Genomic DNA, 280,971 nt, shown 5'->3' with positions numbered 1-280,971 from the left:
TTCAATAATTTCTGTGTTCCTAGCCATTTATTAATTTATTCTGTGTTATCTAATTTGTTATTATAAAATTGTTCAAAATAATCCCTTATGAGCCTTCTTATTTCTTGGGCATCTGCTGTGATGTCTTTACACCCTGGTTTTATTTATTTGAATCTCCTCCCATTTTTTCCTACCTATTTAACCTAAGGTTTGGTGAGCATTGTTGATTTCCCACTTGGCCTCCCGCGCCCTCTTCTGGCCCCCATGTGCACTGCACACACAAAGTGCACATACAGACAAGCAGGCAAACACCCATGTACATGAGATAATAAATGAAAGAACAGTTTAAAAAAACACCTGGTCTTTTTTTAAAGGTTTTATTTATTTATTTTATGTATATGAGTAAACTGTAGACTTCAGATGCACCAGAAGAAGGCATCAGATCCCATTATGGATAGTTGTGAGCCACCATGTGGTTGCTGGGAATTGAACTCAGGACCTCCGGAAGAGCAGTTTGTGCTCTTAAGCACTGAACCATCTCACCAGACCACCTGGCCATTTTACTTATAAGATGGCTTCAATCTCTTTGTTAAACTCTCATTTTATTCATGCATTCCTTTCCCATTGCTGAGTCATGCTTTTGAGCATCTTTATGACAATTATTTAAATTTTAAATGAAGGTATTTCATTATTTTAAGAGTATGGGTGTTTTGTTTGTGTCTGTTCATGATGTGTGTGCAGTACATCTGTAGGCCAGAAGAGGGCATCAGATTCCCTGGAACTGGAGTTACAGACTATAGTGAGCTGTCAGGTGAGCACTGGGCATTGGAACCAGGTCCTCTGAAAGAGCAGTTAGCACTCTTAATCACTGAGCCATCTCTCCAGCCCATTATTTGGGATTCCTTTTTAGGTGGTACAGAGATCTCTTATTTAGGATCCGTTTCTGGAGCTTACTTACCAGTGTCCTAGTACCGTGTGTGTGTGTGTGTGTGTGTGTGTGTGTGTGTGTGTGTGTGTGTGTTTTCCTTACAGCCGTATGGTATTATCTGTGCATTTGAAGAAGCAGCTGGGTAACTGGGAAGATAGTTCAGCAGGTAACATGGCTGCCACATAAGCATGGGGACTTTGAGTTCAGATCCGCAGCACCCATGGATATGACAGGTGCTGTAGTGTGTCCCTGTAACCTCAGTTATGGGGAGGTGGAGACAAGTCGGTCTCTGGGAACCACCAGCTAGTGACTCTAGCTCAGATCTGTGAGCTCCCACCGGTTTCAACTAGAGACACTGTCTCAAAATAAGGTGGTGAGCAATTGAGGAAGACACAACACCTATCATGCATGGATGGGTAAACAGACACATGCATGACACACAGACAGATACAGACACACACACACACACACACACACACACACACACACACACACACATGAGCTGTTCCAGGTTGCATGGACCGGCTTGGGTAAATAAAGACTTTTACCAGCAGATTGGATTGCTAATGTGGGAGTCACGGTGATGCTTGGTCCAGAGGTCCAGGGTGTGGTGCTCCTGCCCCAAGAAAGAACAACGGCATGAACTCTAGGAAGCTCCTGTAACTGGTGTTCATTTCAGTGAAGACAACAAAGGTCCTTGGCAGAGAAAGCTATGTGAGGGTGTGGCAGTAGAGAGGGCTGCTGGAGCCCCTGGCGGTGAAGACAGTGGAGATCCTCCTCAGTCTCCTGTGGGGAAACTTGTGGCTGAGGTGACTCGCTCTTCTCTAGGTTGTGCTGGCCTTGCAGATAAGGTGATACAGAACAAACCAAGTGGTTTCTCTCTTCTGTCTGCATTTATGCTGGGATTAGAGGAAGTATTGGGTTGTTCTGACTTCATCTGTGTGTGTGTGTGTGTGTGTGTGTGTGTGTGTGTGTGTGTGTGTACACATGCATGCACACATGCACTGAAGGGTAGAGGACAAGGCTGGGTGTCAATCGAGTGTCTCTCATGGAAGCAGGAGCTCTCTGGTTGGATTAGGCAAGCTGCCCAGCCACCCCAGGGGTCCTTCTGCCTCTGCTTCCCCAGTGCTGGGATTGCAAGTGTGTGCTGCTGGGCCTAGCTTTTTTTTTTTTTTTTAACCAGATTCTTTTTTTTTTTCTCCAGATTTATTTATTCATTTTATGTATGAGTACACTGCAGCTGTCTTCAGACACACCAGCAGAGGCTATCAGATCCCATTACAGATGGTTGTAAGCCACCATGTGGTTGTTGAGAATTGAACTTAGGACCTCTGGAAGAGCAGTCAGTGCTCTTAACCACTGAGCCATCTCTCCAGCCCCAAGTGCCTAGCTTTTTACACAAATTGTAGACCATCAGACTCAGACCCTTAGTGTGTGTGCGGCAAGCATGGGCTTCTCCAGGCCTCCAGCCCTTTGTGGCTTCTTATTTGAACTCAGGCTTTCCCAGAGGATGCTAGCCAGTGGATAGATCTCTAACCATTGTTTACTGCGAGTTTATTACAATCTGTGTAGCCCTGGCTGTTCTGGAACTCACTCTATGGACCAGGCTGGCCTCAAATTCAGAGATCTGCCTACCCCTGCCACCCACGTGCTGGGATCAAAGGTGTGCAACCCCACCACCTGGCCTTTGATTGACATCATGCTTAGTCAAGGTCTTCTAAACTATGAGACTCTTGACCACTACTGGGTTCAAACTTTTGGTAAACTTTATAAAAACTTGAACAGAGAAGTAGGGAGTTCTCCTTCCTTTCTCTGGGAAGCTTTTCCTCAAAGTGCTCTGGGCTACTCTGTCCCCTGGGGTCCAGTCTCTGCCAGATCTGCCCGTCACCGTCACTGCTGGGACACAGCCTTCCTGTCTCCTTGGACCAGAACTTTCAGGCTCTCCCAAGATACTAAAGTTCTGGTTTCCCATGTTCCTCTCCCTCCAGTCCCTCAAGCTTCATCCTTCTGAGACCCTTCATACCCCTCAGACATCACAGTGGGGGAGAGGAGGTGCTAACGAGACTCTGGGGCTTTAGCTCAAGCTAGACCCTTAAGTGGGCCCTGGGAAACCCATTAAGCATCGCTTTCCTAACTTAGAGTAAGAATCTCGACCATGCTTTGGAAGAAGTTGGGATATCAGGGGAGTCAGAAGATGGGATGTGATAGGGTCAGCCTGCTTCTGTTTCTACAAAAAGCCTTCCATGAGTGATACTGTTATTTTCTCATTTTTGTTTGCATTATTTTCAGTTATATTTGTTTGATGTGGACTTTGAAGAATAAGTATGTTTCCAGGTGAGAAAATGATAGATATTCTGATGTTAGAGGCACGCGCACGAGATCTAAGAGAAACTGAGGATCAGGACATATTCGTGCTGTTGGAAAATTTGCCAATGAAGACTGAGGCAGAACAGAGGGGTGGGGGAGAATTTTAAAAGTAGCTGTGGTGGGTCTGTGTGTTGATGGACGGGGCTTAGCCTTTTAGCCTGGATCCAAGTCCCCTCATTGATGCAAACCTCAGATTCTAAGTGGGACTTCTCACTGTTGCCAGGGTCGATATGTGGACAGAGGCCTGGCCAAGCAGAAGGCTAGGGGTCAGAGGGGTGACTCAGGGGCTTGCGTCTGGGCGTCTTCTTAGGTTAATATTCCATATGCTGGTCATTCTTGTCCAGGGACGGCAGGGGAGGAGCCAGAGAAGATGGCTCTCTGCAGAGTGTGCCTGCCAGGGGTTGAAGTGCAAAGCTTCCAGCGGAATTTTCCAGTAGAAACCCATGCTTTGTGAATTCCATGGTAAATCTCTTATTTTCTCTCCCTCTTCCCTGCCTCCCTCTTCTCTTCTCTCTCACCTTTTCCTTCCCAAACACTCTCTTCTCTCTCTCTTCTCTTTTTGTCTCTCTCTCTCTCCTCTTGTCTCTCTCTCCCTCTCTCCCTCCCTCTTTGACTTCTTTTATTTTGAATTTCTCTCTGCCTCCCTAGTTCATCTTTCTTTCTCAGCCCCCCACCTCTTCCTCTATTTCTTTCTCTTTTCTTAATCTCTTTAACCTTTATGTCTCCTCCCTCTTGTCTTTTCCTCTCAAATTTCTCTTCTGTCTTTTAGTCCTTCTCCTCTCTCTAAATCTCTCCTCTGTTTCTCTCTCACATACACACAAATCTTTTTCCTACCAGATATCTATCTATCTATCTATCTATCTATCTATCTATCTATCTATCTACTATCTGTCTCTCAATATCTCCTTCCTCTTCTCTCTCTCTCTCTCTCTCCCCCCTCTCTCTCTGTGATTTTTTTTTCCTCTCAAATCTTTTCCTCTCAATCTCTCTCTCTCTGTCATCCCATCCCTGTCTTGCAGCCCAGAGTCCTCTGAGCCACCTGATTGGGCTGCTCCATCAAAGACACCTGTCTCCATCCCTCATTTGCCTGTCATGCTTTGTGAGCAGGCATACCCTGCCTCCCATCCAGCCCCTGGCTATAGTCTTTCCAATCCTGCATCTTTTCACCTCAAAGTCCTTTGCTGTATTTCATTTCTTCCTCATGTAGATGGAGAGATCCAGGCATATGAGAGAGATAGGGTGCAGCAAGTCCTTCCTCCCCCCAATATCAGCATCCGGAATAATACTAGGGCAAGGAAAGGCTGTGTGTCTCCCCTTTGATAAGTCACCCTCTCTGATGTCAGCTTCCTCCTCTACAAATCAGTAATAATGCCTATTACATAATTGTCTTGCAGCATCATAAGCTGTTAACAGTGTAGGAATGGATACTGTTCAAGGATAGTGCATCACTTGTACATTGTGACCGCTCAGCAGTGTCAGTGACATCAGTTGCAGTGATGGCCACTGTTCTCATTCCATTCCCTTCTTCCCATCAGTGCTTAGAGAGAAGGTGGAAACACGGCCACTGAAGTTGGAAGAGATGTCCAGACCCAGGAAAGCATTGAACTGTAGGGATGGGAGAGGAGAGAGAGAGAGAGAGAGAGAGAGAGAGAGAGAGAGAGAGAGAGAGAAAAGGGCTAGAATCCGTGTGTGGGTGTGTGCATGTGCAAGTAGTGTGGGTGTGAGCATGTGTGCATGTATGTGTGTGCCCATGCCAGATTGTGCATGTGGTGGTCAGAGGACAAAAGGTCAGTCCTCGCCTCTCGCCTTGAGGTAGCATCTCTGTTGCTCACCACTGCATACAGCAGGCTGGCTGGCCTGCCATCGCCCACGTGTTTTCCTGTACCAAACTCCCGTCTCCATACAGGAGCACCTCAGTTACAAATGAATCACTACTGCATCTGACGTCTACATGGGACCTGGGGAACTGAACTCGGGTCTGTGGGCTTACATAGCACGTGCTTTACCCATGTCCCTTGTCCTGGGCTGGAGCATTAAGTGCATCAGGGTCTTAGTGTCAAGGCAACCAGTGAATGGAGCCTGGATCTGTTACAAGCCCCTGCCCTGCTTCCTGCTCTCTTCCACACCTTGCTCCATCTGTCCAGATAAATATTTGCATGTGAGATGTGGCATACAGGTATGGGGTGGGCAGAGAGCCAAGGGACAGCCAACCACATCTTGATGTGTTAGCCTTGTCTGTTCTTTATCATTTGTTTATAAGACAAGACTTCACTACGTAGCCCTGACTGGCCTGGAATTCACTATATAGACAAAGTTGGCCACACACACACTCACAGAAACCTTCCTGCTCTGTCTCCCGTGTGCTGGGTTTAAAGGTGTATCCCACCATGCCCAATGTTTATTTTTAACTTTTATTATATTTATTTGGTTGCTCTGTGTGTGTGCGCGCGCACATGCACACACTCACATGTGTGTATGCATGTGTATGTGCACACGCGTGTGCATGAGCAAATGAACAATGCTTGTGTGGCAGTCAGAGAACAAGTTCAGAGAGTCAGTTCTATCCTGCAAATGGGTCCCAGGGATTGGACTCAGGTTGGCCGACTTGGTGGCCTTTATCCTCTGAGCCACCTTACCAGCCCTATTTGTTTGTTTAATCTAATGGTGCTTCCAAGCTGTAGGGACCCTTCTGCTGGGTGCATCACACAGGTCATCAGTACAATCACTGCCACCACCCTGTAGGCTGAGGATGCCGCCGGTGTCTGAGAAGATGGGGCTCTCACTATGATCTCTGATGCCCGGTAAGTATGATCTCAACTGAATCTTAGGTGACCCCCAGAGTCTCATCAGACCCCTCAGGTGAGGTATCTGGTACCTAAGGGAGAAACGTGAGTTGGGTAACATGACACATCAAAGGGCTAAGGACTGGCTCAGTTGGTAGAGCGCTTGCCTTGTGTGCACAGGAGCTAAGCATGGCAGCACATGCCTGTCATGCCAGCAATCAGGGAGGAGGAGGTACAAGGAGTTCAGGGTTATCCTCAGTTATGTGCTGAGCTCTAGGCCAGCCTGGGCTACATGAGACCCTGTTTCAACAACAACAACATACCACATCAAAGACCAAAACTCTGACTCTAGTTCTAGAGCTCAGATAACTAAGGCTACCCCAGAACATTCCAGAGCTCACTGTTACCTGAGGCTACCCCAGAGCAGAATGCAGTATGCATAAACACACATGTACAGACAGCTACACACATTGGGACCACTGGGAAGAGACTTTGTTTGCTCTTTACATTTATTTATTCATGTGTGCGTGTGCATACATATTAGTGTTCACATGCATGCCCCAGCATGCATATGGGGGTCAGAGAACAACTTGCAAGGACTCGGTTCTCTTCCTTCTACCGTGTGGGTCCTAGGGACTGAACTTGGATCATCAGACTTGGTAGCAAGTGCCTTTACCAGCTGAGCCATCTCACTGGCTCAAAAGAGCCTTTGGGTTAGTTACACTGGTCAAAAATTCTTCTAAGATCTGTCCAAAACTGCCACCATGTTATCCTATATTAACATTCCCATCCCACTCCGCTAACTGGCTTCTCTCTCTAAATTAAGTCAACGGCTTCCCTCTTTTTCTTCTCTCTCCTGTGGTGCTGACAACTGACTCAAGGCTTTGCACGTTAGGCCGGTGTTCTACCACTGAGCAACAAGCCAAGCTGATGAGGAGGATTGTTTTTTGAAACATATAGCTACTATATAGCCCTGGCTGACCTAGAGCTGCCTCTGTAGACCAGGCTGGCCTTGAACTCCTAGAGATCCACCTGCTTCTGCCTCCTGAGTGCTGGGATTAGTCTGTGCCACCATACTTGGCTTTATTTTTATTTTCCAAGATGATAATGATAATGTCAGCCGTCCAACTAGTTAGTTAGTTATTCAGTTAGTTATTCAGTTAGGGAAACTGAAATAGGGCCTCATTATGGGGTCCGAGCAAACCCTTCAAACTTGAGATCCTCCTGGCTCAGCCTCCCACGTGCTGGAATTGTAGGCATGTGCCACCCTACCAGGCCTTTAGACTTGTTCAAGGGCTCTTGAAAAAAAATCAAAATGTCTTTTAAACTTCACTTTTAAATGGTAAATAAAAACATAAATTCAGAGAGATGGCTCAGTGGTTATGAGCACTGGTTGCTCTTCCAGAGGACCTGGCTTACATGGTGGCTCACAACCATCTCTAACTCCAGTGTTAGGGGACCCTATGTCCTCTTCTGGCTTCCTTGGGTACTCCATGTAGGTAGTTCATAGACATGACATAGGCAGAACACCCACACAGATAAAACAAAAATCTTTATTAAAACATAAAAAGGTATGTTTCAGCCAAGTGGGGTGGTACATGCCTTTAATCCCAGAATTTAGGAGGCAGGGGCAGAGGCAGAGGCAGGTGGATCTGTGAGTTTGAGGCTAGTCTGGTCCAGGACAGGAGCAAGTTCCAGGACAACTAGGGCTACACAGAGAAATCCTGACTCAAAACACACACCAGGAATTTGCTTTGTAGACCAAACTGGTGTGGAAGTCACAGAGATCTGCTTGCCTTGCCTCATGAGTGTTTGGATTAAAGGAGTATCCTACCACCTTCAGGGGAAAAAAAATCCATTTATTCCTTTATTGCGTATAGAGCAGAAGACAACTTGGGGAAATCGGTTCTCTCCTCCCACTGTGGGTCCTGGGGATCAAACTCAGGTTGTCAGGCTTGCAGCAGGGACCTCTACCCACTGAACCAACTTGCTGTCCCCACTGGTAGTTTTGACACAGGAGTTCATTTTTGAACCCAAGCTGGTCTTGAACTCACGATCCTCCTGTATCAATGTCTCCAGTGCTGGGATTTCAGGTTTGTGCCACATGTCTTAATATTTTTAGGATATTTTTTGAAAAGCCTAAATTACGTTTAATGCAAATAGAATGGGGGCTGGAGAGATGACCGTGGATAAAGTGCTTGCCATGAAACAGCAATGAGGACCCCATGTTCAGATCCCCAGCATCCCTGTAAAGGTCACAGGTAGCAAAGGGTGTCTGCAGCCTCGGCGCTGGGAGGCAGAGGTGGGGACTGGCAGGGCAACCAGCCCAGCCAAATCAGTGCACTCTGGATCCAGGGAGAGACCCTGCCTCAAAAAGTAAGATGGAGAGGCTGGAAAGAGGGCTTGGCAGCTAAGAGCTCTGGTCGCGTTCAGTTACCAGCACATACATTTCATGACTCACAACTGCAGACTCCAGATCCAGGGAATCCAACGCCCTCTTTGGCTTGCTTGGACACCCACACGCATATGCACACATCCACACACAGAGACAAAGGCACATAAATGACATAAATCCTTTGTATCTCATTTATTGTTGAGGACAATCCCCAGGATGACCTCTAGCCAGGGTGACACTCGCTGCACACTGACAAGTGCACACAATCACACACACACAAACACACACTTTAAAAGACAGTTTATAGCTGGGCAGTGATGTACACGCCTTTGATCCCAGCACTCAGGGAAGCAAAAGTAGGTGAGTCTCTGAATTTGAGCCAGCCTGATCTACAGAGAGAGTTCCAGGGTAGCCAGGGCTACACAGAGAAACCCTGTCTCAAAAAGATCAAAAAATAAAAATTAAAAAAAACAACAACAACAGTTTATTTTGAAAATAAAGACATACCCACAAACTCAGCTTCTTAAAGTGACACAAAATAGCAGATGCACAAGAGACATAAAAAGGCCTCTCATTTTGCAGTGGGCTCTGACTTCGTCCAGCACAGCAGCTCGAGGTGAGCGTGGGAGAACTGACCTCATGGCTCCCTGTGTGGCTGAGCTCTACAACATGACCTTAGTCCATCACGAGCCTCCTGTGAGGACAGGGACCAGTGGCTGAGGACAGGGGACAGCTGCACTGATGGTGGGGCTCCACCTCAGCCTGCTCGCCCGGTCTCATGACGGAGAAGGTAGGTGGGTGAGTGGAGACTGGACCCCGCCAGTTGAGCTTCTTGGGAGAGATGAGCTTGAGCAAACTTTGTGTGTGTGTGTGTGTGTGTGTGTGTGTGTGTGTTTGAGACAGGGTCTTTTGCTTGCCGTGTCTACCTCCTCAGTGCTGGGGTTGCAGGCTTGTACAGTGTAGCTTTAAAACAATGAGTGGGTCCTAGAGATTGAACTCAGGTCCCCATGCTCACAAGACAGTTTGTTCCCATGTCTTGGGCCACCTCTCCAGCCCCAGAGCTTGAGGTCGTTTTCAGGAAGTACTAGAGATTGTGCTCTGTGGCAGAATGTTTGCACCCTCTAAAGATATTTCAGGCTCCTCAAAGTAAGGTAAGATAAAATAATAGATGAAATAGCATATGCCTGTATGCAGGAAGCTGCAGTACAAGGTTTTAGAGTTTGAGGCCAGCCTGGACTTTCGCCAAGGGGTAGGGATACCATTTGATGGTAGAACACTTGTATAGCATTCAGAAGGGTCCTGGGTTCCATCTGAAGGAGCATCCCACACACATGTGATGATGGTGATGATGGTAAAGGTGATAATGATGGTCATCGTAATGATGGTGATGATGGTGGTGGTGGTGAAGATATTGCAGGAAAATGTTAAGGTGTGGAGGATAAGAAGAGGAAGAGGAGAAATGCATGCCATCATTAATATGACCTTTGGTAGCTGAGTGTGGAAATGGATCAGTTCTAACAGTCCAGGGACATGTTGGATAGGAAAGTGATGAGTTTAACATCCCAGCTGAGTCTAATAATAGTTCCAGTGATAGGAAGTGCCAAGAATGTGTTTAGGGAGAGTTCAGCAGAATGTGGAATAATCACTGTGGGGAAAGTCGAGGCCAGCGGCTCTCTGAGATCCCAGGGCTGGAAACTCAGGTCAGGATAGCAAGTAGGGGTTCCAAGGAAATGTGTGAGGATTGAGGACCAAGCAATGGGTCTGTTTACTTTCAGTAATTCAGCAAATAATGCAGACAGCTCAGATTGTCCATCTCAGAACACTGAGGTTAATGGTGAAATGACAACTGTGGCTTCAGCCTGGGAACAGGCACACAAGTACAGCCTTGGGGATTGAATAGAACTTTGTTTTGGCAGTTCTGGGGGCAGCATCCAGGGCCTCATGCCTGCTAGGCAGGGGCTCTACTACTGACCCATACTCTGAGCCCCTCACTGGGGAATTCTAGGCAGGGGCTCTACCACTGAGCCACGCCCCAGCCCATCACTGGGGGGTTCTAGATCTTGATTCTGCACTGTTCTTGACAAAAACTCACTAGAGTCGGTGCTGTGAAGTCGTTAGAAGGACAGTCAAGTGTGGTGGTACACACCTATAAACCTAGCACTAGGAAGGCTGAGGCAGGAGGATCATGAGTCTGAAGCCTGCCTGAGCTACATACAGAGACCTTGCTTCAAGAAAAAAGTGAATCTCAAGATAGCTCAGTCACCAAAGTGCTTGTTTGCAAGCATGAGGACCTAAGTTCAAGTCCAAGCACCCACATTAAAAAGCCAGGCATGGTGCCACATGCCCGTAAGGCCCGGCATGGAAGAATCCCTGGGGCTTATTGACCAGGTAGTTTAGCAGAGTTCCCAAGCCCCAGTTTCAGTGAGGGACCCTGTCTTAAAACTAGATGACGAGGGATTGAGGAAGCCACCTGTTGCAGACGTGTGGTCCCCACACACCCGTGCACACACATACACGTATGTGTGTGTGCATACATACAAATACATGCACACCAGCTTTAAATTGTGGTGTTGAAAATAAATTGTGTTGGGAGTGAAAGGACCCATAAGGGTGAGTCGTGGTTATCCAGGAGTCAGAAATGAAGAGCATGAGAAGAGAAGAAAATGTGGTATGAGATTCCATTGGCAGGGCGTGCCTCCTTGTTATACTTTTAAAAAAGTATTTATTGCCGGGTGGTGGTGGCGCACGCCTTTAATCCCAGCACTCGGGAGGCAGAGGCAGGTGGATTTCTGATTCGAGGCCAGCCTGGTCTACAAAGTGAGTTCTAGGACAGCCAGGGCTACACAGAGAAACCCTGTTTCAGAAAAAAAAAAGTATTTATTAATTTACTTATTTTATGTATATGACTGTTCTATCAGCATGCACACCTGTGTGCCAGGAGAGGGCGTCAGATCCCATTACAGGTGGTTGTGAGCCTCCATGTGGTTGCTGGGCATCAAACTCAGGATCTCTGGAAGAGCAGTCAGTGCTCTTAACCACTGAGCCATCTCTCCAGCCCTTCCTCATTATACTTGAAGGTGCGAGAGAGAGACTTGATCCAGGACTACCTATTTCCAGTTCTGGTCAGCTCTGTGTCCAGAAAAAAAGGGAAACTTGCCTTGAAAACCCTGTGTCAGGTCCAAGTAGGACCAGAGGGAATTTGGCGTGTGAGTGGAAATGCTTAGGGTGCCTTTGAACACAAAAGGTGTGGCGTGAAGAGGCAAGTCCATCCTAAGACAGGCTTACTAGCCATTGGGGCTCAGTTCATAAACGCAGGGCTATTGCTCATAAAGACCTTTGGCTATTCTCAGGTGGACTCAAGTTCTGTTGCCAGTACCAGCACTGGGCAGCTCACAACCACCTGTAACTTCACCTCTGAGGGTTCCAGTTCCCTCTTCTGACCCCCCTGCAGGTCACATGAACACTTAGATATACATAATAAAAATTAGTAGTAAAATAAAACGAACCACCGCCTTTAATCCAAGCACTTTAATCCAAGCACTTGGGAGGCAGAGGCAGGTGGATTTCTAAGTTTGAGGCCAGACTGGTCTACAGAGTGAGTTCCAGGACAACCAAGTCGAGACAGAGAAACCCTGTCTCGAAAAACCTAAATAAATAAATAATAAAAATTAAAAAAGAAAAGAAATAAAGAACCATCATAGCATGGGCTATAGAGACCTGACACGGAATTCTTGGGTGCAGGAGAAGGAAGGTAGGGACACCTGGGTCTTCGGAGGAAGGTGTCCACCATGACGCTTTTCTCTGGCTTGTCTTCCACCAGGCCCCACCTTGAGTCACTGGTCTGAGCCCAACTGGACAGTGCCGCAGGAGTTTGTTATCCTAGGTTTCTCGGGGTGGCCCCAGGGCCTCCGAGTGCTGCTGTTCTCTCTCCTCTTGCCGCTCTACTTGGCCACTCTGGCTGGGAACCTGCTAATTCTGGGCCTGGCCCTGGCAGAACCCACCCTGCACACACCCATGTACTTCTTCCTGGGCTCACTGTCTGCAGTAGAGGTGGCCTACACACTGGTACTCACCCCGCGGATGCTGGCTGGCTTCCTCCTGCCTCCTGGTGGCCAGGCAGTAGCACCCTCCACCTGTGCTGCCCAGATGGGTCTATTCGTGGCTCTCGGTGGCTCAGAGTGCCTGCTGCTGGCAGCCATGGCCTTGGACCGCTACCTGGCTATCTGCCGCCCTCTCTACTACCCCCAGCTCATGACCTCTGGACTCTGTTGGGCCCTTCTAGCTTGCTGTTGTTTGGGTGGCTCAATCCTAGCCTTAGGCCTTACCATGGCTATATTCCAGCTGCCTTTCTGCCACGGTGGCCTTGTCAATCATGTCTTCTGTGATCTCCCCGCGGTGCTCGTGCTGGCCTGTGGGAATCGGGAGCTTCAGGAACACGTGTTACTGGCGGCCTGTATGCTTCTGCTGGTGCTGCCTCTAATCCTTATCTTGCTGTCCTACACCAGAGTTCTGGTGGTCATCCTGGGGGTGGGGGATAGCGCGGGCCGCCGCAAGGCCTTCAACACAGTGGCATCCCATCTCACAGTGGCTGTGCTCCACTATGGCTGTGCCACAGCCATGTACGCCAGACCCCTGAGCAGCCGCTCCCTGGAGGAAGATAAGCTGGTGTCGCTCATCTACATTAACCTCACACCGCTGCTGTACCCAGCCATCTACACGCTGCGCAACCGGGACATGCAGGGTGCCCTCCAGCGTGTGGTCAGCCAGAGGACGATGGGGACGGTCCAGCAAGCTGATCTTGTCTAGCTATGGATGCCAGGTGGTATTAGAGCCACTGATGGAAATTGCACTGCTTCGGAGTTATCATCCACAGCCTCCCCATCACGTGCCTGATGTAAGCTTGGTAATAGCTTCCAAAGGCCTCCAAACTGAACTAGCAGGTTAGCAATGTTCCCGCACCCATTTAGAACGACGTAGCTCTTTGCTGTGGGGAGATACCCTGTAAACTGTGACATTCAACAACACCTCAGGTCTACACTCACTGGATGCTGGTGGCATCTGCTGTCCAAGATGTCACAACCAAAAAATGGTAGTGGGAACCAAGTATGGAGGCTCACACCTGTAACTGTAGCCCTCAGCAAGCAAAGGCAGAAGGACTGAAAATCCAGGGCCAGGCTGAGCTGGCACAAGGAGACACTGTCTGGAAAACAAGACAAAAGAAACTCCGGTGGCTTATACCTGTAATCATAGGTGGTGGGAGGTGCAGGCAAAGGTTCAAGGTCCTCCACACAGTTACGTGGCAGCATGGAGTACATGAGTCCCCATCTTAAAAGTACAGAAAGGTCCAGGCTGTGGTGGTACACGCCTCTAATCCCAGCACCAGAGAGGTAGATATAGGTGGCTCTCTGAATTTGAAGCCAGTCTGGTCTACAGAGCAAATTCCAGGACAGCCAAGGCCACACAAAGAAGCCTTGTCTTGAAGAAAATCAAACAAAATAAAAATAGAAAGGGCCAGGTGTGGAGAGCCATACTTTCAATCCCAGCACTTGGGAGGCAGAAACAGGGAGATCCTGAGTTTGAGGCCAGCCCGGTCTACAAAGAGAGTTCCAGGACAGCCAGGGCTACAAAAAAACAAACAAACAAACAAAAAAAAAACGGTCTTAAATTAAAAAAAAAAAGAAAGAAAGAAAGAGAAGGAAGAAGGGAAGGAATGAAAGAAAGAAAATTAGTAAAATTAAATCTTAAAAATATCATTAGTGCCTACCAAAGGCCACCCGGGGGCAAACCCAACTTCTGCTTTGATGCTCTTAAGTCCTAGCCAAATAGTAGCTCTTAGATAAATGCATAAAAAGGGACAGGAGAAATGGCTCAGCCATTAAGAGCATTGACTGCTCTTCTGGAGGTCCTGAGTTCAAATCCCAGCAACCACATGGTGGCTCACAACCATCCGTAATGAGATCTGATGCCCTCTTCTGGTATGTGTGAAGATAGCTACAGTGTACTTACATATAATAATAAATATTTTTTTAAAATGCATAAAAAGGCCGGGCGTGGTGGTGCACGCCTTTAATCCCAGCACTCGGGAGGCAGAGGCAGGTGGATTTCTGAGTTCAAGGCCAGCCTGGTCTACAAAGTGAGTTCCAGGACAGCAAGGGCTATACAGAGAAACCCTGTCTCGAAAAACAAAAAACAAAACAAAAAGCATAAAAAGCTCATAGAAGCATCCTTTGCACTATGAAAAGTAGAAATAAGAATCCACAAATGTGGGCCAATGAGAGGGCTCAGTGGGTAGAGTGGCTTGCTGAGCAAGCCTCACAACTTGAGTTTGAACCTCTGAACCCATGCAAAGATAGAGATACTCATCCCACAATGTCATTGGACCTCTACAAACCCACCAGGGCACGCACACCCCACCTGACGACATGGACACATATTCGCAATGATAATCTTTTTAAACTATCTGCAAATGTAGACTATCAATAACCTATGGCATATTCGTGGAATATTCAGGTCCTGTATTTGTGGCCTACGACACAGCCTTGGAAAGAATGAACTACAATAGTCTCAGAAACAAAAATGCCAACACAAACATGGCGCCAAGTCTTTAAAGCAAGACACAGAGTATACACCAAAGAATCCCATGCAAGTGAAGGGCAGGGGCAGTGCTCTGAAAGTGACTGGTGGGACACATGGGTTGACCAGGAAGTGTCAGAAATGTTGCCCGGGTCCTGAAGCTGCTACTTTTCTTGGTTTGGGCCAGCAAGATGACTCAGCAGGCGAGGTGCCTGCTGTCAAGCCTGAAGATGACTCAGCAGGCGAAGTGCCTGCTGTCAAGCCTGAAGGCCTGAGCTCAATGCCCAGGTAGGGTAGCACACGGTGGGAGGAGCGAACCATTCTCTAAAAGTTGTCTGATCTCTATAAATTCACCCCACCCTTCAATAAATAAAAACCGTTTTTAAAACTATCCAAATGCACACTGAAGACATATACATCGCAAAGTATGCAAATAAGCTAAGCTGATTATGGATACTCAAGCATCTGTATGCTGCATGAATGCACCCACATACATACATAAATAATAAAGCTTTGAAAATATATCACTCTGGGCTGAAGAGATAGCACAGAGATTAAGAGTACTTGCTGCTCTTTCTGAGGAACCTAGTAAGATTGCCCAAACCCACAGGGCAGCTAATGACTGCCTATAACTCTAGCTCAGTGGTAGAGCACCTTCCTAAAATTCCCCAGTGAGGGTCTCGGGGTGTGGCTTAATGGTGGAGCACCTGCCTAGAATTCCCTAGTTAGGGGCTAGGAGTGTGGTTCAGTGGTAGAGCCCCTGCCTAGAATCCCCCAGTGAGGGGCTGGGGGTGTGGCTCAGTGGTAGAGCCCCTGCCTAGAATCCCCCAGTGAGGGGCTGGGGGCGTGGCTCAGTGGTAGAGCCCCTGCCTAGAATCCCCCAGTGAGAGGCTGGGGGTGTGGCTCAGTGGTAGAGCCCCTGCCTAGAATCCCCCAGTGAGGGGCTGGGGGCATGGCTCAGTGGTAGAGCCCCTGCCTAGAATCCCCCAGTGAGAGGCTGGGGTTGTGGCTCGGTGGTAGAGCCCCTGCCTAGAATCCCCCAGTGAGGGACTGGAGTATAAAGCATTTGTCTAGCATACACTGAAAGTATAACAACGTAAAAACAGAATTCTAGGCCTTTAGGCCCAGGCTTGGGAATGTGGCCTTTGTAAAGGTATGCTAATCATAAAAGAGATAGCGACATTCCTCTACCCACCCGCTTCCTGGGTTCAAAGAGTGCTCATTCAAAGAAAGTCACCCTGGCCATTACCAGAACCTGCAATGCAAATGTGCTATTGTTAGGGGCTCTTAGAAGCTGTCTTGAGAGTTAACAATTACCTGGTATTCCTTGTGACTCTTGTAACTTTACACTTCCTTGTGACTCTTAACTGGTATCTTTGGTATCTTCCAACAAAGCCCTCCCCACTTCCTTGAGTTTCGGTTTCTTCCTTTAAATACCCCCTTACCCAGCTACTCGGCGCGCCACAGTCCTCTACCCCTGCGTGGTGTATGACCGTGGGCCCGAGAGCGCTCTTGAATAAAAATCCTCTTGCAATTTGCAACAAGACCGTTTTCTCGTTGGTGATTTTGGGGTGTCGCCTCTCCTGAGTCAGAACGTGGGGGAGTCCTCACGTTGTGGGTCTTTCAACACCAGGCCCTGGGTCTGCCAAAAATAAAACCTAACAAAGTAGCGTATTTGTAGCAGAATGCAGTGGATTCTGGTGTTGATTAATGCAAAGCCAAAACAAGTGTGGCCCACACATTAAAAAGGCAGAGGCAGTTGTATTATTAGGGCCACGAGATGGCACAGAGGATAAAAAGCTCTGACGAGCCATACAAGCCTGGTAACCCAAGCTTCATCTCCAGAACTTACCTAGAAAGCAGCTTTCGGTAGGAGATGGCGGTCATGACAGCACTCCACCAGCAAGACGGGAGGTAGGGACAAGAGACTCTATCCAGGGAGTTCATGAGTCAGCCGGCCAGAAGTGCTCTCTACAGCAGCAGAACCAGGAGAAACCCTGCTTCTATGAGGTAGAAGGTGAGAACCGACTCTGTACAATGATCCCTCCCCACCCCACCCCCACCAGGCTGGCCTCAAACTCACAGAGATCCACCTGCCTCTACTTCCTGAGTGCTGGGAGTAAAGGTGTGCACAATAACTGCCTGGCTGTAAAGTGATTATCTTGAAATTAAGCCCGGCATCTCGGGGTTAGGCAGAGCCTTAGGGAACCCAGATGAGGAAGGTGATTCCAGGTGCGGACCAATCCGCAGTCCCAGAGATGGCCTCGGCGTCTGTCAGTGAGCACAGGCAGTGATAAACCAGCGCTGACTTTTCTTTAAGGAAATACCCCCAGCGGCTTCTCACCGACCACAGAGATAAGATAAACCTATGACAGGAAAACTGTGGTCAGAGGTTTTCTTCGCGGGCTCCCAGAAGCAGAAAAGAATGAACCAGATCCAGTGGTGGTGAGCTGTTTCCCCACATCTAAAACACACAATCTAGGTATGGTTTTGCTTGTTACAGAACTGGGGGCTGATCCTCTGGCCTTACCTGAACGACAGCAGCCCCCAGTTCTTCGTAAATATTTTAACTAGGCTTGATGGGCCGTTGGCATCCACCTGCCGCCACCTCCAGAGGTGGCATTACAGACGGGCTGCCAGAATGTGCTGAGGATTCAAACTCACGCCCTCACGTGTGCAAAGCAAATGCTTTTATTTGCTGAGCCACCATCTCTGCAGCCCGTTAGCCTGCCCTTTTAAAACCAGAAATGATAGATACAGCTCACCAGGGCACTGGGGACCCCTGCAGCTCTTGGCCTCAACCACTTGCTCAGCCACTCTCTTCAGAGGCCCACTGACGAATTTACTTTCAGTTCTTTTTATATGTGTAGATGTGGCTCAGAATTTGGCCTGGCTGAGGAACACTTGCTGAGCAAATGCAATGCCCTGGGCTCATTACTCTACTATATAAACAACAACAACAATGACAAAAACCAGACAACCAAACAACAAATACCAAGAACAATATTCCCCAGACTTCATTGTCCATAAAAGTAGAAACAAAAAAGAACTTAAAATATATGCAACCCTGTTCTCAAAAATAAATTCAAGAAACATCAGGTACACATTAATTTTATTTATTTTTTTAAGATTATTTATTTATTTATTTATTTATTTATTATATGTAAGTACACTGTAGCTGTCTTCAGACACACCAGAAGAGGGCATCAGATTTCATTACAGATGGTTGTGAGCCACCATGTGGTTGCTGGGATTTGAACTCAGGACCTTTGGAAGAGCAGTCAGTGCTCTTAACCACTGGGCCATCTCTCCTGCCCTAAAGTAATTTTATAATTCATTTGTATGTGTGCACTTGTGCATGTGAGCATACCTGCTACAGCAGTGCATGGCGGTCAGGCATAGGAGGCACAGCTTAGAGAAAGCTTTGCAGGAACCAGACTCCATGAAGGGAAGAAAATGACTGACGCCCTTTCACCAGAAGGCTGGGGTGCTTGCTGTTTAACAGCCTGTGATCTTTTGCCATTCTGTGGAGCCGGCCTTCCTGGATCCACCCCTACCCCGGGCATTGTCTAGACCCCTATCCTGAGCTGAGTCTCAGTGGATGGAGCCCATGCGTATGAGAGTCCTGTGTACTCTGCATCCTCCATCAATACAACCCATCCCTATGCTGTTACAAGGCCTTCCTCCCTAGGCCCTAGCCCTGTTCATCAGACGAGAGAACTCGTTCTTAAAGGTCACAGGGGCTTTGCTCCTTTGCAAGGGAGTTTATGTATCTAGACCTAAAGCTTTGTTGTGATAACTGTCACGTAGTGAAAGGAAATAAAACTGTAATTCATGTAATGTATGTCAAATAGCCCAAAGAGTTGTTTGTGAGCTTTGAAACCTGGGGCTGAGAACATAGCAGAACAGACCAGGACATGCCGGGCAGGCCCATCGCCTCCCTATCTCCCACCCCTCTGACCTAAGTTAAATGTTACAGGCTGCTGACGTTTAAATGGACCAATCATGTGAAACCTCGCCAATTCCTCCCCCAGCCCCACTCCTTTTCTATAAAAACCCCTAGCTTCCAAGCCTCGTGGTCGAATCCACTGTCTCCTGTTGTGTGAGATACGTTTCGACCCGGAGCTCCGCCATTAAAATACCTCTTGTTGTTACATCAAGGTGTTGTGTTCTATTCGTGATTCTTGGATGCACGCCGAATCGGGAGCTGAGTGGGGGTTTCCCCACTGAGTTCTTTCAGTAGCCGTCTCTTTCCAAAGTTGTACGGTGCTTAAACGTGTAAGAGAAGTAAACTGTGAGGTCACACTCAGAGTTTTGACCCAGAACCTGCTAAAACGGGGCTAACCTGAGCTTCATCCCCAGAACCTGCTAAAACAGGGCTAACCTGAGCTTCATCCCCAGAACCTGCTAAAATGGGGCTAACCTGAGCTTCATCTCCAGAACCTGCTAAAATGATGCTGACCTGAGTTTCATTCTTTGCACCGTGCAGATTGTTCTCTGCTAATTGTGTAATCCCTGACAGTCGGGAGACAACGATAGGACTTGGTTCTCTTCTTGTAACTGGGGCTTAAATTCAGGTAGTCAGGCTAGGCTGCAAGCACCCTTACCCACTGAGCCACCTTACCAGCCCTCGTTCCACACTCACACTTTTTTTTTTTGTTTTGTTTTGTTTTTTGTTTTTCGAGGTAGGGTTTCTTTGTATAGCCCTGGCTGTCCTGGAACTCACTTTGTAGACCAGGCTGGCCTCGAACTCAGAAATCCGCCTGCCTCTGCCTCCCGAGTGCTGGGATTAAAGGTGTGTGCCATCAAGCCCGGCTGAGCACTGGCTCTCTTGCAGAGGACACACAGGTTCAATTCCCAGCACCCATGTGGCTGCTCAAAGTCTGTAACTCCTGTTCCAGGGAATCTGTCCCCCTCTTGTGGTGTCTGACGGTAGTGCATGCACACGGGGCCCAGATGCACATGGAGGTAAAGCAACTAGACACATTAATTTTTTGGAGCGGGGTTGGGGAGTGAGACAGAGTTTCTCTGTGTAGCCCTGGCCATTCTGGAGCTCACTCTATAGACCAGGCTAGTCTTGAACTCACAAAGCTCTACCTGCCTTTGACTCTTGGTTGCTGGGATTAAAGGCATGTACCACCAATGGCCCAAGGGACATAATTTTTTTTAATTGTAAAATCCTTTCTTTCTTTTTTTCTTTTCTTTCTTTCTTTCTTCCTTTCTTTCTTTCTTTCTTTCTTTCTTTCTTTTTCTTTCTTTTTCTTTCTCTTTCTTCTTTCTCCCTTTTCTTTTTCTTTATCTTTTCTTTCTTTCTTCTTCCTTCCTTTTCTCTTTCTTTCTTTCTTTCTTTCTTTCTTTCTTTCTTTCTTTCCTTTCTTCCTTTCTTTCTTTCTTTGAGGGGGTAGTTTTGTTGGAACAAAGGTTGTATTGCAGGCTGGCCTCAAACTCACAAATTCACCTCCTGCTTCCCAAGTGCTAGGATCAAAGGTGTTGCGCCACCACCACCCAGCTCCACAAATTTTTGTTTGCTTGTTTTTTTTTTTTTCCAAATCAGCTCAGACCACTGAAATAAAAAGCACTTTTCAAAAACCCTCCCACGGTTTTGCTCACTACTCTGCATTTACTGCTGGCTGTAAGATGGGGTCAGTAGCAGCCAGGGAAGACTATGGACGAAAGGAGTAGTCTCTAAAAGGACGGGTCCACAGCCTTTCCTTAGCAGCCCCTCTTCCCCCGGGAGATCCAGCCACAAGAGTAGACAGGACTGCGTTCAGGTACTGGGATGGATCATGAAGCTACAAGTGAAGGGATAAAAGGTAATTCATCCTTGGGAAAGAGGGGGTGATATCTGGGCAGTTTTCTGGTGTTCATACTGTCATGAAACCTGTGAGCCTCCAGTGGACCATGGGCTCTGAGGAGGTAGAACTGAAGGAGAAACGGTCAGTGAAATGATAGTGGGGGCAGATCTACGCTCCACACTACATGTAGCATTCCTATACCAGATGTACCACTCAATCCGGACCGCGCACAATGCAGTCAGCTCTGCAGCAAGCCAGCAGCCAGCAACTAGCAACCGTACCCTGCACAGCCAGCAGAGAGCAAAACTGTGCTTCTGGGAGATGATGGGATAGCAGTTGCCATGGTATTGCCTGGAGTCCGGAAATGTGCACTTCCGAGTCCGACCCCTGAAACAAGCCTAAGAGGACCCTCACAGTGGGTGAAGAGAATACAACTCCCAAAGGTCACCGCGGCACATTGCGGCAACGCACTTCCGGTCATCAATGACATCTTTTCGCTTACAGCCTGGAGGGTCCCGGTATAAGACTCGATTCCCCCATCCCAGTTAGCTTGTGGCCTGACCAGAAGACTCTTTCATGGCATGCCTAGTCCCGGAAGTTGCGATGCTCCACGTGGATACCACGCAGATTGGCCCCGGAGCCATCTTGTAGGATTAGCTGTCAAAAAGATCTGAACGCTTGGGGGCACTGACTCTGCAGTTCTCACCCTTCTTCGTAATGCTGCAACACTTTAAATTAGTTCCTCATGCTGAGACCTCCAACCATAAAATTATTTCGTTGTTACTTCATAACTGTAATTTTGCTGCTGTTATGAATCATAATGTAAATATCTGTATTTTCCAATGGTCTTAGACAACCCTGTGAAATGACCTCTTGAGGGGAGACCCTGTAAACCACAGGTTGAGAATCACTGGTCTAGAGCACGTAATGCTTTACAGAGGACTTGGGTTCAATTGCTGTTCAAAACTTCGGTTCCAGGGGATCCTATGACCTCTGTGGAAGTACAGAAGGGAGGAAGATGGATGGGTGAATGTATGTGGACTGAGCGCAGGAGTGTTGGTAATCCCAGCACGCAGGAAGCTGCTGCAGTTACAGCTGGAGCTCCTGGTCAACTTTGCAAAAAGTAAGTTACCCAAGGAAAATGGAGACCCTATTTGAAATAAATACAAAAGAATAAGCTATTCCATTAAAAAGTTGAATGAATTAAAATAAAGAAACTGAGTCATAGGCTTTAAAAGAAGTATTCAGAGCTCATCGGAACAATAAAACATAATATGCTTGAATGTCAAAAGACAGTGTGAACCAACGTAAAGACATCCCTGCTCTTGGATAGATTTAATTTCCTTGGATAGATTTAAGCACATCCATCTTCTCTGGGTGCATCAATAAACCAGTCACGCGACCAATAAAAACACTATTCATTTCCCTCATCTTCAAGTTTGAGTCAAGCGGAGTATCATTTGAGAAAATATTAGGGAAAGCCAGGCAAGTCTTGAAAGGCGGCGGGTTGCCATATATTGAGACATATTTTAAGCTTTAGTCATTAAAGCAAGACACTGTTATTTGTAGACGCCACAGGGAAGCAGGGGGATGGGGGGAATCAAATCTAGAAATAGAACCAGCCACAGATGCCAAGCCAGCGTGAAGTACAGAGAGCATCTCGAGCCAGGAAGCCAGATGAAGGACTCCAGTGTGTGATGGTGGGATAGCAGGGTAGCTGGTGGCAACAAGAGGACAGCCAGTCTTAGTTCCATCCAGTCGATTCATTTGAGATGAACCAAAGATTAAAATGGGAAAGGAAAGAAACGAGAGGCTGGAGAAGAGAGTTTGCTGCTCTTGCTCTGAGAGGACCCAGGTTTTGTTCTATACCTACAATCGAGTGGCTCACAATGCCTGTAACTCCAGCTTGAGGAGATCCAACACCCTTTCCTTCTGACCTCCTCTGGGACCCACTTATACACTTAGTTAAAAGTTTTTTTAAAACTTAAAAAATAAAACCATACAAAGAGAAAAAGCAGTCAGGCAGTGGTAGCACACACCTTTAATCCTAGCACTCAGGAGGCAGAGGTAGGTGGATCTCTGTGACTGAGGTCAGCCTGGACTACAGAGAGAGTTCCAGGGTAGCCGGGGCTACACGGAAAAAAAAAAAATCCTGTCTCCAACAACTGAACCAAACAGAAAAACAACAAATAAAAAAAACAAAACAAAGCAAAAGCCAAAGAGAAAAGCAAATACGTAGAAACTCTCCCACAATCTGTAACAGAGAAAGGTTTTGTTTTAATGTATTTAAATACAGCTGTCTTCAGACACTCCAGAAGAGGGTATAGATCCCATTACAGATGGTTGTGAGTCACCATATGGTTGCTGGGAATTAAACTCAGGACCTCAGGGAGGGTAGTCCAGTGCTCTTAACCTATAAGCCATCTCTCCAGCCCCAGGGAGAGACTATAAGCCATCTCTGCAGCCCCAGGGAGAGCTTTTTTTAATTGCTGCTGTTTTGTGTGAGACAAGGCCTGGAGTACCCGAGGCTGACCTTGTGGCTGACCTTGTGCACTTTTGTATGGTTAAGGATGACTTTGAGTTCCTGCTCCTGCGGCCTCTCCCTCCCCAGGGCTGGGGTTACAGTGTGCATTGCCAGACTTGGTCTACGTGGTGCTGTGGATAGAACACAGGGCTTCCTTGTACACACTAGGGGAAGCACCCTACCGTCTGAGCCTCAGCTTCAGCCCAGGAAACTTTCCTAACAATAAAATTCAGCTATGTGAAAGTGGAAAGGAGAGTATTTACATAGCATAAAATAAAATGAGCAAAGCTAAAAGATAAATGACTTAAAGGGAGAGTGTAAGGTTAAAATGGGAACTTGGGCCAGGGCGACAGCCCATTCAGACTGTGCTTGATATAAAAGCACACAGACCTGAGTCCAACTGTCAGAACCATCTAAATAAAAAGCTGGCCATGAGGGCTGGACTGTAAATCTCAGCCCAAGACAGTCCACGCCACGCAGTCTACATCTAGTCTAGTCTGAGACTTCCAGGCCTTTAACAGATCCTATCTCAAAACAGACAAAAGACAAAACAAAGCAAAAACAAATTAACTAACTAAAAATCAACTTGGAGTGGGGCAGTGGTGGCACACGCCTTTAATCCCAGCACTTGGGAGGCAGAGGCAGGTGGATTTCTGAGTTCGAGGCCAGCCAGGTCTACAAAATGAGTTCCAGGACAGCCAGGGCTCTACAGAGAAACCCTGTCTCGAAAAAAAAAAAAAAAAAAAAAAAAAAAAAAAAAAAAAAAAAAATCAAGCTGGGCAGCCCTGAGGAAAAATACCAATGTTTACTAATGGCGCATGCGCGCGTGTGCACACACACACAAAAACACACACACACCCCTACTTCTGTAACTGTAGTACTCAGGAGCCAGAAGCAGGAGATTATGAAATCTGGGCTATCCTGGGCTACCGAATAGAGAGCAAGCCTAAATAAATAAATGCCATAGACAAAAAAAAAAAAAAAAAAGGAAAAGAGGGAAGAAGAAAACATGAATTAGCTGAGGGCCATCGGGATGGCTCGGTGAGTAGAGGTGTTTACTGCCGAGTCTAAGGATCTGAGGTCCATCCCTGGAAAACCTACCTGGTAGCAGGAGAAAACAAACTTCCCCAGGGTGTCTTCTGACCGTCACAAGCTCACACAGACATGCACATGCACACCACCTATGTACCCTCAAAACAAATAATAAGGAGAAATCTGTGGCAACGCCACTCCTGACAGAAAAGGTGAGGATGTCAGTAATTGCCTTAGCAACAGAACATGCTGTGCATTTGAATCATCTCATCCCCATAGCAACGCAGAATCATAGTCCTTTGGAGCCGGGTAGCAACAGCGCCTGTTTAGGCCAACCTCTTAGATGAAAACAAGTGCAGAAACAAACCAAGACGGCGCTGCCTCCCCTCCCCCCATGGCTTTCAAAGCCTGGGTTATACTCCTTGAAAATACAATGGAATGTTGATACAAAAAAAGATGAACCCGGGAGTAAACACTGCTGAATCTGTCTCTTGCCTGACCAGTACTGGGGATACAGGCACGCAGACTGCTAGGCCTGGCTTTTAGGTGGGTGTCAGGAATTGAACTCAGCCTCTATCCACCGAACTGCTTTCCCAACCCACACTCTGCTGATTCTTCAGCTGAGGTGAATCTGTAGCTGGGGTATTAGGAACAAAGGAGTTTTGGTTGATCGGTCAGTGTGGAGGAGAAGCCAGCTTGTCAGGGGTGAATGGGGAAGTGTTAGTATGGAAGACCACAGAGCAAGAAGCCCTCATTCATTTCTCACTAAACACTAATTAAGCATTGCAATAGGAAACTATTTTCTCTACAATCAAGGCACTAACCTATGACCTGGAAGCAGGTCAGATGTTTGTTTACTGATTTATTTTGAGACAAGGCGGCTCCCTTATGTAGCCCCAGCTAGCCCGGAACTTGCTATGTAGACAGGCTAGTTCGGAATTCACAAAGACCCAGCAGGACTTGCCATTTGTGGCCTGTGAGGTAACATTCTTGGAAATCACCACCTTGTCCCAACAAGCAAGATGGTGAACCTGCTGGAAGCTTAGTGACTCAGACAAGATTTGTCAGAGGCCTGGGGCAGGCAAATCCAGGACCTCAGACAAGGAGAGACACCCAGGAAATTGGCAATCACACTCACCTGAGCAGAAACCTCTCTGGCAACTGGCCACAGGCAGGGAAGCCTAATGATGAGTTCTCACTATGAGCTGCTGGAATGGGCACTACCCCAAGGGCTCTTGGCTGCTGGGCTCAGGATTATCTTGTGAGGCGGAACCTCTGGAAGCCAGAGCAGGGTCCCAGAGCTGGCAGGGGGGACGTCCTCCTGAGTCTACAGGTGGGAAGGAAATTAAGCCAGAGTGCCTGTTCTCAAAGCACTCTGCTCTCAGAACTGGCTGACTGTCCATGCCTAGACTGCAGGACTTTAATCAAAACCCTCATATACCTGGAGAAAGAGGGGGGAAATCACAAACCCATTGTCATACACCCCCACTCCCACCCCCTTTACTTCCAAGCCATCCACCTCCTCTGTGGTGGGTAATCTCGGCTGGCAGTTTGCAGAGATGTGGAATCTATTCTGAGACAGCTCCTGGAAGAGTACTTCCAGGAAGGTGTAACTAAGAGGCGAGCCCCTCCTCCTGAGTGGATGGGAGCTTCCAGCAGCAACTCAGGTATAAAGAGTTCTGAGGACAGAGCAGTGCAGTTTGCTTGCTTGCCTTCACGTCCAGCTGGTGAGTGCATCCATCCCGCTGTGGCTGCTGCTGCTCCTGCTCCTGCTCCTGCCACTGCCACCACTCACTGTCCATCATTGACTGACGTTGGGACGTAACTTATTTTGGTCTTCCAATAAGGACCAGCAGGTCTCCCAGAATCCTCCAGGCCTTAAGGGTCATGTCGGGATTGTGGAGGCACCCAGCCTCATGGGCTGAGCAGCTACAGGTGTTCCTAACCCTCCAGAATGCAGATTGCAATTGTTGGACTAGCCAGCCTGAATCAAGTAAGCCAATCTAATAAGCCCTTTGCGAAAGCACTGTATTAATTCTGTGTGCTCTCTGGAGAGTCCTAACTCACTGAATCGGGGAGAAAAGTCAGGGACTCCTGTCAGAGTGTAACTGAGTCCACGGCTAACAGCACAGGCTGTAACTGAATCTTAAATGTTGATCTAGGGGCTGGAGAGATGGCTCAGCAGTTAAGAGCACTGACTGCTCTTTCGGAGGTCCTGAGTTCAAATTCCAGCAACCACATGGTGCCTCACAACCATCTGTAATGAGATCAGATGCCCTCTTCTGCTATGTTTGAAGACAGCTGCAGTGTACTTACATATACTAAATAAATAAATCTTTTTATTTAAAAAAAATGAAGGTAAGGTTCATACTACAAGACAGTTGAACCTGAAAACTTTATTTTAAAAATGTTGGTTTTATTTGCCTGGTGTAATTGCCATCTTGGAGGCTTCCTAGAATGGATAAGGAAAACAGCAAACTAGCTCAGTGTGGTGGTGCACACCTTTACTCCCAGCACTCAGGAGGCAGAGGTAGGAGGAGCTCTATGGGTTTAAGGCCAGCCTGGTCTACATAGTGAGTTCCAGAGTAGCCAGGGATACACGGTGAGACCCTGCCTCACAAGAAAAATAAACAGCCAGTAGTCTCTCGAGGTCCCACAGAGTGAGTTCCAGGACAGCAAGGGCTACACAGAGAAACCCTGTCTCAAAAAAAAATTTTTTTTCAAGTTGCCTTGGTTATGATGCCTTCTCACATCCAAAGAATGACTGAGACACTTGGTCTTCATGTGGCTTCTTACTAGCCAGGAGGCTTTTCCTGGCCTTTAATTGCTTTTTAATTTGTGTGTGTGTGTGTGTGTGTATAATGTCTGCATGCATTCAACTATGTGTGCGTGTGTGTGCGCGCACATGCACTGAAGCAGAGGTCAGAGGTCAATGGCAAGTGTCCCACAGGCATTTTCCATCATCTTTTTTCTTCAATTTCCTTACTACATTTGGTGTGTGTATGTGTGTGTGTGTGTGTGTGTGTGTGTGTGAGAGAGAGAGAGAGAGAGAGAGAGAGAGAGAGAGCAAGCAGAGCAAACTTGTGAGATCAAAGGAGCTGGTTCTCTTTCAACTTTGTTGGTCCCAGGGGTCAAACTCAAGTCATGAGGTTTAGTAGCAATCACCTCTAGTCCACAGAACCATCCCCCTAGCTCCTACCTTGCCTCTCACTGAACAATGAGCTCCAGGGGTCCTCCTATCTCTGCCTGGACTGACGGCCACTCCTAGGCTCAGGTTACAGACCACACCTGGCTTTTTTTTCTTTTTTATCTTTTTTGAGATTGGAGGGAGGTTTCTCTATGTAACCTTGGCTGTCCTGGAACTTCATTGTAGACCAGGCTAGACTTCAAATCAGAGATCTGCCTGACTCTATCTCCCAAGTGCTGTGATTAAAGTTATACACCACCACTGCCAGCCACCTGGCTTTTTCTTTTCCCCCATGGGTGCTGGGGATCAAACTGGGCTCGTTGTGTTTATGTGGGAGGCATTTTACTGATGGATCCACCTTCCCATCAGTGTAAGGGTAAGCTGTACACTTAGCTTTTTGACACAAAACCAAAAGAGACAAAGTTGCCTTTACTTCTTGGGGTCTAGCCTTGGAAGTAGCCTGGTATCCTTTCCACTGCCTTCTATTGGACCAGGCTAGCCGCAAGGCAAGCCCAGTTTCAGGTGGAAGGAAGTGGACACTGTCACTTAGTGGAAGTGTAGCAAGAGTCACTTTGTTAACTCCCGAGTCACCGGAGAGGAGTGGCCCTCAGGGGAGGGGAGTTCTTGTAAGAATCTGGTGACATCATTTGTCCCTCTTTGCACAGCTGACTCCACTCTGAGAAGACAGCCCACAGAACTTCTGCTGTGGTGCAGTGCAGCCGTGTGCAGCTTCGACCCGGAACAAAAGATGCCCATTTATTCCCAGTCAACTGACGCGTGAAGTAAATTGAGGTGAAGTAGTATAAGATTAGATTTGTTTTTTTCTTTCACGAGATGGGATATTAAGGAACAGGTAGAGGAGGCAGGCCTGTGAGACGGCCCAGGTAGGGGAGGCAGGCCTGTGAGACGGCCCAGGGTGTGGGCATTTGCTGCCAAGCCTGATGACCTAAGTTCCATCCCCAAGACCCACATTGTAGGAACAAACTCATTCCTGCAAGTTGTCTATGTGCTACCACACTCCTACACACACTCCTACACACACACACACACACACACACACACACACACACACACACTAACTAAAAGGCATAAGAACAGATAGAGCTTAGGGCTAGTGTATTTGTCTGTAATACACAAGGTTCTTCATTCTATTCACAAACACCAGAGGGGAAACGGGAGCGCTGATTCCATGGTTAAAAGCGCCTGTGTTCGATTTCCAGCACCCACATGATGGCTCACAGTTGTGTGTAACTCCAGTTCCAGGGGGATCCAATGCCCTTTTCTGGCCTCCAAGAGCACTAGGCAAACACTGTGCATGTGCACACAGGTAAAATAATCATACATCACAAAATGAGAGGAAAAAATTAAAATTTAGTTAAAAGTAGCAGCTTGGAAACTGGTATGATGACCTCGCTACAGTCTTAGTTTTTAAAGTTTTATTTTACGTGAATGACGGTTGTGCTTGCATGTAAGTCTGTCCACTGTATGTGCACCTGATGCTGTATGTACCACATGCGTACTGGTGTACATAGAAGCCGGAAAAGGATGTCAGATCTCCTGGAACTGGAGTTACAGAAGATTGTGAGCCACTGTATGGGTGCTGGAAAAACCCAGGTGCTCTAAAAGAGCAGCAAGTGTCCTTGACTGCTGAGCCATATTGGGGGCTAGGGAGCTTCCTCAGTAGCTAAGCATGGGAAATGACCAAAAAAGGTGGGGGGGGGGGTGACTGATGTTGACCGCTGGCCTCACACAAAACAGAAATAAGTAACTTTAAAAAAAAACGAAAGTCATTTCATTATGTACAAATAAACGTGGTTGAAAGGAGCTTGCAGTGATAACAAAATCAGAGCACTTCTTTCATTTTAATCTCCCTGGAGTTAGGAACAGAAACCAAACATAGATGTAGCCTAACAAAAGATGATACCAGGAGGCTTAGTGGGGCAGTGGTGGTGCCTGCCTCTAATCTCAACACTTGGAAGGCTGAGGCAGGCAGATCTTTGAGTTTTAGGTTAGCCTGATCTAGGTAAGTTCTATGACAGCCAGGACACACAGAGAAACTGTCTCAAAAACAAAACCAAAAACAAACAAAACAAAAAGGGGGAAACAAAGAAAATCTGATTCCAGGCCTGGCAGAGCGGCTCAGTGTAAAGGTCGATGAGCCTAAGTCTGGTTGCTAAGACCCACACACTGGATGGAGAAACCACCCTCTGCAGGTTGTCCTCTGACCTGCACACATGCACACACGCATCCAATAAACAAGCAAAATATAGGTTGAACCCAGGTCCTATACTTAGGAAACTAATGGGGGCTCTGGCCAGGAACATAACCAAAATACTTACTTCTTATGTATGACCTAATCACAGTAGCTTTAGTGAAACGTTGACAGAGTTCACAAGGTGCCAGCAAGTCCCATCTGTTGCCCTGCCGCCATCTTAGCAACGTATCTAAGCGATGGGACGTGGTCAAGCTCACACGGTGGATGGAAATCTCAGATTCTGATCCTTCCCAGAAAGCTCAGATGTTATCACTGGAAGCACACACAGCTGCTCTGCTAGAAGCCATGCTGACCAAAAAAAAAGTCTGAAATATGCCCACGTTGGAATGGGCATAGTTTATCATACTTATTTTCCACCCTCTAACACCATGTGTCTTGGGGAGGGAAATTAGTTCCTCCCACAACTCAGATGATAAGTGCAGAAACCCTTTTCTCCAGAAACCGTTGTGTTATGTGACTACTTCCTGCTTCCTCTCCTGTTTTTTTGTTGTTGTTGTTGTTTTTTTGTTTTTTTGTTTTTTTGTTTTTTTTTTTTTTAAGACAGGGTTTCTCTGTACAGCCCTGGCTGTCCTGGAACTCACTTTGTAGACCAGGCTGGCCTCGATCTCAGAAATCCACCTGCCTCTGCCTCCCGAGTGCTGGGATTGAAGATGTGTGCCACCACGCCCGGCTTGGTTTTGGAATTATTAGTGTGATAAAACACTCTGATAAACAGCAACCCCAGGGGTAAGGGTTACTTTAGGTCACCAGGTTACAGTCCAGGGTTACACAGCAGGAAAGTCACAGTGATAGAAACTTTAGAAGAAACCAGTGCTGGGCAGGAGATAGGAACTCAGCTGTTAGGAGCACTAAGGCTCTTGCAGAGAACCCGGGGCTCAGTTCTCAGCACCCATGTTAAGTGGCCCACAACTGCCTGTGACTCTGTTCCAGGGGAGCCAATGCTCTCCTGCACTACTCAAGTACCAGTCCTCGTGTGAATAGTCACACATATGCACATAATGTTATAAAAAGTCATAAACATCCACAGTCAAGGGCAGAGAGAACTCAATACATGTATCCACAGTGCTCAGCTTGCTTTCCCCTCTTTTTGGTTTTTTTTTTTTTTTTTTTTTTTCTGAGACAGAGTTTCTCTGTATAGCCCTGGCTGTCTTGGAACTCACTCTGTAGACCAGACTGGCCTTGAACTCAGAAGTCCGCTTGCCTCTGCCTCCCAAGTGCTGGGATTAAAGACGTGCGCCACCATGCTTGGTTCTTGAGTTTATTTTTTAATGTGTATGCATGTGTGTCTCTGTATGTATAATGTATGACATAAAGCCAGAAGAAGGCTTCAAATCCCTGGAGTTAGAGTTACAGGCAGTTCTGGGCCACCAGACATGGGTGCTGGAAATGGTACTTGGGTCCTCTACAAGAGCATTGAGCATTATTATACAATGAGATGTCTGTCCCCGCCCTTCTTCTCTATACAGTCCAGGACCTAAGCTCAGGTGATGGTGCTGCCCACAGTGGGCTAGGTCTTGCTATCTCAATTCTGCAATCAAGACATGCTTCCAGGCCAACCTGTTCTAGACAATTTCTCGTTGAGACTCATACATGTATATGAAGAATCTTATTCCTTCCTTTCCTCATTACCCTGTCGTTCTCCCTTAAAACTCTTTTCTTCCCCATGAGACTCCCTTTTACCTCCATGTATTTTTTAAAATGGTAACCAGCTGAGTTTAACTAGGATCATTGCATGGCCTTAAGTAAGAGGTTATCGACAGGAGTGTGGTCAGCTTAACAGTGGCTGCACCCCGGAAGACAATGATAACCTTTCCCTTGGCCACCATTAACCGAGGCGAGAGTTTCCAGAGCTCACCCATTCAGCTAGCCTGACTGGCCACTGTGTTTCAGAGACCTGCCTGTCTGTGCCTAGCTGGGGTTACAGATGCCATGACTCAACCTTTGCTGGGTGCTGGGGAACTAGTAGACACATTAAGGACCAAACCAACTCCCCAGCCTCCGATCCCAGTCCTGATTGTGTGTGGTAGTTTCGTGTGTTTGTAAATTTGTTAAAACTGATAGAAAGTACATTTAATCTGGGTGCTGTGTTCTGTATCTAAATTATACCTTAATAACATCAATTTTCTTTCCTTTGTGATAATAGGCCAGAATGGCAGAAAATTGCTGCTTCTGAAAGCAGAGCCAGTTTAGGTCTGGTTTCCTCTGTTGACAAGACCCAAAGAGCCTCCATCTGCCTTAAGCTGATGACAATGGCCATAGCTCTTAGGAGCAGAAAAGGACACACACTGGACTGATGGCAGCCCTGTCCTGCTGAGACAGCTTTCCAGGCTGAATGAACGTTGATGTGAAAAGGAAGAGAGGTGAAGTTGGGGAGCACTGAGCAGCTAGGGAGATGGCTCAATCAGTGGAAATGTAATGAAGGCTCCCCTTAATAACCACCTGTATTAGCATTACAGTGTGACAAGGAGAACAGCTCCAGAAGGTGTCAACACCTAAAAGCATTATCTACCTCCCGTAAGGGCATGGGTCAGGAGGATGAGCCCATCACACCCCATGTCCTTAGCTATGGTTTGAACTGTAAATGTCCCTTAAAAGGTCCAAGTATTAAAGATTTGATCGCCAAGGTGGTGCTACTGGGATGCAGCATCAATTATTAATATTTTATTCTCTGGTGATAAAATTAATTAAGAGAGGAAGGATTTTAAAAAAGATATTTTTTTCTTTTATGCGCACGCGTGTGTGTGTGTGTGTGTGTGTGTCCATGTTCATGCAGGTGCCCACCTAGGCCACAAGAGGGTGTCAGATCCTTAAGCACTGGTGTCACAGGTGGTTTGAGCCCTCTGATGTGGGTGCTGGGAACCAAACTCGGGTCCTCTGCAAGAGCAGTTCACACTCATAAAGGGCTGAGCCATCTCTCCAGCCCCAGGCAGAGTTCACAGTTTGAGGGTACAGTCCATGATGGAGTCGTGGTAACTGGAGTGGGAGGTTCCTTTGTGCCACAGTCAGTGACCAAAGAGAGAAATGCAGGTTCTCTACTGGCTTTCCGCTCTTTGGGCAGTCTGCAAGGGCCTTCCCACTTCAGTGAACTTAATCTAGACAGTTCCTCACAGATATTAACAGAGGCTAACCTAATCTAGATGATACCTCCGAGGCAAGCCAAGAGACTCCCAGGTGATTTTGGATCTTGTCAGGTTGAAAACAAGCATGAACATCACCGAGGTGGTGGAGCCCGGTTAGAGCTGTGTAGGTCATGGAGGGCACGCCCCTGAGGGAGAGTGTAAGTGTTGTGAACACGCAAAAGAAACTCATTTCTAAGCACTACCATTTCGGTTTTTAGACTTCATTTAATCATAGGGAGACACTAAATTCAAGATCCCAGGCCCTAGGGGAGCTGTGGACTTCCCTATAGCTGAATGGCTTCTGTTGTAAACAGTTGTCTGAGTCCTGACATCTCAGGGACAACTTTTCCATCCTGCTGGCAGGATCAAACACGCTCGTGTTCCCAGGCCTAGGAATGAACACCTACCCCGTGACTCCAAAGGTTTTCTTAATTGTCTGTTAACTGGTAAAGAATATAGAAATTACTGTTATCTGAATCAATCTGAACCAAGGTGCATGATACACACACACACACACACACCCCAAATTGCCTGCTATGTTCCTTTGTCCCCTTCTCACTCTGAGCTCCTGACCAAATGTCTAGGAGAATGAATTAAAGACCTTGAAGCCAGGTGCCCTGGATACAGCCCAGTCTCCAACGGGTACTCCTTTGCTTAACTCATTATGTCAAAATACAATCAGATAACACTGCAGCTGCCCCACCCCCAGCTTCCTGTTCAATTTGTGTTCCATCCTTTAAAAATGTTGTACAGTCTCCCTTCCGGAACACAGTTCAGATCCCGACCTGGCTGCTTCTCTGTGTGCTCAGAAAATAAAGCTTTCATTTTTAAACTTCTATATCTGAAGCGAGTTTTCTTGGCTTCCACCTAGAACCAAACAGTAAGGAGCCTGTCCTTTCCCTCTTTCTTTTTTGTTTCCCAGCCATGAGGTAAGCAGTTTGCTCTACCACCATTGTTATTTGGATCACCAATCAGAGACCAAGGATATGATTGGTCTGATCTTGGACTAAAACCTGGAAAACTGAAAGCCCGTATTAATTAACCTTTTTTCTTCACAAAATGATTCTCTCAGGTATTTTGTTACATCGACAAAAAACAAACAAACAAACAAACAAACAAAAAACTGATTAACATACCTTTTGGATGTTTGGTTTTTTTTTTGTTTTGTTTTTGTTTTTGTTTTTGTTTTTGTTTTTTCGAGACAGGGTTTCTCTGTGTAGCCCTGGCTGTCCTGGAATTCACTCTGTAGACCAGGCTGGCCTCGAACTCAGAAATCCACCTGCCTCTGCCTCCCAAGTGCTGGGATTAAAGGTGTGCGCCACCACCACCCGGCTTGTTTGTTTGTTTTGTTCCTTTTGTTTGATTGGTTGGTTGACTTTTTTTTAGACAGTCTCACTCTGTAGCCCTGGCTGGCCTAGAACTCCCAGTGCAGACCAGGCTGGCCTGTTTGTTTTTTGAGACAGGGTTTTTCTGTATAGCCCTGGATGTCCTGGAGCTCACTCTGTAGACCAGGCTGGCCTCAAACTCAGAAATCTACCTGCCTCTGCCTCCCAAATTCTGGGATTAAAGGTGTGCGCCACTACTGCCCGGCTAGGCTGGTCTTTTAATTTATGGTAATCCTCTTAGTTCTACTCCTGAACCTGGGTTCACAGGTATGTTGTTGTTTAACAGTTCCTTCCTAGATTGAAATAGTTTATCCTGCAGGAAAGCTCCCTAAACAGAAAGGTAAGCCGGGCACGGTGGCACACGCCTTTAATCCCAGCACTCAGGAGGCAGAGGCAGGCGGATTTCTGAGTTCGAGGCCAGCCTGGTCTACAAAGTGAGTTCCAGGGCTATACAGAGAGACCCTGTCTCGAAAAACCAAAAAAAAAAAAAAAAAAAAAGAAAGGTAAACAACTCAAAAGATCTTAGGATGTCCCTGAAACTTAACAGATTCACTAGGCCCCCTCCCTGCCAGAGTAAGCAATAAAAGCTGAGCGTCAGAGACCAACTGCAGAGAAGAGTCTCAGATGAGCAAAGCCTACAATAGAGACTCCTGAGACTAGACCAGTTTCCTAGAAGCAGCAGAAACCAGCCAAGCTGCCTGGAAAAGATTTAGACCAATAGAGGCACCGGGAAAGGACACTCTCCAACCTGGTGAGCTACCTGTAGGCTGTGCTCCAGGTTCCCAGCTTGGTGAGCCGTTGACCATGCTGGGGTGGGCTTTGGTGATGCAGCTGTCTTTGAGGCATTTTTGTTCTTGTAAGTGACCCCTCACCCACATCCCTGCAGGTAACCTCAGTAAAACTCACTGGTTCACCAAGTTGGACTTTGGTGGTACCTAAACTTCTGTCTGTTGTACGGTCCTTATCTGGGGGAAGCAAGGTGTTGTGTCTTTCCAGGAAAAGTTTTGTCACATAATATATGTGCCACCACACTTGGTTTACTCACCCTTGTTTTACTGTGTTTTCCCAGAATCTCTCTCCCAGTAATGGTGATATATACCTACAACCTAGAAATCCCAGCACTTGGGAGAAAGTTGGAGGCCAGCCTGAGCTACATAGTTAGACGCTGTCAGAACAATAGCAATAAAAAGCTCACAACTGAATCCTAGAAGCATGACCATAGTCTCTGTCACCCTCCTCCTCATACCACTGTTGGCAAGCCTTCTCTTCTGGCATGGTCTGACTATGTGCTCTAAAAGTTCATGTCTTGAAACCTACTCCTCAGTCATTTCTGCATGTTTACTGGTATTTGAAATGGCGCTTCTGGGGTCCATTTTGAGATCATGATGGTGGGGCTCTCACGATGGCATTAGTGGCTTTATAAGCAGGAAGAGACACCCAAGCTGGCACACATACTTTCTTAGATAATGCAATGCCTTCTGTTATTTTATAATTAGGAAGGAGTTTCTCTCCTGATCCGTACTACATGAGAGCCTTTGGTCTTCCCAGCAAGATCACAAGTTCAAGGACAGGCTAAACTATGTAGTGAGTTCAAGGCCAGTCTAAATAACCTAGTGAGATCTTGTCTCAAATTTTAAATAAAAATAAGAAGAGGGCTGGAAATGTAATTCAGTGATTGACAGCTTCTCTAGCATCTATGAGGCCCTGGGTTCAATCTCAGAAACACACACACATACAACATATACACATACACACAAGTGTACACACACAAGCAAAGACACACAGAGCACACACACAAGCATATACACACACACATACACACAAGCACACATAACATACACAAGCACGTCATACACTCATTTGTATACAACATACACACACATAAGCACAGACACACAGAGCACACACATAACATATACACATACACACAAGCACACACACAGAGCACAAACACACCATATACACACATACACACACAAGCATATCTACACACGCACATCCACACAAGCACACATAACATACATAAGCACAGACACACAGAGCACACATACACACATGAGCACAGATACACATATATACAAGCACACATAATATACACACACACAAGCACACCACACACTCATATTCATATATATATATATATATATATATATATATATATATATATATATATATAACATAAACACAAGCACAGGCACACATTACATATACACACCATATACACATACGCATATAAGCACACATACACACACTCATACACACAAGCATACACAACATATACACACACACACAAGCACACACACTTATACATACACAACCTATAGAAGCCCAGACAGAGCACACAGATACATCATACACATACATATACACACATACAACCACACACACAACTTGAGGTTTTTTTATTTATTTAAAAAAAAATTTTTTTTGAGACAGGATTTCTCTGTGTAGCCCTGGCTATACTGAACTCACTCTGTAGATCAGGCTGGCCTCGAACTCAGGGCTTCCTCTGCCTCCCAAGTGCTGGGATCAAAGGTGTGGACCATCACTGCCTGGCTGAAAAAAATTCAATTTCTATTTTTTATTTTGATTTTATGCATATGCATGTTTTGCCTGCATGTATATCGGTGTACAACTTGCATGCTTGGTGCCCACAGAGGCTGGAAGAGATCGTCAGGGATCTTCTAGAACTGAAATTACAGACCACTGTGAGCTGCAATGAGGGTTCCATGAATCAAATTTGGGTCGGTGCTCTTGAGCGCTGGCCAGCACTCCAACCTTGATTGAACAGAGCTGGAACTTTTACTCTTCACCAAATACCTTGGGAGGAGAGTTGGGTCATTTTACCTTTCTCACCTGGTACAGAGCATCACCTCAAGAGGGGATAGATACGTGATTAATCGGTTGATTTCATAGCTAAATCGGGGCGGCTACAGTGACCCTGTGGTTCAGCTGTTCTTTTGTCTTCCCACAGCAAGGAGGAGTCAAGGTTCTGCAGTCGTGGAGCCTGGATGGAGGCCGGCTAGGCACCCATCTCTATGGTCTCGCTCTCCAGGTCCCTCCTCCCCGACTGTCCGCGTCCCTCTATGGTTCTTCCTGTTATTAGTCGGGAGGGGGCGCTGCGCGCAGGCGCGAGGTGGACGCGGTGGCGAGGCCGGAAGGAACGCAGTAGCGGCCTCGGTGGCGGCGGCGGCGGTCGCAGCGGCGGCGGTCGCAGCGGGGGAGCTTTTCCAGCGGCTGCTTCTTCAGGTGAACTTGAGACTGAACTCCCGGGCGTCGAGCCGCGCTCGCGGAGCTGGGCTGGCTGTGTTGGGGCGAGTCCGTGATGGGCGCTCGCGCGCGCGGTCTCCCGGGGCTGCGGGTCGAGCGAGGAGAGTGGCCTCCCGCCGGGGCGCCACCGGGGTGGGGGCGGGGCCCGAGGGGGACGCGCTCGCGAGCCCCGGGGGCCCGGGGACCCGCGCGGGGGGTGACGGGAGGGGAGCGACGCCGACGACCGCTGGCCTGCCGGCTCCCCTCCCGTCACTTGAGGAAGTTTCTCGGGCCGGCCTGCTGCGCGGGGGGCGCCGAGCTGCTGAGAGACGGTTCTCTGGCGGCTCGCTCTGGTGGCCGCGCTCCCCACCGCGGCCTGGAGAAGCGGAAGAGGCGACCGACTGGCGACTTCGAACTCCAGCCCGGGCCAGTTTGGGGCCCCTTGGAGTCCAAGTTGACGCCTGTCATCCCAGTCTGAGCTCCCGAGTGAAGGGGACTTGAAACTCCTGCAGTCGGGAGTCCCGGTGCGTGGTAGCGGAGAGCGCTCCCGTGCGCGTGGCACCCTGGGGTGAGCGGCAAGACCCACGCTCGAGGGGACGAGGCGGCCCCTCGTGGGGCTCCTCGGTGATCCCGAACTCCTTGCATCTCCAAAGGGTGCAATGACTTGGTATCCTCTTCTCCATTGTGCTAAGTGTCTTGGACGCCATCTCCGCTGGGGTTTGTCTTGGATTCGTTTCTTTTCTTTTCTTCATTTTTTTTTTTTTTTTAATTTTTCTGCATAGCCGAGGCTAGCCTGAAACCTGAAAAGTAGAGGCTGGGCCCAAGGGACTCAGGAATTTGCATGCCTCTGCCCTGGTGTAGGCCACCCCACCACATCTTGCCATTATGTTGTTATTGTTATTGTTATTGTTATTGTTATTGTTATTGTTGAGTCTAACTGTAGCCCTTGCGGGCATGTAGCTCAGAGGTCTGCTTGCCTCTGCTTCCTGATTAAAGGCATGTGTCATTTTTCTCCTACTCAACAGCCGCTCTACCTTTGAGCTCCACTCTCAACTCCTTGCTGGATTTTTTTGTTGTTGTTGTTTTGTTTTTTGTTTTTCGCGACAGGGTTTTTCTGTGCAGTTCTGCCTGTCCTGAAACTCACTTTGTAGACCTCAGAACTCAGAAATCCGCCTGCCTCTGCCTCCCAAGTGCTGGGATTAAAGGCATGCGCCGCCGCCGCCGCCGCCACCACCACCACCGCCCAGCTTCCTTGCTGGATTTTTGTTTGTTTGGTTTGGTTTGGGTGAGACTAATGGATTTATTGTGTTTTCCTTCAGAGCAAGGGTGAAAGAGTATGTATAGGAGCCTGTGTGCATCAGGGTCAAGTTTTCATCCCCACCATGAACGGTGACCTTATGAAAGCTCCGTCTGCTTGTTATTTTAACATGTAGAGAAGGGGCTTGTCACTGCCCTTGCTTGGAGGGAAGGACAGTATTTTTATGACCTTAGCTTATCCTAATTAAGAAATAGCCAAGCTCTGCCTTCTGAGGGTAGAGAAGGATGGTGAGCCTGAGGAGATTGCTGAGGCTCTTGAGCCTGGCTTTTGGACACCTGTGAGCCTTTTGCATTAGCAACTTTAGACTTATCTAAAAAGGACAAGAGCAGCTAGTAAAAAGCTCTTGAGGAGGAATTTAATAAAGTGTGGCTCAGGGAGATTGAAGGTTTATGAAGTCTGCTGAGTGTTTACTAACTACAGCATGAGGTAATGTGCTCTGTGTTTACTGTGCTTGGGGCTCTACTGTATTCTAGATCCTTCCAGACAGGAATTCTCATCTTGTCATCATTTTTGTTTTTTTTTTGTTTTTGTTTTTGTTTTTGTTTTTTTGTATTTTCGAGACAGGGTTTCTCTGTGTGGCCCTGGCTGTCCTGGAACTCACTCTGTAGACCAGGCTGGCCTTGAACTTGGAAATCCGCCTGCCTTTGCTTCCCAAGCTCTGGGATTAAAGGTGTGCACCACCACTGCCGGGCTTGTAGTCACATTATCTGTACAAAACATATCTTGTCTGCCTGCCTGTCTGTTTGTTTGTTTATTTATTTGAGACAGGGTTTCTCTGTGTAACAGCCTCAGCTGTCCTGGACTCCCTTTGTAGACCAGGCTGGCTTCGAACTCACAGAGATACTCCTGCCTCTGCCTCCTGAGTAGGGGCTGTTCTTCCAGAGGACTCAGGTTCAATTCCCAGAACTCTCATGGCAGCTCACAACTGTCTAACTCCAGTTCCGGGGGATCCTATACTCTTTCACTACACAGATGCAAGCAAAACACCAATACACATGAGTAAAAATAAATCATTAAAGAAACATTTAGTATGTATATGGACACTTAAGTACACTTAATGGTCAGAGGACAACTTTTGGAAGTCAGTTTCCCTCTACCATATGGGTTCCAGACGTGCTCCTCAGGCTGTCGGTCAGGTTTGGCAGCAAGTGCCCTTAACCTATTGAGCTAATTCACCAGCCTTAGCTGTACAAAACTTGGTGCTAAGTGCTAGGTATAGCTCTTCTTAGTCCTGTCAGTAATCTAATAGCTTTTGTTGCCGGGGAGGGGGAAGAGAGGTGCTGAAAAATAACTTGATACAAAGGTTCAGAGCTGGTTCTAGAATTCAGTTACACAATTTATAAAAATTTTAAATTACATTTATTCCTTGACAATTTCATGTATGACTCTTACCCCATTAATCCCCCCCACACACACACACACATACACACTTCCCATTCCCACAGTCATGAATTTTTTTGTTTGTTTTCTTTTGTAATCACTGAGTTTAACCAGGGCCATTCTCATGAGCATGGGTGGGAGCTATCCAATGGCTAGATTTTTTTCCCCATTCATTTATTTATTTATTCCCTTTATATCCCGATCTGAGCCCTCCTCTCCTCTTAGTTCCCCCTCACATAGCCCCTTGCCTCATTCCCTTCTCCCTTTCACTCCTGAGAAGGGGGAGTTTCCTCCCAAGGAACCAGCCCACCCTGGCACCTCAAGTCATTGCAGGACTACACACATCCTCTGTCACTGAGGCCAGACAAGACAGCCCAGTTAGGGGAGCAGTATCCACATCGAGGCCACAGAGTCAGGGTAAGCCCCCACTCCAGTTGTTGAGAGACCTCCATGAAGATCAAGCTGTGCAGCACACCTGCTACATATAGGGTGGGGTTAGGTCCAGCCCTTGTCTGCTCTTTGGTTAATGGCTCAGTCTCTGGAAGTCCCCATGGATCCCGAGTTGACTATTGGTCTTCCTGTAGAGTCCCTGTCCTCTTCAGCCTCCTCAATCCTTCCTCCAACTCTCTCACAAGACTCCCTGAACTCTTATCTAATGTTTGACTGTGGACTCTGCATCTGTTTCAGTCAGCTGCTGGGTGGAGCCTCTCAGAGGACAGTTATGGCTACACAATCCTTGCCTCTAATTATCCTGCTGTACCTTTACAGTGTCTTTTAGATCAGCTTCTTGGTGCCTTGTCTCCAGACTTTGGAAGCTTTGAGTAAGGCACGGTGCTGTGCATTTGGAACTTGAGTTCCAGCAGCAGATGTTAATGTTAAGTATAGTTTCCTAGAGAGTTGAGTTGAAGTGATCATGTGGTATTTGAGGGACTGAGGGATGTTTTGTGAATGAACATGGAACAGGGCACTTAAAGGATAATCAGGAAAGGTTTTTCTCTGAGGAAGTGGAGGATTGAGGGATGAACAGAGATAATTTGGCCAAAGAGAGGCAGTCTCACTAAGAGAATTCAGCCTGAGACGAATGCAGTTAAAGTTTGGTCTGACAAGGGACCAACACATTGCTAGAGAGTGAGGAAAGAACTATCAGGTGACGCTACTTGGGTCAGCAAAAGCCTGATGAGCTGTGATTTTTGTACTATGGTAAGGACTTGGGGACTGTCATGGTGACATGTAATTTAAAAAACAGCCAGACATGATGGTACATGCCTTTAACCCCAGCAGAGTCCAGTGTAGTCTACATAGTAAGACCTTGTCTGGAAAACAAAACAAAAACAAAACAACCCTTAGTGCTGTATGAAGAGGTCAAAGTATGGAGCCTAGAAGGCAGAACTTGAGCTAAAAGAACAAAGTGTGATAAGCTCCTAGACAATTGATTTGTAAGATCTTTGAGGATTAGGGCTGTAGCTCATGAGTATGACACAGCACCTGCCAGGCCCTGGGTTCAATTCCAGCACTGTACCCCACTCAAAAACAAATCAAAGGTGGGTGTGTTCACTTACCTGCTTGCATTTCAGAATCTATTTTCTAATGGCTAAGAAAAATTTTAGCATTTTATGTTACTTTTTCTAAAACCCTTTCTTGTAGTGCAGGCTGGCCTCAAACTCGCAATGTAACTTAGGATGACTGTGAACAGTACACTGTTTATTCTGCCTCTTCTGAGTGCTGGAATCAAAGATCTGTACCACCAACCAGGTTTATGTGGTACTTATAATTGAACTCAGGGCTTCCTGCGTGTTGGGCAGCATTCTGTGAGCCACAACACCCCAGCCCTTATGTTAAAATCTTAAAGCTAACGTTGGGGCTGGAAAGAATGGCTCCGCTATTAAAGAAGAACAGCAGCAGCAGCTCTTTAGTAGCTGATCTGGATTTGGGTTCTCAGCACCCATGTGGGGCCCATAAACATCTGTAACAGCAGTTCCAGGGTTTTCAGTGCCTCCTTTGGGCGTCTGTAGGCACTAGGTACACATAACGCACTTACATACGTATTTGCAGACAAACATTTGCATAAATTAAAAATAAATAAAACTTTTCAAAATATTTAGCTAACTAACCTGACTGAATTTAATTTTTGGTGTGAATCCTAGTGTAGAAAAACAATGATAGTAGGATTTCTAGATTTTGTTTAAACTGCTTAAACTTATCATTATCTACCTACTAGTATTTGTAAATGTGGATGTTATTGTACCTTAATTATTTCATTTTGTCTATATATTAAAATTAATATACTGAATTTTTAAAATTTTGAACTTATCATCTTGTTTGTTCTTAAGGGCTTTGCCTTTCTGCTGCAGCCTGGTCTTAGCATCTAGGTCAGCTTAGACTCCTTTCTTTCTCTTCCTCTGACAGCCAATTCGAAATCCCACCAATTCTGTACTCCATATCTTGTTGCCACCCCCCCACCCCCCATTATGTACCATTATCTCTAGTTCAGGCTTGACTGGCTCTTTTTTGCTGGATTTCCTGGCACAAAATGTCCCTACTTTTCCCTATTGCAGCAAAGCTGATTTTCCTAATGTGTAGCAGTCATAGTTCTGTTTCCCATTGGCTGGAAAATATAGCTTGAACTCCAGTTCAGCTTCCTACCAACAGCACAAACTACCCCCCAAAAGGCTTAGTACCACAGTTTAATCTGTTGACAGGTATGCATTTGTTTTGAGTCTGGGTCTTGACGTGTAGATGAGGCTGAAGTTGCTGTGATCCTCCTGCTTCTACACCGGGAATGCTAGCATTACAGGGAAGCACACCACATCCAGCTTTCTTACAGTTGTACCTGCAGCCTGAAGAGGGCTCACCTGGTACACCTTGACAGCCAAGATGGCCATGGTGGGATGATCAACAACTCATAATATGGTTTCTTCATTCACGTGCCTTGTCCGAGGTTAGAGACTGCTGGAAAGTTTCGGTTTTACTGTCTGTGTAGTGCAGGGGGTTCCATGTGACTCCAACAGACCACCATAACTTCTTAGGAGACCTGATAAAAGGTCCTATGCTCTGAAAGCTAAGCTAGACTCTGGCACAGACTCAAATGTGGTTAACCTTGCTAAACTGTCCCTGTCTATCTGTCCTATCTGTCTCTGTGTATCTGAATAATAAACTATCCTGTCTATCTGACTGTGTGTGTGTGCGCATGTGTGTTGTGTTTATGTGGAGACCTCAGGAGCTGTCCAGCTTGTTCTCTCACAGCCAGGAACTTGGCTACCTCGGCTACCCTGTCTAGTTAGTGAGCCCCACAGAGCTACCTCCCCAGCACTGGAATTGCTAGTTTGGGGCCACTGTACATGGCTTTTTGTGTTGGACACTGGGGATCATTGAGATCTTGTGCTTACATGGTAAACACTTTATTAGCTGACCTGTTTTTCCAGTCTAAAATGACTAATTGCATGAATATTGCATATAATATACATGATTTATTTGCATGTTTTCTCTCACTGCTCTGAGTTCTTTTTTACAAAGTATGGGTGGTTTGCTCTCATGTATATCTATACAACATGTGGGTACAGTGCCTACAGAAGCCAGAAGAGGGCATTGAATTGCCTGGAACTAGAGTTTTAGGTGGATCTTCGACATCCTTTTAAGTACTGGGAATTGACCTTTAGTGCCCTAAAGCCTTGAGCTATCATGACAGCTCACACTGCTCCAAGTTGCTTGCTTGCTTTGTTTGTTTGTTGGGTGTGTGTGTTTTGTTTTGCTTTTGGTCTTGTTTTGTTTGTGTAGCCTTGGCTGTCTTGGAACTCACTTGGTAGACCAGCCTAGCCTCAAACTCACAGATAACTGCCTCTCAAGTGATAGGATTAAAGGTGTGCAGCGCTACTGCCCACTAAAGTTCTTTTTTTTTTTTAAAAGATTTATTTATTTATTTATTTATTTATTATATGTAAGTACACTGTAGCTGTCTTCAGACACTTCAGAAGAGGGAGTCAGATCTCATGATCGGATGGTTGTGAGCCACCATGTGGTTGCTGGAATTTGAACTCCTGACCTTCGGAAGAGCAGTCGGGTGCTCTTACCCACTGAGCCATCTCACCAGCCCCCCCCACTAAAGTTCTTTAAAGCAATGTTCATGTTGAATTTCTTTGTGTATATTCCTCATGCATTATAAGTCTTTGTCATGTAGCAAACCCACACTAAATATTTGCTGAGTTCTTTAATGTTTTTAAAACTAATATCGTAGCTAATGTGAGATGGTTCCATGAGTAAAGGTGTGTGCTGCCAAGCCTCGCGACCTGAGTTTACTCCCTGGGACCCAGAGGAGGATAGAACTGACTTCTGCAGTTTCACACCAGTTTTCATAGCTTCTGACTTTAATACATGTGTAAATAAGTGGGATACCTTTTTAAAATCATTAGTGGAAATATCAGTTAAGCATAAAAAAATGAGAAAATATGTGGACATGAAAACAATGACATAAACCTTTAATGTCTTGATTTAACATCAGGATACACAAACTTACCAAGTATGGATATGCAGCAAATGATTAATGTGAGCAATTAGTGCTAGAATGAAAAGCAGTAATTGTTGCATTAAGAAACAGGAAAGAGGGGCTGGTGAGATGGCTCAGTGGGTAAGAGCACCCAACTGCTCTTCCAAAGGTCTGGAGTTCAAATCCCAGCAACCACATGGTGGCTCACAACCATCCGTAACGAGATCTGATGCCCTCTTCTGGTGTGTCTGAAGACAGCTACAGTGTACTTACATATAATAAATAAATAAATCTTAAAAAAAAAAAAAAAGAAAAAAAGAAACAGGAAAGAGGGGGCTGGAGAGATGGCTCAGCACTTAAGAGCACTGGCTGCTCTTCCAGAGGTCCTGAGTTCAGTTCCCAGCAACCACATGGTGGCTCACAACCATCTGTAATGGCATACGATGCCCTCTTCTGGTGTTTGAAGAGAACAATGGTGTATTCATATACATTAAATAAATAAATAAATCTTTAAAACAAGACAAAACAGGAAAGAGGCCTGGCAGTTCCTCCCTGCTTTTTCCCACTTCTCACTGGAAAATAAAAGAGATTTTATTCACTACATTTGAAAGTCTTAGTTGGAGAGAGATTGTACTATAATCCCAGCCTTAGGATAGGAATGGGACTGAGGTGGAAGGAAAGCAGGATCAAGGTCAGCCTGGGCTCTTACTGAGACCTGTGCTAACTAGTTAAACTGAAGCCTATTTACTCCAGAATCCTGCTGCAGCATGACAGGCATGTTTGTGGACAGAATTCTGGAACACAGGAACATTCCGTTTAGTGGTCTGGAATCTGGCAGTATGACTTTAGGAGTATACAGAGGAAACCCGGAGAGTGACGTGAGTAGAGGAGTGAGAAGAGAGTGACTTGCTAGAAAAGTACAAGTACTCTGGTGTTGAGTTGAAACTGCAAGTTTTGAAATTAGAAATTGTTTTTTGAAACATCTATATACAAAGCAAATGTGTAGCTTAATTATAATAGTGAACTTCAAGCCACCACCTAGGTTAGTTCCCCCAGGAACTATTCATCCAAAGTCCTGCCTGTCTAGTATTCTATGCAGATTATAACTGGTGCCCTCTTCCTAAAACCATTAGTCTCTCTTAATCATTTTCAAGAATAAATAGGTCTTTTCACTCAAGACAGTATTCTCAGATAGTATTGTTTAATCTTAGCCATTTAAAAATGTATTATCCTAAACGTTTCTTGGTTTCCCCTCCCATATTTTCCATAGAATTTATCTGTTGTTGAACTTGAACCTCTATACCTAAAATTTCCAAAATATCACTTCCTCATATGAGCCTTTTAAGACTTTATTTCTCTACATGTTTTGCTCTTGGTAAATACTGTGTAATGAAAAGTTCCTCTGGCTTCTGTTGTAAAATGTGGCTTGACCAGACTTGGATTCTGTTCACTTGATGAGGTAACATTTCTTTCCTTCGATGGGACTGAATCTTGTCCCTATAGTGGTTTCTCTAGTAGCCAGTGATATTGTCTAGAGTTAGCAGTTCATTGAAGGTTGAAAGATGATGATCTCTTTATTGAGATTTTATTTGTTTTAGAATATTTTTATAAAGAAGGCAGGCATTTTTCTATTTAGTCACCCAGTGGTATAATTTATGTAGAAAAGGCAAGGGAGTGTCGAATTATTTGCCCCTATATACCAATCTGTTGATTTATTTTCTATGTTCCTTTAAAAAAAAAGATTTATTTATTATATGTAAGTACACCGCAGCTGTTTTCAGACACAGCAGAAGAGGGCATCTGATCTCATGGTTGTGAGCCCACGGTGTGGTTGCTGGGATTTGAACTAAGGACCTCCGCCTGAGAGAACAGTCAGTGCTCTTAACCCTGAGCCATCTCTCCAGCCCCCTATGTTTATTTCTTTATGGGTTTGTTTGTTTTCTGAGACAGGGACCTACCATGCAGCTCTGGCCTGGAACTTACCAGGCTGACCTCAAATTCATAGAGATCCACCTTGCATCTTTCCAACAACTGTGTGCCTCTGCCGTCACCAGTATCACCCAGCTAGTTGTTAGTTTCTTTTCTCTTCTGTCTGTCTGAGTCTTTGTCTCTGTCTCTGTGTGTGTGTGTGTGTGTGTGTGTGTGTTTAAAGACAGAGTCTAATGAGCCTGGGCTGGCCTCATATGACTCTGTAGTTGGGGATAACCTTGAATTTCCTGCCTTGGCCTCCCAAATGCTGGAGTCACCGCACTCAGCTTTCATTTGCTAGATAATATATTTGTTGCTTTTCAGCATCTGAACATGACCTTTAAAAAGTTACAGAAGCTAGTGGGATAGTTGAGTTGGTAGAATGCTGGCTAAGAAAGCGTGAGACCTTGAGTTTGATCCCCAGCACTCTTGTGAAAGGCAGCAACCTGTGTAATCCTGTGTAATCCTAGTGGTGGGGAACTGGAGTCAGGTGGCTCCCTGGGGTTTGCTGGCTAACCAGCCTGACCATATTGGTGAGGCCCAGTTCTCAGTGAGAGAACCTGTAAGGAATGGGTGTCGTCATTGGTTTTGAGGAATGACACCCAAGGTTCACCTCTGGCTTCCACATACGCACCACACCCAAAATTATGAACTCTAATTTATACACACTGAAGAATTCCATGCCAGATCAACACTTACGGAAGGTAAAGATGTTCTATTTTAGGTCAATGGGAACTTCTCCAGCCTTGTTTTCTAGGTCTGACAGGACCCAGACTTAACAAATAGTCTGTGGTAGCTGCTTTAATGTCTGAGTGACAAGATGCTCCAGGCCCATTCTGTGTATCTAACTCCTGCCACAGCCTGGTGTTGGTAATTTTCCAAAATTACTTTTGGTGAGAAAATTTCAAAGATTGGAGAAAACCCTGTTTTGTGTTTTTTTTCTTTATTGCCCTCAATTATTTATTTATTATTATGTTGTTATTTTATGTAAGAAGGTTTAAAACTTGGTCTATACATGCTCAGTTATGGCTGGAGTAAAAAATCTGTAATGTTAGTAATAAAGCAAGTGTCAGGGTTTATTGTGAGCATGATTGACTAATGCAAAGGCAGTGGTTAGAAATGCCTTACACAGAGCCCTCACTTTAGTTTGTCATAGTTACCGTCTCACACAAGGTTAGGGATCATAATCCAGCTATCTGAATACCACACTCCCTCAGTACACCACCCTTATACTTGTGTAAGATTTGAACTTCGATTTTAGGAAAAGATTTTAAGTTGGAGTGATCATTGGCTACCCCAAATTTAGACTTGTTCTATTCATTTACAGTTTTGTAGACTAGAAGTCTCAAAATCGGGTTGCCAGTCTGGTTAGCTCTCATGAGGTTTTTCCTCTGGGATCTCAAGACAGCTGCCTTTTTCCCAGTTCATGGTAGGGGGGGAAACTTAAGCTGTCTGGTTCCTTTTCTTCTGAGGGTGCTAAACCATAATTGGGCTTCACCCCATAGCCTTCTGTTATGTCTAATTACCTCCCAAAGGCCCAGCCTACAACTCATGTCACAATGAAAGACTAGAGTAGGCGCAGGAATTTGGGAGCAGGGAGACATTCTAGATTCCACTGCCCAGCAGTTTTTATGGCTTTAATCTGTGTCATTATGACAACACATTTAAGTATGATTTTATATTTACTCATGGTAAATAGTTGTGTTTTTCAATCAAGAAATAAATAATAAAATAATCTTAGCCAGGTATGGTTAAGTATAACTTTAGTCCCAATACTTAGGAGGCAGAAGCACACAGATTTCTTGTCAGTTTGAGGCCAGCCTGGTTTACATGGTGGAATTTAAGCCATTATCCAAGTCTACACAGTGAGATCCTGTCTCACAATAACAGAAACCAGAGTCTGGGTTTGGCATCCTAAGCAGAGATGGGACTGGGACTTGCACATGGCCCGGCTGCCAGAGGTAGACCTGGTCCAGAGGCCTACAGACAGCTCTACTGCTGCTTGTTTTGTTGCATTGTTGCTAGCAGCTCCCAACTAAGGGCATCTGGGGCACTGTGAGCTCTCTGTCAGTTTCCAGGTTCACTGTGCTGTAGAAAAGCCTGAGAGAATTCAGCAGGTTATTAAAAGAGCCATTGAAGAGGAATCTTGAACAAGTATTAAAAAAATTTTAAAAAACAAAAACAAACAAAAAACCCTGAGAATTTGGAGCCCACAGCCAGGAAGTCCTAAAGATGACTGTCTTCTGCTGGAGCTAAGAAGCATCAGCAACTACAGAGTAAAAAGTCCTTTGGCCTCTTTGGCTCCAAATAAGCAAGATACCATAGAAGCTGATACCATAGCGAAGCCCAGGTGGCTCTGTGTGATACTGCCATGTTATCAGCATCTTTTGTATCAGTTCTTCATCCAGGAATGGTGGGGAATTTGAGGAGAATAGGTGTTGGTGTTTTTGTCTATTTGTCTCTTCCTCCTTCCTTCTCTTCCAACCACACCCTGTTCTTTTACTTCACCGTGAAGGCACTTTATTTACTCTGGATATCGTTATACCGTTCTCAGAGTCACAGAGCAGGTATCCTCCGGTGACTTCCTGTACAGAGGGAAGTGCGCTTCAGAATCAGACAGCTATGGATCTGAATCCAGAGTATGCTAGCATAGCATCTCTTAAGGTCCAAGCTGCGGTGACTATTTCCTCCTGGGTGAGGACTGATGAGGCTGAAGAGCTAACGCAGGCATTGTAAATAGGAACCATCATGCTGTCCCTCTCCTCGCTCTAGCTTTGCTCTTCCACAGTCTGCATCCCCTCGTAGTCACTCATCTGTGAGCTTGTCCTGTTCCAGCTCAGAGCTCTACCAGTCTTAGTCTGTACCATGGCATGCCGTGCAGTCTGTCAGATTGCTGCTCTTCCTGGCTATCTCACTCCAGGTCCTGACCCTTGAGGTTATAAAGTGTGTAATATGCCTTACGGAATATTCCCTGGGTATACTCAGCCAGAGGATGAGCTGCCTATCTGTGTCCTTGTAATTATGCTAAAGTGACATCTGCCTCTGCAAAACTGATAAACAAATAATGAAGTAAATGTATAAATTTGTGACAACTCAGAAAAAAAAAATTCTGCCATTATCTTTTAAAATATCCCTTTGTATCAGTGGTTCTCACCCTTCCTAATGCTGCAACCCTTTAATGGTTTCCTCATGTTGTTGTGACCCCCAAGCATAAAATTGTTTCCGTTGCTACTTCATAGCTGTAATTTTGCTAGTGTTGTGAACTGTAATGTAAATACCTGTTTTCAATAGTCTTAGGCAACCCCTGTAAAAGGACTGTTTGTCCCCCTGAACTCTCAAGGGCATTGGGACCCACAGGCTGAGACCACTGCTTTACATCATTATTTTCTATTTCTTGAATTCTGTGCACTAGAAGTGCATTCTAGCACTTCTGTGGTAGAATGTTTGTCTTTTTTGACTAACTTCTCCTTAACATTTTTTTCCAAGTATAATCTATATACAATGACATGAGCAGATAATTGAAGGCACAGTCGAACCCATTGCCAACTCAATCTATCTCTACTGATGCATGTAATTGGCTCATGTAATAGACTACCTCTTGAAGCTCTGGAACACTTCTCTTGCCCCACCCCCCACCCTCACACCCACCCCCCAAAGTTGCTTCATGTTCTTTGTGGTCACCTTTCCTTCCACAAAGCAGCTTTTGATTTTCTGTCATTAAAAATTAGTCTCTCTAGCTAGTGAGACCTATAATCTCAGTGTTTTAGAAATGAGGTTGAAGGGTTGCTATGAGTTCAAGGTCTATATTGGGTTCTGAGTGAGGCCCTGTCTCAAAAAGAAAAAACAAACAAAAAAATCTACATAGTGGTGCACACCTTTAATCCACCACTTAGGAGGCAGAGGTAGGAGAGTCTCTTGATGAAGGCCAGCCAGGGCTACACAGTGAGACTTGACCTCAAAAAACAATTTTTTTTTTTTTTTCAGTTAAAGGGTCTTTATTTTTGCAATTATCATTCCATACAAAAGCAATAGAAATGCAAATATTGACAAGTTTACAACTGGATACATGAACAGAGTAACTGTACACATTATCATTTACAGCAATATTACATGGTAAATTAACTGATCATTAAAAAAACAAAGTTCTTTCTAAGTCCCTCTCTTCTGCCTCAACTCTCATAGAGCATGTGCTAAGATACTTACCTCACACTAATGCTATTTCAAGTTCCAAATTAAAACTATATAACTTACATACAGCCCATTAATATAATAGCTTAGCATCCTTTGTCCAGAGCTCTGTATGAGGGAAAACTACATTCACATTGATAAAAGACCAGAAAATAAGTTTTTACAGAGTCATTGCAGCTGCCTGACTGAGAATTCTTTATCAGTTACCTGAAAGGCAGCTGATTCTAAATTGGTCCCATAGACACATGGTTAAAATCCACTGCCAACACATCTGAAAAGTGGCAACTGAAGGCTCAAGTTTCCTGTTGTCTAACTTGGGGGGCAAAAATATAATAGGGCAACAATTTTTTTTAAAGTCAAAAAAGAGGTGTATATTTCTGTATGTAATGGGATATCGTTCAGTGGTAGAGAGATTGCTTGTCTAGCATGTGCAAGGCCTTGAACTCCCTAACACTTCAGTTTGTCGATCAATAATTTTAAAATTCAAAGTTTGTTATGACACCATAAGATTTTATTAAAATACTTAAGTAATAAATTTAAATCATGTTGTGAAACTGCTGTAACATGCAGGATGTGGTGGTGCATGCCTTTAATCCCAGACTGCGCTGTAAAGAAAGTTCCAGGATAGCCTGGACTGTCTCAACTACCACCAAAAATAAAAACTGAAAGAAAGGACTATAGTGTAAAAATTATTTACTTTATTATTATTTTTTGGTACTGAAAAGTGAACCTAGACGCTTATCCCTACTAAGCAAGAGCTCTACCACTGAGCTCTGTCCCAAACTCAATGGCCATCCTGCCTCAACCACCGAATTCGAAGAATATTAGGTCTGTACTTCCTTTGTATGGTTTTTTGGTGGTTGTTTGGTTTTTGGTGCTTGAAGACAGGGTTTCTCTGTGTAGCCCTGGCTGTCCTAGAACTTGCTATGTAGACCAGGCTGGTCTTAAGAGATCAGTCTGTCTCTGCCTCCCAAGTGCTAGGACTAAAGATAAATACTCCACTGCCTGGCTTGTGCTGCCATTGTTAATGCTTCTTTTCTTGTTTTTCAAACCCTGCAGAACAGATGATCACCATGTTTGGTTACTAGCAATCACACATGTTTGTATCTGAATTTGAAAATGGCAGAGGGAAACAACAAAGAGGAGGTCATTCACTTGAACAACTTTCCCTGCCACCGGGGAAAGGGTAAGTTGCTGTCCTTTCTCCCTTCACCCAGTGCTTTTTCTTTAGTGTGGTGGCAGTGTCTTCTTTGAAATAAACCTGTTTCGTATCATTTATTAGCCAGAGCGATTCTACTGTTAGACATAAAATGTCAAGCTAGACTTATGTCACATAATGATACATGCATCAGAAATGAAATTTAATGACTCAGCCATCATAAATAGATTCATACTGTAAGGATTTGCTTCTGGAAGTTTTTGAGGGAATGGCGATCACACAGGAATACCTGGGGTGGGTCAATCGAAAATACCATCGGCAGTGCTGGGCATTCTTGCTCTTACAATACTTCGTTTCTGTTCTTTTTGCTATGAGATCCTGGCTTAGCCTTATTGGGAATGTTAGGACATAGTTGTTTTATAGTCCTTAAAACTTTGACAAGTTCATTTGTTTGCAAAGAGCAGAAGAGTTCCTAACATTTCCTAAATGTATGTGAAATTTTCTGTCAAGATTAAATGTATATTTATACTTGGTCTGAAAGAAAAAAATCATATTGGTGAATAAAGAGAATCCTTAGTCTATTCCCTTCTTGTGAGTACAAATTCCACAGAGAGGCTCAGCCAGCTTTGTTTTTCTCTTGATATTTTGTAGTGATGCAGATGATTTTCTTCCTCCCATGAAATAAGTCATATAATTGCCTTCAGCAAGTTGGAAGTGTAAGAAACTTTATTAAGTGAGTAAATTTAGGGGAAACAACCATTCAAACTGTACAAGTTACATGTACAAAAGAAATACTGAGTTTAGAATTTCGTTAATACTCTATTACAACTTGGTAGTGATCATAGTCATAGCTTGTTGTGATTCAGAAAGTTAGAAATCTTAGCTGTAATTTGTATATACACATGCTCATTTCTGATTTTTTTGTATATGCATATTGACTGTTAGAATTTTTAAATTGGGCCTTAAATATAATTGAACAGAATTTCCTTCCAAAACTACTAGGCCAGATGTGGTGGCACAGGCTTTAATCCCAGCAGTTAGGAGGCAGAGACAGTTAAATCTCTGTCAGTTTAAGGCCAGCCTGGTCTACATAGAGAGTTCTAGAATAGCCAAAGCTACATAGTGAGACCCTGTCTCAAAACAAAACAAAACAGAACAAAACAAACAAACAACCCTAGATAGATCAATCGATAGATAGAGCTTTGGAAATGTATTTTTTGTTTAACAAATATAAATGTTATACCCATTGTGGGGATGTTTGTCAGGTATGTAGAGTTAGTTTATGTCAGCTGCATTAGGAATATTTACTGTGCCAATCTTTTGTTTTTGTTTTTGTTTTTCGAGACAGGGTTTCTCTGTGTAGCCCTGGCTGTCCTGGAACTCACTCTGTAGACCAGGCTGGCCTCGAACTCAGAAATCTGCCTGCCTCTGCCTCCCGAGTGCTGGGATTAAAGGCGTGCGCCACCATGCCCGGTTTGGTGCCAATCTTTTAAGTTTTTTTTTTTTTCCTTAAGAGTTCTGAAAAATGAACACACAACCTTAGAATTGTGACCAGACCATTTCTGCCATTCCATGAGATTTTTCTTTGCCATGCCTCACTCCACCTTGACCTCAGGAGGCCACTACCTACTTGCATTACTACTCGGTTTCCTATAAATAGAACCACAGGACACTTTTTTTATTTTTTATTTTTGGTAGAATCCTTTTGCCCAGCATATTAGAATTAAGACATAAATCAGTCACAAGGTTGTTTTAAAATTTATTTATTTATTTATGCTAGGGTGTTTTGTCTGCATGTATGACTGCACAGCAGAAGAGAGCATTAAATCCTAGTATAGACAGTTATGAGCCTGTGAGTGCTAGAAATTGAACTCAGGACCACTGGAAGAGTTGCCAGTGCTCTTAATCACTGAGCCATCTCTTCAGCCCAAGTTCTTATTAAAAATGCTTGTGTATGTGAAAGATAGGAATAGGATTCAGGCTGGGCAGTAAGACTTCTGACTAACTTAAAGGAAATCCATGTTTTAGAGAAAACTTCAGGCATAAATGTGCATGTATTGTCTTGTCAGAGCTGGGAGTCAGGAGTACAAGTCAGGGACCAGCAGATGTTAACGTCCAGATAGCAGACCGTGTGTCTCTGCTGCATCGACTTAGCCATACGATTTGTTTTCTAAGAGTGAACATTTGCCTCCTCTGTGGCTCAGCATTTCCATTCCTAGAATGTTCCCAACTGGAATGAGCAGCTCAAAGCATGCACATAACAGCAGTATCCAAAATAGCTCATATTAGCACCAACTCAGATGTCCATCAAAGGAAGAATGAATTACTTATGACTCGTTCACAGAGCAGATTCACAGCAGCAAAGAGAACTGTCATCACAGCAGTGTGGCTGTGTCCCAGTCATGTGATTCACAAAAAAGTGAGACTCAGGAATCCCAACCAACCAAAACTAACGCATAGAGTTACAAGGTCCTCTCTTTGAGGGGGATAGAGAGCAGTGATGGGAAGAGGCATAAGAAGGCTGCTAATGGCCTAGAAATGTTTCCTGATATTGTCAAAGTTACATGGTCATCTTGTGACTATTCATGGAACTAAAATAAACCCTTGACTTGTAGTGTTTGCCTGCTTAGGCTACCTGAGCTCCATACTTGTGGGAACTACAGTGTAAGACCTTGTCTAAAAGGGAAAACAAACATAAAAACAAAGTTAGGGCTGGGGTCTATCTCAGTGAGAGTGCTCATGCCTAGCTTTGAAAGCTCTGCAACCCTGGACACAGCTCAGTGAGTATAATTGCCTGCTGAGCAGGACCTGAGTTTGGTTTCCCCACTCAGTGCCCCAGAATCCACATAGTGCGTGTCTATAACCCTCGTGGTTCTACAGCAACATGGGAGGTAGAGACGGGAATGTCTCGGAGCTTGCTGGCCACCTAATCTGGGATACACAGCAATGAACAAGAGATCTCCGTCGAGGTGGAAGCAGGGACTTATAACATCCAATGTTGACCTGTGTCATAATAATAATGCATGTGTCCTGGTGTTCCTCACACCCAAACTCCTGTGCTAACATACCACAAAGATTTATTTATTTTTTTAAAAAGGCCAGACATGGCAGTGTGTATCTATATTCCTAGCACCGGGAATTTGGGGACAGTGAGGGATCCCAAAATCGCACTTGCTAGTCAGTGTGGCTGAATCTGAGAAAGCTCCAGGTTTAATGAGTGACTGCAGAAAATAACGTGGAGAATAATTAAGGATGATACCTGATACTCTACTTCTGGCCTTCACAAACAGTGCTTGTTGGGGGCTTCACAGTAAAACTAAACACACGCACACACACACACACACACACACACACACACACACACACACACACACACACACACAAAACCCCACTTTTTCTTTTAAGAAAAACGGTAACTGATAAGATCCACACACAGTAGAGAAAGATGAATTTGCACATGCCCAGAGTAGCAAGAGCAACAACTATTGTCAGCCTTCTTTATCTTCAGAACTGGGTCTCTGGGTTTAACTAGCTCTAGTTATATGTAACTTTAACTTTTCAAACCTTAGTTTTAGAGTTCTTAAAATGCTTTAACCTCTCTTGGAGCCCACCACCCACCAGAGGTAGTGGGGAAAAAAAGGATGGGAGGTGGGGTAGACCTGTTTAGAAAGGTTCTTTAGAGCAACTCCCACCTGTGTTGTCTGGAAATCGGCAGTGCAATTAACAGGTTAGCAGTCAGTGGCAGTTCGATCACCTCATGGATACACCAGCAGTCCAGTTTGGTAGAATGGTTAGCAACAGTGGTGACAGGACCTAGCTGAGACAGCCAGGCCTCAGCCTCATCTTGAATCAGCAGGAGGGATCAACAGGTATCTCGGCTGTGCCTCTCTCAGCGAAGATGTGAGATCCACAAGTGTTATATAGCTAGCTAGCTGTACCAGCAAGCCAAGCTCTGTCTTCATCAGTCCATGGAGTCCTATTTATTCCCTCCTAATATCACACGTCCTCCACGTGCCTTACCTCAGCATGCATGGCTCTTGCCTCAGCATGTGTATCCATGAGTCCGCAGACGTGGCAAGAAACTGCTGTACACCACCAGAAAGTTTTTTGGAGTGTTTCTCTCAGCTCAACTATGAAATATAAGGTGGACCAATACATGTATGTCAGTAGCAATAATCCTTCATCACGTGTCCTTTCACATGCTTGCTTTAGCAGAATATCCTCTCTTCTGTGTCTGCTTCAGCAAAATGTTTCTTCACAAGTCTACCTTAGTCCTTCACATCTGTGTCCACTTTAAGTAAACGTTCCTTCAAATGTTTGTCCCACAAAACATCCAACTGATTTTCCAAAGAACCCCTAAGTTTCCACTTCAGTTACATTTAAAAGGAGAGTGGGTGGAGCTGGAGAGATGGCTTGGTGGTTAAGAGCGCTGAGTGCTCTTCCAGAGGTCCTGAGTTCAATTCCCAGCAACCACATGGTGACTCACAACCATCTGTAATGAGATCTGGTACCTTCTTCTGGCTTGTAGGCATGCGTATAATCAGAATGCTGTATATATAATAAATAAGTCTAAAAAATGCTGCATGGGTTCTTTAAAAAAATGAGAGCAGGCAAGTTAAATTGCCTAGTGTCACAGATGCCAGATGATTGCCAGGTAGATGCTAAGTAAGTGTTTGGTTTAAGTGGAAATGTTTGCTTAAATAGTTTCTGTATAAAGTAAGCTGATTTTTAAATCTTAAGTGGGTATATTACTAATTTTGAGTGATGATTGTTTCAGATGTAGTTTTTTAAATTAACAAACCAGTCTCATTTCTTCTACAAGGAGTAAACATGGGGAGTCTCTAAAGAATCTGACAATTCTATGACAGTGTCATAATAAAATAATTTCATATATGAAAAAAAAATTGCATTTGATCCAAAGACATAGCTCATTCAGGAGAATTGGTTTTGTGTTTGTTTCTTGAGGCAAAATCTCACTCCCTCAGGTTGGCTTCTATATCTTCCTATGCCTAGAAGATGGCCTTGAGCTCCTGATCTTCCTAGTGCTAGAATCTCAGGCATGCACCCAACTAAACAGATTCTCCCACCTAACATAAAGAGTTGATACATCTTGAGCGTTTTGCCTGGCATCTCTCAATCTTATTGGCAAAAATCAACATGGAAACAGTTCTTACTGCTTGAGTCTGTGTGCACTTAAGGTGGTAAGTTAACTGTTGAGACTTGGCCAACTGAATAAGCTCTTGCTGACCCCACAGTGACCATGTTTCTACCTCCCTGTAGAATGGATGGCTGTCAGAGAGGGGCCCATCACCATATCTGACTCCTCTGATGAGGAAGGGATTCCAATGCTGGTTACCCCAGCTACAGAGCAACAGGAAGACGACCTGGATGATGATGTCATCCTGACAGAAGTGAGTGTTTTCAAACTGCCCATAATGAAAACAGCCTGTTCCCATCTGCCTCTTGTGTTTTAGCTTTAACGCTCTATGTGGTCTGTGCCCTTTCTCTGTCTGTTAACACATTACTACTCTCACTTCTTTGCAGTTAAGCTGTATTATATATGATGTGCCTCACTATAACAGAACTTAATTCTCAGGCGTCTCTACTCCCCACTTACGCTATTCTTGATAGCATTTTTATAAACTTGATGCTGACTTGAGTTTTATTTCATTATGGTTTTGAATATATAAGTAGAAAAAAATTTAAAGCCTATTCTTTTTACTTCTGTAGATTTTCTGTTTTGATTATTTTAGCTCCCCTTTTCCTTTTCCTTTTCCTTTTCCTTTTCCTTTTCCTTTTCCTTTTTCTTTTACCTTTACTTTTACTTTTTCTTTTCTCCTTTTTTTTTTCTTCAGACAGGGTTTCATTATATACTTCAGCTGACCTGGAACTTGTTATATACAGAGTCGGCTGACCTGGAAATTACATAGGCTCACTGACCTCTGTGTTCTAAGTTGAGGGCTGAGATAAGAAATGTGCACTACCACATTGGGCATTTCTCCTGTTTTCTTGATTTGATAAACTAACCATTGGTTTCTCCTCCTTTTTAATAATTTTTAAGATTTATTTATGTGTTTGTCTGTGAGGATGAATGCCACGTGTGTGCAAGGGCCCTTGGCCAAAAGAGGGCATAGATGGAGTTACAGGCATTGTAAGCTGCCTGATGGGGGTGCTGAGAACCAAACTGGTCTTTTGGAAGAGCAGCAAGTGCTCTTTAACAGCTGAGTCATCTTTCTGTCCAGTTCATTCTCTTGGTTTTATTCATTTTCTTCACCCAAGAAACAACTCTGAAATTCACCTCGTGGTGCTTGCATTTGTGTTCTGCTTTGGTGTTTTATGTAGTTCTTCTGCTTTATCATGTCTGACACACTTGGTTTCTTATGTGGTTCATTTACTACTTTAGTTTTTCATTGTGTGGTTAGCCTCTTTTTTTCTTTTTCAAGATAGGGTTTCTCACTAGATCAAGCTAACCTCTATCTCTGTGAGATCTGCCTGCCTCTGCCTCCCGCATGCTAGGATTGATTAAAGCTGCATGTTTTTATTACACCTCATTATAACTTAATGATTTCAAACATATTATGCATGCTTTTAGATCACATTAATGGTTTCAGTGTAAATTGAGAATTTTGCAGATACCTTGTTTATGTATATGACCAATAACTGTCTTTTGAATTGTACTTTTTGACTATCATGTTGTAGTTGTGCTGTAAACATTTACGTAAAGGCTTGTGTGTGACTATTTCATTTCTATTTTTATATGCCAAGAAGTAGAGTTGCTGCATCCCTTAGAAATTGTTGTATCCTGCCAGCAGCTATATGATTTTGCATTCTCACTGGCTTCTAATTTTCTCTGTGTTTTTGCCTGTATGTGTGTGTGTGTGTTTGTATGTTACATGTGTGTGAACCAATGTGAGGGTCCATTCACTTATGTGCACATGTGGAAATCTTAGGAGGTTGCTGTCTTTTTCTGTTGTTCTCCACCTACTCTTTTGAACTCACCATTTTGGCTAGACAGGCTGGCCAGGAGGCCATTGCCATCTGCATGTCTCCGTGTCTCATATTGGAATCACGCATGTACTGTCCCAGCCAGCATTTTATCTGAGTACTGGGCATTAAACTCACGCCCTTGTGCTTATAGGTCAAATACTTTAACTAACTGGTAAGCTGTCTTTCTAGCCTCTACTTTAGATCTAGTCAATTTTCAATAGTAAAGTAAATGTGAGTGGTATTTATGATGCTGCACATCTTTAATCCCAGCACCCAGAAGACAGAGGCAGGTGTATCTCTGAGTTCAAGGCCAGCCAGGAGTATACCATGAGTCCCGTCCTACCTTTTTTTTTTAAAGATGGTATAGTTTTTTTCCTCGGGATGCTTCTGACTTTGTTTCTTTCTATCCTTTCACTATAAGTCCAGAAGCAGGCATTGATACAGGAAGGACATTGAATTTTTATTATTAAAATTTCATTTTTTTCTTAGACACATAAACCTCAGACATCCCGGCCCAATCTCATCAAACCAGCTGCCCAGTGGCAAGATCTGAACAGATTGGGAGAAGAAAGGCCTAGAAAATCTAGAGCAGACTTTGAAGCAGATATCCACAACTATTTTTCCTTTTGTAACAACTCATTGTTTGGTTCTGGGGCACAGGATGATTCTGAGGATGAATATGGTGGATTTCTGGATCTTGAGAGTGGCAAAAAAGAGGGAGAAGCCAAACCTGGACCAAGCAGTAAGCAGACAGCAGACGATATTGTCAACCCCAGATTGGAGCAGAAAGTCATTATATTGGGAGAAAATGGTCTTCTTTTCCCAGAAAGTGAGCCTTTGGAAGTTCAGAACCAATCATCCGAAGACTCAGAGACAGAGCTCTTATCAAATCCTGGAGAGCCAGCTGCCTCAGTAGATGACCAGCTAATTGGAGAAGAGTACTGGCTTGACCATCCATACTTCCAGGCTCCGAATCCACAGCCTCAGGAAAGAACAAACCAGGTTGTGCCCCAAGAGCGACATTCTGAATCAGAAATGGGCCCAATGTTTTTCCGCCATGATTTCCCAGAGCCAGCTTTTCCAAGGCCAGAACCCCAGCAGGAGGGGATTCCAGGCCCTGCTTCTCCACAGCCAGCCCATCCTCTAGGAGAGCTTGAAGACCAGCAGTTAGCAATTGATGAAGACCCTGGGCCAGCCTTCCCCCTGTCAGGACCTCAGGAGGCCAACTTGGCAAACATGTGGGAACAAGAAGCTGCTGAGGTAGATCAAGACCTCATTCCACTGTTAGTGAAAGAAACGGTACGTTTATTTTATTTGTTTCTTTTTTTGAGACAGGGTTTCTCTGTGTAGCCCTGGCTGTCCTAGAACTCACCCTGTAGACCAGGCTAGCCTTGGATTCAGAGATCCACCTGCCCTTGCTTCTCTAGTGCTAAGATTAAAGGCAGTCCTCTTGGCTGACCTTTAAGCTAGGCACAGAGCCTGCTTTATAGCCATTCTCAGGTCTTTGGGCATTTTGTATACTTTCTGCCATTTGAATTTTAATTGCCTTCTCAAACTGTTCTAAGGAACAAAATATAAATAATATTTACTCCTTTCTAGGAAGCAAGATTTCCAGATGTAGCAAGTGGATATGTTGAAGAAATAATTCATTTGAAAAATTACTATGATTTGAATGTGTAAGTATTCTATCATAACCTCGTGCTCGCTCTGTGTGTGTGTGCCTTTCTTTTCTCTTTCTTTGTCTTTATTAGGGTTTTATTGCCATAAAGAAACACCATGACCACAGCAACTCTTATAAAGGAAAAATTTAATCAGGGCTGGCATATAGTTTCAGAGGTGTAGTCCGTTATCATCGTGGCAGGAGGCAAACATGGTACTAAAGGAGCTTAGAATTCTACATCTTGACCCTCAGTCAGCAAGGAGAGCCTATTACTGGGCATAGTTTGAGCATAAGAGATCTCAGAGCCCACCCACACAGTGGCACACTTCTTTCAGCAAGGCCACACCACCTAATACTGGTACTCCCTATAGGCTAAACATTCAAACACTTAACTCCAGGGGCCATCCCTATTGAGACCACCACACCTCCTCTTTCTCTTTTTGGTGGTAAAACATAGGTAACATTGTGGCCATTTTTGAGCATACAGTTACATGACGTTAAACACATTTCTCATTGCTGTATAACTCTCTCTCTCAACTGCTGATCTCCAGAAATTGTATCATCTTCTCAAACTGAGACTCCATCCATTGAACACCTCCTCATCCCTTCTCCCAGCCTTAAAGCTCACCATTATTTTAGTCTCAGGGGATTTGATTAAGTATGAAATCATACAGCATTTGTTCTTTTATGACCAAACAGACTGGGAAAAGAAAGGCCTGAAGTAGACTTTGAAGAGATATGTTCAGCTAGTTTTCATGCCTCTTTCATGATGTTGTTTGTGGAGGCCAGGGCTTACTGTGTAGCCCTAGCTGACCTGGAACTCAGCTGCCTCTGCTTCCTGAGTACTGGGATTAACAGTGAGTGCCACTATATCCAGCTTCTCGTTGTCCCCACGTATGAGTCCCCTTGTAGGTCCTCTTACTGGCACCTTGGTAGGAAGAGGATCCTAGAAAGGGACTCCTTTTCTCTGTTCTCTTCTTGCCACATCTGTCATAGTGTTAGGGGGACACACTACTGACACTGGACAAGAAAGGAGCGTTTTAAGGAAAGGGATTTTACATATCCACCATAGCAAGGAAAGGAGAGCAACAGAGGAATCATAATTACCTTTTGAGCTGACACTTTTCTGCTACCGAGACCCACCCAGGCCAAGCTCACCGCTGACTGCTGTGCCTGCCGTCTTCTGTCCCGTCCTCTGATTTGGCTTGGTTACTGCATGAAGAGCCTAGGTAGTTGACTTGGCTTGAGTTGACTGATACATTGTCATGGGTTAGTTTGTGCTATCTTATCTTAGCTTTGAAGTATTTCAACAGTGATAATAGAGAAATATGTTCACCAGTGAAAAGAGAAAGCCTTATGGGTTTGTTACAAAGAGAATCTGTCCTAGAAGACATGGTTTGCTGATCAGTCTTGGAGTTAGCTAATAAGCTGAGACTGATTCAGTGGCTAGAAGCTTGCTTTACCACAGGATACAAAGGACATTGATTTTTTTTTTTGTAGTTCTTTTATTTGTTCAGCAACGAAACCTCATAGCAAATGTGTTTGATTGTGAATGTGAATACATACTTAAGTCCTGTTTATATATGCTCACAGTTTTCTTGAAGAATGGCTACTGTCCTTCTATACTCTCTAGTTCCATGCCGTTTAAGTGGTACTCCTCTCAGTGTCTTCCTCTTGAAGATAAAGCTCAGAGGAGTCTGCATTTATCAGTGTGTTCAGTGTTTTTGTTTGAGCTAGAGTCTTACTGTGCAGTCTCCACTTTAGGACTTAAGCCTCCTGAGTGCTGGGGTTATGTTTGTGTGCCACCACATCTAGCCAAGTGAAATCAGAGGGCTGATGTCGCTGTCGTTATTATTTGCTGGTTTTTCCATAAATATGACATCTTAACTCTTTTTTTTCCCCTAAGTTGAAACAGTGTCAAGTTTGAGACTCTCCTGCTTCAAAACCCCTTGAATGTAGGGACTACAGGGATGTGTCACCACTGGTGCATCTTAATTCCTTGATAATTAGTTGTCTTGTGTCTCTAGAGACATTTTTTTTCTCCCGAGTGTTTTATGATTCAGTGGGCAAGCATGGGATTTGGAAAGTACTATGTAACATTGTATGGGGTTTTGGTTTGGGGTGTTTTTTTTTGCAGACTTTGTAATTTTCTTCTGGAAAACCCAGATTATCCAAAGAGAGAAGACCGGCTTATTATCCACCCCAGCAGCAGCCTGCTTGCCAGCCAGGATGACGCGAAGGCAAGTATTCCTTGTGGCTCTGCCACTTGAACCTGATCGGCTCTGTTGCCGCCATCCTTGTCGTCCTGACAGCAGCGAAGTGCCGTTAGCACAGGGCTTTAAAGGCAAGCAGGGAGAATAGCATTTTATAATCTTCCCATCCCATAAAGAGTTAAGCAAATCCTTGTGCCTTTAATCCTACACAGTAAGTTAAAGGGAAAAGAATTAGCCAAGATTATTTGTGTTGTTCTAGTAGTTTCTTTTCCTTTATACTTTATAATTGTGAATTTATATAAAAATTGAATACTTCACATGAGTTGTTGGCGTACCTACTAGTATTCTTGTAGCGACTCTATTGTACCTCTCTCTCTCATTGCCATTTATTAGGATACTTTCATTCTAAATTGCAAAAGCATTATTGCATTTCCCTGCAAATATTTCAGCATGCAAATAGCCATTCTTTTTTTTTTAAAGATTTATTTATTTTATTATGTACACTGTTTTGCCCGCATATATGCCTACGTGCCAGAAGGCACCAGATCTCATTATAGATGGTTGTGAAGCCACCATGTGGTTGCTGGGAACTGTTCTCAGCCTCTGAGCCATCTCTTCAGCCCACAAGTAGTCATTCCTAGAAAAAATTGTGTTTAGCCCATTTAGCCAAATCCCATATCAAGATGTCAAAAGTTTCAAAACTTTAATATTTAGTCAATAGTTGTGATCTACACTAATGTTGGATATGTTGTGTAGTAAAACCCCCCACCCCCAGATGATTTCTTAATGTGTAGCCTCTGCTGGCTTTGTATTCACCAAGACCACCAGCACCAACACTCATCCCCGCTGCAGCCTTCTGGTGCCGGAATTAACAGATATTTACCTTTTCTTCATTTTTGTTTTAGTCTGGTTACCCTACAGAGTAATTATGAGCCCAAAGAAAAGTCTTTCTTGTAATATATACTTTTCTAAAGATTTGGTTAGTTGGTTGATTGGTTCGTTTTGGTTTGGTTTGGTTTGGTTTTTCGAGACAGGGTTTCTCTGTGTAGCCCTGGCTATCTTAGAATTCTGTCTGGAGACCAGGCTGGCCTCGAACTCAGAGACCTACTTGCCTCTGTCTTCTGAATGCTGGGATTAAAGATGTGCACCATCATTGTCCATCTTATTTGTTATTTTTGGTGGGGTGGGGACTGAGTGTGTGCGTGCGTGCGTGCGTGCGTGCGTGCGTGCGTGCGTGCGTGCGTGCGCGCGCACGCGCACACACGCACGAGCGAGAGCACACCATGATGTGTGTGCAAGTCCATGGCTACTAGAAGATAGCCTGGGAATCCCTGAAGCTGGGTTACAGGTCGCTATGAGTATGTCATAGGAATGAAACCCAGCTTCTCTGAAAGAACAACAAATGTTCTTAACTGTTAAGGCCTTCTAGCCAGTCTCCAGCCTCCATCCTCCTCCTCGTGGATGAGTGTGCTGTATCACCTCTAACTTTATGCTTTTTCTCTCATTTCAGTTGCCTAAAATAGACTTTTTTGACTATTCCAAATTGACTCCACTTGACCAGCGCTGCTTCATCCAAGCTGCTGACCTCCTGATGGCTGATTTCAAGATGCTTAGCAGCCAGGACATCAAGTGGGCCCTTCATGAGCTCAAAGGACACTATGCAATCACCCGAAAGGTGCACCCTTGGGCTTCCTTTTGGGGTCATTTCTTGAATCTCCTGAAGAGACAGGAGAGGTACAGATTGCAGAGAGTAGGGTGGCTTGTGATGGCAGAAAGCTCCAGAGTTTGTCAGGGGAAGTAGCTGCAGATTAGCAGTCACTGGGTGGGAGGAAGTGCTACTTAGAAGGAGGGAATCTTAAGTCTCCATAAGGCGCTGTGGGACGGTGTTTATTCTGTGAAAAGCAGGACCTAGAGTGTGACCTGTGTCATAGTGTGTTCAGTTATGCCGACCTCCAGGCTGAGAGGCTTTGGTTGGTAAGTCTTTTATCGATAGGTTCTCAGTGTCTCCTTCCTGCTTTGTTTTTTTCTTGAAGTTTGTTGAAGAAAAAGTTATTTATCCTTTAGGTTTCAAGAATCTGGATTTTTGTCATTTGTTCCTTTAGGAGTTGTTTGTTTGTATGTTTGTTTTCCTCTAGGTGTTATTAGATGGGCCCTGTGTCCCCTGCATTTTCCCTTAAATTATAGCTCTTGTATCCAATAAAACCCACCACCACCGAATTTAAATACACTGTGTGAGATTTGATTTGAACAAATGTCTGGTATACATTGAACTTCAGTTTCTTGCAGTATGGGAAGGATCTCTTGTACATCCATTAGAAAAACTAGATGATAGTGTAAAGCTGCGATCTGGTGATACCTGCCGCATGTAGTTTCATTAAGGTAATGCTTGCCCTAACATACTTTGTCTGTAATTCCAGTTCCAGGGGGTCTGACGCCCTCTTCTGGTCTCAGAGGGCATTGCATGTACATGGTGCGCAGCTATGCATGTAGGCAGAGCCCCTATACACATAACATAAAATAAGCCTTTAGAAAAATCAACTATCACTTAAATACCTGCATGCAGTGTTAAAGTGGCAGGTTGGGGCTGCTTCTGCTCTCTTGAGACAGCTTTGATCTGCTTTGTAGCATTTGCCTTCATGACACAGGCCTATGTTTAATCATTTTGAAACCTGTTTTCAGTTCTCATTGTGATAAGAGCTCTTACACACATACATATCTCCTTTTTTGAGGCATTCTCACTGTGTGTGTAGCCTGGAACTTGTATGGACTGTCTTGACATTCCTCAGCTTCTACCTCCCAAATGCTGGGATTAAAGGAATGCACCACCTCGCCCTGCTTGCTTTGGGGAGGGAGGCCTCACTGGGTAGCTCTGGCTTGCCTGAAATTTGCTCGTAGACCAAGCTGGCTTCAAACAGATTCTCCTGCTGCTGCCTCTGAGGTGCTGGGTTAAGCCTGGCTCACAGGCCCTTTGTATACACGCACTTTTTGGAAAATCTCTGTTTCTCAGGGTTTACTTTGGGAATATATATGCTATTAAGATAGATAATGTACTCTTTACTACGTTCTCTTTCTTGAGTTTTTGGGGGATTTTGAAGTTAAAGTTAACCACTAGCAGTGGCAGTGGCAGCAGGCTAATGCATAATTCAGCAACTTCAGAGGCAAAAAGGCAAAGCCAATAGCTTTTTCCTTGAGCCATTGCTGGAGGGTACTACCCTCTGGGGAGTCTCAGTTAACTTCCTCTCGGAAACTTCTAGGAAATACCCTTATATATCTGTCCAGGGGCTTGTTGTTGTTGTTGTTGTTGTTGATACTAGATTCAACCAAGATTGACCAAGACACCTCTCTTGGTTTGCATACTCAGGCCTATGAACTTACCAGGTTGAAATTTTGGTTTTTGGTGGTTTGTTTGTTTGTTTTTGGTTATTCTGCTGAAATGTGACCATCTCATTCATTTTGTTCATTTCCTGCCCTAGCTCATGCACCAGGTACAGGAACATCAAAGTAACATTTAAAGCCTGTAATGGAACAGGCTGTTGTTTGATCTATTCTTTGTCCGGGTGTCCATTCCCTAAGCCTCATAGATTTCTTCCATCATGTGGCTTTAATAGTCACCCTGTTTTCTGCAGGAGTGGCATGTCCCCACCTTTACCTATCCTCTACAAGGCTCCAGGTTCTTCCTGCCCTTCACACAGAGGCCTCCTTTAGCTTCAGTCTCTAGATCCTGCCACAGCAGCCCTCTGCCCCAAGCGCTGGAATACAGGTGTATACCACTAGACCTTCTTGGTGTATCTCTCTTTTTTTTTCTTTGTGTTTTCTTTTTCTTTCTTTTTTTCTTAAGATCTTCTAGGTATCTCGTAAGGTAACTTTGGCCCTTGTTTTAGATGTCTTAAAAACCTTACCAGACTCACTGTATGTTTGACTTAGAACTATCACATGAGTGGATGTTTAATTTAAAAATGTAAATAAATTCAGGGAAAAGATTAGGCATCTAACAGAAGATTATTTTTTGACTCCTTACTTACACCAACCAGGCTGATCCTTAAGATCTGGGGATCAGTAGGACAGGAAGCGACGGGTAAGAGTGGAGCTCAGACACAGAGTAGCTTTCTTTCTTCCAAAGAGCTTTTAGTCTATTTGGGGGCACAGCGTGGTAAGGGCAAATAAGAGAGCTGGGAAAGATAGAAGGTCACTTAGAGTAGAGCCACCTTGATGGAAAGATACTTTCACCACGGCCTAAGAGGCAGGAAAGTAGCCTGTTTGCCATGGAGCACAGTGGTCACAAGGCAATCTGATTACATCTGGTCTATAACACTAGGCACTTGGCTTCTTCCTCTCTTCAACCCCAGGCCAGTGCACCACCATTCAGGAGCTCTGAGCTCACCTTCCAAATAGCACTTCTGCTTTAATGGATGAATCTTTAAAAGAAAGGAAAAGAAAAGAAAAGGAAAGAGAAAAAAGTGTATGAGTGTTTTACCTGCGTATGGGTCAGTGCACCACATGCTTGCCTGGTGCCTGGGGGGCCAAATCAAGGTGTCAGATTCCCTGCAGCCAGAGTTATAGACAGTTGTGAGCCTCCATGTGGGTGCTATAGATCAAATCCAGGTCCTCTAAGATAGCAGCCATTGTTCTTAACTGCTAAGGCATCTTTCTAGCACCTGAGAACTAAGTTGTGACTTTAAGATGGGTGCATGCAGGTTTGGAAATTCCAGAAAGAAGAAATGGGAAATTCCACACGTAAAGGAGGAGAGCAGAAAGGTAGCGTGGTGGATGTTACCCTTAGTGGTCTTCGGGGTTCTCCAAATCTGTATGAGGTGGCAGTGTCAGAAAAGGGAACATCAATTCCTAGACTGTGTACTCTTGGCAAATCTAGCCTTTCTCAGGTTTGACGTGGGCTAGCCCTTCCTTTAGAAACCTATGTAGCATTTCTGTCCTTCAGAGGCTCACAGTCTGGAGAAGAAGTGACATGAAGCAGAGAAGCAAGCAAATAATTATGCTCTCATGACTGAGATATACTCTGAAAGAATAAAAATACAGTATATTTATAGAGGAATTAACAGTAGGCATGGAAGAAGGTAGCATTGCTAGAGGGAGGAAAACTGAAAAAAAAAAAAACAGGTTTGTAAGGGAAGAGTAAGATGCCACTCTAATGAGTAGTGTTTATGAGACAGTCAAATATTTGTTTGAATGGACAGAAAAGGTTAGAGAAGTGGCTGGAGATAGGATTTTGAGAGTTACCAGTTTGCAGAAGGCAAACCTGTATTGAGATACCTAAAGGGTATGTCAGGGTTACAACGTGGGGGCAGGTAGGGCCAGCAGAGGAATGAGGAAGAGTAGAGTAGATGGGAGCTTTAGCACATGCCCATTACCAGGGAGATCAGGGAGATGAGGACTCACGTGGAGTGGTGTGCTTGGCCCCTTGTTAGTATATGGGCTGAATAAAAGTTGGGTTGGAAGCCTGGCTTCTTAATTTTGCTCGTGCCCTGGGTGGGTAGGGGGTGAAATAGCATCTGATGGCTCTTTGACCACAAAAAGGTAAAGAGCGGTGGGGCTAAGAGCTGAAAGAGAAATGCAGTCTTTTCAAGTGCTGTTAAGAAAGATCTAAGAAGGGCTGGCAAGATGGCTTAGTGGGTAAAAGCATAGGTCCTGAGTTCAAATCCTAGTAACCACATGGTGGCTCACAACCACCCGTAATGAGATCTCAGGCCCTCCTCTGGTGCGTTTAAAGACAGCTACAGCATACTTATGTATAATAATAAATAAATCTCTGGGCCGGAGCAAGCAGGGACTAAGCGAGCAAAGCCGACCAGAGCGAGCAGAGGTCCTAGAAAATTCAATTCCCAACAGCTACACGATGGCTCACAACCATCTGTACAGCTAAAGTGTACTCACACACATAAAAATAAATAAATGAATCTTTAAAAAAAAAAAAAAAAAAAAAAGCTGGGCAGTGGTGACACAACACCTTTAATCCCAGCACTCGGGAGGCAGAAGCAGGCAGATTTCTGAGTTCAAGGCCAGTCTGGTCTACAGAGTGAGTTCCAGGACAGCCATGGCTACACAGAGAAACCCTGTCTCGAAAAACCAAAAAATAAAAATAAAGATCAAACTAAGAAATGATGAAGCTGGGTTTGGGAAGGAAAAAGATGGACACTGGTTTAATGACTTCAGACTGCAGCACACAGTGAAGAGCCTTGGTGTGTAAGGAAGGAAGTCTAGTGAGAGCGAGACAGGGACTGCTATGCTACCAAAAACACTGTGGGCTGCGGTGCTGCTCACAAGCATTCATGGAACTTAGCTGTACTTGTCCATAGATGGCTTTCATTTCCTTGTGTCACCTTTTGATCTGTTAGGAAGCATTTTGGTGGTGTTAACTCTGGGCAGAGCTGGCATTGTGAGGGAAGATGAGACTCAGAGATTGCCTCTGTGTAGGTGTTCTTTGATGGTAACCTTTCCCTTCTCAATTTTTAGGCCTTTTCCGATGCCATTAAGAAATGGCAGGAGTTGTCACCTGAAACCAGTGGAAAACGGAAAAAGAGGAAAGAAATGAATCAGTATTCTTTCATAGATTTCAAGTTTGAACAAGGTAATGGGAAGCTGAATGTTGGAGGCAGCATGTAAAGTTGTAGCCCGAGGTTTACAAGGACCTGACAGGCCTAAGACTAACTGACTTGGCCAGCACATCACAATGTATAGACAGTAGCTGCAGGTGTTGGGTCCCCCTCCTTAGGTACGTTATTGAGGAAGTGTGTGCAGTAGCAAATGTCATGTATGGACTAACAAATGCTGCGAATCAGAGACAAACACTGCTCTTGAGGTGTGAGAATTAGTTATATATTTGACTGGCAGATTGACCAATAAACCAACACAGGCTGTTCTAGTTGTATCTACAATAGTTCAGAACTGTGAACCACTACCCTTATATGGGTTATAAGGTGTATGCTCACAGTGCAGTGCTGTTGGAACAGGAGAGGCTTTGCAGCTGGTTCTCACAAAATAAAAATGAGGAAGGAAAAAAACCTTCCCACAGATTAAGCACGACGCCATCTCCAATGGCAAGATGAGTTGTGGGACCCATAGTGTCCTGCTCCAGGGCTGGGGGAGCTAAGTTGTTGACAGCATTGTTGGCTTGGGTTCCTAGTGAGTAGTTGTCCCTGTAATTTCACTCTGTGATATGTCTTCTAGGAAACATAAAAATAGAAAAGAGGATGTTCTTTCTGGAAAACAAGCGTCGACACTGTAGGTACTATGACCATCAGGCCCTCCTTCCAGCTGTGAAACAGGAGCAGGAATTCTATGAGCAGAAAATTAAAGAGATGGCAGAGGTAGGAAGCTGTGCTCTGATCTGGGAATATGGTTTTGGGGTTGTAGTTAGCTCCTTGTTGGAGTGTGCTACATGGCTGGCTTTATGAGTTCCTTTGCTGCTAGGGATGTCCTTGAGCTAGGATTCCATCACTAGTACCACATGCGCTCCTTTTTCTAAGAAAGGCTTTAAGTAGAAACAACTATTTTGCAATGATAGTGACTAATCTCATGGTTTCATAAATCATATTGACAGAATTTTTTTAATTCCATTTATTGCACATTTGTGGCCACACATGTCCCATGACATGTCAGCTTTTTTCTTCTCTACTCAGGTTGCAGGGATTGAGTAGGCTAGTCTTGCATTAAAGAGGCTTATATGAGAACTTAGTAAAATAGTTCTTTTATTCTCTTCAAGTGAAGAAAAAACAAAGAGGAATTTTATTTAGTTCTATACTTTCCCAAATATTTCTAAATGTAATTCAACTGGAATGCACATATATAAATTATTTAATAAAAATACCTCCTAGGCTCTGGTGACCTCAGGTACTGAGTTCCCAAAGACTCAGGCCTGTGAGATCACACTTTTTTCTTATTTTTTTGGTGATAGGGTCTCTTTCTGTGTAGCCCAGCTGTCTTAGAACTCTGTGTAAGCCAAGCTGACTTTAAACTCACAAAGGTCTATTCTCCTCTGCCTGGAATTAAAAGTGTATGCAACCTTAGGTCACATTTCTAAAAACAATAGAATTTGCTCTTTTGTTAAAAAACTGTTAAATTTCTAGCAAGCAGTCGTGGCTGAGTAGTCTCTCTATACTCATACTTTTTAAGATGATAATATTCTCCATGTGTTGGAATGTAATCCCAGCTACCTTGAAACCAGGGCCAAAATATTAAAAACTACCCTAGATAACTTAATAAGAAAAGGCCAAGGATGTGGGATAGCATTTGACTTAGCATAAGTGAGGTCCTATGTCCAATTCCCAGACCACCATGAAAATAATAGAATGTGCAGTGTCAGTCAGGCATGGTGGTGTACACACATGTAGTCCCAGCACTGGGGAGACTAAGGCAGGGGGATTACAAGTTCAAGGCCAGCTTGAGCTGTATACCGAGACCCTGTCTCTAAAAAAAGCAAAAAGAAATCTACTTTCGTGTGAAAATATCTTTGATGAAAGTCAAGGTAGTGTTTGTTGCTATTTTCCGGTAAATTTTGAAGTAGTTCTGTGGAACAAGATGAGAAGCCCAGGAGTACCTTAGAGCGAGTGTCTAGACTTGAAAATTCATCCTCAGGAGAGGAGAGGAGAGGTGCTTGTCAGCTGAGTTGAGAGTAGTTGAATCAGCACGCATGCGCGCGCACACACCTCAGAACACAGAAGAAAACAACTGGCAGAAAAATTACTGATTAATCAAAATTAAGTATTTGGATAGACACTCTCTCAAAATGAAGTATGTATATATGTGTGTGGGTAAAAATTATATATCTCAAGCAGACATTAGAATTTGAAGAAAGAGTCTTCAAATCTTGATCCATCACAGAATCACATTTGTTAACACCACCATGGGAGGATGAAGAAATAGCTGCTCTTCCAAAGGACTTAGGCTCAATTCCAAGCACCCACATGGTGGCTCACAACTATCTGTAAGTCCAGTCCCTGGGCATCTGATGACTTTCTCTGGCCCTCTGTGGACACCAGACACCCACACATAGTACACACACATGCATATAGGAAAAATACCTATGCATATAAAGTTAAATTCAAAATCACAGGGCTACCCAAAATGATTTTTAAAATGGATTATCTGTTATTTGTAGTTATTATTACCCTTGTATCCAAGTTGTCCTTCTAACCAGTGGCAGCCCCTTTGTCCTAATCTGGTAGTCTCTGACCACATCTGCTTTCTGGCATGGTAGAGTGGGCTGGCTTCTCTGGTCTTGCCTTAGTTGTGCTTTCTGTTGTTACTTCTATAAGGAGGAAGGGGTTTATTTGGCTTACATTATTACCATATAACCATTCATCATCTAAGGAAGTCATGACAGCAACTGAAAACAGGGCAGGATCCTGGAAACAGAAGCTGATACAGAGGTCATAGAGGGTGCTGCTTAATGGCTTGTTCCTCATGGCTTACTCAACCTTCTTTCCTGTAGAATCCAGGACCACCAGCCCAGGAATGGCACCACTCACAATGGTCTGGGTCCTTCCTCATCTAATCACTAATTAAGAAAATGCCCTGTAGGCACATGTTTTGGCCAGGCATTGTGTCTGTGCCTTTAATCACTTGAGCAGGAGGGAGACATGTTCTTCCTTATGAGTTTGAGGCCAGCCTGGTCTACATAGTGAGTTCTAGGACAGCCAGGCCAGGGCTACATAAGAGAGGTCTATCTGGGAAAAAAAAAAATTATTTTTTACTTTTGAGTTCCTACCACACTCCTTCTTTATGGTCAGCTAGTTTCTGCCTTCTGCAGCAATATACAATACAATATACAATATACAAATGCTGTTTGCTTCCCAACTTAACCTGCAAAGTGTGTTGTCAGACTTGGTTTTGGCCCCTTTAGCTTTGTGTTTGCTTTTGCTGTTCGTGCTATTGCAGAGTGTTTTGTGTTGGTGCGTTCCTTTATTTACTCTGTAGATTTATGCTCTGGTAGCTTTCTCATCTACTAGACAATGTTAAGAGAAGCGGCACCGTTAGTAATGTGCATGAGATGAGGTGCATGCTAGTGGTTTGTGGTTTCTTTGTACCTGAATGTGTGATGCTTTTCTTCTTCAGCATGAAGACTTCTTGCTCGCCCTGCAGATGAATGAAGAACAGTATCAAAAGGTATTTTGAAATCTCACCAAGTTAATTTATTCTGGGTTTTCTCATTTGGGCTTTTAAAATCAAACTTTTTCTATATAAAATCCCCTGTTGACTTGTCAGTTTGTGGTTCACTCAAGTCACAGTCAGTAACATCAGCTAGAGGAGGCTGTCTTTATACAATACCAAAGCGGAACTAAAGGAGATAGATATGTTCTTAAAGAGCATGAGCAGAAATCCATACTACAAAATCTTTTATGTGCTTGGCCCTTTAAATGACCCTAGGTTCTTCAGTGGCAGTTGGCGTTTGGACTTCTAGGAACAGGAGAAGATATAAAATTGAGCCAGAGGCTGAGGGAAGGAGGAAGAAAGGAGTTGGAGAGAGTAGTATTAATAGGGAAAAGTCAGGAGACTGAAGGGTAGGTCAGGGAAAAAGAAGGAAGGTTGCACATAGGGTTAGAAAAGAGTAGAGATAAATGAGAGACAGTTAAGTTAGCTGGACTAGTGGACTGTGAAGACATTGGTGACAGCTGAGCCAGAGAAGATACTGTTAGGAGACAGATAAGAGAAGAAGCCACGAAGAACCACCGTCAAATAGCTTTATATACATTTACAGAGAAAACATTATAAAGCAAAATGTGACATTTTTACATTTTAAATTTTTTACTTTTTGGGAACTAGAGAGATGACTCAGCAGTTAAGAGCACTGAGTGCTCTTCCAGAGGTCCTGAGTTCAATTCCCAGCAACCACATGGTGGCTCACAACCATTTGTAATGCGATCTGATGCCCTCTTCTGGTGTGTCTGAAGACAGCTACAGTGTATTCCTATAATATACATTAAATAAATAAATAATTAAAAAAAAATTTTTTTTTCCCCAAAAAGCTACAGAAATCCACTCCTCAGTTCTAGATGGAAATGTAGAACTCAGATTCATTGTATGTAGCCTTGGGCCAGGGGTTGCCATACTATATCTGCCAACCTGTTTAGGGGCTTTTGTGAGCATCCTGACAGTGAGCAGGCCTCTGGCTGGCCCTGTCTCATCAGTCAACCTGACATTACATTTATTTAAGGATGTGACTTAAACTGCTTTCCTCATTCTCTTAACCAAAAGCAAAGATTGGCTTAAGATCTCTTCACACTCCTGTCTTCTGACAAGAGGAGCAAAGCCCAGCTTTACAAAGCTTCTGGGACAATGTGTCATGCTATTATTAACCCTTTTATAGTCATATCAGCATCTGTCGGAGCGGCTGCTTGCTGTTTTTACTTATGGTGTACACTGATATCCTGAATTAGACTTTTTTTTTTTAATTTAATTGCTTTTTGAGACAAGATCTTATTCCATAGCCCTTGTTGGCCTCAAACTCTAGTTCCCCTTTTCTCAGTATCCTTAGTACTGTTGTCACACATACATGGTACCTAGCTTCTGAGCTAGGTTTAAATGTTTCTTGTTATTAGGTGTCTCATAGGAATTGGTGTTGACCTCATTGTGTGTCTAGGGCAAGGAAGTGTGTAGGGCTGTAGATGAGACCTCACTTCTTGGGGATGGGTTATGGGGTATTAACATATATCTTTTTTGGTTTATAGGATGGCCAGCTGATTGAATGCCGCTGTTGCTATGGGGAGTTTCCATTTGAGGAGCTGACACAATGCGCCGATGCTCACTTGTTCTGCAAAGAATGTCTCATCAGATATGCCCAGGAGGCAGTGTTTGGATCTGGAAAGGTAAGTGTGCTGCACATAAGTAAGAAAGGTGACCGTGCTTATGAACAGGAGCACTTGTGTGTGAGCACGGTTCTGCTAAATGGCTGATAAATGCACAACCTGATTTGTGTCGTGTTGGTCCTGACTCACTCACACCATATATCTAGCTCCACAGGGCTCCTGTCTCAGCTCACCTTGCTGGTCACAGTTAGAGAAGTGGTGAGCTCAGGATTCGTCTTCATTTTATTTGCGCATATAAAAATGCTTTAGCATTTTTCACATACTTTAAAACGGTTTTATAGTTGCTTTAAAATGACAGTACTGACATAGATGGGGAAAGAAGAAGAGAGGTGGCAGGGGAAAAAAACCTAACACAGTGACTCAGAACATGGCCGTGACCTTTTATTTTTATAGATTTTCATATGTGGTACTGTATTTGCATCACACACAGACATACACACAATCCATCCAACGTCGTTTGTACCTATTATTCCTCAAATTTTTGACCTCTTATCTTTTATTTGTGTGTGTGTGTATCTGTATGCATTTACATAGCTAAGTTAGTGCTATATATGTGTGTTTAAGGGTTTATCCCTAGAGAAAAATGATTCTCCCTCTGTCAGCAGCCTCTTACATGAACCTCTTCATTTCCAGTAGGACCTTGTGAGATTTTCCCATCTATGTTGGCATGTTGAAGTTTTCTGACAGTTGCCATATCAACTATAGAAGATGGTATATTGCAGCTGACATCCTGGTACTATGATTTATACTCTGACTCTTAGACCCTTCCCACCTCTTCTGTGATTTTCTTTTGACTTTAGATTAGGGGTTGTGTTACAGATGTATCATTTGGGGCTGGGTACTCCAGGGTCAATTGTTCTCTGCATTTTGACCAGCTATGTCTGTCTGCTGCAAAAAGACATTTTCTTGATGAAGGATTAGAGGTACAAGGTATAAGGATAAATATCTAGAATGTAATTTGAAATTATACTGGTTCAGTGAAGTGGCAGTAGTAAGTTTTCCTCTCGTGTCCATGGCCTTATCAGATACAGGAATTAGGCTAGTTTTATAGTATCAGGCATAAATTCTCTCCTATAGAACTGACCTTAAGTCCAATTAGATGGCTTTTAGTTACCCCTAGATGCCTCTGTTGAACTTTTGAGAACAACTTTTGTTGTCTTTTTTGTCATTATTGTGGTCATAGGCGTTACTCCTGGTAGGACTATTGATTGATTTTCTTCATGGACAGCTTGCATAGCTCCATCAGATGCCAGTCCTCAAGAGGAGGCTTTCAGGTCTGTTCCAGGTAGATTCCTCCAGGTCTTCTGCCATAATATTGGTGTCTTCATCGGTAAGGTCTTACCTTCAGTTTCTGGTCAGCAGCAGTAAACTATACTGTTATCACAGTCTCTTGGCCTCCCCTGAAGGACAGTTCTAAAGGAGGTTTCCCATGTTTGACATTTAGGTTTTCTTTTAGATAGTCTGTGGCTTTTAGAAAGGAATATTGTCATTCCAAGTGGCATAACTTCATTTAAGTGTGTGTATGTGTGTGTGTAATTTTAATTAAACATAAAATAGGATGGATTGCTCTTTGTTTTTTTTTTCAAGCATGTTTAATGTTACTCATCACTCCCTAAACATAACCATCCCCTTTCTCCCAAGACAGGGTTTCTCTGTGTAGCCCTGTCTGTCCTGGAACTCACTCTGTAAACCAGGCTGGCCTCGAACTCAGATATCCACCTGCTTCTGCCTCCCAAATGTGTTTTTTAAAAATGTACTTATTTTATGGGCAGAAATGTTTGCCTGTATGTATACATGTGTATCATGTGAGGTCCTGGTGCATGAGGAGCATAGACAAGGATATAGATCCCTTGGAGTAGCGGTAGAGACAGTTGTATGCCACCATGTGGTTCCTTAGAATCTAAATCTGCTCCCCTGGAAGACCAGCCAATGTTTCCAACCACCAAGTCATCTTTCTAGCCCCCAAATATAACCTTGAGTATCACTAGTCCTATATAACCCATCTGCATCGTATACTTCCCATGGTTCACTGAAAAATGAGTATGTAAATCCTGAGACAAATCTAAATTGATAAATAGTTATCCCTTTAAAATCGAAATCCTAAAAGACCAGAAAATACTGAGAATCACTCTCTGAGAACAGGGAGGGAAAGCCTCAGCCTCCAGCCCTTCTGCTAACTGCTTAAAGCACGGTTTACTCCCCTGGCCCTGGACGTGTGGATCTCTTTCCACTAGCAAGCCATGTACTCAGTTTTGTAGTTGTCATCATTACACACCTGTAAGTTGATTCAGTTTTGAAATCACCTGTGTATGGAGACTCAGGATTCTATAGGTTGAAGCCACTGGACCATCTATCTCTTGACTATACACTGGGGTTTTCATGTCCTGCTCATTAAGTTTGGTTAACTTATTTAATAAAGTCCTCAGAACTCAGAGAAATGCTTATACTTCAAATTTGTTACATAGGTTGTTATAAAGCTCCAGGTCCAAAGACTGATCGGGAGGGAGGGAGGGAGGGAGGGAGGGAGGGAGGGAGGGGGGGAGGTTGGTTGGTTGGTAGAGGGGTAGATAGTTACATAGAGCAAGCAAGATCCCTAATATACAAGCTCTGTCTCTGTAGAGTTTGGAGACATCGCCATCCCAGCAAGGGAATGGAGTTTTGTTTGCATTCCTGTAAGCCTCTGGTGTTGAACACCCAAAAATTCTCTAGATCCTGTCCTTTGAATTTTTAAGGAGTCTTTATTACATGGATAAGATTGAAGTGCCACAGCTTACAGAAATGGCATTAGACAAGAGCCTGATAGTCTAGAGAAACCCACCAAGGCTTCAGATCCTTCCTGGCCTGTGATATGACCCATCTGAAATTGGAGGTCTTAGTGTGCAGTCACATAAAACGTTCAGAGAATTGCTTTATGGCTGGCTCCAATACAAAAGACAAGAAAGAAGGTAGTATATATAGTTCTTTTGGACTGGTCTTGAAGAGAAATTTTGTAGTCTGCCTTGGGGAAGAAAAAGGAACAGTTGAAATGGGGCATGAGCGGGTCAAGTGGACTGATTTCTCAGGCCAACAGTGCCCAGCATTGTAGTAAATAATTGTCTCTCAACTTTATCACTCACAAGTTGTTGTGAAGCTGCTTCTAGAATCAAGGACAAAGTGTCAAACACTTTAACCACACTAGTCACTAAGAAAGTAATAGGGGCCATGGGAAACATGATTGAGAAAAAAAAAGGCCTAAGTGGAAAACCTGGTGAGATCTCCTGCCTAAGCTTCTTACCCTGGAAAAGGAAGATGCTCAGGGGACTGGGACCATTAAGTCAGGTCATTTCCATGTGTTCACTTTGGGAACTATCTTTTTCTTCTTATGGTTCCCCAGAGGTCTAGTACCTTCCCCACCCCCCCCCCTTTTTTTTTCCTTTCTTTTTGGTTTTTAGGAACATCATCTTCTGTATAACATTCTTAGTAATGATGTATTTGAAAGATTTTTGAGCCATGGGCATATAGGCCAAATAGTGACCTTGGGTGTCTGAATAGTTAGTGCTTCTTGTGATCCTGCCGCAGACCCTCTGGGCCCCTTTGTCTGCGTGGAACGGGTCTCTAGTCACAGGTGGGCAAAGCGTCGGATGGAATGACAGACAGATGCACACAGGAAAGGTTGTGTAGAATCTGAATGTAATTTGTCAAATCGAGCATCAAACTTTTTATACAGAAGAAAATAAGGAAGTTGGGTGACACACCAGCAAGGTACAAAGAGGTTACTGGATTCTTGCATAAAACAGAGGAATGCAAACACAGAAGGTCTAACAGGAACCACCTGGGATAGAATTCATTGTTAACAACTGGGATCAACAAGAGCTCCACCTAAGATTCACTTAATCTTAGAAGCCAGGGTCAAGGGCTTCGTACCCTTGCCATAGTTCCTATTTTAGTCTATTGTACAGTCCACCTTTTCCTTAGGCCATTGTAAATACTTGTGTATGGGTATAACTCAGCTATCTATAGTTCTAAGTATCTATTCTGGTTTCTTTTTAGGTCTCAAACTTCCTTCTTCCTAGATGATGGTAAATTCCTGTGTAGGGCAGTGACCTAGCTTTTATTCAAAATGATAGTGTAGTACCAGAGGCAATTCTGAATGTCATTGAATAGGCAACATTCTTACTGAATTCCAAGCCCATGGTCTGCTCAAGGACTTTCTAGGACATTGGAACACTGGTGAAGGCTTTCGCTATGTCAGAATTCAATCTTAAAAGGCACTTATAATAGGATAATACTAAAAGAGAGCACGTGGATTCATACACTAGACTAACTCGGGAATGGAATATTAATGTGTGTGCCAGACTCCAGGAGGTGAGTTTCCATGAAACTCTTTGCCTCGTGAGTAGCTTCCAAGCCTCTCAGCCTGTCAAGCTGACTCGACCAGAGTGCGTGGCATTTCTCCCTTTTTTTATTTTTCAGCCAAAGTTCCAGGATGTCCCGCCTCGTTGTACCTACAGACCTCAGGAGCACTCTAAAGATGAGTGGAAACACAACAATTACTAATAAAACAATGCCAAAAATAATAACAAGTAGGATTATATATTGAACCCAATCCAGGGGGTTCAATGCACTTAGGTTGTTTTTCAAATCTCTAGCCAATTCATCCATGTTCCAAGTGTTCAAATGACTTTTACTAATATCTGAAATTTCTGCCTTTAACTGTTCCAAGTCATGAGAAATATCAGTATCTCTCCATACTCCCTGCAAATGAGCTTTAGTCTTTTCCCAATCAATGGTTGTATTCTAAGGTAAGGGGGTGACACAAATGTATTGGAAAGAAGCATGACATTTAGTAGCTAACCTGTTCTTAATATTAGCAATATCTTGCCCTATTGCCAGCACTACTTCTTCTAGGGCGTTAACCTTTGCTTCCAATTTTTTATCTATATAATATGTTGCTCTGACAAAGCTATGGAAATATTCTTATGCATATCATTAACAAAATGAGCGATATGCAGCTGCTGAACTAAGGCTGTGGTAGATACCTTTTCAAAGTTTGCATTCCCAGATTTTTAAACCAAGGATCATTTCCTAACTCTTAATAAGCAGCAAAACATAAGCACGTCTCTTTAACAAAATCATAACAGTAGATTCCTTATCTAAATTAGGATCTACACAATTAGTTAATTGACAAGAATTACAATGAATATGAAAAAGACTTGCCAAGATTGGTGATCTTGACTCTTAAAATTACTTAACAATAAGCATACAGGTAAGGTACACAAGCTTTTATAGCTATAAGGAGCTGGCCTGAATGGCCAAAAACAATGTCTCTGATGAAATCTTGTCCAATACTCTGTAGCAGTCCTTCTGCCTCCCGAGTCAGCTTTTTTATTTGTCCCCAAGTTGACATCAGCTTGGCTCTCCTTGCTGTAGCCCATGGCAGAGATAGGAAGAGTTTCTTTATTTTGCTTATGTGTGCTCTCTCCGATTTCTCCTTCTCTGTACGATCAATACAGCTTTCTTGTCACCACTGTCAGGGCACTGTCAATTCCTACTCACAGGTCAGCCTGTCACATTGGAAGCTAGCATGCTCTTGCAGCATTCTGTGGAAAAAACAGAAACACTGCCCCTTTCCCCAATATTAAGTATCTGAACAGGATCATGCCATGTACCAATAAGTGGATCCCTTCATCTCATGAGTATGCTTGGTTGTAGGGTGCCATAGACACTCAGTGAGATTTTTGGCATCTAAATTTAAAAAAAAATTTTTTTTGAAGATATAGATTTAAAGTTCCACGGTACTGTTTCCTTGAGAATTATAAAAATCTCAGTAACATGGGCAACATTAAATTGTTGACAAAACATCTCAAATGCTTGGCTGTAATAGCCAGTTTTAATTTGATTTGGAACACCAAGCAAAAAAAAAAAATCAACACAGACAATGACTAACTATACTTTTAGTTGCTTTTCTTGTTAAAGCAGTTGTAATTAGAAAGACTAAAAAGGTATCAATAGTCATATATGCATTTTTTATTTTTCTAAAATCAAAAATGAGTATCCATTTGCAATAATTGATTAAGTATAATAAGTCCTCGAGAATTAACACCAATATGTAGAACAGATAGAAACTGAGGACACTGAGAGCAAATCTTTACAATATGACATGTACATCTATTTATTTATTTGTCACCTTATTGTGGATATGAAATTGCCTTCATCCCAGCATGCTAGAACCAAGTGGGAAGAGGAGATAGGGATATTGCTATTCCATATGGGAAGTTTGCTTCAGATCTTCACTTGAGCTCTGCTGTCTCCAAACCTTTCTCCTTTCTATTGATTGCCATCCAGAGAAAGCCAGAGTAGAAGCTGGAACCACTCCCCCCCCAACCCCCAATTTCATATCTAGTCACCACCTTTCCCCTCCCCTTCCCAGAGTCTCCAGCTTTGCACTTTACAAGTGAAGCTGCTTACTTCAGACACTGAAGCCAGCCTCTCCCAGCTCACTGATCTGTATCACCTACCACTGGTGTTCCTTCTTCATAGATAATCGCTTGGGCTGCTGGAGGTCCTCTGGTAGGATCACAGAAGGAAAGCCATTATGCTCTTACTTATGACTTCCTCATCGGAGGAGAAGGGCTTTGCTACCTTCATGGTTGTGCTCTTGTCCCTCCCCTTGAAAGATGCATTTGGACCCTTTACTCTTCGTTATTCTGAGCCCTGGCTAACTTTTTCCTTTGCCTGATTGCTTTATTCTAGTCAGAACTCAGCTGCATGGAAGGCAGCTGCACGTGCTCCTTCCCAACCAGTGAGCTGGAGAAGGTGCTCCCCCAGACCATTCTGTACAAATACTATGAACGGAAAGCTGAGGAAGAAGTCGCTGCAGCCTATGCTGATGAGCTTGTCCGGTGAGTGCTGACAATCTACTCATTCCCCAAGGTAAAGTCTGCTTTTACCAGGCAAGAAGATTCTGTCTGGATTTTCTGGCCCTTCTTGCTATTGCAACAATCAGTTAAGCTTATAATGAAAGCATCTATCGATGGCTCTGCCTACACCTTATTTGTTACCTAGTATTCTAGCCTGTAGCTGAGTCACTGCACCCTGGGAGGGAGGAAGAGTAATGGTTACAAGGAATCCTTGAGAGCTTGAGGTATGTGGTTGACAGTAAGTTTGGACGTTGGCATGGTGCCTGTGTTGTCCCTGTAAGTGCAGTGTAGGAGGCAGCTCAGTCTAGGCTGTAGTGATAATTAAGGAATACAAAGCACTGTCTGCCATGCTTAATCCTCCATCTTGGTAGCACAATCCCAGGAGACCCACCTTTAAACATCTTGAGTGATGCCGCTTTCCTGTTGCTCCAGGTGCCCCTCCTGCAGCTTCCCTGCTCTGTTGGACAGCGATGTGAAGAGGTTCAGCTGCCCCAACCCACGCTGCCGAAAGGTACGGAGGACAGTGGTTTGTGTTTCTAGCACCTTGCTTGAGTTTGGCTTGCACTATGCAGGTGGCCTGTGTAGGCTGATGCATGAGAATAGTTTGCCTCTTCCATTCATGAAGCAAGAGAAGGTTGGTGATGGCAGTTGGCATAGTTACAGAGATGAAATTACTTGTGGAAATCCAATTGCAAAGTTCAGGATTTCTCGTCTATGTCATTTTATAAAGACAGGTGCTGTGAAAATGTGTCTTCTTCTGCTGTGTCGTATATTTTGCTTGCTCTTTTCCCTGTCCTGTACTCAAATACAGCACATACACACCTGTAAGTTAGGGAAAATCTGTATGGACATATAGAATTCTGTAATAAGGTAGTTATACATAAGTCAATTAATATAGAATTTGAAAGGCAAAAAACGTAAAAACTCTTCAAAAGTACTAATGGATTCACAACGTGTAAGAAGTGGCAGGTTTTCCCTGACTGAATCTGCATTTCATAACTACCAGGACCCCTTTGCCATCAGCCGCTGGCTCCACTCCGACAGTCTTGCAGTGAATTAGCCCGTTGTAGGGGAAGGAGTTTCAGTTTATTTGGCTCTGTGCTGTACGTCTGCTTATACCTCTTAATCAAGAAACTGGAGCAGTTCCGAATGACCATCCATTGCAGATGCAGGGACGTGGCGGCCAGAGACCTCATGTGCAATTTCTTAAGTAACCAGATGCAAGTAGCAAGAACTGAACAGCAATTGCCAGGTCTAGGCCTAGGGAAAATAGGAGTTACTAGGCAGTGAGCACTTTGAATCAGGCCAGATGAAAAGTTCTTTATCTGTTTATACAACTTTATAACTGCTTATAGCTAGCAGTTCATAATGCACTGCACATCATGTGTTCTCAGCTTTTGCAAAGGACAGGGCATTTAGTTCACTTTGTGTTCTCCTGCTAAGATGGACACACGCCATGATGGAGAAATGGCTCTGTTGCTACTAAGCTTCAGGTTTGTCTCAGCAGCAGCTTCAGACCCCAAGGGTCAGAGCTGGCTGGACATCTAGAGAAGAGGAGCGGGCTTAGAGTGAGGCCGGGTCAGGCCATGTAGTTGGAAACGGAATGTGAATAAGGCAAGGTGCAGGAGAGTCCTTTGCTTCCATCCACTGCTTCCATCCACTGCATCAATGATTTAATGGGAATATGGAGGGTTTCAGCAGGAAAAAAAACAAGTGCCAACTGTGTGTTTGCCTGGTGCCTTCCAGTACAGTTCTCAGTGCACACTTGCGAAGTGACTAAGTCACCCATTCTAAAGAGACTGAGGCTGGAGAAGGATCGTGGAGTCTGGAGTTTGATGCAGTAGGGAGATGGTTACTGTGCAAATGTTGGGTGGTTCTCAGAGCTTCCATTTGCTCATTCATCTTATTTACAGTATCCACAGTGAAGAGATGTAGCACAGGATATTATAGCTTCCAGGACCATCTGTTTCAAAATTTAACCTTTACCTATAGATAAAGGCACTCATGCTCTAGGTTCTTTTTCTGCTCTTGGAGGAAAGTGTCTGTGGGAGATAAGATAAAAACCAAACCTATAATACAATGCAGAGAGGCATCTGTACGAAGCTGTTTTGTGTGAACTATGGAATAAGCTGCCACTAGATGGCACTAGCATTCCACAAGAAAAGTGCCCTCTCCCCCTTGGGTATTTCCAAAGTAGATGTGTCAGCACAACTGTCTTGTAAGCAGAATGGACAAAATTCTTTGAGGTTAGTGCTAAAGCAAACTACTGTGTGCATTCAGATTTAATGGCAGAGATGGTTGTGCTGTGAGGACATCTGCCTTTTCCTTTGTACTTGCCCCAGTGTGGCGCCCTTTCTCTTCAACAAGATGGTGGAACTGACAGTTAATCCTGGAGGATTTTGTATAAAAAGTGAGCCATGAGCTAATTTTGTCCTATGTAAGACCAAAGGCATCTGCTTTCTCACTGCAGTGTTTGCCAGGAAGCTACACTCAAGTTAGAGTTTCAGGAACCTGTCACTCTGAGATAAGGCTTTGATAGTGGTGCATTATCTGGGAAAGACTTGGTGCCCAGAATCCCTGAAGACTGAGACTTAAGACTGTCCTATAAAATAGGCAGGCTCTCATGGATGTGATGGAGTGTGTATCCAGACCTTCATTTCTCTGGTACACTCTGACATAAAGAATTCATCAACTTGACTCAGCATGTTGCTTTTAACAGTGGTTAAGTATGTTTGATATGGAGTGGAAGAAGGTATATTTTGGCAGGTTCTGAGATGGTTTCCAATATTCTATGGAATACTTTTTCCGTAGGTTCAAACATTTCCCTGTTGAATCTTTCTACCCTCTTAAATATACAAGTCTGCTTCTTATTCCACAGTACACATAGAGCTTTTTCAATGTGGAAAATTAGAAAAATTCTAGTAATGAGGTATAGATTTACCAGTGCACAGTAAGCAAGTACTAAGGAAGGAAAGATGGCCAGTGTAAAGAGTTGTATGAAAATAACATGAAGAAAATCTTGTTTGGATTCTTTCTGTGGACACTGAATGTCTATCGGTTGTGTAATCAGTCACCCATCTCTGCCCAGGATCACTTGAGTTTGGCTTATTCGTCAGTTTCCACCTACATACCCTCTTCCATGCTTGTCTTTCTTACAGTTGTCAGGTCCTGTGACAGCCTCTGTAGCCTTCAATGCTCATAACTCAGAGTCTGTGAAATATTACCAAAATTTACGTCTGCAGTAAACCAGTTTGTTGTTTAAAAAAAAACAAAAAACAAAACCAGCAATCTGCAGCTGCCTGCTGTAGCTGAGTGGCTATGTGAAGAGAATGTAAATTATCCAGCTGTCATTGCCAAGACAACTCTCCAGCTGTGGCACCAGGCCATTGCCACTTACTGGCCACGTACTAATTGGGGAACCTAGCTAGTCTGCTGACTCCTGGACTAAACCAAGCCTTCACATTATCCAGAGATGATGAAGCTTGGCCTTCATGCTCCTTCTGTCAGGGAGGACCTTTAAATCAGGAAGTTACAGTGACAAGAGCCAAAAGTCTTGGTGACAAAAGATTCTGAAGCCTGTAGGTGAGGGCTCACTTACTGGAATAAAGTCCATACTCCATTATTGGAGTCAGAAAGGGAGGAGTTAGAATAAGAAGTCCTTGTTATGAATGTGGTCTGTTCTTCCTGCAGTTTCCAGAGAGGTCGTAGTGAAGAGCTTCAGGTCTCCGGTGCTGTGGTGTTGCTGAGCTTTCTGTGTGTCCATTAGGGATGGAACAGAGCCCTTGACTCACCACTGGTCACTACAGAGAGACTGTGCTAAGTGGACACTGAAGCTTGACACCAGGTGATGTACAGTAGTAGAGCTAGAAACCCGAAGGAAAGCCCCAGGGCATCCCAAGGCCATAACTGGAAGCTGTCCTTCCATCAGACAGCAACAGTTAGTGCAAGTCCCACACTAGCAAAGGGCTTCAGAGTTGCACTGGTTTTGCTCAAATATTTCTGTCAAATTCCACTTTTACATTTCCTGTAGCAGGGGTTAGAAAAGCAGCTCAGTAGTTAACAGCACTTGCTGATCTTGCAGAGGGCCTGGCTTCAGTTCCTGATACAGTTTTGAACTGCCCTTAATTCCAATCTTAGTGATCTAGTGCTGCCTTCTGGCCTCCATAGGCACCAAGCACACACACAGTACACATGCATATATTGCAGGCAAGATACTTATATGCATACAGTAAAAATTAGTCTTAAAAATTTCTGTCAGAACAGCACCATACATCTGTTCTTCATGGGTTTCTTGACCCTGGAATGATTTTTTTTTTAAAGATGGATTCATTGATTGAAATGATTGATTATATGTGTGTACATTGTAGCTGTCTTCAGACACTCCAGAAGAGGGCATCAGATTTTTGTTACGGCTGGTTGTGAGCCACCATGTGGTTGCTGGGATTTGAACTCAGGACCTTTGGAAGAGCAGTCAGTGCTCTTAACCGCTGAGCCATCTCACTAGCCCCCTGGAATGATATTTGACAATTACACAGGCATGTCTGCTAACTGTACATGCCATCCTAGTCCTGGGACGAACCAGAGAACAGGTGTGTGTGTTTCCAAGAGTAAAAAATGCACCAGTGGCTAACACTGCTTACCTCATGTCCCCATTTCTCACTGTGAGTTAAATAAATCCCACATTTGCCATTATTAGCAATGACTGCCTAAAAGGAAGAAAGATAACTTACCCCATACAGGAGAAGAAAATATAAACTAAGACCTTTTGTTTCCCCCTCATCCCTAAAGGAAGTTTTTGTTTTTGTATTTTACCTGCCTTTTCCTATCTAGAGCCATCTACACAAGCTCAGCAATCAGCGAGAAAGCTGAAGGCCCCAGGGATCTAGCAGCAGTTCCCCTGGGCTTTGAGTGTTTGCCCGCTTGCCCAGGAACTGGCATCTCCCTGGTACTTAATTTTTTAAACCCATGAAGTAGCCTGTGGTGATGGTTAAAGTGTTAATACTTCCCAGGAGACACATCACAGAATCCTCTGTTCCAGTCAGTCAGCAAAGCATGTCTTTCTCCTCTGTCAGCACTGCACAGCACAAATCCTTTTGGTATGCTTTCTTGGTAAGCTATCTGTTTTGAGAGTTGTCTTGAAGACTGTTGGTGATACATAATTTAGTATTCATTGACGAAGTCCTGTGGACTCAGCTGTGTATACTGGGTACTTCGGAGGGTATGGAAAGTCAGTTAAACTCATGGCTACCTGCAGAAAGGGGGCAGCTCACCATGAGGGGCTTAGATTCCAGTTCCTCCCCTTCCTAGAATTGTGATCTACACTAAATATTCCCCTGACCACATTTCCACTATCTGTAAAATGAAAACTTCACATAGCACCAAGAAAAACAAATGATATAATACAGAAAATGCTAAGGTCCAGTGTCTAGCGCTTTATGTCCTTCAGTAGTGGCTGTGAGTTTGAGGGGCTGGTGAGAGAGAGATATGCCCAGTAACGAGAGGAATTCTTAGGAAGTTGGGCCTTCTTCATGATTTTTTTGTACAGTTTACTGCCATGAGATTATTACATGATCAGGCATAGCATCCCATCAGGAAGCAAATGTCTCATCACTCACCTGGGATTTTAAAATTGGGTTCAGAACACTCATTTCACCAGCTTTTGGTCTGCAGCAACATAAAGGGAGAGGTAGGTCTGGGTTTTGTTTTAAGACAGGGACACTATATACCCAAAAATGGCCTTGAACTCACCTCAGCCTCCCAGTGCTAGGATTATAGGCCTGTATTAACAGAATTAATGAGGAGGAAGACTTTACAACTCCCTGGACTAGGCATATTATTGCTTAGTAGTAAAATGCTTCCCCAGTACAGGTGAGCCTGCAGGTTCAATCTCCCAACACCATAAAAGGGAAAAGAAAGGAAAGGTAGACACGATTCCTACCCCACTACCCCCACCAACCCAAATTACCCTGGCTCCAAGAAGGCCCCATATGCCCAGGGACAGCTTTATCCTGAGGAAGGCTGCCTGTGGGCTGCTGCTGTCACTTGTAGTCTTTGTCCTGTCCACAGCTCTGCTGTGCCCTCTCTTCTTCTTGCATTGCTCATTGCTTTCATTGGTATCCAGAAGGATTAGAATTTCAGGGACTGGTGTTCAGAGAGGTATAGGAAGGACCTAAAAGGTAAGTTCACAGCACACTTGGCTGGAGATCTCAGAATTAGTTACAAAAAAAAAGATAAAATGTCTGTGTGGCTTGTTAGTTTTTTTTTTTTTTTTTTTTTTAAAGTTTAGTGAGAGGCCCTGACCTTTCAGTCCTGACCTTGAAGTCCAGGCTGCTTCTCCTGTCCCAGAGCAGGGGTCCTCCACTCAGGCTGCTGTTCTCTCTTCCTCTGCAGTCCATGCAGCAGGACGTACCTACCACCTCCTGTTCTCACTATGTGCACTTACAGAAAACGACTGGATTTTTATCGGGCCTTTGCTCTGTTAAAATAGAAATTGCAGGGCTGGTGAGGTGGCTCAGCAGGTAAGAGCACTGACTGTTCTTCCCAAGGTCCTGAGTTCAAATCCCAGCAACCACATGCTGGCTCACAACCACCCTTAATAAGATCTGATGCCCTCTTCTGGTGTGTCTGAAGACAGCCACAGTGTACTTATGTATATTAATAAATAAATTTTTTAAAAAATAGAAACTGCCCCTCTTCTAGTGGCTTTGTGGTCACTGTTTTAGCTTTGCTTTTCAGACTCATCACAGCCCTATTTGCATATTCTACCAGGAACATAAACTTCCAGGGGGATCTTTCTAGAAACCGCACACCAATTTGCTTAGCCACTTTTTATGTTTGCTAAAGTTATTTAATGGAGTTTTTCTGTGCTTGTGGCTTCACTGAAAGGAAAATGTGTTTTAATTGTCTCTTTAAAAAATATCTCAAGAATTGATATCAGCAAACAATGATTTAACCTATCTTATCTTCACACTAATTGTGAATTACCAGGTGCCAGCACTTTAATTTGTTTTAGTGATCTCATTGCGATGTCCTTGAGCAAGGGCTCTGTAAGACAGAGTACGCATGTGCAGAGAGGATGCCAAAGAGAACGTGAGCTATCAGGTCCCTCCTTTGCATTCTCAGCACAGAGCACTGCAGGGTTTCCTGCTTTGCCAGGTAAAAGAGATATTGTTGCTATGGCAATACCAGAGGCAGAAAGCTTTCCAATCCTGGAGGGGCTGTGTGTATCAAGGCAGAGGACATGGGAGGGAAGTGGTAGCAAAAAGATGGGAGAGCATTTACTGAGCAAAATGGGAGCAATGCAGAAACCATAGATGTTCTTCCTGGGTTTTGCATTTACTTTGAATTCAGGGGTTCTTTCCCAGTTGCAGTGTGGCAGCCATGAAATGGAAATGGCCTCTGACCCCTTAATCTTCCCTAGTAAGAGACAGAAAACAGAATAGGAACAACTGCTACTTACTAGCCCCTACATGCCCTGTGACCTTTCCATAGGTCACAGTTAAAAGTCTCTCTATGGCCTCTACCCCATTCTGAGCAGGGTCAGCTATCCTGGCCTGGAAACCCTCACTGCCCACAATAGGAGAAGATGCCGGTTTCTTTGAAACTGCACTGCACTGTGTGCTCTGTGTCTTCACTGCATGGTAATGAACCCTGTGATGTGTCAGTAACCTTGGTAACTCAGAGTAGTAGTTGAGAGAAACAGAATCTCATCGGCTGAGGTCAGGGTCCAGAGAGAGAGGGAGGGAGGGAGGGGCAGAGGGGAGGGGAAGAGGGAGAGAGGGAGGGAAGGAAGGAAGGAGAGAGAGACACAGTACAGTTAGTGGTCAGCACCTCTGTTAACTCAGTATGTGTAGTCATGACTCCCTGGCTTGGGAGCTTGACACCATCCTCAGGCTAAAGTCCAGATACACATCTGATGGAGCTCTCCACTAGTGGGTATGAATGGGTATGCTTGCTTTCCAGCCACACAGTAGCAGGTGATATCAATAGGAGTCAAACCTAGAGCTTCCAGCTGCTCTTTATGTATGCTTGGGAAAGTTTTATTGTGTTTGTTTTCAGAGTCTTTATCTTTTGGAGATAGTCACTGAAATCTTTATAAATGAACCAAGTAGTCTGGAATTTGTTCATGGCTGTACGGGAGGGTGGGTGGGGTGGAAGAAGATGAAGGGACTAGATAAGCTAAAATTGACTCTGAGTCGATCGTTAGTGGCTGGGTCCATGGGATTCTTTATATTATCTACCTTTGCCTTTTCCTTACCAATCATCACTAAGTGTTGGAAGTGTAGCTTTGTGGTAGACCTAGCCATGTCTAAGGACCTGGGTTCAAGTTCTAGCACTATAAGAACTAAATAAAACAACTAAACAATTGCACATCTTCCATTTTGCTATGTCTGTGCTTTTGCCTGTTTTGCTTTGCTTTGCTAGTCTTGAGTATGTATGCATCCCTCACAGGGAATGAAACTCCCTTACTAATTGGCTTATCCTAGGGTTTAAATCTGTACTTTTCTGAGATGAGCTTGGTCACAGGAATGGCAGCAACTGTCTGTGCAAGGACAAATGGCTCATCACCCTGGAAGAGGGTTCTGTGTCAAGATTCTACATGAGAGTCTGTGTTCTTTGATTAGTACCTGAGAGGTGGAGCAGGTGGAACCTATCAGAGCAACACACATGGAATTGATGCTGGACAGCAGAGCGGCTGCTTGGAAAGACTATGCAGCAGGTGTGGCCTCCTCCTCCTCCTGCCTTCCTTATTCCTGCAGGCTCTGGTGTGACTACACTGACTATTCCATCTCCAGGGCATCTTGCATGCAGGCTACTCTACCTGAAGGCCTGAAGAGAGACCAGATAATTTTAGAGCATCCAAAATTATTTGGACTTCCAGTCCAAAGTCAATGCTTCTTAGAAAGCTGAGATTGGCATTTGCTTTTCAAAAAGAAACAGACGAAGTCTGTCAGATTAAATTCCAGTAGCCTCATGAAAGTACTTCCCCACTCCCAACCCCCAGATTTATTCCCACCAGAGGTTCATATGAAAAGCATTTTGGCTTCAAATGCTCCCTGTGCCTGAGAAGCTGATCCAGATTCTAAGCCACAGCAAGTAAAATACTAGTTTCTTTCTTTTCTTGTCTTGTCTTTCCTTTTGCCTTCCTCTCCTTTCCTGTCAAACTAAAAACACCACTGTCCTTTCAGAAACTTGACTCTTTCTCCTCACCCTATGAAAGCCTCCCCTTTACCCAGGGGCGTGTGCTCTCTTCCAGGGCAGCCTTGCTGCTTCTTACTAGACTGGCAGAGCTGTTCCCCTTTCCCTTTGCCTCTCTTCTGCACAGAGGCAATGGAACACTACAGTTACAAGAACAGTTAGGTAATTCAACAGCTGTGCTGGGAGCAGTGCTACAGGCCAGCTCATCTAGACAGCAGTGAGAGATAGTGGGACTCCCAAGAAGAAAAGATCACTAGGGTTTGTCACACTGAGAAAAACACTAAGTGTGAGCTATGTCTTAGCCTGACTATGCTGCAGTAAGATATAATGGGTGGAGACAGAATGTTACTGTGGGGCCAGAGGATTATGTGAGCTGAGCTGTTTTCAGGGTCAGCCAATAGACAAGTATGACCACAGTGGAAGGAACTACAATTAGGCAGAAAAACAGACTCCAGATCATGGACTGTGACAGTGTGAAGTCAGTTCTATAGATGCCAGGAAACTATAACAGGTTTCATAGTGGGTTCATGGTGCTTTAGAGGGAACCTTTAATTCTGAGAGGAAGTAGCAGATAGAGATCTTCCTGAAGCCTTGTCAGAGCCTGAGGACACATAGTCTTTTAGTCCTAGATAAATCTTCTTAGCCTTTGTTAACAAGCCTGTTAACAAAGCTCTGAGTATTTGCATGGGTATTTCCCAGTTCCCAGAAGTGAGATGGGAGTGGCTAAAGAGGCACCAGTCTTTTGGATTTTGTAAACTGGAGGTGCCAAGGAGAGTGGCTTGGGGCCACACAGGCCACTCCAGGTCCATCTGGGATACAGACTCTACATTGGTGCCCAGGAATATCATTCCTCCTCCTTGTGGTTGTCTCTGAAGCAGATTTCTGGGCAGTTGGTGTGTCCCTACAGTTTGACAGACCAGCTTCCCTCCACCCCCCACTCCCCATCCTTGGGAACATTAAATGTAAAAGAAACTGTGCAAGCATCACAGTTGTGTGCTCCCTACCCCCCATTTTAAAGGGCTTGTTTTCCACCCGAAAGCATGTTGTATAAGCTTAATTTCTCTCACTCAGATAAGCTTAATTTCCCTAACTCTTGATGTGCCTACAGAGAATTGCCTAATTCTTCTTTTGCAATGTGTGTCTGCAGCTGGGAAGCCTGCTTTTTTTCTTCAGGCCTCTTGACAGAAATGCAAACAGTTTGCCTTGTGTTGCAAACTACTGCTTTATCAGCAGAAGGGCCTGGGACCTTACTGTGCTTTCATGGGGTGGACTTTTATCTGCAGTGGGCGGCTGCTTTCTTGGCCTTCTGTCATGTGAGATTACCTCCCTGCCAGACCCCAGTCTCAATAGCTTGTGCTCAAGGTACATGGATCCAGTGATTGGAACTGAGTCCTCTGGGCATCTCTGCTCAGAACTTTCACATAATGCAAGACTTTTCCATACCTTATTTTATGAAAAGAATGTTTCTACAAAATCAAGGCTCACTCCTCCTAAGTGGCATGTCCATTCACAGGCAAAGTAAAGGAGGGTGCCTCCAGCAGTTGGCCAGGCCTGTTTTCTCTTAGCAGATGCCTGGTATGTACCATCTAGCCTGAAGGAAGAACACTATTCTATGGCTGCCAAAACCACAACAAATGACAGCTCTCCTTCTGTCATCTCTGGGCCCCAATGCTGGGCCAGTAATTCATTTTTCTACCATAAAAGGGCAATGAGATTTTTCTGTAGTAACCCTGCCTGCTGCACCATGAGGAGAAAGCAGAGACAGACAAGGAGTGCTACTGTGGTCAGTCCTGGTCTTGCTTAGTTCAGACGCCAGCATGACAGTAGAGGCAGGAGGAGGACTCATCTGCTTATTCTCTGCCTGCAATAAGACTTGAACTCTGCCCAGCTGTGTATTGTTGACATTTGGTTCTCATGGCTTGTAATTGTAGATACCCAGTTTTTAAAAGAGACCTGGGAGATCCTATATGCCAGATACCCTCAGTGCTCTTAGCCAGTATAAATGAAGGACTTAATTGGTGGGTTTCTGTTCATCACTTCAAGTCTTTGGAAAGTGTAAAATCTGTGTAAAGTGTTATCCATTAAAACCCTAGGATCTTGTCAGTGATAATAAATAGTTGTTAGAATCAATATACAAGTAGTTCTAAAAAGTAAATGCTCATGCCAGATTTGGTATGGCACTTCTGCAGTCTTAGCACTTTAGGTCAAGGCAAAGACTATCAAGGAGTTTTAGGAACCTTGGCTACATGAAGCCCTGGCTCAAAAAGAAAAGAAAAATCAAAAGAGAATGCAAGCACTTAGCTTTTTTGATACTATTATAATACTTTGAATGGGGATGGAAAGTTGGCTTAGTGCAACTTAGAGCACATGGTGCTCTTGCAGAGAACCTAAGTTCCGTTCCCAACACCCAAGTCAGGCAGCTCACAAACATCTCCAGCTGTAGCTCCAGAGGAATCCAGTACCTTTAATAGAGTACTTTTGAAATAGTTGTTGTGAAGTTTCTGCTCTATGCTCCCCAGCCAGAAGACTTAAGGTAAGCTAAGAAAGTGTCAAAAAGGGCTGGTGAGATGCCTCAGCAGGTAAGAGCACCCGATTGCTCTTCCGAAGGTCCGGAGTTCAAATCCCAGCAACCACATGGTGGCTCACAACCATCTGTAACGAGATCTGACTCCCCTTTCTGGAGTGTCTAAAGACAGCTACAGTGTACTTACATATAGTAAATAATAAATAAATCTTTAAAAAAAATGTAGCTTTCATAAGACTGTGTTAAAAAAAAAAAAAGGCTGCCTCAGCCAGCACAGGGGTTTCTTATAAAGAACTGCAGTTGGCTTTGTCTTTTAAATCTCCATTCTGACTGGTTTCATAGCGGAAGCTGGAACTGAGTAGAACACATTCTTAAGTGAATAAAGGTCAGCCAAGAATCTTGCTGATCCAGAAATTTGGGAGGAAAGCAAGGCTCTCCAAAGTTGCACGTTATTACCCAAATAGTTCTGGCTGGGTCTGTATTCAACTGGCTCCCATTCAGAAATGAATCACAAGTCATTCCTGAACGAGAGAGTCATTGAAGAGGCAAGCTTTGTGGAGTAAAGTATCACATACCTAGACCCTGTTCTCAAAGCAGTAAGACTACCTTGAAGCTCACGATGTTCTGGCAAGTGGAGCAGATGGATGGGTACCTGAAAATGGAAGGTTCACAGAGCTTGGTCATTTGTTTTCTCTTTAAGACTTTTCTCAATTCCTTTTTCTCACTAGCCCAAACCTGAGGCTTTGCATAAGCCAGCTCTTGACACTTTTGAGCTGTTAAATTGCTGATTAATTTGATAGATAACTTCTGGCTTATGCCAAGACCTGTGCTGCCCTGGGGATGCACAAGAGGATGGGTGGCACATTTCATTGGTCCCATGTGGTTTGCTTCTAGAAACTTTTGGAAGCATTGTTTGCTCCCTGTCTTGTCTCCACTCCCTCCCCATCTCGCTATATACCCCAGGCTGGCCTCAAGCTTGTGTGCTCTGTGCTGCTCCTCCACTTGAGTAATGAGATTGTAAGTCTCTGCTACCACACCTAGCCTTTTGGGACACCCCCACCTTTTTTTTTTTTTTTTTCACCCACAGCAAGAAAAAGTATTAATTCTGATTAAGTCTAATTTTAAAGCTTGATTTCTCAAGCAAATACTATTTCCTTCTGGTACTGATACTCCCTCCCCATCCATCACTGCCTGCATGCCTGCACATCCTGACCATGTGTTGACCACTTAAGAGATATCAGCCAGCTTGTTTCCTAATTTGGTTACGGTACGCTCCGAGCAGTCTTGCCTAACCTTAGAAAAACACAAACACAAGGAATAGCTCCCACAGAGCAGAGGGGAATTTCCTCTTATCAAAACCCACAGTTCCCTTCTTACTTCCTCTACAAAGAAGAAGTAACATTCTGAAGAGGTGGTTGCTCTCTCTAAAGTTCCCTCTTGAAGCTTGGCTTCTTCATCCTTAATTCTTTCCAAGTTTAATTTTATTCTTAAGGCCCTCCATTTTCTCTTTTGTTTTTTGGGGTTTTTTTTTTGTTGTTGTTGTTTTTGTTTTTTGGTTTTGGTTTTGGTTTTGGGTTTTTTTTTTTTGTTTTGGTTTTGGTTTTGGGTTTTTTTTTTGTTTTGTTTTGTTTTTTTTTTTTTTTTGGTTTTTCGAGACAGGATTTCTCTGTATAGCCCTGGCTGTCCTGGAACTCACTTTGTAGACCAGGTTGGCCTCGAACTTAGAAATCCGCCTGCCTCTGCCTCCCGAGTGCTGGGATTAAAGGCGTGAGCCACCATGCCCGGCTTGAGGCCCTCCATTTTCAAGAGTTAGTGATACACACCTGAAATCCCAGCACTGAGGAGTTAGAGGCAGGGAGAGTTTGAGCCCAACCTGGCTGCATAATGACCTTGTCAAGAAAAAGTGGGTGAAGGGAGGAGGGAACTGTGCATTTTCTCCTGGGATAGTTATGAACAGAGAACAGCTAGGTATATTAATTCTATGGCATATGGTAGGTAGGAGGCAGCCAACTTCCTACAAGAAGCAAGAGAGTAAATATTTTAGGTTTTACAGACCATACAGTGTGTCAGGCTGTTCACTTCTGTGTTTATCATAAAAGTAACTGGATCGCAAGTAAACAAGTAAATAGGTTGTAAGTATTAGAGGTGTGATTACTAAGTGGTTGGAAGGTCAGGTGTGGCCACCGTGTGGCTGCCTTGAGTACACTCTAAGGGAGAGAACAAGGAGTAGGGTGGTGAGCACAGCATACTAGTATCTATCAGGTCATTTTGGTTTGCTATGATAGGAAGACCTCCTAAGTGCTGAGGTCACAAGCAGGCACCACCATAGGTGAGTTCTCTGCATAGGGATCTCAAATGGGATGAGAGGGATGTTTGCTGGCATGCATAAAGCTGGTTTGGAGGGCTAGACAGACATCGGTTGTGTGCATCCCTCCATAAGAGGGAGTCCTGAGGGTCAAGAGAAAAAGTATATACACAGCCTTTGTTTTTAACAAAAAGATTACATTTGTCACCAGATCATTCTGATCTTTTTAATTTTTTTTAAGAATTGATTTTTATGTATGTGGATATTTTGCCTGTATGAATGTCTGTGCACTGTGTATGTGCGGCGACCATGGAAGCTAGAAGAGGGCATGGCATTACCAGTGGTTATAAGCTGCTGTGTCTATACTGGAAATCCAACCTGGGTCTTCAGCAAGAACAGCTAGTGCTCTTTACTGCTGACTTTCCAGCCTTCATTCAGTCTTAGAGCTAAAGGACTTTCCTGTTTTAAGAAAACTCAAAAGACAGAAAATGCAGTTGTCAAAAATGTTTGTATACTTCTAGTTTTATTCTGTGTGTTTCTGGTCCCCATGGTTCCCCACAAGGTACCTGGAGAGGACGGCTATGCCTCAGGGCTTCCGTCATGGGTGAAGTGCTAGGCTTGTGTGAATGTAGACTGCACCACCTTTCTTGAGGCTTTTCTGCCCCATTCACAGCAGCTGCTTTGGAGCTGCTACTGCCACACTAGGTGCAGAATATAATTCAGCCTTTATAATTGGGATTCAAGACTGCTTCCAGTGGCTTCTCTTTCCCACAGATACTGCTCCTGACAAGCAGGTCAGGATGACTTCTGATTCAAGAAGCGTTGCTGTGACAGGCTTTGGAAATCCTGGTTTGGGCTGTGAGAGCAGCTGATAGGAGTCACTGCTCTCCCGGGTATGTGGCACAGCTTGCTTTCTGGTATGTGCTGAAGGCTGAGTAGCAAATCCCTCTGCTGAGGGGGCAGTGTGGGGTATAAACAGCTAAAGAATTCGCATATGGCTGTGGCCTCCTCCCAAGCAGATGCTCTTCAAATAGCCAAACTAAGCCTTTCCCAGGCATCATTTACAGGCTGCTTTGCCATCATTCAGTTTGTCTACAAAGCTCTGTAGGAATGTCAGAAGTGGGAGCTTTTGAAATCCCTTCTTGAAGAGATTTGCGGAGCCAGTAGCAACAATGTGTACACACGCACACACACACACACACACACACACACCAGAGAGGCAGTAGCAACAGCATGAACACTGAGCAGAGGAGGGAGCTGCAAGCTGCTGTGTGCTGCTGTTCTTAGCTGTGGCTAAAAAAGTGGTCAGCAGGCAAGTTCTGCTGAACAAGCAGGCCTCACCCTTTATGAAATAAGTTGTTTCAAACATTGGAAATAGGTTTGAAAGATGCCAACATAGTTTCCTCTGACCTCAGTTTTACCCAGTGGTAGCTCTGCAATGTCAATGAACCCTCTGACAGGTGGCCAGGGATGTGGGCCTAACCCAGAGAGAAAAAAAGGCATGCCTTTGGTAGCTGTGCCACATGGTGCTCAGTACTCTTAAGGGAGCTGGGCATTTCAAGGAATCCCTTTGAAACTGGCATTCATTCTCTTTCCCCACATACATGGGCACCTTTCCTGCCCCTGCCCTCGGCTCATTTTGCTGCTTTTATTTAACCTGAAATGTTTCGTGCTTCTGCGTTCATGGCACTCTAGCTTGTCCATTATTAATGGGCTTTGAGCAATTCAGCCAAAACCCTGACACTACTCTTCACTTCTTAGAACCTAAAAGTGAGTAGAGAGTCTTGAGACACTCTTCCTGGCAAGATATTCCTACTCTCAAGCAATGGGGTAGCTATCTGTTCAGGGTGTGGCTGGGTTTATCTTCGGTCTCCCCAGACAAGCAGACCCAGCTAGGTTGCAGGTACTTTTCAATTGATAACTTTGGGCATGGGTGGGTTAGAGAAACGGAAGTGCTTCTATCAGAACCTTCAGCATAACCAGCAGGTCCTTGAGTGAGGACAGAATTCTTTGTGTATGAAAGGAGCAGAATGCAGAGAAGTGGTGAATATACCCTGGCTCAAGGTGCTTAGATAAGCCCATGCATTCTCCCTATGTCACAAACCATAGTGACTCCCTAGTGATTGTCCACGTTGTGCATGGTGCAAGTGTGACTGGAATACCTGAAGTTGTTAGGACAGAGCTGTGCTAGCCAAAAATGCACATAGAGGAGAATCCAGAGTTATAGGCCAACCTGGGATACACAGTGACAGACTCTGTCTCAAAAGATAGGTAATTTAGAGACTATTGCAAGGCAGCGAAGGGCGTGGGAGCAGAAGCTTGGGTTTTATTTGAAAAGAAAAGAGCTCCTTGAAGACTAGGAGCCAGTGATTGTGGGGCCACTGAGGGGCGTCGCTGCTCTGCCGATGCTGCTCGAGGCTCCCCAGGCTTCTCCAGGCTCCCTGTCCTCTCCTCCCTTCCCCTCTGCTCCACTCCCTCTTTTTTCTTTCTTTCTTTTTTTAATCTTTCAAAATGTGTCTTTGTAGCCAAGGATGACCTTGAACTTCTGATCAGGTGGTGGGGTGACCCTCGTGACCTGCATTATTCAGTTCATGCAGTCCTGAGAACTCGGCATCATGCACACTAGACAAGCACCCCACTACTGGGCTATATTCCCAACCCCCTTTCCTTTTCGTTTTCTTTTCCTTTTTCTTTGTGATACTCAAATATGGCCATGCTTGAGGGAAAGTCCTGGGGTGAGTCATGGATCCCAAAACCGAAAATTAAGTCTGTCACTTATCCATGTCTCACATAGCAAGAAATGCAGTTGCTGCAGTTATCACATGGTGACGCCAGCCTTCCTGCAACCACCATCCCTTCTCCAGCCCGCACCAAAGAATCCCTTCCTAGTGCTCTTCCTAGCAGTGTACTTGGCCCTGCAGGTTGGCACACAGGCTTCTGAAGGCTTTCATTCCGTTTCATTGTATTGAGCAGGAGCCACAGCAGCCCAGTCTCCCAGATCCACTGAAGACAGAGTGAGCAGCACCTTTGTCTTTAGCCTTTTAATACTTGCTTCTCTTCCTACATTCAGTCAGCTTTGCCATTCAGGCTCCTGAGTTTTACCAATTTGTTTTATTGTTGGTTCTCCAGCTAGCTGTGCTGGACTTACGGGTAGGCACCACTATACCTAAGTTTTATCTTTAAGAGCAGTATTTTGTGTTTTGATGTTAGTTCTCATCCAGGAGATCATGTGTCATAGTTATCTAAAGCAACCCTCTCATTGATAATAAAGTGAGATACGTAGAATTACTGTTAGTCATCAATACAATTTTATATCCCATTCCAGAAAACACAAGACGCATGGGAGTCTGTTACATGGGAGCCTCTGTTAAAGGCTCAGAGCAAGACATGGAATGCAGTGTGTGAGCTTCCTGCTCCATTCCCTCTTTCTGAATGTCGAGGCATAGCTTTTTATTTTCCTATAAGGAATTCAGTAGCTAAAGGATGGCTTGAGACAAGAGTGTCCACCTTCTTGGCATGTACATATGTTAGTAGAGATTTAAAAAAAAATCAATTGGGGGTGGTGGTGGCTAGAGAGATGTCTCAGCGGTTCTGAGGTCCTGAGTTCAATTCCCAGCACCCACATGGTGGCTCACAACCATCTGTAATGGGACCTGATGCCCTCTTCTGGTGTGTCTGAAGACAGCTACAGTGTATTCATCATACATAAAATAAATAAATAAATCTTTAAAAAAGGGGGATTCAGTTTGGCTGACCATCTCTCCCCTTGTTCTTCCTAGAATGAAATGAAGGATAGCTCCCTCCTCCTTTTTTCTTTGTGGCTCATAAGTACTTGAGTGTGTGATACAGTATGCAGTGAGTTCACTTCAGCGTCATTTACTGTTAAATCACACTTGTATTATATATTTTTCCCTCAGGCAACTAATAATTAAAAGAAGAGTAAACATTGCTGGAAGTGCTTTCAACTTCACCCAGTCTGTGCTTCTAAAAACAAAAGGCCTGTTGTCCCCACCAGCCAGCTATAGTGTCTGTGATGTCAGTGGGAGTGTGCTGTGCTAAGCCATGCTCTCATCTTCAGGTTGGCTCCTTTCCTCTAGGAAACAGGAAGGTGTATTGACTGTGACAGGCGTTACTGCTGTGTTGGTACAGAATTCTAAGCCATTCTTCATGATCGGCGCAAATCCTCAAACCCTTAGCAAAATGGCTTCCAGTTAGATGCAGCTCAGTACTTGCCTAGCATGGATGGAATCCTGGGTTTCTGGTTTACAGCACTGAATAAGCTGGGTATTATGACACATGCTTATAATCTTAGCGTTCCCAGCGAGGTTTAGGACAGCTGAGCTGCACAGAGAAAGCCTGGTTGGGGAAAGGGGTTCCTAATTCTTTCAGTACTTTCACTTTCACATCCTTGAAAATGCAAATAGAGTCTTTTATCCCTTTTCTTGATGAGCTACTTTCTGGGTGGGTGGATAGGCGGTGTGTTTGATTTTCCTGGGTCTGGGACACCTCACATCTGGGATCATTTTCTCTGTATCTGCTTAGTTCAGAATCTTGGAAAGAGCAGTGGGGTTATACTAGAAATACTTCAGTGTCACTTAACTCCGTGGTGCTAGGAAAAGGGTCCTTCAAGACTGTCTTTGCTTCAGAGATAGCTGCCTGTGAACTCTTTAATGTCTAGAAATTTCACATATTCCTTAATTTTTAGCTTTTAATTTAGAACCTGGCGTTCCTGACAGGCACAATCAATTGACCATGACAATGAATCCAGTTGGGCTGGTCAGGGCCTGTGCTTTCATCTTTAAGACCTTCTGTAGGAAACAGTCCGTTGCTGCAAATAGCACTGCGTCTGATGGCTGCTCTGGCAAGTTTCCAAAAACCTTTCTCTTGTATTCTAAATAAGTGAATGATTCTAACAGAGCAGTGAAGGCTGTCTCTTGTGAGACTATGCCGGGGCCTGGCAAACACAGAAGTGGATGCTCACAGTCAGCTATTGGATTTATAACAGGGCCCCCAATGGAGGAGCTAGAGAAAGTACCCAAGGAGCTGAAGGGATCTGCAATCCTATAGGTGGAACAACAATATGAACTAACCAATACCCCTTCAGAGCTCGTGACTCTAGCTGCATATCAATCAGAAGATGGCCTAGTCGGCCATCAGTGGAAAGAGAGGCCCATTGGTCATTGCAAACTTTATATGCCTCAGTACAGGGGAACGCCAGGGCCAAGAAGTGGGAGTGGGTGGGTAGAGGAGTAGGTGGGGGAGCGTGTGAGGGACTTTTGGGATAGCATTGGAAATGTAAACGAAATAAATACCCAATTAAAAAAAAAAAAAAAAGAACAGAGCAGTGAAGTAGAATTGTCACTGGAACACTCAGTAGGTGACTCTGCCTGCCCATGGCTCTGGTAGTTCCCAGCAGCAACTCCTGCTCATTGGAAAGACATTCAAAAACTGAACTATGTGGTCATCAACAGAACATTCACCCTGACTTCCTCACCAGAGAAACAGGAGTGCCATTCCTTCCTATTCCATCTATCCCTCCTCAGGGCTCTGGGCTCTGGAAAGAGACCAGAGAGCTTGTGGCAATCCAAGTCTCCCTGGGGGTTTTCAGGCACACACTATTCCTGCAAGGGAAGGCTGGCCATCTTACTGCTCTCCTCCAGGATGCTGTGTTGGAGCAGTCTTCTCTCATGCTGACTGTCACATAGAAGGTAGGCCCCGAGGGCTGAGAAGTCACTGAGCTTAACAGGACTCAAGTGAGAGGAGCTCAACTGCAGAAACAAGAAGTTTCCAAGGTGCTGGGTCCAGGTCACATTGCAAGAAGGAAAAGGGGTCATTATTTGCAAGTTCAAATCTCTAAGTCCTTAAAAGTAAGTCTTTGCAGGCTGAGGTGTGACTCAGCAGTCAGTCACTTGCCTTACTCAAGTTAGGCCCTGGAATTAGGCTTACAGAGAGAGAGAGAGAGGGAGAGAGGAGAAAACTGTTTATTCAGGCACATTTTTAAAGCTCAGTATGGGCCAAGATTGTATCTGCATTCTTCTCTCCATTTCTACAGTGTATGCTTCATGGAATTTTTTACATAGTTTCCACAAGGTCAGGACAGAAATACATGCTAATGCTACAGATTTTTAAAATGCACATTTTGAAAGTGTTTTTGCTTTTGTCCAGGTCTTCTTAGCATGCATATTTAATTACAAGGCATGAGGATTAATGGGGCTTTGAATATTTAAAGCTCTTCTCCTGAGATTCATTTGATTTAATTACTCCTGAGATAGGCATTTGCAGCCTTGGTGACTTGCCATTTGGATGGAGTGTAAGAGGAAAGGGGAGGAAGCATGACTTGTGACAGGCTCAGCTTTGGGCTTCTTGCTTCCCCTCAGTGCCCCTCCCCTCCAGCTTTTAGCATCTCTTTGTCTCTGTCTGCCTTCATGGGGTTCCTCTCTCAGTGCTGTTTGCTACAGCTTCAGTGCTTAGTGTGCAAGCCCTGGCCCTGGGGAAGTGGGCAGCAGAGCAGTTTCTCTAGCCCTGTGTCTTCTTTCCCTGTTGCTGTGATAAAATATAATCCCAATGCAAAAAAGGGTTTGTCTGCTTGCAGTTCAAGGGTCAGTTATCATGGTGGGTGAGGCAGGGTGGCTAGAGCTTGAAGGATGTGTTCGCTTTGTGTTTAGAAAGCTGAGCATGATGAACGCTTGCTGCTGGTCAGCTCTTTTTCTAGGTCTCCAGCCTAGTGCCACCCACAATAGATGGGTCTCAATATCTCAAGATAATCCCCCACAGTCATGTCCAGAGGCCCATCTCCCAGATAGTTCTAGACTCTGTCAACTTGACAGTTAAGGCCAACCCCCTGCTCTTCCAAAGACTCTCTTTAGTCCATGTAGTCAGAGTCCTGAGGGCATAGAGAAGGGGCAAATTTTTTCCCAGCTCATTTCTGTCTTTAACTATCCATGTGTGTGTGGTGGTTGTGACCACAGGAAACAAAGCAGCTGAAGGTCCACTGCTCTTGCCTGATTTGGCTCCTGCCAAGTCCACTGTGACTTGAGAGCCAGTGCTGTCCAGAGTTGTGACTCACAACCCATGAGAGACCTCAGGTCACTTGTCACTTGGAGACCTGTGCTTGGGAAAAACAGGCCATAGTTGCTGAACATTTGCCCTGTTCAACCCCACGCCCTATCTAGTTGCCCTAAGGCCTGTGTGGTAAAGAATCCTCAACCCTTCACAAACTTGCCTGTGTACCCAAGCCTTTTTCCTCTTGGAGAACTAAATAAGTTACCTGACTTAGAGAATGTGTTTGAGCATGTGTATTCAGAAAACCCACATCAGGAATTTTTAATCCCAGCCCTCTGGAGAGAATCTTTTTGAATTTGAGGCCAGCAAGGTCTAAGAGTTCTTGGGCTGTCAGAACTTCACAGTAAGACCCTGCCTCAATAACAACAAAGGTCTAATAAAGTGGTTGTTTTACTGTGTCCTCCTGTGTCTACCTCAGGAATAATGATATTTATCATTCAGTTTACTAGAGGGCAGGAGCCACAGAAGTTTTAGTTGTTTTACTTTCCATTCATGAGGTGCCTTCAACAACCTTGGATGCCCATTGAAGCAAGTGCTGTTGCTGCTGCTAAGATAGCTGCACAGTGCCTTTCCCTTTCCAGAGGGGGAGAAAAGCACTAGCTATGGACTGGAGACTACATGGGCAGGTGAGTTCATCTGCTGCCCATCCATCAGCCAGCCTTGGTCTAGAAACTCTGGGAAGTTATACTGCCCAGGGCCTTGAAAAGCACAGTTGGTACCTCTTAGTCCCTAGTAGTCCTCTTTCTTTCACAAAAAAGTCTTCCACAAAACCCAGCTGCAGGCGCATGTGCTGTGCCAGAGCCCAGGACCAGCTTCAGTGTTGCCTCTGTGTTCTGCTCATGTCTCAGTCTACTTATCCTCACATCAGCCTGGTCTGCCTTCTCATCTGACCTAACTGTGACAGAATGGCACTGTCTGTAAATACAAGCAGTGCAGATCTCAGTCCCCTGCAGGAGATAGAATGCAGTCTCTTGTTTGTTTCTTCTCTGAGTGATAGCTAATAGGTTAGGAACTGCTTAGCAATAAAAAAACATATGTTGACTATCAACTTTGTCCTCATGACAAGCTCAGGTCTTTTCTACTGCTATTCTGTTGTATTATTCTAGACCATTTGATGGGAATACCAAGGTTCTAGATTAAATGCACACTTAAAGTAATATTAGAGAATTTCTTTGCACACATTCATTCAGAAAGTTACAGTGGTTAAGTGTTTTATGTATGCAACTACATGTATTATTAACCAGACACATACAACATTTTCCTATTTAATTTTTGTGCTAATTGTACTAAGATTTTGTTTTTCCTGATGGTGGTGTTACATGTTCTTGTGTATCTTCAGTCTGTTTTTCAAACTGTTAGAATATTTCTTCAAAAATCTAAGGTTGATAGTGTCAAGAAAGGCTAGGACCTGACTAGGATCACAGAGATTCCTTTGGGGAAGATTACAGTACAGGGTTGCCATGGCAACCAGGTCTAAAGTGATGCTGGCTTCTGACCTGGGCACAAATAGGGGATCTGAGATGAATGTAGGGAAGGGAGAGGAGGAGCCGGCTGGTAGATGTGGTGTCAGGGCTGAAGAAGAAAGAAGCATTAGGGCAGTTCACCTGAAAGCCGCGTTGTAGCTTTTGGTGATCCAGAGAAGACAACAGTTTTGTGGAGAAGCCAGCATTTCAGAAACTTTAGTTTCAAACTGTGTTAGGGGTTCCACTGAACTCTATAGAATAGGCCTCAAACTCCAGAGAGAGGTGTACACTAGCTCTGCCCCATCTGAACAGACATAGACCGTGTTCTTTGCAGAGGCTCCAGATGAAGTAACCCTAACTCTGGTACATACAAGAACCCCCACAGCAGTGACCCTGTGAAACTTAAAGGCCCTTGAGAGCAGGGTAGAGACTGTTAAGAGCCTTCAGAACAAAAGGACATGGTAGAGAACAATTCTGGGGATGGAAACTTCAGTCATTGTGGGAATGGGTGGTATGCCCTAATGAAGAATGTACAGCTTCCTGTAACCAACATCAAGGGTCTTGACCACAGAAATGACAGGACCAGTCTTACTTACTTACTTACTTACTTACTTACTTACTTACTTATTATCATCTGATAGCAGTTTGATTTAAAAACTGAAGATAAGAAAATTTGGAGACCTGCACAAGGTCCCCATTTCTTGTGGGGACTGTGAAACCACCTTGCTAACCGGCCTGACTGGCTGCTCTACAGAAAGACTGATCTGAAGGTTCCCAAGTTGCTAGAGTGGGGCTGGCTTTTTCATCCAAGCATGCTATCCTGCCTACTGGAGTCAGTCCTAGCATGGGCAGTTCTAAAACTGTCCTTACTCCCATGAGAACAGTTATATGGAAAATGCTAGCAGGCTACTAAAGGCCTTCTGTCAGTAGTGTATGTACACCTGTGCCTCCTCCTTTCTCCCCCTCCCACTTCCTGAAACAGTACATTCCCTCAGCAGATTCCATAGTAAGAATGTTCCATCTTGCTTGCTTGATTCCAGGGTCTTTGTGGTCCATTGCCATAGCTCCAGAATACAGTCCTTATCAAACACTTATCTCATGAACACTTAGACTCCAGAACAGGCAGCAGGAAGACTACTCTCAAGGACTCCCTGATCAGCTTTCCTGTTGCTGGAGCCCCTTGCCAAGTTTCCCGTGGTGCACCAGCATCCTCAGTAACTTATTATCAATATATGAATGAATTATATTGCATTTATGTCAGTGTCCACCATCACCTATCCACCTCTTGAGCTGACCACATACTTTTTGTTCCATACCACACTATTCTGGAGCTTATTTGCCCCAAGTCATGTCACTAAATGTTCAGAACCCTTGGTAAGGACTGGCTGAGGTCCTGTTGCCTGTGTTTGAATGACCTTCCCTGGCACCTCGAATTTCAGCTACACTTAGTTCTTCCCTGACCAAAGGCAAGGGTTGCAGCAACTCCTGAAGAGGAATGAAGATTGATGGCTTGGTGACTTAACCAGTTCCTTAAGAGATGGCTGACACTACTCCTCGTTGTTCCCAGTCTTCCTGCTCTACTCGGTATCTTTAAGATCCTGGCTTCCAGCTAGGTATAGTGCTTCATTTCTTTAATCCCAGCACTCAGGAGGTGGAAGCAGATGAATCTCTGAGTTGGAGGCCAGCCTGGTCTACATAGATAGTTGCAGGAGCTACATAGTGAGACTCTGTCTTTTAAAAAACAAACAAAAAGATACTATCTTCCTGTGGCACCGGTAAATTCCCATTTTGCTCTCCTCATTGAATTGTTGGGGGAAGTCATTGGTGACGTAGCTCTGGCTATATAGCTGTGTTGTTTGATCTGCAGACCTATTTGCAGTTCTTTAGTACTCTTGTTGTGCCCTTCTAGAAGTTTCTTTCTGCCTTTAAGTCATCTGGTCCAGTTATCACTTTCTTTCCTGGTGGGCTGGATCTGTCCTCATCTGTATGAAGAGTGGCCTCTGCAGCTCATCACACTGAGCAGAGTCGCTGTACTAGGAAAGCAGAAGACCCAGGAGCCCAGGTTGGCAGGGTGACAGCAGCAACTGAAGAACAATAGCATTTCTTAGTCAGTGCCGGGGCAGCCACTCTACTGGGTGCTGATCCCCTCCCTCATTGTATATGAGGCCACTTGCTCCATCAGGGCTGTGACTGAAGTGACTAGTGTGACCTCAGTAAGTGACTAAGGAGATCACTAGGCTCTGGGCCAAACCAAGTGAGCCATAGAGTCTGTCCTGCAAGATGAGGTTGTTACATTGTGTTTGGCAAAATGGTGGTGCCCCTTGGTTTTTTATTTTGTTTTGTTTTTTTGATGCCCCTTGGTTTGTCTTGTTTTGTTTTTGTTTTTGTTTTTTTCAAGACAGGGTTTTTCTGTGTAGCCCTGGCTGTCCTGAAACTCACTCTGTAGGCCAGGCTGGCCTTGAACTCAGAAATTAGCCTGCCTCTGCCTCCCAAGTGCTGGGATTAAAGGCGTGTGCCACCATGCCTGGCTACCCCTTGGTTTTTTTAATGATTGTTAAGTTTGTTTCTGTTTTCTCTTCAAGCCTAACACATGCTTTACTGTATAAAATGTAAATAAATTATTTATCTTTCAGAAAATACTATAGAAAGCATATTAGCACTATAAAGCTCTCTTGCCTGTTTCAGTGAGTTTGAGCGTTGTTGAGAGTCAGTGGAGAGCTTCAGAGGTGGTAGCAACAGGAAGTTGGTTTGTTTTTGTTTTGTTTTGTTTTTTAATCTGAGGAAGAGTTGACAGTTACTAAAACCAGCCAGCAGAGGGCCCTGGAGCCTGACTAATAAACCTACATTCCAGGATAAGTCTGGCTTTCACAAGTCCCTGCAACCAGAGACCTGCAGTCCTCACCTGGGAAGAAACAGCAGTACCACAGAGAAGATAGGTATACATAAGAAACATGTGCAGGAGAAGAGAAACAATCACGGTGGGAAGGGAGGCAAATTCCAGACTCAGTCCAGATGCTAAGTATAGGTATGAAACAATTAGGTGAATGTGGCTTATAGCAGGGTTCTGCACATATAAATGTGTGTGTGTGTGTGTGTGTGTGTGTGTGTGTGGGTGTGGGTGTGGGTGTGTGTGGATGTGTGTGGAGAGAGAGGGAGGGAGGGGTGGGCAGCTTGAGACAACAGCGAGAAAGTAAAAAAATTAAAAACCATGGCTCTCTGGGTAGCAATAACAATCTTCAAAGGGGAGAGAGAACAACCTGTTCTTTAATGTCAGCATGTGACATTGCCCACACTATTCTCAGAGAAGAGGGTAGGACTTCCTAAGGAAAGATGGCCAAGGGCTGGAGAGATGATTCAGTGGTTAGGAGTATTGACTGTTCTTCCAGAGGACCCAGATTCAATTCCCAGCAACCACATGACTACTTAAAACCATCTATAACTACAGTCATAGGAGATCTGTCTCCCTCTTCTGACCTCCATGGGCACTACACACATAGTACACAGACATGCAGGCAAATACACATATTGATGTGTTTATAAAAAGATAAAGGGGGTGGGGGATATGTTCTATGGAGGTGTAGTCAGGTATGGGGGAAGGAGGTGCCTCGGCAGATTCATGCCTCGGCATCCCTTCCCCTTGAGGGACTAGCCATATGACGGTATAGAATAGAATAGAGTTTATTCAGGGCATGGAGAGGGGAGTTAAGAGGGTGGTAGAGGCAGAGAAAGGCGAGTGGGGGGCAACCTACTCCCACTTTGACTGTTCAGAGACCATACCAGTAGAAAGTGAACTCATTAAACTGGATGTGGTGGCATGGACTTGTAATCTCAGTACTGGGGAAGCTGTGGTGTGAGAATTGAGTTTGGGACCAGCCTGTCTCAGTGGAAGCAGAGGAATAGCATTGTTACTATAAGCTGTACATACAAATCTACTATAAGATGCATTTAGCCTGTACAATATCTTGAGATCAAGCCCTGTGTTCCTTAAAATCATTTCATGTGTCTTATATGCCTTGGTTTTGTTGTGTTACTACAGAGCAATGATTTCCACCCGTAGGAAATAATGGACCTGGATGAGGTTATATCCGAACCCCTGGTCCCACATGGACCCACACCTGTTCAAAGGCCTAAGGCCGGCCTGTAATTAGAAGCCTGGGACAATGGTTGGAGAGGAAGTGCCTGAACCTTGAGGCCAGTGACTTTTGTGTGTGTCATGGCTCTGCTGTACCAGGTGTTTAGGTGTCTTTTCTTTCTTTCCCAGTTGTAGGCCAAAATAGGGCCTCGGGTGGGGACAGATGGACAGATGGAGACACATGCACACACGCATGCAGGGTCTTTTTAGTGGTATGTGGATTCCCTTCCTGCCTATGCCTGTCCAAGTGGTCTTTTGTGTACCAAGAGCCCCTTGGGAGGTGGTAGCTAAACAGCTGGGCATTGGGACAGGACAAGGAAACTGAAAAGTACCCTTGAGCACAGCTGTAATTGCTGCCAGGAGGTCCTGCAATTTTTCTGCTGGTAGAGCTTCCCTTAGTTTGGAGCCTTACCATTTACACCTACTGTTAAGACTCATTCTTCCATCTTTTTTTTAAATATTTATTTATTTTATTTATATGAGTACACTGTAGCTGTCTTCAGACACACACCAGAAGAGGACATCTGTTCCCATTACAGATGGTTGTGAGCCACTATGTGGTTCCTGGGATTTGAACTCGGGACCTCTGGAATCTAGAAGAGCAGTCAGTGCTCTTAACCTCTAAGCCATCTCTCTAGCCCCATACTTCCATCTTTAAGGTCCAATAAAAATTTAAAGTATAGGTCTGGGAGAAACAGAATCTCTTTGAAATGGGAAGAACTCACTAAGGGGCACCCAGGCCTCACCTGGCTTGTGTGGTTCCTGCTTGCATTGGTTCGAATGAAGGATGTAAGAAATGAGGTTGCCTCTTGTAGATCCAAGATAGTGTTTTGTGGATGCAGGCTGGTGGCAGTAACCCTTTAGGGAGGCTAAGCAGTCAGAGTGGAGCAGGAGGAGAACATTCTCTTGAATGGTGCAAAGGTAGGAGGGGCTTGAGGCTAGGTAAGGGCCACAGCAAATTGTATATGTGCATAGCAGCTCTGTGTGTGCACACTCAGGGCCATGCTATTCAGGTCTGCCAGAAAGTCCCCAGTCTGTAAAATGCATACCCAGAGATGGTAATCTGGGCCTCTAGTACACATGTACCCTGGATCTTACCAAATGTACTCACTCGTAATATATAGTATTGTAGTTACCTGTACCACATGAAACCAGATTTCACATAAATCCTCAGTTTCTGAGTCTCTTAAATTTAGAAATGGAAATGAATCCTGCCTGGCAGCTGCTGGTCATGCCTGTTGTTAGATTTTCAACTGCTGTTGCTGCTTCTCAAACAGGCATTTGAAATCACAGATCTTGATGTAGACAATGCTCTGCTAAAAGTCAAGTGACAGGGTCTTGATCACCTTTAATTTCTACTTCTCAACTGTGTCTGACTTACTTGAATTAAATAAGTTGTAATAGGCACTTATTTACACTAAGTACCATAACTACAGATTTAATTCAACATAAATTCTGTGAACTCTGGACTGGAACCTTCTCTGTCCTCAGGACAGGATCCACAGTCAATTCCTGTTAGAAGTCAGGATTAGGGCCAATGTGCCAGACTCATTTTAACTTTGCACCTTGTTTGTATATTGAACCCAGTGTCTTGCACATACTTACACACTAACTGAGATATATCCTTTGTACTTATGGGTCCAGTCTCCAAATATAGTCATGCTCTCAGGTACTAGAGCTCAAAGCTCAACACATGGATTTTATAGGGACAAATACAGTTTGGTCCCTTGACATCTACACACCAACATTTTGTCTGTTTGTGGTTAGGAAAACAACATAAAACTAGCATGGTTATATTTAGGGCTACAGTGGAACCAAAGGAGGCGAGTGATACATCAGCACAAGCCCTGACTCTCACTCGGTGCCTCAGCTGCTGAGCCTGTAGCACTTAGCTGGGTCTGTGGGCAAGAGTTACACTGTTCTTGGTGACGCTTTATCCTGTTGTCTATCTTTGTCATTCAGAGCTGTTGCTGTAAGGAAAAAAATAAGGATGAAAACAAAGAGACTGGCACAGGGTTCTGCAGAGTCACTCTGGGCCTTCACCCCTGAGAAGGACTCAATAAAGGCTCCGTTTGTGACAATAGTTTAAGCCCAAACTGGCCTGGAGTTTACTATGTAGACCAGGCTAGCCTGGAACTCATGTTAATCTCCATGCCTAAGCTCCCAAATCCTAAGCTGGTCTATATTAGTTCTAGGACAGCTAAGGCTACATAGAAAAACCTTGTCTTAAAAGAGAGAGAGAGAGAGAGAGAGCAAGCGAGAGAGAGAGCAAGCGAGAGAGAGCAAGCTGAGCAGTGGTGGCACACCTTATTCCCAACACTTGGGAGGCAAAGGCAGGGCTATTTATTTATTATGCATTTATTACTCCAAGGCCTGCCAGGGCTACATAATTAAGACACAGAGCACTAGTGGCACATATTTTGATCCCAATTCCAGGAAGACAGAGCTCTGTGAGTTCAGAGATCTCAGAGCTGGTCTACATCGTGAGTTCAGGAAAGCTTGAGCTATACAGTTAGACTATATCTCAACAACAAGAATAATAAAATCAAGGTCTTCTTGTTAACTCGGTAGACTTCATTTGAAGCCAAATGGGTGAAAGTTTCATGAACATTGCATGAACTGTGCTAGTCCTTTATCCATACTGAAAAGAAAAAAGAAAGACCACAACTTCCCCATGATTACTGATGGCAAAAATGGAATCTCCAGAGAACTCACCTGATCAGAATAGGTATCAAAGGATCAGCAAGACCTCATCAAATGAGGCAGGGCTTCCCAGACTGCAGTGTGAAGTCCCCTGATGAAGACACAGCTGCTCACCCTGAGTATCGAGAACTTGGTGACCAGTGTTTATACCTGGATGAACTATCTCTAGTCATTTTCAGGAAGCAGGTCTTAAAAGAATAAGCTAGCAGCCATCAGGCTTGTTGGTACTGAATTGTCAGAGAGGTAAAGAGGCAGAGCCAGGCCACTCCATGAAGTCTGTGTTTAGGACGTCTGCTGAGTCAAGAGCTGTACCCTCACTGGTCCTTGCACTGCCCAGAAGATAGCAGACCAAGGCGTTGAACTCCAGCCTGTCTCCATCACTGAAGCCTGAGCTCCTCTCACACATACTGACTGGTTTCTGTTCCTCTCAGTAGATTGGGCAGCAGATGGGGAGACTTAAACCTCAAAAATAAAAGTGGAAGGAAAACCAATGGGACTTTCCAGTTAGCAACCCCAAAATATACCTGAAATCAGGACTCAGAGTCTGTGACTGCAAAACATAACTGTTTGTCACTTCTACCGCCAATCTGTTTACCCAGGATGGGGAACAGTAAAATATGTTTCATAAAACCGTCTGTCTGTCTGTCTCAGGAAACCACAAGAAGGGGAGACTTGGGCTAGTTGAGATAGCTCAGCAGGTAAAAGCACTTGCTACAAAAAACAAAGGACCTAAATTTGATCCCAGGAACCCATGAGAAAAAGTAGGATGCACTAGTGAGCATCTGTACTCGCCACACTCCTTCTGCAAGATGGGAGCTCACAGGAGACTCCAAGCTAGTGGGCACCTAGCCTGGGGACACAGTGCAGCAGAAACAAGATAAGAGGCGACCCCTGAAAGTTTTCCTCTGAACTTTGCTTGCTGGTGGCATGTGTGCACACATACCTCACACTTGCACCACACCCACACAAAAAGGAAAGTAGAAGGGTTTTTTTGTTTGTTTGGGTTGGGTTGGGTTTTTTGTTTGGTTGGCTGGTTGGTTGGTTTTTTGTTTGGATTGGGTTGGTGTGGTTTGCTTTTTTGAGACAAGGTTCACAGTATAACAGAGCCACGGCTGTCCTGAGCTTGATTTGTATACCAGGCTGGTCTCAAACTCACAGAGATCCGCTGGCCTCTGCCTCCCAAATGCAGAGATTAAAGTTGCCTGGCATTGAGATTCCATTTTCTTAAGGCTCAAAAAAAAAAAACCAGTTGAGTGGGGATCGTGGTCAGGTAACAGGAGAGCAGGCTCAGCCAGGACAGATCCTCTTCCCCAAAGCCCAGTTCTTAATGTAAAAGATAGTAGTAGACAGCAAGATGGGGCTTGAGCCTTCAGGATGCACATAGTTAGGAAACATATAGCCACCAGTTTTATATTTAGATTTTCCAGCCTAAATATAGACAAAAACTCACCTGTACCAATAGGATAACTGTTAGTTAATATATCCCAGTTGGATGCCTGTCTAGCATTTCTTTAGCTTACTTCTTTACTTCAAATACAGGTCTTCTCTACCATCCACCTCGTGACTGTGACCTTCAGCCCTCTACCTTAATCCTTACGACATTCCTGCCTGAATTTATCCCCTTAGTACTTATAATGCTGTCTTATTTGTATTTCATTTATTTAACATGTCATGATCCCCCACCAGTGTAACTTCCTGGCAGGCACAAGATTCTTTTTTATCCCCAGAATAGGACCTATGGTGCCTAGAAGGAACTCAGGTGGATGTTTGTAAGCTTCTGTGTAAATGTTTGCTTGTCCAGGTGTTGTCAATAATCTGCTGAAGGACCTCAGAGAAACCAGACTCAGCTTTTATTAACTTCTGGGGAGGAATTGGTGGGTTTGACATGAAGTCAGTTCTGATAAAGGCAAACTGAACTGTTACTAATGCCAGGAAGGCTTTGCCAGCCACTTTATCTCAGAACCCTGATCCCAACTGTAATGAAGAAAGCCGTCCTGTGACTCTGATATCCCTAGAAGTGATATCCAGTCTCCAAAGCAGGGTAGATGGAAACCAAATGGCTCTTACACTCTTTTGTCCCTAGAGGGCAGCATTAAGACAGAAACCCAGATCCTCCTGAAAGAGGTGCTTGACTTTCTAGCCTTATGGGGAGTGATGCTGAGTGGTTCCTTTACTGAGAAGTAGTGCAGTATCTGTCCAGTGCACACACACTTCAGCTTTAGTGTGTGTTAATAACATTTCTAAAACTTAAGGGAAATCTTTTCCTTCAGAAGCCCTTTTGCTAAAGAGAAAATCAAGATGAATGCAAGATTCGCAGCACTTAGCTGACCACACCCAGGTTGAAGTTCTGAGAAATGGTTTGTTTTGAAGCAGGGAAAACTCCTGGATGTAGAGTGCAACTTCTGGAAAGGTGTGAGCTGGTTGTCACGTACCACTTTTTAGAAAAAGTGGGAGAAGAGCAGGAACATAGAACCTGTAACTTGGGAAGTTGAAACTAGATAGATAGATACAAGGCCTGAGCTACAAGGAGACCTTTTCATAAATAAGTAAATAAATACACGCATACATACATAATAAATAGGTGCTGGAGAGATGGCTAAGAGCACTGACTGCTCTTCCAGAGGTCCTATGTTCAATTCCCAGCAACATGGTGGCTCACAACCACCTGTAATGTGATCCAATGCCCTCTTCTGGTGTGTCTGAGGACAGTGATGGTGCACTCACATATATAGAATAAATAGAAATCTTTTAAATAAATAATGAAAGATAATAATTATAATAAAAAACTTGACCATACCAGGTGGTAGTGGTGCATCCCTTTTAGTCCCAGCACTCAGGTGGCAGAGGCAGGCAGATCTTTTGAGTTTGAGCCCAGCCTGGTCTACAGTATGAGTTCCAGGATAGCCCGGGTTACATGGAGAAACCCTGTCTTGAAAAATCCAAGGGGGGGGGGGGGGAGAAGACGAAGGAAGATAAGGAGAAATACTGTAATGGCATGTAAGCCAAATGTCCCAAAAATTCAGGGTCATCAAGGTTTCCCAGATTCTCTGGTATTTGAAACATCTAGCCATGGGTTGATGTAGAGGATGTGGTCACTGGCAAGAGGCTATGGGCCTTGGCCATTCTCCAGGCTCCTCACTCCAGGTCTGAATCACACCTCAGTCCCCCTTCCATTCTCTCTGTATGCAACAGCTTCCCCAGATAACCTCAGGGTGGAGCAGCAGTGCCTCCCTTGCCTGGCCTGAACTTATCATGCTCAGTTCTCAGGGAACCCCAAGACCTGATAAGGGCCCACAATCCTAAAGGAAGATGGAGAGGGCGGGACTTCATAATGCCCTTCTCTCAGCCCTTTGCAGAGAGATGCCCTGACAGATGGATTGGCATTCAGTAGCAGTGGATGAAGAGGCAAGAATGGGCGAGTGAAGAGTCTTTTCATTCCTTTCAATACAGAAATCATTGCCATTTCAAATATCACCCTGAACCAGAACTTTGACCCAATTTTTTGATAGTAGTAATCATAATCACCAGCAGATCCTAAACAGCTGGTCACAGTGACACTTGTCTTAACTTAAGACTCAGGAGGCAGACACAAGAAGACTGGGCTATAGGCTAGTCTGTGCTATATGATGAGACTCCCAAATCACAAAAATAAAAAATCCTAATGGTCAGAGTCCTAGCCACTATTGCAGAGACAATTGATGAGTTTTCACAGGAAAGGTTCAGGGTTGTCGCGTCATGAGGAGTGACTGGCTGATCCTTGGCTCTGGCCTTTCTTTGTCCATGCTTCTTTCTATTGTCCCACCAGATGTGCAGAGTCACTGAAGGTGGGAGGAACAGCCACTTCCTTGTGGCCAGTTTAAGGTTACTTTGTTTAGCAGGCTCTATGGTGATCTTTAAAAAAAGAATAGCCTCAGATTTGGTCTGATTCCATCCTGCTGTTCACTGGGCCATTCTCAGGAAGCACCGTCTTGTGCAGCTGCGACCAGGCAGCTTTGCCAATGGCCCATTTGTGGCCTCCACATGAGATTCCACTGGGACCTCGCAGCTTGCCTTGTGCCCTTATACCTTGAGTTTTCCACTAAACAATGACCTGTTCTTGCCCACAGATCCCACATAGGGAAGCCGTGGGAATAGAGGGGAAAGAGCAAGCCTACAGCTCCATGGCCTTGGCCAAGTAACATGACTGTCTTAGCTGCTTTTCTCATTTCCTTCAAAACACGCACCTGTGCAGGACTTACAGTGCAGGACTTTCCTCACAGAGTTGCTGTGAGGATGAACTAAGAGCACTTGAGGCAGGAGAGACGGGCTAAGTACACGTGGTGCTCTTCTAGGTTCTTAACACCCACATCAGGTATCCTACAACCACCTGTAACTCCAGTCTATCTCTAGCAGAACTTGATGCCTCTGGCTTCTAAGAGCACCTGCACTTGTGCACATAGAGGTACACATACATGTAATTAAAAATGAAAACAAGGGGGCTGGTGAGATGGCTCAGTGGGTAAGAGCACTCAACTGCTCTTCCGAAGGTCCGAAGTTCAAATCCCATCAACCACGTGGTGGCTCACAACCATCTGTAACATGATCTGACGCCCTCTTCTGGGGTGTCTGAAGACAGCTACAGTGTACTTACATATAATAAATAAATAAATCTTTTTTAAAAAAATGGCCCCCACCCCCCAAAAAATACTTAGTGGATGTTCTTGCAAAGTACCCTTTGTGAAGGTGTTTGCATTTTAAGTACCTGGCTTCTGAAATTTCTAGCTCTAAAAATCTGGGTACTGCCCACCCTTTTTTAAAGATTTTTTTTTAATGCTTGTGTTTATGTGTAAACCTGGGTTGAGTTTATATGCACAATGGGCAGGCAGGACCCAGGGAGAGCAAAGGGGGCAGCAGATCCACCATCTCCACTTCTGCCTCTTCAGCCATCAAATCCTCATACTCTCTCCACTCCGCCTGACTTCTGGCTCCTGCCTGTAGCGTTTAGCACCAGCAGCCTGCTAATCCAGGTCTCCTTTCAGTGTCTGACCCCTTCCTGCCCCAGCCACCACTCTGCTCCTCTGCCATGCCTGAGCGTGCCCTTTCCTGTCAACTGCTGACTCCTGTGCACCTTCAGCCACAACATGTCACCCCTCAGACCTCTCCAGCCTCTGGGCTGAGTGGGTATGGCTATTCCTGTGCCATGCCTGACAGCAGGCAGACACTGAGTCACACCCACTGCTACAGCTGTAACATGTGGTAGGAACTGCCCTGCCTCAGACCAGCCCCCATCCTATACCACTCACAGTGTTTTAACCCTGAGAGTGTCTGTCACAGGGCAGAAGCAGCTTAGTAACTGTATAGGCTTGTCTTCCATGCATGTCTCTCAGGACTCTCCACTCAATTACATGTGGGCATGCTAATGTAAGCTGTGTTTACAGACATACCTAATAAGTAAAATTTAAAAGAGTGACACGAGAATCTCAGTTTATATTATCATTATTGGTGATGTATATCTTTGCACAAGTGTGATGCAGGGACCTGTGCCATGGAGCACATGTGGAAGTCAGGACAGTCGTCAGATCAGTTCTCTGATTCCACCTTGGGTCCCAGGGAGCAAATCCAGGCAATCAATCACGCTTACTCACTGAACTATCACACCAGCTTTATTTTTATTTTTCTTACTTGGTTTTTTTTTTTTTTAAAGATGGGGTCTCCTTGTATCACCCAGGCTTACCTCAAACTGCTAATCCTCTTGCCACCCTCAAGTAGCACCAACCCAGCTTGTAATAAACCAGACCTTGAAATAATTGTTATTTATAATATGAAGCCCATCTGTGCTCCTTGAAATTTCAACTTATGGAATATGTCTCATTGTTGAACTGCTTGATTCAGGTGTACAGAATGTTGGATACTTGGGTGTTGTGGCTGACAGCCTGGAAAGGCACCTCACCAGACCGTGTAGTTCCAGATTGGGGAAGTACTCTATCAGTTGTGTGGGTATATGTTCCTCGAAGAGTTTCAGTTTAAGACACTAGTAGGATATGGTAGCACAGTCTTTTAATCCCAGCACTCCTGGCAAAAGCAAGTGGATCTCTCAGAGTTTGAAGCCAGCCTGGTCTGGTGTACATAGTTCCAGCACAGCCAGGGCTCTTAGAGAGACCCTGTGTCAAAAACGAACAACAAAAGTAAAATAAAAGATCTCATGAGTTGTCACCACCCTCTTTCACTGGGTACATGTGCATGCATCCGTGCTATGTCATGGCATGTCACTGTGCCCTCCCTGGTTTGCCAAACACACCAGCTACTGAACTTGTGGGTGAGGATCATGCTCCTTCTGCTGGTGTGCCTGGGAGAGAGGAAGTCCCTGGAGCCTCCAGTGACTTCCACCAGAAAAGGAAGCTTGCTGAATCTGCTCGAGCTTTGATTTAGCTGAGCCACATTGATTCTCATAGTTTCTTGTGTCTTTCACACTCTTTAAATCAGTATCCTTCCAGATCTTCTGGCTCTTAGCACATGTGACTTTGGGGGTGGGGGCAGGGAGGACTGGTATCTTTGACAGCTGGAGGACTCAGGTGGCCTAAAAGCCTTTGTCCCAGTGGTCCCTAAAGTTGACTAAGCATTAGTGAAGTCATGTTTCTCATGTTTCACCTGGAGGCCTCAGGGAATTGACAATCACAGCCATGTGGTGGCCTTTGAGTGCCTTAAATGACCACAGAGAGACAGAGTTTCTCATACGGGTTTACCCTGTGCCCCAGAGTTGGGTCTGCAACTTCATTTCTCCTGGCAAGCAAGTTGAAAGACTAAGCTGGAACAATCAATCAAAAACAAGAGAGTAGTTTGCCTGGGGTTCTGACTCTGAGCTAGGCTTAAGCCGGGGCAATAGAATCTGAATGCCTAGAGCACAGGCAGCCACAGTAGTCTCATTTGTTTGTTTGTCTTTTGATGATGTTTTAGGACAGAAACTTGGTTTGTAGTGCACACTGCCCATGAACTTGCTATGTAATCTAACCTGCCTTTGAATTTGATGAACAGGCATCCTGCCTAGGCATCCTGAACCAAAACAGACTCCTGTAACAGAAAATGAATGAATAAAAGGAATTGTGTGGAAAGATCAGTCCCTAGTGGTATTCCTACATCTTGCTTTTTTTACAATGGGCTCTCTCATTGTCGGCTTGCTGATTACAGTAGGCTGGCTGGCCTTAAGCCTCCAGGATCAACCTGCCCCTCATCCCCAGAATCAAAATTACACGCACCCTTTACCATTCCTGGGTTTTGTTTTTGTTTTGTTTTGTTTTGTTTTAATTTAGGTTCTGGGGATTGAACTCAGATCCTAATTAGCAACTGAGCCATGTCCTGGCCACCTGTGGTTGTTTTTTGTTTTTATTACATGACATCTTAGCATTTCAAGGGTCCACTGCCCAGGAAGACTTAGGCAGCGGGCTCCTAATGACATAAAAGGCAGCAGCCGCTGGTAGCAGCTCCTTTAATGAGTTGCCTAGGTTAGCCAGCACCCGTGTCCCCTTCACCTCACCTCTCTTCCTCCTGGACTGAAGTCACCAGGAAGGGCTGGGCTGGAAAGCTGGTGCCTGTCTGAGTGGACGTGCTCTGGGTTTCGTGTTGGTAGGTTGCTTGTGACAGGGTGCTCTGCCCTCCAAAATGACCTCTGGCATCTCCCATCCTCCTACAGTACTGAAGCTTCTTGGAGCTGAGGAACAAAGCCTAGCTGAGCTTGGGAGGGAAGAATTACCGTTCGGTACACACTACTTAGAGATGATGCAGAGAGCTCCATTGGATAACTCTGCCCAGCCTACTCTGTGCTTGTCTTATTCTAATTGTGGGGTTCAGTGCCTGGCTACAGCACCTCTTCAGAATACAATCAAAATTTATTCTATGGGACCCCTGGGTCCTTCACTGTGAAGAAATACAGCTGACAGACTGACCACTACAGTACTGAATACGAGCCAGAGGACTTCCTCTAAGCCTCATAGGCTCCAGTGTGGACAGGCTGTTTTGTGGGCTTGGGCAGCAACTTAATGGGGTCTCTTTACTTAAGAAGTCAGGCTATGATTTAATGACTGACTCACCAGGACCGCTCAGAAGTAAATACTGCCATTCTGCCTTCTATTGTTTCCAAGCTGCCGTGGGCAGGCACGCTGTTGGTTTTGTTTAGGAAGACAGGATCCAAACACCAGCTCATCTATTTTCCAGCTGTTGTTTATGCCACTTTCCTGGAACAGTTACAAGGTCTTTTTTCTTTTTCTTTTTTTTTTCTTTTCTTTTTTTTTAAATAAAAAAAATAAAAAATAACAAAAATAAAAAGATGGGTTTGTTTTTTATGTAGCTCTGGCTGTCCTGGAACTCTATATATAGATCAGGCTATCTTTGAGAGATCCACTTGCCTCTGCCTCCTGAGTGCTGGGATTAAAAGTGTACGATACCATGCCTGACCACACAGTGTCTTTTAAGAACACTTGTGCAACTACAAAACTGCTGTTTTTAAATACACTTGTGACTTAGCTCTGTTTTCTGAATGGAATGCCAGCAGTGGAGAGAGAGAGAGAATGTCTACATCCTAGAAACAGTGACACTGAGATGTGTCCAATCCCAACACCATTGATTGTAGCCTTTGGGCCACATCCCGCTCAAAAGTGTGCATGTTCCAGATGCCCAGACATGCTCTAACATTCAGTGTTTCTCCTGTTACTAGCATATATATGACATAGACAGTTAAAAGGTATGAAATGAAGGAGTGGAAATATACCTCAATTGGTAGAGTGATTGCCTAGCATGCACAAGACCCTTGGCTCCATTCCAAGCCCCAAATAACCAAGTATGGTACCATGTACCTGTAATCTTAGCATTCAGATCAGAGAGACAGGAAGTTCAAGGCAAAAGATGGCTCAGTGGTTAAGAGCACTGACTGTTCTACCAGAGGCCCTGAGTTCAATTCCTAGCACCATATGTGGCTCAAAACTAGACTCATGGGATCTAATCTCTTCTTGTATGCAAATGTATGTGCAGACAAAACACCCATATATGTAAATAAATCTTGAATTTTTTTTTAAGGAAGATTATGTTTTCAAAAAAGAAGCAGCTTAAGGTAATCCCTCAGCTACACAGCAAGTTCAAGCCAGCCAGAGCTACATGATACCATGTCTTAGGGAGATGGTTGAATACAAAAGGCTTACAGTCAAAAGTCTTGTGTCCTTATTCAGTCTACTCCTGCGTCCTCCACCCCCCACCCGTCTGTGAGCCACCTATAGCCATTAGCAATGCAGTGTCCTTGCAGGCTAGTTGAATTTGCCCCACTAAGCTGTCCTCAGACTCCATCTTCCTGCTTCTGTTTCCTAAGTGGAGGTGCTACCAAGGGTGGTGCTACCATGCTGGTACCTTTTGTAAAAGCAATAGTTTCAGGGTGGGAAGATGGCTCAGTATGTATAGCACTTGCTACACAAGCCTGACAACCTGAGTTCAGCTCTCCAGAAGCCACATAAAAGCTGACTGTGACAGCTGTCCATACCATGAGATAGGAAGTAAAGACAGGAGAACAGCCTGGAAGTTCATGGACCAGCTAGCTTGGAGTATGCAACAGCAAGAGAGACCCTATCTCAACAAGATGAAAAGCAGGTTTGTCCTCTGAACTCTATACACACATGCACACTTTTTTGTGCAGTGGTAGTATCTATACTGTAGGTACCATCCTAAGCCTAAGTCACCAGTTACTCATGGAGAGTCCAGCTCTGGAAAATGTTTCTAGAGTTGCCTTGAAGCTCTAGTATATAAGCAGCATCTGCCTCTTCCTCTCCCTAAGTTTTAAATTTGCCACCAACCCCTACCTTGTCCTGTTGATTCCTTAACATCATCAGATCAGTCTGCTGCCTACCACCCAAGTTGTGTCAGTGTTGCAGTTACTGATACATTCTTTTGACAAACCAGAAAAAAAGTGTTCTGAAGCAGCCTTGCACTCAAACCTGCTGAGCTTGCTTTCTGAAGTTTCTTCCATGTCTTGTCAACTTTCAACTTCTTTACAGGGTTTCATGGACCGCCATGGTCTAGGCCTTCCTTCGTCTCCTGGCCGGGTGACTATACTCACTCCCAAAACTGTCCTTTTTTTCCTCCTCCCAGATTATTTTGTGTACATAAATGTTTTGCCTGCATGCATTTAATAGGTCAGAAGGCATTGAGTCCCCTGGAACTGTAGTTATAGGCTGTCTGACATGTGGGTGCTAGGAACTAAAACAATGGGTACTTTTTTTTTTCCCTCCTTTGGTTTTTAGAGACAGGACTATCTGTGTAGCCCTGGCTGTCCTAGAACTCACTCTAGACCAGGCTGGCCTCAAACTCAGAGATCCACCTGCCTCTGCCTCCTGAGTGCTGGGATTAAAGGTGTGCACTGCCACCACCTAGAACAGCAAGTGCCCTTCCACTTGAACATCGGTCTAGTCCTCCAGCTGTCTTTTGAATACTACAGTCTCTTCTGCCTCTAATCTGTTTCCCACCAAGAATGCTCTAATAAAGTCCCAAATCTGCTCATGTTGCCTCTATGCTTCCTGATGCCCTGGTTTCAAGATGAAATTGATAATTAGGTCTCACAGGACACTACATGGACGGCCATGTAGGACGAGCTAGGCCTGCTTGCATCTCCTGTATAAGCCACAGTATTCAACAGCCCAGCTTTGTCCATCAATATCTTCCAGAATGCTGTTTTCTCCAGTTATTTTCTTCAAGCTCCCCTGCCTCCCCAGACAAGGCCAGAGCCCAGTCAGCTGACAAGCACCATCTTTTCTTGTGCTATTCTAAACAGAGTTGCAATTTTCACTTATGATCATTGGCTTAGTGTTTTCTTAGGTTCTTGTTATTAGTCCAAGATAGTTTCTGTAAAATAAAAGATAATTATGTATGGGTGTACACACATGCTCCCAAGGCACACCCTTTCCCAACTGACCTATCTTCCCAGCCCCGAAGTGATGATGTTTTTCAGTTTGTATTTGTAATGAAGTGAAACCATGAAGAGTTACATCTATGTTTATGAATGATAGGTGACAGAAAGAATATCTTCCTGAGTTCTTCCTGGTCATCATATTCTAGACTATCCCTCACTTTATGTCAAGAGCCCTGCCTGGAAGAATTGTGGAAGGGTAATGTCCTAACAGATAAGCCCTCAACAGCTCACAATATTTTACAAGTCTGCACACTGTCTACTATGCTGGTTCTAGGTGGCTCTTTAGCATTTCAGATCAGATGAGAACAATGCTTTCTTTTAATGAAAAAGAGAAAACTGGCCTGTGCCTTCCGAACTTCTGCGATTGCTGTCTTTAGAAACAGTTTTGCTCGTTGGGACATTTCACAGGCATTGTGAACAAGTTTGAGTGACACCCACTCACCAGGACTGTCTTTGTATCTGTCTTTTGTCCTCAGGAGACCTGTAGGAAGTGTCAGGGACTCTGGAAAGAACACAACGGCCTCACCTGTGAAGAGCTGGCAGAAAAGGATGACATCAAGTACCGGACATCCATGTGAGTAATGTGATGGCAGCTGAGCCTGCAAGGAGCAGAGGGTTCTTGTAGCAAGTGTCAGCTCAAGCCACCCCTGCCCAGGCGTAGACTAGTCCTAGTCTCCACAGCCCATAGCTATTCAAATGGCATACGGTATCTGTGGAAGGACTGGCTTATATACACTCAGTAAAAATCGGCCATCTCTCTCCTTACTGTCTACTCAGTAAGTAGGTAACAGGTCTTATAGCACTGATGTTGCCTCTGCCTATGTCAGGAGATACTAGTGGCCTGAGGTAATTGGTAGAATTGCCAAACTCCAGAAGACAAAAGTTATCAGTAATACTGATAACAGGCACTGTGTCGTACTCCCTGTGTGGCTGAGCAACTTCAAAATGTTAATAGATGGTAAGACAGTCACCTAAGTGCTACAGAAGTCTGTTTATTTCATAAAGAATCCAGCTATGCCAGGCTGATGGGCAGTGTCCCATTAGATCACTTAGAGATCCAGGTCCTTTATCCTCTGACTGCCACTCCCTGTGTGTGGTGTTATCCTCTGCATGGTTGTGCTTTGTGTCATTGCTACATTTTTACTTCAGCATAGGAAGGGAAGAAAGAAATAGATTATTAATTAGACAAGAAACTTTTCCTCAAGTCGGAAGTAATGTAAAATGACACATACTGCGTGGAGACAGCCTGGCGCTATATGTGGTCTCTGGGTGGATGATTTCACGGCAATCCTAAGTATGAAGAATGGGGGTTGGGGATATTTAGACAATGACATTTAAGCAGTTTGCAGTCGCTAGGTCTACATCACAGATAGGTCCTATTGTCCTCACTTTGCACCTGAGGCAACCCAAGTAGCTTGACCATTCTCACACAGGTAATAAGTGGTATAGGAGGAACTTGAACCCAGGCACATGGCTTCTGACTGTGTTCTGTGTCGTCATAATGACCTCCATGATATACTTGGGGTTCCTTTCAAATATATTTAAGTTATGGACCTTGAGATGGTGAGATTCTCAGAGTGAACTCATCTGATTGGGTGTTCTTGAACTGGAATAACATTTCCTGGAAGTGGTCAGACAGAGATGCTGTAACTGGACTTGAAAAGTGAGGACTTGACCATGTGTTGCTCCTTTTAAAGGTGGAGGGAGAGGCCCTTGGCCAGGGAGTAAGGTAGCCCCTGAAAGTTAGGAGCCACCCTCAGCCTGCAGTCCCCAAAGGGAACCTTGATCCTCAACATCTAGGATCTAAATCTTGCCATGCAGCCTGCAGACTGCGGATATTTCTCAGAGTCTGTGATGTTTTAGAATAGAAACTCCGTTCTGCTTCTCTGATAGCCCTGGACACCTGAAGTATACAGAACCTTCTCAGCTTGGCAATACTCTAAAGCAACAGAGACCATCAGAATGGACTGTCTAATGCAGTTCCAGAGTCCAAAAATGCCTCTCAAGTATGCTTCACTGTGCTTGGAAGAGGGCACATGCTTGCTTTTGGGAAGGCTTTCTTGCTATAGACCTGGCCTCCAGACTACCAGAGCTTTATAGCGATGACATATGCCACAGTCCCATATCAGTGCATTCTAGATCACCTGCCGCTTCTATTCATCAGGTCAGATCACTTGAGTCACAGACTAGTATATTGTCTTGGTGGGTGACAGATAAGATCCTTGTCAGCTGCTATTCTCTACCATTGGACAAAAGAATAAAAGCATTTTCCAGATCAGTAGCTGTGTGCCAGTTTCCAGGAGCTGTTTATTGGCTACAGTAAGAATAGCATCTGGAACAGCAGCTGCAGTTATTCAATATCTGATGAGGCTTCAGCAGTGTACCTGGCACACTGCTCTCTTCAGCCCATTCTTCTACAGGCCACGTAAAAATAGCCTGTGAGAGCCAACATTCTAGGCCTTGAAGTCAGTGGTAACTGCAGTTTCTGAGATGCCATAGGAGTTGGGTACTGTTTTTAAGTAGCTTTAATTTGCCTTCCTCAATTGTCCCAGGGGATCCTGCCTGTAGCAAAAAATAAGAATGCTTATTGTGTACACAGGGATGTGATATGAAGCAGTGCTCTGTCTGGGTACCCTGCAGGAAACTATTCTGAGCTGTGTATGGTGGCACAGGCCTGGAATCCCAGCACTCAGGAGCCTGAGGTATTAAGAGTACTGTAAGTTTGATACTGACCCTGTTTCAGAAGTATCTCGCACACACACGCACACTTGCACGCACACGCACACCTCTCAAAAAAAGAAAACCACTGTGTGGAAGGCTAGGAATATAGCTCCACTACAGAACATACACCTGAGTCACATGAGGCTTTGGGTATAGTTACGTGTTCATGTGCTAGAAGCTTTGCTTCTGATGTGATGGGACCTTTAAGAAGTAGGGTCTACCAAAAGGAAATTAGGTCATACAGGGTGAGGGCACTACCTTTGGACAAGGATGTAGTTCTCACAAAACCAAGGTGGTCCCATCAGGCTTTCTTAGCAACAACAAAAAAGAATAAACTTCCACTGAGGCTAGGATATGTGGCACAGTGGTAGAGTACTTACCTAACGTATGCAGGGAAAAGCAGGACTGCCTAGAGTTCAGAACTAGCCTTGGCTGCAAGTGAGAAGACAGTCTAAATAAGCTGAAAAAAAAGTTACAAAACAGCCCTCTGCATCATGGTGCATACCTGATGCAGATGATATCCCAGCCATCGGGAGACAGAGGCAAAGAGAATGATGAGTTCACGGCCAGGCCTGCGTAGACCTCTCAGCCAAAGAGGAGGGGTGGCCATGTGCTCGCTTCCACCTGCTTCCTGCTGCTGTGAACACCAACCTCACGGTCCTCACAGTCAAGCAGATGTCATTGCTATGTTCTTGAACTTTTAGAACTGTGAGCAAAATAAACCTCTTTTCCTTTGTTACAGCAGTGGGGATCAGAGTAAAGTGCACCTTAACTTTGTAATGATGAAAGCTGTGATAGCTTTTTCTAAAAAATGTTTTTATGTGTACAGATAGCTTGCTTCTGTGTGTCAATATATGTACACCTGTGCATGCCTGATACCCAGGAAAGTCAGAAGAGGGCTTGGGACCTCGTAGAGCTGGAGTTATTGATAGTTGCGAGTCACGGTGTTGGTGCTGGGACTCAAACCCAGTGTCCTGCAATAACAAGTGCTCCTAACCACTGAGCCATTTCTCCAGCCCCAGCTGCTTTTTTAAAAATTCACCTTTCTCTATCTTTTTTTTTTTTTTTTTTTTTTTTTTAAAGATTTATTTATTTATTATATGTAAGTACACTGTAGCTGTCTTCAGACGCACCAGAAGAGGGCATCAGATCTCATTACGGGTGGTTGTGAGCCACCATGTGGTTGCTGGGATTTGAACTTCGGACCTTCGGAAGAGCAGTCGGGTGCTCTTACCAACTGAGCCATCTCACCAGCCCCCCACCTTTCTCTATCTTAGGAAAATATTTAAGCATCCAAGTGATGGTTCAGTTCAGTGATTGCATAGAAGTGTGAGGCTTGAGTGGGATACTCAGCAACACACACAAATTTCAGGTGTCCACAGCAAAAACACTAGTTAATAAGCCCCAGCAGTTATTTTGCCATACTTTGTTGTTCTTGTTTAAAGCCCTTTATATTTTCAAGCAAATCTGTCCTTGGCATCATTTGTTTCAGGCAAAAGTACTTAGCTCTTACTTAGCATTTGCCACTGTCATTAACAAAATTTGGCAGTGAGTCTGCAGTGTCTGTTGCCAGATCCACAGTCCCCCAGTTGTCAGAAGAACCCCAATCAGATCAGGTCCATAGAAGGTCTGCTTTTCACATGAGCTCCCCGCACAACCCAGCTGACCCCAGACCTACAAGTCCTCCCATCTATCTCTGCCTCCCAAGTGCTGGCTCAGCTTATCATCTTGTGCCTTCTGATAAAGACAGCTTGCAGAATACTTTCTGACACTCACTTCTACTGCCTGCCTAGCTTAGAGCAGGGTCTGAAGGTGTCGCTGTCAGGGGACTTCAGTGATATTTCTTTCACAAAGGAGCTGAGGTGCTTAGTGTCTGGCCCACAATCAGTTGCTCCTAAACTAGTGTGAGGCCCTGATGCCTTAGAGTTCATGACTACACAGCAAGTAGTTTTAACAGAAATAGGCTAAAAGAGAGCCATGCATGGTGGCCTACTTGCAGAATACTGTCCTTAGCGAGGCATGGTAGTGTAAGCCCAGCATGTATTCTGAATGCAGTTCCAGCATTCAGAAGGTAAAGGCAACAGGATGAGAAGTTGTTTGGTGAGCACTGTTAGTCTCAGCATCTGGGCAGCAGAAGCCAGAGGATCTCAGTGAGTTCTAGAACAGATAGTCTGCAAAGTAAGATTCAGTTAGGACTACTTAGAGAGACTGTGTCTCAACAAGAATCAATGAGTTGTCATGTGAACAGCTACTCGCCCTAGAAAGTACCATCTTGGGAACAAATGAATTTATTGGGCATGCTTATAGAGGATGGATAAATCCCAAAACAGCCATCCCACCAAAAGTCTCACCTTAGAAGCTATTTCTTGTACCTGCATAGATGAAGTCCAACCCTTCAGTTAGAGCCATCTTACACACACACACACACACACACACACACACACATATATACACACATGCACACAAGCAGCAGACTAGCCTCAAATTCACAGAAGGCATGTGCCACCACATCTCTTACACCTCTAAGACTTTGCAACTATTTCACATAGAGACTAGAAGAAAGTGGAGGAAGGAGTGGCTGGAATCTCAGGTTAGCATCCTTTGTGGGTGTTCACAGCCACTCAGATGGAAATAGTGAAGGTTATTCTGTTGTTATGCTCAAAGGACAGCATTCTTTGTGGGGTGGGAGGTGAGACAATTGTCTCTCTGTGCTGCCCTGACTTTCCTGGAACTCTATGTACACTCACCTGCCTCTGCCTCCCTGGTGCTGGGCTTATACCACCATGCCTCGCTAAGGACAGTATTCTATAACAGAACTTCAACTCTTCCATATTATATTTAGTGAGTGGAAGACCAGCATGGACAGGAAAGATTCTTCTCTGAAAAAAAAAAGAAAAGGAAAAAAAAAAAGAAAACCACTGCAGCTCTTTGCCCCATCTACTGCGAGGATGCAGACCGTTCTCAGCAATGAGACTGTCGACATTCCAGAAAATGTCGACATCACTCTGAAGGGGCGCACAGTTATTGTGAAGGGCCTCAGGAGGACTCTGTGGAGGGACTTCAATCACATCAATGTAGAACTGAGTCTTCTTAGAAAGAAAGAGAAAAGGCTCCCGGTTAACAAATGGTGGGGTAGGGCTGGTGAGATGGCTCAGTGGGTAAGAGCACCCGACTGCTCTTCCAAAAGGTCCAAAGTTCAAATCCCAGCAACCACATGGTGGCTCACAACCACCCGTAATGAGATCTGATGCCCTCTTCTGGAGTGTCTGAAGACAGCTACAGTGTACTTACATATAATAAATAAATAAATCTTTAAAAAAAAAATACATCTATTAAAAAAAAAAAAAAAAAAAAACAAATGGTGGGGTAACAGAAAGGAACTGGCCACTGTCAGAACCATCTGCCGTCATGTTCAGAACATGATCAAGGTGTCACACTGGGCTTCTGTTACAAGATGAGGTCTGTGTATGCTCACTTCCCATTCAACATCATTATTCAGGAAAAGGTCTTTGGTTGAAACCCAAAATTTCTTGGGTGAGAAATTCATCCATCCATAGTGTTCGGATGAGGACAGGTGTTGTTTGTTCTGTCTCTCAAGCCCAGAAGGATGAATTAATCCTCAAAGGAAATGACATTGAACTTGTTTCTGATCCAGCAAGCCACAGCAGTTAAAAACAAGGATCTCAAAGTTTTTGGACAGCATCTGTGTGTGTGAGAAGGGGACTGTGCGGCAGGCCAACGAGTGAGGCCTTGGTTTCCTAGTTCCAGAAACAAGATCCTGATCACAAGTACAATTTGGGCTCTTTGGGGAGAATAAAAGACTTATATATTGAAAAAAAGAAAAAAGAAAAAAGAAAACCACTAGAATATTCCAGGGTCATGTTATAGAGCCTTAACAAAGGTAATGACACTGAAGAGGGAAGGGGTGGATTTAGTGTTAGTAGTGGTGGTGGGTTTTGGTTTTGTTGTTGTTATTGTTGTTGTTTGTGGTGGTGGTGTTTTGTGAGGGGTTGGTTTGGGTTTTTTTTAGATAGGGTCTCTACATAGTCCTGGCTGTCCTAGAACTCACTCACTGCATAAAACAGGCTGGCCTTGAATTCAAAGAGATCTGCCTGCCTCTGCCCCATGTGTGCTGAGATTGAAGGTGTGTGCCATCATGCCCAGCAGGTTTGGGAAATTTGTAAAGAGAAAAATTGGCAGGACTCGGATGGGTGGGAATGTGAAGTAGGTGGAGTCAGTAATGATCTGGGTTCCAGCTCGGGTCCTGACTAACGAAATCAAGATGGGGAGTTAATGGAGTAAATGAGGGTCTCCTGAGCGAGCGAGCACAGGGGTTCGGTCTCAGCACTCACCAATCAATCAACCAACTACATACTTAAAGGAAAATGGTGGTGAATTAAGTTGAAAAAGTACACCCTTTCCACTAAAGCAACTATTAGCCTGGCAGAAGCTGCCAGGTATAAACCTTGGGGCTGAACAGCTTCCCTGTGGATTTTGTTGAGGATTTTTAAGACATAGACTAGTTACAGCAGCCTGAGACGAAAAAGGCTATGTGAATGACCAGGGACCAGGGTGCCACACTTCAGACAAATCCTACAAGATTGTAAGCTTCTAGTTGTGGCTTTGTGAATGACAGGTAAAAGGCCAGCAAGAATTGAGTAGCCTTAGCATCGTAGGCGTGCAGAAATAGAGCCATCCACAGGGATCGGGACAGCAGGTCTACCCACTGCCTGCCTTTCTGGTTTTTTTCTTTTTTCTATGCTTTTGGCTCTAGATCTTAAAAATATCTCTCAGTTCCAGCCCTGAGCTTTACAAAACCTCAGCAACTGCCAGGCCTCCAAGAAGCAGTCTTCTGTTTGCAGTTTCTACTGACAGTATTAAACATACTCAATATTCAACACTAATTTGCAAGGCATTTAAAGAAAGTAAGGAGAATGGGCTGGCAAGATGGCTCAGCAGGTAAGAGCACTGACTGCTCTTCAGAAGGTCCTGAGTTCAATTCCCAGCAACCACATGGTGGCTCACAACCACCCATAATGAGATCTGACGCCCTCTTCTGGTGTGTCTGAAGTCAACTACAGTGTACTTATATATAATAATTAATAAATCTTAAGAAAAAAAAGAAAAGAAAAAGAAATTAGGAAAATGTAGCCTATTCACAGGAGGAAAAGCAGTGGACTGATTGATTATACAAATACGTAAAATTCAACAAGCAATGGTGGCACACGCCTTTAATCCAAGCACTCTGGAGGCAGAGGCACGTAGATCTCTTAAGTTTGAGGACAGCCTAGTCTACAAGTGAGTTCCAGGACAGCCCAGGTTACACATAGAAACCCTGTATCAAAAAAAAAAACAAAAAAAAGCAAATGAGGTAGTGATGAGCAGTCAACTGGAGTGCTCGTTGCCTGAAAAATGAAGATCTATTGTCTTTGTCAGAGTAAAAGAAACCATGGACAGAAGAAACCAGTTCCACAGTGACTAACCAAGTGAAGAGTGTCATCAAGACACCAGTGAAAACGACAAAGGACTTTGAGCTTCAGTAAAGAACTATGAAAATGTGATAACAGATTTGCACAGGCTAGCAGTGTAGCTCAATTGGTAAAGGGTCTGCTTTGTGTGCAGTGTCCTGACTGCACTTCCCAGCACTGCGGAAAACTGGCTACAGAGGTGCACACCTGTAATCCTAGCACTTGGGATGTCAGAGCAGAAGGATCTAGAGTTCAAGGTCATCTTCAGCTAAATAGCACATTTGATGTCTACATTAGACATTGTCTCAAAAAAACAAAAAAGAAAGAAGCTCGAGATGACTCATGGGTAACAAACACTGGCTGTTCTTTCAGATGACCCAGGTTTGAATCAAACCCATGTGGCAGCTCACAGCTGTCTCCAACTCAGGTTCTGGGGAGGAGAGGATCCAGTGCTGCCTTCTGGCCTTTGAGGGCACTGTGTGCACAAGTGGTACACTTAATATACATGAAGACAAAACACTTAGTACACATAGAATGAATAAATTGAGAAAAGTGATGAATCAGACTTACCTGACATTATCCAGTTGGGAAGATGGGAAGAAAAGAATAAAGAAAAGCAATGTATGAACCCTAAGGGACCTATGACCCATTATCTGGTATATTCCTATTCAGAGGGTATAAAAGGGGCCAGAGAATATTTGAATAAAGAATGGCTGAAAACTTTTCAGATTTAGGGACATGAACCAGTACTTTTTAAGTCTGAAACAAGACACATGAGAGTCAAACTGCTAAAAGCCAAGAAAAAGTAGAGAAGTGCTTTGGGTTTGTGGCGGCAGGTATTCCTTTGTTAGCGGATTCTCAATTCTAGAAATTTAACCTAGGGCCTTACACATGCTTGACAAATGTTCTCCCACAGAGCTGGTCTCAGCCCAAATAGACAGAGATCATGAAACCAGCAAGATCATTTCAGTACATACTTCTTTAAGAAAATGAGTCAGGAGTGGTGGCAAAGTGACTGTTAGGGTGACTACACCAGAATGATTGGGGGGGGGGGGGGGATGGGTGAGTTATGTGTTGTATGTGTGTAGATGCCTCTTCATTTGTCTCTCTCCATCTTTTTATAATTGAAAAATATCTTTATTTGGATGAGATCAGTGCCTCAGCATTTAAGAGCACACTGCTCTTTGTCCCATTGCTGGGATGAATCCCCAGGACCAACGTGACTTGGGCAGGAAAGGGTTTATTTGGTTTACACTTCCAGATCCATCATCAAAGGGAGTCAGGAAAAGCACCTGGAGGCAGCATCTGCTGTGACGGCCATGGAGGGGCGTTGCTTACTGGTTTGTTCCTCATGGCTTGCTTTCTTACTGAACTCAAGACCACCAGCCTAGGAATGGCAGCACCCACAATGAGCTGGGTGCTCCTGCATAGATGGATAATTAAGAAATGCCCTACAGCTGGCTCTTATACAGACAATTTCTCAGTTCAGGTCCCTTCCTCTCAGCTAAGTCTAGTTTGTGTCTCGTTGACATAAAATGACCGAGTATTCTTCCCTAGCAGCTGCGTGCTGGGTCACTCTTTACCTCCCATTACTTGAGTCTGTGGAGATCAGACTAAACTCCATGGGCACCAGGCATGCACATGGTGCACACACATATACAAGCAGAACACTCATATACTTAAGATTAAATAAGGCATTTTTTTTTTAATTATGTGTTGGGCATGGTAGATACATCTTTATACCAGCTTTAGGAGGCAGGGGCAAATGGATTTCTGTGATTTGGAAATCAGCCCAGCTTACATACAAAATTCAAGGCCAGCCAAAACTATACAATGAGACCCTGTCCCTGGTTTTTTGAGACAGGGTTTCTCTGTATAGCTCTGGCTCTACTGGAACTTGCTCGGTAGACCAGGCTGGCCTAGAGCGCAGAAATTCGCCTGTCTCTGCTTCAAGTACTGAGATTAAAGGCCTGATGAGACCCTGTCTCTTAAATGAAAAAAAAAATGTATACAGACACATGGCTTATGAAAAATCAAAGAGCAACTATGAGTAATCACTTCTCTGCCTCTACCATCTGGGTCCCAGGGACACAGGTCCTCAGGGTTGGTCACAATCGTCCCACATTCTAAGCCTTTTTTTTTTTTTTTTTTTTTTTGAGGCATGGTTTCTCATTGAGCCTAGAACTCAGCTAATTCAGCAGGACTTGTTGACCAGCAGACCCCAGGGATGGTCCTGTCTTTACCTCTCCAGTACTGGACTAACAGACATGCACAGCTACACTTGGCTTTTTTATGGGTGCTGGGAATCTCAGTTCAAGTTCTCATGCTTGTATGTGTCAAGCACTTTACCAACTAAACGATCTCCTCCAACCCTACCGTAGTTCTTAAATTTTGTTTGTTTGTTTGTTTGTGTGTTTGTTTTTCTTTTTTAAGAATTCTTTATAATGCCAGCACTCAAGAGAAAGAGGTGGTCTCTATAAATTTGAAATCAGGCTTGTCTACATAGGGAGTTCCAGACCAGCCAGTACTGCAGAGTATGTTTTTGGTTGGGAAGAGAAGGTGTGGAGAGTGGAGAGAGAAGGAAGCCCCCAAGATTACTTCCCGTTGTCTTTGGGGAGTAAAGCACGAGTAGTGACAGACTGGTGGGGTGTCAGCTGGCTGCACAGAGGATGTCCATGAGTCTTCCTGTTGAACATGAGATCAGCAGACAGAGACAGCCTCGGCTTAGGCTTCTCTTCCTGTCCTGCTTCTGGAAGCACATCCTGTGAGGCTCTTTCCTGTATAGTTCACGCTAACAACAAAAAGCAGCTGTGGCTTCTCTGTTCCATACAGCCGCAGTCCTTTCTTATATAGGCCCATTCTGGCCTTTTCTGTTTTGTTTTTGTTGTGGTGGTGGTGGTGGTGGAGGTTTTTCAGGACAGGGTTTCTTTGTATGGTCCTGGCTATCCTACAATTCAATCTGTAGACCAGGCTGGCCTTGAACTCCCAAGTGCTGGGGTTAAGGGTGTGTGCCGCCACCACCCAGCAGCTCCTTGCATCTTAAGAAGCAACATTAAGAAGTGTCTTCATGAGCCGGGCGTGGTGGTACATGCCTTTAATCCCAGCACTCAGGAGGCAGAGGCAGGCGGATTTCTGAGTTCGAGGACAGCCTGGTCTACAGAGTGAGTTCCAGGACAGCCAGAGCTATAGAGCTATACGGGAAACCCTGTCTCAAAAAACCAAAAAAAAAAAAAGAAGTGTCTTCACAGTTGCTCAGTAACTAAACTCATTGTGCTACTCCCAGCCGGCAGTAGTAATAGAGTCTAGTCTCCTGGACACACTGGGTCCCAGTTCAGGAGGCAGACACAGATGGATCTCTCTGATTTCAAGGTCAGCCTAGTCAAGTGGTGAGCTCCAGGCCAGCCTAGGCTTTGTGACACCCTGATTCAAAAGATTAATTAGTTAAACTTGGTCTCCTATTAAACAAAACTTAGAAATCATTTGTTCTTCTGTAACTTGAACTGGGTGTAGATTGTTTCCAAGCTAAAGTTCTGCTTTTCTTCATTTCAGGTCACTAGCAGATTGGACCTCAATAAGTAGCAGCCAGTGTTATATTGCATTTTACTGTTCTTGGTACATAGTTTGGTGTCTAAGTGACAAACTGCTGCAGTGTGAGTAGCTGCAGTGCACACAGTGAAAGCATTTGCTGCCTAGATTGCACTCACCTTTACATCGCAGCACATCCTGCTGGACACCCTCTCTGCTTCACTTTGTAGCTGGCCACCCACCCTTTATCTCAATAGCAAATTTGTTTTGATCCTGCCTCCCTTCCCTCTGTCTTCAAGGCCCTCAGTGTAACAGAGAAAGGTGAAGGGTGTCGGTTTGTAGTTGGGAGCAGCAATACAAAATACCAACACAGTAAGAAGTATCCTGGCAGTAGTGGGCCCTCCTTATCAGTTGAAATGCTTCTAGAAACAGTCTCGCTATTGGGGGACTGTAGGAGTGTGAGCTTGGACGTGTGCTCCTTCAACAGAGGGATTGCCTACTCCCAGACCAAGTATTCAGAGATCCAGTGTATATAGACTTGGCTCCCACTTCTTAAATCACTAGCTTTGCACAGACCAGGTTTGGTTTAGGAAGGAGCCGAGTTTCTTCTCCCTCTTGACAGCCTGCAGGAGTCCTAGAATGAAAAAATGCCACACATCATGTCAGATGGCCTTATATCTTATCTGAATTCCAAAACTACATGAGAATATTATGCCCTCAATTTGAAAGTGAGGAAACTGAGTCTCCAGGCAGTTGGGAAATTTATCCAAGGTAGTACAGTTGATAAACTTGGAGCCGAGTTCTCAGACTCCAAAACATGGGCCCTTTCCACTGTCTGAATGTCTCGGAAAGGCTCAGGCCGTCCTTACATACGGGAAATAGTAAACCTTAGTGGCCATGATCATTTATTGGCCCCACCTTCCCTGCCAACTCCAATTGCTTTTTTCTTTTCTTCTCAGTGAAGAAAAAATGACTGCTGCTCGGATTAGAAAATGTCACAAGTGTGGAACTGGCCTCATCAAGTCTGAAGGCTGCAACCGCATGTCTTGCCGCTGTGGTGCCCAGATGTGCTACCTCTGTCGAGTTTCTATCAATGGCTATGACCATTTCTGCCAGCATCCTCGCTCTCCAGGAGCCCCTTGCCAAGAATGTTCCAGGTGCTCCCTGTGGACCGACCCCACTGTGAGTAGATGCGTGTCAGTCCATTTCCATATATGAGAAAAGAGCAATACATTCCTGTAATGAAAAGTACTTTGTATTTACGTGACAGGTTCAGACTCATAGAAACATACAAACCAATAGCCACAGGGAAAACGGAGAATATCAGAAAACACTCACCTTGAAATACACTGAGTGTGGTGGACATGCCTTGTAGCCATTATCAGGAGGCTGGGGTAGGAGAATCACTAAGCAAGAGAGGGTGACCCCATCTCAAAAAAAGAAAAAAGTCTTGTGGACAAATCACTTCAGTCACTTAGGGGATAAACATTTTCTCTGCCATCTGGAGTGTTATACAGGACAAGGGAGAGTTATAGACAACACACTGCTGCCACCAAAACCCAACAGCTTTCACTGCACAGAGTGCTACAGAGTTCTGGGGAGCCTACAGACAAACACGACTGCATGCCTCTAATCTCAGCACTCAGAGGATGAGACAGGAGGGTTACAAGTTTAAGGCCAACCTGGGCTAGGTAGGGGGACCCTATCCCAACAATCTTTTCAAGGAAAGAAAAGCCAAATAAACATGTTGTAATTCTAGGATACAGTATATTGTAGAAAGGCAAGGGTAGTTTAATATTAGCAGCCTTCTTAATGTAATTCACCATACTGATGCAGTTAGATGTTAACAGACTGAAGGGACTCAAAACCTTCACTCTTGATTTAAACTTTGAAAAATACCATTATTAGAGCACATGCCTAGCATGCAAGAGACCCTGCATTAAATCTCCCAAACCACAAAAGAATACTAAAAAGCCGGGTGGCAGAAGTAGCACACACCTTTTTGGTTTTTCGAGACAGGGTTTCTCTGTGTAGCCCTGGCTGTCCTGGAACTCACTCTATAGACCAGGCTGTCCTCGAACTCAGAAATCTGCCTGCCTCTGCCTCCCGAGTACTGGGATTAAAGGCGTGCACCACCACGCCCAGTTTAGCACACACCTTTAATCTCAATTCTTAGGAAGCAGAGGCAGGTAGGTGGCTCTCTTAAGTTCAAAACCAGCCTGGTCTACAAAGCAAGTTTCAGGACAGCCAGGAACTTGAGAAAACCAACTATACAGAGAAACCCTGTCTAATAAAATAACAGCAACAACAACAATAGGGTGCTAGAGAGATGGCTCAGCAGTGAGCGTGTGCTGCTCTTGCAGAGTGCCTGTTCAGTTTCCAGCACCCACATGGTTGCTTATAGCCGTCCCTGGCTCCAGTCAGGGGATCCCATGCATCCTTCTGACTTTTGTGGGCATCAGGAACACACACAGTTTACAGATACAAATGCAGGCAAAACAATCATACACAAAATCATTTTTAAAACTTTTAATAATGCCAGGCATGCAAATCCCAGTACTCAGGGAGGCAATGCAGGCAGATGTGTATGACTTCAAGGCCAGCCTGGTATACAAAGCAAGTTCTAGGTCAGCCAAGGGTGCTATACAGAGAAACCTGGTCCAGGGGAGAGGGGTTGGGGGCTGGGAAGGAGAGATTTACTAGTGTTGGTCAGCATCTATACTCCCATCAAAGAAGAAGTCAAAGGAAATCAGAAGTTGAAGGCCATCTTCAATTACACACAGGTTCCAGGACCTCTTAGGCTGTATGAGACCAACTCTGTATCACAGGGAGACTGGAGAGGTGGCACTGCAGGTAGGATCACTGGTTACTCTTCAGAGGACTTGTGGTCCATGCCCAGCACCCAGTGTTGGCTCACTACCTCCTGGAACTCCAGCTCTAGAGGTTTCTATACCATCTGTGGCCTTGGAGGACACGCCACACCTATGGTACACAAACATACATGTAGACAAAACAAGCAAACACATAAAGTAAGGAAATCTTTTTTAAAATAAAATGATCCTGTCTATAAAGAAAAAAGAAAGATGCCAGGCGTGGTGGCGCAAGCCTTTAATCCCAGCACTCGGGAGACAGAGGCAGGCGGATTTCTGAGTTCGAGGTCAGCCTGGTCTACAGAGTGAGTTCCAGGACAGCCAGGGCTACACAGAGAAACCCTGTCTCGAAAAACCAAAAAAAAGAAAAAAGAAAGAAAAAACCAGGTAGCAGCTACAGCAGTTATAATCCTAGCACTTAGGAGGCTGAGGTAAGAGTCTGGGCTATATAAGAGCCTATCTCAAAACAACAAAGCAAAGCATGTTGTATTACTGAAGTGATGACACAGTTATTCATCAGCTTCTCAAGAGCTAGGATTATAGATGTGAGCCATTTCTTCATTCTCTCTTTTGGTTTTTGAGACAGGGTTTCTCTTTGTAATTCTTGCTGTCCTGGAACTCACTCTGTAGACCAGGCTGGCCTCGAACTCAGAAATCCGCCTGCCTCTGCCTCCCGAGTGCTGGGATTAAAGACATGTGCCACCACGCTCGGCTCATTCTCTCTTTTTATTATTATCTTTATTTTATGGTTTCCTGCATAGATGTATGTACACTTCTGTGCTTGGTGTCTGTCTGCCAAGGCCAGAAGAACGTGTTAGATCCCCTGCAACTGGAGTGCCACATCCTTGTGAGCCACCATGTCAGTACGAGGGGCTGAATCCCAATCATGTACCAGAGTAAAAGGCACTCTTAACCACGGAGGCATGTCTGCAGGCTCCATTGCTTCGTTTTAAACTAGGAAATGGAGGCAAAACCAATCTGTTGAGCAGAAATGCCCTAATATAGTATGAAACAGTGCTTCGTGATTTTAGTAGTTTCAGACTAGTCAGAGTGACCCAGTAGTGTAGCGAAAGCTACAGGGGCATAGAAGAGGTACAGGACCACCAGATTTAGCCTTTGGGGGCCCAGAGACAGGGCCGGAGTGGCTCCGAGGTTCTGAACTGTGGCAAGTCTGAGTGCCACTGGAGCACTGCATAGTGTGACAGATCACGTTGTCTACTATTAGGGTGGGAGGTTTACAGCTCGTACGGAATGCCTGTCCAGACTGTAAGAAGCACCTCTGGGAAACCAATGGGTAACTTTAAATATCCTGCTTAGAAGCAGAATAAGAAAAATAACAGACAGAACCAACTCCCCAGGTTATCCACTAACCTTCACACATGCCCTGGGGCACACACATACAAATAAGTGAATAGATTTTTTTTTAAAGGAAATGTAAATTATCTTTGGCAGAAGACTATATACAAGAGAAATGAAAAACTGAAAGAGAGCCAATGAGATAGTTAATGGGGAAAGATTGTGCTGCACAAAATTCAGTCCCTAGAACCTACCAAAAGGTGGAGGGGGGAAAACTGACCTGCACACCACACATACACACACAGATAATAATCACAAACTAAAATAGGGAAATTCTTACAGCTTAGGCAATTCACCAACATGTTCTTCTCTAGAGTAAAATGACTTAGTCAATCAATAAATGTTGTAATATTAAAAAATTATTAGCCGGACAGTTGGTAGCTCATGCCTTTAATTCCAGCACTTGGGAAGAAGAGGCAGGCAGATCTCTGTGAGTTTTAAGCCATCCTGATCCACACAGTGAGTTCCAGGACTGTAACTCAAAGAAGCCCTGTCTCAGAGAAGGGAGAAAAGGGGAATTAGAGAGATAGCTCAGTATCTAAGAGCACTGGCTTCTCTTCTGGAGGACCCAGCACCCGCACGATGACTTACAGCCATCTATAACTCAGTCCCAGAGAGGCCACATGTGATGCCCATACATACATGTAGTCAAAACAGCCATATGCCATAAATGCTAAAAGTTTTTTTAAAAGAATTATCAACATTGGAGCTGGAGAAATGGCTCAGCAATTAAGAGCATTTGATGCTCTTGCAGAAGGTCACAACCATCTGTAACTCCAGTTCCAGGGAATCTATCTGCCTTCCTCCTTTGGACTCCCTAGGCACCAGGAGCTAGTGTAGTACACAGACATATATGCAAGCCACACATATATGTAAGTATTTTAAGCTCTAAGTAACAGCAAGCCTAAAAATAGTGTGAAATGGTCTAGTGAGATGGCTTGGTGGGTAAAGGAACCCTGCTGCTGAGCCTGATAACCTGAGTTTGATCCAGGAGCCGTGTGGTAGAAGAAGAAAAACAGCTCCATCAAGCTGGCCTCTGACTTCCACGCGTGTCATGCACACAGTGAAAAATAGCAGTAATAACAATAATAAAATACAAATAACAAAGGTTGGTTATGACTTTAGCTACTCTCAGCTAATCTCCCCTTGCTCTGGGAGACAAATGTTTTGCTAGTGAGTTAACTCTGTTTACTTCCATGGGGAGAGATAGGTAAGAAAGCAGAGTTACAGGAAGCAGAAAAACTTGTGCAAAGCTGCCAGCTGTGCACACTGAATTCACATAACCTTCGTGGGGACAGCTTTGTACAGAGGAGGTTGTTGTTGAGATGGTTTCTCGCTGTGCTACCTGTGTGGCCTAGAGCTTAACTTGCAATCATCTTGCTTAAGCATGTTCCCGGCCGGCCGAGCAGACGTTTGGATTTCAGATGATAAGCAGCTCATCAGTGCTGGAGGGCTACAGAGCTGCTGTGTGCTACTTGTTCAAAGATGGTGCATTTAGAACCACAGTTTTTAAATGCTCCGAAACAAGATGTATGCCATATTTTATATATGCTCAGATTAGAATAAGACCCCCAAGATGCAGTATGTATGTCAGTTTTCTCCAAATATGGAAAATAATGTGAAAGGATGATGTGTAGAAGAAGAGTTATGGATAGCCGGGACCACAGACCATTGCCACAAGGCCAGGACTGAGGATTGCCAGCATGGCGTGGTAAGGGTGTGGCCCGTTAGTTAACAGGGGCTGCTTTCAACTGGCACTTACTGCTGCTGGTTACCTCAGGCTGCTTAGAATTGCCGCAGCTCCCAGCTCCCAGAGCTGAAAATCTGTGCCTTAGTGTAGAGTCTTCCTGGTTTTAAAAACTGGCATTTACTAAAGTATCTTGAAAACTCTCAACCAGCATCCTGTCACCCAAAGCAAAGGCCTTTTTCTATCTCTGGTGTGGAAATGTACAGCATACATACCACAGGAAGCAGTCAGGTCACTATTGGCCACTCTGTGGTCATGGATAGGGTGTCTTAAAGGCTGGCTTGAATCTATGTTAAAAAATTCTCAGGCTGGAGAGATGGCTCAGCAGTTAAAAGTACTGACTGCTCTTCCACAAGTCCTGAGTTCAATTCCCAGCAACCACATGGTGGCTCATAACCATCTGTAATGGGATCTGACACCCTCTTCTGGTGTGTCTGAGGACAGCTATACTGTGCTCATCATACATAAAAGAAAAAAGCTTGCTCAGAGCCACCACAGTGGGAAAGCTGTGATGCTCTGGGTGCCAGGCGTCCCTGCATCAATCAGCAGTGCTTTGTCAGGAGCAGGTTCCTATGGCCCATTGTGCCAGTGCTAAGTTGAAGGAATTAGCTGGTCATGCAGCTCAGCACCCAATGAGCCCTCTAGCAGGGAGGTGTCTCCAAGGGGGTCTATGGAACAGAGTAGAGGGTTTGTGTGTAGAAAGTGTAATTTTCCTAAATTGCTAGTTATGGGGAGGCAGCCTACAAGGGAAAGGAGAGAGGAGGTATGTCTCAGATACTTTAGGTCCTTTGATATGGCCTAATCATTCTGCCAGCTCCTGTCATTGTCTGTCTAGCTTGCATCTCTACGGGTTCAGGAGGAAATGGAGTCTTTTTCCTAAGCTAGGCCCTTTCGAGACCCCCACTTATCCCTAGAAACAGCACAGTGGGCATTGCCACATGAGGTCGGGAGTTTAGCAGCCTGGGCTGAGCTTGCTCTCTCCCCCATGCCTCCTCTTCCCCTACATGAAATCCTGTCTGCCTGCCATAGCAGGTACCTGTCCTTGGTTTTTTTGTTGAAGTGCCATCTTGTAGCCTGAGGAAGACTTTGTAGCCTGAAAAGAAGGTCAGGCAAATAGCAGTCCCTCTGATTTCCTCGGGACCATGGTGGAGATTTTGTTCCACTTGTCCCATTCCCATCAAACCAGGCATCAGCCTGGTTTCCTTGATTCTCACCAGGAGACGGATTGAAATCCAACCCAGCATCTGCTGAGTCCTCTGAGAACACAAAGCCATTCAGACTTGCCAGAGACAAAGCTTGCACTGTCCTGCTCCCGACCTCTGCTTCATTAACCAGCAGGCCAGGAAGAAGCTCGAATTGTTGTTATTCGACGCGTTCTCACGACCGGCCAGGAAGAACACAACAACCAGAATCTTCTACGGCAAAGCTTTATTGCTTATATCTTTATCGGGCCAGAGTGTAAGAAGCAAGAGAGGGAAGCAAGAGAGCGAGAAAAACGAAACCCCTTCTATTTTAAAGAGAACAACCATTGCCTAGGGCGCATCACTCCCTGATTGGCTGCAGCCCATGGCCGAGCTGACGTTCACGGGAAAAACAGAGTACAAGTAGTCGTAAATACCCTTGGCTCATGCGCAGATTATTTGTTTACCAACTTAGAACACAGGATGTCAGCGCCATCTTGTGACGGCGAATGTGGGGGCGGCTTCCCACAGTTCCCCCTTTTTCTTTTAATAAGAGCAAATAGGCCACCCATATTAATGAGAGTGGAGATAGAGGTCAAATCCCCAGTGTGTAGGTAAAGGAGCCATGTACAGGATTAGCTCTTAGGCTTACAGGCTTTTACCCAGAGCAACCCTGACCTGCTCCCGTGTCGTTTTGCCTGGGGGAAGGGAACTAGGACACTGAACCTTCATGAAAGATGACATGTCTCCCTAGAATAGGCTCATATGTGCCGCAGAGCCCTTCTACTGCAGTGCTTAGCCTTGCAACTCTCTCGGGCTGCTGAAGCACACTCACTCTATCTCGTGCAATGAGACTAGCCTCGTGAGATATAAGAGCTGAGTGGCCAGCGACCTATTGCTTAAGCATAGATATATCAGGGGAAGCTCCATGTTCTAGTCCTGCAAGCGCCTGGGCAATAACCACCTTGTCTCTCTTAGTTTGGGCCTTAAGCTTACAGACCAATCAAAGAAGCAACACTAATCCACAGCAACGTGTATCTCCAAATAATATTAATCCCACCCAATTTTTTAAAGAAAGAAAATGCTGAGGAGATCCAATTGGGTAATCCTTTGGTCAGCGACAGGTCCAAGCGCGTGGAGTTGACCTGAAGTCTCAATTCTCGAAGGATCTGTAACATATACTGAAAAAGACTTTTTGACAAATTAGCTGCCCTAGTAAATTTAACATACTGAATGGAAATAACACACAATCCCGGAAACTTTTGTTCACATCCCTGCTGAGTTATTTGTCATAATACATCTAGTTGTATCTGGACAAGATCTATGAGTTGATTAACCAGCATGAGACCTCTCTGTATCTTGACATTAGCTGAGGCCTGTTTATCTATGACTGTAGTCACTGAGGCTGACAAAGTGTTAATGGTGTCAGTCATCTGGACCTGTCCAGACAGAACCAAGGCTGTCTGAATTAAGGCCAAACCCAGTTCCCAGTTAGTGGTAAAAAAGCAGGAGAATACTTGAGCATTATACATCACCGTCATTGGGAGTGGAAATGTCGACATTATCCCCCAACGCTGCTCTCTCTTTATTATTGACGCCCTGGACATCACCAAGACGAGGGACATTAGTATTCCCTTGGTCAGTCTGGATTTTTCGGGTGAGTCTTTCTGGTACCCAAAATGGGTTGTCTTCATTCTGTGGGAAAACACAGATAGCTCCCCTGGATCTTATCAAGATAGGATCCGGGCCATACCATTTATTATCAAGGACATTTTTCCATTTAACCATCTCATTGGGCCTATCTGGCTCTGAACAATGACGTTCAGCCGCAGTATGGCCATGAGCATCAATATTTAAAAAATTGAGTGTAAAGAGTGCCAAAGACACCGACACTCTTGGTGCTCGGGGTACAGTCTCCTCAAAAGTTCCCCTCTTCTGTTTTATAAGATAGGCTTTGAGGGTGCGATGCGCACGCTCAACAATACCCTGTCCTTGAGGGTTGTATGGAAGTCCAGTCAGGTGGGTTACGTCCATCTGACGGCAGAACTGCTGAAATTTTTGGGACGTATAAGCTGGTCCATTATCAGTCTTAAGGAGTCTGGGTTTCCCCCAAGCACTCCATGCCTCAAGACAATGTTGAATCACATGTGAGGCTTTTTCTCCAGTTAACGGAGAAGCAAACATGATGCCAGAACATGTGTCAATGGACACATGGAGATATTGAAGTTTTCCAAAGGAAGAAACATGTGTAACATCCATTTGCCAGACCTGTAGAGGTCGAATACCGCGTGGGTTAATTCCCACATGAGGAACTGGCAAGAACTCACAGCAGCTTTGACATTGAGTAACAATGTCACGGGCTTCTTTTCTTGTCAAGGAGAAACGACTGCGTAATGTTTCAGCCGTCACATGAAAATTGTTATGAAAATTTCTTGCAGCCTCTACCGGGGATGATAGGGCAGCAGCCACCACTTTAGTGGCCTTATCTGCCAAATCATTTCCCAGAGCCATGGGGCCAGGTAGGCCTGAATGGGCTCTAACATGAGTAATATAAACAGGAGATCTTCTAGATAACAAAACTAATTGTATCTGCTGAAAAATATTGGCAACTCTACTGGAAGGCTTAATCACTCCAGCCACTTCTAAAAGATTTACTGCATTTACCACATAACAGGAATCTGACACAATATTAAGGGGTTCTAAAAAGGTTTTTAAAACTTCTAAGACCACTAAACATTCTACCACTTGAGGTGAATTTTCATTATATTGTTTGGATACCACTTTACCATTAGCCACATAGGCACCTATGCCAGTTTTTGATCCATCAGTATATACCACAATCCCATTTTTAAGTGGGTTTCTTACTGTTATTTGTGGAAACACAACAGATTGATTTTGGGCAAACTGTAAGATTGGATGCTTTGGATAATGGTTATCTATTTTTCCTGAAAAGGAGGTAACTAAAACTGCCCAATCATTAGATGCGGCTGCCAAGGTTTGAACCTGTGCAGCGGTATAAGGTACAATTAAAAGATATGGACTTTGCCCAAAGTGGGTGATTGCTGCTTTTAGGCCTTTAAGGGCAAGCTGTGCAATTGCATCAGGATACCAATCTATTATTTTAGCTGGGGATACGTTTGGATGGATCCACAACAATGGCCCATTTTGCCACAAAACTGCAGTTGGCAATTGTGCTGTCTTAAAGACACACAAACTGAAAGGCTGCGAATCCTCAATACGTTGTAATTGTGCATTCTGTAAGGCTTTTTCCACTTTTTGTAAGGCCTGGTTAGCAGCTAGAGTAAGAGTCCTAGGGGAGGAGATATGAGGATCTCCTTCTAAAATACTAAACAAAGGCCTTAATTCAGCGGAAGGAATCTTTAAAAAAGGTCTGAGCCAATTAATATCTCCCAACAGCTTTTGAAAATCATTTAAGGTATGGAGGTGATCTCTTCTTATCTAAACATGTAAATATTGATTTCTCTCAAAGGAGGAAATATGCGTGACATCCATCTGTCAGACCTGTAATGGCCTGACGCCACGAGGGTTTACCCCTACGTGAGTAGATAAAATTTGACAACAATCTAAAGGCATTATTAAGTAATCAGAATCACTTTCAGTAGAACCAATCCCTCTGGCAGCTCAAGGAATACCAGAAGAAGAAAAAACAGCCATGTAGGCTTGGCAAAATTATTATTAGTTGAGCTATTCTGTCCCTTTGTGATATAGAAAAGACAACTTGAGGACAAGAACAGAGAACCTGAAGTTCCCCTTTACAATTCTGATCTACAACTCCAGGGTAGACAATAAGACCTTGTAGGCTGCAAGAGCCTGCCTCTGTCATTATTGTCCAGTGGCTTCACCTGCTCGGGAGAGCGCCTTCCAGGCCCTAATAGCCTTTTCATTTGATTCAGAACTACTAAAAACTGGCTCCTTGAGCTCATCTAGTGATGAGTATAGGCTCCTTCTCTTAGAAGCCTCCGCTGATTGATCTTTTTTCTTTTCTTTTTCCTTCTCCTTCCTTCTAATCTCTCCCCAGGTATTCTTACCTGACCTAAACTTTTCCTCAGGTTCAAGACCCTTGGAAAGGCCTGTATACTTATTTTGTGAACCATATTTTCTCTTTGCTCCTACTCTCTCTCCCCGCTTTACTTCTGATAGATTGTCCTGAATTTCATCTAGAATTTTTAGCCCTGCCTTAATCACTTGATAACATGTGAAAAGGAACAAAAGGGCTTCTAACACTAGAGAAAGTTTAAGGCCAAGCATACCTCGTAAAGCCATTTTCCACTTTACTTCTGATAGACTGTCCTGAATTTCGTTAGAAAGTTCAAGATCAGACTTACCTCGTTCCCCAGCTGAAAAGTTCTGAATTCATACAGTTGAATCCTTCTTAACAGTCTGCTTTACGGGAACCTTTATCACCGTCGTTCCCCAGCTGATGAGTTCTGAATTCGGCAGTTGAATCCTTCTCAACAGTCTGTGTTACGGGAACCTTATAACCTTGATTCGCAGTTCTGGTTCTGGAATGAGGTATCCCTCCTGCGCCAGTCCGGAGTTTTTTCTCGTCCCGGATTTTCTCGTCCCGGAATTCGGCACCAATTGTTATTCGACGCGTTCTCACGACCGGCCAGGAAGAACACAACAACCAGAATCTTCTACGGCAAAGCTTTATTGCTTATATCTTTATCGGGCCAGAGTGTAAGAAGCAAGAGAGGGAAGCAAGAGAGCGAGAAAAACGAAACCCCTTCTATTTTAAAGAGAACAACCATTGCCTAGGGCGCATCACTCCCTGATTGGCTGCAGCCCATGGCCGAGCTGACGTTCACGGGAAAAACAGAGTACAAGTAGTCGTAAATACCCTTGGCTCATGCGCAGATTATTTGTTTACCAACTTAGAACACAGGATGTCAGCGCCATCTTGTGACGGCGAATGTGGGGGCGGCTTCCCACAAATTGTCAGCAGGGAATTGTTTCTACACAGCTTGGGGTGAAGAGAAGTTTGAGCCCTTAATGACTAGAGGTGGTCTGGGAGCCTGAATGGACTCTGTGCTAAGGGCTTAGATGGTGAATAATAGCTCTTTCTCTGTTTGCTACCACAAATACCTTGCAGCGAGTATGCCAGAAACAAGTCATGAAGCAAACTGCCTTCTTTAGGAAGAAGGGAAAACAGACATGCTACACAGGCCAAGGGGCAGCTCAGTGTACAGTGCTTGTATAGCATGTTGTCCTCCGAGGCTGTGCATTCAAACCCCAGGGCTGCCCAGGACGGGGATGAGCAAGTATTGCTCTGCAGTGGGCAATTCAGGGGCAGAACTGAAGCGCGGAGTTGATTCTGCTTGTCTGCACATGGCTGAGAATGAGGCAGCCAAGACCAGGAAGCAGTATCTGACTAGAGCTGTGTTCACATGAGCATCATCACTTGGCAGGCTGCATTCTACAGGAATGGTGAGGTTGATGACATGCACTTTAAATACCAATGTGAGCTTGGGGTGTAGCTCCGTGGTTGCCTAGCATGTGGAAGTCCCTGGGTTTAGTTCAGAGTACCACCCACTCCACCCCTCGAAAAAGCCAAAGAAAATAAATAAAAATTAATAATTAAGACGTGGCATGGTAACACATATGTATAATCCCATCTCTCAGAAGGCAGAGGCGGGCAAATCTCTCTGAGTTGAGGCTGGCCAGGAATAAGACCATTTCTCAAAGAAGAAAAGGAAAGGAAAGGGAAAGGGAAAAAAGGAAAAAGGAAAAAGGAAAGGGAGAAAGGGAAAGGGAAAAGGGAAAGGAAAAAGCAAAGGAGAAAGGAAAGGAAAGGGAAAGGAAAAAGGGAAGTTTTTTGTAAAAGTAATTGTTATAGCCGGGCGTGGTGGTGCACACCTTTAATCCCAGCACTCGGGAGGCAGACGCAGGTGGATTTCTGAGTTCGAGGCCAGCCTGGTCTACAGAGTGAGTTCCAGGACAGCCAGAGCTATATAGAGAAACCCTGTCTCGAAAAAAACAAAAATAATAATAATAATAATAATTGTTATTATATTTGTAATGAAAATCGATTTTAAGAGTCAGGCGTGTGATCTCAGCACTGGGGAGACAGAGAAGGATCACCATGAGTTGGAGGCTGACCTAAGCGACATAGTGAGACCACTGTCTTAGAAAAATCACAAAGTCAGGTTTTTTCTTGGGTCTGGGGTTAGGAGTTTGTTCTTTGGTGATGGTGTTTTCTAGTGCTGGAGATAGAATCCAAGGCCTGAGGCCTGCCAAGCTAGCACTTTACCTCTAAGCTACATCCTGAACTCTTCTTTGCTTTTAGTTTGGGGTTTTGTCTTTTGAAACAGGGTCTCGTTTGACAGTCCTCCTGCCTCATTCCCCAAGTGCTGGGATGGCAGGTGTGAGCCATCACACCAGGCTTCTTTGAGAATGAATTTGTGTTTGGAGGCTATTCTGAGAAAGCACTAGCTTTCCTGCCAGCTCCTGGCTTAGTGCTGTGGTGCGTGCGTGCGTGCGTGCGTGCGTGCAGTGCCCAGCTTCACAAACAGCAGCACCCCAGGTCTCTTGGGCTCATTCAGGTCTGCCTTCTCCCCTCAGGGCCTGCAGCATCCTGGAAACTCTGGTCCTAGTAGTCCTTCAGAAAGGGGCGGGGTGGGGGGTGCCTGCAGGAATAGTGAAGGCTGTGGGAGTAGACTCAAGGGGATTGAAAAGAAAAAGGAGAAGCTAGCGAGGAGCTCTCCCATGCTTACACCTGGATAAACTAATGCTTCACCTCACCAGCCGGCACCACTGCCCTGGTCAGCTGGTCTGTACTGGACTTACAGGAGGGTTACAAGAACGTCACGAGTGTACTAGGAACTGAACCTCAGTCTTCTACAGAAACTAAGCACTCTAAACCTCAAGGCCATCTCTAGCGCCTCATCATTTTCCCCTAACTTTTAAATTTTATTTTCTACAAAAATAAAAAGGCTTAGAATGGTAATTGGTAGAGAACTTACCTAGCAGATGTGAAACCCTCGCTGTTCTCTTCAGAACTGAGCGAGCGTGGTGGTACATGCATCTACCATCAGCTGCAGGATTCAAATGGAGACTAAAAGATGAGATGATCAGGGTCATCGTTGGCTCCGTAGTGAGCTCAAGGGCAGCCTGGGCTATATAAAGTCCTTGCCTCAGAAAAAAGAAAAGTGACATTCCCTTGCACCCCCTTAGAACAGTAGTCACGGTTAACCAGGGCCATGCCTGTTTGTTTTAGTTTTGTTTTGAGACAGAGTCATCGTGGAACTTGCTGTGTAGACCAGGTCTACCTCAAACTCACAGAAATTCACCTGTTGCTGCCTCCCTAGTCCAAAGACAAATTCCAGGACAGCCAAGGCTACACAGAGAGACTGTCTGGAAAAAAAACAAAACAAAACAAAACAGCAGAGTTCCCCCTTCCTGTAAAATGTCAGAGAAGAGATTTTCCTCTCTCCTCAGGGCCTCACCCTGCTGTTGTGTGTCCTCTGCAGTATTGAAACCGCTTACTGAAATAGCAGTCAGCCTTCATGTCCGTCTCAAAACCTTCGGGCTGTGTATTGTGGCACTGGGAATGCAGAGGCAGGTGATTTTTTTTTTCCTGAGTTCTGGGCCAGCCTAGTCTATATAGCAAGTTCTAGAAGACCCTGTCTCAAAAAAAAAAAAAAAAAAAAGACAACAACAAGAACTTGTAGTCATCAGCTCTGACTTTTATTTCTGCTCACTATCTTCAGCCCCATTGTTTCTGTAGAACAATACAAAGAGGAGCATGGGTAGAATGGGTACACTGATGAAACTTCCCTCACAGTACAGTGCTTTTGGAATGTTAAATGGGACTTCGGCTGAGGACATGACGGGGGGGGGGGGGGGGGGGACACATTTTTGCAGATTAGGAAATTAGGAAAACTGTCCAGGATCCTGGACTTGGTAACGCCCAGCTCTTCTGTTCATAAGGCTTTCCACAACTAGATGGCCAAGATGTGCCCATGGGTCTCAGTCCTGTGAGCCAAGTAGACCTTCCCGTGGGGTGGGGGGCTCACTGAACACCTTCTCAGCTGAGCAGACTGCTGACGGCAGGAGAGGCCTGCAGCTCTGCCTCCTTGATGGACCGCTGGACACTAGAGGTCCTTGTGGAGGAGGTGCCCTGGTCAGAGGCATTGGGATGCTTGGCTTCCTGACTTAAGAAGATGGCTGCTGAAACTAGAGGCTGGTCTGGAGCCTGTGTAATCTTTGCTCCTCCCAGAACATTTCTGTTTCCCTCTGCACAGCATGTGCCTCCCTAGCTGGGTTTTCCCCTCCATGCTGCTCCCCCCACACATCCCAATTTCCTGTTGTCGGGAGACAGCTGGGGTGGGGGTTAGGGGCTGCTGTTCTCATGCAGTCCCGCAACTGAGCTGGGAATAATTTGAAACTAAATCTCTAGCTCTTTGGAAGCTTTCACGAAATCCTTGCAAGTTTATTAACAACAGCTGTGGCCACACAAGAGCAGAATCATGGGGGAAGGGGCTGGGTCGGGCAGCAGCAGGCTTGCTTGCCTGTCATCTTTCTAGGGGGAAGGAAAGTCAAGCCAAGTCACAGGAGCCTGGCCAGCAGGCAAGCAGGTAATGAGAAATCAGACTGGGGTTTGGGCTCATAGGGTCTTGGGAGGGAAGGTCTTGTGCCAGGTACTCAGGCATGTATTTTAACCCACAAGCTGTGTCTGACCTGCAGGCACAGCCTCTGCCTCCGCTCCACTACCTGCAGTTTCTTTGTGCAGACCCCGCTGCATGGACAGCTGTGGTGCTTGTGGTTCAGGGACAAGCAGATGTCTCTGCATTTCCGCTCTTAATGAAAACTACTCTGGTGACTTCTTCCTCACTTCCTGTGAAATTCTAGAACTGCTAGGCCCTGCTTTCTCCCTCAAACTCTGGCCGCAACTCCCCACCCACCACCGGCCAGCCCTGTAGCCTCTCCTGGTGCCTTCTGTGTCCTGCTGAGCTCAGAGACCTCAAGGATGGGAACTAAAACCTCCCCGCCCTGCTTCTCTCTACTGCAAGTACGGGGCCTGCTGGATGTGAGGGGCCACATTTCACTTTCACCTTTGCCCTGCCAACCCTGGGGTGCTTCCCGCACTTCCTTCCCCATTGTCATCGAATTCAGGTGAGCTGAAGGCTTGTTTCTTAAGATAGCTGTAGGTGTCAAAGAGGCACTTCATAATTCACTTCCATGACAGCCTGGTATGTCCTCACCCTCTCCTTAACACTGGCCAGTCTCCCCCGACCTCCCTATCTTTTCTCTTCAGAAAAGAACACAGACAAACTTCTTCAGGCCTATAGCATGCTTCTATAGCCCAGGAGCCAGAGAGAGCATTGCCAGACTCCTCCCCACTGTGGCCTGTGACCACGGCAGACAGGTTGGGGGTGGGTTTCAAGATAGCCTGAGGACCGGTGGAGCACTGGGGTCTGTAAGTCTGAGTGCCCTCTGACTGACCCTGCTAGTCCCTGTGTGAGAATAGAAGCCATGGCGGAAAGTGGCCTTCCAGTGTGAAGTCTAGAATTTTCAAAGTCAAGCCAGAAAAAGAGGGGGGAAACATTAGAAATATACCAGAATGTTCTTAGGAGTTAATTATGTCTGGTAAGTGTTTTTGTTTCTTTGTTTGCTGGTTTGTTGGGTTTTATTTGTATTTTCTGTGCTGGAGATTACACCCAGGACCTTGATCATTCCGTACAACATTCTGCCATTGAGCTAGACTCTCCACCTCAGCAGTTGTGTTTGTTACTATAAACCAGACCTAGACTAGGGGACCTTTCGCTTGGGGCTACAGACCCAGGCGTGGATCTAGTTCTCACTCACTCCCCAGCCTGTTCTTTTGAAGGGACTCTGATGACTGATGGTGATTGTCAATTTAGCACACCTGGGGAGAGGGAGGGACCCGCAACTATGGAACTGCCTCCATCAGGTTAACCTGTGGGCATATATGCTTTAATGCTTTCTTTTTTTTTTTTCCTTTGATTATTTATTTATTTACTTAATTTATTTTAATACAAGGACTCACTGTGTGACTTTGAACTGGCCTTGAACTCACTATGTATATCATGCTGACCTCAAAATCTTAGAGATTCACCTGCCTCTGCCTCCCAGTGTAGGGTTAAACCATGTACTACTGCACTCAACAAATATATAGAATATGCTTTTTTTTTTTTTTTTTTGGTTTTTCGAGACAGGGTTTCTCTGTGTAGCCCTGGCTGTCCTGGAACTCACTCTGTAGACCAGGCTGGCCTTGAACTTGGAAATCCATCGCCTCCCAAGTGCTAGGATTAAAGGCATATACCCGGCTTTATATGTGATACTATTTTAAAGGTTACTTGAGATAGGATCTCACTATAGAACCTGAAACCAGCTATGTAGAGCAGGCTGGCCTCAAGCTCAGAGATCCTCCTTGCCTCTGCCTCCAGAGTGCTAAGATTAAAGGTGTGTACTGCCATTGCCTGGCCTTTTTGTTTTGTTTTGTTTTGTTAATTTATCTTTATTTTGTGTGTTTGACTGGGTGGGTACACATGTGCTTGCTGTCCACTACACTCAGTGAATCTCCTGGAACCAGAGTTACAGATGGTTGTGAGCTGCCATGTGGATGCTGAGAACAGCATCTGTAAGGGCAGCTAGTGCTTTCAAACCACTGAGCCATCCCTTTTATTTTTCTGTGTGTGTGTGTGTGTGTGTGTGTGTACACTCATGTGTTCAGGGCCGCAGGCATCAAGAGTCTGTGAGTCTGGGTTACAGGTGCTTATGAGCCTCTCTCTCCTCCCACCATGGGTGCTGTGAGCCAAACTGAGTAAGAGAAGCTTGTGCCCCAGTGTATACTGTGTCCGGTAACTCAGCCAACCAAGAGGAAGGAAATTTGTGAGCAGGAAAAACAGCATCTTTTCAGAGCAAGGCGGAGTCTGAATGAAGTAGACCCCTCACTTGTAAAGCGTATTTGCCTGTGACAGGGCTGATGGAGGTGATTCTTCAAGTGAAAGTCCCTCTTCCCAGGTGAAGCAAGTTGACAACCAGAATTAGCCATCACAGAGCCCTTCACTTCTTTGGCACAACAATTTTCTGAAAAAACAGGCTTGGCATGGGATTAGGGCTAGACCCCAACCTGGAGCTGGAGCCCCAAAATTGTAGCTCTTGTAGCCATATCCACTACTGAACCCTGTGGCTATGGCCAGACTCCAGCTTCCTGTAAGTGACTCAGCCTAAAGAACTTGAGGACTGACCTGTGATCCTGCTCATTCCCAGCCTGTCATCCTCTTTCCGCCTATTGTTCCTATTTCCAGCAGTGCCATAGCAAGCCCTTTTCCATCGTCCCTCACTCAGGTGGCCTAGACTGTCCCCTAGGGCCTCCAGAGATCCTTCTGTTTACAGATCAAAGGGCACAAATAAACCCTAAACCCCAGCCCTCCCTCCTTTTGAACAGTACAGATTTTTCTTCAGTTGTGATAAAGTGGATATTAGGTAAAATTGTCTGTCTGCCCAGCCTGCCTTAGCCTGAGGAACTTAAGCTGAAGGGAGATTGCTGGGTAGGGACCCTCCACCCAGAGAAGTGGGAAGTGACCAGAATACACAGACTGGCTGAACGGAGGCTTTTTCTGTTTAAAAAGAAATCCTTTTAAAGTTGTTAACACAGCAAAAGCCATCTGATGCAGCCCTTTGCTCGGAGTTGTTTGTTTGTTTGTTTTTGCCCCTGGAACTCACAGACTTTCCCCATCTGGGTGGGGATCGCAGGTCTGTGCCCCATGCCTTGCTCATAGCTGAGATCTCAGCTGCCTGACCAGCAATTTACTCATGATTCCTCATAAATCATACATGAGCCCCATCATTTTGGTAGCAGGGACTGGCATAGACGCCAAGGTCATCTGCAGACTCCCAGACTGATTGAGGGCGAGTGGCCTTAAGGACCTTGGCCCCTCAGGGAGTGATCAAAGCAAAAGAAGGAGTGAGAGGAAAGGCTGGGTGACTGCTTCCCGTGCTCGGGAAGGACTCGTGATCAGCAAGCTGGGCTTGGGTCGAGAACGGCTCGCTCCCTGGCTAGGGCTATGCAGAAGGAAGAGGAAGAAAGGCACCCCACAGTATTAGTCCATTACTGTGGCCTGGCCACAGGAAGCCTGAGGTGGACCTGAGGCAGACAGCAGCATGCAGGTGTCTTCATAAGCAGCCTAGACCTTGTATCTGTTCCAGCCATCCTCCATAGACACAAGGTTCTGTCTAGACAAAGTCAGAGGTGCTGTGTTCAGGCTCTGCCTTGTTCTGAACAGATGCTGGGTTCTCTCCCAAATGCTTTAAATTCATGGATCTGGAAGGCCAGCTATATTACTCTTCCTAATTAAAATAGGACTCTGGGGAGCCAAGGTGGGCAACCAGTCTTCCCTGCTCTGAAATTCCATAGCAGAAGTCCAGGGTGAAAAGCCAGCTATAACCTGTGCTCAGGATTGAGATGTGTTGGTCCTGTAAGGGACCAGACTGCTTCTGTCCTCACCTTTCCTATACCTTTCAGGACAATGCACGGTGTACACGAACTGGTTCACAGGCTAAGGGGAGAAGGCAAGTAACCCTGCCCTTAAGCATTGTAGACCTGGAGGACACTGGGACATTCGGCATTCCTTAACTTGATGTTCTTCCTAGTCCACCTTACCCAACCAGGCATGAGCAGCTCACTCACTCTGGGACCTCAGTCTCCGCTCTAAAGAAATGAGAATGAATGGGGAGGCAGGGGATTGTTTAAAGCTAGGGTGTTGTATAACCAAGGTTAGTCTTGGATTTACTGTGTAGCTGAAGATGACTCTGAACTCTGATTATCCTACCTCCACGTCCAAAGTGCTGGGCTTATCGCTATACTAGATCACACCCAGACCTGGAGTGTGTGATTTCTAAGTACTGTATGTACCATTAGAGGCCTTAGCTGTCGCCCTAGGAAGTACAGGCGGCACCACACTTAGGCGTACAGGGATGAAGGATGGTGATTCAGTACTACCATTCACATTACTAAATGGTCAGTGGGGAAACCTCTTGCTTAAACTGAAGAAGCCACACAGAGGCTTGAATGGTAGCTCAGTTATAATCCCAACACTCAGGAGGTTGAGATGAGGGTAAGGCCAGCCTGGGCTACAACTTGTCTCAAGGAAAAAAAAGCCACTGAGAGCTAGAGAGATAACTCAGTGTTCATTAACATTAAGAGCACTGGCTGCTCTTCCAGAGGACCTGGGTTTGATTCCCAGAAACCACGTGGCAGCTCACAGCCACCTGTAACTCTGGTTCCAGGGGGACCTAATGCCCCTTCTGACCTCTTTAGGCAACAGACATGATATGATATGATATGATATGATATGATATGATATGATATGATTGATATGATATGATGTGATATGAAATATGATAACAGAAATGTATGCAGGTAAAACACTCAGACATATAAAATAAGAATAATCTGTTAAAGCTTGGCATGGTAGGTCACACCTTTAGTCCTATCAGGAGGCAGAAACCAGCATAAAAAACTACAGAGCAAGTTCCAGGATAACCAGAGCAACATAGAGAAACCCTGTCTCAAAAATAAATGAAAGTTAGCCAGGTGTGGTGGCGCATGCCTTTAATCCCAGCACTCGGGAGGCAGAGGCAGGCAGATTTCTGAGTTCGAGGCCAGCCTGGTCTCCAAAGTGAGTTCCAGGACAGCCAGGGCTATACAGAGAAACCCTGTCTCGAAAAAATAGATAGATAGATAGATAGATAGATAGATAGATAGATAGATAGATAGATAGATAGATAGAAGCTTTAAACACCCACTGGGATATGTATTAAAGGCATGTCCCAGTCTGTACCCTTTTTTTTTATGTCTCTAAAGTCTATGTCCCACCATTTCCTACAGTGAGCTCTTGCCTTGCCTGTCTAATCCCTGCACCAGCCTCCTAAGTGTGACTTTTGAGTATGGTTTCTCTGTGTGGTCCTGATTGTCCCAGGAACTCACTGCACCTGCCTCTGCCTCCCTAGTGCTCAGATTAAAAGCCACCCAGAACTTCAGCAACCACATATAGAGTTGGGTTGTTTGTTTGTTTGTTTGTTTGGGGGTTTTATGGGAGGGGGGTTGAGTTGTTTTTTTGTGGGTTTTTTTTGGTTTTTGAGACAGGGTTTCTCTGTATAGCCCTGGCTGTCCTGGAACTCATTCTGTAGACCAGGCTGGCCTCCCAAGTGCTGGGTCATAAAGAGAATTTTATGCATCACCTAGCAGATGTCTATGGGTCCACAGTACTCCTCCCAGACAGTGGACGTGGGCATTATTTCACAATTTCTAAAATGCTTGATGAGAACTGAACTTTTGTTCCTTCCTTTGTCTGAACGCCTGGCCAGGTGTGACTAGTGGCACACTGAGATAAGCAGCTAGAGTTCCCTGTGTCACAGAAAGCTTAATTTGGATCATTTCGACCGAATCTGTCACTTGGCAGCTGAAGCCCAGAACCATCTCTAACAGCCCTCCTCTAAAGTCCTTTATCACAGCAAGGGAGTGCTGCATAGTGACACACTCCATCTGGGTAGCTTTCTATCTTGTGGGTCTAAAGTTCAGAGGTGGGCTTAGCAGTAGTGTGTCATAGCAGCATGTGGTACACATCTGTCTAATGAAATTCCTGACCAGGGGACATGATAGCCATGTGGTAAGATCACTGATTACTGTGTGGCTGTGATCTGAGTCACCTGCAAAGCAGATGCACAGACTTCTCCAACAATCGCTCCAGGTCCAGGTCTTTGTCATTCACAGCTGCTCTGTAGCCTCTTGTTCATCTCAGACCATTCCTGGGTCTCGGGTTGAGCATTAGGACACTAGTGACACTTGCACTTAGGTGGCTGAGGCAGGAGAGCCACAAGTACCAAACCAGCATGAACTACAGAGTAGGACCCTCTCTTGAAAAATGAGAGAAACCCAACATTGTAGGGTGGGTGACTTAGTCTAGAGAATCAAGTGTTTGGTGACTGAAACTTGCCCTCATCCCCATATTGGACAATATTGGACATTTTTGAGACAAGGTCTCATGTAGCCCAAGATGGCCTTGAACTTGCTAAATAACCAAGGATGACTTTAAACTGATCTTTCCTCTACCTCTCAAGTATTGTGTTTGCAGGCAAGCACCCCCACACACACTGGGCCTGGTTAGTATCTGACTAGGTAGCCAGGCAAGCCCAGGACTCCCAGGACTCCCACCTCTACTTCCCAAGAGCTGGCTGCAATCAGAGCCATACTTTCAGTCAGTTCAGCTGATGTGTCAAGGTCTGCTGTAGGGCCATAGCCTGCTTCTGATGGACCACCACCCCCATCTTGGTGGGGTTCCATCACACTGTAGCTGTCCTCAGATATACCAGAAGAAGGCATCAGATCCCATTACAGATGGTTGTAAGCCACCATGTGTCACTGGGAATTGAACTCAGGACCTCTGGAAGCACAGTCAGTGCTCTTAACTGCTGAACCATCTCTCCAGCCCCTCTTTTGGTTTCTTAAGATAGGGTCTCACTATGTAGCCTTCACAAACCTCACAGAGATCCTCATGCCTCTGCCTCCCAAGGGCAGAGATTAAAGAAGACATGCACCGCCACACCCAGCCCTAACCATAAAGAGTCTTTTTGTCTCACTGTGAACTGGAGAACCACTTTGCAGGCTACTCGGAGTGAGATGAAGCAAACATGGGTGATGGATATGCAAAATACCTCTCTTTCTGTCCTACCAAGGCCACACCTTTGCTGCAGGGACACCACTTGGAGCCACAGACAGCTTCCAGTCCTTAGGGCCTACCTGTATTCAGAGAGGTGGGTCCAAAAGCCTGCTGTGCCAAGCTGCAGTTTGGAGATCAGAAATGCCTCAGGCTTTTAGCTCAGCTGTCGTCTGCCCTCCACTTTTGTGCAGCTCTGAAAGCCCGAACACAGACCTTTCCAGCACAGAGCCCTCCTCATTGGAAGGCCAGGCAGCTGGTGAGGGAAGAGAGTGCAGGAGATGGAAATGGGCTGTAATGATACATTACCTTCAGCCCATAGCCCACTGCACGGAGCTGCGGGCTTACTTGCCCCTTGATGTTGCTTTTGTTCTAGGAAGATGATGAAAAGCTGATTGAGGAAATCCAAAAGGAGGCCGAGGAGGAACAGAAGAGAAAGAATGGAGGCAAGTATTCTTCCTGGACACAGATGAGGCGTGGGGAGTCCCTGCCCCTCTGGTCACTGCTCAAACCATGGGAAGGCTTTGAAAGCCCTGGGTTGTGTTTGGGCACCCCTGACGATGAGACACTCCCAAGTGCATGTTTGAGCTCTGGAGGCAAACAGAAGCCTCACTTGACTTAGGAGGCTGCCTTACCACTGTGGAGGCTTAGGAGTGCCTTACCACTAAGGGATGACAGCAAGCCCCAGGGGCTCTGCAGGGGCATTTCACACGAACTGTGTCACGCTAAATGAACATGCCGCTGTAGGCTGTGGGAGTGACCATTGGGAAAGGATAGATTTGCCCTTTGGCATCTTGCTCTGATGGGCAGTGGTGTCTTTTGTTTGGAATTTAACATTAGCCAGCCTACTCTAAGACACCACTTTTGGGCCCACAGGAGCACATAGTGAGGGTCAGAAGTGGCATGCAGAGCCCTAGTCAGGCAAGCATCTGCTGGCGTTGGTTTGCTCTGTTCACCTCACTGAATCCCATCTTCCTTTCAGAGAACACCTTCAAACGCATCGGGCCCCCACTGGAGAAGCCAGCTGAGAAGGTGCAGCGTGTGGAAGCCCTGCCGCGGCCTGTCCCACAGAACCTGCATCCTCAGATGCCGCCCTATGCCTTTGTTCACCCACCCTTCCCCCTGCCACCTGTGCGGCCCGTGTTCAACAACTTCCCCATCAACATGGGTCCTGTGCCCGCTCCCTATGTCCCCCCTCTGCCCAACGTGCGTGTCAACTATGACTTTGGCCACATGCACGTGCCCCTGGAGCACAACCTGCCCATGCACTTTGGCCCCCAACCACGGCATCGCTTCTGACACCCAAAGCCCTGTCAGCCGTGCCGAGTCTGCAGGAGGGCCCAGTCTCATCTTCTGAGTAGGGGTGAAGGCCTCCATTCCCTCTCGAAAGTGGACGCGTGTCCTCCTGCTCTTACCTTTGCAAGGTCCATGCTCCTTCAGGTCTGATGCCCTCTGGGTGCTGATTGTCACTGGGCCAATTATAGGGCAGCTCCCTAGTCTGCCATCTTAGCAGCCAATCCAGTGGCCCTGACCATGAAGCAAGGCCTCTAATCGTTTGCCATACTTCCTCCCCAGCAGCCCAATGAAAGCCCAGGGGGAAATGGCCTACCATCCCTAAGCCAGGGCTCTCTCCTTGTTGCCCAAGGCCCACTTAGGTCCAAGAGCCTCCGAGAATCTGTGGCGCGAGTTTTGTTCTGTTGTTATCTAAAGAGGTTGCTCCTATTCATGTAGTTTGAGCTGAAGTTTTTTTTGTGGTCTACTCATGCGTGTCCCTATCCGTGGAAAGTCAGGTTGAAAGTATTTCCCCAGGGCTGGCAACTGCTGAGAGCCAGAAGTCCTGACACTTGCCATCAAACAAAAGGGCCCTTTAGGAAGCTGTCATTTATTCCCAGGTGGGCCCTGTTCTGGGGTGAGCAGCTTCTTTCTCCTAAGGTGTTGGGGGTTCCCTGGCAGTGCAGATGACCTCATGGAGCTGCTACAGTCATCACAGCAACCCTGCTGCCTGCTCCCCGTCCCTCACTAGTTAGCAGTGGGTGCACACAGGAGAGCTCCCAGCTCCTGTGTGATGAGAGTCCAGGCCTGCACAGAGCCTTTGCCATGTTCCCAGTGCCTGTGTCCCCTCCTGTCCAGACCAGGCTTTTGTCCTCCAGCGTTTGCTGAGCAGGACCGGCAGCAGGTTTCTCAGTTGTACTGGCTGTCCTTGTCCTCCCCTTGCTGTGGGGGTGTCCCCTGTTCAGAGTGTACAGACTTAGAAGGGGGAAAGTCCCTGGGAAAGGGAAGGCTCCCTGAGCTGCCCATTATCACTGGAGTGTGGGTGGGGCACACAGTGGCTCAGGAGCCCTGCCATGGTCACCTGAACTGTGATGTTAGTCTGAATGACAGTGCCTTGGAAAGATGGGCCACATGCTGCATGACAGGATCCTCCAAGTACCTTAACTGTTAGAGTATCCGTGTTCTCTGCACTTGTCCAGAAGCCCCACGCATGGGTGGGTGGCTGGGTGGGTACTCCAAGCACTGCCCCTCCACGGCCTCGTGAGCCGCTGGACTGGGCACCCAGTTCTAGGTTGACTCAGTACCCGTCTCACATCCTTCCACCAGGAGACCAGATGCAAACAACTGGCAGTTTCTGGGGTGAGGCCAGGGTCGTGTCAGTCTGTGGGTGCAGGGAGGCTGCTCCTGCCTGTCTCCATCCAGGAGTGACCCTCCCAACACCTCTGTGCCAGCAGGGATCCCCAAGGCAGCTACCACCTTAACATCTAGGACCCGGACTGCTTCCTGGTGTGAGAAACTGCCTAGCCACTCCCAGTGTATTTGCCTTAAAACTGGAGAGAATCTAGTATTTGCACTTAGCAAAAGATTTCAAAGTTAAGAGAAAAGTGCATGATTTCACTTTGTACAAAAGAAAAAAAGAAAAAAAAATGAAGTAGATGGTTAAAAGTTTTTCTTTACCTTTTGGTAGTAAAAATAGAGGAACCAAGTCTGTTTAAACTACTGTGTAAAAAGACTGTATCATATGTAACTTGACTTTTGTGTAAATAAATGTTTGTGAACGCTTCTCTTGGCTCTGTTTGTCCCCAATTAAATCACAGGTCCCCAGGAACTCTTGGGTGCAAGCACACACCATGCACCACTCACTTCTCCAGGGAAGGACACAGGACTCCTAATGGCCCCGACGTAGGCCAGAAAGAAAAGACCCCTTTCATCTGCCAGAGGAGAAACTTGGTGCCTTGGCTGCTGAGTCCCAAGTAGGACACAATAAAGAAGTGTCTTTAGCAGAGAACCTTGAAGAAAGCACAGGCAGTCCTTGGAGGACCCTCCCCCCCCCCCAAATGTTCCCAGTATGACATTAGAGAATAGACCTCTAATCCTGGGCTAGCCTCATCCAGCTAACAGGGCCAAGAAAACAGCCATGAGTCTGGCATGGGGGTGCCTGGCCTGGCTGGCTGGTTGGAAGGATTTGAGCCTTCTGAGACCTGCACTCCATAACACCACCACATGGCCAGGAGGGCCTGGGCACAGAGAAAGTGGGACCTGCAGGTGGAGAAGAGCCAAAACAACACTCCTGAGAAGACATTGTATGCTCTCCTGCCCTTTATTGTTTTATTGGACTTGTTTCACATCAGAAAGTTTTCTGCTGAAGGGACAACATTTCTCGACATCCCCAGCTTCTAAAGCAGTCACTGCCTACAGATTTCCTTGGTTGTCCAGAGCCTTCTGGAGTTGCTTCAGTATAGGTTACACATTACATCTGCAGCTGGGTGGGGCCAGGAAACCGACCGTTCTCCCTTGTAGGTGACAGTGGTGCCCTGCACCTCCCCAGACCCCCACTTGCAGGTTCACACCCGCTGCTGAGGCTCTAGGCTTCAGGCCGCTACTTTCAGTTCTTCGGGAATCTTCCCTTCTCCGTAGGCTTTCCCGGATTCCATGTGCACTGAAGGAGTTGATGATGACAGGCTGGCTCTCTAGCTCAGGCTGGCCCGATACTCCGCTGTGTGGATTTACCCTATTTCTCACACATTGTCCAAGTTAAAAATCAAAAAGTAAATCTAAGGGCCTCCAGTGTCATCGCCGTTACACTCAAGACCCTCAGTAAAAACCCTGTGCCTAGTGGGTCACAGATAAACTGTTCACACTGGCCTCAATCTTAATGCCCCTGCCTCTGAGCCCCAAGTGGTAGGACTATAAGTGTGCATCCCTACACCTGGCCTATATAGACAGCATCTGTAGGGTACGGGGCTGTGCACACAAATGTGACTATGGAGAGCAGGAGTCAGTTTGTTCTTCAACTGGTTTCCTGTCTTTTATTGTGTTGTTTTTCTTTTAGCTTTTGGTTTTGGGTTTTTTTTTTCCAGACAGTTTCTCTGTGCAACCCTGGCCATCCTGGAACTCACCCTGTAGATTAGACTGGCCTCAAACTCACAGAAATCCACCTGCCTCTGCTTCTGGTTTAAAGGCATCTTGGGATTAAAAGTGTGCACCAGTACTGCTGCTCTGTTTTGTTTTTCTTGAAACAGGGCTCCTCTGTGTGCCCTGACTGACTTGTGACTCATTTTGTAGATTGGCCTCAGATCTGCCAACCTCTGCCTCCCAAGGGCTGTGATCAAAGGCGTGCACTATCAGGCAAATCTTATTTTCTGAGACCAACTGAACCTCCATTCACTAATTTAGCAAGGCTGGCTAACTAGCAGGCTCCAGGAGCCCATTTCCCCCTCACTAGTGCTGAGACTACACATACCTGCCCCTGGCTGGGTCTCGTTTTGTATTTTAGGTGGAACTCGAATCCTCATGCTTGTGAGGCAAGCCCTTTGCTGACTGAACCATCTTTCCAGCCCCTACCATGTAACATCTCTTGTTAGAGAAGGATTGGTGTGGTTCTTGCTATGATACATATACTTCAGGCTTTTTTTTTTTTTAAGATTTATTTATTTATTACATGTAAGTACACTGTAGCTGTCTTCAGACACTCCAGAAGAGGGCGTCAGATCTTGTTACAGATGGTTGTGAGCCACCATGTGGTTGCTGGGATTTGAACTCTGGACCTTCGGAAGAGCAGTCGGGTGCTTTTACCCACTGAGCCATCTCACCAGCCCCACTTCAGGCTTTTTTTTGTTTGTTTGTTTGCTTTTGTTGTGTCGTTTTTTTAGGGAGAGAGGAATGCCAAATTAGTCTTCCTGTGAAGCCTGAACTTGGAATCCTTCCTTGGCCAGGTGCCAGTGTGCCCAGCTGCCTTTGGTGCACAGTACTACTATCTTCAAGGGTTTCCCTCTCAGGGTGGCAGCCAAGCTCCAAGCACTCTGATCCTGTGACCACTGGGGAGACAGTCACTGGCATGACTTGAGGGCTGCCTGAGTCTTCCTCAGTTGCTTCCTCTACCAAGGGCTTTTTGTTTTGCTTGCCAGTAAGGAACGTGGAAGCGAAGGGAAGATGCGTCTCTCCCAGTCATGCCCAGCCCAGCCCTGTCAGTGATCATAAACAGCATCGCTGTGGTGGCCCTAGGATGTCTGTCAAATTTGTCCAGCAAGTCCTCCAGGCCATTGGAGCCCAGGTTCTGGGACCTATTATTTGTCATTAAAGTAAGACTCGAGATTAATTCTAGCTAGACATGGTGGGACATGCCTTTGATATCACCCAGCACGTGGGAGGCAAAGATTACAGATCTCTGTGATCCAGCCCAGGCTGGTCTACACTGAGATTTCCTGTCTGACAAAGACTGCATTCTGGGGTGAGCATGAGCTTGTACCCTTGGGGTAAAGCATTTGCTATGCAACCCTGACAACCTGAGTTTGATCCCCAGGACCCACGTAGATATGGATGTGGTCAGATGGCTTCTGAACTTCACTACACATATGTAAAGCATACACTGACAGTAATAAAGACAAATAAGACAATCTTAGGTGGGCATGGTGGCACATGCCTGTAATCCCAGCAAGGACAAACCTCTGTGTTCAAGCCCAGCTTGGTCTACTTAGTCAATTCTAGGGCTACCTGATGAGGCTCTGAGCGCCTGAGGGCACCCCGGATCCCAGGGTGGGAGGTGAGAAACAACTCCTGAACGTTGCCCTCTGATCTCCACACTTGCACCATGACACAGACAAACATACACTCACCATATATACACACAATGCAATAAACTAAAAAAATCTAACTTTAGCTGGAGGTAGTAGGTCGTACCACTAACCCCAACACTTGAGAGATCTCTGCATTGGAGACCAGGCTGGCCAGGTTGGTCTATATAACAAGTTTCGAGGCCAGCCAAGGCTATATCCTGCCTTTATTTCAAACGAACAAACACATAAACTCCTCAGGAGACTATGTCCTCTTCCCTGCACTGTGAGCATTCAAGGGTGGCCTGGTGTGATGTCACAGAGCAAAGGCACAGGGATGCTGAGGCCGCTAGGGATTGAACCAGGAATCCAATCCCTGCTGGGTTAGCATTCAACTGGGCTACAATGCTCAGGGGAGCATTGGTGAACAGGGCAGTGGTGGTGCACACCTTTAATCCCAGCACTCAGGAGGCAGAGGCAGCTAGATCTCTGAGTTTGAGGCCAACCTGGTCTACAGATGGACTTTCAGGACAGCCAAGGCTACATAGAGAAACCCTGTCTTGAAAAACCTAAAAAAACCAAACAAACAAACAAAGAACCTAAAAGAACACTTGGTTGGTTTTTTTGTTTGTTTGTTTGTTTTTGTTTTTTTTCGAGACAGGGTTTCTCTGTATAGCCCTGGCTGTCCTGGAGCTCACTTTGTAGACCAGGCTGGCCTCGAACTCAGAAATCCGCCTGCCTCTGCCTCCCGAGTGCTGGGATTAGTGTGTGCCACCACGCCCGGCTAAAAGAACATTTGTAAACCCCCCCCCCCCCCCAGCCTTCATGCTTCATGGCCACACCAGTCCACCCAACCTCTGAAGGTATGCTGATGGGCCTAAAAGTATCCCTCTCACCCCTCCATTTTGACAGGACACAGGGCCAACCAGGAAGCCCCCAGGATGAAGTCAGAGCTGACAGAGCCACAGGAAACCAGGACACTGGTAGCTCTTTTTTTTTTGGGGGGGGGGTGTTTGTTTGTTTGTTTGTTTGTTCAAGACAGGGTTTCTCTGTGTAGCCCTGGATGTCCTGGAACTCACTCTGTAAACCAGGCTGGCCTCGAACTCAGAAATTCTCCTGCCTCTGCCTTCCAAGTGCTGGGATCAATGGCATGTGCCACCACACCCGGCTTCAGTCCTAGCTCTTGACCTCTTTCCCCATCTGTGGCACTAACGCTCCCATTAATAATCTCCTTAAGGATATTTTCCAAACCCCCAAAAGACCATAAACAACCACTTGGCTCAGAAATACCTCCTCAGCCCCAGATCAGGGCCAGGTAGGCTTAGGAAATGCCGTGTGGAAGCATCTATGTATGGACACGGAATCATACATAGGCCTGTAAATCTCAGCACTCGGCAAGACAATCAGTAAGACTTTGAAGTTAGCTGGGGCTATGTAATAAATTTAAGACTAACCTGAGCTACATAGTAAGTTCAAGACTAGCCTAGGACACAGAATGTGACCTTGTCTCAGAAAGAAGGGGAGAAGAGAAGAGTAGGGGAAGAAAGGGAGAAAGGAGGACGGGGTGGGAATTGAGGAGTGAAAATGGCGGCTCACATCTGTGATCTGACACCACAGAACTAAAGGCTAGACTAGACTCCAGAGTGAGTTCAAGACTAGCCTACACTACTTAGTGACGCTGTGCCTCAGATGAAGAGAGAGGGGAAAGAGAGGAGAGTTGAAGGGAGAAGAGACAGAGAAGAGCTAGGAAGACAAGGCTCTTAGCCCAGAAGGGAACTTGCTGTGGATCCTATGAAATGGCCTTGGTGAAGACAGTGGGACCCACTAGAAGTCACATGAAAGTTGGCTTGCTGTTTTTAGGATCAAGTTACTTTTGCCAGTGTCATGGTGTGCAAGTCACTCTGGACAGCTATAGTCTTGGTTTTCACATCAGCAAAACAGAGAGTTGCCTGGGTAGCCCTCTCCCTGCTCCCTATCGTCCTGCCATGTGAAGCTTTCAAAGTCCATGGAGATGCTCACTAGAAAGGTTTCTATTGCAGTGGTCATGGGATGTCATTCCCAACAGCCAAAGAAGCAGCCCAGCCAAGGGTTGATGCAGGCATGTTATCACAGATGCTCACTCCACCACTGAGCCACGCCCCCAGCCCCTCCCTGGGGGATTCTAGGCAGGGGCTCTACCACTGAGCCACACCCCAGCCCCTCACTGGGGGATTCTAGGCAGGGGCTCTACCACTGAGCCACACCCCAGCCCCTCACTGGGGGATTCTAGGCAGGGGCTCTAACACTGAGCCACGCCCCCAGCCCCTCACTGGGGGATTCTAGGCAGGAGCTCTACCACTGAGCCACGCCCCAGCCCCTCACTGGGGGATTCTAGGCAGGGGCTCTACCACTGAGCCACTTCCCAGCCCCTCACTGGGGGATTCTAGGCAGGGGCTCTACCACTGAGCCACATCCCAGCCCCTCACTGGGGGATTCTAGGCAGGTGCTCTACCACTGAGCCACGCCCCCAGCTCCTCACTGGGGGATTCTAGGAAGAGAAAAAGACACTTAATTGGAGAGAGGGGAAAAAACTGATCTCAGAGTGAGATCAAAGCTAGGCTAAGCAACTTAGTGAGACACTGTTTCAAATAATAAGAGGGCTCAGGGCATGGAATCTCTCAGTGAGGGGCTGTGGGTGTGACTCAGTGGTTGCGGAAAGCGTCTGTGATGACAAGCCTACATCCCTACATCACGACCCTCAGCTGGGCTGGTTAGGTCCTGGCCAGCAGCTCTGCAGGAGAGTGTTACTAAAGGATTGTTGTTCTCTAAGATCTGAGGCAAGAGCATCAGGAGTCCAAACACAGCCTGGACTACATTGTGATACATCAGAAAACCAAAAACTAACCAAGCATGCATTGTAGCACATGCTCTAATCCCAACACTCAGGAGGCAGAGGAAGATGAATCTCTATGAGTTCAAGGCTAGCCTGGTCTACATGGTGAGTTTTAGGCAGCCAAGACTGCATACTTGCTAGAAAAGCGTTCTACCAACTGAATGACTTCTCATCTTGTTTGTTTTGAAACAGGATCTTATATGTAGCCCAGGCTACCCTCAAACTCCAGAGTCTCCAGCTTCAACTTCCCCTAGCACTGGGATTACAGGGGTGCACCACCAAGTCAGGTTTTTTGGTTTGGTTTGGTTTGGTTTGGTTTGATTTGTTTTTTTGTCTTTCTTTCTTTTAATCCAGCCACATTTATTAAAGTGTCAGATGGGCCAGCATTGCCCTCCAGGGAATTTTCTCAGACATTCGCACAAAGGTTCATGGACACAGCAGCTCTTACGGGCGTATTTGTATTTGTGATGAATGAGACTCGATGTCTGCGACAGGGAGTGGGGGGATGTCGATAAGATGTGACATTCATCCACTCACAGAGCGTGTGAGCTGAAGACACAGTGAGGCCTGTCTGTGCAGATAAGGAAAATGAATATTCGTTAGGTGACAACTCAGGCGCCCAGCTATGGGGTGCATGCTAGCCCATGTGTGAACAAACAAAATCGGAACTGTCAAGCCATGGACTGTAAGATGGGACAGCCATTGTGGTGAATACTATCATACTTCCTTAAAAAGTAGCCAGCTAAGGGGGTACATGCATTTAAGTCCCAGAACTACAGAGGCAGAGGCAGGCAGATCCTCTATCACTAGATTCTAGGCAGGGGCTCTACCACTGAGCCACGCCCCAGCCCCTCACTGGGGGATTCTAGGCAGGGGCTCTACCACTGAGCCACACCCCAGCCCCTCCCTGGGGGATTCTAGGGAGGGGCTCTACCACTGAGCCACGCCCCAGCCCCTCACTGGGGGATTCTCGGCAGGGGCTCTACCACTGAGCCACGCCCCAAGCCCCTCACTGGAAGATTCTAGGCAGGAGCTCCACCACTGAGCCACGCCCCAGCCCCTCACTGGGGGATTCTAGGCAGGGGCTCTACCACTGAGCCACACCCCAGCCCATCACTGGGAGATTCCACGCCCTGAGTTTGAGGCCAGCCTGGACTACAAAGCAAAGAAAGTCAAACCTACATAGAGAAACTCTTGAAAAAAAAAATTAAGCTGGGTATAGTGGTACATGCCTATAATACCGGCAGAACTCCCGAGGCAGAGGCAGGAAGATTACCAAAGGTTTGTGGCCAACCTGATCTACACAGAAAGTGACAGGTGAGCCAACCCTACACTGTGAGACCCAGTCTCAAGCAGAGGCTGAGATAGCTCGCCTGTGCTAACCATGCAAGTTTTAACAACCTGAGTTCAACCCCTAAAAGCCGTGTAGAGAGCCGGGTGCTGCTTTATAGATCCAGAGTCTCAGCACTGAAGACAGGGAGGCCTTATCCTCTCCCTCACCAACACAGAGAGGGGGGGAGGGGGAGGGGGAGAGGGAGAGGGAGAGGGAGAGGGAGAGGGAGAGGGAGAGGGAGGAGAGAGAGAGAGAGCGCGCAAAACACGCTCTGTTCTCCAGAGTGCAATGGCCCGATGACAAGGCAGCTCTGTTCACGCTTGCATTCCTGAAGTGCTGAGATGCCAGTTAGAGCCGTGGGCGCGCTTAGATGCATGCCCTGCTGTGGGGCTCTGCCCAAAGCCCTTGGGCTAGTGAGAGATGGCTTCATGGTGGAGTTCAGGAGGCTTTTGGCTTTGTGATGCTCCTGACTCTGCCTTCTGAGTGCTGGGTTACAGTTAGTTTAAAAAGGTCTTTTAGTGGGTGTTGTTGGAGCAAGACTTTAATCTCAGAACCTGTGAGACTGAGCCTGGCCTGGTCTACAGAGCGAGTTCTAGGACAGCCAGGGCTACACAGAACAGAGAAACCCTGTCTTGAAAAGTGACACACACACACACCCCCCCCCCCGGCTGAAAAAAAAAACTTTAAAATTTTATGTGTGTCTGTGGGGCAGTGTGTGTGTGTGTGTGTGTGTGTGTGTGTGTGTGTGAGAGAGAGAGAGAGAGAGAGAGAGAGAGAGAGAGAGAGAGAGAGAGAGAGAGGTGTTCAATTAAAAGCATATTTCAGAGGCTAGAGAGATGGCTCAGACATTAAGACATTTGCTACACTTTCAGAGGGCCCAGGTTCAGTTCCCAGTACTCAAGTCAGACGGTTCATAACCAGCTTTAAGTCTAGGAACTCTCTTGGGTCCTCCTCACACTCTTGACACACATGGCATAAATGCACACACACACACACACACACACACACACACACACACACCACCACACACCACTGTATTCACATGAAGGTCAACGGACAGGAGTCAGCTCTCTCCTTCTGCCTGTGGATTTTCAGGGATCTGACTCATGTTGCTGCTTGGTGACAAGTGCCTGTGCCTCTAAGCTCTGCTCTTTGAAGAATGTCATTGTGGGGCTGGAGAGATGGTTCAGTAGTTAAGAGTACCGACTGCTCTTCTTAAAAATATATCTAAGTGTCTAACACCAACTGGCATAGTAACATCTGCAAAAGACGCCGTGGCACCCCCCACTTCTTTGGGCTCACATCTTCAAGTACAGTGAGCTGACCCCGGAACGGGCTCCGTCCTGTGTCTGCTTTCTGTCCACAGGCCAGTGCTTGCTTTGGCCGGGTGTGTCAGGGCCCACTCTGCAGGAAACTGTGGCCCAGCTCCTAGGCGGATGGCTCTGGTGTGCGCTGCTTCCTGTGAGCGGCCCAGCAAGCCCCAACGCCTGTCCACATGGTGACTCTGCTGTCCCTTCCTCTCTGGGTCTGAGTCCTCTCAACAGTGTTTCCTGTCGTCTGTTCCCAAACACACCACATGGCTCTGAAGGCCCGCATACGCCCCAATTCATGCTTTATGAGTTAAGGGAGGTTTGCCTTTCAGAATTTTTGTTGTTAGTGCGGAAGGATTTGCCAGAGTCTCACGTGGCTGGGGATAGCCTCAAACTCACTAAGTATCTGCGGATACCCTCGACCTCCCCTTCCTCCTGCCTCCATCTCCCACCCCAGGTGCTAGAATTACAGATCAGTTCCCCCCATATCTGGCCTGCTTGATCACTTGTCTTATAAGAACCCCAATCTGTCTTTGGATCAAATTAGCCTAATGACCTTATTATATCCTTTCTCGCTCTCTCTCGCTCTCTCTCTCTCTCCCTCTCATCTACCTACTATCATCTACTTATCTACCATCTATTTATCCCTCATCTTTCTATCATCTATATACCTACCATTTGTCTGTCTATCTATCTATCTATCTATCTATCTATCTATCTATCTATCTATCTATAATCTATCATCTATGTATATCTCTATCATCTATCTATCCCACATCTATTATCTATATATCTACCATCCATCTACCTATTTATCATCTATCTATCTAGATACCTACCTACCTACCTACCTACCTACCTACCATCCCTCTTCAGTGCCAGAGGTTGAACCCAGGCCTCTCACTTGCTAGGCAAGCCCTCTAACACTGAGCCATGCCCCCAACCTATTGGACCTCATTTTATCCTATTCACCTCTTCCTTCCTTCCTTCCTTCCTTTCTTTCTTTCTTTCTTTCTTTCTTTCTTTCTTTCTTTCTTTCTTTCTTTCTTTCTTTCTTTCTTTCTTTCAAGACAGGGTTTCTCTGTGTAGCCCTGGCTGTCCTGGAACTCACTCTGTAGACCAAGCTGGCCTCAGACTCACAGAGATCCACCTGCCTCTGCCTCCCAAGTGCTGGGATTAAAGGTGTGCGCCACCACACCCAGCCCTCACCTCTTTCTTTCTTTCTCTCTCTCTTTCTTTCTTTCTTTCTTTCTTTTTTTTTTAAGATTTATTTATTTATTATATGTAAGTACACTGTAGCTGTCTTCGGACACACCAGAAGAGGGCGTCAGATCTCATTACGGATGGTTGTGAGCCACCATGTGGTTGCTGGGATTTGAACTCAAGACCTTTGGAAGAGCAGTCAGTGCTCTTACCCGCTGAGCCATCTCGCCAGCCCCCTCACCTCTTTCTTTATTGCAGGCCTACATCACCAGGCCTGGCTTCTCTTCACCTCTTTAAAGGTCCTGCTCATAGGCTGAACAATAATGTCACAGGCCTTTATTCTCAGTTTCCAGAGGCAGAGGCAGGCCAGTCTCTGAGTTTGAGTCCAGCTTGGTCTACACAGTGAGTTCCAGGAGAAAGGCTACAGAGAAAACCCTGTCTCAGGAAAAAGATAAATAAAAAAGGTTCTGTCTACAAATATAACACACAGAGGTCATTGGGGCTAAGACTTTATTATCGAAGCTGTCCGTGAGTGACAACCTACCTTTATGGAGAGGACATTTGGGTAGGTAGGGTGGCTCAATGGGTATGGGTGGTTGCCACCCAGCCTGAGAACTTGAGTTCCAACCCCATGATTCATGTGGTAGAAAGACAGAACCAACTCCTGCAAGTTGATTTGACCTCCACAGTCTCCTGTAGTACAAATATCACACCCACAACCACACTTTTAAAAAAAGGTTTACTTATTTCATACACACCACACACACACACACTGTAGCTGTCTTCAGACACACCAGAAGAGGGCATCACATCCCATTACAGATGGTTGTGAGCCACCATGTAGTTGCTGGGAATTGAACTCAGGACCTTTGGGAGAGCAGCCAGTGCTCTTAACCTCTGAGCCATTTCTTCAACCTAGATATATAATGAGATTATATACAATATGCATTATATATCTAGGTTGAAGAAATGGCTCACAGAACTCAGAAATCTGCCTGCCCCTCTGAAAGAGCAGTCTTTTTTTTTTAAGATTTATTTATTATTATATCCAAGTACACTGTAGCTGTCTTCAGATGCACCAGAAGAGGGCGTCAGATCTCATTACAGATGGTTGTGAGCCACCATGTGGTTGCTGGGATTTGAACTCAGGACCTTCGGAAGAGCAGTCGGTGCTCTTAACCACTGAGCCATCTCTCCAGCCCCCTGAAAGAGCAGTCTTAACCACTGAGCCATCTCTCCAATCCCAACACCCACATTTTAAAAAATATTTATTTATTTATTCACTTATTTATTATATGTAAATACACTGTAGCTGTCTTTAGACACTCCAGAAGAGGGCATCAGATTTCGTTAGGGATGGTTGTGAAGCCACCATGTGGTTGCTGGGATTTGAACTCAGGACCTTTGGAAGAACAGTCGGTGCTCTTAACCACTGAGCCACCTCACCAGCCCCCAACACCCACATTTTTTTAAAAGACTAAATTAAGAAGTCTAGGGATGTTGCTGAGTTGGAATGGTGCTTGCCTGCCATGAATGAAATGATCTAGACTGGACCTTCAACACTACATAAACTGCTGGGCAGTGGGGCGCACACCTTTAAACCCAGCACTTGGGAGGCAGAGGCAGGCAGATCTCTAAGTTCGAAGCCAGTCTACAGAGCAAGTTCTAGGATAGCCAGGGCTACATAGAAAAACCCTGTCTCAAGACTCACAAAACAACAATAACAACAACAACAGGAAAAAAAAACAAAATAAACAAAAAGTTCTGAAATAACATAAGAAAGTGTTGAAGCCAGATGTGGTGGCTAACCTTAGCACTCAGGAGGCTGAGGCAGGAGAATTGCCACAAATTAAAGGCCAGACTGGAGTACCTATTTATTTAGATGAGTACACTGTAGCTGTCTTCAGACACACCAGAAGAGGACATCAAACCCCTTTTATAGATGGTTGTGAGCTACCATGTGGTTGCTGGGAATTGAACTCAGGACTTCTGGAAGAAGAGTCAGTGCTCTTAACTGCTGAGCCATCTCTCCAATCTTGGAGTACCTATTAAAAGTATGCCTCAAAAAGATAAATAAATAAAACATAAAGAGGTCTGGTATACTGGCATGTGCCTTTAATCTCAATACTCCGGAGGCAGAGACAGGCAGATCTCTGAGTTCAAGACTAACTCTAAGGAGTTCCAGGCTAGGCAGGACTATCTAGTGAGATCCTACCAAACAGAATGAGATGGGCATGCTGAGGGCATGGCCCAGTGGGAAAAGCTGTTACCAAGTAAATACAAGGACCAGAGTCCATATATATCTCTAGTGCCCATGACTGCGGGGATAGCAGACAGCTTGGAATTCTGCACTTCCGAGACAGTGATGGGGGTCTTACAGTAAGCCAGCTAGCTATGTCAGGGTACTGTCAGGTTCCAGGATGGACCCTGCAAAAGTAAATAAGTGGGGTGTGATGGAGGAAGACATCCAACATCTGACTTACACATGCTGGAGCATCCACACACATAGACACTCCACACCGCACACAAACAGGCACAAAACAAACAAAAAGCAAAACAGAAAACCAATAGCATCTCAAAGATAAATATAAAAGGGTGAGCCAAGGATTCATGTTTGTGGTAGACCACTTGCCTAGCAAGTGGGAGCCCCTGGGTTTGATCCGCCCGTGTAACACCCCGAAAAAGGGGAGGATAGGATTTCTGTGGACTCATGACATCGTTGAATCCCCTTGGATTCTATTTTTATATATTTGTTTTTATTTTATGTGCTTTTCTGTTTTTCCTGCGTGTGTGTGTGTGTGTGTGTGTGTGTGTGTGTGTGTGTGTGAGAGAGAGAGAGAGAGAGAGAACACCCCATGTGTACCGTGCTCTCAGAAGCCAGGTCCTCTGGAATTTGAGCTAGAGATAATGTTTACCCACTATGTGGGTGCCGGGACTCAATCCTGGTTTCTCTGCAAGAACAGCAAATGTTCATAGCCACTGAGTTGTCTCTTCCACCCTCTTTCCTGTTTATTTGTGATCTTAATTTCTGTTGGTAGAAGGAGGAGGCTAAGACAAGATCTGGCTATGTAGCTATCTATGGCTGGCTTGAAACTCACTCTGTAGACCAGGCTGGTCTCAAACTCACAGAGATCTACTTGCTTCTGCCTCCCGAGTACTGGGATTAAAGGTGTGCACCACCACGCCTGATTTATTCTAAATTTTGAACTACATTACTTATTTTTGTGTGCATGCGTGTGTGTGTGTGCCACAGCACACACGTGGGGGTCCAAGGGCATCAGTCCATTCTTTCCTTCCACCATGTGGGTCCCAGGGATGGGACCAAGGCAGTCAGCAGCTTACAATGGGTAACACTGACTCATCTTACAGATCTTTAATTGCTTTCAGTGAGAACAGAAAGGTTGTCATTGATGGCTGAGGCCTGGGGTGTGGCTCTCGCTAGGGACTCTAGAAGGCAGCATTTTCCAATCATTCCCCTCCCCACCGGATCAGGCCTGGGTCCTAGGGAAAGAAGAGGAAAAAAGAGGAACTCTGACCAGCCTCTCCCACCGGTGATGACTCCGGTTTCATGGTAAACCTAAATCACAGCCCTCCTCCACCCTGATTCTCCCCTCCCCCAGTCTCTCTCCCGACCCCATCTGTTCCCTCTGCTGATAGCACCCTGAGGGACAGAGAATCCCTTCCTATCTCCCCATCAAGACAAGATCTCAACCCAGAGAGCCCAGCAGGGGACAAGGAGTTCCTCGCCTACTTTGGCTGCCTCCCCAAAGACTCGTTTACTGTAAATAGTAAACACACACACACACACACACACACACACACACACACACACGCACACGCACACGCACACGCACACGCACACGCACACGCACACGCACACTCAAGTTTTCTTGTTGTGTTGTTGTTGTTATTGTTGTTGTTTGAGACAGGGTTGCTCTGTATAGCCCTGGCTGCCTGGCTGTCCTGGAACTCACTCTGTAGAGGCTGGCCTCGAACTCAGAAATCTGCTTGCCTCTGCCTCTGGAGGCTGGCACTGAACCCAAGCAAACCTTCCTCTCTAGGCATCTTCCAGTCTTGGCTTCTTGAGGGTTGAGATTAGAGATGTGAGCCACCCTGAAGAGTTGGAAACAGAGTCTCCTAAGGTGCTGGATATGTAGACGAGGTTGGCCTCAAACTGAAGGTGATTCTCTGTTCCTGTCTCCCAAGTACTGGGATTACAGTCAGGCACTACCACGTGGATCAGGGTTTTACATGCATATGTGTATGTGTGCAGACAGATGCATATGCAAGTGTGTCTGTCACCAGGGGTCATCCTCCAATTCCAGTCCTTAGGAGCTATCCATCTTGGTTTCTGAGCTTGCTGATCAGGGCAGCCAGTGAGCCCCATCCTGTTGGGAACTCCACAGCTCTGGGGATCGAGCCAAACACTTCACCAGCTGGGCCGTTTCCTCCGCTCCTTGCATTCAACATTTTAACCAAGTCAGGACAGCTCTTCTCTGTCCAGTAGGAGAGGCCACTCAGCTCTGGAGAAGATGGGGGCCCTGTGGGGACTAAGATCACTCCAAAAGAGCCTCACAGGAGGAGTCAGAAGCAGGTCGTCGACAGGGTGCTCAGTGTAGACTTGGTTGGGAAATTCCAAGGCTAAAGTCAACAGCTCCCTGCCAGAGAGATCCATGCCTCCTGAACTCTGACAGACCTGGAGGGACCCATGAGGGTCATAGAAGCTCCTCTATGGTTTTTCCCTACAGTGGGCTCAGTAGGGTTAATGGCTCAGTGGGCACAGGGCTGGCCCTGACCCAACACACGGAGCTACGGGGTGAGAAGCCAGCAGGAAACAAAACCCATCCCAGTGGCACATGCCTGCAAGCCCAGCACTCAGGAGGTGGAAGTGAGGCAGAAATGTAAGATGATTTAACTTAGTCACCCTTAACCACCAGGCAAGCTGAAGCCCAGCCTGAGCTACAGGAGACCCTGTCTAAAAGAAAGTAGAGGAGCTGACAGAAGATGGCTCAGGACTAAGTGCCGCCTCGCAGAGAACCAGCATGAACGCGGCGGCTAACAACCATACAACCCCAGTTCCCGGACCCAACGCCTTCTTCTGACCTCCATAGGCAGTGGACACACAGGTAGTGCACACACATGCAGGCAAAACACTCATGCACACAAAATAAAAAAATAAATTAAATATAGATTAATAAAATAAATAAATACAACAATTAATTTAATAATAAAATAATAAATAATTTTTCCTTTTTTTAAAGATTTATTTATTTATTATATCTAAGTACACTGTAGCTGTCTTCAGATACCCCAGAAGAGGGTCTCAGATCTCATTATAGATGGTTGTGAGCCACCATGTGGTTGCTGGGATTTGAACTCGGGACCTGCTTTGGAAGAGCAGTCAATGCTCTTAACCGCTGAGCCATCTCACCAGCCCCAATTTTTCCTCTTTTTGTAGAGAGAAAATGAACACACTAGCCTGTGCTGTCAGCTTCTTTGAGACTTTGCCTCAATTTCCCATCAGTGCAACAGGAGTGGAATTCATAGGTTCACACACAAAAACCAGATTTACAAAGCTGGGTTATGGTGGTGTATGTCTTTACTCCCTGTCTGGAAAAACCAAACCAAGTCAAAAACCCAACCAACCAACCAAACAAACAAAAAAAGCCTTATTCATAGGGATCCTTCTTGTCCCTGCTCAGTTGGAAGAAACAAAGGGGGGGGGCAGGATACTCAGCTTCAGCTGCCCGTGGGTGCTGCTCACCCACCTGTGTCAATGAGTGTGTGTGCAGGACTCTGAGATACTTAGTGGTGTGTACTAGCTCATGGGTGCCCTCCTTGCCCCAAGGTGTCTGATGCCTCCACAGTTGCCTGGGCCCCCCACGACATGGTCTCATTAGCCAGGCCTTTCTTTGACAGCTTTCCCTGCGGAGGGCCAGCGTCCCCTAACCAGGTAGGTGGCTCTTCTGTTCCTTTTTCTGGATTAGGTCCTTTCTTCCCATCACCCTACATCCGTCCTCCCTTGGACTCCCACCAGACTTTATGCCTCCCATGTAAGACCTGTGCCTCTTCCCTCCGATCCTCGGCTGCCTCCAACAGACTCTCAGCCTCCTCCGTCGGACCCTCCCCTCCAGTGCTGCAGGAAGTCACGTCTGGGACTTCCCCCAGTCATCACGTAGCCTGGCTGCGCTTGGTGGTTGTAACGGACAGGGTGTCTTTTCTCCCCAGCGCGGCCCCACCAGAGCCTGAGAATTCAACTGGGAAGGATTCATCTGTCTCTCCATGTCATTGACACTTTACTGGCTTGGGCCCAGAGCTTCCACCCTGCGGGAAGTCACTGGACCCTTTGTGGCCATCTGCCCCTGTCAATCTCCCCACATGCCTTCCCTCTGGGACCGCCAATCACACCGCGGGGCTCTTCATTTCGTCATCAGCAGCCAATCAATGCGGCTTTGTAACTGCCTCCACAGTGCCTCGGGATGCTGAGCCTTGTGGGTGGGTACCCCACTGGCACTCTTCTGAGCCAGCAAACAAGGTTGTCTTTTCCCTCCGCCTCAGTGCCTCCCTCTGTAAAATGGGTCTCTGGGATACCCCAGAGGTCTCAGCTAAGTACCTACCTGTCAAGGAAGGAACGTATAGACGATGCCACTACCCTATAGACTCCAAGCTGCGGACCTCTAACACACTCCCAGGACCTCAGCTTGCCTGTTAAGGGTGAAGGTAGCTAATGGTCTCTTCTCTCTAACGATTTATGTATTTTTATGTGCACTGATTAGTGCTTTTCCTGTAAGTGTGCCTGTGTAAGGGTGTTGGATCCCCTGGAATTGTAGTTACAATTGTAAGCTGTCATGTGGATGCTGGGAATTGAACCTGGGTCCTCTAGAAAAGCAGTTGTGATTGGTGGTTTGAATAAGCTTGGCTCAAGGAGTGGCACTACTAGGAGGTGTGGCCTTGATGGAGTGGGTGTGGCCTTGTTGGAGAAAGTCTGTCACTGTGGGGGTGGGCTTTGAGACCCGGGTCGTAGACTTGAGCCCCTCCTGCACCATGCCTGTGCTTTGCTTCCTGCCTTGATGAACCTGTAAGCCAGCCCCAGTCCAATGTCCTTCAGAAGAGCTGCCAGGTCATGGTGTCTGTTCACAGCAATGGAAACCCTAAGGCAGCAGCCAATGCTGAGCCATCCATTTCTCCTGCCCCAGCCTGTCTGAGCGAGGCTACCCGTGAACCACACTCCACAGCCCTTCATTTAAAACATCTAAGCCTGGCATGGTGGCGCACACCTTTAATCCTAGCACTCGGGAGGCAAAGGCAGGCGGATTTCTGAGTTCGAGGCCAGCCTGGTCAACAGAGTGAGTTCCAGGACAGCCAGGGCTACACAGAGAAACCCTGTCTCGAAAAAAAGAACAAAACAAAAACCAACCAACCAACAAAAAAACAATCTAGCAAGATGTCCAGGCTGCCCTTGAACTTACTCTTCAACCTGGGCAGTCTTAAATCTGTGATCCTCCTGCCTCAGCTCCCCGAATAACTGGGATGACAAGCCTGGCTTGTTTTTATTTCCGGGTGTGGGGGGCCGCAGGCCTATGTGGGGTATCTTCCAAAACCCATCTCCACCTTATGGCTCACTCAATGGGAATCACAGATTGGGCAAGGTTGGGCCGCCAGCAGGCTCCAAGGATCCTCTTGTCTCTGTGCTTGCCAGAGGCCCTGGGGTGGGTGTACACCGTTGTGCCCAACTTTTCACACGGTGCTGGGGACTCAGTCTGATCAAGCTTGACAGCACACAACTTTACCTGCTGAACCCTCTAGCCTGCCCAGCTTGTAAGGCTCGGGAACCTCGTGTCAGCCATTTCTCAGTCCAGAGTTACTAAGGCATATGCTGAAGCCGCTAGGGTCCGAGACCGAAACAAGAGTCTGCGGGCTGCCAATCAATCAGCGCTGCCTCCCTCCCAGCCGGCCCTCTGCCCACTCCAGCATCCACTTCCCCTGAGACACACACGGGCCGCAGACTTGATTTTACTTTATTTTCCAGTTCAAAGCTTACTATCATGGGTCTTCAGAGTTATAGAAATGACAGTTACAAAAAAATAAAGGAGCGAGACACCCAGAGTGAGATGCATGGTGTTGAGGGGTCGGTGGAAGGGGGTGATTGGGAAAGGGCCCCCTGAGGTTTACTCCAGGGCTCCCAGGGAGGGGCACATCCGGCTTTCTCCCGCCCAGGAGCCCCGAGGTGTCTGGGAAGACGTGGAGCACCAATCACAGAGCCAGAGCTGGGGTGGTCAGGCAGGAGGGAGGGAGGGAACCCGCTGGGGAGGCAGGGACAGGAGCCAAGCATCTCCCCCCAAGACCACTCACGACTACAACCAACAGGGCAGGCTTGCCTAGGGCCTTTCAACAGTAACATTTCCTTAAAGAAAAAAAAAAAAATACTGATTTGGTCATTTTTCTGCTTCCAGTCAGGCCAGGGGGAAAAGGAATGAGGTGGGTGAGAGGCCCGCCCCTTCCAGAATGTGCAGGAGCGACACGGAGTGCCACCTAGCTAGCTTTGAGTCAAAGAGCCAGGCCCAAACACTGCAGGATGGGACAGACTGCCTTCCAGCCAAGATCCAGAAAAACACTTGTGGGCAAGGTTGGCCATGCCCGGCTTCAGTCCCGCCAAAAGGCTGGCCTCCAGAGGCTGGGGCCAGAGCAGGGGTGGGGTGGGGTGGGGGCGGGAGCGGGGATAGGGACGGGGTCTTCCAGTTACAAGCTCAGGGTAAGTCCCTAGGCCCTGTAGCTTCTCCTAGGCCACTTCCTGGGGGGAAATAAGGCTCAGAGTTGACTGAGGTCAGAAGAAAGGTGCCAGAGTTCCCCATGGAAAGAAGGGGACAGAGGGAACCAGAGTCCCTCCTGGGGACAGTCTGCAGCCACCGACCCATGGGGAGCAGTGAGTTAGGGAAAAGGGGTCCACAGAGGGTGACAGCAAGGGCACCGTTTTCTCTTGGGTTTCCAGTTTGAAAGGCAAGGGGTTTGCCACCTGCTGCAGGGCCACCCGATGAGTAAGGATAACAGGAGGGACTGACGAGAGCGGCCTGCAGAGGGCAGGTGGCCCTAGTACTCCCAGAGTGAGGCGGGGTCGATAGTCTCCGCGCAGGCCTTCAGGACCCCAGCGTGGTCCCCCTTCAGGTAGCGGCCGCCCACCTTGAGAGCCACCTTATTGTAGTCACAGAACTCAAGGAAGAAATCCACAGGGGTGTCGCTGCTGCTGGTGACCGAGGAATCACTACCCACCGTCCAGTACTTGCCCGTGGAGTCTGAGGAGGGAGACTACATGTTAACCCCACCTTGTCAGTCCCCAAAGGATTAACACTCCCTCCCGCTGTCAGCTTCCAGAACTGAGTGGGCTCAGCTGGATGTAAGGTACAGTCCCATAATTCAAATACTCAAGAAACTGAGGCAGGAGGATTACCTAGATTCAAGGCCATCCTGGGAAATCTACTGACATGCCATCTCAAACTACAAAACATAAGAGGGCTAGGCTAGGGTGGGGCATGGTGGCACATGCCTTTAAATCCAACATTTGGGAGGCAGAGACAGGTATATCTCTGGTCTACAAAGCAAGTTCTAGGACAGCTAGGGCCACAATAAGACAAACAAACAAACAAGTAAACAAACAAAAAGGACATATATCAGCAGCAGAGCCCCTGCCTAGAATCCCCCAGTGAGGGGCTGGGGGTGTGGCTCAGTGGTAGAGCCCCTGCCTAGAATCCCCCAGTGAGGGGCTGGGGGCGTGGCTCAGTGGTAGAGCCCCTGCCTAGAATCCCCCAGGGAGGGGCTGGATCTTAGCTCTGAGTCCAGTCCTCAGCACTGTAAGAAAGGAGTCCCGTTTGCCTTGCTAAGGCCACACACAGCACAGGGCTCTGATTCTGACTGACACCTCTGGATTGCTGTGTCCTCTCACTGGTTTTGGTCCCACAGCTAGCTAAGAAGGAATATCCTTATCTTCTATCTTCTCTCCCCACCCCCTTTTTTTGTTTGTTTTTGAGACAGGGTTTCTCTGCATAGCTCTGGCTGTCTTAGAATGTATTCTGTAGAGCAGGCTGGCAAGAACTCAGAGACCCACCTGCCTCTGCCTCTTGAGTGCTGGGACTAAAGGCGTGTGCCGCCGCCGCCGCCACCACCACCACCAGGCTCCACCTTCTTTTTCCCTTTTCTTTCTTTCTTTTTGAGATGATTCTTGGGGTTGGGGATTTAACTCAGCAGTAGAATGCTTGCCTAATAAGCTCAAAGCCCTGGGTTCTGTCCTCAACACCAAAAAAAAAAAAAGATAATTCTCCTGTCTCCGATTCCCAGATTGGAGCCACGACCACTCTCCCTAGCTGCTTCCCACCTTCGCTGTCTGCCCAGGTTGGGCCAGGAAAGTTCTAAGACAAGGGGGGAGGGGCTACCCCAGGCGGTCATAGGACACCCGTTCCCTAATGTCGGCTTTGAATGGCCAGGTGCATCCTCACCCAGTGAACCCACCTTTGATGTTGTAGGCGCCGTCATTGAATTCCAACTGGAAGACATCGTAACTGGAACGGTTGGCATCCAGAGTGCCCGTGACCTTGCGGCAGCCAATGAACCCGTGTTCCCCCCGGAACACGATGATGGGGCGGTTAATCAGCTTCATGAGGAAGAGTTCCGAGTCCCCTGCCACAGGGAAAGGGAGCCAGTGAGCTTCACAGCAACAAAGATGGGCCAGTCAGGGAATGGCTCAGCAGAGAGGGATACCAAGAAGCTAAGGGTCACAGGCTGCTGGCCTGAGGGTACACCAGCTTACAGGGATTCCCTGAACACACAGAGAGGTCCAGGTGGGACTGATGGTTGACCACGGGGTACTAGGGAAACAGGCTTAGGGTACGTGCCCCCAAGTGACTACCTGCTGTCTCCACCGAGGCGGCCAGCTGGCCATTTTTCTTGGCGGTCACAAACTTGCCGTTGGAGGCTCTCAGAGTGATCCGGCGGTCACACCACTCGATGTCAAAGTAGCAGCTGGCGTTCCTGGGGAAGAGAAGAGGGGCTGGCAACGTGGGGGCATCGAGCAGGCTGCCCAGTCCTGGGGGAAGAGCCAGGCCAGGTGATGAAGGGGTGTAGGGTGTCACTCACTTGGTGGACGCAGTGGATTGCACACCTCCGGTCGCCGTCAGTGTCCAGTACTTGCCCGTGTGGGTGCGAAAGGCACACTTTCTTGTGTCGCGGTCGATCTCCAGCTGGAAGGTCTCCTGATCGGTCTCTTCATCCTGATTGGCTGACAGGTCCATTCCTGCAGAGAGAGACCAGAGCCGGTCAGGCCACTGTGTGACCCTTGTCTCACTCAGATTCCAGGATCCACAGGGCTTCCTGAAGTGTGGCTTAAACTCCTCAGTGATAATCCTAAGCAGTGGGCGGGACCAGGCTACCAAATCAGCAGCCAAGGCTAGCCAGGAACGATCTCACCACTCAGGAAACAAACGGGAGACTAACTGTGAGTTCTGGGACCCCAGGCTACCGAGTGAGTAAGACTCTGTCTCAACAGGAGGGGAGGGAGCATTGAAGGATGGCTTGACCATAGAGTATTAAATTCAGATCGCTAGGAATGGTGTAAGAGCCAGGCGCGGTGGCATGAGCCGATAATCCTGTCACAGGGAAGCCAAGACAGATGGAGGCCTGGAGCTCAGGGACCAGCCAGCTTAGCTGAATCCCTGAATCCGGGCCACTGAGCGATTCTTGTCTCCAAGCAGAGAGTGGACATTCAGGAGGCAGAGGCAGATGGATCTCTGTTGTGAGTCCAAGACCAGCGTGGTCTACATAATAAGTTCTAGGACAGCCAGGGCTATATAGGGAGACTCTTATTTCTTTTCCTTTCTTTCTCTCTTTTTGTTTTTTTTTTTTTTGAGACAGAATTTCCCTGTGTAGCCCAGGCTGTCCTAGAACTCAGAGATCGACCTATCTCTGCTTTAATGCTGGAATGAAAAGCGTGTGTTACCACAGCCCAGGCTAGACTCCATCCCTGCCCCCATACATCCCCCAAAAGTATGGAGGATGACCAAAGACGGCACATATGATATGAATCTCTGACATCCATATTAGGGGTATACACATAAACAATCAAAATAGGATACTCCAGGCATGACCACAAGTTCAAGACCAGTCTGGGATACATAAGACATTAATCCCAGCACTCGGGAGGCAGAGGCAGGTGGATTTCTGAGTTCGAGGCCAGCCTGGTCTACAGAGTGAGTTCCAGGACAGCCAGGGCTACACAGAGAAACCCTGTCTCGAAAAAAACTTAAAAAAAAAAAAATCTGGGGATTTAGTTCAGTGGCAGGCGGGTTTCTTTAAACTCTAGTGCCCAAAATGGCAAGGAGAAAGGGGAGCAGGGGAGGAAGGAAGCCATCAAACTTCAAACGAACCACCCACAAAGATGTTCTAAGGCCTAGCAGAACTCTCCCGTGGGCCTGGATTGGGTCTTAAAGATCGGTTCCAGTTAGGCAACGCTGCCGTTATGTAAGGAATGGCCTGGTTTTGTAGCTACAGATGGAGGCGTTTCTGGGTAAGAAGCACCAGTGTGGGGAATTTGCTTTAAATACAACCAAAACCATTGAATAAACACACAGATGGCGCTGGTTCTGCGGAATGTCACATGGCGGGGTGCTGGTAAAAGGGGGCTCGCTACTCGCTTCCTGTAGTGGGTATGTGTGAAAGTAAAAGAATAGAGTAGGAGCCAGGCACATCGACCCACGCCTGTCATCCCACCACTCAGGAGGCCGACCTTAGCCTCCATGATGAGTGGGGCCCGATCTCAAAAATAATAAAATAAAATAGGGCCGTGGCTATAACTCACTTGACATGCAGAGTCCATCCCAGAACTGTGTAAAAGGGCGTGGCAGAGTGAGCCTGCAGTCTCCGCACTTGGATACCAGGGTCAGGAAGATCATAACTCGCAGGCCAGCCTGAGCTACATGAGACTCCACTCCATGCAGACAGACAGACAGACAGACAGACACACAAAGGGCTACAGGCCAGCGAGATGGCTCGTGGGGTAAAAGCAGCTGCTGCCAAACCTACCCACCTGCGTTCGATCCCTAGGTAGAATAGGGCAGGAGAACTGATTCCAAACTGGCACCACTGGGTGTGGGCACCACCCTCCACAGACAAAAATAAAAACAAAAGCAATAGGCTTTTTTTTTTTTTTAAAGAGAAGGTGGGCGTGGTGCTTCATGACTGTCTCTAGCACTCAGGAGGCAGAGGCAGGTGAATCTCATTTGAGTATGGGTGAGTTTGAGGTCACCTTAGTTTACATAATGAGTTCTAGGCCAGTCAGAGCTATATATAAAATAAAATAAAAATAAAATAAAGAGGGGGTCGAAAATATAGCTCAGTGTAAATTGTTTGCCCAGCATGGTGGAAGGCCCTGGAGTCTACCCCTAGTAACACACACACACACACACACACACACACACACACACACACACGCACAGACCACATGTTCCTTTAGAAAACTCCTCCTTTATCCCTGCCCCCACCAGCCACAAACCCTGAATGCTGTCTGAACCTTCTGGCATTTCCCTGCCAGTGGTGGTCCAGTCCAAACAGTGGCTCTCCCTCCTTTCCCTCTCGCTTCTCATTTATTTTCTTTAATTTTTAGAAAGATACGTCTTGTATTGTATGTATCGTGTGTGAACGTCTTGCCTGTGTGTATGAATATGCGCACATGTGCCTGGTGCCCTAAGAGGTCAGGTCGCCTGGAACTGTCATGAGCCACCCTGTGAGAACTAGGTGAATACAAGAACAAGTGGTCCAGAGTGGACAGTGCTGGAGCACACCTTTAACCCAGCATTGGAAGGCAAAGGCAGGCTGATCTCTGAGTTCAAGGCTAGCCTGACCTATAGGTGAGTTCCAGGGTAGCCAGGGCTGCTACACAGATACAAGACAAGACAAGAAGAGAAAAGATAGAGAAAGAGAGAGAGAGAGAGAGAGAGAGAGAGAGAGAGAGAGAGAAAGAAAGAAAGAAAGAAAGAAAGAAAGAAAGAAAGAAAGAAGAAAAGACACCAAAAAGCCAAAACAAACAAAAAACTGTCTGAGCCATGTCTCCATCACCCCCCTCCCTTTTCATTTTTCTTTTCTTTTTTTAAAGATTTATTTATTTTACGTATGTGACTACACTGTCATTCTCCTCAGACACCCCAGAAGAGGGTATTGAATCCCATTACAGATGGTTGTGACCACCAACTGGTTGCTGGGAATTGAACTCAGGACCTCTAGAAGAGTAGCCAGTGCTCTTAACCTCTGAGCTATCTCTCCAGTCTGCTTGTCTTGTTTTGAGAAGGTCTCACAGTGTATCTGGAGCTACCTTTGAAATCAGAGATCCACCTGCCTCTGCCTCAGGAGTTGGAATTACAGGTTTGTTGCATGGCTTTCTAACTTCTTGCTACATAGTAACACTACATGGTTTCCATGTCACATGACCTCACTGAGCCCCAATAAGGTGCCGCTCCCAAGGCTTTGACTCCACCTAGGAGTGGGATCTTGGGTCCTAACAAGATAAACTCATTGTTTCAAGGATCTGGGATTCTAACAATGTCCTCAGCTTGGAAGCAGTGTACACTGCCAGTCTCACAGTTGTCTTCAGGCGTCCTTAGGCAGCAGAACGTGGTATGGGATGGTAGATGCCACCTTCAGCCTTGCCCCTAGGAACTCATCCTTAGTTGACACTACACCCAAGAGTATGCCAGCCAATGCCACCCTGACCCAACCGAGTCTCTATCTGTGTTGTCAATGCCAAAGGCTCTTACCTCTACCTCACAAAGCAGAAGATGGAGCTCAGAGGTGGCTGGCCTTGGCCCAAGGTCACCCTGCAAGACCAAGGGGTCCCTTGACTTCAGGAGTGGGGATGGACAGATGCCTCCCCTTCTAGACATATGGATCAGCAGACATGGCTTCCATGATAGGTCCCCAAGGACCCTGGCCCAGTGCCTCCACAGGATCTACCACTGAAGCACAGAGGAGAGTAGGAGGGCCATCCCAGGCTAGACAGCCACCCCAAGGCCACAGCTCTGGGCTGTAGTCTGTTCAACCTTCTCAGGCAGAAATGGCTCTCCTGCCCCTGGCCCACACTAGGGATGGCTAAATATTAAGAGAACAATTGGCTACACATATACAGGGTGTCACCCACTGTCCCCTCAGCCTACCTGTAATTGACCTGCCACGTGCAGGGACAGCTGAGTTAGCACAGCATACTGGGCAGAAAAGAGCCACACCCAATGCTAGCGAGCCTAAGTGACCCCACCTGATCTAACCGTGCCCACTGCGGGGAATGGAACAGTCAGGGAAAGCCAGAACTGGGACCAGTCAGTCCCAATCTCTCTCTCTCTCTCTCTCTCTCTCCCTCTCTCCCTCTCTCTCTCTCTCTCTCTCTCTCTCTCTCTCTCTCTCTCACACACACACACACACACACACACACACACACACACACACACACTGATAAAGGTAATTAGATTTAAAATGTATTTTTTTTTAAAAAGAAAGAAAAACTGGCTTTGGGGGCGTGGCTCAGTGGTAGAGCCCCTGCCTAGAACCCCCCAGTGAGGGGCTAGGGGCGTGGCTCAGTGGTAGAGCCCCTGCCTAGAACCCCCCAGTGAGGGGCTAGGGGCGTGGCTCAGTGGTAGAGCCCCTGCCTAGAATCCCCCAGTGAGGAGCTGGAGGTGTGGCTCAGTGGTAGAACCCCTGCCTAGAATCCCCCAGTGAGGGGCTGGGGTGTGGCTCAGTGGTAGAGCATGTGTCCTGCACAAAGCCTCAGGTTGTTGGGGTTTTTTGTTTTTTTTTTTTGGTTTTAGAGACAGGGTTTCTCTGTGTAGCCCTGGCTGGCTTCGAACTCAGAAATCCGCCTGCCTCTGCCTCCCAAATGCTGGGATTAAAGGCGTGCACCACCACCGCCCAGGCCTCAGGTTTTATCCCCACATTCCCACAAATAAAAACCCCACTAAGAGATGGTGGCACACGCCTTTAATCCCAGCACTTGAGGCCAGCCTGGTCTACATAGTTCCAGAACAGCCAGGACTACACAGAGAAACCCTGCCTGAAAGAAAGAAAAGAAAAGAAAAGAAAAGAAAAGAAAAGAAAAGAAAAGAAAAGAAAAGAAAAGAAAAGAAAAGAAAAGCCACTCCCAGCCACTCCGGCAACCATCAAGTGGAGGCCAGAAGCCTGTGGTGACCTATGCCTGTCATCGCCGCACCCTGGAGACTGAGGCAGGAGGATGGAGAGTTGGAAGCCAGATGGGCTACAAGACAAAAACTACAACTAAAGTGGGTGGACTAAAGGAGTCGGAGTTTCCCAGCATGCTAGCTTCCCTCACACAAAGGAGAGGCCCTGGCCCAAGATGTCATGCGCACTGAGTTCAAGACAGCACAGTGCTGTGGACATACACCAACCTTCAACCTCCCAGTACCTCTGAAAAATGAGACGTCCAGACAGAGAACAAAAAGGGCCTCACCATGTGGGTCTCATCTCCAGGTACTGGAACAAAGGGGCCTGTGCAACCACTTTTTAATAAAGAGGCCACCAAGGCACCAAAGGTGGACTCCAGGCACCCTTCGGGGAATGTCTTCTCCGCTCTCTGCCTCAGTTTCCCTCCCTTGCCAAAAAGAATCGCCTCTCAATTCTGTTGGGACCGTGAAAGGACGTGAGGGCCTGTTGCCAAGGAGATGGTGGGCCCTCCCACCTCAGCCGGAAAGGGAAGTTAGCCCCCTTCCAGAATGGGCCCTCTAAGGCTCAGCCAGGGGGAAAGGCCCCACTTGGCCTTGGAATCATATTGGAGCTGCGTTGCTATGGTAACAGGTTTTCTGTGGGATTTTTTTTTTTTTTCAGCAGCAGCAGCACAGAAAACCTGAGTCACTGGCTCCTAGGAGCCCACGGAGGGGGCGTGGCTGTCTTCCAGCTTCCTAGGCGTCTCTGCGGTGACTCAGAGGGTCCTCTAACCCGCAACCCCCTTCCTGGGCTTAGCTGTTTGCCAGACTCCCTAGCGTTGTTGTTCGAAATAAGCAATCCTCACAACCCAGAAGGCGGCTTAGTTTAGAACCCTCCAGGACTTCACCGCCCAAAGTCGTACAGTGCTCAAAACTAAGCCATTCCTCGACCCAAGAGGGAAGCCGTCAAAAGGATACCCTACAAAGCCCAGCCTCACCTGTCACTCATTCTTAGCCAGCCGCCCTAGAAATGATGGGGACAAAATTCTTTGAAAGCATTAGAACCCAACAAGTAAGCCAGGGTGGGCAGTGTGGGGAGACATAGCACGGGGTCTCCTTGAGCCAGCAGGGGCTTGGGAGGGTCATGAGAAGCAAGGAGGAAAAGACCCTACCCACTACCCCCCATCCTACTCTCATAGGATCTCCACCTCCCAGGAAGATCCTGGCTCAATGTACCTCTGTGCTTTCAGATGGGGAAACTGAGGCCAGGAAGCCGGAAGCAGCAAATCTGCATGGAAGATTCACAACCCCAGACCAGATTGAGCCTTCCCTCTCCCTACTCCTGGCTAGCAGTTCAACACGTGTTTCCCCGAAGCCCAGCCCCGCCTCCCTGCCACGCAAGCCTGCCCAAAATGGCCTCCCCGGCACACCCACCCAACAGCTCACCCTCAAAAAGCCGGGGGAGGAGTTGGCTGACTTGGGAATGAGACTTGGACCCAGACATAGGAGGGCAGAAGAGGTCTGACTGTGTGTGACCCCAAGTTCCCATCAGATTCTCACCCCTTCAATTCCCGCCCCCTCCTGCCGCATCAGTGTGAATCATGCACAATCATGGCACCCTCAGAAAAGGGTACCTGTCCAGGCTCGCAAAACACACCCTCTAGCTCCTTTCAGGCCCCAAGGGCCCAAGTCACCTGTGCCTTGCCTAACCTTCCCCAGGGCACAAGCCTCGGCCACAGCTCTGTAAGCAGAGAGCTGGTCTCTCTAGGCTCTGGAGTACTCGTCATCTGCAGGATTCCCTCCAATCCCAGCCTTCCTCCTAGCTATGCAGGGCTTCTCTATTTGCAACTCCCTGCCTCCGGGCCTTTGCTGAGGCCCCTGCCTGCAAAACCAGTCCATAAACTTGGTGCATGCTCATTTCTATTCACTCTCCTGGGGCAGCTCCTGGGTCCTCAGAAGGGACCCCAGATCTTTATAATCTACTACCCCGATCCTGTACCCCCAATCTTCTGCTTTACATACCAGTCACATTCCCAAGAGACGTTTACCGCAGCTCGTATCTCAATGTTTGCTAAACAGGTGGGAACTCTGACCCCCTCGCCCAGCACTGTGAAACAAGAGAGGCCATGGTTCATTGGTGTGTGTGTGTGTGTGTGTGTGTGTGTGTGTGTGTGTGTATAATGAGAGAACATTCTGGCATCAAGTACACCCAGTTCAGCATGGTGCTGACTTACTGTGTAACAGTAAGCAAATGGTCGCACTTTTCTGAGCGTTATTCAGCCAAACTCAAGCAGGCCCCACCCAAGGCTTTGCCCTCTGCATTGGGGGAGGGGGGTCTTCCTCCCCACAGACTGGCTCCCATCCAGCTATCTCCAAAGCCTGGGGTTCAGTTTCCCAACCAAGGAAGCGAGATCTCACAAGCCCCTACCAGCAGGCAGCAAAGACCCTTTGAAGAGTCGGGGGTACGCCAGAAAGGAGGCGCCTACTTGTACCATGCCCATGCCGGTCGGAAATGGCCTGCCAGCCTGCTGGAGGCCCTGGATGGGGACAAATAGAGCTGCAAACGGTTGTTCCCAGCCAGAGAGGCCTTGGGGACCGGTTCACTCGAGAGTAGAGGCTTTTGGAGGGACACTCCGCCGAGTGCCGGACCGCAAGGCGTGCATAGGAGGGCAGGGAGGGCGCCTGGCGCGCAGCCACCCGCGCCACGCCGCCTGCCAGCCGGGGTGCGAAGGAAGAGCCAGGCGGCTTCACTCCGCGCCTTCTCAATGAACCCTGGACCAGGGACAACGCCTGGAGGGTTGGGGGTGGCTCTTCCGCAGAGGGACCCGCCTAAGCCGATCCCCTCCCCCAGCTCCGCCGCATCTGGTTTTCCCATCTGCAGAGCCTTAGCAGGACAAAGGGGACGAGGGAGGGCCCAGCCGTGGCGACCCGCCCCCCTGCTCACAAAGGCCGCGGCCCGGAGCGCCAGGCCTTAGCGAGGGGAGATGGAGTGGGGGAGGGGAAGCCCCTACGGACAACCCCACCACCACCAAGAGTCGCAGGGCCGACCCCGCCCAGCACACCCCGCCGGGATCAAAAGCCCCTCCAACCTCCTCTATCTCGCCATTTAAGGCGGGGAGGGCAGGGGTGACTGTCCCCTGGCCCTCCAGCCAAAGGCCCGCGAAACGGGAGAGGACGCACGAGGAAATGAACAAGGGGGGGTGTAGGGGGAACCCTTCCTCTCCAAGACCTGGGACAGCCTATCCTAAAGAATCGGCTCATGAATGGGGATGGCTCAGACTGGGAAGGAAGAGGAAACGGAGAAGATCTAAGCTAGGTCTATGGAGTCCCACGCCCCCAGCCGGGGGGGGGGGGGGTGGTGGTGGACAGTATTGCTTTAGAATGTGTTAGGCCTTACCCACTTCCCCACGTCACCTTCTCCCAGCAGAAGAAGCCTACGTCCTGAACAGAGGGGTGGTACATGCCTTTATTCCCAGCACAAGAGACAGGAAGGAAGATTTCTGCGAGTTCGGGGCCAGCCCAGTCTACATAGCGAGTTCCAGGATAGCCAAGGCTATCTGGTGAGATCAGATCTTTCAAAATAGAAGCCCACCTCCTCATGGCGGAGCCCAGAGGCCTGTGAGCCTAAAGGGAGCCCAGGAGGAAATAGGGAAATAGAAGGAGTGCAGAGATGCTTTTGTGCACTGGGTCAGGACCCAAGGGAGGGGACATGTCCCCAACTCACCCTGGCGCGTGGACACGTTCCTCTCGTTGGCCGCCTGCAGCACCACCTGAGCGCAGCTCTGTTCCAGGGCGAAGAGCTCATCTTTGCCCACCTTGGTGGCCTTGCCAGCCTTGAGGGTGCCGCTGGGCCCGGACGGAGCCAGGTAGCGACCTTCGCAGTCGCGAAAGGCCACCTTGCCGGAGCGGAACTCCAGCGTGAAGCCCGTGGCGGGCTCCGGCCGTGCCACAAGGCGCCCGTCGTGGCGCAGGAAGCGGTGGTCGGACGTCTGCACACTGTAGCGTTGGTCCTGGAAGGCCAAGGTGATGAGCGAGTCGACGCCCCAAGGCACGTCGCGGTCTACCGCGATCTCGTCGGCCGGCCGCGCGCTCAGATGCGCGTAGCGCTTGCGGGTAACGCTGTAGATGTTAACCTGCGGGTGCATGGCGATGTGCACGCTCCACTTCTCGGCCGGCGACACGCTCTGCGCGAAGCAGGACAGGCGGTCCTCGGTGCCGCCAAAGTAGCGCCGGTGAGCCTCGGACTGCAGCGACCAGCGGCCGTCGTCGTGCGCCACGACGAGAAAGCGGCAGTCGCCGTCGGGCACCTCGCGCTCGCAGGTCACGTTGCCGTCCTTGTCGGCGGCCAGGTAGCGACCCAGGTGGCTGCGCAGACACACGGCCGCGCTGCCCGCCTCATCGGGAGGTTGCTCCAGCGTCCAGATCTGCTTCTTTTTCAAGCTACTAGCGGATGCGTTCACCTTGAACCCGAACGCCTCGGCTGTCAGGTACTTGTTGCCGCAGCTGATGAGCCCGAACTGAATCTGCACAGCCTCTGCCGTGCCGTTGGCGGTCATGGTGGCGGAGGGCGGCCCGGTGGCCCCGGGAGCTTGGATAGCTGTGCCCGACCTCCTTTGTTCAACACGGCTTAGCCCGCTGCAGTTCTCCACAAAGCCAGCCCGGCGGCGCCCAGGGTTTTATAGGAGGATGACGTCACCGTGGCCACGCCCCTACCCGGGCCTGCCGGGGAGGGGGCTCTGCAGCGCGCGCCCGGTCCCCTGCGCTTCCCCGGAGTGTTTTTCTGGGGTTTAAGACCGGGTTTCACTCTGTAACTCAGACTAGGCTTGAAGTATCTGTGTGGCTCAGGCTGGACTCGAACTCATAGCAGTCCTTCTGCCTCTGGCCCGTTCGTGTTTGCTAGTCCATTTAACTGTTCCTCCACAGTCGTGCTCTGCAGTAGTTGGCTGATCTCCAACTTTCTCCTGCTCTCTGAGGCCATCCTGAAACACCCCTACCCCCAAACCCAGTCGATGGGAAGGACCAGGTTTAAGATAATGATCCCTTCAGGATGGAGGGAGGGTCCAGGGTGTACCAGGAAGTAGCCTTAGAGCCGGTCCTTGAAGAAGCCAGAGACGCCAGAAGGGTCTGGGGTAGAAAGGAGGTTAATTTCTAGAGAGGCGCATGCAGAGCCCTACCTGCCCCGCCCGCCTCAGGGTTTTTCAAGGCCTTGTAGCCTGGGCCTCCTGAGCAGAAACCGAGATTTCTATTCCCGGGTCAGCATAGAGTACAGCCACCTTGCTGACTCTAAATAAATTGTGGTAACTGTGGCCCAAGTCAGTGGCCCACAAAAGTCCCTACTGTGGTGATGCTCAAGCCCCGGGGTGCTGGTCTACCAGGAAGCAGGGTAGGTAAGGCAGGAATAGTGGTCTCTGTTTATGAAGACATCAGAAAAGCAGGTCAGCTCCCTAGAATGGCACAGCCCCAATGTACCTCCTAACTGCAGCCCCTCAGGGTTCCAGACCAGAGGGACATTCCCACAAACACCACCTCCCACCTCCCACCACACACCACCCCACGTAAGAACACTTCCCTTTGAGTTTCTGGAGGACTGAGACTTCTCCTGGGACATTCCCCACATGCCAGGCAGGCCCCTGGAATGCTGGCCCTACCCCAGGCTGCCCACAAGATCTGGGCCCCTGGCCCTTCCCAGCCACAGGCTGGGCAGGGTACTGAAACTGACCAGTCTTCACGGTGATCTGTGTCCAAACGCATCTCTGTCCCAGGCAAACCCCTCCAGCGACCATCAAAGGGGAAGGGGAGATGGCATGGCTTTCCCATCATCAAAGGTCAGTCCTGACAAGTCCCTAGAATCCTTGCTGGGACATCTAGTTCCTCCCTTAGAGGTCACAGGAAAGGTCACCAAGTTCGCGGCCGATAGCCAGCCATCCTCTCCTGCTGTGGGACTTTGCACAGGTTACTCTCACTCTCTGAGCTCTCCTTCCTCTGTAATAAAGACACATATTCCTGGGTACAGTGAGTCACACTTGTAATTCCAGAACTTGAGAAGCAGGGACAGGAGGATTGCTTTGAGTTTAAGACCAGCCTTGAGGGAGCAGGTCAGAAGACTGGAAGCAGTAACAGCCAAAACCCGATACTGAGGGTGCCCTCTCTGCCATCCGGTACTCTGTTCAAACCTGTTTAACCCAGAGCATCGCATCGTGGGCAGAATCGGACAAGTTGGCCTCATTACACACCAGGCTGTTAAGGTTAAGTCAATGCTGCTATGTGTCAGGGCTCCGTGAACGCTCTGTATTGATTAGTCACTGAACTTCACGTCAGGGCATGGGCGTGCTGGCCATCCGAGAGCTTTAGGCTTAAGCTATGGGGGATGCCTGGGTGTGGTAAGGCAAACGCCAGCACACCAGAGGTAAAGGCCGGAGAACCGACAACACAAGGTCATCCTAGGCCTCTGAGATGACCTTGAATGCCAGGCCAGCCTAAGCTATATGAAACCTTGCCTCAAAAACCCAAAGCTGGGAGCTCGGAGGGTAAAGGCACGCTCCCGGGCTGAGGGGCTGAATTTAGTCTCTAGACCATCATGATGGAAGGCAAAACCAACTCCCTTAAGTTGTCCACTGACCCTTCCCATACTGCCCCCTCTCACTTCATGTACACACACACACACACACACACGTAAATGCAAAAGAAAGGCCAGTTGTGCAAGCATGACCTCACCTATAAAGCCAGGCCTGTGGTGCACATCGAAAAGCCCACCCTGAGCGGTCGGCTCAGTCAAATCACTGAACTCAGCTTCAGTACGAGGGACTCAAATCTAAGGTGGGGCTCAGCAGTGAGCGAGCTCCTCTCAAGCACCCTAGTTCAGTTCTCAGCACCCGTGGGGGCTCACAACCACCTCTAACTCCAGTTCCCAGAGATCCAACAGTCTCTCCTGGCCTCCTCAAATCCCTGCACCCACAAATCTTTTTAGAATTTTAAACTGGGTGGTAGTGGTGCACACCTTTAATCCCAGTACTCTGAAGGCAAAGGCAGGTCTATCTCTGAGTTTGATGCCGGCCTGGTCTACAGAGCAAATTCCAAGATAACTGGACCTACATAGTGAGACCCTGTGTTAACAACGGAGGAGCTAGTCAACGAGATGTCTCAAGCAAGCGAAAGCGCTGGATCCAGGTCTTAGACCCACACAGAGGGAGAGAAGTGACAGCCACAAGTTGTTCTCTGACCTCCACACATGTGCTGTGGTGTACAGTGCCCACAGCCGCTCACACACAGACAATAAAACTAAGGTGGAGAGCTCTGGAGAAAGTTACCCATCACTAACCTCTGGCCTATACATACATGCTCACATGTATACACACACACACACACACTCATGCACATACATATACACACATGCTCACACACATGCACATAGTACACACACACACACACAAGCAAACACACGTGCACACATACACACATTGAAAGACAGTTGTGGAAGGAAACCACAGAAAGGCTCTTTGGGTTTTCCCTTAAGATGAGTTTGGGTCCAGCACTCAGAACAGAGGCTTAAATGTTGGGGGACTTCCATCTGGCTCTGGGTGAGATCATCTGTGGAGAATTGAGGTTCATCTCAGCAGAACCGAAGCCTTCATTGTTCTCATTTCATGTGCAGTCCTTGGGAACAGATAATACACCCACAGCCACACAGTTCAAATACAAAGGATGAAGCAGCCTTCACCCTCCCGCCTCCACCAGCAGCTAGAGATCTTCCAGGTGTTCTTTAAATGGAGACAAGCAAACATGGATACACATTCAACCTCACTGATGGTTTTGTTTGTTTTGTGATGTTTTCAATGAAAGTCATGGCCTTGAACATCTTAGGTGAGCAGTCTGTTACTGAGCCACACCCCAGCCCGTCAATGGGGGATTCTAGGCAGGGGCTCTACCACTGAGCCACGTCCCAGCCCCTCCCTGGGGGATTCTAGGCAGGGGCTCTACCACTGAGCCACGCCCCCAGCCCCTCACTGGGGGATTCTAGGCACTGAGTCACACCCCAGCCCCTCACTGAGGGAATCTAGACAAGCACTCTCCAGCTGAGTTACCACCTCATGTTTTGCTGTTTTGCTCTTGGTTTTATGAGAAAGGCTCACATAAGCCAAAGCTGCATAGGAACTCCTGATTTCCTCTTTCAGCCTTCCAAGTGCTGGGATTATAGGCAAGCACCACCTCCCCCAGCTATGTAGTTAGTTGTTTTGTCTTGCCTTCTCCTCCTCCTCTTCCTCCTCTACCTTTTTTCTTTTTTTTTTTTTTAAGATTTATTTATTTACTATATGTAAGTACACTGTAGCTGTCTCCAGACACTCCAGAAGAGAGCGTCAGATCTCATTATAGATGGTTGTGAGCCACCATGTGGTTGCTGGGATTTGAACTCGGGACCTTCGGAAGAGCAGTCAGTGCTCTTAACCACTGAGCCATCTCTCCAGCCCCTACCTTTTTTTCTTGAGGGAAAGTTTTGCTATGTAATCCTGGCTGGACTTGAACTCAGAGACTAAAGGCGCGTGCCACCAAGCCTGGCCACACCTGTTTTTCCCCTTGGGTTCCAGGTCTTGGGCTTCGGCTGTAAGTGCTTACTGTCCCACCTTCCCTCCCTATGTCTTGGTGCCCATTCTTCTCTTCCTTAGAAACAGTAGCTCCCTCATTCCTTTCCAAAACAGCATGATATTCGGATCCATAGAGTCATACAGTTAGCGCACTCGAACCCGACTTGCCCATCAGTGAGCCTTTCAATCACCAACCTCAATGCTTTTCAATTTTCTATGCTTAGATCTGTACCAAATACACACACACACACACACACACACACACAGAGGCGTGTATGCACGTATACAGAATGCCTCTGCCTCTGGTGACAGGAAGGTCCCTCCATGCTCTGCTCTGAGCAAACATGGGGGATATAAGCATTTGCTCTAGATGGGGTGAAGGCTTGGGGTGAGACCTCTCTGGTAAGCTCCTGAGAAAGGAAAGGAGGTGCCGTTATGGACTGGAATTCTGCAGTTGGCTGAGTCTGGTAACCATTGAGCTTCGGTTGGGAGTGGGCTGTTATCATTGTCGCTGCTGTGTCTCTGCCCCTGTTGTAGGCACACTTAATAAAGAGCCGCACAGAGCTCCAGCCTGCTCTGTGTCACACCTTCCCCAAGTGTCCCCTGAGTCCTCGGAGGGATGAGCTACACCTGTACACATCACGAGGTCTCCTCTTCGGCCCTGCCCCAGGTCCCTGTGGGGAAAGATGGGGACATGGACACTGTGTCCCTGGATCCCCTGGGGACCCAAGTGCCACCTGATCCCTGCTGAGATGAGGGTGCAGCACAAAACAGAACAGTTAGCGGAGGTCAGGCCTGAGTCGCTCCTGGCTGGATGCCTTGCCTGGCGCTTGCACCAGACAGGAAATAAGGCCACAGGATAGGCTGCCCTGCTCCCCAACTTAGTTCCCTGAAGGAGGACTCCTGGAGTGTCCCCAGAATCTCCATGATCTCCATGCAGAACAGGGACTTCCAAAGGAACCAGTAGTGACTCCCTGGGCTACACAGTTCACCCACCCATCCCCCATATCCCAAGATTTTTTTTTTACTTTTTTTTTTTTTTTTGTAATGGCATCTGTGTAGCCCAGGCTAGCTCCATAGACTTACTATGTTGCTGAGGATGCCCTTGAACTCCTGATCCTCCTGCTGAGATGTCAGGGATGCGCAACAGATAACAAGTCTCCACTGCAGCTTGATGGGCACCCCCTTATCCCTCCAACTTTTCAGTCTCTCACCTCTTGGCTTTCCTGGAAACCTCATTTACACTTCTCAGGAACTCCCAGCTGCTGGGAAGAGCAAGGTTGTGTCAACTTTGTACTGCTACTATAGCAGAAGACACAGAAGGCCTGGCCTGAGAGGCTGTCCCAGGAGGATGGCTCAGTAGGGCTGTTCACGGTTGCATGAGATCTTGTCCTAGCGGCACCTCAGTTTCCCCTGCTCTCAACCAGACATCAGTGCTAGGCAGCTGGAGAGAGGCAGAAGCAGGCAAATTTCCAGCCACCAAATGAGAAGCTGGGCTTAAGTTTCACGGTGATGGCAGGGACCTTTAACCCAGCACTAGGGAGGCAGAGGGTCTCTGAGTTCAAGGACAGCCTGGTATACAGAGTTCCAGGATAGCCAGGGTTCCACAGAGAAACTCTGTGTTGAAAAACAGCAAAACAAAACCAAAAAACAAACAAACAAACAAACAAAAAACCTGGGCATGACATAGGACGGACCTGAAATCTCAGAAACTGTTGGGTAGAAGAAAGAAACTGAGAAATTCAAAGCAAGCCTTAGCTGTATTGTGCATGAACGGTCAGCCTTGTGTACATGAGACCTTAATTCAAAGGAGCAAATAAGAGCTGGGCGTGTGGCACATGCCTTTAATCCCAGTACTGGGGGTGGGGTTGGGGACAGAGGCAGGCAGATTTCTGAGTTCGAGGCCAGCCTGGTCTACAAAGTGAGTTCCAGGACAGCCAGGGCTACACAGAGAAACCCTGTCTAGAAAAAAAAAAAAAAAAAAAAAAGAGCAAATAAGTCAGCCAGCAGGGAAGAGCACTCACCATCAGGCTTGCCGACCTTGGTTCCTGGGACCCATTTGTAGTAAATAAGTAAGAATGTAAAAGAAAGCATATTGAATATGGCTGACGATGTGGCCCAGTTGATAGTGAAATCCTGGATTCTAACCACAGAACCTCCTAAGCCAGGCGTGGTGGCACAAACCTGTAATCCCAGCACTCACGAGGTAGAGACAGGAGGACCTGAAGTTCAAGACCATCCTCTGCTATGAAATGTGGTAAGGCTAGCCTGGGCTACTTTAAGTCCTGCCTCAAGTACGCATGTAGGTACATCCATACATACATACACATCAGTTGATAGATACATAGATCAATGGATTGATATCTACATAGTTAAATAGATCAATTTATTATTAGATACATAGACACAAAGATAGATAGATAGATAGATAGATAGATAGATAGATAGATAGATAGATAGAAAAAAGTACCATGTGTATACACACACACACACACACACACACTACTGTAGCTGGCCAGACAGCTCAGAACTAGCTTCCCTGCAGACCACACAGCTTTCTGTGGTTCAAGCCCTCAATAAAGGGGCAGCCTCGTGAACCGGAGGCCATGAATAGCCTCTTTGTGGCTCTGTGGTCACCTGCTCTAAGGGCCCCTCAGGGCAGCCTGGTACCACTGGCACCACTTGCCCATCAGAGCTTAGGAAGTAGGAGGACCCACGTCCTGCCTGGCTGAGCCCCCACTAGCCCCAGGCCCAGCTGGGTGTTGCCCCCAGGCCCTGAGTTACTCTCCGCCTGCCTCCCTCTGACCAAGAGGGTAGACCAGGCTGTTACCACCACTGCTGTCTCCACTAACAACGGACCTACGCATTCTCTGCCTTCCAGGAAACTGAGGCCTAGACACAACAAACGGGACATGGCCCAGAGTTTTCAGGCCTGGTGGCTCTTACAAAACATGGGTTTGGAAAGCTGTATCTGTGGCTCAAGAATTCAGAGTCCTGCCTGTCCTTTAGAGGATCCAAGTTAGATTCCCAGAAGCCACAAGTTCATTTTCTGTAACTCCAGTTCTACGGGATTTGATGTCCTCTTCTGACCTCCGAAAGTACCCGGCATGTATATGCTACACAGGTAGATATTCATGCAGGTGAAATACCCATACACACAGAATAAATAAAATTTAACAACCACCACCACAGCAAAATATGGTTTGGGTTTTGTTAGTTTTTGTTTGCTGTGGTGTGTGTGTGTGCACACTTGCCCGTGCATCAACCTTGGGTGTCTTTCCTCGGTTGTCACCTGCTTGCATTGATTTGACAGGCTGTCTCCCCAGACCTAGAGCTCATAGATAGGACAGGCTGGCGAATCCCGGAGATGTATTCACCTGCCCCTGTTTACCCAGCACTGGGGTTACAGGCTAGCCACACCTAGTTTTTTTTGTTTGTTTTGTTTTCCAAGATAGGGTTTCTCTGTGTAGACCTGGCTATCCTGGAACTCAGTCTGTAGACCAGGCTGGCCTCGAACTCAAGAATCTGCCTGCCTCTGTCTCCTGAGTGATGGGATTAAAGGCATGCGCCACCTGACCACAGCCAGCTTTTTGTATGAGTTCCAGGATGAAACTCAGGTTCCCTCGATAGCTGGAAAAGCATTTTACTGGCCATCCTCCCAGTCCTGGTTTGGTCTTTTTGAGACAGAGTCTCAAGTAAACCAAGCTGGCCTTGAACCTGTGATTCTCCTTCCTGCTTCAACCTCCCCAGTGCTGGGATGACAGCACTCGGGAGCCACCACAGCTGACTTTCCAGATAGCAGAATTGAATGGACAAAGTGTGACCCTCTGCCTGGGTCTTAAAATGAGCCCCACCCCCCCTCCTCACTCCACCCCCGCCCGCCCCCTGCCCCCACCAAAGTAGGCTCCAAACCTTCCCAGGGGTTCCAATTAGAGCCATGAGGCCGTGTCACCAGGAGAATCCAGCTAGGTAGGTAGCACACACCTTCACCTCAGCACTCAGGAGGCTGAGGCAGGGGGATAGAAAGGAGGAGACCAGCCTACACAGCCAGAGCCTGTCCAGGACTGGGTGGGGATGAGGGTGGGTGAGGGGAATGCTTATGCAGCCTGTGTGAGGTCCTAGACCCCATCCCTAGCAGATCACAAACCAGGAGAGATGCGGGCCTGTCACCCAGCACTTGGAGCTCAAGGTCCGTGGCTAATGGTGGGTTTCTGGCCTGTATGGCTACAAGAGACCCTTAAAAATAAATAAGGACAGCTGGAGAGATGGCGCAGTGCTTAAGAGCATGAACTGCTCTTCCAGAGAACCCGGATTCAATTCCCAGCACTTACATGGCTGCTCACAACTGTCTATAACTCCAGTTACAGAGGATCTGACACCCTCACTCAGACATACTGCAGACAAAACATCCACGGAAGATAAAGCTAACTAGCCGGGCAGTGGTGGCGCACGCCTTTTTTTTTTTTTTTTTTTTTAAGATTTATTTATTTAAGTACACTGTAGCTGTCTTCAGACACACCAGAAGAGGGCGTCAGATCTTGTTACGGATGGTTGTGAGCCACCATGTGGTTGCTGGGACTTGAACACTGGACCTTTGGAAGAGCAGTCAGGTACTCTTACCCACTGAGCCATCTCACCAGCCCATGGCACACGCTTTTAATCCCAGCACTGGGAAGGCAGAAACAGGCAGGTCTCTGAGTTCAAGGCCAGCCTAGTATACAGAGTAAGTTTGTGTGTGTGTGTGTTTATTTATATACATATACTTACAAATATGCATACACATATGCACACACGCACACACACATATGGAAAAAGAGATAGAAGCAAAAGGGCAGAGGCAGCCTCCAGCCTATTCTGAGACAGGGTCTATCTCAGGCAAGCTTCCAAGTCTGGATCCTCCTATCTCCACCTCCTCAGAACTGTCAGTGCAGGGAGCACCACCATGTCAGGAGCACCACCATGTCAGGCTTACCACCATGTCAGGCTTACCACCATGTCAGGAGCACCACCATGTCAGGAGCACCACCATGTCAGGAGCACCACCATGTCAGGCTTACCACCATGTCAGGCTTACCATCATGTCAGGAGCACCACCATGTCAGGAGCATCACCATGTCAGGAGCACCACCATGTCAGGAGCACCACCATGTCAGGAGCACCACCATGTTCAGCATGTGTTGTTGTCACTGTTGTTTTCAAGATTTATTTTATTTGTATTTATGAGATGTGTGTGTGTGTGTGTGTGTGTGTGTGCGCGCGCGCATGTGTGTGCGCATGCACGTGAGAATGAATGCAGGTGCCTTGCAGACCACAGGAAGGTGTCAGAGTGCCTGGAACTGGAATTGTGAGCCACCAAGTTATAGATGCTGGGAATCAAACTTGGGTCCCCTGCAAGAGCAGCAAGTGCCCTTAACCACTGAGCCATCTTCCCCAGACCCTCCAGCATTTCCAGGGGCGGGGGGAGGGGGAGTGTGTAGAGATAGGGTCTCCCTATTTAGCCTAGGTTGGCCTCAAATTCTCAACAATCTTCCTGTCTCAATTTCTGCTGATTACAGGTGTGCTCCATCATGCCAGTATTCATGCTGTGGTTTCTGAGGGAAAAACCTGGGCTGGCCCAGGAGTCCTGCCCTTGAGCCCAGCTCCCCTAGAAGAAAGACAAAACACCGGGCTATCCACCCTCCCCATCTGTGCCAGTCCAAGGTGAATTCTGTGAAACAAGGCAATCGTGGCCAGTGCTTGGCAAGAGCCTGGCTAATTAAGAGGGCACTTTAGTGTCATGGGCAGAGCCAGGCTCATGCCAAGATATCTCTGCCAGAAGAGGGGCCACCGGCTGCTGCCAGGCTTTGGCCTTGCCCGCCTGGCAGCCACCCCAGCTTACCCTCTCAGAGACAGTCAGGGCTCCACTTCTGGTGAGCTGGGGCCCAGTGTCTGGCCTTGGGTCCCATCTGTCCTTCGAAGTGCCTGGCCCTCAGGCAACTCCTCCCTGAGCTGGAGCAAGCAGAGCCGGCTTCCATAACCCAGTCTCGAGCTTCTCCCAGATCCAGTAAACTCTGAGCACTCTTCCAGTGTTCAAGAGAGAGAAATAGCCAGCCATGGTGGCACACAGGTGTAGTCCCAGTCCCCAGCGTGCCGAAGCAGGAGAATTACCAAGAGTTTGAGAGGCTAAAGAGACAACTCAGATCAGCTTAAGAGCACTTACAAGCTGTGTAGTGATGGCACACGCCTTTAATCCCAGCACTTGGGAGGCAGAGGCAAGCGGATCTCTTGGTTCGAGGCCAGCCAGGTCTACAGAAGGAGTATAAGAACAGCTTGTCTACAGAGGGAGTTCCAGGACAGCCAAGGCTACTCGAAGAAACCCTGTCTCAAGAAAGGAAAGAAAAAAAAAAGAGTGCTTGAGGTTGTTTCAGAGGCAGCAACCTTGGCTCCCAGCATCCACGCCAGTAACTGCAGCTCTGGGAGACCTGAAACCCACCCTCCGTGTCCCTCCTCAAGGCTCCATGTGCAGTGGCTGGAAGTCAGAATCAGAGTCTAGCCTGACAGCCTCAACACCCGGGAGGTGTTTTTTATCTAATTTACAGGAAAGAGCAGATTCGGCTGGCTAGGGTCTGCCCTGTCAGCTTCTCTGGCCGGCTATGGGAACTCCCCTTTCTGTCTCCAGAGCTGAAATTGGAGACACAGGAAAGTCCAATTCTGGTGGCTAAACCGGAAGACAAGGAATTGTGATGAGAAACAAGAAAGGCCCCAAATAGGGGATTCCCTGGGTTGGGTAACTAGAATGTACCCGGGAAAGGACCCTAGAGTATTTTCCACCACCCTGTGTTTGGTGTCCTTAACAAATAGCTTTAAGATCCTAAGGTGGCTTCCTGGTCTCCAGACATCACACCTCCCTGACTCCTAAATGAGGCCCCTTCAAAGTCTGTATTTTTGTTTGTTTGTTTGTTTGTTTGTTTGTTTTTCGAGACAGGGTTTCTCTGTATAGCCCTGGCTGTCCTGGAACTCACTTTGTAGACCAGGCTGGCCTCGAACTCAGAAATCCGCCTGCCCCTGCCTCCCGAGTGCTGGGATTAAAGGCGTGCACCACCACCGCCTGGCAGCTGTATTTATTTATGTATTGGCTTTTGAGACAAGGTCTCATGTAGCCCAGGCTGTCAAACTTACTCTGGATCCGAGGCTAGCCTTGAATTTAGTCCTCCTGCCTTCACCTCCCGAGTGTTAGGATTACAGATGGGCACTAGCACATCCCTCTCACAAAATGCTGCGTGAGATATCCCTTTTGTCCATCGCCCTCATACTACAGCAAACACAGCAGAGCTCCTTAACCTCAGAACGGGTGAGGCTGCCTCGTCCTGGCCTAGCCAGTGAGCAAAGGCCTCAGTCTGACATTGGGTTGCATTAGAGAAAATTAACTCAGACTCGGATTTCATACAGATCTCGCCAAGTCCATCCCTTTGGCTTTCGTTGTAGGTATTTACTGCTTGGCAGTAATGTTGGCTTGATATGTTCTTTTCTTTTCTTTTTTTTTTTTTTAAGTTTATTTTATATATACTGTAGCTGTCTTCAGACACCAGAAGAGGGTGTCGGATCTCAATACAGATGGTTGTGATCCACCATGTGGTTGCTGGGATTTGAACTCAGGACCTTCGAAAGAGCAGTCAGTGCTCTTACCCACTGAGCTATCTCTCCAGCCCTGATATGTTCTTTTCATCACAGTCTTGCTGGGTGGTGGTGGCGCACACCTTGGATCTCGGCACTTGGGAGGCAGAGACAGGCTGATTTCTGAATTCGTGGCCAGCCTGGTCTAGAACAAATTCCAGGACAGCCAGGGCTACACAGAGAAACCCTGTTTCAAAAAAAGAACCCAAAAATTCTTAATTTTAATCTCAATCTGTGTGTGTGTGTGTGTGCTTGTGTGTACCTGTGTATGTATGTGTGTCTGTGTGTATATGTATGTGTCTGTGTGTCTATGTGTGTAAGTGTGTATGTGTGTCTGTATATGTGTGTGTCTGTGTGTGTCTGTGTGTGCCTGAGTATATCCCACAGTACTCAAGTACAGGACAATTTTCAAAGAGTCAGTTTTCCCTTCTACATGTATACACACACACACACACACACACACACACACACACTTTGAATCCTTCAAACCAGCCAGGAGACGTCAGACCTTCTTTGCGGCTCTCCTGCCTCCACTTCCCATCTCACGGAAAATGACTTCAGCTGCACACCATGGAATTCAGCTTTTTCTTCCTGGCTCCCAGGGATGGAATCCAGGTCGTCAGGCTTGTGTGACATCTGCTTTGACCTACTGAGTAATCTCACTCACCCAGGGTTTTGGAGTCAGAGTCTCATACTAAACCCAGACCGGCCTCAAACTCAAAATGATCCTCCTGCCTCAGTACCCTTAGCTACTTTTGGAAACAGGGTCACTCAAAGTAGCCCAGGTTAGCCTTGAACTTTCTAACCTCTTGATGAGGCTTCTGAAATTGCTGGAATTACAAACATGTGCGGTCATGCCTGACTCCTTTTTTGAGACAGAGAAGGTCTTTAGTGTCGTGAATTGGCCTTAAACACACTATGTAGCTGAGGTGAACCTAGGACCCCAGGTGTGTGGTGCCACACCCAAGCATGCCGCCCACTGAGTTGCTCCCCCAGCCCTTAACTTTGCTCTCTTTCTGTGTGAGTGTGCACATTTGCATGCAGAGGTCAGAGGAAGACCACAGTGTCATCTGTCAGGTATGGAACTTTCCAAATAGAGAAGTCTAGCCGGCCGGTGAGTCTAAGTCCCAGAGGTCCGCTGGTCTCTGCCTTCCCAATGTGTGTAGGTCAAAGGTGGACACTGCATGTCCTGTGTAATTACTCTCTATTTACTGAGCAGAGACTCTTTGCTGAGCCTGGAGCTCACCAACCGGGCTAGTCTAGCTAGCCAGCTCGCTCCGGGGATCTGTTGTCTCACCTTCTGAGTGCTGGACTTATAAATGGGCCACCACACCCACCTGGCATTTGATATAAGTTCTGGGGATCCTGCGTGCTTGTATTTTTTTTGTTGTTGTTGTTGTTGTTTTATCTTTAAAATGACTTTAACATATGTCTAGATTTATTGGTTTATTATTTAAATTTTTGGGTTTTTTTTTCAAGACAGGGTGTGTGTGTGTGTAGCCTTGGCTATCCTAAAACTCACTCTGTAGACCAAGCTGGCCTCAGACTCACAGAGATCTCCTCCTGAGTGCTGAGATTAAAGGTGTCTGCCACCACTGCCTGGCTTTAGGTTTATTTATGTTATGTGAACGAGTGTTTTGCTTGCATTTATGCATGCACACATGGGCCAGCCTGGTACGTAAGGGAGGCAGAAGATGGCGTTGGGCGTCTTAGAACTGGTGTTACTATGAATGGCTATGAGCTGCCAAGTGGGTGGTGGGAACTGAACTAGGTCCCCTGAAAGAGCAACAAATGCTCTTAACAGTTGAGCCATTTTTCCAGCCCCAGTGTGTATACTGATTGATTAAAAACACCCAGGTGTGGTGTAATTCCAGGCCTCAGCAGACTGAAGCAGGAGGACCATGAGTTTGCAGCTAGCCTAGGCTACAGAGCAAGATCCTACCTCCAGTATGCACACACAGATGCTGAGGAGATAGATGCAAACAGGAAGCATTGAGTTTGAGTTTCTAGCTCTTGTGTAAAAAGCCAAGTGTGTCTGTGTGTGCCTGGCACCCAGCATTGGAGGACGGTGACAAGGGGGTCCTGAGAACTTGCTGGCCAGCCAACCTAGCTAAATCCTAAACCAATGGCTGTGGCTCAGTGAGACTCTCTCTCTCTCTCTCTCTCTCTCTCTCTCCCACTCATTCTCACTCATTCACTTTTAAGACAGATTTTTTTTTCCTGTGTAGCCTTGGCCATTCTAGAACCTACTCATGGTGGCCTCGAACTCATAGAGCTCTGCCTGCCTTGGCCCCCAGAGTGCCTCGGCCTCCACCCGCAGTGCTGGGATTAAAGGCAAGTGCCACCAAAGCCCTGCAAGAGACCCTGTCTCATGGCAACAAGGCAGAGAGCAACAGAGAGAGAGAGAGACTTAGTATCCTTCTCTGGCCTCTTATTGCACATGCATGGGCACACCTATGTACCCATACACTCAGATACGTGGACCACACGTGCGCACATGCACCCACACACACACACATCACATACAAAATACATGCAGCTAGTCAGGCATGGTAATATAGGGAGGCAGAGGCAGGAGGATCTCATGAGTTCCTGTCCAGCCTGGGCTACGTAAGGAGACTGTCTATAAAAAGGGAGAGCAGGACTGGAGAGGTGGCTCAGCAGTTGCAAGTGCTTACTGATGTTGCAGAGGACCTGAGTTTGGTTCCTAGTCACCATAGCCCTTGCTTATAACTCCAGCTCCAAGGTCATACAAAGCATCCAGGTTCCACAGACACCAGCATTCACACACATACCACACACACACATACATACCACACACATACATACCACACACACACATACACACCACACACACACATACACCACACATACACATATACACACATACACACCACACACACACATACACATACCCACCACACACACACATACACATACCCACCACACACACACATACACATACACACCATACACACACACACACACACACACACACACACACACACCACACACCACCCCCACCACCCCCAACCATACAAGCCTACCACCACTACCACCAACCAGGTAACTGGTGGACCTGTAGCCAGTGGCGACCTCTGTATGACTCACCTGCACTGGGTGAGTGATACCTCCCAGGCCATCTAACTCTCAAGCCTTGCTCCCGCCCATGGCTCAGAGAGGGCAAGAGTCTTGCCTGAGGGTACCCAGCAAGCCAGGGATGTGGAGCAAGCAGCCAGACCTCCTGCTGCAGAGCTAGCTCAGCCTCAGGAAATCCGGGCAGGGCAGGCCTGGAAGCAGTTGTGTTGTTTTCTTGGCTGCCCTGCAGTCCCCAGCTGTTTCCCTTCACATCCAGGGAGGTTTGGAAAGGAAGGCCTCTTCACCGGAAAGACCTGAAGCCTGAGCCCTGGTTCTCTCTTAATGAGATCCTCAGATCTTTGGAGGAGACAGGCTTCAGGTCGGGGAGGGCACTCTGAGAAGGGGGGGGGGGTGTCCTCAAGGAAGGAAGGAGGCATGGGGAGGAGGGAGGAGAAATAGCAGTGATTTATTCTGTGTGTGTGGTGCGGTACTTGCAATTTTGTTTGTGTACCACATGTGTACCTGCTGCCCATGGAGGTCAGAAGAGGGCATCAGATTCCTGGGATGTGGAGTTAGAGACCGTTGTGAGCCCTGGATGGAACACGGCCAGTGCTCTTTTGGGTTTGTTTTTTTTTTTTTGTTTTTTTTTGTTTTTGTTTTTGGTTTTGGTTTTTTTTTTTTTGTTTTTTGGTTTTTTTTTTTTTTTTGGTTTTTTTTTTTTTTTTTTTTTTTTTTGGTTTTTTAGTTTTTTTTTTTGGGGGGGTTTTTTTTTTTTTTTTTTTGGAGACAGGGTTTCTCTGTATAGCCCTGGCTGTCCTGGAACTCATTTTGTAGGCCAGGCTGGCCCCGAACTCAGAAATCTGCCTGCCTCTGCCTCCAGAGTACTAGGATTAAAGGCGTGCGCCACCATGCCCGTCACGGCCAATGCTTTTAACTCCTGAGCCATTTCTCCAGCCCCAGATGCTAAACAATGGGTTCTGATTTCCTCCATCTCCCAAAATCTCTTTTTGGAGGCCCCATACGCAGCAGTAGAGACCAATAGGCACAGAACCCTTCCTCCTGGCAGAAAGGCTGTGACTTAGAGTGGAATGAGACTTTCAAACAACTTAAGGGGCTGGACAGATGGCTCGGAGGTTAAAAGTGCTCAATGAGTGGCCGGACGTGGTGGCGCACACCTTTAATCCCAGCACTCGGGAGGCAGAGACAGGCGGATTCCTGAGTTCGAGGCCAGTCTGGTCTACAGAGTGAGTTCCAGGACAACCAGGGCTATATAGAGAAACCTGTCTCAAAAAAAAAAAAAAAAAAAAAAAAAAAAACCAAAAAAAAAAAGTGCTCAATGTTCTTGCAAAGGACATGAGTTCAGTTCTCAGCACCCGATGTAGGCCCCTCACAACCACCTAAAACACCAGCTCAAGGGACTACAGCACCCTCTTCAGCCACCAAGGGCACCTGCATTCACATCCACATACCCATCAATACACAGATACACATAATTAAAACACAAAGTCTTTGGAAAGATGGCTCAGTGGTTAAGAGCATTTCCTGTTCTTCCAGAGAACTTGGGTTTAATTCCCTGCATCAGTTGGCTCACCCCACCCATAATTCCATCTCCACCTCCAATGACAGCTTCTGGCTTCCACAGGCAATGCACTCATGGGTGAACCTATGCGCAGACACACAATGCATACATAATTTTAAAATAATTAAATTAAATTAAAAGAAAACTTTTGTGTTAAAGGGCTGGAGAGATGGCTCAGCGGTTAAGAGCACTGACTGCTCTTCCAGAGGTCCTGAGTTCAATCTCAACCTCGTGGTGGCTCACTACCATCTGTAATGGGATGTGATGCCCTCTTCTGGTGTGTCTGAAGACAGCTACTATGTACTGTACTTATATGCACAAAGTAAATAAATTAATCTATTTTTTAAAAAAGCTTACTTGGGGAATATCTCATTCGTAAAGCACTTGCCTGGCATATAGAGGGACTTCAGAGACATCTGTCCGTCCCTCCCTCCCTTTCTTCCTCCCTACTCCCACCTTCGTCCTTCTTCCCTCTTACTTAGTCCCTCCTCCTTCTCTCCTCTCTCCTCTCCTCCCTCTCTCTCTCTCTCTCTCTCTCTCTCTCTCTCTCTCTTCAAGACAGGGTTTCTCTGTATAGCCCTGGCTGTCCTGGAACTCACCCTGTAGACCAGACTGGCCTCAAACTCAGAAATCTGCCTGCCTCTGCCTCCCCCTCCTCCCCTTTCTTATTTCTTCTTATTTCACTCTTTCAGCACCTTGCTCTTTAGGCCGAGGCAGTCCTCAGACTTACAGTCCTGCCTTCTTAGCTTCCTTAGTCTTGAAATCAGAGACTTGTGCCACCACGTGTGGCTGAAAGCAGTTATCTTCGAGCAATGGTGGATCCCAGAGCCAGGTGGGGTGCGCCAGCTATGGCAGGGTCTCCAACTTCACAGCCATCATCCCAGGCCAGTGACCCTGGCAAAGGCACTTGCCCTTCTCTATCATGAGTCAAGTGCAAGGTAAGGGGGTATAAAAACCAGAAGCCATCCCTTCAACAGAGGGCAGAACCACACCAGGACTGTGCCTGGAGTGGGCTTTTACCTCTGATCATAGGTTTAGCCTATTATCTGCAAGAGAGAACAAGTCCCGTCCCCACCCCCACCCCACCCCACCCCATCAGCACTAGCCAGTTTGCAGGGTCCCAGGCCCAGCCCTTTCTAATCCTCCCAGATCCTAAGTCACCATGGTTTCCTGCAGGGGTAGATGTGTTGTTCCCTGGGGATAAGTGAGAGGTCTGCGGAATCCTGTGAGCACAAAAGAAGGGGGATCTGGACTGCGATGTGGCTCAGGCAGCAAAGTGCTGGGCTAGCGGTCTGGAGGCCCTGGGTTCCATCCCCACCACCCTGATAAACCAGACCCAAGGATACACAGTGCTATCCCAGCATTAGGAAGAGGGACAGACATGGGGATCCAGAGTTAATAACAAACCTGGGGTCTGTTTGAGGCCAACCTGGGCTACAGGAAAATCTGTCTCAAATAACAGAGGGAAAGAAAAGAAAAGAAAAGAAGAGAAGAGAAGAGAAGAGAAGAGAAGAGAAGAAAAGAAAAGAAAAGAAAAGAAAAGAAAAGAAAAGAAAAGAAAAGAAAAGAAAAGAAGAGGGGAGGAGGAAGAGGGGAGGAGAGGGGAGGGGAGGGGAGGGAAGGGGAGGGAAGGAAGAAAGAAGCCAGGCAGTGGTGGCACATGTCCTTAATCCCAGCACTTGGGAGTCCATGACCACCCTGGTCTACAGAGCAAGTTTCAAGACAGCCTGAAATTATCTGGAACCTAAAATTGTTTTCTGTTTTGTCAGGGCTTCTAAATAGGCAGGTGCTCCACCACTGAGCCACACCCACAGCCTTTTTACTGTTTTACAAAATAATTTTAATTTTCAAATTATTTTTAATTTCTTATTTATGTGTATACATGCGTGTGTGAGTGTGTGTGTATGTATATTATGTGAGTGTGTGCCACATGTATGTGGTACTTGTGTGTGAGTATGTGTGAGTGTGCGTGTGAGTGTGTATGTGAGTGTATGTCACCTGTATGTGGTGCCTCTGTGTGTGTGTGTGTGTAAGTGTGTGTGCCACATGTATGTGGTACCTATGGAGACCAGGAGATGGTGTGAGGTCCCCTGGAATTGGGGTTACAGGCAGTTGTGCACCACCCAATGAAGATGCTGGCTGGGAACTGACCTCAGGTCTTCTGGGAAGCACCAAGCACTCTTTTTTTTTTTTTTTTTTAAGGTTTATTTATTTATTATATGTAAGTACACTGTAGCTGTCTTCAGACACTCCAGAAGAGGGAGTCAGATCTTGTTACAGATGGTTGTGAGCCACCATGTGGTTGCTGGGATTTGAACTCTGGACCTTCGGAAGAGCAGTCGGGTGCTCTTACCCACTGAGCCATCTCACCAGCCCACACCAAGCACTCTTAACTGTTGAGCTGTCTCTCCAACTCATGTGGCCACACACAAACACACATAAAAGTTACCCACTGAGCCACCTCCCAGACCCACCTTTTCCTTTCTAGAGATAGTTTAGGATTCTCAAATAAACAAACAAAACTAACAACCTGGGTTTGTTGGCACATTCTTTTAATTCAAGCACTCAGAAAGCAGAGGCAGGGGGGTCTCTGTGAGTTCAAGGCCAGCCTGGTCTACATAGCAAATTCCAGGACAGCCAAGACTACATAGGGAGACCCTGTGTCAAAAAATAAAAACAAACAAATTTTAAAAACTAGAAGTCATAAGACATGCTGTTCCATGCCTGCAACCCCAACACTCAGGAGTGGAGGCAGGGGAAAGAGTTCAAGGCCAGCCTGGATGTGTATTGAGTTTGAAGCCAGTCTGGGATATATGAGGCCCTGTCTCTGGATGAATGGATGAATGGATGAATGGATGAATGGATGAATGGATGAATGGATGAATGGATGAATGGATGAATGGATGAATGGATGAATGAATGAATGAATGAATGAATTTTTTAAAGGATTTACTTTATCTTTAAATGTATGTGTGTGTCTTGGGGTGGTTCATGCATGCAGTTGCCTGAGGAGGCCAGAAGAGGGCGTCAGATCCCCGGGAGCTGGAGTTACAGGTGGTTATGAACACCTGTGTAGGGTGCTAGGAACTGAACTTGGGTCCTCTGCAAGTGCAACGGATGCTCTTAGCTGCTGGGCCATCTCTCCACTCCTGAGGTTGTTTGTTTGTTTGTTTTTTCGAGACAGGGTTTCTCTGTATAGACCTGGCTGTCCTGGAACTCACTTTGTAGACCAGACTGGCCTCAAACTCAGAAATCCTCCTGTCTCTGCCTCTCGAGTGCTGGGATTAAAGGCATGCGCTACCACTCCTGAGTTTTTAAAAAGTAAAAAAGTCAGTATGGCCTAGGGATTCCAGCACCACAAAGTAAAGAAAGAAAGAAGCAAATGGAGAGAGACAAGGCAGCAGGAAGGAAAACTTACAGTAAGTTTCACTTAACAGGGCCTGGAGAGATGACTCAGAGGTTAAGAACACTGGCTGCCCTTCTGGAGACCTCGTTTAGTTCCCAGGACCCACATGGTGGCTCACAACCATCTACATTAGGATCTGATGCCCTCTTCTGGTAAGCAGATGTACATGCATACAGTACACAGGTAGTAAAACTCATAGATGGATGGATGGATGGATGGATGGATGGATGGATGGATGGATGGATGGATGGGTAGATGGATGGGCAGGCGAACAAACAAATATATAAATCTTCACCTTTTTTTTTAACTTAAAGATCTACTAAGGGTAGGCTGTCCTGCTGCATTAGGGAGGGGCTGGCTTTAGAGAAAGAGGGACCTTGGGAGTCGAAAACTAAGGACACTCAAGAGATTGATACCCAGGTGTCTTATGGTAACACTTTTTGGTTATAATTAAAGCAAAGAACTTCAATACCTGATGATTTAAACTGGCCTGACTGGAAAGCGGGGTTGTTATATATTCATCTATGAGTTTCTCCGAAGATCAGACAACAGGTGAGTTCTTTTCCCTGGGTCACTTGAAATTCAGCATGGCCACTTGAGTTTTTGACTTTTATTCTCTTGGGTTGTGACTCATTGAGGGAGCTTAGCCTCAAACAGGAGGCTCCTGCCTTCATTTCGTTTGTTTGCTCATGGATTTTTGGAAGGGCAGGGAGGGTTGTTGTTTTTGTGTTTTTGAGACAAAGTTTCTTTGTGTTGTAATCCCAGTACTTGTAGTCCAGAACTGAGGCTGGAGAAACAAGAGTTCAAGGCCATTGTCAGTTACATTTTAAGTTTGAAGCCTTGACTATCCTGTAACTCCCTCTGTAGACCAGGCTAGCCTCCAACTTTCAAAGCTCAGCCTGCCTCTGAATCTGGGATTGAAGACATGCAGCACCACCAAGCTCTGTCTTTGATTTGCTATCCTGTTCTGCTTCAATTAGTCGTGTGTGTGTGTGTGTGTGTGTGTGTGTGTGTGCACCTTGGTAACGTATGTAGAGATCAGTGAACATTTTTCGAGAATCAGTTCTCTCCATTCTGAGGGTTCGGGAGTCAAACTGAGGTTGGCAGGCCTGGCAGCGCGCCCCTTTGCCTGCTGAGCCATCATGGAGGTCCCCTCTGCTTTCCTTTATTGGACACTGCCTCACACCGCCAAACCCTGACCCTTCCCCTCCTCTCAAGTGCCAGGATTATTTCAGCTATGACCAGCCACGACCAGACTCCAAATTTTTGTTTGTACCTTTAGAAATTATCGTCTCGCCAGGCGGTGGTGGCGCACGCCTTTAATCCCAGCACTTGGGAGGCAGAGGCAGGCAGATTTCTGAGTTCGAGGCCAGCCTGGTCTACAAAGTGAGCTCCAGGACAAGCCAGGGTTATACAGAGAAACCCTGTCTCAAAAAACAAAAAAACAAAAAAAAAAAAAAAAAAGGAAAATATCGTCTCAAATAGGCAAGCTGTGAAAAGAAAAGCCATATGACATGTCATTAGGACACAGGAGAAGCTGGGGAGATGTTTCAGTGGGTAAGATACTTGAAACACAGGCATGAGGAACTGAGTTCAAATCCCCAGCATCCATGAGGGAAGTCAGGATCTGTAACCACGGTTGCTGTGGAGACAGGAGAACTCTAGGACCAGCTGGCTACCAACCTAGCTCCAGGCTCAGTGGGTGTACTTCTCTGGCCTGCGTCCTTGTATCTATGTGTGTGTGTGTGTGTGTGTGTGTTCGTGTGTGCGCGTGCGCCGCGTGGGCACACACGCGCGCGCGCACACACACACACACACACACACACACACACACACTGTAGGAGCTGGCTTCAGGCCTCCCTGTAGACCAAGTCTAATAACATAATCAAACTGTTGCAGGGACACCCACTCTAATCCAAGCATTTAAGAGGTGGAGGCAGAAAGATTACCATGAGTTATACCATGCCAGTATGGGTTATAGATACCCCAAGAACAGAAAAACAAACAGTTGGGACTGGAGCTCAGTCAGTGGAATGCTTGCTCGCAGGCCCAAGAACCTGGGTTCAATGTCCCACATCTGTCTCCTAAGCCAGATGTGGTGGTGGAAGCCAGTATTCTCGTGGGCGTGGCCTGGCGAAGTGGGTGTGGCAAAGCTTGCCAATTTCTTTGTGTTAGTTGTGGTTAGGAACGACTAGAGATGGACCAATCTGGAGAGTTCCGGACTCTGAGGTCAGGAGCGTGGGCGGAGCTTGCAGGGGAAACTGGTTTGTTTCAGAGTTCTGGGAAGAAGATGCCTGCAGACCAGGGAGTTTCTCTCTGACCCCTGGCCCCAGTTGTGTGTGGTGTCTACCTCCACCCTTGGTCTCCCATTGCAGAGGGCGCTGAGAATTCAGCAGATCAGAATCGGCTGCTTCTGACCCGGACAGAGGCGAAAGGCTTCTGCAAATTTTGGTTTTCTAAATCCAGTGAGATCCAGGAAAGCAAGATTTTCCAACTCCTACAAGTCGAAGCAGCCACAGTCCCTTCTCTGTGCCTACGTGGTGCGTGGGAGCCCAGAGAAGCTGCGAACTTTTGTGAAATCACACAGCACTCGAGTAAACCCAGAGTCTCTTAAACCAAAGCAGGGAAAACGGAGTTGGTGTCTTGGGATACATTTGGAGGTAAAATCCATGCGGGTGGGGTCTGAATCAGCTGAAAAGTGTGTGGTCCCTGTCCTTAGGAGGCTGAGGGAGGGGCTGGAGAGATGGCTCAATGGTTAAGGGCACTGACTGCTCTTCCAGAGGTCCTGAGTTCAATTCCCAGCAACCACATGGTGGCTCACAACTATCTGTGATGAGATCCAATGTATGCTTCTGGTGTGTGTCTGAAAGATAGCTACAGTGTACTCATATAAATACAAATAAATAAATCTTTGGGAAAAATAAAAAAAGGGGAGGCTGAGGGAGAAGGCATGATACGGGTCTGAGGCCAGCCTGTAACATACCTATAATCCCAGCCCTCGGTAGGCAATGAGAGGTTGATCTCTGTAAGTTCAAGGTTAGCCTAGTCTACATAGGGAGCTCTAGGACAGCAAGGACTACACAGAGAGGCCCTGTCACAACAATAGCAAGTAAAGGCCAAGCAAGACAGGCCTTTACTTCCAATATTCAGAAGGTAGAAGCAAGTGACAGGAGTTCAGGGTCATCTTCGCCTTCTTACAGAGTTTGAGGGGTAGCCTAGGCTATATGATATATGATCACACACACACACATATAACATGGGGGCTTGATTTAGGTGTTCAGCTGGACTCGAGCTGGAGAGATGGCTCAGTGGTTAAGAGCATTGACTGTTTTTCCGAAGGTCCTGAGTTCAATTCCCAGCGACCATATGGTGGCTCACAACCATCTGTAATGGGATCTGATGCTCTCTTCTGGTATGTTTGAAGACAGCTACAGTGTAATTACATATAACAATAAATAAATCTTTTTAAAAAGCCAGGCGTGGTGGTGCACGCCTTTAATCCCAGCCTCAGGAGGCAGAGGCAGGCGAATTTCTGAGTTCGAGGCCAGCCTGGTCTACAAAGTGAGTTCCAGGACAGCCAGGGCTACATAGAGAACCCCTGTCTCGAAAAACCAAAAAAAAAAAAAAAAAGAAAAGAAAAGAAAAGCTGGACTCCTGGCGCCCCATAGAGACTGCTGGCCCCTGCCTCCTATAAGCCTGTGTCACAGGCTTGTGCCACATCGCCAGTGTACACACCCAGCACAGGAACATTTCCTGTATCTCTTCTCTGCTGCTACTCTTCCCCTATCTAGGCTAGCTGGCCAGCGAGCCAGTTTCCTGGAGATTCTCCTGTCTCATTCTCTCGTCTTGCTATAGGAGTTCTGGGGTTACAGATGCATGGCCCTGAATCCAGTTTTTCGTGTGCATACCAAGGATTAAACTCAGGTCATCTAGACAGAATCTCTTTACATACCTACATAGCCCTGGCTGTCTTGGAACTTACTAGGCAGACCAGGCTGGCCTCAAACTCATAGAGATCGGCCTGCCTCGGCCTCCTAAGCCTTAGGATTAAAGGCCTTCACAACCAGGCCTGGGATATTTTGCCTTTTAGAACTCAGAATTCTTCCTCCTAAATGGGTCTGTGGGCGTCTCCCCTGCAGTTCTCCGCATAGGCAGGTACAGCCCCGCCCAGCCTGAGTCGATGGGCGCGTCTCTGTCGCCACCTGGCGGCTGCCGTGAACATAGCAGCCTATCCCGGAGAGGCGATTCGAGGTCTGAACTACGTGGAATTCAAAGAGTGGGGCCCTCTTTTCTTCCGTCCCTAAGAAAAGTAAACCCCAGAGCTGAGCCCAGCCTGTAATTGTCCTCCTAGCAATGGTGGACGTCTTCCCTAAGGAGGACAAGTTGGAATCGGACCTGGAGAGCTTGCATTTGTTTTCAAGCGCCGCACAAAGCTGGGTGCCCAACGCTCAGACAGAAATCCAGCAAGAATCACTCTTAACGTTGTTACGCTCATGTGTGAGAACTAAGGCTGAGTGAGGAACAAGGGCACCTCTACCCAAAGCCACCTACCACCACAGGACCCTTGCACTACCTGTGCTCTGTGTCTGGATCACCTGCAAGCCAAGACAGTGAGTCCACTGTCACAGTCAAAGTCCCTGGTCCAGCAAGGAGACATCTGCAAGTCCATATAGCTTGGATGGGCAAAATTGTCCAGGCACAAACTCAAAAGTGCCCGTGTGTGGAGTAATGTTAGTGGGCAGCTGTGTGTCCAGATCCATGCAACTGGGTAGCAGCATAGGGACTTGTTAGATCCAGAGTAAAATGTCCCTAATGGCCTGCTCAGAGCTATTGGCTCCCAGCTTCAGATCCGCTAGTCTCCTCTGGGCCACAGGATGCAACGATAAACTACATCTCCCAGAATCCCTGGCGGCCAGCTTCCTGTTAGGGTTTGCCAATAGGAGGCACCAGAGCTCAACCGGCCTGTGGTGGACCTTCCTATGGGTCACCTAGGAGAAACCCTTCACAGAAGCACGCTTTGAAACACAACTTAATAATAATGCCGGGCATGGTGGCACAGACCTTTAATCCCAGTACTGTGGGAGACAGAGGCAGGCAAATCTCTGTGAGTTCAAGGCCAGCCTGGTCTACATATCAAGTTCCATACCAGCCTGGGCTACATTTTAAGAACCTATCTCAGAACAAACAGCGCAGACAGGATAGTCATGCCTGAAGGAGCTGGTGCACATCTGTCATCCCAGCACTTGAGAAGAAGAGGCAGGAGGATGAAAAGTGCGAGCCCAGCCTCAGCTACATAGCAAGCTCCAGGGTAGCCTGGCCTATGTGAGAATCTGTCTCAAAAATGCAAAATGACTAAATAAGAAATAAAAAAAAATAAGCCAGGCATGGTGGCACAGCATTAGGAAGGCAGGGGCAGGAAGAGCTCTGTGAGTTAGAGACCAACCTGAGAGACCTTGTCTTATAAATCAACCAATCAATCAATCAATCAATCAATAAAAGGGCAGAGTTAAACAGTAGCCAGGTGTGGGGTGCACATAGAATTTCAGCACCTGAAAGGCAGAGACAGGCGGGAACTCTGATGAGTTCAAGGGGCCTGTTCCACATGGAGAGTTTCAGGGAAGCCAAGGCTATGCAGTTAGACCGTGTTTTTTGTTTTTTGTTTTTGTTTTTGTTTTTTTAAGATTTATTTATTTTGTGTATGAATACACTGTAGCTATTTTCAGACAGACCAGAAGAGGGCATCAGACCCCATTAGAGATGGTTGTGAGTCAACATGTGGTTGCTGGGAATTGAATTCAGGACCTTTGGAAGAGCAGTCAGTGCTCTTAACCACTGAGCCATCTCTCCAGTGGACCCTGTTTGTTTGTTTTTTGTTTGTTTATTTGTTTGTTTGTTTGTTTGTTTCGAGACTGGGTTTCTCTGTATAGCTCTGGCTGTCCTGGAACTCACTTTGTAGACCAGGCTGGCCTGGAACTCAGAAATCCGCCTGCCTCTGCCTCCAGAGTGCTGGGATTAAAGGCATGCACCACCACGCCAGGCAGACCCTGTATTGTTTGTTTGTTTGTTTGTTTGTTTGTTTTGTTTTTGCTTTTTGAGACAGTTTCTCTGTAGCTCTGGCTGTCCTGGAACTCACTCTATCAACCAGGCTGGCCTTGGCCTCGAACTCAGAGATGTGCCTGCCTTTGCCTCCCAAACACTGGGATTAAAGGCATGCACCACCACTGCCAGAAGATTCCTTCCTTTTCTTATTAAAAAAAATTTTTTTTAAATATTTATTTACTCATTTATTATATGTAAGTACACTGTAGCTGTCTTCAGACACTCCAGAAGATGGCATCAGATTTCATTGTGAATGGTTGTGAGCCACCATGTGGTTGCTGGGATTTGAACTCAGGACCTTTGGAAGAGCAGTCGGCGCTCTTAACCACTGAGCCATCTCACCAGCCCCTAAAAAATTTTTTAATTAATTTTTTATGGGATTCCGGCATGTGAGAACCACTGGGTCTGATTTTTAAAAAAGATGTATTTATTTATTTATTTTACATATATGAGTGTTCTATCTGCATGTATACCTGAGTGTCAGAAGAGGGCATCAGATCCCATTACAGGTGGTTGTAAGCACCTTGTGGTTGCTGGGAATTGAACTCAGAACCTCTGGAAGAGCAGCCAGTGCTCTTAACCACTGAGCCATGTCTCCAACCCCCAGGGAGATTTCTTTTTTTCTTTTTTTTTTTTTTTTTTCAAAGTAGCTACTCAGGCATTTAAGCTCTTTTTTTTTTTTTAAGATTTATTTATTGATTATATGTAAGTACACTGTAGCTGTCTTCAGACATACCAGAAGAGGGAGTCAGATCTCGTTAGGGATGGTTGAGCCACCATGTGGTTGCTGGGATTTGAACTCTGGACCTTCGGAAGAGCAGTCGGGTGCTCTTACCCACTGAGCCATCTCACCAGCCCAAATTTCTTTTTTGTTGTTGGTTTTTCTGAGACAGGGTTTCTCTGTGTAGCCCTGGTTGTCCTGGAACTCACTCTGTAGCCCAGGCTGGCCTTGAACTTGGACATCTGCCTACCTCTGCCTCCCACGTGCTGGGATTAAAGCTGTGCTCCACCACTGCCAGGTCCAGGGAGATTTATTTTTAGTTATCTGTGCTGGTTTCAGTTCATGCAGGAAAGTGCAGATGCCCACAGAAGCCAGAATGTCAGTTCCCCTGAGTTGGGAGTTATATGGGTCCTGTGGGTGGAGTTATATGGGTCCTGTGGGTGGAGTTATATGGGTCCTGTGGGGTGCTGGGAACTGAACTTGCAAGGCAGCAGTGCATGTTCTTAGCCACTGAGCCATCTCTCTAGCCCTTATTTATTTGTTTGTTTGTTTGTTTGTTTGTTTGTTTGTTTATTCATAGGCAGGGTCTGGCCATGTAGCCCAGGCTGGCCTACAACTCCCACTCTTCCTGCCTCTGCTTCCAGAGTGCTAAGATACAGGAATAGGCCACCACACCTTGATAGGAATACTTTCTACAAAACTGTCTGTGCTGAACATATTGACATTTGTTCTTACCCCTAAGCATAAGCATATAACACTCTACATATCGTTTTCATCCTATGCGTATTCCAAGTCAGTTACAAATGCTGGGTTTTTTTTTTCTTGTTTTTAAGTGGTTCCCCTGCGTGCCCAGACACTTTTGCAGAGGCCAGAGGAGGACTTGCAGGTCTCAGTTGTCCCCTTTCATTAAGTGCATGCCACGGATTAAACTAGGTCACCAGACTTGGCAGGCTTGGCATTTCCACCCGATGAGCCACCTTGCCAGCCCACGCTTTTTGCTTTGGTTTGTTTTTCCCCAAGATAGAAATGATCTGTGTGATCGATCCTGGCTGTCCTGGGACTCACTCTGTAGACCAGGCTGGCCTTGAACTCAGAGACCCCAGCTTCTGCCTCCTGAGTGCTGGGATTAAAGGCGTGCACCACCACTGCCCAGCTCTATGTTTTATTAAGAAGGATTCAGTCTATCCTGGACTTACTATGTAGCCCAGGCTGGCCTGTAAATCAGTGATCCTCATCTCCTGTCTTTCCAAGTGCTGGGATTACAATGGTGAGCCACCAAGCCTGGTCCTTGATGCCAGTAGCTGAGATGTCAGCCCTCACCAGTGTACCTTGGGGATATGGAGGACTAGAACAAGAAATAAGGTTTTGCCACTAAGTGGCGCCAGAGAGAGGTCTCTGGCCTGCTGGTCTCGCCCTGACTGGACCTCTCCAGTTTTTGTACCTACTCTGCCTGATCCCTCACACTACCTCCCCTTTCCTTTCTGCTCCTACCAGACAGAGCCGCAGCTGCCCCACTCAACCTCCTCTTGAGCACCCCACCCCCATCACTTTTAGTGCATTCTGGCCAAGTTGTTTAAACCTTGGGGAAGACTCGAGAGGCTGGAGAAATAGATAGCTCGGTGGTTAACAGCCTTGGCTACTCTTCCAGGGGACGGGAGTTTAATTCTCAGAACCCACACGGTGCTCACAAGTTCATGTAACTGCGGTTCCAGGAGAGCTAGTGCCCTTTTCTGACTCTCAAAGGCACCAGGCAAACACCTGGTGCTCAGATATACATGCAAGCAAGCATCTGTATACGTGTGAAAATAAAAATGAAAATTTAGGAAGGAAGAAAGAAAAAGAAACTGTGAGGGGTCATGGGGAGTTTCCCCTGGAGGATTTGGGTAGGGCATCAGACACATGCACAAGAGGACCCGTAGGATCAATTTCTTTCTTTTTGTTTTGTTCATTCGTTTTCAAGACAGATTCTCAGTGTGAAGCTCTGGCTATCCTGGAATTTGTGAGATCAGGCTACCCTTGATCTCACAAAGGTCTGCCTGCCCTGCCTCCTGAGCATTGGAGTGGGCGTGTCCACTCCATGTGGCAGACAACTTTAATCCCAGCATTTGGGATTTGGGGGGTAAAGGCAGCGACAGGCAGAGAGCTCCAGGCTAGCCTGGGATACACAGTGAGACCCTGTCTCAATTTTTATTCACACACGTGCAGATCAGAGAAACTCTGGGAGACTGCTTCTCTTCCACCATGGGTTCCGGCCACTGAACTTAGTTTGGTCTTCAGGCTTGCACCACAAACGCTACCTAAGCCATCTTGTTGGCCCTGGCCTGGAACTTTCTGGCCTCTGGCCTTAGCCACCTGAGTCCTGGAATCCCAGGCATGAGCCACCAGGCCAGTCCTCTTTGCCCTCTGTCACTGCAGCCCTTTCATCAGCCTACGCTATCCTCTCTACCTCAGGGGTTCCGTGAGCTCTGCACCTGCCCCGAGACGTCCTCACTGTCCAAACAGGCGGCTGAGGTTCCGGACACCTAGAACTGGAGTCTATGTGACCTGCCCAACTGGGTCCTGCTAAGTGTGCTGGCCTTGAGCCTTACCTGGAGTGACCCCAGGCTAAGGGACAGGACAGGACAGGACAGGACAGGACAGGACAGGACAGGACTAGAGTCTGAGCTTTGGGACTGGCTGGCCCCATTCCTTAGAAACATAAGCCTTTACAGCTAGCCATGAACTAGCCACAGTGAGCGGATCCCTCCCACCTTAGTCTTCCCATCTCCCAGAGAGGCTGAGACAAAGGACGCTCAATACAGCAGACTCCTTTGTTGAGCACCTACTGTGTACGTGGGACTCATGCCTCAGCCTGTGTGTCATAGTTTCATAACAACCCCTAGTTCGGGGGACGGGGGTGGGGGGGTGGGGGGTGTTTCAACCTGTGGGCCACATATCAGATCTTTATATGTTACAATTTGTAACAGTAGCAAAACTACAGTTATGAAGTAGCAACCAAATAACTTTATGGTTGGGGGGTCACCACCACATGAGGGACTACATTAAAAGGTCACAGCGTTAGGAAGGTTGAGAACCACTGCTCTAGAGAGATTAGTGTCTTATAGCCTAGAAGAAACAGGGGAAGAGGTAGCTCACTCAGTTCGGGACAGCCATTTTGTCTCTTTGTTTCTAGAAAGTATCTTTTCTTGAGGCAAGGTCTCATTGTTGCCTTGGCTGGCTTGGAACTTGGTATGATGGGCTTTGAACTCTTGATCCTCCTGCCCCTCTGCCTCCCTAGTGCTAAGATTATAGACCTGCATTGCCCGCCACACCAGGTAAGACATTTCCAATCTATGGAAAAGTACAGATCTGAAGGAATACAAGCATGGTGCCCACAGACCAACTGTTTCTTCCCCAGCTAAAAGCACTGACAGCATTCAATTCCCAGCATCCCCATGGTGGCTCACAACTGTCTGTAGCTCCAGCTCGAGTGCCTTCTTCTGGCCTCGAAGGCACCGTCTGCACCTGGTACACAGACACTCATATAGACAAAAACACCCATGCCCATTAAAAATTAATATTTTTTTTTAAAAGATTTATTTATTTATTATATGTAAAGTACACTGTAGCTGTCTTCAGACACTCCAGAAGAGGGTGTCAGATCTCGTTACAGATGGTTGTGAGCCACCATGTGGTTGCTGGGATTTGAACTCTGGACCTTTGGAAGAGCAGTCGGGTACTCTTACCAACTGAGCCATCTCACCAGCCCGAATATTTTTTTTAAAAATCCAAAAATCCAAACAGGTCAGTGCCTACCTGGATACAGAACAGGTTCGGGCCAGCCTGGGCAACATATTGAAATCCTGTCTCAATATAAATGGTTAAGAAAATAATAAAATAAGTCATGCATTATGGGGCAGAGCTTTAATTCCAGTACTCGGGAGGCAGAGGCAGCCAGAGGCCTGCCTGGTTTATGTGGCTCTTGGAAGGTGGAGACTGCAGAATGACTTCAAGGCCCAGCTGTATACTGTTTATGCCAGCGCTCCAGAAGCAGGTAGATTTCTGAGTTTGAAGCCAGCCTGGTTTACAGAGTGAGTTCTAAACCAGCCAAAGCTACATAGTGAAACCCCGTCTCAAAAAAAAAAAAAAAAAAAAAACAAGAAAGAAAGGGTTCAAGGCCAGCCTGACGACCTACACAAGATCTTATTTCAAAGAAATACAGTCTAGAACATTCAGAGGGGGAGCACTGGGCTAGCACGGATGAGGTACTTGCTCCAACACCAACAAACAATGCTCTCCTAACCTCTTTATCCAAGCTCCCTCCCAGCTCCAGGGTAACAGCTGTGCCTTCTGGAAGCCCTTCATGCATTCCTAAGCCCAAAGTAATGGCTTACTCTTGAGATTCCAGCACTCCGAGGCTAAGGCAGGCTAGCCTGGGCTATCTGAGATTCCCTGCCTTCACCCAACCCCCACCCCATCCCCACTTTCTCAAACACAAGCCCGGGTGTGTGCCCGCGGACCCTTAGCGGTCCCCTCTGCAGGGCGCCGGCACCGCGGATCCCCTTAGGGGAATCGGAGCCATTTCGAAAGGCAGGACCACACCTCACATCCCCTGCGGGCTTCGCTCTCGAAACGGGAAGTCGGCGGAGGAAGTCGCGCGGGCAGCCGCCGGCCGCCGCCGCATGACTAAGTTTGGCGCGACTTGCGCTCCTTGCCTTTTATGGACGACTCGTGGGCAGCGGCCGCGGGCGGGGATCAGAGGGAGGGGACACCCCAGCCCCCCAACCCTGCCAAACCCCAGTTCCCACTACAAACCCAGCTGTGCACCGCTCTCCCCATCTGCAGGCCAGGCCCCTCCCTCCTTGAAGTACAGAAATGGAAACTGAGGCTCTGAGCTTAGATGGAGAGCGGCTCAGGGTCCTGCATAGTACTTGAGGCCAAAGGACAGCCAAGGGCCCCAGCTCTCCAGCCCCTTGGCCTGGTTGGATGACTGACATTCCCAAGGCGGGTGGGGAGGGAGGCAGGACAGAGCTTCTTTAGAGAATTGAACCTAGGGCCTAGAACATTCCACCAGGCTGTAGCCACAGCCTTGCTTTTTCTTTTCTTCTTTTTTAAAAATTGTATTTATGGGGGACTTTTGGGATAGCATTGGAAATGTCATTGATGAAGATACGTAATAAAAAAAATTGTATTTATGGCCTGGCATGGTGACACTGACCTTCCAGCAACTGGAGAGGCATTGGCAGGCAGATCTCTGTGAGTTCGAAGCCAGCCTGGTCATAGTGAGTTCCAGGACAACCAGGGCTACCTACTGAAACTCTCTCAAAACCAAAAAAACCAACAATAACCAACAACAGCTATTTGCATGGCATTCTCTTTATTATTATTATTATTATTATTATTATATTAGACAAAGTCTCACTGTATATTCTTGGCTAGCTTTGAAATCACAGAGATCTGTTTGCCTCTGTCTCCCTGAGTGCTGGGATTAAAGCCCTGTGCCACACACACTCCTAGCTAAGATTTATTGATTTATTTATTTAGTGGTTTTGGAGTGATATAGGGTCTCATTGTGTAGACCTGGCTGGCCTAGAACTCACAGACATCTATAGCAAAGGTGTGTGGCATGGAGTGGTGGTGCACATCTGGCAATTCATTTTGTTTGACTATGTGTATGAGTGTGTGTTTGTAGGTGGGTATGTGCATGTAACTGTTGGTGCCCATGGGAGCCAGACATATAGGATCCCCTGGAATTAGAGTCACAGGCAGTTGGGAGCCACCAGACATGGGTGCTGGGAGTCAAACACAGGACCCCTGTGAGATCAGCAAGTGCTCCTAACCACTGAGCCACCTCTCCAGCCCCTATCAGTCATTTGTTTTTGAGATTGGGTTTCACATAGCCCAGGCTTCCCTCTGCCTCCCTATGGAGGCAAGGATGACCACTAATTTCTGGTCCTTCTGCCTTCACCTTCCAAATGCTGGCATTACTGACAGGTATCGTCATATCCGGTTTACGCTACCCTGCGCTGAGGGTCTGAGTCCCACATCTCATGCCTGCTTGACCAGTGCTCTTCTGTGGGAGCTATGTTCCCCGCCCTCCAACCCTCTTTACTTTTTGTGGGGCGGGGGGCGAAGTGGAATGGAGGCACGCTGCTAAATTGACCAGACTGTCCTAGAACTCATGACCGGCTCCAGCTTTGCCCTTCCAAGTAGCTAGTACAGGGGCACCATCAGGCCACACTGGAACTTTGTGTGATGAGCTTCCAAGTTTTGATCCTGGCCTCGCTGTGTCTATGGTCCTGGAGGAGTAGGCTTCTCAGAGGAGACTTGGAGTTTGAGCCTTGGCAGGAAGCATCCCCGCTGACAAACAGGGATACTGAAGCTGTAGACAAAAAGTTGGGTGTGGAGACTCACTTGTAAGCTCAGCACTGAAGAAAGCAGGAGGATTGCTACAAGTTCCAGGCCAGCTTGGACTGCAGGGTGAATCTGAGGTCAGTCTCATTTGGAGAAAGACTTGTCTCCAGAAACACTAATGGAAGGCAGACATGGCGGCCCTCTTATGTAGACACAGCACTTAGGAGGCAGAGCCAAGGGAGCACAGCAATTTGGGGATGAGCCTAATCTAGGCAGCAAGTCCCTGGCTAGCCAGGGATACAGAGCTACGTCTCTGCTCAAACAAACAAACAAAAACAAAGAATAACAACAAACTCCCAGTTGATCCCGGTGGCATGAACCTGTCATCTCAGATGCTACGGAGGCAGGAGGATTGGAAGTTAAAGCCAGCCCTGGCAATTTAGTGTGATTCTGTCCTGAGAGAAAGGGAAGGGAGGCTGACAGGATGTTGCTCAGTGTGATAGAGACCTCTTGACTAGTATGTGAAAGACCTGGGTTTAATCTTCAGCAGGGAGAGACACAGAGAGAGACAGAAACCAAGAGAGGGAGACAGACAGAGACCCGGGGGGAGGGGTTGCGGTGTGTGTGGGGGGGGGAGAATTTGTAAAAGAGACCAAGGTAGCCCCTTGGGGCCCCAGGGCATCTTTTGCCTATGACACCCTAATTACCACAAATCCACAGCCCAGGTCTGGCCACCCTGGGGCTTCAGTCAGTATTTTCTGCCCAATTTGGGAACAAGAGAGAAGAAAGCGAGAAATGTCCGCAGGGTCCTGTGCAGGAGCCTGTAGTGGGGTTCCCAGATAGGGATCTCATGAACCCCCAGGTGCTGGGGCTTCATCCTGTTTCCCCAGGTTGGCCCGCTGCTCCCTGAGGGTAGAGGGGACAGCTACGCTGAGGCTCCCACGCCCCCTCCCTACTCTCCAGAATTTAGCCTTTTAAGGAGAGGAAGTTAGGCCAAGTGGGCTGGGCTAGCTGAGGGGGTGGGGTAGGGACTGGCTTGGGCCTGCAGGGAGCCTGGGCCAGGCTGTGCTGGACAGGGACGCGCGGTGGGGGGGGGGGGGGCTGCCTGGCTTATCTCCAGAGCTGAGATAGAGAGCTATGGGATTCTCAGAAGGCGCCGAGGCAGGCCGGCCCGCATGAGTTGGTGGGATAACCATCAGATAAGAGGTAGTCACCTGCCCCAAAGCCCTGTGACAGGGAGCCTGTGAGTCCCAACCTAAACCTTTCAAAGAGAATAGCACTGACAACACCCAGCTGCGCCTGGGAGCCAAAGTCTGTTATCTCAGCTACTGAAGCAGAAGGCTTGAAAGTTCAAAGCAGGCCTCTGCCACTTAATAGGACTCTGTCCCAAGAGAAAATATGGAGAAACCCCTTTACTGGGGTTCTTCCCTGCACCCCCGCCTCCAGCCTCAGGACTCTACTTAACTCCCATCAAGAGTCCTCCTTGCCACCCAGCTCCCCCATCACCCTGGGGAGTACCACCCAGGTACTCAGCCCAGGGCTGAGACCTCAGAGTACAGGCCAGGTACTCATGGATAGCCAGTCACAGATGGCTAAGAGATCTCTGCCTGGACACGGAACTACACCAGAGACTGTTCTGTGCTTTGGTTTTTGAGACAGAATCTCTTGTAGCCCATGCTGACTTCCAACTTGCTATCAAGCCAAGGCTGACTTTTCTGACCCTCTGCTTTAGCCTTGGAAATGTTGGAACTGGGGGCACAATGCTCCCCACCCCCACCTTTCATTTTGGTTCTCAAGACAGGGTTTCTCTGTGTAGCCCTGGCTGGAACTCCCTCTGTAGATCAGGCTGGCCTCGAACTCAGAGATCCACTTGCCTCTACCTCCCAAGTGCTGGGATTAAAGGTGTGCGCCACCACTGCCCGGCTGAAGCTTTGTATGTTTATTTCCCTTTTCTATCCTGCCTGCCTTGTATGGGTGTGTGTAGGTGAATGCTGGTCTTCCTAGCTGACCCCAGCGGCTAGGGTTACAGGTACAGAGGAGACACCCTCAGGTCCTTATGGCCACTAAACAAGGACTTTACCAGCTATCACGGTGTCTCCCAAGAACCTCTTTTGGTCTTTTGTTTTGTTTTTGAGACAGGGTCTCATGTAGTCCAGTATTTGACCTCAGTGTAGCAGAAGTGACCAACCTCACCCCCATGTCTCCAGCACCCTGGGACACAGGCTCTGCAGCCCTGCCTAGCTTAACTATATTTTGCATTGTGTTTCTTTTCTTGAGACCAGTTCTCTGTATTCTTGTCTGATCTGGAACTCACTTGGTAATTCTAGTTGGTTTGTTTGTTTGTTTTTTGGTTTTTCGAGACAGGGTTTCTCTGTATAGCCCTGGCTGTCCTGGAACTCACTTTGTAAACCAGGCTGACCTCGAACTCAGAAGTCCGCCTGCCTCTGCCTCCCGAGTGCTGGGATTAAAGGCGTGCGCCACCACGCCCGGCTGGTAATTCTAGTTGGACTTTAACTCCCAGTTATTCTCCTGCCTCAGCATTTGACTATGGTGTGTGTGTGTGTGTGTGTGTGTGTGTCTGTGTGTGTGTGTGTCTGTGTGTGTCTGTGTGTGTGCCTGACTTTTCTGAGACTCTTAGCAAATATCTGCTTTCTGCCCGCGGGGCCTGAATGACTGGGGTGGGGAGGGGGGAAGAGCTCGAAGCTGAGAGTTCAGCTTGAGGCTGGTGCCACACCTGGCGCACCCTCGGGGAAGGTTAACTATCACAACTATCACAGTATAGACTACCTGCAGTCCTTGGCTGGCAGGCGGAGGCCGAGGCCCCTTGTGCCCGCACTTTACCCTTCGCTCTCTGCCCTGGGTTCAGGGGCCCCTGGGTGTGGATTATCTATCACCTAACCAGGAAATTTAGCTCATCTGGTGACCCCTGAACACCTTTCCCTCTTCTCTTTACCCTGCCTTTGAGGCAGATGGCCTGAGCCCCTCCCCGGAAAGAGCAGTAATCAAACAGCTTGACATTGCTGAGGTTTTGCTGACAGCTTTGGGATGGAATCCAGGAACAAAGAAAGACTAGGCAGGGGCTCTACCACTGAGCCACGCCCCCAGCCCCTCCCTGGGGGATTCTAGGCAGGGGCTCTACCACTGAGCCACGCCCCCAGCCCCTCCCTGGGGGATCCTAGGCAGTGGCTCTACCACTGAGCCTTGCTCCCAGCCCCTCCCTGGGGGATTCTAGGCAGGGGCTCTACCACTGAGCCACGCCCCCAGTCCCTCCCTGGGGGATTCTAGGCAGGGGCTCTACCACTGAGCCACGCCCCCAGCCCCTCCCTGGGGGATTCTAGGCAGGGGCTCTACCACTGAGCCACGCCCCCAGCCCCTCCCTGGGGGATTCTAGGCAGGGACTCTACCACTGAGCCTTGCTCCCAGCCCCTCACTGGGGGATTCTAGGCAGGGGCTCTACCACTGAGCCACGCCCCCAGCCCCTCCCTGGGGGATTCTAGGCAGGGGCTCTACCACTGAGCCTTGCTCCCAGCCCTCACTGGGGGATTCTAGGCAGGGACTCTACCAGTGAGCCACGCCCCAGCCCTCTTTTTACTTTTAATTTTGAGGCTGGCTGGGGACTCACTGTGTAGCTTTGAACTTTTGATCTTCCTGCCTCAGCCTTCCTTGTAGCTGGAAAGACAGGCTTGGCCTCCAGCCCCAGCCCTTAACAACCCTCAAAAGTCTCTGGCCAGCTGCCGAGAGACTGCAACAGCAGGTTAGACTCAGTGACTCCCCATTTCAAGGTTAGACTCAGCGCCTCCTCATTTCATCCAGGTGAGCACAGCCGCACCCAGTACTCAGGAACCCAGGAGAAGTCCTAGATCTCCATACTGGAGCAAGGTACCCACAACCCTGGATTACCTGTATGATCCCTACCTATGTTTCCATGGATACTGTTTCAAATTACAAATGGCTTCAGTTGGAAGCCATTTACTATGACTCTTGCAGAGGACCTGGGTTGGGTTCCAAGAATCCACATGGCTGTTCACATCTGCCTGTAATTCCAGTTCCAGGAAATCGACACCTCATCTCACCTCTGGGTTCCTGCATACATGTGGTGCACATACATACAAAATGAAATAAGTGCATTTTTTTTTTGAGACAGGGTTTCTCTGTATAGCCCTGGCTGTCCTGGAACTCACTTTGTAGACCAGGCTGGCCTCGAACTCAGAAATCCACCTGCCTCTGCCTCCCGAGTGCTGAGATTAAAGGCGTGCGCCACCATGCCTGGCTGCATATTTAAAAAAAAAAACCTTTTTGTTCCATTTATTCACTTTATTTTCTGTGGGAGTGTTTTGCCCGTATGCATGCTTTGGTGTCCATGCAAATCAGAAAGGGGCATCAGACTCCCTCGGAACTGAAGTTAAGGATGGTTGTGAACCACCATGTGGGTGGTGGGAATTGAACCCAGGTCCTCTGCAGAGAAACAACAAATGCTCTTAACTCCTGAGACGTCTCTCCAGCCCATCCTATTTTTAAAAATCCAAGTTTTTTGAGATCCCTTCAGCGCTATTAGTCTTCCGCTCATTATTATCATTATTTATTATGTTGATCATTTATTTTGCAAACCCGGGCTCACCCCACACTAAGTCTGGGCTCTACGTGAGTTTAATTTGCAGTCCTACTAGGTCCTTCTATCACACCTATTTACGTATGTATTATTGCAGGCATGAGCTCGTGCATGCCCTGACATGTGTGTAGAAGACATGCAGAGGACAGCTTGCAGACTTGGGTTTTCTCCTTCTAGCGTGTGGGTTCTGGAGACCCAACTCAGGTCATCATGCTTGGCAGCAAGTGAGTGCCTTTCCCCACGGAGCAGTCCTTCTGTCCCTTAGGGCTTTTTATCAAGTTACCTGTATTCTGGAATGCTGGCTTAGCCTTTTCCTTGTCGCACACTCTCAGTGGCTTCCTTATTGCCCTTTAAGAACAAAGTCCCAGGTGCAGAGAGCCCCAGACATCCCAATACCAGAGAAGCAACCTTGTCCCAGGCATTTGGGGACATCAGCGAATCTCTAGGCTGCTACAGCACTTTTTCACCTCCTGGCTGAGTTCCAAAGCCACATTCTGCTGGGTAGCCCTGGGTGATGGTCTATCTTATGGGCATACGTTTGTGGGTTCTGGATGCCCAGGTATACGTGTGGAGGTCCTATTTTGAGAAACAAGCCTCTCCATTCTGTATACCCTGGGGCCACAAAACTCAGGTCACTGGGCTTTGCGGCAAGTGCTCTTAGTGAGCCTTCTTGTCATCCTGTCTCCCTTCTGTTCTCTGTTCTGGGGCATGGTCCCCAGTTCCCACCAAGTTTTTTGAATTTTAGTTTTGAGACAGGGTCTCATGTAGCCCAGGCTAGCCTCAAACCCTCTATGGACTCAAAACTGACTTGAAACTTTTGCTCCTCCTGCCTCTACCTCCCCAAGGAAGTAACTCTAACCTTCCAGTTTGTGTTGCCACACCCGGTTTGGAGCTTACACACAGGGCAACTGGCTGTTGGGCACACATTCTGCCCTCTGTCACATTCCTCAGGCACTGGTCCACATGTTAATTTCTGCCCAACCCCAGGAGACTCTCACCTCTTGTTTTCATTTTTTTTCCCCAAGACCAGGTCTCTCTGTGTAGATCTAGCTGCCCTGGAACTCACTCTGTAGACCACACTGGCCCCGAACTCACAAAGATCTACCTGCCTTTGCCTCCCAAGTGCTGGGTTTAAAGGCATGTGTGCCTGGCTTGTTTTCAAATGTTTAATTTTGTGCATATGGGCGTTTTGCCTTCATGCATGTCTGTGCACTGCTTGCTTGCATGGTCAGTGCTTTGCAGAGGCCAGAGGAGGCTGCCTGATCCCCTGGAACTAGAGCTACAGAGGGTTTGTGAGCTGCCATGTTGGTGCTGGGACTCGAACCCGGGTCCTCCGGCTTGCCCTGCTGAGCCATCTCTCCAGCCCCACTTCACTCTTACCCCTCCAATATTCAGAAACCAGGCTGAGTGAAGGCATGGGATCCTCCACTTCCCTGTCAGAAAATGGAATCTCAATTTGAGGTCCAGCAGGTCCCCTTGGGGCCAAGAATATAATGTCCCTTTGGCCTTCCTTTCCCAAGCCGTGCCCCAGAATTATCAGTATCAAAAGGGGACGAACAGGCAGTGCTAAGAAGACTCGCCAATAAATACCTACAGTGGACCCAGCCCTCACTTGCCTGGGCTCTTTCTTAGGTGGATATGGACGGCCTGGGAGTTGGTCAACACAATAGCATGGAGCCCAGGTCACCTTAGGAGAACCTCACTTCCTAAAGTGTCTACTACATCAGGAACTAGCAGTTCCCCAACATGCCCTTCTGTCCACCCCTCCTCCAAAACCACTCCTTGGTGGACTCCAATTCAGACGATAAAACCCACCCCAAAGACTCTTGACCCTGGCAAGGCCCCCTCCCTGCCGCACAGTCAGGGCTGGCCCCTCCCGCATTCTGAGATATCAGACTTCATTGCTTTCCCTGGGGGCCTCTGGAGAGTGAGGCTGGAGTCTGAACTGTGAGTACTGTGGGTGAGTCACTAGCTGCTCACGGAGCTCAGGACTTCCTGTGACACACCCCTGCTCCCTGCTGCCAACATCCGCTATGTGGTGTAAGCACCAAGCTAGCTCAGGCCTTGCCTCCCCAGCCTGTGTGGTATCAGCCGTCCCCGTGTCAGACACACTCCCTGCCAAGATGGTGTCACACCCTCCTGGACTGGGACACCTCCCCAGACAGTTACCACACAACGTCCCTGCCCCCCACTTTTGATACAGGATTGAGTCAAGACAGCCCTTCCCCCCTTCTTCCTTATCTCTTCTTTTTCTTTCCTTTCCCTTCCGTCTTCCCTTCCTGCCTGCCTGCCTTCCTTCCTTCCTTCCTTCCTTCCTTCCTTCCTTCCTTCCTTCCTTCCTTCCTCTGTCTTTCCAAACCAAAACATAAAATAAATAAAAAAGACAAAAGTCACCGCCTGGCCAATGGGGAGGCCTACAGTTGGCAAGGCTGGGTGTGACCACCTTAGCAGCAGCTTCAGTTCTGAAGACACAGGAAGGGCAAAGGAGCTTATATTTGTTTGTTTTACATATACAATCATTTCTCCTATTAGTAGTTCTGCTTTTAACATATATAATACAATGCATATACATATATATGAGTGCAGTTTTATATCTTATATTTTTAAGTTGTATTTTTTTAAAGATTTTTATTTATTTTTATACATAAGTATACTGTATGTCTTCAGACATGCCAGAAGAGCGTGTCAGATCTTGTTATAGGTGGTTGTGAGCCACCATGTGGTTGCTGGGATTTGAACTCAGGACCTTCAGAAGAGCAGTTGGTGTTCTTACCCGCTGAGCTATCTTGCCAGCCCCTTAAGTTGTATTTTATGTGTGTGAGAGCTTTGCCTATGTGTATGTCTGTGCACCACCACTTATATGCCTGGTACTGGTGCCCACGGAAACTAGAAGAGGTAACTAGAGTTGCAGTTGTTAGTGAGCCGCTGAGAGGGTCCTGGGAACCTAACCTGTGTTTCTGCAAGAGCAGCCAAGGCTTTGTTTGTTTTTCAAGGCACGGTTTCCCCTCTGTAGCCCTGACTGTCCTGAAATGTGCTTTATAGATCAGGCTGGCCTCAAACTCAGAGATCCACCTGCCTCTGCCTCCTGAGATTAAAGGTGGGATTAAAGGTGTGTGCCACCTTTACACCCACACCCATCCCCCACACCCCTGGCTGTGGCCAGGGCTCTTAACCACCAAGCCATGGATGGCATGACAGGATCTCAGCTGGGCTTCCTATTCCTATTGCTGTGATGAGCATCATGGCCAAAATCAAGCTGGGGAGGAAAGGGCTTATTTGGCTTATGATTCTGCATCATAGTCTGTCACTGAAAGAAATCAGGACAGAAAGTCAAAGAGAGCAGGGACCTGGAGGCAATGGCTTGCGCCCCATGGCTTTCTCAGCCTGCTTTCTTTTTCTTTTTCTTTTCTACTATATGTAAGTACACTGTAGCTGTCTTCAGACACTCCCAAAGAGGGAGTCAGATCTCGTTATGGATGGTTGTGAGCCACCATGTGGTTGCTGGGATTTGAACTCGGGACCTTTGGAAGAGCAGTTGGGTGCTCTTACCCACTGAGCCATCTCACCAGCCCTCAGCCTGCTTTCTTATGGAACCCAGGACCACCAGCTCAGGGTGGCCCCACCCACCGTGGGCTGGGTCCACCTCATAAGTCACTAATTAAGAAACTGCTCCTTAGGCTCAACTCCAGCCTTCAGCCTACAGCCCAGTCTCCTGGGGGAGTTCATCAAGTGACGTTCCCTCCTCGATCCGCAAGCTTGTACCAGGCTAACAGAAAACTATTCAGCATAACAAGCAGCCCCCTTGTCTCTGGGTCTCTGTTAAGTCACACCCTTGTCTTCTTCTTGTTCATCCCCAAGATCACACATTAATATGACATCACAATGCACATTTTTTATTTTTTATTTTTATTTTTTTATTTTTGGTTTTTGGGTTTTGTTTTGTTTTGTTTTGTTTTGTTTTGTTTTGTTTTTCGAGACAGGGTTTCTCTGTATAGCCCTGGCTGTCCTGGAACTCACTTTGTAGACCAGGCTGGCCTTGAACTCAGAAATCCAACTGCCTCTGCCAGGCTGTGAAACATTTTAAACCCTTAAATGTTTACATTGTTTACCAGGTTAAAGGTTAAAACATTTACAACTTCACATGTCCCACAGTCTTACCAGTTAAAATGCTTTAAAACATCTTTCTCTGGCGGTGGTGCATGCTTTTACCCTGGCTTCACACTGTACCAGGGGCCAAAATCTTCACCTCCTGAGATCAGCCCAGGGATCCCAGAAGAGCCGGGCACCCAGGAGCATACCTCTTACCTCCGGCCACTATAAGGTTCCATTGAGCAGTCAGTCCACTGTGGATCCTGGCCTTTCCTCCTGTGCACCACGTCGGGCTTTGTGTCAAGAAAGATTCAGCTGTGTCACCCACTGATGTCACCTGGGTCTGGGTGTCCTTGGGAAGTGACTCCACTTGTGTGAGCCCACAAGGATCTGTGAGAATCTACTGGGGGTGATGGGGGCATGGTGAAAAGAGCCCAGGAGAGGCCATTGGTGAAAGAGCAGCTAAGCACTCTGGAGGCAGAGGCAGGCAAATCTCTTGAGTTGAGGCCAGTCTGCTCTAATGAGTGAGTCCCAGAAAAACCAGGGCAACAAAAGCAACCTGTCACAAAACACAACAAAACAAAAAACAACAAACAAACCAACAAAAAACAATCTAAAAAAAAAAAAAAAGGCCTCCGAAAAAAATTCAAAGTCCGGGTACTGAAGAGCGGTAAAGAGCACTTGTTGCTCTTCCAGAAGAACCAGGTTCAAATTCCAGCACTGACATGGTAGCTCACAACTGTCTGTAACTCCAAGATGTGACATCCTCACACAGAATGTACATGCAGGCAAAACACCAATGCATATAAGATGAAAGGGAAAAGAGGCCGGCGTAATGGCGCATCCCTTTAATCCCAGCACTCGGGAGGCAGAGGCAGGCGGATTTCTGAGTTTGAGGCCAGCCTGGTCTACAAAGTGAGTTCCAGGACAGCCAGGGCTACACAGAGAAACCCTGTCTCGAAAAACCAAAACAAACAAACAAACAAAACAAAACAAAAAACAAATAAACAAAAAAAGACGGGGGAAAAGAATTATAAGTCTGTAAAACACCAAAATTTCATTTAAAAGTTCCAGTGTAAATATAAGTCAAATGCTTCCTTACTTCAAGAGGAAAGAACCAGGGCACAGTCACAGTCAAAGCAAAGCAAAGCAAAACCAAATTCCAACATGGAAATAAACGTTCAACGTCTGGGATCCAGTCGTGATCTTCTGGGTGCCTCGTCTGCAGCACACACACAGCTTGTCTTCCGCGCCACGGCCACTGCTGTCCTTGGTGCTCATCTCATGGCGCTGGCATCTCCAAAATGCTGGGAGTCTCTTGCTGCAACTGGGCTGCTCTTTCACCAATGGCCTCTCCTGGGCTCTCTTCAGGGGCTGTGATGAAACACCATGCCCCCATCACCCCCAGTAGATTCTCACAGATCCTTGTGGGCTCACACAAGTGGAGTCACTTCCCAAAGACACCCAGACCCAGGTGACATCAGTGGGTGACACAGCTGAATCTTTCTTGACACAAAGCCCGACGTGGTGCACAGGAGGAAAGGCCAGGATCCACAGTGGACTGCTCAATGGAACCTTAAAGTGAACGGAGGTAAGAGGTTGTTCTGGGCTTTTGGCCTCTAGTACTGACCGAAGCTGGCTTGCCACAAAGTCCAATGTGGGTCTGGACTCCTTTCCCAGTGTGGTCTTTCTTTGGTCCCCAGCCTCAGGTGCATTTATGTCTCATGCCTCTGCTACTCATATGAGCCATGCAAATTGATCCTTTAATCTCAGCACTGGGGAGGCAGAGCTAAGGATACCTCTGTGAATTTGAGGCCAGCCTGGACTACATAGCGAATCCCAGGCCATCCAGACTAAATAGGGAGACTTTGTCTCAAAAGGGCAAAAACAAACAAACACACGCCAGAAAAGTCAAGACTGAGCCCTACTAAGCAGTGTGTGGTTGTGGTTCTCCTGTGGGCAGTGTATGTAGCATGGAAGTCCCAGATGTCCCCCACAGGAAGCCGAGACAGCTGGGCCTGCTATCCATCAGACGGCTCCAGTTCTTGGCTAGCCCAGAAACAGGCTGAGATTTCTGGCTGGGAAAGGCCTTGTTACAAGGTGACCTGCCTGTGGCTGATCGGGTTTCCAAACTTGGGCCAGGCCCAGGCCCTGTGGCTACAGGAGCCAGTGCCTGCCGAGCCTCTGTGTGCCCATTGAACTGGGCCTCAAAAACAGTGGCACCCCCAAATCCCGGACTCTGTGGAAGACCCAAAGGCTCGCTATGGTGCAGACAATTACGTTCTGGTATATTTTAGTAATAGTAAAATTGTGCTGTGCACCTGTGTATTTTATTTTTTTGACTTTCTTTTCCTGTCTTTTTTTGGGGGGAGGGGGTGAGATAGGGTTTCTCTGTATAGCCCTGGCTATCCTGCAACTTACTCTGTAGAGTAGGCTGGCCTTAAACTCACAGACATCTGCCTGCCTCTGTCTCTAGCTCCAGAGTGCTGCAATTAAAAGCATGCGCTACCACCTCAGTTGTTGTTTTTGTTTTTTAAAGGAGTTTTTTTTATTCTGTGTGCGTGGGTATGGCATGTATGTCTGTGTGTCACATGTGTGCCTGGTACCCTTGGAGGCTAGAAGGTATTGGATCTCCCTAGGACTGGAGTTACAATTTCGAGCTACATGTGGGAGCTAAGAATGAAAACCAGTCTTTTCTACTTTTTTTTTTTTTTTTTTTTTTTTTGGTTTTTCGAGACAGGGTTTCTCTGTATAGCCCTGGCTGTCCTGGAACTCACTCTGTAGATGAGGCTGGCCTTGAACTCAGAAATCTGCCTGCCTCTGCCGCCCGAGTGCTGGGATTAAAGGCGTGCGCCACCATGCCGGGCACCGCTCAGCCATCTTGTTGATCCATTTTTGTTGTTGTTGCTACTGTTTTTTGTCACAGGACCTCATGTGGCACATGAGGATTTAAACACAGGGCTCTTATATGCTAGGTGCGTGCTCTACCACTGAACAACACCCCTAACCACCTTAAGTTTTTGTTTTCTAAGCCAGACATAAGTAGGGCAGGCCTTTAATCACAGCACACAAGCGGGAAGAGGCAGGCAGATCTCTGAGTTCAAGGCTTGTCTGGTCTACACACAGAGTTCCAGGCTGGCTAAGTCTACACAGTGAGAATGTTCCTCACTGATTTTTTTTTCTTTTTTAAGTTTAAATGTAAGATTGTATTAACAGCGTGTGTGACGGGTGCGTGACCATGTACCTGTCACGGCAAGCCCACGGGGGTAGGAGGACAGCTTTCAGAAGTCGGTTCTCTGCTTCTGCTGTGACTTCTGGCTAGCAAGCACAGGTTGCCAGACTTGCTGAATGAGGTCTTACAGCCACCGCGACACCTGGCTGGCCCCACCGCACTCTGTTGTTGACATATTCACTTATCTGAAACAAGATTTCGTGGAACCCCGACTGGCCTGGAACCTGCTATGGAGTTGAAGGTAACTTTGTTCCAGCCCTCCTGCCTCTGCCTCCTGAGTGTGAATACAGCATACACCACCACGCCTCTAATACATGAAATCGAGGAAGGAACCCAGAGCCTTGTGGACCTTAGGCAAGCATTCCACCAGCTGAGCCACTTCCCAGCCCTTGTTGGTTTGTTTGTTTTTGAGAGGTGTCTGTGTCTGCGGCTTAGCTTGGCCTGAAACTCACAGCCTCGTCCCATTGGTCCCTGGCAACCCTACGTCATTCATTCCAAGGGACTGGATTACAGGACTGAGCCGACATGACTTGGTTTACCAGTCCTTTTTATTTACTTACGTACTTAACATTTTTAAAAAAGATTTATTCATTTTATGTGTAGGAGTTCTTTGCCTATACATCATTGTGTGTGTACCGCGCATGTGCCTAGTGCAGACTGGGCATCAGGTCCCCTGGAACTGGAGGTATAGATGGTTGTGGAGTAATAGATGCTGGGACCTGAACTCTGGCCCTCTCTACGAGAGCAACAAATGCTCTTAACCTCTGTTACCTCTCTGGCCCCTTATTTATTTTAATGGAATAGAATACAATATAATATATTGTATGCCACCACACCCATGTATGAAATGTAGAACATTTCATACATGTCAACAATGTATTTTGATCATGTACACCCCAAGTTTCTCTGCAGCTCCCCTCAGGAACCCCTACTTTCCCCTACCATCTCCCCTAGGTATCTGACCCATTCCCCAGTCACCCCCCCCCCCACCTCCAGGTCCCCATCTCCACCCTTGTGTTGGTTTTGAGACAAGGTTTTCATGTAGTCCTGGCTGGCCTGCAGCTTACTGTATGGACCAGCCTGGCCTGGAATTCACAGAGATCTGCCTGCCTCTGCCTCCTAAGTCCTAGGACTCAAGGTGTGTCCTGCTCAGCCATGCAGCCTGCTGGGACATCTTGTTGGCTGCTTCTGTCTGAGCTGTTCTAGCTAATAGGCCACATCAGGTCTCCAAACAGTATTATTCCAGAAGATTCTTCGGCATCCTCCAGCTCTTACATTTTTTTCCCTTCTCTTTTCTGGTGTGTTCTCTGACTTTTAGAAGGTGGGATGAGTCAGGCAGTGGTGGCGCATGCCTTTAATCCCAGCATTTGGGAGGCAGAGGGCAGGTGGATCTCTGAGTTTGAGGCCAGCCTGGTCTACAGAGTGAGTTCCAGGACAGCCACCTGGACAGAAACCCTGTCTCGAAAAACAAAAAACAACAACAACAAAAAAGAAGGTGGGGTGGGAATTTGATATAGATGTCTCATTTTTAAAAATACCTTACTATTTATTTTTATTCTGTGTGCACTGGCATTCTGCCTCCCTGTATGTCTGTGTGAGGGTGTCAGGTCCCCTGGAACTGGAAGGGGACAGACAAAGACAGGTGGTGCTGGGAATTGAACCCAGATCCTTTGGAAGAACAGCCAGGGCGCTTAACCTCTGAGCCATCTCTCCAGCCCTGGATGACCCATTTAGGGTTCAGCACTTTCTGCTCACTTGTTCTTAGCACTAGTCTTAGACTCATGACTGTGTTCACAGCTGACCCCTTGAGAAAGGCTGTTCTGGTTAATGTTAGGAGCAACGTCAATGTATGGGTGTAAGCATGAATATTTGGAAGGGAGCTTGACAAGATATTCATTAGTAAAACAACAGTAGGAGATTCCTCCCTAGGGCCTGTGATCTTCAGAGCCATGGGCTTTTGGCAAGGTTTACAGTCTACACCTACATTGCTTGCTGGTTTCCAATCAGAAAGCAGTGGTTACCGCCCTAGCCTTCATGCCAATGCTACTACACCAATGAACAGATCTTTGGCAGGTCACCGTTGTAGCATGCAGGCTTCGCTGCTGGGTAATACCACTGATGCTCACCCCTACCCCACCCTTGTGGCCTACATAGCTAGCACCTTCCAGAACCATGAAAGCTAGCCAGCAGAGAGGAATTTTTCAGGTCAATTCAAGGGGGATTTTTTTCTAGGCTCTGAAACCAAAGACTAGTGTGTCTTCAGTAATAAGGTCTTACCATTCAGTTCTGCTGGACAACTGAGAACAAAACCAGCCCTTTCGAAATTTTATTTCTTTTTCTTTTTTCTTTTTTCTTTTTATTTTGAGACAGGGTCTTACTATGTTGCTTAGGCTAGCCTGGAATTCACTAGATAGGCTGGCTTCAACCTCATAGAATCTGCTTGTCTCTGCCTCCTAGGTGCTGGGGTTATAGCTGTGCATCACTATAGTCATTTATTTTTTTTTTTTTAAATAGTCTTTCCTCCCGTTTTCCTAGTCATAGTCCCTCAGCCCCTGGAAGAGCTGGAGTGATAGGCCCATGCCACCATATTTGGTCTGATACTATCTCGTTTGCTCATCTAAGGAACAGGGAGATTCCGGCTGACTGGGTAGGGGTGTGGCAAATTAGGGGTAGCTCCTAGTGCCCTGTAGGCTCTCAGCAAGCTGGGTAGGCCAGGAGGGAAGGCACAGGCTGACCCCTAGGGCTCAGCCTATGAGTCAGCTGTGGCCAGACACACCTACATCTACCCAAGTCTCCCTCCCAATTCCACTTCCTCCAAGGCGGGCAACCCTAGGTAACTACACTTCTCTACTTACAAGGGGCATTTCCAAAAGCCAGAGCAGGCTGAATTTTTATCTATTTATTTATCTAATGGTTTTTAGAGACAGGTTCTCAGTGTGTAGCTCCGGCTGTTCTGGAACAAGCTGGCCTCAAACTCACAGAGGCCCACCTGCCTCTGCCTCCTGAGTGCTGGGGTTAAAGGCGTACACTGCCACACTGGTTGTTAAAGCTAAGTCCTCTACTGATATTGACTACATGATCCAGCATTGGCCTGACCTTTAGACCTTGGCTTCCTATACACTCTGGACTGTCTACCTGTTGTATTGTTTACTGTACTGGAGGTGGAATCCAGGGTTTTGTATGCTTCAGGGGCCACTCTTTTTTCATTTGTTTGAGTCAGGGTTGCTCTTTGTTACTCTGGTTGTTCTAAAACTCACTGTGTAGACCAGGCTGGCCTCGGAAGTTAAAGATCTACCTGCCTCTGCCTTCTTAGTGCTGGGATGAAACATGCGCACCACAACACCCATCAGGAATTAGCAACTGCTTGAGCCATACCTCCAGCCCCTCACTGTAAGGACCTAGGCAGATGCTCTACACTGAGCCAGGCCCCAACCCCGAACTGGGGTAGTCTAGGCGGGTGCTCTACCACTGAGCCCCCCCCCAGCCCCCCCACCCCAGGAGTAGTCTAGGCAAATGCTCTACCACTGAGTAATTTCTTCAAACTCTCTGAGACAAGTTCTTTATATACCTTTGGCAGACCTCGAACTGGTGATCACCTTGACTGAATATCTGAACTAGCTGGACAATGAGCCAGCTCATTGTCACCCCATAATGCGCTCTGGTCTACCTAGACAACCAGCAGAGTGCAAGGTCAGCCTCTGGGTGACAGAGAGCTGGTGGCCACTCCCCTGCAGGCTGTTCATTTGGATCCAGGGATCAGCCCATACCCTAGCCTCCCTCCATTCCTCACTGCCTTCCCACTGAGCATTGGGTAGCATTCCCATCTGGAAGCAAGGAACAGGAATCCTGCTTGCCCTAGGGCAAGCAGAAAGGCCTCTACTAGTGCGTATGAAGGGGAAGACCTGGAAGTTTCTCTTCTGTTTCTGAATAAATCACTCTGAATTTGAAAGTCTGGGAACTCCCCAGAAGGGTGGGGCAGTTTTTCCTGGTGCCCTAGGGGGCCAAGACAGAAGGTAGTTTTTAAAAGGATTTTTCAAAACTCTCCCAAGAACTTTAATAAGTTCCCCCATTTCAATGGAGCGTGCTTCTAATCTAAGTGCTTGGCCTTGGATTTGAGGCCAGGCTGGGCTACTGTATGAGAACTTGCCGTAAAGAAAAACCAATGAGCAAACACGGGCCAGTGAGATGTCTCAGTGGGTAAAGAAGCTTACCACCAAGCCTGATGATCCCTGGTGACCCACAAGGTGAAGAGACCTGACTCTTCAAGCTATCACATGTACACAGCCCCCTCTACACACACTCAGAATTCATCACTGTGTAAACTGAGTGTGGTACCGTTCCCCGTGACGCTGGGGATCAAGAGTTCTAGGTCAGAAGTTAGATGCCTCAGTGGTTAGGAATACTTACTGCTCTTGCCGAGGACCTGAATTCCGTTCCCAGCGTCCTCATGAGGTGGGTTTCAACTGTTTGGCACCTGCATTCATGTGCTACACATAAACTCCTGCAGGCACACACAGGTACACCTAAGTGAAAGTAATACATAAACCTTTTCAAATATTTTAGGCTGGGCAATGGTGGCGCACACCTTTGATCCCAACAGTCAGGAAGTAGAAGCAGGATGGTCGTCTTGAATTCGAGGCTAGCCTGATCTACAGAGCTAGTTCCAGAATAGCCAAGGCCACATAAAAAAAAAAAAAAAAAAAAAAAAAAACAAACAAAAAAAAAAAACCTATCTTGAGGCTGGAGAGATGGCTCAGTGGTTAAGAGCACTGACTGCTCTTCTAGAAATCCTGAGTTCAATTCCCAGCAACCACATGGTGGCTCACAGCCATCTGTAATGGGATCTGATGCCTTCTTCTGTCTGAAGACAGCTGCAGTGTACTCATATGTATAAAATAAATAAATCTTCAAAAATTAGGAGGGAGGCAAACTCCCCTTCCCAAAAAAGGAAAAAAGAAGTCTCAAACACACACACAATAACAACAAAAAACAAAACCCCTCCATTTATTTGTGTGTGGAGGTGGGTGGGTGGGTGTGGGTGTGGTGGGGAATGTGTGGTGTGATTTTAATGTGCAGATCAGAGGGCCACTGAGGGAGTTGGTTCTCTCCTTCCACCATGTGGTTTCCAGAGGTTAATCTCAGACAGTAAGGAAGCAAGTGCCTTTGTCCACTGAGCTACCTAACTCGGGGGGAAAAAAGACTTCCCTAAGTAAATCTTTGCTTCCTTCCCGGAACCAGCGAACGTTCTTTTAGGGCTATCTCAAGGCACATGCTTGCTTTACTCCCTCTGCTCAGAACAGAGCCTTTTGGCTGCTGAGTAGGCAGGCAGCAGATATGGTAACTGAGTAACTCCGAAGCTGTTTGGGAAGAAAGGGCCATCTGCTTTGGCCCCAGGCTATTCCTTTTCTGGGTCATCTTCCCTGATCACTTGCTCTCTGGGCCTGGAGAGGGCAGCCTGAAGCTGGCCCCAAAGGCTGAGAAGTTAATCAGCTGGAGGAACCCACACTCCTGGACAAACCTCCTGTAGGAAAAAGCCCTGCGGAGTCAGGGTTATCAGAGCATGGGTGAGGTGGCCCTGCAAGCAGGCATCCAGTAGACTTTTCCGGTGGTACCCTACGTATGACCAGGGCCTTTGGCTTGCCCTCATTGAACTCTGAGAGATAGAAATATGTACTAAGGAGGAGGTGGGGCCAGGAATTCCAACTTTGGAGCAGTCCTTGGACCTAGTCCCCGGGGACATTCCAGAGGCCACTTTACCCAGGGAGGGGCCCTGTGAGGCAGAGGGCAGGCTGTTAGCTCAGGGGCCCCTGAGTACAGAGGCATTATGGCTGGATCTTAAAGCACTGGGCGCTCTGTCAGGCCCATCTCAGTTTTCTGAACCTGTAAAAAGGGAGTATGTTTTCTGGAACGTTCCAGGCCCTCCCTCATTCATTTAGTGCCTTACTGACATCCTGCTGTCTGCAGGGACCCGCCCTCTTGGACAGAGCTCCTGCTACTGTGACAGGAAGTTCCCCTCTTCCTCAATTTCTCACTTGAAAATGTGCAGCTTAGGGTCTTCCTGGCCAGCTGGGCTTGAATGTCCCCAGGAGAAGTGACATATGGCTTCTGAGAGGAGGATCAGAGAGTGGGCCTTGAATTAGGTTGTAAATATTCTCTCGTCCCAAGGCTTTTCAGGGAAGGGGACCCTTGTGGGGGGAAGTGCACTAAAGCTACAGGTGTCACCCATGCTCTGGGCCAGGCTGTGGCTGCCAGCTGGGTGCCTGACAGTAACAGTGACAGCTCTTTGTGAGGGCAAAGTTCTCTGGAGAAGGCCAGCTTCACTTCCTCTGCCTTCCCCTTCCTCCACTTCCTCTTTTCCCCACCCCCACCCTGTTCTGTGCTTTCCGTCTCCTGTCTGCACCCCAAACTTAACAGCTGAGGCCCCCTCCACCTCTGCCGGCCTCTCAGGGACCTCTCCTTTGTCAGGGCTGAGGACACCCAGACGATCTCTCATTCATTCCACAGAACAGAGCCCCTCAGTGTGTGTGTGTGTGTGTGTGTGTGTGTTAGTGGAAGGAAGTGGGGGGTGATGGGGCCCCTCAAAGGGCTGGCTTGTTTTATGTTGTCCGGGCTGGGGGAGGTGCTGAGTTATTAAGACTAGCCTGAATAGGCACCATGACTGTCTTCATAAGCACACAGGAAGCTGAGGCAGGAAGAGCAGGAGTTTGAGGCCAGCCTGGGCTACATAGGGAGCCACTGTTTCAAACAAAGAAGCTGGGCATGGTGATATATGCCTGTAATCACAACACTCTCGGGATGTAAAGGCAGAAGGATCAGTTCAAGTCTATACTCCACTACATATCAAATCTGAGAGCAGCCTAGGCTACCTGAGACCCTGTTAAAAACAACCTCCCACCCTCAATTTCCAACAAACCAAGAGAAATCCCCCCCACGCCACCCCCAAGAATGTGAAAGAGAACACTGGAAAATGATCATTGCAGACAAGACAGACCAGAATTGTTTCAGAGGTCGGGTGGGGCTGAGGTGCCTGCCCCTTGACCAGTCCCAGGACTGAGAGGTGACAAAGTGGCAACACAGGTCCTGCCTGGGAATCTGGTCTGCTCTAACCTAGTAAAGCTGTCTGGTGTCACCCAAGAGGCTCCCTCCACATCCTGCACCCCTGATGGCTGATGGCATCTTTCTCCCTTGCACCCCACCAGGGTTCTCCTGGGAATACTCTGGGCTCTCCTTATTGACAGGCAGCATTTGCCCTGCCCCACCCCCACCTGTGACTTGCAGGACTGGCAGGTCCTTGGGCAGCTGGCAAACTGCCTGAGCAACTGAGAAATACAAGGCCAGGGCCAGGGCAGTCCTGTCCCCCGGAGGCAGGGAGGAGACTGCCTGGGAAAGTTCTCTCAGGGTTGGTGACTGCAGAAGACTTTTGTCAAATTTTTTTTTTTTTTTTGGTGGGAAAGATAACTAGGGGTGTGTTTCCAGTTCACAGCATATGCTGGGGTGATGGTCACCTCTTCCAGACAAGGCCTCAGCAACTTCAAAATGCCCTGCCACCAGCCAAGAACAAGGAAGCTGGCCACTGTAGTCCATATATGGATGAAGCCTTCTTTGGTTTCAACACCTACACTTTGTGAGCCAGTGAACACCTACCTATGCATGCACTGAGGCACGGCAGGCCCAGAGCATCTCACCTGAAGCACCCTTCTTGCCTAAATCCAGCTTTCTGTCACACTCTCCCAGAAGGTGCGTGTCCTTCTAAGCTAAGCTGAGGGATCCGGCCCTCAACCCTGACCCCGTGTGTAGCTCTCAGCCAAATAGCTGGCTTGCTAAGTAGAACACTGGTACTTAGGTGAGGGGGACAGGGGCTGCTTCTCTCTGGAGGATTTGGGGCTCCGGTGACCACCAACTTTTCCCTGAGCAGCTTGTCACTCCCAGAATCCCCACGGCTGGCAGATGGACTAGTGCACAACTCAGCTGTGGCTGCACATAATAAATAGAGGATAGATGGTGGGCCCCAGCCCAGCGATGTCTGGCAGTCACCCAGAGACACTAGCTAACGGCCCAGGCTTAGTCTTGCCTGGGTGTGATCAGGCAGTTCTCCAAAAGTGCCTGACTCCATGAGAAGTTTTGTTTGTTCTATTGAGCACAGTTCCTTTCTAGATCCGGGGCAGGGGATATCTGGAGGCATCTTCTTGCAACACCTCCAGTTATTGGACCACTGGGGCTCGCCCTATGCTTGGGATAGGATGGCCTTGAGTCTCTAAGAGGTCAAGATCCATGAAAACCTCTCCAACCAGAGTTCTGCTTCCAAGTTGAACCCCAACACACCTAGCAAATTAGAACCACAGCAGAAGGGGCCCCCCCGGATCTGGCTTTCCGGCTATTGCTAGCAATTGCTAGCAAGGGGGAGTGACTCTCTGTCCATTCAATCCAGGCCCCGCGTGTCCCTCAAACAAGAGGCCACACAAATAGGGTCCGGGCCTCGATGCTGACCCTCATCCACTTAAGTGCTCGATATCCACGTGACATCCACACCCAGAGGGTCCTGGGGTGGTTGGGTGACCCCCAGAATGCAGGCCTAGTAACCGAGACATTGAATGGGGCAGTGTCCACAAGGGCGGAGGCTATTCCTGTACATCTGGGCCTACGGAGCCAGCACCCATCGCCAAAACTCTTCATCCTCTTCCTCAATCTCGCTTTCTCTCTCGCTTTTTTTTTTTTTCTTCTTCTTTTTTTTTTTTTTTTTCAAAAGGAGGGGAGAGGGGGTAAAAAAATGCTGCACTGTGCGGCGAGGCCGGTGAGTGAGCGACGCGGAGCCAATCAGCGCCCGCCGTTCCGAAAGTTGCCTTTTATGGCTCGAGTGGCCGCTGTGGCGTCCTATAAAACCCGGCGGCGCAACGCGCAGCCACTGTCGAGTCGCGTCCACCCGCGAGCACAGCTTCTTTGCAGCTCCTTCGTTGCCGGTCCACACCCGCCACCAGGTAAGCAGGGACGCCGGGCCCAGCGGGCCTTCGCTCTCTCGTGGCTAGTACCTCACTGCAGGGTCCTGAGGATCACTCAGAACGGACACCATGGGCGGGTGGAGGGTGGTGCCGGGCCGCGGAGCGGACACTGGCACAGCCAACTTTACGCCTAGCGTGTAGACTCTTTGCAGCCACATTCCCGCGGTGTAGACACTCGTGGGCCCGCTCCCGCTCGGTGCGTGGGGCTTGGGGACACACTAGGGTCGCGGTGTGGGCATTTGATGAGCCGGTGCGGCTTGCGGGTGTTAAAAGCCGTATTAGGTCCATCTTGAGAGTACACAGTATTGGGAACCAGACGCTACGATCACGCCTCAATGGCCTCTGGGTCTTTGTCCAAACCGGTTTGCCTATTCGGCTTGCCGGGCGGGCGGGCGGGCGGGCGGGCGCGGCAGGGCCGGCTCGGCCGGGTGGGGGCTGGGATGCCACTGCGCGTGCGCTCTCTATCACTGGGCATCGAGGCGCGTGTGCGCTAGGGAGGGAGCTCTTCCTCTCCCCCTCTTCCTAGTTAGCTGCGCGTGCGTATTGAGGCTGGGAGCGCGGCTGCCCGGGGTTGGGCGAGGGCGGGGCCGTTGTCCGGAAGGGGCGGGGTCACAGTGGCACGGGCGCCTTGTTTGCGCTTCCTGCTGGGTGTGGTCGCCTCCCGCGCGCGCACAAGCCGCCCGTCGGCGCAGTGTAGGCGGAGCTTGCGCCCGTTTGGGGAGGGGGCGGAGGTCTGGCTTCCTGCCCTAGGTCCGCCTCCGGGCCAGCGTTTGCCTTTTATGGTAATAATGCGGCCGGTCTGCGCTTCCTTTGTCCCCTGAGCTTGGGCGCGCGCCCCCTGGCGGCTCGAGCCCGCGGCTTGCCGGAAGTGGGCAGGGCGGCAGCGGCTGCTCTTGGCGGCCCCGAGGTGACTATAGCCTTCTTTTGTGTCTTGATAGTTCGCCATGGATGACGATATCGCTGCGCTGGTCGTCGACAACGGCTCCGGCATGTGCAAAGCCGGCTTCGCGGGCGACGATGCTCCCCGGGCTGTATTCCCCTCCATCGTGGGCCGCCCTAGGCACCAGGTAAGTGACCTGTTACTTTGGGAGTGGCAAGCCTGGGGTTTTCTTGGGGATCGATGCCGGTGCTAAGAAGGCTGTTCCCTTCCACAGGGTGTGATGGTGGGAATGGGTCAGAAGGACTCCTATGTGGGTGACGAGGCCCAGAGCAAGAGAGGTATCCTGACCCTGAAGTACCCCATTGAACATGGCATTGTTACCAACTGGGACGACATGGAGAAGATCTGGCACCACACCTTCTACAATGAGCTGCGTGTGGCCCCTGAGGAGCACCCTGTGCTGCTCACCGAGGCCCCCCTGAACCCTAAGGCCAACCGTGAAAAGATGACCCAGGTCAGTATCCCGGGTAACCCTTCTCTTTGGCCAGCTTCTCAGCCACGCCCTTTCTCAATTGTCTTTCTTCTGCCGTTCTCCCATAGGACTCCCTTCTATGAGCTGAGTCTCCCTTGGATCTTTGCAGTTTCTGCTCTTTCCCAGACGAGGTCTTTTTTTCTCTCAATTGCCTTTCTGACTAGGTGTTTAAACCCTACAGTGCTGTGGGTTTAGGTACTAACAATGGCTCGTGTGACAAAGCTAATGAGGCTGGTGATAAGTGGCCTTGGAGTGTGTATTGAGTAGATGCACAGTAGGTCTAAGTGGAGCCCCTGTCCTGAGACTCCCAGCACACTGAACTTAGCTGTGTTCTTGCACTCCTTGCATGTCTCAGATCTATCCATACAGTTTCACCTGCCCTGAGTGTTTCTTGTGGCTTTCTGAACTTGACAACATTATTTATTTTTCTCTACAGATCATGTTTGAGACCTTCAACACCCCAGCCATGTACGTAGCCATCCAGGCTGTGCTGTCCCTGTATGCCTCTGGTCGTACCACAGGCATTGTGATGGACTCCGGAGACGGGGTCACCCACACTGTGCCCATCTACGAGGGCTATGCTCTCCCTCACGCCATCCTGCGTCTGGACCTGGCTGGCCGGGACCTGACAGACTACCTCATGAAGATCCTGACCGAGCGTGGCTACAGCTTCACCACCACAGCTGAGAGGGAAATCGTGCGTGACATCAAAGAGAAGCTGTGCTATGTTGCTCTAGACTTCGAGCAGGAGATGGCCACTGCCGCATCCTCTTCCTCCCTGGAGAAGAGCTATGAGCTGCCTGACGGCCAGGTCATCACTATTGGCAACGAGCGGTTCCGATGCCCTGAGGCTCTTTTCCAGCCTTCCTTCTTGGGTAAGTTGTAGCCTAGTCCTTTCTCCATCTAAAGGTGACAAAACTCCTGAGGCCATAGTACAAGTTAAGTCTGATTTCTGTCACTCTTCTCTTAGGTATGGAATCCTGTGGCATCCATGAAACTACATTCAATTCCATCATGAAGTGTGACGTTGACATCCGTAAAGACCTCTATGCCAACACAGTGCTGTCTGGTGGTACCACCATGTACCCAGGCATTGCTGACAGGATGCAGAAGGAGATTACTGCTCTGGCTCCTAGCACCATGAAGATCAAGGTAAGCTAAGCATCCTTAGCTTGGTGAGGGTGGGCCCTGTGGTTGTCAGAGCAACCTTCTAGGTTTAAGGGGAATCCCAGCACCCAGAGAGCTCACCATTCACCATCTTGTCTTGCTTTCTTCAGATCATTGCTCCTCCTGAGCGCAAGTACTCTGTGTGGATCGGTGGCTCCATCCTGGCCTCACTGTCCACCTTCCAGCAGATGTGGATCAGCAAGCAGGAGTACGATGAGTCCGGCCCCTCCATCGTGCACCGCAAGTGCTTCTAGGCGGACTGTTACTGAGCTGCGTTTTACACCCTTTCTTTGACAAAACCTAACTTGCGCAGAAAAAAAAAAAATAAGAGACAACATTGGCATGGCTTTGTTTTTTTAAATTTTTTTTAAAGTTTTTTTTTTTTTTTTTTTTTTTTTTTTTAAGTTTTTTTGTTTTGTTTTGGCGCTTTTGACTCAGGATTTAAAAACTGGAACGGTGAAGGCGACAGCAGTTGGTTGGAGCAAACATCCCCCAAAGTTCTACAAATGTGGCTGAGGACTTTGTACATTGTTTTGTTTTTTTTTTTTTTTGGTTTTGTCTTTTTTTAATAGTCATTCCAAGTATCCATGAAATAAGTGGTTACAGGAAGTCCCTCACCCTCCCAAAAGCCACCCCCACTCCTAAGAGGAGGATGGTCGCGTCCATGCCCTGAGTCCACCCCGGGGAAGGTGACAGCATTGCTTCTGTGTAAATTATGTACTGCAAAAATTTTTTTAAATCTTCCGCCTTAATACTTCATTTTTGTTTTTAATTTCTGAATGGCCCAGGTCTGAGGCCTCCCTTTTTTTTGTCCCCCCAACTTGATGTATGAAGGCTTTGGTCTCCCTGGGAGGGGGTTGAGGTGTTGAGGCAGCCAGGGCTGGCCTGTACACTGACTTGAGACCAATAAAAGTGCACACCTTACCTTACACAAACAGCTTGTGGCTCTGTGGCTTTGCTGGGTGTGGGGAGCAGGTTGGGTGGGTGTGGAGCTCTATTGGGGGGGGCATCTAGGGTGGGCTAGGCCTTGCTGATGGTATCTAGTGGGAGGGCTACAGGCCCTTTAATGAAGTCTCACAAATAACCACACCTTCAGACTGTCTTGAAGAGTTGAAAAGGTACTCCTCCAGAAACCTAGGCCAAGTTGGCCTGCACTAACACTACCTTCCTCAACCGAGGGGTGTCCACACCCTTTGCCTCCATCTGCATAACTGGGTTTCAAGCCCCTCTGCTAGTCTGAAGCTGCCCTTTCCAGAGCTGTGACTGACAGCAGGAAGGTGTGAAGCCTATGGCTTCCTTCCCAGGGATGGGCATCTTTTCCCTGGTTTTGTTTTGAGAGCCTAGGACTGAGGAACACCTCAGAGGGAGGAAGGGGGTCATCCTGGAAATCAGCCCCTTCCACATGGCACGCAGCTCCAGCCTTTGTCAGTCGTGATCCTTGGACTTGGGTGCCGCAAGTTAGCTTTGACTGGGATCATTTGTTCACACATGCAGAGAACACTGGTTGGTTGAGTCCTAGTCATCTCCATCCAGCTATCAGCTATCACTCCACTCAGCTATACACACCTATCAGTCCATCCTTCAATCCATACATCTAGCCCTTCACCCACCCAAACAATCACATGGGCAACACAGAAACCAAACCAGATGTTCACCTGCCTTCAGGAAGTGTCCAGTATCACTGTACATTGAGCATTATGAGTCCTTAAGTGAAGGCAAATGCATACACAAACAGGTTTGGGGCTAAGGTTCATGACCAAATCCAGGGAGAGCAGAGGCCTTGCTAAAGAGCACTGGATCTTAATTCTATGGGATGTGGTCTCAGTGTAGATACCGAAGTTCAAGGGCCAGATGTGGATACCTGTCATCTGAGGCTGAGCAAGGCTGAGGTTAGCTTGGACTACAAAATGAGTCCCTGGGTTAATGAGTCCATAAATCTGGTATTTCAGAGGAGAATGCAGGAGGAGGAGTTACAAGGCCATCCCTATCTACGTACTGAGTTTGAGGCCAGCCTGGGATAGATGAGACACCGCCTTAAACAAAAGTCCTTAAGCCAACCCTAAATAAGCTACCTCGAGTGATAACAAAAACCCAAGAAATTTGACTTCTTTTTCTTTTTTTCCCCATCAGGCTGGGCACTATAGTGCACACCTCTAGTCCCAGTACTTGAGGCAGGTGGATGTGTGAGTTCAAGATCACCCTGCTCTATGTAGTAAGTTCCAAGACAGCCAGAACTGCATAGTGAGACCTTGCTGCAAAAGAGACAGAAGAAAAGGTAACAGAGGCCCAGGTAACACAGACACCAGAGCAGAGCGACGAGGAGGGCGACCAGGCCAGACAGTGCAAGTGTTGGTGGAAATCTAGGGTTGACTGGGGACAAAGCTGGGAGACAAAACACTACCTCCCCGTAGGACAGAACAGGGCACAGGTTGGTTGCCAAGTTGCCATTTGAGAAATGGACACACCAGTAGCTGATGCGCCTTCCATCTTTGCCATTAAAGGATCCCAAGCGTAGCCTTCACAGTATCCAGTGCAGCCTCTGGCTCCGCCCCTTTCCTCCTGGGTCCAGCAGGCAAACTGGCTATTCAAGGCCAGGCTCCAACAAAGCCTGTCACTGTGCATAGCTTTTTTTTTTTTTTTTTTTTTTTTTTTGACATGAGGTTGTGTTAGTACCAGGTCCTCACACCTCACACATCCCAGAGAAGTCTACCTTCAACCCTTTCCCCATCCTCCTGCCTCCAGCTCTTGAATGCTTCCCCCAAACCTCCAGTACTATAGCAATAACAGTAGCTACAGTTCAGTTGACAGAGATCTTGCCTAGGTCATCCTTGGCTACATAGTGAATTAGAGGCCAGCCTGGACATTGAGGACATTGTCTCAAAACAAAAACAAACAAAGTCTCGGTGAGTGGTCTAATAAGCAAGCGTTTCCCCCACTCTTGATTCTTTGCTTTCCAGAAATGTGAAATTTTGTTCTATAATTAGCAGCTTCTGTTCTGTGTTCCCTCCTCCATCTGCAGGAGGGCAGTTTCGCCTTTGCAGATTCTACCCCAGTTGGCTCTGGTCTTTTCAGGTCACTGGATCCCCCATGAGGCAGTTCTGACCCTAATACTCACCTTTGAATACTTGAATCCCACACTCCTCCTACAGGCCACCCAAAACTTGTGCCAATGCAGGTGGGATTCCAGATCTTCCTTCATGGAACCCCGTAAAGACGACAGAGGCATCTGCTCAGCCTCACAGTGATCGTGGCAAGAACCCAACACAAGCCAGGCTGGGGAGAGCAGGCTGGGAGAGTATCCATCGCTTTAGCAACACAAGAAGGTCAAATGGTGGGGCCCGAGTGGAAAGGTGGCCCTCCCAGTGCATACTGCATTTGACCAGCTGGGAGTCGCCCAACAGAGAGGGCAGGAACCGAACTGTTTACAGCCCACACCACGGACTAGATCCTTACTGTCACTTATTATCCAACAAAATGTGCCGGTGTGCTGGGTGTGGTGGCGCACTCCTTTAATCCCAGCACTCGGGAGGCAGAGGCAGGTGGATTTCTGAGTTTGAGGCCAGCCTGGTACACAAAGTGAGTTCCAGGACAGCCAGGGCTATACAGAGAAACCCTGTCTCGTAAAACCAAAAAAAAAAAAAAAAAAAAAAAAAAGAAAGAAAAAAATTAATTTTAGTAGAATGAAGAATTTGATTTTTTAGTCACACAGGCTACATTGCAAGCATGCAACAGAAGGCATCTGGGGGGCTGGGGAAACAGCTTAGTGGGTAAAGTGTTCAGTGCACAACCATGAGAGACTGAATTTGGTACCCAGAAATGTCGAGCTGGTCACAGTGAACATCTGTAATCCCAGCACTCCCACATTGGATGAGGTAGAGGCAGGAGAATCCCTTGAAGTTCAGGCCAGCTGTCAGGGCTCACACAGCAGCAGACAAGAGAGGCTGTCTCAAACAAGGTAGAAAGTAAGGACACCAGAGTAACCTACTCTCTCTCTCTCTTTTTGGCTTTTCAAGACCGGGTTTCTCTGTGTAGCCCTGACTGTCCTGGAACTCACCCCATGGACTTAGGCTGGCCTCGAACTCAGAGAGAGATCTGCCTGCCTCCTGAGCAATGGTATTAGAAGCATGCACAATCACACTGGGGGAAAAAGCCCCATGTCTAAAAATTTTTCATTTATTTTATGTGTGTGGGCTTACATATGAAAGTAAGCAGGTGTGTAGGTGTGTGTGTGTGTGTGTGTAAGAGGACAATTTGTGGGGGTCAGTTCTCCTTCCATTATGTGGGGTCCTGAGGTTGAATACTCAGGCCAGTCACCTTCTGAACCCCAGGACCTGAGCTCCTCCAGATTTTGTTTTAAAGCGGATTAACTGTGTATGTGGCTCAGTGGCAAAGCACTTCCCTAGCATATAGGAGTTCTCCTGATTCTGTACCCAGCATGGAGGGAAAAAAATATTCCCTCAAGCAGTTTTTAGGCACACGGTGAGATCCAAGGGAAAGCACTGAGAGTCCCCGTGAAGCCTGCCTCACCCACCCACGGCCGCCTCCACTGCCAGCACAGGGAAGCAGGCTGCTCCATTTGTTACAGTGAGCCTACATTCACACCTTTCTTGTCTCCAGTGCAGAGGCTGCAGGGTACAATGGGGTTCCCCCTGGGTGGGGTACCCCTTGTAGGTTTGCACACCTCTGGTGACTGAAACTGACCACTGTAGGGACCGACAGTGACTAGTCACCGGAGTGAAGAGTCTGGGCTTGGGGCTGGAAGCCATGATTCAGCAGTTAAAGAGCACTGGCTGCTTTTGCAGAAGGCGGCTCAGGTTTGAGTCCCACATGGTCGATCACAGCTGTCCAGTACTCCAGTCCCAGGGGATCTGACACCATCTTCTGAGCTCTGTAGGCACTACATGCATGTGATACACAGATACACATGCAGGCAAGACATCCATACCCGTGTGAATGTTTGTCTGTGTGTGTTTAGACACAGGCATGTGCAGGGGTCTGAGGATGTCTTGCCTGGTACCAAACTCAGGTTCTCTGGAACTTCAGCACACACTCTCTCAACTACTGAGCAATCTCTTCATCCTGGACGTGATTTTTTTTTTCTCGAGACAGGGTTTCTCTGTGTAGCCCTTGCTGTCCTGGAACTCACTTTGTAGACCAGGCTGGCTTTGAACTCAGAAATCTGCCTGCCTCTGCCTCCCAAGTGCTGGGATTAAAGGTGTGAGCTACCACATAGGGCTCCTGGAAGTGATTTTTAAAAAAGTGTTTTTGAGACAGGGTCTTACTTTGTAGCTTTGGCTAGCTTGAAACTATGTAGACCAGGCTGGCCTTGAATTTAAAATAATCTACTGAGACTTGGCAGAGAACTCACTCAGACACCAGATTCTCAGCACAAAGATTCACTACCCTGAAGGCACGGTGGGGTAGTAAATCTGGACTGGACAAAGAAAAGTGACTTTTTAAGGAGAAAAGGTCTTGGCTGGGGTGAGGTGGGAAGTCCTGATTAGATATTCTAGTCACTGTAACCAAAGAATGAATTTTGATTGCTGGACCTTGGTGTTTTGATAGTTGGACCTTGGAGTTTTAGGCAGGCATAAGTAAGTAGCCAAATAAGGCACTAGACCTTGGTGCTTTAAGAATCTAGTAGTTTAGCAAGGGAGAGGGCAAGCCCAATGCCACGTTTGCTTTGCTTGGACCCGTGCTTCACGCTGGGCTGGAGAGATGGCTCAGTGGTTAAGAACAAGCCTATGTGTTCTTTTATAGTGCACTTTTATTAAAATCTAAATTAACTTAGCAGATCTTTTATATTAAGTAGTGTATTTAGTTTCTGACTTTTGGTTTTTTATGTTTCGTTTGTATAAATATTAATTATTTGGGCTAATGCATCTGGACCATGTTCAAGGTCATGGAGATGCCAAATATGTATGTAGCCAAGGCCAATGAGGCTGTTGGGGAGTATGGAGCTGAGAAGTGTCTAAGCAGATACAAAATAGAGGCAGACAAGATGGCGTTACCTTAGTCACTTCAAGACAAACCACTGTTTGCACGTGAAGACCAGAGGACAACTTTATTTTCTCTTTCTAGTTTTATGTGGGTTCTGAGCCACCTTGGCAGCCCAACTCTCTTCTTCTTTTTTTCAGTTTGAAAGATACTTCAAGACAAGCCTTGTATCACTGGTCTCCACCCAGGCCAGTGATATCTTTGTAGTGTGTCACAGTCTTGGCTTTTCTTGGAATGTCCTTGAGCTGGAATCCAGTCCCACGCTGGGAGCCTTTTCTGATTGGCCTCCTTTGTTGCATAATGTGCCTCCAAGTTTGATGGCACACATCTGTGACTCTGGCACCTGGGAACTTGGAAAGGCAGGAGGAGCTGCAGTTGGAGGCCAGCCTGAAATAAATAGTAACCTTCGGACCAGTCTAAGCTTTATGATACCGTAGTGCAAAGAAACCTGGAAAGGGCTTGCAAAGCGGCTCACTGAGGAAGAGCATCTGCCGCACAAGTGACCTGACGACAGCCAATAGAAACCACTGCTGGGGCTGGCGAGATGGCTCAGTGGTTAAGAGCGCCGACTGCTCTTCTGAAGGTCCTGAGTTCAAATCCCAGCAACCACATGGTGGCTCACAACCATCCGTAACGAAATCTGATGGAGTATATGAGGACAGCTACAGTGTACTTACATATAATAAATAAATAAATCTTTAAAAAAAAAAAAAAAAAGAAACCACTGCTGATGGGGCTGGAGAGATGGCTCAACGGTTAAGAGCACTGACTGCCCTTCCAGAGGTCCTGAGTTCAATTCCCAGCAATTCCCACATGGTGGCTCACAACCATCTGGTGTGTCTGAAGACAGCGACAGTGTACTCATATACATTAAATAAATAATTTTTTTTTTTTAAAAGAAACCACTGCCAAAGGAGGAAACTGACTCCCCGGGTCTGTCCTTCAACGTCTGCATGTGCTTCCTGCTACATGCACCTATACACCTCTCTCTCTCTCTGTCTCCCCACACAATGTAAAATAAGAAATATAATTAAAAATGAAAAGGGAAGAAGTTGTTGAGTGTTGATGGTAGTGGTGGGAGATGGGCTGGGGTGTACATTTGTGGCCATCTTTATCTGGCACAGTGAGAATCAGCTGATGTCGAGCGATCGGGCTCCATCAGTGGCTCCAACTCACCCCTGTGCCCACCCCTTTCTGTGGCTTCCTGTTGCTCGTAAATTTTCTCTTCTCTGTAGTAGATGACAATGCTAAACTGGAGGGTTTAACCAGGGGCTTCAAACTCAGCTTTCCTGCTGTGTTCATAATTTGATTAATTTTTATAATTATTATTTTAGTTATGTGTCCCAAGGGAAGAAGGGTGTATTAGTTCCTCTATAGCCTTGGCAGTCCTGAAACGCACTATGTAGACCAGGCTGGCTTCAAACTCACTATATAGCCTAGGGTAACCTTGACCTGCAGGTCTTCCTGCCTCCACTTTCTGAGTCCTAAGATTGTTTCCGTTTGGTTTGGTTTATATAGTGCCAGGGACGGAACCCCGGGTTATGTATCTGCTAGACAAATACTCAAATGAACTACATCCCCAGCTCCCATTAAACTATTATCTTAATTTTAAACCATCTGGACTTCCTTCCTGACTCTTTCTCTGTGTACACTCGAGCGAGAGCACATGTGCATGACCAGTGCAGACACAGACACCAGAGGGCAGCTTCTAGAAGGCAGTCTTCTCCTTCCAGCGTGTGGGTCCTTGGAATCAAACTCACTTCAGGTGGTCAGTCAGAGTCAAGCTCCTTTCCCTGACGAGTCATTTCACGAGCTCTAGGAAACCATTTTTAACTGGAAACGCCGTGGAAACATTTATTATTCATTTATTCAGCAAATATTTATTTGTTCAGTGTTGACATGCAAAGAACAGTACCAGGCAGACTCTCTGCTTAGTTATGGGGGTACAGGCAGGGTGCTTACTTAGCACGCATGAAAGGAAGCCTTAGGTTCAATCCTCAGTAGTGTTAAAAAACAAAACAGCCGGGCGTGGTGGCGCACGCCTTTAATCCCAGCACTCGGGAGGCAGAGGCAGGCGGATTTCTGAGTTCGAGGCCAGCCTGGTCTACAAAGTGAGCTCCAGGACAGCCAGGGCTATACAGAGAAACCCTGTCTCGATAAACCCAAAACAAACAAACAAACAAACAAAAAAACAAAACAAAACCAAAAACCAACAACAACAACAACAAAACAAGATGGGGCTGGAGAGATGGCTCAGCGGTTAAGAGCACTGACTGCTCTTCCAGAGGTCCTGAGTTCAATTCCCAGAAACTTTGTCTGAAGACAGCTCCAGTGCACTCACATACATTAAATAAACAGTGGCCTAGGCATAGATGGGAGGCAGAGGTAGGCGGATTTTGTGACTTCAAGGCCAGCTTGGTCTTTATAGCTAATTCCAGGACAGCCAGGACTACAGAGTGAGACTCAAAACAAGCAAAAAGGCTTAGCAAGTCAGGCGGTGCAAAGAGCTATTGAGAGTTGTAACGCAAGATGAGGGGCAAATTCAGGAGCGTGTGCACATGAAGGTTGCTATGGTTATCTAGGATACCTGAGCGCTGTGACAGATGACTTGGAGCGCAGTGTGTAGCGCGAATGGCAAATGCAAAGGCCTGGAGCAGAACGCATGTTGTTGGAGCGACAGCAAGAAACTGCGGAGGTAGCTTAAGAGACTGGTCACTCGTGACCTTCTGGACGCCTCTGAATCCTGAGAGTACTTTATGCCACACCCAACATGGCGACCGCACCGGGTCCATCCGGGCGCAAGCGGAAGTACGTCTAGGCGTGCGCCGCAGCCACGCCCCTTACCGGGGTCTCTGTGGAGCTGTGGCCGCGCCGGCTTCGAGCATCCCTACGCTGGCAGGCTGGGGGACTGTGAGGCTGCAGCTCCGGCGGCTAGCTCCGGAGAGGTACGACCTGCACCTCCAGCCCCGGCGGCTGGAGTCCCCTCTGGGCTTCCCTCCCGACCCTGGCTTTATTCCAAGGCCCATCCTTGCCGTCTCCTACCCTCCTACCAGGCCCTCTCCTCTCCTGACCCCATCTGTTCCCAGGCGCACAATCTCGATGGCCAGAATGGACCCTTTCACGTGGCCTGCTGAGTTTCCAGGCCTTTCCCCCGTCTCCTTGTGTGTTGGCTCTGCCCTCGCAGCTATGGGACGTTGTCCCTTCTGCTTGTGTTTTCTTGTTTGTTTTACACTGTAGCCCAGTCTAGCCTGGAGTTCAGTGTGCAGCCCAGGCTGGTTTTGAACGTACAGCAATCTTTCTATTGTAGCCTTTGTAAATCTGGGGTTACAGGTGTGCATCATCACGCGGTGGTTAATGTGCAGCTAAGGGTGGAACTCAGGGCTTCGACCCCATTCCCAGCCCTGGCTTCTTCTTTTTTTCTATCAGCTTAAGTGCAGCCCACTTCTTTCTGGAGTCTACTTGTGATGCGCGGGAGTGTGATAGGGCGTCGGACTGACCCCAGAGCTTTATGATCTAGGTCAGCTGGAGAATCCCACTGCGTCTTGTTACGGGTGTGCAGTATTTTTTTCTGCAGACGACAGTATGGGGCCGTGGCGGGGGTTAGGGGAGCACCTGGTAGCTTCCCTGTTGCCTTCCTCCCTATCTTGAGTTATATTTGTTCTTTCCTAGGTACTCGCATCTGGGGGTACACCTATTTATCATATTAGCGTGTGTGTATGCGTGAGTACTGGCATGTGCATGTCATGGGTGCGTGTCGTGGCGTACATGTGGAAGTCAGAGGACCACTTTGAAGAGTTGGTTGTTGCCTTTTATCTGGTTTATATTAGTGTGTGTGTGTGTGTGTATGTGTGTATGTATAACTGTGTGTGGGTATGTGTACATGAGTACAGGTGTCTGAGGAGACCAGAGGATCATGTGCACCCGGTGTTGGAGTTACACAGGTGGTTATTCGCCTCCCCAGTGTGGGTACTGGGAATCGAACTCAGGTCCTCCGAAAGAGTAGTACTAAATTATCGCTTCTGCCTTTCCCCCCAGTTGAGACAGGATCTCTCTTGATGGTGTATACTCCAGAGTAGCTGGCTTGTGAGCTTTTGACAGATGCCCCTATCTCCTCCTCTCACTTTGCGCTAGCAGTGTTGGGATGGCAGATGTGGGTCACTGCATCCAGCATTTTATGTGGGTCCCAGGGTTTGAACTTGGGTCATCGGGTTTGCAAGGCAAGCTCTCTTGCTCACTTAGCCGTCTTGCTGATCTCTGGGCACACTTTTAAGTCCTAGGAGTTTCCTTGCATTTATCCAGTGAGACTTACAAGTGTTTTCCAGGGTATGAGGACTATGTCTGGGGTCTGTTGGAAGCTTCTCTTTCTTTGAAGAAAACTGGACTCAGAAGTGTCTCTTTGATTGACAGGAAAGAGAGTGTGTGGTCCAGCTCTAGACTAATGAGAGAGGAGTGAGGTGGTAGAAAGTTATGTCTCTAGCAAGAGGAGTTCCAGGATAGTATTGCTGTATTAGTAGCTCTCAATGACTTCTACGTCCTAGGGATTAAATAGACATGTCTGCTCGTGTGATCCTATGGAGTCCTGACTCAAAAGCTCCTCTGTTCCCTGAGTGAGCAACATAGCCAGCCAGTAAGGTTTGAGCCTCTGAGATTAGATTTTGCTATGGTGCCTAGGCTGCTGTCAACTTCACAGGTTCAAGGTGTCTTCCCGTCTCAGCCTCCTAAGTAGCCAGGACTGTAGACCCACATTGCTGTGCTTGGCTCCTGTGCGTGCTCTCGAATGTGGGAGTGCTTGTGGAGGCCCCAAATCAATGTTGGATGTCCACAAGCACTCTTTACTTTAGAAAGCATTTTTTAAAATAAAAGATGTATTTATTTATTTATTTTGTGAGTACACTGTAGCTGTCTTCAGACACACCAGAAGAAGGCATTGGATCCCATTACAGATGGTTGTGAGCCACCATGTGGTTGCTGGAAAATTGAACTCAGGACCTTTGGAAGAGCAGTCAGTGCTCTTAACCACTGAGCCATCTCTCCAGCCCTAGAAAGCATTTTTTAATTAATTATTTTTGAGACAGAATCTCATTATGTAGATCAGGCTGGCCTTTAACTCACAGAGATCCTTCTGCCTCTGTCCCCACAAGTGCTGGGATTAAAGGTTTGTGCCACCACACCCAGCAAGTGTGTTTTTTTTTTGTTTTTGTTTTTGTTTTTGGTTTTTTTTTTGGTTTTTCGAGACAGGGTTTCTCTGTGTAGCCTTGACTGTCCTGGAACTCACTCTATAGACCAGGCTGGCCTCGAACTCAGAGATCCGCCTGCCTCTGCCTCCCAAGTGCTAGGATTAAAGGCGTGCGCCACCACGCCCGGCTTTGTTGTTGTTTTTTGTTTTTTTTTTTTTTTAATGTGAATGTGTGTTTGAGTGCTTGCTTGTGTGTATGTACGTGTGCCGTGTGTACAAAGTGCCAACAGGCCAGAAGAGAGTTGAGCCCCTGGGACTTTAACTGTAGTTAATGCTGGTTGTGAACCATCGTGTGGGTGCTGAGAACTGAACCTGGCTCCTCTGTAAGAGCTCAGTTGACAGCTGAGCCATCCTCTCTCCAGCCCTTCCGTCTTGTATTTTGAGACAGGGTCTCATTGAACCTCACTGATTTAGGCTGACTGTCTGGGCATCTTCAGGGATCCTTCTGTGTCCACCTCCCCATTGCTAGGACTGCAGCTGCAAGCTGCCACTCTAGGCTTTTAACAAGGGTGCTGGAGATCCAAACTCAGGTGTTAGTGCTTGTATGGCAAGCTCCGTACGAGTAAGGCATCTCTCCAGGAAGAGAGACTGTGGGTTCAAAGTCATGCTGACAAACCCGCTGCCAAAGCCCGGACTGCGAACTGCCTGGCGGTGGATGGAGGACTCAGGAGGGAGGAGGGGAAATCATAAGGGTAGGACTTCTCATTTTCCGCTTGGATTTGTGGGGAGGACTGCTGACCAAGCCGGCCTTTACTCTGTAGTCCTGCCTCATCCTCCCAAGTGTAGGATTCACAGGGTAATTCTCAGTGTGACAGCCTAGGGTCCAGTGAAGAAGAGAACGGCTGGGGTTGGGGGTGAAAGCAGTGCTTTGGGCTCGGGTGGAGGAGGATCCACATAAAAGACTAGAATCAGTGCGTCCCAGCAGCAGTGCCTGAGTCAACCTGGTGACTCTGCATGTGTGCATTTGTGCATATGCCTGTGTGATTACAGGAGCGCACCGCTAGGCTTGGTTTTTCAAATTTGCTAGCCAGCTTTGGCGTGTCATAGTTCTAAGCCAATTGTATTCCAGTTGAGCTGCCATAAGTAAATCCTGGCAGGAGCCTGCTGTCTACAGGGAGAGTGGGTATGGCACAGGGTGGCTGTGAATTGGACTCAGGTCGGCCTGGTTCTGTGCTTTTTTTCTCAGGCAGTTAAGAAAAAAAAAAAGCCTTGATCTGGGGAGACGGCTCAGTCAGTAAAGTGCCTGTTCTGTATCTCCAGCAGCCACATCAAAAGCAAAGCAGGGTGTTGCATCGTGTCTGTGCGTCGGATCCCATGCTAGTGGGGCAGAGGCAGAGGGTCCTGGGGCTCCATGACTGCTTTGTCTAGATGAGCCTCAGACAAATAGGACAGAGACTTAGGAAGACACTCCCTGTCCAGCCAGGCTTACACACACACACAACTCCACATATGTGTGACCATATACATAACACACTTACACACAGGATGCAAACAAGGAAACCCTCCTGTAAGATAGGAGTAATAGGGCACACCTGCTGTAAGATAGGAGTAATAGGGCACACCTGTGAGCCTAGCCAGCTTTTCTTTCTTCTCTCTGAACAAGGACTTGTTGGGTAGCCTTGGTAGCCTGGAACTCAGCATGTAGAGCAGGCTGGCGTCTTTTGATCTGGACATCTGAGAGTGTGCTGAGCTGAGTGGAGGAGGGGTCCTCAGTTCCTGCAGTTGCTGCCGTTTGTAGGGAGCTGGGAAGTAGCTTCAGGTGAGAGCCCATCTGAGTCTCCGTCTGAGATTCAGGAGCCCCACCTCCATCCCCAGTACTGCAGATACAAAAGCAGCCAGCCAACCCTTGGGAAGGGGGGCAGGAGGATCAGTCATTGAGCTGGTCTTTGGGGACATGGCTCAGGATATGTAGGAGGATCTCATCAGAGAAGCCAAGCAGGTGGGTGTCACCTGCTGCCTCTGCCACTGCCTCCTCCTCTCTGGACATGTCCTGGAAGTGAGGGACAACAGAGGGAGCACTGATGTTTGCACACAAGACTGGCTGCGAATGATCTTCAGGTTACACTGAATGACAGAGCCAGGGTAGAAGAGGGTAGGCGGCTTGCCCCATGATGGGGGTGGGGTGGTGGGTGGGGGGTGGACATAGTGCATGTGGCTACAGGAGACCCTTGTCTATCAGAAACAAAACAACAACAGCAACAACAAACCCACAGAGGCCAAGGAGCTTGACACCAAGCCTGAAAACCTGGCTTTTTTTTCATTTTTATTTTTAGATTTTTAAATGTTTAAAAATTAATTAATTTTCAAGACAGGATTTTAGTGTGTATATAGCTCTGGCTGTGTTAGAATTCACTCTGTAGGGGCTGGTGAGATGGCTCAGTGGGTAAGAGCACCCGACTGCTCTTCCGAAGGTCTGGAGTTCAAATCCCAGCAACCACATGGTGGCTCACAACCACCTGTAATGAGATCTGACTCTCTCTTCTGGAGTGTCGGAAGACAGCTACAGTGTACTTACATAAAATAAATAAATAAATCTTTAAAAAAAAAAAAAAAAAAAGAATTCACTCTGTAAACTAAACTGACCTCAAACTCACAGAGATTTGCTTGCCTCTTCCTTTTGAGTGCTGGTAGTGCACACAGCAACGTGTGTGTGTGTGTGTGTGTGTGTGTGTGTGTGTGTCTGTCTGTCTGTCTGTTTTGGGGTATGTGCATGTTAGCTGCCTACAGAAACCAGAAGAGACCATCAGATTCCCTAGAGCTGAAGTCCCAGGCAGACAGGAGCCACCCAGCAAGGGTGCTGGGAACTGAACTCTGGTTCTCGGCAAGGGCAGTGGGCGCTTGTAACCTTGAGCCACCTCTCCAGCCATGACCACCTTAGCCCTATGCCAGACCCTACACAGTGGCTTAGAAACCAGACTTCCACAGTTTCACAAGATGTCCTCTGACTTCCACAGGCACATGTGTGCCAACTCTCTCTCACACACAGACACACACTCTCTCTCTCCTCAGAAACACACACAGATGTAAATAAATAAATAAAAGAGAGAAAATTCAGGATATTCCAAACCTGAACCTGTGGAATTGCTCAGTGTCTTGTATAAATTGTTGTTGTTATTTGGGTAAATGTCTGGGAAACAGACGGGCAGAGGTGCAGGCCGAGGTTCCCGGGCCTGTGCATGCTGTATGTTGCTGTGTGCCTTGTATGCTGTATGTGCGTGCTGTATGCCGTGTGCACTGTATAGGCCGTGTGCACTGTAGGCTGTACAAGCTGTATGCTGTGTGTGCTGTGTGCTGGATCTGGTAGAACATTACTGTGATCCTAGCATTTGGGAGGTGGAGACAGGAGGATCAGGAGGCCAGGGTCCTCTTTGGCTAGTTTGTGGTCAGTTTCAGCTATATGAAACACTGTCAGGAAGGAAGGAAGGAAGGAAGGAAGGAAGGAAGGAAGGGGAAGAGAGGAAAGAAGAAAGGATGGGTGGATGGGTGGATGGATGGATAGATAAGGGAGTAGAGTGATTGTGGGAAGGCAGGCATGGTGGCACATGTGTCTGTCCCCAGAACCATGCTCAAGCTAGGGCCGGGCCACATAGCAAGTTTAGGTACAGCCTAGGCAAGCTCTGTTTAACACCCAGGAGAAGCCAGAATCCTCGGGCCTTGCTTGAAAACGGCCTTCAGTTGATCCTTCTCACCTTGTCTCCTGGTTTGCAGCTCTAAGAGGGCATTCTCGGGAACTCTGTGTTCTCTGCAGTTCAGCAAAGAGCTGGTAAACTTCTCTACTGAGGGGGTAGGATCTTCCTGCCCGCATCCCCAGTGCTGGGATTCCAGGTGCAGGCTCCCTTACACAGCTTTTTATGTGGGTGCTAGGGATCCAAACTCGGGTCCTTCTGCTTGTCCAGCATCTAAAGGCTGATCCACTGCTCCCTCTGATGTCCCTCACTTCCAGGACATGTCCAGTGAGGAGGAGGCAGCGGCAGAGGCAGCAGGTGACACCCACCTGCTTGGCTTCTCCGATGAGATCCTCCTACACATCCTGAGCCATGTCCCCAGCACGGACCTGGTTCTCAGTGTGCGGCGCACCTGCAGGAAACTGGCAGCCCTGTGCCTGGACAAGAGCCTGGTGCACACCGTGCTGCTGCAGAAGGACTACCAGGTGAGGCACGGTGGACGGGAGGGTGAGCGAGATCAACCAGGTGCCAGCCTGTGGGGCCAGTGGCAGGCACTGATGTTTGCACACAAGACTGGCTGGGAATGATCTTCAGGTTACACTGAATGACAGAGCCAGGGTAGAAGAGGGTAGGCGGCTTGCCCCATGATGGAGTGGGATGGGTGGGGGCTGGATATAGTGCATGTGGGTGGAGTTCTGGAAGGGAGGGAGCCTGGGCCTCAAACGCAGGGGTCAGTGGGAGGCCTTCCATGTAGGCACTGCAGAATGGAGTTGCTGCACCACAGGGCAGACTGCGGAAGGTTGTTGTTGAGTGGCACAGCAGACAGATGCCACAGTAGACATTGCTGCAGAAGGGCTGCCTGCCATTGCTCCGGGCTGAAGTCTCTGATCAACTGAGACATAAGCCTGCCATGGTAGTCCCAGCACTCAGGAGGCTGAGGCAGGGGGCTCGTGGCTCAGACCAGGTTAGCCCCAAACAAACAGATAGGTGTGCCTGTGTGCCCGATGGTGGCATGTGCCTAAAATTCCAGCACTTAGGAGTCAGAGGATCTATAAATTCAAGCTCAGACTGGTCTGTAGAGTTCCAGGACAGGCAAGGCTACACAGTGAGATCCTGACTTTAAAAAAAAATACAACAGCATGCCGTGCAATGGTAGTACATGCTTTTAGTCCCAGCACTAAGGAGGCAGAGGCAATCAGATCTCAGTGAGTTCGAGGCCAGCCTGGTCTACAGAGTGAGTTCCAGGACAGCTAGGGCTACACAGAGAGACCCTGTCTCAAAAACAAATGAAAATTATAGCTTTAAAAAGCTAGTTATTGGGCTGGAGAGTTGGCTCAGTGGTTAAGAGCACTGACTGCTCTTCCGAAGGTCCTGAGATCAAATCGCAGCACCATCTGTAATGAGATCTGACGCCCTCTTCTGGAGTGTCTGAAGATAGCTACAGTGTACTTGGATATAATAAATAAATAAATAAATAAGTCTTTTTTTTTTTTTTTAAAGCTAGTTATTTTTAGATGTGTGTGTGTGTGCCCCTGTGTGAGTTCTTGTGCCCAGAGGTCAGAGGTATCAAATTCCCTTGGAGCTGGAGTTACATGCAGTTGTGAAGCCCCTGATGTGAATATTTATTTATTTATTTATTTATTTATTTATTTATTTGAGATGGGCTTTCTCTGTGTAGCTTGGCTATTCTGCAATTCACTCTGTAGACCAGCCTGGCCTCAAACTACCCGCCTCTTCCTCCCAAGTGCTGGGATGAAAGGTATGCATCACCACCACCCGGCTTGTTTTTCCTTTTGAAGCAAGAGTCTTGGTGAGTATTCCAGGCCATGCTGGAGCTCTGCAGCCCAGATGGATGCTAAACTTGTAATGCTCCTATCTCAGCCTCTCAAGTGGTGGCGTGCTAGCCCGGGCCACCAGGGCCTGGCTAGCCAACGTCTTCCTGGGAGCAGGACTCTCTCGACTGCTGCCAGGGGCAGGTGTCTGGAAGAGGAAGCATGGGCCACTCTCCTCTGAGCGGAAGTGGGAAGCAGCCCGGGATCCCTGTCTCTCCTGCCCTGTCTCCATCCTGCAGGCCAGTGAGGAGAAGGTGAAGCAACTGGTGAAGGAGATTGGCCGGGAGATCCAACAGCTGAACATGGCAGGCTGCTATTGGTTGTCTGGCTCCACCATCGAGCACGTGGCCCGGTGTCACAGCCTGGTGAAGGTGAACTTGTCAGGTTGCCACCTCACCTCGCTGCGGCTGTCCAAGGTGCTCTCGGCCCTGCAGCACCTGCGCTCATTGGCCATTGACGTGAGCCCCGGCTTCGACGCCAGCCAGCTGAGCAGTGAGTGCAAGGCCACGCTAAGCCGCGTGCAGGAGCTCAAGCAGACACTCTTCACGCCGTCCTACGGGGTGGTGCCCTGCTGTGCCAGCCTGCAGAAGCTGCTGCTCTACTTCGAGATCCTGGACCGCACCCGGGAGGGGGCCGTCCTCTCGGGCCAGCTCATGGTGGGCCAGAGCAACGTGCCCCACTACCAGAACCTGCGTGTCTTCTATGCACGCCTGGCTCCTGGCTACATCAACCAGGAGGTGGTGAGACTCTACCTGGCCGTGCTCAGCGACCGCACGCCTGAGAACCTGCATGCCTTCCTCATCTCCGTCCCTGGCAGCTTTGCAGAGAGCGGGGCCACCAAAAACTTGCTGGACTCCATGGCCCGCAACGTGGCCCTGGATGCACTGCAGCTGCCCAAGTCCTGGCTCAATGGCTCCACCCTCCTCCAGCATATGAAATTCAACAATCCCTTCTACTTCAGCTTCAGCCGGTGTACGCTGTCAGGGGGTCACCTGATTCAGCGGCTCATCAATGGCGGGAAGGACCTGCGTAGCCTGGCCAGCCTCAACCTCAGCGGCTGTGTGCATTGCCTGTCTGCGGACTCGTTGCTGCGCAAGGCCGAGGACGACATTGACAGCAGCATCCTGGAGACTCTGGTGGAGTCCTGCTGCAACCTGCACCACCTCAATCTCTCTGCCGCCCATCACCACAGCTCCGACGGCCTGGGCCGCCACCTCTGCCAGCTCCTGGCTCGGCTCTGCCACCTGCGTTCCCTGTCCCTGCCTGTCTGCTCTGTGGCTGACTCGGCACCCAGGCCTGACCGTGCGCCCGCCCCGCCAGCCATGCACGCAGTACCCCGTGGATTTGGCAAGAAGGTGCGCATTGGGGTGCAGACCTGTCCCAACCCCTTCGTGGGCCAGTCGGCCCCACAGCCTGCCTCTGTGTTCTGGTCTCTGCTGAAGAAGCTCCCATTTCTGGAGCACCTGGAACTGATCGGGTCCAATTTCTCCTCAGCCATGCCCCGCAATGAGCCTGCCATCCGCAACTCCCTCCCACCCTGCAGTCGGGCACAGAACGTGGGGGACTCAGAGGTGGCCGCCATTGGCCAGCTGACCTTCCTGCGGCACCTGACTCTAGCCCAACTGCCAGGCATGCTCACGGGCTCCGGACTCGTGAGCATCGGTCTCCAGTGCCAGCACCTGCAGTCTCTATCGCTGGCCAACCTGGGCATGATGGGGAAGGTGGTGTACATGCCTGCTCTTGCTGACATGCTGAAGCACTGCAAGCGGCTGAAGGACCTCAGGTGAGGGGCTGAGGGCTTGAGGGGTGAGGTAAAGGTCTAAAGGGCTAAGGTGAGGGGCTCAGGCACGAGGACCTGAGATGAAGAGCTGAGGGACTGAGGCGAAGACCTGAGATGAGGGGCAGAAGATCTCAGACTTCTCTAGGGCTTCTGGGATTTGCAGATGGTATCTGCCTGTCAAGGTGGAGCTTGGCGCTAACACGGGCTTGTCCTAGAGATCAGAGGAAAAGGAGCCTTAGTGTCTGCAGGGAGTGGCTTCAGGAAGCTGGGGTCATGGCGATTAGCAGAGCCGTGGGAGGCAGGGGTCCTGAGCACGGGTTTCTCTCGTCTCACACTTACAGGAGCCCCTGCTGCATTTATTCATCTACAACCTTACGGTCTTCAACTTTTTTTAAAAAGATTTATTTACTTTTATTTTTATATGTGTGTATTTTGGCTGTATGCATGTCTGTGGCACCACGTAGGTGCAGTGCCTGTGGAGGCCAGAAGAGAATGATGGATCCCCTGGAACTGGAGTTATAGAAGGTTGTGAGCCACCATGTGGGTGCTGGGAACCAAACCTGGGTCCATTGGAAGAAGAGTCAGCGCTCTAACCACTGAGCCGGCTCTCCAGGTCTGCGTCTCATTTCCCTCAGCTCCCCACCCTGGTTTTTGAGACAAGGTCTCACTCTGTCACTCTGGCTGGCCTGGAACTTAGTATATATACCAGGCTGCCTTTGGAGTCACAGGCTCCCCGTGTTTCTGCCTCCTGGGTGCTGGGATTAAAGGTGGACTCCACTGTACCTAGCCGTAAATGTTAATTATGATTACCATGTGGGGGTGCATTGCCACGGCGTACATGTGGAGGCCAGTGCAAATCTGTGGGGTTGGTTTTGTCCTCCCACCTTTACAGGGGATCTGAGGGTGACTATAGCCATTAGACCCCCTCAGCACGTGCTCTTACCTAACTCTGAGCCACCTCGCTCTTCCACACCTTATTTCCTCGGACAAGACGTCCCACTGAATCCAAAGCTGGTCATTTTGGCTGGCCAGTGACCTGGGGGTTAGAGACATGTGTGGCCTGCCTGGATCTTACGTGGCTGCTGGGGATTTGAACTTGGTTTTTAATATTTGCTCGAAAGCGCTCTAACCCACTGAGCCCCTCACAGTGACTCTTGGAGGGTGTGTAGCGGTTGGCTGGGGCCGTCAGGACTAGGGTATGCCGGATGTCTGATGTGTGTGTCCTGAGGTCCAGAGCAGCTTGGGTTGTATTAGCAAGAACCTTCCTCAACAAAGCCAGAAGCACAGAGCAGATGTCAGTGCCCAAACCTCCTTGATTCAGAGCAGCCAGGGCACTGCAGGAGCAGGAGGGGAGCGGGAGATGGGGCAGGCAGAGGAGAGCAGGGGTTTCAGCTGGGAGCCGCTGCTGGTGCCCTGTGGGGCCAAATGCAGGCAGGCTGTGCAAACAGATAGTTCAGAAAGAAACTCGGACTTCTGGGAATGGTGGCCTTGAGGCGGGTGGCAGGACCCATCCTAGAAAGTAGGACGCCCTGCCCTGGCCCTGAGCATCACAGGTTCAAGACATGCCTGGGACAGTGAGTCTGAGCCCAGCCTCGGGCAACCTCACAACACCCTGTCTTGAAATAATATCTTTAAGGAAGGCTTGAGGATGTAGCTTGGTGACAGAGTACTTAACCCTAGCACAGCGCTTACTGGTGTTTCCAGAGCCGAGCATGGATGCACTCACACTGAGCACACGGTAAAGCACAGCGATCGCCATCGTCACCCACTGTTTAAAGGAGAAGAGTTTAGGACTACTTGGGAGGCAGAGGCAGGGGCATCTCAGTGAGTTTGAGTCCAGCCTCACTACTCCAATAGTGAGTTCCAATCCAACCAAGGCCACATAATAAGACCCTGTATCAAAAAACTTTTTAAAGAACAGAGCGGGGGAGGATTCTTCTCTTTTGTGGTGGTTCTGCAAATGGAACATAGGTTTTGTTCTTCTACCACTGAGCCACACCTCAAGCTTCATACAGGGGCCAGGATTCTGGGTGGGTACTATTCTACTGAGCCACGCCCCCAGCCCCTCCCTGGGGGATTCTAGGCAGGGGCTCTACCACTGAGCCACACTCCCAGCCCCTCACTGGGAGATTCTAGGCAGGGGCTCTACCACTGAGCCATGCCCCCAACCCCTCACTGGGGGATTCTAGGCAGGGGCTCTACCACTGAGCCATGCCCCCAACCCCTCACTGGGGGATTCTAGGCAGGGGCTCTACGACTGAGCCACGCCCTCAGCCCCTCACTGGGGGATTCTAGGCAGGGGCTCTACCACTGAGCCATGCCCCCAGCCCCTCCCTGGGGGATTCTAGGCAGGGGCTTTACCACTGAGCCACACTCCCAGCCCTTCACTGGGGGATTCTAGGCAGGGGCTCTACCACTGAGCCACACCTCCTAGTTCTTGGGTTTTGAGATAGGTTCTGATAGCCCAGGATGGTCTCTAACTGATGGCCTTCTTTCCTCGTCTGTAATTCCAGGCCTGCACCACACAGACAGTGAGGGCCTTGCATGTTCTAGGGAAGCAAAGCACTACCACTGAGCCCTGTCTCCGGCTCTCTCTTTACTCTAAGCAAGTTGCTCAGGCTTATTTTGAACTCTGACATCCAGGAGGGCAGTGATCTGATCCTCCTACCCCTCTACCCAGAGCGTCTGGGATCGCAGGTGTGGCCCATCATACTTAGGTTGTAAGCATTCCTTTTCTCTTCCGGGACAGTCTCAGGTGTCCTGGGCTGGCCTCATAGCTGAGGGTGCTGAACTTCTGATTGTCTTGCCTCTGCGTCTCCGTTCTGGGAGGATAGCGTGCTTCGCCATCCTAGGTTTGTGAAGGACATATGTATGCCCCGGTTCTGGGCAGGCGGGAGGTGGTAGGACCTAAGGACCCTGCCAGTCCATTGGTGTTGGTGGGTGGGTGGAGGCTCCGGTGAGGTCTCGAAGTCATCCCTTAGCCTAAGGGTTCTTGTCTGCTGCTGTCACTCTCTCTGGTGTGGGTACTGCTGCTTTGATGGCTGACTTATTTAGGGTTTCTGTTACTGTGATTAAACACCTTGATCACCACCAGCCCAGGGATGGGACCACCAATCACTAACTAAAAAAAAAAAAAAAAAAGCCCTGAAGTTTCCTCTGCTTACGCCGGATCCCAGGGAGGCATCTTCTCAACTGAGGTGCATCTTCTCAACTGAGGTGCCTCCTCTCAGACGACCCTAGCCAACACAGGGGCTGTGCTAAGGGCTGGGCCTGAAGCTGACCTTTCCCCCACAACATCCATGGATGCTGGTATCTAATCAGAAGCAGGAAGCATCTCACCTGTCAACCCAAGCCAGAGCTTCCCTTGGGCTTCAGGACCCACAAGGGAGGATGGGGGTGGACAGGGCAGTTCCTGTTCGTCTCGCTGTCTCCTTCCTGGCCTTCAGCAGGACAGGAAGCCCGCTGGTCCTGGGTTGCTCACTTCCACAGCTGCCTGGCTAGCCTGTGGTTCTCCTCGGAGCACAGCCACGCTTAGACTGTCTAGGTCTGACGCCCCGTCTGGTCACCCACCCTGCTGCACCCACTGATGCTCAGCTGAGCAGACCCACAGCCCAGGTCGTCTCAGTAGACAGGGCTGGTATCCATACCTGGGTATCCGTGTGCTTGGGTCCTGTGCCTTCCCGCTATACTTGCCTTAGGAACCTGCCTGTGGGGCTTTCCTGTTCCTCCAGGTTAGGGGTCCCAGGCAGTTGATTGTGGTGGCACATGCAGTAACTGTGGCTCCCAAGTGTGACAGACAAAGGAAGCAGAAGGAAATGGAGGTGCTGTGACTGTAGGGAGGAGTTCCCACCTCTAGAGGCTAAGGCTGGGGCTTTACCTTGAGTTCAAGGTCAGTCTGGGCTAGAGTAAGACCCTGTCTTCAAAAGCAACAACAGCTCCCACCCCAACAAACAAAAACCCAACCAGATAGAGACTGCATGTCTGACATCCCAGCACTCTGCGGGTAGAGGCAGTTCAGGGTTATCCCTGGCTTCATAGTGACTTTGAAGCCTGCCTGGGCTACACAAATCCTATTGTTAGCAACAACAAAGACAACACAGATGTAAGCCTTGGGTTCCCCTCTGCATTTGTGGAAACTTTGTAGCTGTAGCAGGCAAACTACAGCAGCGGCCCCTCCTCCCTTTCACAACCGCCTTCCGCAGTTCCCAGGCGGACAGATGAATGAATGCCTTCCTCCCTGGCTGCATCTGTGTAGTCACCAGTCATCGGGCCTCCCTCCCTCCGTTTCCCCTGCTTCCTTTGTGGTGTCTCTCACACCTTTGTCTTCCTGTGCCTGGCCTGTCACACCCCTGGCCTTTCCTGAAGCCACAGTTAGCGCATGCATAGTCATTGTTTGCCTGAAAGGCAAATGTGTAGAGATCCTGGCTGAGCCTGAAGCTCAGTCAGTAGAGGCCTTCCATCCTCAGTACCATCTGTATAAACTGGGTGTGCTAGGATACCTGCGAAGCCAGCCCGGGGGGATGGGCAGAGGGAGGAGGGTCAGAAATTCAAGTTAATGCTTAGCTACGTAGTTTGGGCCCGGCTGGGCTGTGTGAGACTGTCTTGTTTCAAAAAAAGAAAGAGGAGAAAGGAAAGATGGATCAGAGAATGCTGCTGTTTGGCGGATGACCTCTGCTGGCTACTGCTGTCGCCTACTTCCTTTGGTTTTATAGATTCAAGGAACCCAGGGGAGCCTTTGAATCTTTTAGAGCCAAGATCTTTCTAGATCTTCTGCTCCCCCTGCACCGTCCCCCCATGTTTGTTTCCCGCCTGTCCATCAAACCTTGTGTTTTTGCAGTAGGCATGGTGGTGAACACCTCTGATCCCTGCTCTCAGGAGGTTGAACTGGAAGACTGGGTTCCAGGCCAGCCTGGGCTGTATATTGGTTTGTCCCGAGAGCCAGCATCCTTTGCAGAGGCAGGACCATGTGTGCATCACAGGAGCCCTGCAAGCCTGGAGATGAATTCGTCTTGTGGGTCTTCCCCAGAGCTTGATCACAGTTCATGTGGCATCTCTGCCCGGGCTCCAGCCTGCGCCTGTCTGCTGTGTAAGGTACTGCCTGTTCTGAACACACAGGCTGCCAGAACACAGCCAAATGGCCCCGTTCCTCTGGATTGCTGCCTTCTGAGGCAGGCGTGCCCAGAGATGCTGCAGTAGGTGGCAGGAGCTAGCTATAGGCTCAGGAGGCTTTGTGTGCTCTGGGCTTGCTTCCTGGGTTTATGGGGGCTTAAAGGACACCTTTATTTACCTGGGGATGGTGGTGGTGTTCTGGTGGCAGCCCTGGGAATCCCAGGCTCACCTACTACCACCTCCACCCCAGCCTACCATGAACCTGAGCTGGTACCAGCCTGGCTCCCTGTGGGGTGGAGGTGCCACAAGGACAGGTTGTTCTAGATGTGGGTTTGGAGTGCACCCCTATGGCGAGAGGATCACGTGTCAGGCAGAAAAGGGTGCCACCTTTCCCACACTGGAGGCGGAGTATTCCCCTGAGTCACCCTAGGCTGCCTGGGTGGAAGCAAGAGCCACTTGAGCCAGGCCTGGCACAGTCTCAGGGGTACCTTCTCCCTCATCCCCCCTGGCTCAGAGTACAGCATCAGAGGGGAGAGGTGCAGTCATCTCAGAGCAGCATGTCCTTGCTGGCTGGTAGTTTGAGCCAGCTGGGAAGACGTGGAGGTGGAACGTGGCCCAATCTGGGTGGGTCCCATTTCCTTGTTCTCTGCCTACCCTCAGATGTCAGATGGTACCCACATTAGATAGTTCCCCGGCAGTGCTGGGTGCTAACCAGCCTTGTTCACGGGGGAGAGGGTAAGGGCTCATTGGCCCCACAATTGGAGGGTGACTGGTTGACCTCTGTGACACATAACATCTTTTAGGGCAAAGTTCTGTAAGTGGCTATCTACTTAGAAAAAGGTTTGAAAGTATGTATAGGACACAGTGTGTAACTAAGCCCCAGGATACCTGGGCTTTAGTGCAAGTCCATACTGCCACCTAGTGGTGGAGGTGGCAGCTACTGCTGCCTGGCACTGGGCTTCCACCCCGTGCTGTTAGGAGCATTGGGATGGGCTGGCTGGTTATCTCTCTCTCTCTTCTCTCTCTCTCTCTCCTCTCTCTCTCTTTCTCTCTCTCTCCTCTCTCTCCTCTCTCTCTCTCTCTCTCTCTCTCTCTCTCTCTCTCTGCTGCTCATGACCCTGCATCCCTCTTACCTGCCACTTTCTCACCCTGCGAAGCTATGGCAGAAGGAAACTAAATTCAGGGCTGGCCAGGACACCGGAGCGAGACCCCATCTAAGATTTAAAATCCAAAGGGCTGGGCATACGGTTCTGTGGTGAAGTGCTTGCCTAGTGTATGTGTGGTCTAAGTTCAGTTCCCAGCGTTGAAAATAAAAGTCCAGGTGGCTGATCTATCTCTGCCATCAGATCGGCTCCCTAGGGCAGTTGCATGTAAGTCCCCTAAGGCCAGCAGGTGTGGCTGTGGCTGTATGAGAACTGGGGGGGGGGGGGGGGTTTGGGGGGAGGGCATACTGAAGATGGGATGTGATAGCCTTGAGCTGGCAGGTCTGTAGGCAGTGGCTAGCCTCACTCATCCCTGGAGTCAAGTCCCTAGAGCTCACACCCATCTCTCTGCAGGTTGGAGCAGCCCTACTTCAACGCCAACGCTCAGTTCTTCCAGGCACTGGGCCAGTGCTCGTCTCTGCAGCGCCTGTGCCTGGTATCTCGCAGCGGCACCCTGCAGCCAGATGCCGTGCTGGCCTTTATGGCCCGTTGCCTGCAGGTCGTCATGTGTCACATGTTCACCGGAGAATCCCTTACCACCTGCAAGAGCCTGCAGCAGTCGCTCCTCCGGAGGTGAGTGGCAAGGCCTGGCAGCTGACCGGGAGGTCTCAGACAGTACTGCTGTCCCCAGGACTCAGTGTCCTCAGCCCGTTACCGACTTTGAGGAGATGGAGCACCAGATTCTAGCAGCATGATCAGAGGGCCTGGCCTGCTGCAGGGGACTAGTTCCCATGGATAGTCTCTGGTCTCAGCCATGGAAGGCTGAGACAGAAAGAGCCCAGGAGTTAGGGCTAGCCTCAGGTACAGAGTTTATCCTGGAGTCTAGAAGCCAAAGTTTGAGTTTACTGTGTCTGATGTGGGCCCAAGAAAGACTTCTTGACCCTTCCTTCCTTCATCCTTGTAAAGGCTGGACTCCCGGCAATTCAGAAGCTGAGGCAGAACTGGGAATTTGGAATACTTGGTGAATTCAAGGCAAGCTTGGCCTATAAGCAAGGCCATTTCAACAAGCAAGTAAGGGGCTGGGAGTTTAGCGTAGTTGGTAGAGTGCTTGCCCAGCTGACACTAAGCCCTGGGTCAGTTCTTACAACATGGGGCTGGAGAGATGACTCAGAAGTCATCTTACTGCAGCTGGGACATGCCAACACGCCAGAGGCAGAGGCTAGCCTGGTCTACAGGTCAAGTTCCAAGACAGCCAAGATAGCCTCTCCTGGCCACTTTGGGCAACTGTGTAGATGTGAGGCATATAAGCTTATGTGAGCTCACATTACATGCACATACATACATACATACATACATACATACATAAACAGATCTCAGTCTCTGTAGTACCACAGATGTGTTAGCACATGCTTATGATCCTAGCACTTGCTGATGGAGGCAGGATTCAAGTCCTCTACTACATAACAAGTTTGAGGCTAGCCTGGGCTACATGAGACCCTGTCTTAAGACAGTGTAAGTAAAGAGAGAGTGGCTGGTCTGAAGAAACCCTCAGGGCAGACGCTGAGGCCTGACCCAGGCCAGCACAAAGCCTTCCTCTCTGCTATTGCTGGCAGCCTCGGGGCTGGGCAAGGCCCTAGAGACTGGCAGAGAGGCTGTTCTGTGGAGGCCTCTGCTGCCGCCTTGCCATCTGCAGGGTGGTGGCTCTGCTGTACACCCCTCCCCCACGGTGACAGCAGCCTTTCTGGGTCTTACAGTCTGCCCAGCTGTGCAGGGCGCTGAGCTGCAGGCGTCCAGCAGGTGGCAGTGTTGCTCTTGGCAGCCAGCCACCCGGTGCCCAGGGTGTCTGTGAAAAGTAACCGTACTGTCTGTCGTCTTTCCTGAAGCTTCTTTTGTTTGCTTAGCTTAAGAACTTTTTTTAGACAGGGTTTTTGTAGCTCAGGCTGCCCTTGAGCCCACTGTGATGCTGGACACGACCTTCCCCTCCGTATCCTCCCGCCTCCATCTCCTGAGTGCTGAAGTTATAGGTATAGAGCACTTTTGGAGTAGCCCAGGCTGGCCTTAAATTTGTGGCAATCCTCCTGCCTCAGCCACAATCCTCCTAGCACCTCACCCAGCAGGGTAGATGGAGCTCTCAGCCAGCAAGACTGGGGTCCCTTCCTCCCTGCACTGCACTGTCGGTTCCTGGCAGGATTATGCTTCGTGTCTGTCCCCGTGCCAGGCTGTACTCGTGCCTCAGGTCCCTGGGCAGTTGAGTTGCATCTTTCTCACCTTCCTTAACTGGCTCGGGGGCTTCATGTTGTGGGGTTGGATTTGGCTTCTCCCACCTCACAGGATGTATCTGTATTTAGGTTGCCTGTGTCTAATGCCTGCACAGTGTGGTGACTACATTTGTCCTTCAGGTTTTGTGTCCTGTGTCTGCCTGTCTGTCTGTCTCTCTCTTTTGAGTCTCAAGTAGCCCAGACTAGCCACTAACACGGAGAAGAATAATCAGAATAAACGTAACCTTCTGATGCCCGCTCGCTACTTCTCAGGTCTTGTCGTTACAGGCATACACTGCCACGTTAGATTTATGCCATGCTGGGGCCCGGAAGCGTCAGGCAAATAGTCTGCTGGCTGAGCCACGTCTCAGCCTTGGGGTTTCCTGCTTCTTGGTGCCATTCTGGGCATTGACATCTCAACCCTCCCCAGTACCAGGATGAGCTGCGTGTGTCCCCATGCCAGCTCCTTTTCTCTCCTGTTGCACCATGCAGCCCACTGGATGTGGGGCTGTGTTCTTCTGCAAGTCCTTCCCCTATTTGGGCTTCTTTGGCCTCATATGAGGTCTGAATTCAGCTCCTGGGGTCCAGACTCAGTGACAGAGGTTCCTGGTGGACCTTGGGGGTTAGTGGCCTCCCAGGCTGGTGAGCAGGGACTATCAGAGTTCCGCTTTACCCAGTGCCCACACATCTCTGCACCGCACCGGTCCAGTTTCCCATCTTCCCTAGAAACTTGTGCTGGTCTACCTGATGCATGGTTGCCTTGCCTGCTGCTGTCTGCCCACAGTGCTGTTGCGTCAGGGTCTGGGCCATGCACTTGGCTGTCTGATAAGCCCACCCTGGACTTCTCTCTCTCACCCCCACTTCAGACTCGGCAGGGAAGGATCCCTCATTCGTCCCTGCTTCCTTGGGCTCTCCCACTTGGGCCAGGCCTTGCAAACCCTGGGAATGGGGAGGGCCCTGTGTCCTCTGGTCACTGTGGCGCCGTGATACTGTGGCACTGTGGAGGTAGAGCCTTGAGACCCCAAGGCTCCTCCCAACCTTGTCTCTGGGGAGCAGCCTCATCTCCCAGGCACAACTGGAACCTGTCCATGACAGACCCACTCCTGCCCACCCTGGGTAAGCCGTGACATGGGAACCACTGCCACTCATCCCACCTGGTGCCTTCGGCTTCCCAGAAGGCTTCCTCTTCATGTCTGCCTGCTGCCACATGACCTAGGCATGACAGCTTGAACCCCATATGGGACTTTTCTAGGTCCTGTCTCCTCCCTGCAACAGGGCCTGAGCCCAGAAGCACGCGTGATGGCCCTGGCACAACCCCAGACAGTAGCAAAGTGAAGGTGAGGTCACTGCTCGCCGGGAGCAGTTACAGACCTGACATCTGTGGCCATGTCTCAACAGCCTCCGGCCTGAAGACTCAGGAATCCCAATCCCGAGTGCAGTGTGAGGCGCTGTCCTCCAGCTCCTCTCAGGCTAATATGACAGAGGTCTGCCGTCCACTGCGGTGGCCATGTCATTCTCTTGAGGCCAGTTGGCACTGTCTTCCCATGTGGGATCTTAAAGTATGTTTGTGTCTGTCCCCGTATGTTGGGCATATGGCCCTGGAAGGCCACCTGGCTGCTCCAGCCCCAGTGGTGTTCCATGTAGACATGGGGGGCATTCTTTCTGTAAGTTTCCAGCTTGCCAGAACCACAGTTAACAGCCCCCCCTCTGCTGCTGTGTTCTGGCAAGCTCCGGCCCCTGGCAGCCTCGGGGCAGCCGCGCTCAAAGCTGAGTGTGCACATGTGATTCTCCATGCCGGGAAGACAGGGTTCTGCGTCTGGTCTGCAGACTGCAGAGAAGTGCTCTCAGATGGAGCAGGGGATTGCTTAAGTCTGCCTTGGATGTCAGTTTCAGAGTGCAATCAGGTTGGGGGATGAGGCTTGGTCAGTAGAGGGCTCTCCTGGCGTGCACAAAGCCCTAGGCTCCAGTCCCCACATGGCACAGACTAGGCATAGTGGTTCAGGTTTATAATCCCAGCACTTGAGAGGTGGGGGCAGGAGGATCCAAAGTTCAAGGTCATCCTTGGCTTCATAACAAGTTTGAGGCCAACCTGGGAAGCGTGCAGTGTCGTGAAAGCCTGTCTCAAGAAAGTTAAAAAATAACAAACATAAAAAACATGGGGTTTCTGATGCTCGCAGCCCCAGTTGCTCCACAGCCGGCGTGGCTTCTGTAGGTGGCATTTGGAGTCTGGGAGCTGCCCAGTCACACCGTGTGGTACCACTCTGTGTGGGAGCCCTAGACCAGGCTGTTGGGGTGTTCTCACCTGACAAGCCGACCATGTGGGTCTGCCGCTGCTGGCTCAGCTGGAAGAGCTGTGACCTGGATGCTGATCTAGGTGGCTGCTGAGTCCCAGCTCCATTGAGCACATTCAGAAGCCAGGAGCTGGGAACCGCGTGAGGCCTGTAGAAGATGGCCAAGGTGGATGGGCCCCACCATAGCGTTGGCAGCATGGGGGGGGCCACAGGCCATTTCAGAAAGGAAGATGTTGTCTGGTGTTCACTTGGTGGGTCTGTCTGGATGTGGAGCTAAAGGTGATCTGACCTGGGAATTCTGTCCTTATCCCAGAACCTCTAATTAGCCAGGTGGTGGTGTGGTGGTGGTGGTGGTGGGGGCATTCCTTTATTCCCAGCGCTTGGGAGATAGAGGCAGGATGATCTCTGTGAGTTCAAGGCCAGTCCTGGTCTACAGGACGGCAGGTTCCAGGACAGCCAAAATTACACAGAGAAACCCTGTCTCAAAAAACAAAACAAGGGCTGGAGAGATGACTCAGTGGTTAAGAGCACTGGTTGCTCCTCCAGAGGACCCAGGTTCAAATTCCAGCAGCTAACAACTGTCTGTAACTCTAGTTCCAGGGATCTAGCACCCTCATACAGACATGCCTAGCAATGCACATGAAATGAAAATAAGGAGACTATTTAAAAAACGAAAGGAAAAAGAGAAAAGTAAAACAAACAATTTCCTAGTCAAACAAAAAATACAGCCTTCAGTTGTTTCTTTAATTTTTACGTGCTTCTGTGGCTGTGTCTGTGCATATGGGTTCAGTACCTGCAGAGGCCAGTAGGGGATTCTGAATTCCCCCAGAACTGGAGTTACAGATGGCTGTGCACCACCACGTGGGTGCTGGGAACCAACTTGGGTCCTCATCTTAACCACTGGGCTGGATTTTAGTCCCCGCTCCGCTCCCTAGAGTCTCGAGTTTTCCAGATGAGTTAGGTCACATTGCTGCTTGGGTCTGAGGGTGGCTAGGTTGTGTGGGTGCTTAGACGGTAGCCACCCATGGAGAATAGCGTGGGGCTCTCCCTCCAGTGCTGTGGAGAGTAGTGTGGGGGCTGTCACCGTAAAGGATAGTGTGGGGCTGTCTCCCTCCAGGGCTGACCCTGTGCCTCCCTCAGCTTTGATCTGAACCCTGTCTTGTCTGCTGTTGCAGTGGGGGAAGGTGTTTCCCGCTTTGGGGCTCCCAAGACTGCTAACTGGAGCTCTGGGGGCAGAGAGGCGATGACTTTGAATGTCAGGCCAAGCAGAGCGTTCTGCCTGCCCCACCCCTCACCTCACTCCAAGTGAGTTCTGCTTCTGTTTACATTTTTGTTTTGTTTTGTTTGAGACAGGGTCTCCCTCTGTAGTCCTGGCTCTCCTGGAACTCATTATGTAGACCAGGCTGGCCTTGAGCTCACAGAGATCCTCCCGCCTCTGCCTTCTGAATGCTGAGATTCATACATACACATATGTACACACCAAGGCTACCTTGTGTTTTTGTTTTGAGACAGGGCTTTGTGTAGTCCAGGTTAATGTCAAACCCAGCGTGTAGCTGAGGATGAACTGGCCCTCTGACCCCCAGCCTCCATCTCCTGAATGCTGAGATTCATACATACACATATGTACACACCAAGGCTACCTTGTGTTTTTGTTTTGAGACAGGGCTTTGTGTAGTCCAGGTTAATGTCAAACCCAGCGTGTAGCTGAGGATGAACTGGCCCTCTGACCCCCAGCCTCCATCTCCTGAATGCTGGGACCACGGAAATACACCTGTTAACAGAGGCTTCGAGGCCGCTAGGCTGCCATTCTACCTACTGAGCATGCCCGGCCTGGCAGAAACTGTATTCTCTTTTTCTATAGATTTATTTTATATGCACGAGTGTTTTGCCTTTATGTATGTCTGTGCATCATGTGTGTACTAGGTGTGGGCAGAGGTTCAGAGGAGGGAGTTGGAGCTCCTGGGACTGGACAGCGGTGAGCATCATAACCCAGGTACTTTCTCAGAGCAGCTCTGTGCTTCTAGGTGCTAAAACCCTGCAGTCCGGCCTCAGGCCCCGGACCGCTGTTGTGCTTTCTGGCTCGGGGAATCGGATGGCTTAGAGTAGAGTGGGCATCCGTGCTGGACACTGAGCCCCCAGGTCTCCCGTGGCTCACGGAGCACTGTGCCTTCCCAGCTGTGTCCTCAGCTCACACCCCGTTAACGGCTGACCTCTGGTTCAGTTTCCAGGCCGAGAGGCCCGCGTTGAACGTCGTCATCTTCCCCCTGCTCCACGAGGGCCTGACAGATGTCATCCGAGATGTCCCCATGCTGCACCTGGATGAGATCACCTTGTTCAAAAGCCGTGTGGCTGAGGAACCGCCCAACCTATGGTGGTGAGAGGACCCTGGCCAGCCCGCCCACCACTCCTGCTACCACGTCCACCACTCCTGTCGCCAGAGCCTCTTCTGTCTGAGTCTCCACGAGGGTGCCCGGAGCCAGCAGACAGTAAGGCCTTGTTCCGTGACAGGAAGAAAGTTTCCAGTTCTCCTGAGACACTCACCCCAGTCCCCCGGGATTCTCTCTGTCACTCTCATGAGTACAGTGACAAGAAGTAATCTGGTGAGCCATGGACGAATGGGCCGTGGATGAGCCAGGCTGCCCTTCAGGGCCTGGCTGTGCTGGGGGTGGGGGGAGGATTTGTGGGCTGCGGTCCCCAGTCCTCTCGCTTGCTTCAGCTTGGGGACTCTCGCCTGCTCCTTTGTTCATGGCCGTCTACACTTAAGCTCAGTCATGTGACCGCACCCACGTGCAGTCAGGGTGGGCCGGGCTGTCACTGTGAAATTCTCGAATGTTGTCTGTGAGCCTGTGGCTCCTTTTCCTGTTGAGCTCCATTTAGGGTGTGGGCCAGTGGCAGAGCTAGTGTGTGCGAGGCCCTGGCTGCCATCCCCGCCACAAAAAAAAAAGTTTAACCCATTGATGTCTCCAGGATGTTTTCAGCTCAGTGATACTTGTACCAGAGAGTCCCCTGAAGCAGGGACTGTGGGGTGGCTTCACCCCCAAACTGAGCCTGAGGAGTTGAGCCTGTGTCTCACAAGTGGTCACCTCTCCTTACAGTCGGTGCTGTGGTGCTCTGAATGCCTTCCAGGAACACTGCAACCGCTGGCCCCATTAAGATAGCTGAATACGGTAAAAGCCAGCGTTGGGTGTAGGTTGGAGCAGGGAGCGCCTACCTGTTTAGTCCTTACAAAATCCACCAAGAGCACTGCTTTAGTTAGTGTGTGGGCATGGACCCCAGGTTCCATCCCCAGAATGTGGTGCCAGCACTCCAGAAGTCAGGACACAAGTGTGAGTCACCCTCAGCTACATAACTGATGTAGAGGCTAACCTGGGCTACATAAGACCCTGTTTCAATCTCAGCAAATGAAAAACAAAGGCCAGACAAAGCTAGAGGAGGAGCCAGTGTCTGTGGCTTCACGCCAGCGAGACTGAGCCAGTAGCCCCTGGAGGGACGTCTGAGAGCGTGTGGTGTGTGGGAGCGTGTGGTGGCATCGATCCACTGACTCCCACCTGGGCCTCCCCAGGACGGGCTCCAGCACGTGTGGACATTGATCCAGGTGGTTTCCAGCCTAGACCACCTCAGTCCGTGCCGTGCCGCCCACCAGGCCTCACTCACTGCTGGTGACCGCCCCAGACCCAGCCTGCCCTCACATCTCCTGTCTCCCGGTCAGCATCCCTTGCTGGTGAGGAGCAGCGCTAGACTGTGCCTGGGGAGACCCAGCTCTGGGGACAGTGTTAGGGAAACAGCCCTCAGGCCCAGGCCCCAAGAACTGTGCCTCTGTCTGGCCCTTGGCATTCTAGCTTCAGTGTTTACATGGGGTCTCCAGTGCCAAGCCCTCTCCCCTCAGCCAGCCTCTTGCCTGAGGGAATCCTCGATTCTCTCCGGAGCCCACAGTGCTCTTCCCTGTCCTGTGGCTGAGCGATCTTAACTCCTAGCCAGAGGTATTGGTCTGTCTGCAGGCTGATCCCAGGGACACCCAGCCCACACCCAGAGCTCTTACCCTCCCAGTCGGAGAGTTCTAAGCCTTCCCTGTCCCTTCCTGCCACTGCAGGCCATTGGACTGACTGCCAAGGTTCCAGGGGGCAGACTGAAGTCCCACATGGCTGTAGACAAGGGACCCAAAGATAGTGGAACCCACTTCTTCCAGTTGAGAAGAAGGGTGAGCATGTCTTTAGAACATTAAGCTGGCACCTGAGGACCACCCATAGGCCCTCCAGGACCCACTGCTGCTTGTCCTTAAGATGAGAATGTGGCTGGTCCCAGCCTGTGATGGGAGCAGGCTGCTTGGAGGTATCTGGTCCCAAGAATCCTTGCGAATACTTCCTTTAAAGGCAGCCCCCCTCAGCTGGCTGTGGTGGTGAAGGGGTTTTTTGTTTGTTGGTTTTTTTTTTTTTTTTTTTTTTTTTTTGTGGTTTTTCGAGACAGGGTTTCTCTGTGTAGCCCTGGCTGTCCTGGAACTCACTTTGTAGACCAGGCTAGCCTCGAACTCTGAAATCCGCCTGCCTCTGCCTCTCGAGTGCTGGGATTAAAGGTGTGTGCCACCACACCCGGCCAGTAGTGGTGAAGGTTTTAATCCCAGAGGCAGGTGAATCTCTGTGAGTTCGAGGCCAGCCTGTTCGGCATAGTAAGTTCTAGTCTAGCCAGGGCTATATAGAGACTCTGTCTCAAAAAAACAACTACAAAAACCCAAACAAATGGCAGCCCCGTTCAGACAGGAAATCACTTTTCTCCTGGGATGTTATTCAAAAAGCCAGAGCCATTCTGTCAATCCTGTGGATAGGCAGTTCTTAGGACCAGCAGTGCTAGCCTCTGGCATTTTTTATGCCCAGAAACTGGGCTGACAGGGAGGGGCCTGGGCACAGGAGGCTGGGGGTGCAGACTGCCTGAGGAAGCACCCCCAACTAGTAGGCCTTGTATTCTCAGCGTCTCCTTCGACTTCAAGCGAGAATTTTCTCTCCTCCTCCACTGGGGACAGGATCCACCAGATGTCAATAGCGTGCTTATTTTCGCTAAGTGCTATTTTGGCACTGGTGTTAATCGAAATTTATAGCCTGCAGCATTTGACGCTGGGAAAAGAACCCACCCTAATGGTCCCTGATTGGCAGGACTGGGCTGTTAAGTGGCAGACCATATGCTGCCTGCTGAGAGCACGGTGAGCGCTTGGGCCTCTGTGTGTGTGTGTGT

The 280,971-nt window shown here is 47.5% G+C and overlaps 4 protein-coding genes, 3 long non-coding RNA genes and 1 pseudogene across 23 annotated transcripts, besides 2 other annotated features; 4 read left to right on the top strand and 4 right to left on the bottom strand.

Annotated features, from left to right (window-relative positions):
- Positions 1–12,151: 12,151 nt before the first annotated feature.
- Positions 12,152–17,365, bottom strand: Gm38734. 2 transcript variants are annotated; one of them, XR_003956005.1, is made up of 3 exons: positions 17,109–17,365; positions 16,878–17,028; positions 12,152–12,861 (listed from the first exon to the last, which is right to left on the bottom strand). It is a non-coding gene; the product is annotated as a predicted gene, 38734 (long non-coding RNA). The 2 variants fall into 2 exon arrangements; XR_868667.1 differs by lacking the exon at positions 12,152–12,861 and adding an exon at positions 16,594–16,683.
- Positions 12,293–13,258, top strand: Olfr718-ps1 (olfactory receptor 718, pseudogene 1; annotated as a pseudogene).
- Positions 20,780–21,554: an enhancer, named in NCBI's record as "nonconserved acetylation island sequence M61 enhancer". NCBI's record gives its function as "enhancer in mouse EL4 T cells and human Jurkat T cells" and the evidence as "EXISTENCE:reporter gene assay evidence [ECO:0000049][PMID:17135569]".
- Positions 37,449–159,597, top strand: Rnf216 (ring finger protein 216). 11 transcript variants are annotated; one of them, XM_006504644.4, is made up of 17 exons: positions 37,453–37,591; positions 51,990–52,111; positions 57,365–57,495; positions 59,561–60,370; positions 60,671–60,747; positions 62,869–62,971; positions 64,455–64,619; positions 69,413–69,527; positions 70,127–70,266; positions 73,013–73,063; positions 74,626–74,763; positions 81,496–81,644; positions 82,095–82,173; positions 122,447–122,544; positions 134,644–134,866; positions 156,919–156,988; positions 157,525–159,597. In XM_006504644.4, exons 2-17 carry the CDS (start codon positions 52,045–52,047, stop codon positions 157,839–157,841), a joined length of 2,733 nt encoding a protein of 910 aa, XP_006504707.1. In that variant the 5' UTR covers positions 37,453–37,591; positions 51,990–52,044; the 3' UTR covers positions 157,842–159,597. The 11 variants fall into 11 exon arrangements, with proteins under 11 accessions (XP_011239270.1, XP_030109902.1, XP_006504709.1 ...); XM_006504645.4 differs by having other exon boundaries at positions 37,454–37,591; positions 59,732–60,370; NM_080561.4 differs by having other exon boundaries at positions 37,470–37,591; positions 51,985–52,111; positions 59,732–60,370.
- Gm43380 lies at positions 82,168–111,499 on the bottom strand. 3 transcript variants are annotated; one of them, XR_003955826.1, is made up of 3 exons: positions 111,062–111,499; positions 93,960–106,298; positions 82,168–87,831 (listed from the first exon to the last, which is right to left on the bottom strand). It is a non-coding gene; the product is annotated as a predicted gene 43380 (long non-coding RNA). The 3 variants fall into 3 exon arrangements; XR_003955828.1 differs by having other exon boundaries at positions 82,168–83,704; XR_003955827.1 differs by having other exon boundaries at positions 93,960–94,036.
- Positions 148,368–150,658: an enhancer, noted in NCBI's record as "VISTA enhancer mm1619". NCBI's record gives its function as "enhancer in: limb[5/6] | nose[6/6] | ear[5/6]" and the evidence as "EXISTENCE:transgenic organism evidence [ECO:0001131][PMID:17130149]".
- Positions 159,598–177,300: 17,703 nt separating the features above from the next.
- On the bottom strand, positions 177,301–190,135 carry Fscn1 (fascin actin-bundling protein 1). The gene is made up of 5 exons (NM_007984.2): positions 189,210–190,135; positions 180,429–180,585; positions 180,202–180,323; positions 179,805–179,972; positions 177,301–178,594 (listed from the first exon to the last, which is right to left on the bottom strand). Exons 1-5 carry the CDS (start codon positions 190,039–190,041, stop codon positions 178,392–178,394), a joined length of 1,482 nt encoding a protein of 493 aa, NP_032010.2. The 5' UTR covers positions 190,042–190,135; the 3' UTR covers positions 177,301–178,391.
- Positions 190,136–242,513: 52,378 nt separating this feature from the next.
- On the top strand, positions 242,514–247,375 carry Actb (actin, beta). Of its 2 annotated transcripts, XM_030254057.1 has the most exons (7): positions 242,514–242,600; positions 243,610–243,838; positions 244,798–244,926; positions 245,014–245,253; positions 245,708–246,146; positions 246,242–246,423; positions 246,549–247,375. In XM_030254057.1, exons 3-7 carry the CDS (start codon positions 244,804–244,806, stop codon positions 246,690–246,692), a joined length of 1,128 nt encoding a protein of 375 aa, XP_030109917.1. In that variant the 5' UTR covers positions 242,514–242,600; positions 243,610–243,838; positions 244,798–244,803; the 3' UTR covers positions 246,693–247,375. The 2 variants fall into 2 exon arrangements, with proteins under 2 accessions (XP_030109917.1, NP_031419.1); NM_007393.5 differs by lacking the exon at positions 242,514–242,600 and having other exon boundaries at positions 243,736–243,838.
- Gm38733 lies at positions 246,975–255,186 on the bottom strand. Of its 2 annotated transcripts, none has more exons than XR_003955825.1 (2): positions 255,023–255,186; positions 246,975–252,785 (listed from the first exon to the last, which is right to left on the bottom strand). It is a non-coding gene; the product is annotated as a predicted gene, 38733 (long non-coding RNA). The 2 variants fall into 2 exon arrangements; XR_868665.3 differs by having other exon boundaries at positions 246,975–252,822; positions 255,023–255,100.
- Positions 253,769–278,701, top strand: Fbxl18 (F-box and leucine-rich repeat protein 18). 2 transcript variants are annotated; one of them, NM_001033312.3, is made up of 5 exons: positions 255,252–255,380; positions 261,615–261,821; positions 263,408–264,951; positions 271,614–271,832; positions 277,970–278,701. In NM_001033312.3, the coding sequence occupies exons 2-5, from the start codon at positions 261,618–261,620 to the stop codon at positions 278,124–278,126; spliced, it is 2,124 nt and encodes a 707-aa protein (NP_001028484.2). In that variant the 5' UTR covers positions 255,252–255,380; positions 261,615–261,617; the 3' UTR covers positions 278,127–278,701. The 2 variants fall into 2 exon arrangements, with proteins under 2 accessions (XP_006504757.1, NP_001028484.2); XM_006504694.4 differs by lacking the exons at positions 271,614–271,832; positions 277,970–278,701 and having other exon boundaries at positions 253,769–255,380; positions 263,408–264,523; positions 264,663–264,790.
- Positions 278,702–280,971: the final 2,270 nt, after the last annotated feature.

The sequence above is a fragment of the Mus musculus genome, chromosome 5 (assembly GCF_000001635.26).
Source record: "Mus musculus strain C57BL/6J chromosome 5, GRCm38.p6 C57BL/6J".
In the NCBI taxonomy this organism is placed as follows: domain Eukaryota; kingdom Metazoa; phylum Chordata; class Mammalia; order Rodentia; family Muridae; genus Mus; species Mus musculus.
This window is presented reverse-complemented; position numbering and strand designations above follow the sequence as displayed.

What these genes read in the sequence shown, in the direction of transcription:
- Actb (XM_030254057.1), top strand. Translation starts at nt 244,804, where the DNA reads ATGGATGACGATATCGCTGCGCTGGTCGTCGACAACGGCTCCGGCATG. An exon ending in TGGGCCGCCCTAGGCACCAG is followed by an intron (nt 244,927 to 245,013) that starts GTAAGTGACCTG and finishes TCCCTTCCACAG; the next exon opens with GGTGTGATGGTGGGAATGGG. An exon ending in CTAGCACCATGAAGATCAAG is followed by an intron (nt 246,424 to 246,548) that starts GTAAGCTAAGCA and finishes TGCTTTCTTCAG; the next exon opens with ATCATTGCTCCTCCTGAGCG.
- Fbxl18 (NM_001033312.3), top strand. Translation starts at nt 261,618, where the DNA reads ATGTCCAGTGAGGAGGAGGCAGCGGCAGAGGCAGCAGGTGACACCCAC. An exon ending in TGCTGCAGAAGGACTACCAG is followed by an intron (nt 261,822 to 263,407) that starts GTGAGGCACGGT and finishes TCCATCCTGCAG; the next exon opens with GCCAGTGAGGAGAAGGTGAA. An exon ending in CAGCAGTCGCTCCTCCGGAG is followed by an intron (nt 271,833 to 277,969) that starts GTGAGTGGCAAG and finishes CCTCTGGTTCAG; the next exon opens with TTTCCAGGCCGAGAGGCCCG.
- Fscn1 (NM_007984.2), bottom strand. Translation starts at nt 190,041, where the DNA reads ATGACCGCCAACGGCACGGCAGAGGCTGTGCAGATTCAGTTCGGGCTC. An exon ending in GAACGTGTCCACGCGCCAGG is followed by an intron (nt 180,586 to 189,209) that starts GTGAGTTGGGGA and finishes CTCTCTCTGCAG; the next exon opens with GAATGGACCTGTCAGCCAAT. An exon ending in CGGCGCCTACAACATCAAAG is followed by an intron (nt 178,595 to 179,804) that starts GTGGGTTCACTG and finishes CTCCCTCCTCAG; the next exon opens with ACTCCACGGGCAAGTACTGG.
- Rnf216 (XM_006504644.4), top strand. Translation starts at nt 52,045, where the DNA reads ATGGCAGAGGGAAACAACAAAGAGGAGGTCATTCACTTGAACAACTTT. An exon ending in TCCCTGCCACCGGGGAAAGG is followed by an intron (nt 52,112 to 57,364) that starts GTAAGTTGCTGT and finishes ACCTCCCTGTAG; the next exon opens with AATGGATGGCTGTCAGAGAG. An exon ending in CACTGTTAGTGAAAGAAACG is followed by an intron (nt 60,371 to 60,670) that starts GTACGTTTATTT and finishes ACTCCTTTCTAG; the next exon opens with GAAGCAAGATTTCCAGATGT.